At 40.7% G+C, this 288358-nt stretch overlaps 4 protein-coding genes across 12 annotated transcripts; 2 read left to right on the top strand and 2 right to left on the bottom strand.

Annotated features, from left to right (window-relative positions):
* Positions 1-102926: 102926 nt before the first annotated feature.
* Positions 102927-152479, bottom strand: PXT1 (peroxisomal testis enriched protein 1). Its single transcript, XM_059177780.1, has 3 exons — positions 152313-152479; positions 121863-122036; positions 102927-103043 (listed from the first exon to the last, which is right to left on the bottom strand). The coding sequence occupies exons 1-3, from the start codon at positions 152334-152336 to the stop codon at positions 102978-102980; spliced, it is 264 nt and encodes an 87-aa protein (XP_059033763.1). The 5' UTR covers positions 152337-152479; the 3' UTR covers positions 102927-102977.
* Positions 152480-152525: 46 nt separating this feature from the next.
* KCTD20 (potassium channel tetramerization domain containing 20) lies at positions 152526-185044 on the top strand. Of its 7 annotated transcripts, none has more exons than XM_059177775.1 (9): positions 152526-152658; positions 152965-153081; positions 170258-170463; positions 172993-173266; positions 176545-176647; positions 176997-177117; positions 178375-178572; positions 179952-180062; positions 181373-185044. In XM_059177775.1, exons 3-9 carry the CDS (start codon positions 170304-170306, stop codon positions 181663-181665), a joined length of 1260 nt encoding a protein of 419 aa, XP_059033758.1. In that variant the 5' UTR covers positions 152526-152658; positions 152965-153081; positions 170258-170303; the 3' UTR covers positions 181666-185044. The 7 variants fall into 7 exon arrangements, with proteins under 7 accessions (XP_059033758.1, XP_059033756.1, XP_059033757.1 ...); XM_059177773.1 differs by lacking the exon at positions 152965-153081 and adding an exon at positions 154809-154830; XM_059177774.1 differs by lacking the exon at positions 152965-153081.
* Positions 185045-189178: 4134 nt separating this feature from the next.
* On the bottom strand, positions 189179-229764 carry STK38 (serine/threonine kinase 38). 3 transcript variants are annotated; one of them, XM_059177771.1, is made up of 14 exons: positions 229518-229760; positions 224868-225003; positions 213109-213160; positions 212110-212232; positions 210246-210329; positions 206441-206564; positions 203968-204122; positions 199945-200047; positions 199060-199121; positions 194176-194293; positions 192998-193121; positions 192692-192787; positions 191675-191769; positions 189179-191193 (listed from the first exon to the last, which is right to left on the bottom strand). In XM_059177771.1, the coding sequence occupies exons 2-14, from the start codon at positions 224996-224998 to the stop codon at positions 191063-191065; spliced, it is 1398 nt and encodes a 465-aa protein (XP_059033754.1). In that variant the 5' UTR covers positions 224999-225003; positions 229518-229760; the 3' UTR covers positions 189179-191062. The 3 variants fall into 3 exon arrangements, 2 of the variants coding, with proteins under 2 accessions (XP_059033754.1, XP_059033755.1); XR_009354676.1 differs by lacking the exon at positions 189179-191193 and adding an exon at positions 192215-192401 and having other exon boundaries at positions 229518-229763; XM_059177772.1 differs by lacking the exon at positions 189179-191193 and having other exon boundaries at positions 192600-192787; positions 229518-229764.
* A 39119-nt stretch (positions 229765-268883) lies between these two features.
* SRSF3 (serine and arginine rich splicing factor 3) lies at positions 268884-276182 on the top strand. The gene is made up of 6 exons (XM_059177781.1): positions 268884-269043; positions 270873-271080; positions 272367-272501; positions 274692-274730; positions 274963-275049; positions 275211-276182. The coding sequence occupies exons 2-6, from the start codon at positions 270875-270877 to the stop codon at positions 275236-275238; spliced, it is 495 nt and encodes a 164-aa protein (XP_059033764.1). The 5' UTR covers positions 268884-269043; positions 270873-270874; the 3' UTR covers positions 275239-276182.
* Positions 276183-288358: the final 12176 nt, after the last annotated feature.

Consider the following 288358-nt stretch of genomic DNA (forward strand, 5'->3'; position numbering starts at 1 on the left):
CTGTATGGGGGTGCCCTTCATTGCCAAGCCTCTCTCTCTCTCTCTGTTTTCTGTGTGGCCCATCTTCTGTTGCACAGTGGTTGTTCAGTTCTGCCCTCAGCTTGTCTCCAGGAGGAGCTGTTCTATATATAAATAGGTACCATATTTAGTACCAAGTATTCATATTTAAGCCACCACTCCATGCATTTATTTGTTTATATGAGCTAATTTTTTCTTTTTACTTTTGTCATTTTGATTTACATATGAGAGAAATTCTGAGAACTGACTCAATTTTAAAGAATTATTTTTTATTTCAAAACATCTGATGAAATGTAATACCTGTAATTTGGTTACAAGTTCTGAGAATGGGCACCAATATGTGTTGTTCAAAGTCAACTACTTATGTAGTTGTAAATACTGGGGTTTTTTTTCATGTTTTTAATTACTATAATTTGAATTGATAATTTTCCCAGTTGATAACAATGGTAATTAAACCAAAATGTAATTCACTTTGTAGGTGCCCATGAGAGATATATGAATGAACTGAATATACATCCATTCTTTAAAAATATTGCTATATATACAAGATGTTGGTCTTCAGAATTTCCAATGAATAGGAAATGTAATAATATTTATAATGCCAATAAATGTAATAGTCAGTAAGTGAGTTTGTCTAACTAAATCCAAAAACGTATTTTAATGGTTTCTAAACATTTTCCATTAAAAGTAACCATGTATCATGGTAGTTCTTAAATACATTTTTAAGCCTGATTGACAATGATTAAATTATGTTCTTGTGAATGCACCTTGTAAAGCTTTGTGGGGCTTTTTATGAGAAATTCAGTTACCCAGTAGAATAGCTTCAAGGGGTGCCTGGGTGGCTCAGTGGGTTGAAGCCTCTGCCTTCACCTCAGGTCATGGTCCCAGAGTCCTGGGATCAAGCCCTGCATCGGGCTCTCTGCTTGGCGGGGAGCCTGCTTCCTCCTCTCTCTCTCTGCCTGCTTCTCCACCTACTTGTGATTTCCATCTGTCAAATGAATAAATAAAATCTTAAAAAATAAAAATAAAAAAAATTAAAAAAAAAAAAAGAATAGCTTCAAAACTGTGAGATAATCTGTTTTTTAGAACTGATTATCAGTGTATAATAAATACTACCAGGGTAGGAATGCAATTTAAACTGAAAACAGAAATACTAATTCTCCCCACACTTACAATCTTCTATTCCAAGGTCACTGAATTGGTACACATGTTAAAAGACAGATACAGATATAGGCAGATAGCCAGAACTTGAAGGGAACTGAAAATGTTGATGAATAGCAGTAAAATCAATGACTCAACACACAAAACCAACTCAATGAATAGTCTAAATTGTGTAACAAATGACCACACTTAAAATTCTTCTGAATGCATGGATAGTATTTGGGGGAAAAATCTATATACCACTTAGGGATCCCTTTTGTTTCCTTGGATTATGTGTGTGTGTTTTCTGAATACTTTTTTTTTTTAAACAAATTGTAAGACTAACTGACCAAGTCCATATTTGATTAAGTTATTCTACTACTCTCAATTCAATATGTATTTAAATTGTAACACACATTAAGATAATTATAGATTATAGTAATATCTGCTAATATATGGTCATAATGTTTTATCTGTTTCATTATTTTTTAAAAGATTTTATTTAAAGGACGCCTGGGTGGCTCAGTTGGTTAAGCGACTGCCTTCGGCTCAGGTCATGATCCCAGCATCCTAGGATAGAGTCCCACATCGGGCTCCTTGCTCGGCAGGGAGCCTGCTTCTCCCTCTGCCTCCATCTGCCAGTACTCGCTCTCTCTCTCTCTCTCTCTGAAAAATAAATAAAATCTTTAAAAAAAAAAAAAAGATTTAAGACCAAGAGAATAGAAGAAAGAGCATGGGGGTGGGTACAGAGGGGGAAGCAGACTCCCCACTGAGCAGGGAGCCTGATGTAGGGCTATCCTGGGACTCCAGGATCATCACTGAGCCAAAGGCAGTCAGTTGCTTAACCAGTTGAGCCACCCAGGTACCCCTGTTTCATTATATTTATATTATAATTTATCATGTAAATGAACTTGGTTCTTAATCTGGAAGACTTTCAGTTGTAACTTGGCAATCATATTTGTCTCTTTTATCCACTTTATTTCAGTGACAGCAGCCTTTTCCACTCTTAAGTATCCCAAAACTGAGTAGAATGCTTGATTTCCACACTGTTATCTGCTTTGTTTTCTCAATGTAAGTGACAAATCCATCCTTTCAGGTGTTCTCATGTACTGTTTTGTTGTTTTTTTTTTTTTTTTAAACTGAGCAATTTTACATTGACAGCAGAATGGAGCTGAAGGTACAGAGGTTTTCTGTATACTCGTTGCCCGGACTTTCACAGAGCCTCCCCTATTACCAGAATCCTGTGCCAAAGTGCTTTGATAGAACTGATGAATGTACATGGACACGTCATTGTATCCAAGGTCTGTAGTTTATCATAGAATTCACTCTTGGTGTTAGACCTTCTCTGTATTGGGACAAATGTACATTGACAAGTATTCACCATTATAGCATTGGACAGAGTGGTTTCACTGCCTTAAAACTGCTTCCTGCTTGACCTAGTCATCCTTCCTCCTCCCCAAACCCAGGCAACTACAGATTTGTCTTTTTCTGTCTTCAAAGTTTTGCCTTCTACAAAGTGTCATATACTGATAGCCATATATTATATAGCAATTTTGGGTTGGCCTTTCACTTAGTAATTTGTGTTTAAGTTTCCTCCATGTCTTTTCATGTCTCACTAGCTCATTTTTGTTTAGCACTGAATAATACTCCATTGTCAGGATGCACCACAGTGTATTAATAAACATTTACTGAAAGACATTTGGGATGCTTCCAAGTTTGGGCACTCACGAATAAAGCTACTAAATGTTTCATATCTTTGGATGAATAAGCAGCAGCATGATTGCTGGATCACATTCTGGTATTTTGTATTGTAATAAACCACCCGAATGTTTTCTAAAGTGGCTGCATCATTGTGCATTTTCACTAGCAACAAATGAAAGTTCCTGTTGTTTCACAGCACCTTGCACTTGATGTTGTCCGCGCTCTAGATTTTGGCCACTCTAACAGGTTGAAGTGGTATTGGACTGTTGTTGTTGGTTGTTTTTTTTTTTTAAAGATTTTATTTATTTATTTGAGAGAGATTTATTGAGAGAGATCACAAGCAGGCAGAGAGGCAGGCAGAGAGAGGGGAGGAAGCAGGCTCCCTGCCAAGCAGAGAGCCGGATGTGGGGCTCGATCCCAGGACTCCGAGTTCATGACCTGAGCCAAAGGCAGTGGCTTAACCCGCTGAGCCACCCAGGAGCCCCTGGACTGTTGTTTTCATTAGCATTTCCCTGATGACACAAGATGTGGAGCATTTTCTGATGTCTTATTTGCCATCTGTTTTCTTTGGTCAGGCATGTGTTAAGGTCTTTGGCTCATTTTCTGATGAGGTTTTCTTACTCTTGGGTTTTAAGGCTTCTTACATGTTAAATGTTATAACTGGATAACAATCCTGTATCAGATGTGTCTTTTGCAAGTATTTTTCTTTTTCTTTGGCATGTCTTGTCATTCTTTTCATACTCTCTTTCATGGACTAGGCATTTTTTTTTTTTTTAATTTTAATGAAGTCCAATTTATCCATTATTCTTTCATGGCTAGAGCCTTTGGTGTTGTATCCAAGAAAGTCATCACAATACCAAAAGCCATCCAGGTTTTTTCCTTTGTTGCCTTCTAGGAGCTTTACAGTTGTGTGTTTTGTGTTTTCTTCAATTTCTTTCACTACTACCTTCCAGTTTTCAATGTTCAGATCTTTCATCTCCTGGTTAAATTTATTTCTAGATCTTTTCTTCCTTTTGCTGCAACTCTAAATGGGATTATTTCTTAATTTCTCTAATAGTTCATTATCAGTATATAGAAATCCAAAAGATTTTTGTGTTTTTTTTTTTAAAGATTTTACTTATTTATTTGAGAGAGAGAGCAAGATCACAAATAGGCAGAGAGGGGGAAGCAGTCTCCCTGCTGAGCAGAGAGCCCGATGCAGGGCTTGATCCCAGGACCCTGAGACCATGACCTGAGCTGAAGGCAGAGGCTTAACCCACTGAGCCACCCAGACATCCCTGTATGTTAATTCTTTATCCTGCAACTTTATTGAGTTCATATATTAGCCCTTTAGTTTTATGGTGGTGCCTTTAGGGATTCTTATATATGTTCTCTGCAAATGGACAAGCTTTATATTTCTTCCTTTCTGAGTTGCTAGTTACTCCAGCAAGGGTTGCCAATGCTATGTTGAATGAAAGCAAGGAGTGTCTGCTTTGGACAGTAGCCTGTCTTCTTCCTAGGTTTAGAGGAAATGCTTTCAGGTTTGGACCATCCAGTATAATATTCGCTATGGGTTTGTGATACACTGTCTTTATTATGTTGAGGTATGTTCTGTCTCAATCCACTTTGTTGAGAGTTTTTAATCATAAATGGATGTTGAATTTTCAAATGGTTTTAGAGCATTTACTGACATGAACAAGATTTTAGCCTTTCATTTTGTTAATGTGGTATTTCGCATTGATTTGCAGATGTTGAAACTATTTTGCATCCATGGAATAAGTCCTACTTGTTCATATTATATGTCTTCTTTAGAGTATTTTGTTGAGGATCTGTGTTTGTATTTGCATCTGTGTTCATCAGGGTTATTGGCCTGTAAGTTTCTTCTCTTGTCCTGTCCTTTCCTCATCTTAATTGAGCAATTTATGATTCCATCTTCTTTCCTTTTTTTAGCATATCGTCAAAAGCATTTGCATTGTTTAAAATTTTTAGTGGTTGCTTAAAGTTTGCAATATGTGTCTGTACCTAATCCAGAGCCCCTTTTTAAAAATTTATTTTTTATTTATTTTCAGCATAACAGTATTCATTATTTTTGCACCACACCTAGTGCTCCATGCAATCCGTGCCCTCTCTAATACCCACCACCTGGTTCCTCCAACCTCCCACCCACGCGCCACTTCAAACACCTCAGATTGTTTTTCAGAGTCCATAGTCTCTCATGGTTCATCTACCAGAGCCACTTTTAAATAATACTGTAACACTGACGGGTAATAAAAGATTCTTAAAATTACAAGTAATCCCAATACCTCCCTATCATTCCTTGTGTTATTGCTGTCATTCATTTGACTTACGCATAAGCAGAACTTAGAACATATGAAAATGTGTGTTTATGTGTGTGTGCGCAAGCGTATGACTGTCTTTGAAGGGAAGTTTTTTGATGATATCCAAAGTGCAGATTTTTTTCATCTATGAGTTATGCTTTTGGTATGATTAGAAAAGGCTTTCTTCTAGAAGTTTTATAATTTTAATTTTATATCAACTCTACTATCCATCATAAGCTTATATTTCTATATGATGTGAGGTATAAGATTTTGGGAGGGTGCACTAGGGATATAAAATTCTTCCAACACATGTATGTTAATTTCTACATTCTGGCTAAGATTTTTATTGGAATTTTATTGAATCTTTTCATAAAGTTTTGAAGAATGGGTATCTTAACAAGATTGAGTCTTCTAAATCATAAACAATTTAACTGTCCACATTTGTTACCTTAATTTCCTTAGCAATTTTGAAGGGCTCAGTGTATAGGTCTTTTACAATTTTTGTTGTTGGGTATACCCCAGTATATTTCATAATTTTATACAATTTTAAATGGTATTTTAAAATTTTGTTTCCAGGGCTTTTAGGAAGAAATAGAATGATTTTGTATCATAATTTGTAATATGCAGTGTTGCTTAAGTTATTAAGTTCTAGCAGTGATTTTATAGATTCAGATTTTCTACATAGATCTTATCTTCTGTGAATAAAGACATTTTAATTTCTTCCTTTTCCGTGTGGATGCCTTTTAACTCTTATCCTTTTATTTCAGTGACTAGATCTTCTATGTAATGTTGAATAAGAGTAATGAGAGCAAGCGCCTTCTTTTTCCTGATTTGATTTAGGGATAGCATACATTCCTTTGAAAGAAGTGTTATTAGCTGTTGGTTTTTGTAGATGCTCTTAATCATGTTGGGGAAGTTCCTTTCTGTTTCTAGTTTTATGAGAAAAATGTATTTTGGATTTTGCCACACATTTGTTAATTATCAATTCAAGTAACAGGATTTTTTTTTAGTTTATTAATATTGTGAATTATATTTCTTGATATTAGGAAGTTAAACCAACTTTGAAAACTTGGGATAAACTGCAGGTCATCATGATGTATTACTTTTTTAACATACTGTTGAATTAGCTATGCTAATTTCCATGCAGAAATTTTGCATCTTTATTTCTGATGGATATTGTCCTGATATTTTATACTCTTATACTGTCATTCTTTAGTATTGGTATTACTATAATGCTAATCTCATAAAATGAATTTGGAAATATTTATTCTTTTATTTTTCTGAAGAAGTTTCCATGGATAGGACATTACTTCTTATTTTAATGTTCACTATAATTCCTCAGTGAAGGCATTTGGTACAAGGGTTTAATTTGTTGGCAGTTTTAAAACTACAAATTTAATTTTTTTAAGTAGGAGTAAGGCTTTTCAAGATATTTATATCTTTCTTTTTTCATATCAGACAAATTAGATTTTATTTTTTTAATTTCTTTTCAGTGTTCCAGAATTCATTGTTTATGCACCACACCCAGTACTCCAGGCAATATGTGCCCTCCTTAATACCCACCACCAGGCTCACCTATCCCCCTACCCCTCCAAAGCCCTCAGTTTGTTTCTCAGAGTCCACAGTCTCTCATGGTTCATCTCCCCCTCCGATTTCCTCTAACTCCCTTCTCCTCTCCTCCCCATGTCCTCCATGTTCTTTTTGAGTACTTTTTTTTTTAATTTTTTTATTTATTTTTAGCATAACAGTATTCATTGTTTTTGTACCACACCCAGTGCTCCATGCAATCGGTGCCCTCTATAATACTCACCACCTGGTACCCTGACCTCGAACTCCCTGCCCTTAAAAACCCTCAGATTGTTTTTTAGAGTCTGAGTACTTTGATAGTTTATATTCTTCAAAGATTTTGTCCATTTCAGTTTTGTTCATTTCTTCATGAATATATTTCAATATTCTCTCTCTCGTGAATTATGTCTGTGTCAGCTAACTTCTTGACAAACTGGCATAAAGTTGTTCATAATATTCTGATTTTTCTTGAAATATAAATACTGCAGTGTGACATCATATCTCTTATTGCGATATTGGTTAATTTGTGACTTCTCTTTTTATCCTGAACAATTAGTTGGTCAGGAATTTTATCAGTTTTATTAATCTTCTCAAAGAACTAGGTTTTGAGCTACTAGCTAAGCGTTTTGCATCAAGTGCAAATTATTTAAGTTTTTATGTTTTTTTTAATTGGCCAATATATAGTTATCAAATCCCCTTATTCAGCCCTGTCAATGTGTTTTGCTCTAAAACCTACTTTTTCTGTTACCAGCTTTGGTTTGACTAGTGTTAACATTAGTATGTTTTACTACCCTTTCACTTTTCCCATTTGGTTTCTTTGTTTTTACAGATGTTTCTTGTTGGCAAAAAGGATTCTCACCTTTTAATCCAATCCAGTCATTTATTCCCCTTAGTGGTGGCATTTAGACCATTTCCATGTAATGTCATTAACCTTACTACTAAGGTTAACTATAACATACAATTTTCTGTATACATTCTACTGGTGCCATCTATTCTTTGCTTTTTTCTCTTTATCCCTTTGTTCAAATCTAGTGCATATTCTTTAATGATCTACTCTATCAATTTTGTTGTCATACTGACAGCCATTTTTTGTTGAAATTTTAGGGTTACTTTAAGGCTTAGAGTAAAAATATTTAATGTCATAATCTTTTTTAAAACAATATTTAATTGATTTACTTGGGAGCGAGAGAGAGCACAGAGGGAGAGGGAGAAGCAGACTCTGCTGAGTGGGGAGCCTGCCAAGGGACTCAACCCCAGGACCCTGAGATCATGACCTGAGCTGAAGGTTGTCCCTAATATAACACAATCTAACTTAAGTGAAATAAAATCAATTTACAAATAGTATAAACATAGTACAAAATATACTTAGGTAACTCCCTTCCCAAATTTTATTTTTGTTATATAATTGCCACATATCCTAGATAACATTATATCACTGTTGTTTTTTAAAAGTCATCTTTTTTATTTGACAAGACAGAGATCACAGTTAGGCAGAGAGGCAGGCAGAGAGAGGAAGGGAAGCAGGCTCCCTACTGAGCAGAGAGCCCAATGCGGAGCTCAATCCCAGGACCCTGGGATCATGACCTGAGCCCAAGGCAGAGACTTTAACCCATTGAGCCACGCAGGTGCCCCTAAAGATCAATGCTTTAATCAATTTTAAATGATACAAAAAAAAAAAGTCTTATTAACCCATGTCCTTACCTGTCTAGCACTCTTCATTCCTTTGTGTGGATTCATATTAAATATGCATAAATTCATATTTATATCATTTTTCTTCTATCTTAAAAACTACTTTTTTATTGAAGTATAGCTAACACACAATTTCACATTAGTTTCAGGTATGCAACATGTTTTGACAATTCTATAATTTATGTTATGTTCACCTAAGTGCAGCTACCATCTGTCACCATACAATGCCATTAAAATACATCAGTGATTATTTTTCCTATGCTGCACCTTCCATCGCCATGACTTCTTCATTCCATAATGGAAGGCTGTACTCTTCACTCCCCTTTACCCACTTTGCCCATCCCCCAGCCTCACTCCTTTTGGCAAGCATCTGTTTGTTCTTTGTAATTAGGGGTCTACTTCTGCTTTTTGTTTGTTTAGTCATGTATTCCTTTGTTTCCCTTTTTAGATTCTACATAAAAATGAAATCATATGGCATTTGTCTTTGTCAATCTAACTTCCTTAATTTAACATATTACCCTGTAGACCTGTCCATGTGGTCACTGAATGCCAAGATCTCATTCCTGGGTGTGCTACATCTTTATTCATCTATTGATGAATACTTGGATTGCTTCCATATCTTGGCTATTATAAATAATGCTGGAATAAACATAGGGATAGATTTATCTTTCCAAATTAGTGTTTTCATTTTCTTTGAGTAAATACCAGTAGTGGAATTAATGGATCATAGGTTACTTCTGTTTTTAATTTTTCAAAGACTCTCCATACTGTTTTCCATAATGGCTGCATCAGGTTGCATTCCCACCAACAGTGCATGCTTCATTTTTCTCCACATTCTGGCCAACACTTGTTTTTCTTACTTTTTTAATTCTAGACATTCTGATAGGTGTAAGGTAGTATCTTATTGTGGTTGTGATTTACATTTCCCTGATGATGTGGTCACCCATCTTTTCATGTCTGTTTAGCATCTGTATGTCTTCTTTGGAAAAATGTCCACTACATCCCCTTTCCTTTTTAAAATTGGATTATTTCTCTTTTTTCAGTGTTTTTTGGTGTAAGTTCTTTCTGTATTTTTGATATTAACTCTGATCAGATTATTTGCAGGTGTTATTTCCCATTCACAGGCTTGCCTTTTCATTTGGCTGATGGTTTTTTCACTGTAAGGTTTTATTTTGGGGTAACCCCAGTAGTTGATTTTTACTTTTGTTTCCCTTGTCTAAGGAGACATATCTAGCAAAATATTTGTGAGATATATGTCAAATAAACTACTATGTCTTCTTCTAGGCGTTTTAAGGTTTCGGGTCTCACATGCAGGTCTTTAAACCAATTAGAGTTCTTTTCTTTTTTCCCCCCAAATCAGAGTTAGAGTTCACTCTTTAATGTGGTATGAAGAAGTGATCTAGTTTCATCATTTTGCATGTAACTGCCCAGTTTTTCTAACAAAGTTTTTGAAGAGACTATCTTTCCTCATTGTCTCTTTTTGCCTCCTTTGTCATAGATTAATTGACTATACAACATGTTGGTTTTTTTCCTGGGTTCTCTATTCTCTTCCATTACTCTATGTGTCTATCTTTGTGTCAGTACCATACAGATTGGATCACTACAGCTTCCTAGTATGGTTTGAAATCAGGGAATGTGACATCCCAGCTTTTTTCTTCTTTCTCAGGATTCCTTTGACTATTGTGGTTTTGTTTGTTTTGGAGTTCCATTTCTGTGAAAAATCCTTTTTTTTTTTTTAAGATTTTATTTCTTCATCTGAGAGAGCAAGGGAGAGAAAGAGCATGAGCAGGGGGGAGAGAGAGGGAAGAGCAGACACCCCACTGAGCAGGGAGCCTGATGAGAGACTCGATCCCAGGACCCTAAGATTATGACCTTAGCTGCAGGCAGACTGAGCCACCCAGGCACCGCTGTTGGTATTGTGAAAGGGATTGCAGTGAATCTGTAGGTTTCCTGGGCATTATAGAAATGTTAACAATACTGATTCATCCCACCCGTGAACCTGAAATAATTTTACATTTGTATCCGCTTTAATATTTTATTCTTTTTGTTATTATTGTAAATGGAATTGTTTTCTTCATTTCTCTTTCTGCTAAGAAACTCAAACTCAATTTCTGTGTATTAATTTATATCCTGAAGCTTTATGGAATTCATTTATAATAGTTCTAACAATTTTTTTATCTAGTCTTTAGAGTTTTTATGTATAATATCATGTTATCTGCAAACAGTGACAGTTTAATTCTTCCTTAGCAATTTGGATGCCCGTTCTTTCTTTTTTTTTTTTTTAATTTTTTTAAATGTATTTGAGAGAGATAACAAGTAGGCAGAGAGAGAGAGAGGGGAAGCAGGCTCCCTGCCACACAGAGAGCCTGATACGGGGCTCGATCCCAGGACCCTGAGATCATGACCTGAGCCGGAAGCAGAGGCTCTAACCCACTGAGCCACCCAGGTGCCCTGCCCATTCTTTCTTTATTTGTCTGATTGCTACAGCTAGGAATTACAGTACTATATTACATGTAAGTGGTGAAAGTGAACATCTCTGTCTTGTTCCTGATTTTAGAGGAAAAACTCTCAGTTTTTGACAATTGAGTATGATGCTCACTGTGGGTTTTCATCTGTGGTCTTTATTGTGTTGATATATATTCCCTCTAAACCTATTTAGCTGATAGTTTGTATAAATGTGTGTTGTATTTCATCAAATGCTTTATCTGCATCTACTGAAGATTTTAGAGAGAGAGATTGCATGTGGGGGAGGGACAAGGGGAGAGAGAGATGCAGAGCCTGAGGGGTGGTTCTTGATCACATGACCCTGAGATCATGACCTGAGCTGGAATCAAGATTTGGATGCTGAATTGACTGAGCCACCCAGGTGCCCCTGCATCTTTTGAAATAATCAAGTAGCTTTTTTTAAGGATTTTATTTACTTATCTGACAGAGAGAGTACAAGCAGGGGGAGCTGCAGAGGGAGAGGAGAAAGCAGGCTCCCTGCTGAGCAGGGAGCTGATCCCTACACCCTGGGATCCTGACCTGAGCCAAGGGCAGATGCTGAACCACCCAAGTGCCCAAATAATCAAAATACTTTCATCTTCCATTTTGTTAAAGTGGTTTATCACATGATGAAGTTGCAAATTTTGAACCACCTTTGCATTATGGTGTAAGACCTTTTTAAAGTATTGCTGAAATTTTTTTACTAGAATGTTGAAGATTTTTGCCTTTATTATTCATCTTGGATATTGGCCTGTAGTTTTCCTTTCGTAGCATTTTTTTTTTTTGGTGTCAGGTAATGTTGACTTCATAGAATGAATCTGGGAACTTTCCTTTCTCTTAGATTTTCTGGGATGGTTCAAAGAGAGTAAGTATTAACTGTTCTTTAAATGCTTTGTAGAATTTACCTATGAATCCATCTGATTCTGAACTTTGTAACGATGGGAGTTTTTGATTACTGATTGAATTATGTTACTAGTAATTAGTATGTTCAGACATTCTACTTCTTTCTGATTTGGTTTTGGAAGATTGTATATTTCTAGATGTTTGTCCATTTCTTATAGGTTGTCTAATCTACTGGCAAATGATTTTTCAATGTAGTCCATAATCCTTTGTTGTTCTGTGGTATTGGTTGTCACTTCTCTTTCAGTTCTCATTTTGTTTCTGTCCTCTCTCTTGATGAGTCTGGCTAAACATTTTGTAAATTCATCTTTTCAAAGAACCAGTTGTGGGTTTCATTGACCTTTTCTTTTTTGCTCTGAACTTTATTCTCTCCTGCTTTCTAGGAGGGTTTTGTTTGTTTTCCATTTCCTAGTTCCTTTACGTGTAATGTTAGATTTTTTTTTAATTGTTTTTAGATTTGTCTTGTTTCTTGAAGCAGGTCTATATCTCTATAAATTTTGCTCTTAGAACTTCTCTCACTGAGTCCCAGATTTTGGACTGTTGTTTTTTCATTTTTCAAACATTTTTCATGTTTTTTCGTTTTTCATTTTCATGCATATACATGCATTTTTTAATTTCTTCTTTGATTTCTTTGTTGACCCATTGGTTGCTTAGTAACATGTTGTTTTAGGCTCCACATGCTTGTTTTTTTCTCCCATTTTTTTTTCTTGTAACTATTTTCTAGTTCTATGCTATTCTTATTGCAAAAATTGGATGATATAATTTTTACCATTTTAAGTTTATTGAGACTGTTTTGGGGTCTAAGATGTGACCTATCCTGGAAGATATTTCAACTTTTTATCAGGCAGATTGCAGATAGTTCTTTATCTGAGTTTTTTTCTGTTTTTTTCATTGCCACATATTCCTCTATCTCCTCATTTTGCTTCACTTTCTGCATTTGTTTCTATGAATTAGGTGGCACAGCTACTTCTAAATTTGAAGTAATGATCTTGTGTGTGATCATTCCTTGTGTAGACTCCGTGTGCCTGGTGACTTTGGCTGGCTAGTTGGAGCAGTGTGGTGTGGGCTGGGGATCTCAGGACACTTGTGCTGGTGCCTTGATAGAATGGCAGAGCTCAAGGGTTCAGGGACAGTGGTGGTCCCAGGGCTCTCTGTACAGAGGGCCCTGTGGTGGGACAGTTGAAGATACAGTGGAAGTCTGTGTGTTCTGGGGCTCTCTGTGAAGAGCGTATCCTGGTGAGTTTAATGGAGCTGTGCCAGGATGTGGACAAGGGGGGCCTGGGGTATTCTGTGCAGGAGACACCTTAGCAGGGCAGCTGGAGCCAAAGTGGGCAAGCCAGCATCCTGGGGCACTCCAAACAGAGGTTGCTATGGCAGGACAGCTGGTGCTGAAGTGGGCATAGGCTGGGGTAGGCCTAGGGCTCTCCACAGAGAGGGTGCTCTGGCAGAAAAGCTGAAGCTCGAGCAAAGCATGCTAGGGTACAGTGGGGTGTGCAGCACAGGGGTTCTCCTGGCAGGGAGCCTGAAGTCAAGGTAGGCACAGGCTAGCAGTTCCCAGGGCACTCTATGCAGGGACTACTCTGAGTTTTGAGAAGAAGGTATGAGCTAAAAGGTCACAGAGTTCTCTGTCTACATCAAGAGTACCCCGCCAAGGTGTTTGGAGTCCAAGTGATATGGGCCTGTAGTCTTCTGTGGTGCTCAGTTGGTGTTGGTTGGTCCAGTGGCTGGAGCTGTAGTGAGTGCTGCTCAGGAGTGTCCTGGTGACCCCCACTGTAGGGCTGCCTTGATGGTTTCGCTGGGGTGGGTGTGGTTTAGGGACCCAGGACTCTGAAGCTGCAGGCCAGCCCTTGTTCCCATCTACACTATCAAGGAATGTAAGCAGTGGCACTGTCCAGACCCTCAGAATCAGAGAAACTTCTAGAAGCTCCCTTGCCATTTGGGGGGTCCCAGAGCTAGGTCCTTTATTTTCTAGTTGTTCTTTTTAGATTACAGCTTTTTATAACCAGAATATTCATGGCTCATGTGGACTAGGACCTGGGAGGCTCACTGAAGCTGCAGGCTTCAAATGGAAGGAAGCCTTTCCCTAGCTACTCTATCAGGATGGATGGAGAAGGTAAACTGTGGTTTTCATCAGCCCCTTCAACCCAGAGAACTTTCCAGCACTTGGAAAGTGACTGGATCTTTCATATACTAGTTGCTCTTTAAAATGGCAGCTTTGGGGGCACCTGGATGGTTCAGTTGGTTAAGTATCCTACTTTGGATTTCAGTTCAGGTCATGATCTCAGGGTCGCAAGACTGGGCCCTGCCTCTGGCTCTGCATTCAGTGGGGAATCTGCTTAAGATTTTCTTTCTCTCTCAGGGCGCCCAGGTGGCTCAGTTGGTTAAGTGGCTGCCTTCGACTCAGGTCATGATTCCAGGATCCTGGGATTGAGCCCTGCATTGGACTCCCTGATCAGCAGAGAGCTTCTCTCTCTCCCCCTCTCCCTGCCACTCTACTTACTTGTGCTCTCTCTCTCTCTAGCTCTCTGTCAAATAAACAAATAATTTTTTTTTTTAAAGGATTTTCTCTAACTCCCCACTGTCTAAAAAATAAAAATAAAATGGCAGCTTTTTTTCTCTGCCCCAGGACAGACCAATCTGCTCCTAGTCCCTCAGGATTATTCTTCCCTGCTGCCATCTGCATGGTCAGGGGTGGGGGTGCCCTTCATTGCCAAGCCTCTCTATCTCTCTCTCACTGTTTTCTGTGTGGCCTATCTTCTGTTGCACGGTGGTTGTGCAGTTCTGCCCTCAGCTTGTCTCCAGGAGGAGCTGTTCTATATATAAATAGGTATAAACTTGGGATGTCTGTGGAAGTGAGTTCAGGGCCTTCCTTCTTCACTAGATGGGACCAGAATTCTAAAAGACAACATTTACCTGTGTTTATACTATAGATCTGGTACATTAATTCTCTCAGGTTGTAGTTCAAAAAAAATTATTTTACCTTCAATTTTAGAGGAACTTTCTCTATTCCTCAAATTTGGCTTGATGACTTCTTATTCAGTACTTCTAAGATATTGATCAATGGTCTTCTGTCTTGCTTTGATGTAACAAAAAATCACTTTCATCCTTACTGTTATCTGCACATACACTTTTCCTCAGGATGCCTTTAAATATTTATAACCAATAAACCAATATTTGTTTTGAGTCAGGTAATTAAGATATTCCTTGGTATCATTTTCTTTGTGTACGTAGGGCTTAATGTTCCTTGAACATCTAAATACCTGGGTTTCATTTTTACCAAACTGGGAAACTGTTGGGTAATTATTTCTTCAAATATTTTCAACCTCTCTCTTTCAGGAACCCTAATTATAAGTATAATGACTGCTTGAAGTTGTATCAAAATCACACCAGTTTTTCCCCATTCTTATTATGCTTTCTGTTTTAAACAGCTTTTGGGAAGTATCCATGTTTATGAATTTTTTTCTGCGATGTTTTACAGCAATTATAGCCAATGGATTTGTTTTATGCTAAACATAATTCTTGCTACAAGAAGGTCAAATTAATAATTTTCCTATCTTTCTTAAAATGTTGAACTGTTGAACTGAATATATAAACTTTTAATTACTTCTGTGCTATTTTTAATATCTGTGTCACTGCTGTGTCAGGTTGGTTTCATTTCTTTTTCTCATTCTCGGTATGTTCTTCTGCTTCTTTGGATGCTTGGTAATTTTTGAATGGCTGAAAGATAACGTGACTTTTAATTTTTTAGAAGTTAGAAAGCTCAAGGGATAAAAATTATCTGTTTTTTGAGCTTTATGTTAGGACATATTTAAGTTACTTGAAGACAGTTTAGTTGGTCATTTAAATCTGTGTTTTAAGATTTTTTTTTTTTTTAGGCAACAACAGAATGATGTTTATTCTGAGGCTAATTATACCAACCTCTAAGGGAAGACTTTTTCAAGTTCTCTACCACTGCCTTGTGAATTCTTGGATTTTCTGCTCTGCCTTGCAGACAGGCAACAGCATAGCCTCATGAGAGCACTGGATACTCTTTCTCTGACCCCTTTAGTGGGTCCTTTTCCAGCTGTCAGGTAGTTTCTTCCCCTGTGTGTGTGCCCATTCAGAGGCCACCATTATTCTAGGGCAATTCTCTGCAGACATCAATGAGTTCCTTCTCTCTCTGTTCTGCAAACTCTTAGCTTTTCTTTCATCTTTTATTTTCTTTCATTTTTTTAAAAATTTTAATTCCAGCCTAGTGAACAAATAGTGTGGTATTACTTTCAGGCAGACAATGGAGTGGTTCAACAATCCTATACATTATTCAGTGCTCTTCGTAATAAGTCTCCTTGTCATCCACTTCACCTGTTTTACTTACCCACCACCCACTTCCCCTTCAGGCACCATCTGTGTATTCTCTACAGTTAAGAATCTACTTTTTTGGTTTGTCTTTTTTTTTTCTTTGTTTATTGTTTTGTTCCTTGATTCTACAGATGAGTGCAATTATATGGTATTTATCTTTCTGTGAATAACTTTTCTCACTTTGCATTATACTCTCTAGATCCATCCATGTTGTCGCATATGGCAAGATTTCCTTCTTTTTTTATGGCTGGTTAATGTTCACACACACACACACACACACATACACACAAACACACACACACATCTTAATCTGTCAGTGGACACTTGGGCTGCTTCCATAATTTGGCTATTGTAATAATGCTGCAATAAACACAGGGGTACATAAATTTTTTCAAAATAATGTTTTTGTATTCTTTGGGTAAAGAAGATATTCCATGCCCATTGATTGGAAAATAATTTTGTTAAAATATGCCTATTGCCCAAAACAATCTATAGGTTTAATGCAATCCCTATCAATACCAGCAGCATTTCACCCAGCTAGAACAAGCAATCTTAACATTTCTATGGAGCCAAAAAAGAAACATGAACAGCCAAAGAAATCTTGAAACAGAAGAACAAAGCTAGAGGTATTACAAATCTGGACTTACAGTTAGTTTGCAAAACTGCAATAACCAAAAATTATGGTACTGGCACCAGAAAGACAAAAAGATCAAGGGAACAGAATAGAAAACCCAGAAATCACCCCACAAATATGTGGTCAGTTAACTTTTTTTTTTTTATATATTTTATTTATTCATTGGACAGACAGAGATCACAAGTAGGCAGAGAAGCAGGCAGAGAGAGGAGGAAGCAGGCTCCCTGCTGAGCAGAGAGCCCGATGCGGGGCTCGATCCCAGGACTCTGGGATCATGACCTGAGCTGAAGGCAGAGGCTTAACCCACTGAGCCACCCAGTTGCCGCTGGTCAGTTAACTTTTAACAAAGGAGATGAGAGCATACAGTGGGGAAAAAACCATCTCTTCAACGAATGGTGTTGGGAAACTAGACAGAAGAGAATGAACCCAGACCATTTAGACCATACACATAAATAAACTCAAAATTGATCATGAACCTAAATGTGAGACCTGAAGCCATAAAAACTTTAGAAGAGAGCACAGGCTTCAGTTTCTCTGACATCATTTGTAGCAACATTTTTCTAGATATATCCGCTTGGACAAGGGAAATACAAGCCCAAATAAAGTATTGGAACTATACCAAAATGAAAAGGTAAAAGGCAATCTATGGAATGGGAGAAGATATTTGCAAATGACATATCCGTTAAAGGGTTAGCATCCAAAATCTGTAAAGAACTTATACAACTCAACGCCCCCCAAAATAAATCATCCAGTTAAAAAATGGACATAGGCATGAGCAGACATGTCTCCAAAGAAAATGTACGGATGGGCACCAGATGCATGAGAAGATGCTCCCAATCGGGGAAATGCCAATCAAAGCTGCACTGAGATACCACCTCACACCTGTGAGTAGGGCTGAAATCAAACATACAAGAAACAAGTGTTGGGCGCCTGGGTGGCTCAGTGGGTTAAGCCGCTGCCTTCGGCTCAGGTCATGATCTCAGGGTCCTGGGATCAAGTCCCTCATCGGGCTCTCTGCTCGGCAGGGAGCCTGCTTCCTCCTCTCTCTCTCTCTGCCTGCCTCTCTGCCTACTTGTGATCTCTCTCTGTCAAATAAATAAATAAAATCTTTAAAAAAAAAAAAAAAAAGAAACAAGTGTTGGTGAAGATGTGAAGAAAAACCCATATTCATACGCTGTTGGGGGATGGTAAGCTGGTTCAGCCCCTGTGACTCCAAACTCTCTAGAACTATGCAGACGTTCAGCACCAGCTGCTCACCTCTGGGAGTCCACCCCTCTGCCTCACTTACCCTTCTGGCTTTAAGGTCTGAAAACCCTCATTACAGTAAACGGGGTGACTGCAGGACTCACTTGATTTGTTTCACATTTCTCACGGATTATTTTCCATTTTTTGTAGGATTTCCAGTTTCTTGAAAGCCATTGTTTTAAGTAGAAACACAAGTCTACTCCCTATTACTCCACTATGAGAAGCAGAAGTCCCTTCTTTTTGAAATCATTCAACATTAACAGAATGTTCATCACCTTTCTTTTCACTATACTCGCTGGTGATTTAAAAAAAACAAAAAACAAAAAACTACTTTTAACTAGACAGAAACTTTCTACTATATTTCAGTACCGTTTTCTTATTATTCTAAAACATATTCCGGGGGAGGAGTCAAGATGGCGGAGAAGTAGCAAGCTGAGACTGCTTCAGCTAGCCGGAGATCAGCTAGATAGCTTATCTAAAGATTGCAAACACCTGAAAATCCATCGGCAGATCGAAGAGAAGAAGAACAGCAATTCTGGAAACAGAAAAACAACCACTTTCTGAAAGGTAGGACCGGCGGAGAAGTGAATCCAAAGCGACGGGAAGATAGACCCCGGGGGGAGGGGCCGGCTCCCGGCAAGCAGCGGAGCAACCGTGCACAAAATCAGGACTTTTAAAAGTCTGTTCCGCTGAGGGACATCGCTCCAGAGGCTAAACCGGGGCGAAGCCCACGCGGGGTCAGCGTGGCCTCAGGTCCCGCAGGGTCACAGAAGGATCGGGGGTGTCTGAGTGTCGCAGAGCTTGCGGGTATTGGAACGGGAAAGCCGGCTACAGAGACAGAGCTGACCGTAAGCTCGCAGCTCCGTGTTACCTTGAACCGGTCGCAGGCTCGGTGAGCTCGGAGCGCGGCCGGAGGTCAGGCAGACGGGAGTAACTGGGCGCTGTTCTCTGAGGGCGCACTGAGGAGTGGGGCCCTGGGCTCTCAGCTCCTCCGGGCCGGAGACCAGGAGGCCGCCATTTGTATTCCCGTCCTCCGGAACTCTACGGAAAGCGCTCAGGTAACAAAAGCTCCTGAAAGCAAACCCGAGCGGATTACTCACCCTGGCCCCGGGTAAGGGCGGTGTAATTCCGCCTGGGGCAAAGACACTTGAGAATCACTACACCAGGCCCCTCCCCCAGAAGATCAACAAGAAATCCAGCCGAGACCAAGTTCACCTACCAAGGAGTGCGGTTTCAATACCAAGGAGAGCAGCAGAATTCCAGAGGAGGAGAAAGCCAAACACGGAACTCATGGCTTTTTTCCTGTGATTTTTTTTAGTCTTGCAGTTAATTTAATTTTTTCTTTTTCATTTTTTTTTTCTCGCCTTCGGGTAAAATTTTTTTTTAACTGTTACCTTTTTCTTTTTTAACAATTTTTTACTAGTTTATCTAATATATATATTTTTTCTTTTTTACATTTTTCTTAGGTGTTTTCTTTTTTTAAAAATTCTTTTCTTTTCTTTTTTTTTTCTTTGCTTTTTGTTTTTTTTTTCTTTCTTCCTTTTTGAACCTCTTTTTATCCCCTTTCTCCCCACTCACGATTTTGGATCTCTTCTAATTTGGTTAAAGCATATTTTCCTGGGGTTGTTGCCACCCTTTTAGTATTTTACTTGCCCCTTCATTTACTCTTATCTGGACAAAATGACAAGACATAAAAATTCAACACAAAAAAAAGAACAAGAGGCAGTACCGAAGGCTAGGGACCTAATCAATACAGACATCGGTAATATGTCAGATCTAGAGTTCAGAATGACAATTCTCAAGGTTCTAGCCGGGCTCGAAAAAGGCATGGAAGATATTAGAGAAACCCTCTCGAGAGATATAAAAGCCCTTTCTGGAGAAATAAAAGAACTAAAATCTAACCAAGGTGAAATCAAAAAAGCTATTAATGAGGTGCAATCAAAAATGGAGGCTCTAACTGCTAGGATAAATGAGGCAGAAGAAAGAATTAGTGATATAGAAGACCAAATGACAGAGAATAAAGAAGCTGAGCAAAAGAGGGACAAACAGCTACTGGACCACGAGGGGAGAATTCGAGAGATAAGTGACACCATAAGACGAAACAACATTAGAATAATTGGGATTCCAGAAGAAGAAGAAAGTGAGAGGGGAGCAGAAGGTATACTGGAGAGAATTATTGGGGAGAATTTCCCCAATATGGCAAAGGGAACGAGCATCAAAATTCAGGAGGTTCAGAGAACGCCCCTCAAAATCAATAAGAATAGGCCCACACCCCGTCACCTAATAGTAAAATTTACAAGTCTCAATGACAAAGAGAAAATCCTGAAAGCAGCCCGGGAAAAGAAGTCTGTAACATACAATGGTAAAAATATTAGATTGGCAGCTGACTTATCCACAGAGACCTGGCAGGCCAGAAAGAGCTGGCATGATATTTTCAGAGCACTAAACGAGAAAAACATGCAGCCAAGAATACTATATCCAGCTAGGCTATCATTGAAAATAGAAGGAGAGATTAAAAGCTTCCAGGACAAACAACAACTGAAAGAATTTGCAAATACCAAACCAGCTCTACAGGAAATATTGAAAGGGGTCCTCTAAGCAAAGAGAGAGCCTACAAGTGGTAGATCAGAAAGGAACAGAGACCATATACAGTAACAGTCACCTTACAGGCAATACAATGGCACTAAATTCATATCTCTCAATAGTTACCCTGAATGTGAATGGGCTAAATGCCCCTGTCAAAAGACACAGGGTATCAGAATGGATTAAAAAAAACAAAACCCATCTATATGTTGCCTCCAAGAAACACGTTTTAAGCCCGAAGACACCTCCAGATTTAAAGTGAGGGGGTGGAAAAGAATTTACCATGCTAATGGACATCAGAAGAAAGCAGGAGTGGCAATCCTTATATCAGATCAATTAGATTTTAAGCCAAAGACTATAATAAGAGATGAGGAAGGACACTATATCATACTCAAAGGGTCTGTCCAACAAGAAGATTTAACAATTTTAAATATCTATGCCCCCAATGTGGGAGCAGCCAACTATATAAACCAATTAATAACAAAATCAAAGAAACACATCAACAATAATACAATAATAGTAGGGGACTTTAACACTCCCCTCACTGAAATGGACAGTCATCCAAGCAAAAGATCAGCAAGGAAATAAAGGCCTTAAACGACACACTGGACCAGATGGACATCACAGATATATTCAGAACATTTCATCCCAAAGCAACAGAATACACACTCTTCTTTAGTGCACATGGAACATTCTCCAGAATAGATCACATCCTCGGTCCTAAATCAGGACTCAACCGGTATCAAAAGATTGGGATCATTCCCTGCATATTTTCAGACCACAATGCTCTAAAGCTAGAACTCAACCACAAAAGGAAGTTTGGAAAGAACCCAAATACATGGAGACTAAACAGTATCCTTCTAAAGAATGAATGGGTCAACCGGGAAATTAAAGAAGAATTGAAAAAAATCATGGAAACAAATGATAATGAAAATACAATGGTTCAAAATCTGTGGGACACAACAAAGGCAGTCCTGAGAGGAAAATATATAGCGGTACAAGCCTTTCTCAAGAAACAAGAAAGGTCTCAGGTACACAACCTAACGCTACACCTAAAGGAGCTGGAGAAAGAACAAGAAAGAAACCCTAAGCCCAGCAGGAGAAGAGAAATCATAAATATCAGAGCAGAAATCAATGAAATAGAAACCAAAAAAACAATAGAACAAATCAACGAAACTAGGAGCTGGTTCTTTGAAAGAATTAATAAAATTGATAAACCCCTGGCCCGACTTATCAAAAAGAAAAGAGAAAGGACCCAAATAAATAAAATCATGAATGAAAGAGGAGAGATCACAACTAACACCAAAGAAATACAAACTATTATAAGAACATACTATGAGCAACTCTACGGCAATAAATTTGACAATCTGGAAGAAATGGATGCATTCCTAGAAACATATAAACTACCACAACTGAACCAGGAAGAAATAGAAAGCCTGAACAGACCCATAATCAGTAAGGAGATTGAAACAGTCATTAAAAATCTCCAAACAAACAAAAGCCCAGGGCCAGACGGCTTCCCAGGGGAATTCTACCAAACATTTAAAGAAGAACTAATTCCTATTCTTCTGAAACTGTTCCAAAAAATAGAAATGGAAGGAAAACTTCCAAACTCATTTTATGAAGCCAGCATCACCTTGATCCCAAAACCAGACAAGGATCCCACCAAAAAAGAGAGCTATAGACCGATATCCTTGATGAACACAGATGTGAAAATACTCAACAAAATACTAGCCAATAGGATTCAACAGTACATTAAAAAGATTATTCACCACGACCAAGTGGGATTTATTCCAGGGCTGCAAGGTTGGTTCAACATCCGCAAATCAGTCAATGTGATACAACACATCAATAAAAGAAAGAACAAGAACCATATGATACTCTCAATAGATGCTGAAAAAGCATTTGACAAAGTAAAACATCCCTTCCTGATCAAAACTCTTCAAAGTGTAGGGATAGAGGGCACATACCTCAATATCATCAAAGCCATCTATGAAAAACCCACCGCAAATATCATTCTCAATGGAGAAAAACTGAAAGCTTTTCCGCTAAGGTCAGGAACACGGCAGGGATGTCCATTATCACCACTGCTATTCACCATAGTACTAGAGGTCCTAGCCTCAGCAATCAGACAACAAAAGGAAATTAAAGGCATCCAAATCGGCAAAGAAGAAGTCAAATTATCACTCTTCGCAGATGATATGATACTATATGTGGAAAACCCAAAAGACTCCACTCCAAAACTGCTAGAACTTGTACAGGAATTCAGTAAAGTGTCAGGATATAAAATCAATGCACAGAAATCAGTTGCATTTCTCTACACCAACAGCAAGACAGAAGAAAGAGATATTAAGGAGTCAATCCCATTTACAATTGCATCCAAAACCATAAGATACCTAGGAATAAACCTAACCAAAGAGACACAGAATCTATACTCAGAAAACTATAAAGTACTCATGAAAGAAATTGAGGAAGACACAAAGAAATGGAAAAATGTTCCATGCTCCTGGATTGGAAGAATAAATATTGTGAAAATGTCTATGCTACCTAAAGCAATCTACACATTTAATGCAATTCCTATCAAAGTACCATCCATCTTTTTCAAAGAAATGGAACAAATAATGCTAAAATTTATACAGAACCAGAAAAGACCTCGAATAGCCAAAGGGATATTGAAAAAGAAAGCCAACGTTGGTGGCATCACAATTCCGGACTTCAAGCTCTATTACAAAGCTGTCATCATCAAGACAGCATGGTACTGGCACAAAAACAGACACATAGATCAATGGAACAGAATAGAGAGCCCAGAAATAGACCCTCAAATCTATGGTCAACTAATCTTCGACAAAGCAGGAAAGAATGTCCAATGGAAAAAAGACAGCCTTTTCAATAAATGGTGCTGGGAAAATTGGACAGCCACATGCAGAAAAATGAAATTGGACCATTTCCTTACACCACACGCAAAAATAGACTCAAAATGGATGAAGGACCTCAATGTACGAAAGGAATCCATCAAAATCCTTGAGGAGAACACGGGCAGCAACCTCTTCGACCTCTGCCGCAGCAACATCTTCCTAGGAACAACGCAAAAGGCAAGGGAAGCAAGGGAAAAAATGAACTACTGGGATTTCATCAAGATCAAAAGCTTTTGCACAGCAAAGGAAACAGTTAACAAAATCAAAAGACAACTGACAGAATGGGAGAAGATATTTGCAAACGACATATCAGATAAAGGACTAGTGTCCAGAATCTATAAAGAACTTAGCAAACTCAACACCCAAAGAACAAATAATCCAATCAAGAAATGGGCAGAGGACATGAACAGACATTTCTGCAAAGAAGACATCCAGATGGCCAACAGACACATGAAAAAGTGCTCCATATCACTCGGCATCAGGGAAATACAAATCAAAACCACAATGAGATATCACCTCACACCAGTCAGAATGTCTAAAATCAACAAGTCAGGAAATGATAGATGCTGGCGAGGATGCGGAGAAAGGGGAACCCTCCTACACTGTTGGTGGGAATGCAAGCTGGTGCAGCCACTCTGGAAAACAGCATGGAGGTTCCTCAAAATGTTGAAAATAGAACTGCCCTATGACCCAGCAATTGCACTATTGGGTATTTACCCTAAAGATACAAATGTAGTGATCCAAAGGGGCACATGCACCCGAATGTTTATAGCAGCAATGTCCACAATAGCCAAACTATGGAAAGAACCTAGATGTCCATCAACAGATGAATGGATCAAGAAGATGTGGTATATATACACAATGGAATACTATGCAGCCATCAAAAGAAATGAAATCTTGCCATTTGCAACAACATGGATGGAACTAGAGCGTATCATGCTTAGCGAAATAAGTCAAGCAGAGAAAGACAACTATCATATGATCTCCCTGATATGAGGAAGTGGTGATGCAACATGGAGGCTTAAGTGGGTAGAAGAAGAATAAATGAAACAAGATGGGATTGGGAGGGAGACAAACCATAAGTGACTCTTAATCTCACAAAACAAACTGAGGGTTGCCGGGGGGAGGGGGTTTGGGAGAAGGGGTTGGGATTATGGACATTGGGGAGGGCATGTGATTTGGTGAGTGCTGTGAAGTGTGTAAACCTGGTGATTCACAGACCTGTACCCCTGGGGATAAAAATATATGTTTATAAAAAATAAAAAAATTATTAAAAAAATAAATAAATAAATAAAACATATTCCTTCATTTAATTCTCCTTCAGTGTGGTAAAGCTCCTTCAATGTGCTATCTTCTCCACCCACTAGTATTTTTAACTTCACCATTAGCCTTTTCCCCCAGTTCTCCCTTAATTTTGTGACTTACTGTCTAACGTACTTTCTGAAAGCTGTTTCACAGTCATATTTTTTTGTTCATAGAATGACAGCTGCAAATATTTGGATTACATTCCTATAATCTTAAATTGGCAAATATCCAATACTTTTGGGTCCTATTCAGAGGAGACATAAGGTTTTTTTGTTCCATCCATGCTCATGGATGCAGAGAATCAACTGAATTATTCAACATGCATATCGGGTATTTTAGATAGTTTACTATCCTTATAGCACCAAAAATAACGAAATCCCCATGCAAGACAGAAATAGAACAAGTCAGAGTAAGTAGGACACAAGAAATTATAATCTCCTGTTTGTGGGGATGAGAGAAAAAAAATGAGCAATTGTCAGGATTTGGGAATATTGATAACCATGGCTTGTTTTGGGAAAAAGTCCACAATTAACCCTCCAAGACCTGTAAGACTTTACTGTGGCTCAGAATCTGCCTAAGAATGTATTAGCACTTTCTTAGCTGAAATAGCTTTGCAGTGATAAATGTTTGTTTTTCACTTTGTACCCATAGAATGAGCATAAAATGTCTGTCAGTGATAAACCCACACTCTCTCCTGAACCTTGCAGAATATTTCACTGACCTGAACTTTTTCAACTTATTACTCTCTTCTGTGCATGAACAAATGGTTTTACTTAGAGTCCATTTATAAAACTGCTGTGGACAAGAAATTAAAAATGACAGCCATGGATACACTGATAACAACTGTATTTCCACAGAGTTGTCTTGGGCTGCTAATGAAAGTCTTTTGAACTAAGTATGTTTAACTGCTCTACACACCATCAAAAATGAATTAGTGGGCACCTGGGTGGCTCAGTCAGTTAAGCATCTACCTCCGGCTCAGGTCATGATCTGAGGGTCCTGGGATGGAGAGTCCCAGGTCGGGCTCCCTGCTCCTCAGGGAGTCAGCTTCTCCTTCTGCCTCTCCTCCCACTCATCCTCTCAATTTCTCTTTTTGTTTCTATCTCAAATAAGTGAAATCTTTAAAAACATGCATTAGTACAATATGAAGATATATACATTCTTCAGTGGGATTCTAAACCATATTATCAAATTGATGAATATATTTTAAAAAACTGAAATAATTTTTTCCCTAAGATCATGTCCTTTACTTTTTTCTCCTCACCCTATCATTTTTTTCATTTCCTTCCATGATATTTTCTTCTCCTCCAATTCCTACAAAATACTACTTAAATGGCTTTTAAATTTGATGATTAAAGTAAGTTTTGGGGCACCTGGGTGGCTCAGTGGGCTAAGCCTCTACCTTCGGCTCAGGTCATAATCCCAGGGTTTTGGGATCGAGCCCCACATCAGGCTCTCTGCTCAGCGGGGAGACTGCTTCCTCCTCCTCTCTCTCTGTGCCTGCCTCTCTGCCTACTTGTGATCAGTCTGTCAAATATAATATAATTTAAAATAAATATAATGTTTGTCTAGCTGTTAGTAATTTCCTTGAACTCCAAACCCCCTTGGCAATTAATGTGACTATCATTAAATTTGGAGTTAACTTTCATATTGTTCATTTAAACTAATAATGTTTCATTAAAAATGTCTGATGAACTTTTCTGAATTACTTAAAATAGCATTTTCATATTAAGAACAGATCACGTTTAGTAATTTTACAAAGCAAATCTAGGCAATTGCTAACTCATTTTATTACTTTTCATAGAATGTAGAGAAGAAAAGTCCTTATCCCAAGTTATTATGTATGAAAGGGAAAAAATAGAGAAATATGTGTATATGTTAACTTCTCCAAAAAGAGTAGTTTATGGACATTTCTTTCCCACCTTATGTACATTTCTTTATTCATACGGTGTAATTTTATACAATGTTCATATGTCACATGCATTATTTATCTGATTCTAAAGGTAGAGTAGAAATTTAGGGGCTTGGGAACTAGTGAGTGAAGGAAAAAAGAATCACATGTCTACTTAAAGATTCAAGAAAAGTACATAGCATAAACTGAGGCACAGATGGCTTGATAATTACATTAATATATAAACCAAGAAAAATAACAGTCACTGTAAAGTGGGAAGTACCCAAGACCTTATATGATTGACAGAATACAAATACTTGCTGAGGAATCTTATAGAGGACAGAAACAAGATTTTAGTTTGAGCAAAAAAGCTCAGTAAGCTAAGAATCCCAAGGAACTCAATATGCCTAAAGAGAATTAAGAATTAAACAACTATCATATAGCACCTCACAGGATATTGAATATATCAGTGAAGCAGGAGATGGTATAAGAGTGAAGAATACTCCTTATGCCTAAATAGAAGACAGTGAGGTCCATGGAGTTTCTCTAGGGTAAGAATAAAGCAGAAACAAGGGTATGAGTAATAGGATTTTTAAAAATTTGTTAAATTCCTATACTACTCTTATATACTGTGTAATCTTCTGAAGAAAATATTTCACACAATTGAAAATAAATGGTAGGCGATAATAATTTTGCTGGGAGAGCTCAGAAGTACAATTGAGATGATCTATAAACTGAAAAGTTGAAATCCAAAGATGTCAAATCATTCTGACTAACTTGTTTTCGAGCATGGATAAAATATTTGGAATTTCATGCTCCTACCAGTTTAACACTTAAATAACAGTATCATATTCAGTGATTTTATCTTATGCAATATAATTCTGTTTGTAATTAATAAATTGATCCTTGATACAATTTTAAAGTTAATTTATCTTTAATGTAAAAACCAGCTAGTCTTTTGGTTTCAGGTCCAAGTTGTAAAAGTGCCCTAATTTGTCCACAATAAGAAAAGCTGAAAGATCTGAAAATTAACAACTTTCTTAGAACTATCAGAAAACTCGGAGCAGAGGGCAAACAGTTATCTCCAGTTGTGGAGAGGCAGCAGCAGCAATTGGAAGCCATTAATGAGAGTGAGACTTACTTCATTGGAAAATCAGAAATTGCTGCCAGCAGAGCATGGACTGGAGTAAGAAACTTCTGAGGGTCACAATTTCTTCCAGAGAGAGCACTAGGCTTTCACAGAAAAATCTGAGAAAAACAACCTGATGACTCTGAGGAATAAATGAAGAGATGCCACTATGATACCCTCCAAAACCCTCATCATGAAGCCCAAGTCTCAGGGAATCCCTTAGCCAGAGCTTATTTCCCATGGTGGAAAGGAATTACATAACTCTGTACTTTTTCCAGCTTCCTATATGAAAAAGAGAAGGAAAAACTAATTCACAACAGGACAGGGCTTAAAAAAAAAAAATTGGGAATGCTGAAAGTAAAACAGATGAGGGGACAAAAAAGATAAAAGGTGTATCTCTGTAAAAGAACCAGAAAAACTTGAGAAAGGCAAAGCCCAAAGAGAGGGGGAACTATGAGATTTATTCCAAAAAATGTGGCTTGCTTTCCTTTTCTCACATCCAGGCATCATCCCAATAAACCTCAAGTATATTAGCAGTGAATTGCAGTTGAAAGAGGTCCCAAGATGTATACTCTTTCTGAGGAACAGGGCAAAGAGAAGCCCTAACTCCAAGAGAAAAGGTAAAGATATAAACAGTAGAGGTATTTGAAACCTATCACCAAAGAAAGCTGAAATCCTAGGCAAATTAGTATAACTTCTCACATTACAACATAAATAACACCTATTACTCATACAATGTCCGACTTTGAACAAAATTACATAACCTAAAGAAAATTATCCATCAGAAACAAATGCAGATGTGACAGAAATGTAGATTATCAGACAAGTGGTTTAAAGTCCTGTCACCAGAGAGATAAAAACAATGCAAGAGAATCAAAAGCACATGCAAGAAATCAGGAAGCAAGCAGCAGAAATGAAGAATGCCTTTCATCAGCTCACCAAATTTAACACTTCAAGGAAAGAGTCAGGGAACTTAAAGAGAATCAATGGAAACTTTTCAACCTGAAATGAGAATATGAAAAGAAAATGAAAAAGACATCAGAACACCTAAGAACTGATGAACAGTACCAAGAGTTCCAATGTAGGCATAATTGGAAAAGTGAAAAAAGAGAACTCAGCAGAATATTCAAATAGTAATAGAAAACTTCCAAAATTATTTAGGGACAAATCACAGATTAAGGAATTTCAAAGACCATCAACAACCACTTGTCATTAGGGAAAAGAAAATTAAACAACAAAATACTCCATGCCTTTTAGATCGGTAAAAGTTAAAAAATAAATAAATAAATCCCAAGAATAACAATTTTGTTAAGGATTTGGAGACGCAAGAAAGAATTTCCGTCAGTGGAAGGAATGGAAACAATGCATCCACTCTGGAAGACTCATGGACAGTTTCTCAAAAAGCTACACAGAGGTTTATCTTTGATTTAGCAATCACATTCTTAGTATGTGTTCACCTCTTTTGAAAATAATGTCCACACAATCATGTGAAAGTTTACATCAGGACTATTTATAGATGCCCAAACTGGAAGAACTTGAGAGGTCCTTCAATATGTATGAGGATAAACAGTAAGATATACCTACTATTTAATATTAAGTGATAACAGGTAATGAGCTATTAATATGAATGTTAACTGCATATTGCTAACTGAAATTTGTCAGCAGTGAGTGGTTACATATTGAATTATTAAATTTACATGACCTTCAGAAAAAGTAAAAACTATAGGACAGAAACCAGAGTCATCACCTCGGATTCTAAGGGGGAGGAAAGCTTAATAGAAGAAACAGGATTTTGGGAGAGATCAACCATCTGTGTGCTAGAGTACTAATGAATACATTAGACCATGAACTTGTCAAAACCATTACAACTTCATAGCACAAAGAGTGAACCGTAATGTGAAAAAAAAAAAAAAAAGTTTTTAAGTCCATTAAGAGGTTACAGTTTCCAAAGATGAAAACTAGAAGAAAAGAATCTAATTGTATCAAAATGTAGGATATAACCTCATTAAAAGGAAAAGGACAAGGTAGTTATCTAAAGAACCTTGGAAATGAATATAGTCTAAGGCTATAGATAAGCTGTATAAATACACTGCATTAGTTGGTAAAGCTTTCTTTTTTTTAATATTTTAATTTTTTATTAACATATAATGTATTATCAGTCCCAGGGGTAGAGGTCTGTGAATCATCAGGTTTACACTTCACAGCACTCATCATAGCACATACCTTCCCCAATGTCCATAACCCTACCACCCTTTCCCTCCCCTCTCCCCTCAACAACCCTCAGTTTGTTTTGTGGGTAAAGCTGTTTCTTATCAGAGTACTGACTAGCAATTATGAAACCAGTATACTTATATACTAGAATTGAACTATTATATAAGTGGATGAAAGATGGTGGCACTCAGGTTCTCACTGTTGGGAGTGGGAAATAAGCAAAGGGGAAAGGGGCTAGAATGAAATACGTGCATTACAGTGGGAGGTGTGAGGGTGAACTTGTGTTTAGCTTAGAAAAGACACCAATGGATAAGTAATTATAGGAGTGACATCATCATAATGGTAGAGTGTTTTATACTATCTTTTCCCTACAGAATGCTGATTGCAACAACCACCTCTGGATAAGGAAGACTTTCTGGAAATCCAGGGATCCATTGGGGAAGTTTCAGCACATTGGCAGAACCAAAAAATACAAGATGGTGTCATGGAAACAGGTAATGTTTCATTTTACCCACATCACCCATCTCCTAAACCAGCACAGCTTAGTGTTAAGAGAAACTTTTTCAGTCCCTGATTTCTTCCATGGGGAAAAGTAAGAGTGTGTGAATAGTACACAGCTTCTCTATGAGGGCAAAACATTACCTAGGAGTCTCATTTCTCTTTGGCCCTATCCAGAATACTGAGTACTGAACTTCATGACTCGGAAGCAGTGAGTGGTTAAGAAAATGACAGCTGGGGCATGGTGGATGTTAGTAACATGTCACAGACACCATTAGGAAGCCCCCAGTGAGTCACAAGGGACACCTAGAATGCAGATCACAAAGGGCTCCCTGGCGCTCCCAGCATCAGCAAGAGTTTCACGGAGGGCTGGTGAGTGTGTTCATGAACCTAAACCAAATCCATGGACCTGGAAGAGTACCGCAGTCTTGAGCATGGCCACCATTCTAGGGCAAGCACAACGAAGAGTGTCAAAAACAGATCTGGCTTTATGGTATTGAGAAACAGCTTTATGAGAGGATTGAGGAAGACACATGACCTTTAAGAACTCTGTCACACAAGGTAGCAAAAAGTATTCAGCAAGTGTATCTGTAAGAAAACCCTGGGAAAGCCTCAGAATCTCTAGCAGGGCTGGCAAAGTATTTCTCTCAGCTAGTTAGCGAAGAATGGGGCCGGGGGGGGGGGGGGGAGACAGCTTCCTCAGCTGTGAGGTCAGCAATGCAAGACTTCAAGGAACATGCACGAAATAAAAATATGACAACACCAGAAGAACACAGTAATTTTTCAGGAATCAATCACAAAAAAATGAAGATCAATGATTTATCTGATAAAGAATTCAAAATAGCTGTTTTAAGGAATCTCACTGAGCTACAAGTATTTTTCTTAGTTTTTGTAATTAATTTACATAACTACCAATAATTAAAACTTGCATATTGATTTATGGTAGAAAAATGTGTAAAATCATCATCAGTATAAATTCTTATACTTGTTACCTTCACAAATGAGATTTCCCTTTTCTTGGAGCTTTAAATGTAGCTTATTCATGTGCAGTGTGATCATGACTTTTTTTTTTTGTCTTTGATTACTGAATATTAGGCAAGCATTCCTTCTGTTTTAAGAAAACTTTCACTTGATGTTAAACGTATGGGAAATCTTTGTAAAACCCCTCTACAACTCAGCCAAGGAGCTTTAGCAAAGAACATGTATCATTAAAATTGTTGTCTTCTAAACTTACTGAAGAGTCCTAGAATTTGCACATATATACTACAAGATGTTAACAACTGTATCCATATTTTTAGCAAATTCATCCTCAAGAAACTTTGCACAGATATTTTCCACATGTATTGTACAGTGGAATGAAGCAAGAAAGAAGAGAGTCTCTTGTTTGAGAATGTCAATAAATTTGAATTTTGACCCCCCAAAATAATAAAGATAACACAGTGAAATCAAAAAAATACTCCAACAAAAAAAAACTTAACAAAAATAATTTTAAAAGAACCAAACAAGTTCTAGAGCTGAAAAAATACAGAGAACGAAATGTAAAATGCAAAGAAGGATCAAAAGCATATTGCTCAAGCAGAAATAAGATTCTGTGAAGCAGCAAACAAGATCTTTTTAATTATTTGAAGGAGAACAAAGAAAAATGAATGAAGAAAACCAACATGAGCCATGCAATACCATGAAAGTTAAGTTAGAATCTCAGAAGGAAATGAGAGGAAGAACGGAACAGAAACCTTGAGGATTTAATGGGGACTTCTCAAATATGGAGAGAGATCTGGACATCCAAATTCATTAAGGTAATATGTCATCCCCAAGTTTCAAACTAAAATGATTGTCTCCAGCCTCATGGGAGCTGGTTGGCATGAAAGTGCCATGGGCACAGTGATCCCAGCTACAGTGACTGGGTGCCTTCTGTGCCAGGCACGGCTCACTTCAGTGGGCTCCAGATGAGTCCTGACCACAACCCTAGGAAGTGTGCACCACCACTGTCCTCCTCTCCCTGTGCTGCTGCTAAGAATTACAGTATCCAGATCCCTATCAGTTTTCATGGAAACTGAACAGTGGCTCCTACCACACATTGCCCCTCTGGTGGCAGTCCAGTGTGACCCTCATGCCTGGCCAGAGACTGCTGTCTACCTGTCTCCACACAACTCAAAAGACGGGAACATGTCCCTGAATTACACAGGTTCTGATGAGACAGACCACAGGCCCCACTTCCCCAGTGGGTCACTCGAGGCCTCGGCTATTGTCATGAACCTCACCATGCCCTGTTTCTGTCACTTCCAACAGAAAGTCATGTTGTGATCACCCAATTTACCAAACATCCTGGTTGCTGACTTGAGGCCATGCCATAAACCCACATGGCACCTTTCTGTTAGAGAAGGCCACCCTGCAGTTCCTGGAAAATGTTTCTAAGGAAGTACAAGTCCATCAGGACTACAGTGTGAACAGTGATACATAGCCTGCATGGTAGTGATCAGTAATCTAATAAGAGTGGACCACCTCTCCCCCCACCCCAGTCTCACAAAACCTTCCTCTGTCCTCATGGAAGTCATGGTCTGCCCTCAGAAAATACCCCAGGAAACTGACCTTTAAACTGAATGCTCTCTTCACCCTCTGGTTCAAATCTTGTCCAACCACAGGAGTATGAAAGTAGAAATCAGTCACAAGAAGAAAATGGGACAGTCACAAATAAGTGGAAATTTAACAGTAAGCTAGTAAACAACCAATAGTCAAAGAAGAAATCCAAAGAAAATTTAAAAGTACCTTGAGACAGGGGCGCCTGGGTGGCTCAGTGGGTTAAAGCCTCTGCCTTCGGCTCGGGTCATGATCTCAGGGTCCTAGGATCGAGCCCTGCATCAGGCTCTCTGCTCAGCAGGGAGCCTGCTTTCCCCTCTCTCTCTCTGCCTACCTGTGATCTCTGTCAGTCAAATAAATAAATAAAATCTTAAAGAAAAAAAAAGTACCTTGAGACAAATGAAAAAGAGAACCTATGAAAAATTATCGGATGCAGCCAAAATAGCTCTAAGGGGGATGTTCATAGAAATTCAGGTCCTCATAAATCCATCGGAAAGTTCTCCAATAATCAACCTAATATACACGGAAAGAAGGGGGGGGGACCACAAGCAAAGCCCCAAATCAGTGGACAGAAGGAAATAACAAAATGGAAAGTGGAAATAAATCCAATGGAGACTAAAAAGACAAAAAGATCAATGAAAATATAAGCTGTCTTTTTTGGAAAGATAAACTGAACTGACAAACTTTTAGCTAGACTCACCAAGAAAGAGAAAGGGCTCAAATACAATGAGGAAAGAAAGATAATTGATTCCTGTCTCACGTCAAAATTCTAGAGGAGAACACAGACAACAACCTCTTCAACCTTGGGCGCTGCAACTTCTTTAAGACATGTCTCTAAAGGCCAGGGAAACAAAAGCAAAAATGATTTATGGTGACTTCATCAAGATAAAATCTTCGCACAGCAAAGGAAACAATTAACAAAACTAAAAGGCAACCTACAGAATGGGAAAAGATATTTGCAAATGGCATGACAGATAAAGGTCTGGTATCGAAGATCTACAAAGAATTGCTCAAACTCAACACCCAAGAAACAAAGAAACCACTCAAGAAATGGGCAGAAGACAGGAAGAGACACTTCTCCAAAGATGACACACAAATGGCCAACAGAACATGAAAAAAACACTCCACATCTCCTGTCTTCAGGGAATTCAAAACCACAATGAGATACCACCTTCTAGCAGTTAGAATAGCTAAAATTAACAGGACAGGAAACAACAACTGTTGGCAAGGATGTGGAGAAAGGGGAAACCTCTTACACTGTAGAGGTGGGAATGCAAGCTGGTACAGTAGGTGGGAACGCAAGCTGGTACAGTCACTCTGGAAAATAGCACGGAGTTTCCTCAAAAAGTTAAAAATAGAGCTTCCCTATGACCCAGCAATTACACTCCTGGATATTTACCCCAAAGATACAGATGCAGTGAAAAGACAGGGCACCTGCACCCCAATGTTCATAGCAACAATGTCCACAAGAGTCAACTGTGGAAAGAACTGAGATGTCCTTCCACAGATAAATGGATAAAGAAGATGTGGCACATACATAACATAGAATTTTACTCAGCCATCAGAAGGGATGAATGCCCACCACTTGCAATGACATGGATGGAACTGGAGGGGGTTATGCTAAGTGAAATCAGTCAAGCAGAGAATGACAATAATCATATGGTGTCACTCATATGTGGAACACAAGGAATAGTGTGGAGGACCACAGGGGAAGGGAGGGAAAACTGAATGGGAAGAAATCAGAGAGGGAGACAAACCATGAGAGACTCTTAATCATAGGAAACAAACTGGAGAAGAGGTAGGTGGGGGGGCAGGGTAGTTGGGTGATGGGTATTAAGGAGGGGACATGTGGTGATGAGCCCTGGGTGTTACATGCAACTAATGAAATCATTGACCATTACATCAAAAATTGTACCTTGGCTAACTGAATTTAAATTAAAAATGGGAAAAATTTAAAAGAAAGAAACTTGAGCTATTACAAGGAATATCACAAAAATACAAAGGATCGTTACAGAGTACTATGAGCAAGTGGAGGCTAACACCTTGGACAACCTAGAATAAATGGTTAAGTTCCTAACAACAACCTAGAATGAAGGGGGGAAAAAAAAATCTGAACAGACTGATCACAAGTAAAAAGATTGATTTGATAATCAAATCCTCCCAGGAAACAAATGCCCAAGACCAGACAGTTTCACTGAGGAGTTCTAACCAGATGGTAGAAGAAGAATTAATACCAATCCTTCCCAAACTGTTTTTAAAAAAGGAGAGAAGCGCATAGATCCAAACTCATTTCATGAAGGCAGCAGTACCCTCTACCAAAACAAGACAAAGATGCCACAAGAAAAGGAAAGGCCAATATCCCTCATGAAGAGAAATGCAAAAAATCCTCAACAAATTATTGGCAACATCAAATCAACAATCCATCAGGAGAATCACACAACATGATCCAATGGGATTTATATCAGGGATGCAAGGATGATTCTACATCTGCACATCCACCAATAGCATGCACCACCTTAACAAAATAAAAGCTAAAAATCTTAGATTGTTACAATAGAGCAGAAAGAACACTTGACACAATTCAATATGCACTTATGATAAAGACTAAACGATCTAGGTACTGAGGGAACATACCCCAACCAAATAAAGGCCCTATATGAAAAGCCCACAGCTGACATTATACTCGAGGGTGAAATGCTGAAAACATTCCCACTACCCACAAGAACAAGATAAAGATGCCCACCACTTTCATTCATCACTATTGAAATCCCTAGCCAAACCATTTAGATAAAAACAAAACAAAAAAAGATACGAAATCCAAATAGGAAAAGAAAATGGTCACTATTTGCAGATGACATACTATATGTAGAAATCCCTAAAGAGTCCACAGAAAAATAAATTTTATTAACAAATAAACAAATTTGAATAAATTAGAATAAACAAACACAGTAAAGCTGAGGATACAAAGGCAATATACAGAGACCTATTGCATTCCTTTTTTTAAAAATGTATTATTTGACAGAGAGAGAGAATAAGCAGAGGGAGTAGCAGAGTCAGGTAAAAGCATACTCCCTGCTGAGCCAGGAGCCCAATGCCAGACTCATTCCCAGAACCCCAAGACCATGACCTGACCTAAAGGCAGACACTTAACTGAGTGAGCCACTCAAGTGCCGCCACTTGCATTTCCACATACTGATACCCAACTTTCACAAAGAGAAATTAATAAATCAATGCCATTGACAATTGTACCAAGCAATAAAAATCTAGGAGTACAAGTAACCAAAAATGAGAAAGACCTAGTATACTGAACACATGGTGGAAAAGGAAGGAAAAATGTGTGTGTGTTGGTGGGTGAATGTATGGGCCAAAGATTTGGAGGATGACACAAATAAATGGAAGCATACACTATGCTCATTAACTGGAAGAGTTAATAATGTTAACATATCCACCGAACCCAAAGCAATCTACACTTGGGATGAAATCTCTATCTGAATTCCAATGGCATTGTTCAAAGAAATAAAAGACAGTCCTAAAATTCATATGGAATCACAAAAGACCCCAAATACCCAAAACCAACTGAAGAAAGAAGAGAGAGAGAGAGGCCAAGATGGCAGAGTGGGACACCTTCATTTCATCTGGCACAAGGAATTTTGCTAGAGAGCTATCAAACCATTCTGAACACCTGCAAATTCAAGCAGAGATCCAAGAACAGAATAGCTGCAACTCTACAAATAGAAAGGCAACCTCTTTCCACAAGCTAGGAGGCACAGAAAAGTGAGTACAAGCTGGTAGGTGGAAAGATAGACCCTGGAGGGGAGGAACCTCTGAGAGCCAGCTAGTGCCACGTGCTAGGGGCAGAAGAGCACAAAATCAGAACATTTAGAGGTCTGCTTTGGTGAAGGATGTCACTCTGGTGGCTGAGCAGGGGGTGGAAACCTCAATGGGACAGTGTGTCTCAGGATCCTCGGGGTCCCAGGAAGACCAGGTATGCTTGAAGCAGCAGAGCTCCCAGGTATCAGAGCAGGGAAGCCAGCTGCAAAATGTGAGCCCAGAAGTGGGCTTTAAGCTGGAGGTTGCCATAAACCATGATCCACAGCACAGTCTGGCCACTGCTCTTTGAGAAGGGGCCCAAGAAGCAGCACAATTGGGGAGACCCAGTTGCTGGGTTTGGAGACTCTAAATGTCTCATGTGCCAGAGACAGAAATGCTTGGTCACAGGTCCGGAACGGAGTGCAGACAGAGACCACGGAGACACGAAAAATTGACTGCTTTTCTGTGAAAGTGCACTGAGAAATGGGACCCAAGCTCTCAGCTCTGGGGCCAAAGACTGGGGGGCTGCCATGTTCACTTGCATCCCAAAAGATTGGGATCATGCATATTTTCAGACTACAACACTTTGAAAATGGAACTCAATCACAAGAAGAAAGGTGGAAATAACTCAAATACATGGAGGGTAGAGAGCATTCTACTAAAGAATGAATGGGTCAACCAGTCAATTCAAGATGAATTTTTAAAATTTATGGAAACACAGGAGAATGAAAACACAACTGTTCAATATCTTTGGGATGCACTAAAGGCAGTCCTAAGAGGGAAGGATATAGCACTACAAGCCATTCTCAAGAACCAAGAAAGGTCTCAAATACACAACCTAACCCTACACCTAAAGGAACTGGAGAAAGAGGAGCATTGAAAGCCTAAACTCAGAAGGAGAAGAGAAGTAATAAAGATGAGAACAGAAATCAATGAAGTAGAAACCAAAAGAATAATAGAACAAATCAATGAAACTAGAAGCTGCTTCTTTGAAAAAATTAATAAGATTGATACACCCCTGGCCAGACTTCTCAAGAAGAAAACAGAAAAGACCCAAATCAATAATATCATGACTCAATAAGGAGAGATCACACCCAACACCAAAGAAATACAAATATAGGAACAGAGGATAGCAACTCTCTGTCAACAAATCAGACAGTCTCAAAGAAATCGATGCATTCCCAGAAACATTGAAATGACCAAAACTGAACAGGGAAGAAAAGGAAACCTGAAGATACCCTTAAACAGCAAGGAAATTGAAGCAGTCATCAAAAATCCCCCAGGAAACAAGAGCCCAGCACCAGATGCTTTCCAGGGGAATTCTACCAAACATTTAAAGACCATTTAATACCTCTTCTTCTGAAACTTTTCCAAAACCTAGAACTGGAAGGAAAACTTCCAAAACTTTTTGATGAGGCCAGCATTAACTTGCTCCCAAAACCAAAGACCCCACCCAAAAGAATTACATACCACTCTCCCTGAAAATATGGATGCAAAAATCCTCACCAACATACTAGCCAATAGGATCCAAAAACCCATTAATAGGTTGATTCACAATGATCAAATCAAATTTATTCCTGGGCTGCAAGGGTGGTTGGATAACCACAAATCAATCCATGGAATCCAGTACCTTAATAGAAGAAAAACAAGAACCATAGGGTCCTCTCATTAGATGCAGAAAAAGCATTTGACAAATTAATATATTCCTTCTTGATCAAAACTCTTCACCATGGCCAGATAGAGTGTACATACCTCCACATCATAAAGGGCATGTATGGGAAACCCACAGAGACTGTCATTCCCAATGGGGAAAAACTGAGAGCTTTTCCCTTCAGGTCAGGAACACTACAGGGATGCCCATTCTCATCATTCTCATCACTATTGTTCAACACAGTGCTAGAATTCCTAGCCTCAGCCATTAGACAACAAAAAGAAATAAAAGGCGTCCAAATCAGCAAAGAAAATTTCAAACTCTCACTCTTCACAGACAATAGGATACTTTCTGTGGAAAACCCTAAAGACTCCACCCCAAAATTGTTAGAACTCATCCAAGAATTCTGTAAAGTAGCAGGATACAAAATCAATGCACAGAAATCACTTCCATTTGTCTACAGCAACAATGCGACAGAAGAAAGAGAAATTAAGGAGTCCACCCCATGTATAATTGCACCCAAAACCATAGGATACTTAGGAATCCTTCTAACCAAAGAGGCAAAGTATCTGCACTCAGAAAACTATTCCATGCTCATGAACAAAATGGAGGAAGACATAGAAAAATGGAAAAATATTCCATGCTCATGGATTGGAAGAACAAATGTTGTGAAAATGTCTATGTTACCTAGAACAACCCTATTAACCAATTCAATGCAATCCCTACCAAAATACCATCCACATTTTTCACAGAACTGTTATAAGTAATCCCCAAATTTATGTGGAAGCAGAAAAGACCCTGAATAACCAAAGGGATGTTGGCAAAGAAAACCAAAGCTGGTGGCAATCCAATTTCAGACTTCAAGTTCTATTACTAAGCTTTAATATCAAGACAGTATGGTACTAGCACAAAAATAGACACACAGATCAATGGAACAGAATAGAGAAACCAAAAATGGACCCTCAACTCTAGGGCCAACTAATCTTCCTCAAAGTAGGCAAGAATATCCAATGGAGAGAAAAAAGTGTCTTTAATAAATGGTGCTGGGAACATGGGACAGCCATACACAGAATAATGAAAATGAATCATTTCCTTAACCATGCACAAAAAATAGACTCCAAATGTATGTATGACCTCAAAGTGAGACAAGAATTCATTCAAATCCTTGAACAGAACAGAGGCAGCAATCTCTTTGACCTCAGCCAGAGCAACTTCTTGCTAAACACATCTCCAAAGGCGAGGGAAACAAAAGCAAAAATGAACTGTTGGGATTTCATCAAGATAACAAGTTTTTGGGACGCCTGGGTGGCTCAGTTGGTTAAGCAGCTGCCTTCGGCTCAGGTCATGATCCCAGCGTCCTGGGATCGAGTCCCACATCGGGCTCCTTGCTCCGCAGGGAGCCTGCTTCTCCCTCTGACTCTGCCTTCCACTCTGTCTGCCTGTGCTTGCTCTCACTCTCTCTCTCTCTTACAAATAAATAAATAAAATCTTTAAAAAAAAAAAAAAAAAAAAAAAAAAAAAAAAAAAAAGATAACAAGTTTTTGCATAGCAAACGAAACTGTCAACAAAACCAAAAGACAACAAACTGAATGAGAGAAGATATTTTCAAATGACATATCAGATAAAGGGCTAGTAGCCAAAATCTGGAGAGAACTTACTAAACTGCACACCCACAGAACAAATAATTCAATCAAGACATAGGCCAAAGACATGAACAGACCATTTCTCCAGAGAAGACATCCAAATGGCCAACAGACACATAAAAAACTGCTCATACCACTTGACATTAGGGTAATGCAAATCAAATCCATAGGATACCACCTCAGACCAGTCAGAATGGCTAAAATGAACAAGTCAGGAAGACAGGTGTTGGCAAGGATGTGGAGAAAGGAGAACCCTTTCATATGGTTGGTGGGAATGCAAGCTGGTGAAGTCACCCTGGAAAACAGTGTGGAGGTTCCTCAAGAAGTTGAAAATAGAGCTACCCTATAACCCTCCCTGTGCTACTGGGTATTTACCTCAGAGATACAAATGGAGTGATCTGAAGGAACACCGGCACCCCAATGTCTTTAGAAGCAATGCCCACACAAGCCAAAGTATGCAAAGAGCCCAGACATCTATCAACAGATGAATGGATATATATGGTTATATATACCATTGTGCAGCCATCAAAAAATAAAATCTTGCCATTTGCAATGGCATGGATGGAACTAGAGGATATTATGCTAAGCAAATAAGTCAATCCAAGGACAATTATCATATGATCTCACTGATCATATGGAGTTTAAGAAACAAGACAGAGGATCATAAAGGAAGAGAGAAAAAAGAAAGCAAGATGAAACCAGAAACGAGTCAAAGCAAAAGAGACACTTAATCTCAGGAAACAAACAGGGTTTCTGAAGGAGAGGGGTAGGGGTGGGGGATTGGGGTGACTGGTGATGGGCATTGGGGAGGGTATATGCTGTGGTGAGCACTGTGTGCTATGTAAAACGGAAGAATCTCAAACCTTTACCCCAGAAATAAACAACAGATTATATGATGATGGTAATAAAAAAGAAGTGAAAGAAAAACATTTAGAATATAAATGTAAAATAAGTTTTAAAAAAATTTTTAAGTAAATAAATAAATAATCTCACTGATAGAAAGAAAGCAAGCAAGCAAACAGGCAACTAAGCGACTTGGAGTCACCACACTCCAATTTCAACCTAGATTACAAAGCTATTGTCATCAAACAGTATGGTACTGCCATAAAAACAGACACACAGGACAGTGGAACACAACAGAAAGCTCAGAAACTGATTATCATAGTACTTTTGACAAAGTTTAATCGTTCGTGTATTAAAGGGATATTTAAACTTAGCTCTGATGGAATTAGTAACTCTGGGGAAAAAAAGAATTATTAACTCAATGGGAATTAATAAAATTTATGTCCTGTTCCAACATTTGTTTCCAATGAGTGCATTTTTAAACATGCTGTTTTATATAAATATATATTCAATATAGGAGTTTTGAATTTAATTAAATTGGATTTTAAGGACAAAGAAGACATCCCAAATTCTAGAGAAAGCAGAACAAGACTCTTAGAATCAAAGGTAAAAACATGGGCCAACTAGAAAAGCCAACATACAAGGAGGATTTGGACATGATAGTGTTTAAAAAAAAAAAAAACTCTGAAAAACATTGTAGTGGCCAATTATAGAAAGCAAAAGACAAAACAAAAATTAATTGTTCAGCACAATGGAATATTTTGGTAGTTAAAACATAATGTTAACCTCTCATTGGACAACTATTTATATACACATAAATCCATTATGCATTCTGAAGAAAAATTTGGAAAAAAAATTGACTTGAGTATCTAGATAGATATGTCCATCTGCTGTTGAAAGCATGATCATTTTGAGATTGCATGGAGTAAACACTCAGCAGTTACTCAACAATCTTCAGGTGAACTATTACATTTTGGATTATAGGGAATAGAGACAAATTACCTCCTCTTAGAATGGAGCAATGGTATAGTAACTTGTAAACAGATTTAAGTAGCAATGGCACAGCACTGAAGACTTACATAAAAGTTTCAAGTATGGATCAATATTTTTTGAAACTAACAGGTAATACATTGTCTCTAAAATTCTACCAAGTCTTACTTTTGATATTTTTAACCAAAAATATCAGTATTCAAAGCATAGACTGTACGTTTCCAAAATTTGACATTAGTTAGGCTGAAGACATTTTTTCACTGGCAAGTTTGAGCTTTTTGGATAACCACGAAATTAAATTTCATGAATATAAAGCAGAGTGAAATTATTTCCTTTTTGGAGAATTCATGAATTTTATCAATTTCCTTTAAAGTTTTTATTAATAATACCAACTATCCACATACCCACTTTTTACCAAGATCATTCTATAATGGAAGAACTCTGAGGTCAGAACTGTGTTTTTATTTTTGTCTGATAGATACAGACATATTATAGTAATAGGTAATCTCCAAAAAAGTCAATATAGAACATAAGAAGGGCTATTCATTTAGTACTCCTTAATCAGAAGCAAAATTCTCATGCATAGAAATAAATGCAATTTAAGTTTAGCCTCTGCATATACTAGTCCCATTTTAATAAAATTAAACAAATTTTGGTAAGAAAAGTGAAAGTTACATTTATTTGATCACATAATGAATTAAAACTTTTACATACCTACCATTTGTTCTTTAAGTCATGGTGAATGTGTTAAAAGAAAAAAAACAAGTTTTTGTCCTCTAAAAGATTGTAATCTTATAGAAGCACATCAGAGGATATGTAAATCTTGGATCTGAAAAACCAATGAAAATAAAATCAAGTGTCAGAATGTGTGGTGCAGAGCAAAAATAAACACTAGTATTTCCTTTGTATCTTAAATGTCACTTATGATACAGATCAGGAAGCCAGAAGCAGTGATATTTTCTAAAAATCAAAATGATCTAGGCCCTATTTATGACCACACATAGTCTGGTTTCTGAATGATTTATGCTCTTCTCAAACCAATAAAGAAGTTAATAATAACTATTTCTTTGAAGAACGTTTTCATTTCTTGTATTGTTATTTAAGTGACTAATATAAGAATAAACCAAGTAAAATTACATAGTTAATGCATAACACATTCAAACAAGTTAGTGTAATTAAAAATAGATGTATGATCAAAAGACGTAGGTCTTTCCTCATCTTTCCTAGGAGCTAGAAAATTACCTCTGTAAGTTTTCTAGACTCTATAATTTTCAGTCTAGAAATGTGATATAACTCAACATTATGAAGATCAGATGTGCACAGTGAGATTGCATTTTTAATGAACAAAAATGTACAGTATACATAAAATATTGAGAAGGTTAGAATTTCTGGAGACAAATAATAGTTTTAATGGTTCTTTGTCCCTCATCCTATACTACACTTTTCTGCTGCAAAAATCAACCAAATTCTCCATGAATTACAAAAATCACATTTATTTTTAACTCATATTATGTGAAGTCTGCTGGATGGTTGTAGCTCAGATAGTTGGTTCAATTTTTCCAGGCTTTGTTACTTTGACCGGTTTATAGGAAATCTGAAATGGGATGTCCAAATGAAAATATTCCCAAAGAACTAAATTAATGCACATATATTAAGAATTAATTTTATAAACATGCTGCCTTTTATGTTCTCTTTGCCCAAGACAGCACTGTAAGTAGCAAAATGTTATTCATTGCCCTTCTCAAACTAATCTGTTACAATTTTTTAAACAGTACCAAATTTCCATGCTGATTGTTCTAGAAAATCTGTTTTATTTCTTTCAGTAAGTCTCTTACTGCCAATAGCTAGACTTCTTTTTGAATTCTATTTCTTATAGTCCTTAGTAAGATGAAATTAGTAACATACCACTTGCAGTATTAACATTCAGTCTCAAACTTGTTCTTCCAAAGCAACTTCACTAGGTGTATTTTCTACCTCCTGCTTCAGCCAGGCTAACACTTTTAACTTTAACTAGGGACCACTACTTTTTCAGTTTTTTTTAAACAGTAAAATTTATAAGCCTCTAGTGAGGCTTACAAGACACAAACTACAAATATCAGAAGTTGGAAAGTGCCCATCACTACTGATCCCATGAACACTGCAACATTAGTAAATCAGTATTATTAACAACTCTATGCCCACCAATTTGATAACTTGATGAAATGGAACATTGTCTCAAAGTCATCACCTAAAGAAACTCCCACAAGAAGATGCATAATCTGAATAGCTATCAAAACAACGAATTCAGAGATTAACAACCTGCCTAAATGAAATTACCTGTTGCAGGTGGTTTTACCAGTGAATTCTGACAAACATTTCAATAATAATAATACCGGTTCTCTACAATCTATACCAAAAATAGCTAGCAAACCCTTCTTAAGTCGTTCTGTGAGGTCAGTATTACTCAATTAACAAACTGGATGGCAACATGAAAGAAAGAAAAAAGAAAAACTACAAACCAGGGGGTTTCACGAAAACAGATTAAAACATACAACAAGACATTGTAAGTAAAATTCAACACTGTATGAAAACAGCCATACACCATGAACAAGTGGAATGAGTCCCAGGTATCTGAGGCTGTATCAACATTTTAAAATTAATTATTATAATCCATCACGTGTTAGACATGAAACATTGTATGGATGCAGAAGAATTATTTGAAAAATGCAATACCATTAATGATTTTTTTTAAAATCTTCCAACTAAACATAGAGGGGAAAGTAATCAAGTTGATTTAAATTAAAACTAAAGCCCTATTTAGCGGTGAGAAACCAGATACTTTCCCCCTAAGACCATCCACAAGGCAAGGCGTTCTCCTTTCACTATCCTTACTAAGCACTGTATGGGAGTCCTTGCTGACATAGTAAGAAAAAAGTACATAAAAGGGATGCAAGTTGAGAAGAAGAAATAAAGGGCAGAAGAAAGCACATGAGAAGCTGCTCAGTGTCTTAGGGCATTAGGGAATTGCAAATTAAAACAAGATACCACTGCACATCTAGAATGATTAAAACCCAAAACACTGACAACACCAAAATACTGATGAGAATGTGGAGCGACAGAAACTCTCAGTCATTGCTTGCACGAAAGAGAATGGTCTGTTACGTGTAAAATACATTTTGGAAGTTTTTTTTTACAAAGTTTGTCACAGTCTTATCACATGACCCATCAGTTACTCTTCTAAATACTTATATGAGTTGAAAACTTATGTTCACACAAAAAGGTGCATATAAAGGTTCTATCACTTCCTTCATAATTGTAAAATACGGGAAACAACCAGAATGTCATACAACAGGTGAACAGATAAATTGGAACATCCTAACAATATAAGATTATCCAGCAATAAAGAGAAACAATTATCAAGTTTTGAAAAAACAGGGAGAAACCCTAAATGTTTATTTCGGAGAAGCCTGTCCACAAAGACTACATACAGTATCCTTCCATCGCTTCTCGGCCTTTTGGCTAAGATCAAGTGTACAGTATCCTTCCAGATATATGGAGAGAGTAAAAAGATGAGTGGTTGCTGGGGATTAAGGGTAAGAGTAAAGGAGAAGTAGAAGGAACACAGGAAATTACAGGGTAGTGAAAATAGTCCACAGCACATTGTAATGGAATATATACATGATACTATGCATTTATCAAAACTTCCAAAATATACAACACCAAGAGTGAAGTCTAACATAAACTATGTACCTCAGGAATGACAGCTTATCAGTAATGATTCAGTTTTAACAAAGGGATCACACTAATGCAGCAAATTACTAACATGGGAAACTATACGTGGAGGAAAGGGATGTATACCAAATTCACAGTTCCTCCTTCATTTTACTATAACCCACAACTAGTCTAAAATATAATCTATTAATTTAAAAAACTCATTTCCAGTCCCAGCTCCACATGTAAAGAATTTGAAATTTCTTGCTAAGTTATAACAAATAAAAGCACTACACAGTCTAAAAAATCAGTAACTCTTCATGGCTCTCTCAGAGAAGACAGGACACAGGGAAACAAGTCACCTGCCCATAGGGCTGGAGACACAAACACAGGAAGACCCAGGAGTTACGACTCACCGCAGTAGAGGCTCCAGCTGAAATCACCACTGAAGGAGAACCAGGATAAGAAAACCCAATGTGCAGTTGCTGAGTTCCTAGAGGCTGAACACAAACAACTCTAAGAGTTAAAAACTCCCAGGGAGAAGCATCATGGCCCCCACCAGATGGACCTCCAGGAGCTCGACCAGATTTCCTCAATAAGTAATGGAGAAAACTTCCCCTACTTGTGTTTTGGGCAGGGGCAGGGGGAAATTTGAAGTTGGTAAATGTAGATAATTATTCAGGATAAATATTCCTTCAACTTTAGTGAATGTTTGAAATTTTCCACAGTAATAAAAACAATGATAGAAAGCTTTAAAAAGGGGCACCTGGGTGGCTCAGTGGGTTAAGCCGCTGCCTTCAGCTCGGGTCGTGATCTCAGGGTCCTGGGTTCGAGTCCCGTATCGGGCTCTCTGCTCGGCAGGAGCCTGCTTCCTCCTCTTTCTCTCTGCCTGCCTCTCTGCCTACTTGTGATCTCTCTCTGTCAAATAAATAAATAAATAAAAATCTTAAAAAAAAAAAAAAAAGAAAGCTTTAAAAAAAATGTTTTGTTTTTTTTAAAGAAAAAGTACTAACCAGAGCAAACTGCTTTCCCCTTAACAAAGCCTGCCCTCCAGAGAAACTATGTAACCAGAGTATAACCTGCTGGGATGTTAGGAGACCCAGCTCACCTGCTGAAAGAAAAATAACCAAGTTCAGCCAGTCTAATTTTCTACAGGAAAGAAGGGAAATCGCCAAGTATAGACCATTCTAGCCATCCTGTATCACCTAAAGGAAAGGAAAAAAGCAAACAAAACAAAACTGAGACATGCTTATGAAGTTCATAGTTCAGAATAGACATACATTAATTAAAAGACTCACTAAAATATCATGAGGCTTAATCATAGGACTATAGAATGCTTCCTCTCTCCTCATACCTCATACTGCAACACCAAAGGTCTATTAAGTTTTTTTTAAAGATTTTCTTTCTTTAGTTGACACAGAGAGAGAGAATACAAGCAAGCAGAGCAGCAAGCAGAGGAAGAGGTAGAAGCAGGCTCCCCACGGAGCAGGAAGCCCCACATGGGGCTTGATCCCAGGACTCTAGCATCACCAGCGGAGCCAAAGGCAGCCGCTTAACCAACTGAACCACCTAGGCACTCTGCAAAAGTCTACTTATAGCTGGTCCCTTTACCCAGTACTGATGTCTGGCTATCAGGAAAACAAAAAAAAAAAGCATACCAAAAGGGCAAAGAACACAATTTGAAGAGACAGAGCAGGCATGGGAAACAGACATGGTAAGGATATTGGAATTATCAGACCAGGAATTTAAAACAACCGTAATTAATATTCTGAGTGTTATAATGGATGCAGGAGGTAGCATGCAAGAATACATGGGCCATGTGAGCAGAGAAATGGAAATCCTAAGAACCCCAAAGAAATGTTAGAGATAGAACACATCATGATAGTAATGAAGAACACCTTGGATGGGCTTGTTAGTAGACTCGGTGCAGCTGAGGGAAAAAATCTCTGCCCTTGAGAATATCTCAATAGGAGCCTCTAAACCTGGGGCGATGGAGAAACGCCCCAAACCAGACACAAAACAATCGGTAGCAATAACATCAATGTACCTCAGGATTGTCTACTAATAAATTCTCTAACTTCCACAACTTTGATGAAAAAGTTGCCCTCAATGTACATGCTGAAAAGGAAAGCTATTCAATTTATTAATTTCCAATGTGTTTTATTTGTTTTATTAAAACTGAATCCTGAAATACAACAAATTCAAACTTGAAACAATCCTTTTTGTCTTAAAGGTAATGGTAAATTACAAAAAAGAAAAAGAAAAAAAAGAAAGAAAACAGGAACTGGCGAATGATGCATATTTACTACATAATAACTTCATATTTTCAATGGCACCAAAATTCTAGACAACCATAAAAAGAATATGTGTGTGTGTGTGGTTTTTGTGGGTTTTTTGTTTGTTTGTTTAAAGTTTTTTTTTAATTTATTGGACAGAGAGAGAGAGACAGCAAAAGAAGGAATACAAGCCAAAGGAGTGGGAGATGGAGAAGCAGTCCTCCTGCTGATCAGGGAGCCCAATGCAGGGCTCCATCCCAGAACCCTGGGAACATGACCTGAGCAGAAGACAGCCACTTAATCAACTGAACCACCCGGGGAACCCCTGTGTGTGGTTTTCTGTTGGTGGATAAAACATCTAATTTATTGGTTATGTTCAAAGGATGGGAAAACAAGTGAAGAGTTTGGAATTGGGAAGAGGTATTTATAGTTTAAATTGAAAAATAACTATAAAAGACATTTTCATAGAAAATACAAAAGCATATTAAAATCATCTATTTCAAAGAAGAGACTATTAAAATAGAATGAAAGAGAAAACCTGTCATAGAATATACTATATTTAAGGTAAAATATTTTCAAAATTTTAAAATCGAAGGAATGTAAAAATATTTATTAACCAAATGAAAGGTGAATGGGGGAGACATTTGATTATATAATACAAAATAGAATTAAGATATAAATCTTGACATTCAGTACTACTTAATATTAACTGCAAAGAGAGGTTTGACCAAATTATATAGTATGTAAATTAGATCTCAATAAAACTGTTTGAAAAAAAAAAAAAAAGGTTTCTTTTTGGCGTGATCATTAAAAGGTAGCAAAGAGCATTGTTTGACATCCAAGGACAGGCTGGCAATTGAAAGCCTACATTAATGTGTCACACCATTTCTGTTTCTTCTCCTCATTCTTTTTTTCTTCTTTTTTAAGACTTCATTTATTTATTTTAGAAACAGAGAGAGAGCACATGAGTGGGCAGAGTAGCAGGGTGAGAGGGTTAGAGAGAATCCCAGACTCCAAGCTGAGTATGCAGCCTGACTTGGAGCTCCATGCCAAGACTCTGAGATCATGACCAGAGCCAAAATCAAGAGTCACATGCTTAACCTATTGAACCATGAGGGTGCCCCTGCTCCATTCTTCTCAAGCATCACGGGACTTCTATTTCTCTAACTTGGGTTAATTGGGGAAGGATTTATGGTGCCCTTGAAGAGAGGCAGCCACCTGAGCTGGGATTACCATTGTGATCTGGTGATTCTGTATCAACAATATTTAAGAACAACAGTGCCAGTTTCATTCTGATTTTCATCCTGTTCTTTATCCACTACCTGAACAGTTGACTCACCTAAACCAATTTTTTTTCCCATTTCTCTCATTATCATTTTTATGTTTCTGTTAGCCTTCTTTGTTCTTTGGAATGGCTTCTCATTACTAAAGCAACACATGGCAGATAGGGTAGCAAGAGGTTGTTTCCTATGTGGTTTATCACCCTCTGAACATGAGGTTGAAATAAGGTGGCCCAGGCAGAAGGAACTGCCTGTATCACAAGGTATGTGGTTGTTTGGACCCATTTTGCCTAGGTGATTGCTTGTTGTCATAAAACCAATCTTACCTTGCTTATACATGTAACATTTTAAGGGCTTCAGGGGATATTTCATTATTTAAATAAGGCAAGACAATCAAGGGGTAAAATTTTCAGCATAAACTTGCTCAATTCATAACTTCATTCATTCCAAAATGGTCAATTCAATTACATCTAAATTCCAGAGAATTTTCTGTGTGTTGAGTTCTGCTGGGACTCAGCCTGACTAGACCATTCTGTTCAATTATGTCTACCATGAAATTGTAAGTCTCCCAATCAATTAACTAAAAAATCTGAGAGAATGAAGATTTATCAGGGACTTACTAATATTTTTAAACAAAGTGTCACACTCCTTTGAACTCTATTCACAGCCTTCTATGCTCACCTCTCTCCTGTGTCATATGCCTGGGAGTAAGACTAGTGACTAATGACCATAGCTGAATAGAATCATAACTGACTATAGTATTTCTCAAATTCCTAACCGAACCTTGTACAATAACATTTTTTTCAATTGTCTGTTTTACCTACTATGACTGACTCCTTTCTACCATTTTCAGCAATTCTACTTACACTAAAAATCAATTAAGTACTAACCCAGTTTTAGACCTTCTCGGTCTCCTCCTCTCAATCATCCTTACTGTATGAATTTATTTTGCCAGCTCAACAGGAGTTAAAACTTTTCATTCATAAATAATAAGCAAACATGCAAACAAACAACCCTCTACCACAGAAGTTTTGCTGCTTCATACTGAGAGTGAGTCAGCATCTGTCCCGGCATTGAAACCTGAGCTCTTTCTTCCCTCCTCTTGCCTAACCACAAAGTACTATTGCCATATTGAATTGTCTGTCTGTAAATCAATCCCTCCTCTTCAAGATGCCAGCCTGTAAGATCTACAGTGATTAAATAGCAGCTGTGGTCTTGGGTTCTGATTGATAATCAAACTCATAAAGCACAATAGCCTTCACAAAGCACCAAGTTCATTAGCTTTCATGAAGGTTAAAGATCAGGAAACATGCACAGTGGCCGAAAAGCAATTGTCTCTTGACTCTCAGACCAGCTTCTGAATATTCCCTAAATTCTGTATTAAGATTATGTCTGAGATTTGATATTGGATTTCTTTTTTTTATTTGTATTTATTTATTTATTTCCAGTGCACGCATGCGGGAGAGAGAGACACACACACAGAGACACAGAGAGAGTGTGTGCACAAGCCAGGGAAGAGGGAAAGGAAAACGGAGACGCAGACTCCATGCTCAGTAGGCAGCCTAACGCAGGGCTCCATCCCAGGACCCTAGGATCATGACCTGAGTGGAAGGCAGATGCTTAACCAACTGAGCCACCCAGGCGCCCCTGATATTGGCTTAAGTAACATGGAGGATGACTGGTTACTCTGACAAAAAAGTTATAGTGTTATCATGGGGTGGAAACCTGATTAGAGAGGATTAAAGAGAAATAGAGGGGGCAGTATAGGCAGAAGCGATAGATAACACTCTCATTGAGATACACAACAGAGGAATGGGCAGAGACTGGAAGCAAAGGTCAAGTCAGAAACAGTTTTGAAATGGAAGCATTTGCTGATGGTGATAAACCAGTAGAGTAGGAAAAATAAAATACGCAGAGGGAAGAGGGAAGCGTCACCAGAATGACGTACTTGTGTAGGCAAGAAGTGAGTATTGCACATTGTTGGAGTATTCGGAATATTTCCAGATTGTTTTCGTGTGTCATTACACTACTTACTGTCATTTCAGGCTTCAGAAGAGATAAATATATGCTAGCAACTCTTTGTTTCACTGCTAGGACTTTTGGTTCCTTTTTGAACATTTAGTATTATAATTTCTTGTTGAAATGCTTTAGGGTGAATTTTCATTCAGAGAAATGGGGAAATCCACTAATCGTGTTCCTATTCTATTGTCCTGTGAAGAAATGTTTCCCAAGATTTTAATTGCTCAGAGAAAACTAACAAAATCAAAATCGGTGTAAAGGATCCACGCATAGGTGAGATTTTCTAGGCACTTAGGCAGGAAAAAAATTGTAGCTCACACAACAATGGCACTGTAGTCAATGATTTCTGCTGAGCCCTTTGCAGAGTATTCACTGGGATTGCAAGTGTGTTTAATATGCAGGAGATGAATACAATCAGACAAAGAAGGGGACGGCCTTGCAAACAGGAGGAATGCTCTGCTCTGCTCTGGTTTATAGTCCCCACTGTACTGATTGTGTTGATGGAGTTTTATCTCTCCCGTTTGATCTTGTCTTTGTCGTTGATGATTAATATATTTTTCGGAGCCAAGCATCCAGGGATAACCAGAGAGATGTATCATGCATTACTAGAATGACAGCAGAGGTATTATTAGCTGAAAATCTGCTCTCTCAGTACAAGACCAATGGTGGTGGGTACTAAGGAGGGCACAGATTGCATGGAGCACTGGGTGTGGTGCATAAACAGTGAGTCTTGGCACACTGAAAAAGATAAAATTAAATTAAGATGTTAAAGAAATAAAATTTAAAAGATTCAGAAATAAAAATAAATAAAAAATAAAGCAATGTAAAACGAAACAAAACAAAACATGGAAGGCATTCTTTTCCTTTTTTGTTATTTGCTTACCAGAAGTCTTGTTCCTGCCTCTAATCAGATCTCTTTGAGTCCAGAGCTATTTAAACATAGCCGTATTTCTTATCCTGGGCACTCAAATTTGGCCTTTTCCGTTTTCAAGCCCTTATATGGAAGTAAATAAATAACTGAGAGTTTGACTGATTTTAAGTTAGAGCATAAGCAATCTGGCCACAGCTCCCAGCATCCAGTATTTAAAGGAAGGATTTGACTCCAGCACTACATTCTTTCGATTTCCCATCACCTAGCTTAGACATGGCTGCACATGACTGCAGCAACATGCATGTGACCCAATTTGAAATACGCCTTTCAAGCACCTTTGACTTCCTCAGCACTCTTGCGTTCCCAGTGATTTAAAGATCATGCTTTCCAACATGTTACTATGTCACATAGTAACAAAATCCCTCATCTAATTCCAATACATATTTAGCAACTTTTTGAGATTACAATTTGTTTCCCAAATTAAAAATAAAATAAATTACAGTTTGAAATGTATCTCTCAAGATGAAATTCTGCCAAAATAGAGTCAAAATTCATATGATTAGTACGGTTTTGTCATTTCTTTTCTGTGTGGCTCATTTTACAGATGATAGCGTGAAGCGCGGGCCAGCTGATTGATGTCAGGGCACAGAGGCTATAGAGCATCCTGTCCTATTAATGCTTCTACACAGCTACCAGGAAAAGATAACATGACCAAAAAAATGCCATGAGACATGACGTCTTCTAAAAAAAAAAACCCACCCTAATTTTTTTTTAAGATTTTATTTATTTATTTGACAGCCAGAGATCACAAGTAGGCAGAGAGGCAGGCAGAGAGAGGAGGAAGCAGGCTCCCTGCCGAGCAGAGAGCCAGATGTGGGGCTTGATCCCAGGACCCTGGGATCATGACCTGAGCAGATGGCAGAGGCTTTAACCCACTGAGACACCCAGGCGCCCCACCCCCACCGTAATTTTTCAAATTGCTGCCCAATGTCTTCTTCAGAACAGCAGCAAATGTCAATGAGGACTCAGGTATCTGTTCAGGGTAGAACCACTGTTGTTCAAACAGCAAGAGAAAAACAGACCAGATGCTCTCTGGTGCTGAAGAGAGGAAGAAAGAAGGGCCACTGATTCATCCTATTATTTCAGAGACAATATATCTCTTCTCTGAACTAGAAGATCAGTGTGACATTGGCTTTGGCTAAACTAGGCTATTAGTGTGATGACAGAATTTAACAGGATATGAGATTCTTAACTATTATCATCAAAGTGGCAGCGAATACTACCTTGCTACCATCTGAGCAAAACAGCCTGTACCATCAGCCTTTATTGGCAGTGGCAGGCTCTATCCCCAACAATGTTTAAATGCTTCACAGAATTCAAAACAGGAGACTAGAGCTTGGATGTCTGGTTGACTTATCTGCATGCTTGTCTGGACATTATCTCATAGACATAGTAGAACCTATGTGTTTGGAGAAAACTTTGATTTTGTGGTGGGTGCTCCGATATAAGGATCAAAAAGAAGTTTAGATCTTTTCTGTTTTTATCAACTTTATAATTTATATAAAAATGTTCAAGATATTGATGTAAGGGTTGGGGGTAATATATAAGCAGAGGATTCAGTGCTGGTCCAAAGAGAAGAATTAGGTTCTTTTGTCTGATCTCTTCAAATGCTTCCTGGGCCCCAAAAGGATAGACTCTTAGGTTACACCATGAATGAAAATCACACATACTACTATCCCTTAGTAATCTTTTTCAGCCTCCACAGACTGAGATGAAAACTGTTCCTTTTAAAACCACAGTTGAGGGGCACCTGGGTGGCTCAATTGGTTAAGCAACTGCTTTCAGTTCAGGTCATGATCCTGGAGTCCCTGGATAGAGTCCCGTGTCTGGCTCCCTGCTCGGCAGGGAGTCTGCTTCTCTCTCTGACCCTCACCCTTCTCATACTCTCTTTCTCTCTCAAATAAATACATAAAATCTTTTAAAACCACGGTTTAACAGAGAGGAGAGGAAAATACAAAACCACACCTCTCTACCTGCTTGTGGTGCCTCGTTCCACTGACCTCACTTGAGTTTTTCCAGAGCATCAATCACTGCCTGATACTTCACATGATTGTTTCTCTAGTGTCTCTCTCTCTCTCTCTCTCTCTCTCCAAGAATGGAAGGGTCAAATGGGCACAAATTTTGTTTTGTTCACTTTCGTGTCTCCAGTAAAACTAGCATGCAATGTACCCTCATTGAACATCAGCCATGTGAACGAATAAAGGCAGAAAAGGTTATTGAGTGCCAAGAAATGGTGGAGAGAAATGCCGAACACTGAAGGCTAGAATTTATGAAGAGAAAAATGGATGCTGGTGATTTTGTTTTACCCCTTAGACTTCTCTCAGTTTGGTGGAGATCACTGATACGGCTATGTATATAACATATACACATATCTGTCGAATATAATCAGGTTTATATTGTGAGAATAAATAGACATTGAAGGAGAGGAAAAGGAAGATACACAAATACAAGACAAGTGACAAAAAAAGGAAAAAAAGAAGCTATCTGCATCCAAATCCATTTTCTGCCCCCACTCTTTTGCTATCCAAGACACTATGCTTTACTAACCATCTCCTTAACTTCCTGGGGGTGGAGACCCTTGCTTATCTTTCTGATATGCAGGTCACTATAGTAACTGTGGTCCCTTGGCTTCTAGAAGTTATAAACTCCCACCTCTTCACTGTTGCTTTGGTGTTCCATCTTTTCTATTGCTCTAAAGCCAAACTCTGTGATCGTCTTCCTTACCAACAGCCCTGACCTACAGAAGAAAGTCTCTACAGTACAAAATGGTATCAGTACCCCTTTCACCAGTGGTGTTCCTGGTGACCTTGGTAAATGGACGTGCCCTCTGGGCATTCTTACAGAATATAATCCTCCATGGAGTGGTCTGGTCTCACAGAATATATTGCCTCCTGCAAAGGCACTTTTCTGAGCAATTTTGACTCCTTCTAAAACTATATCCCAGGGAAACTCAGACATTCCCATTTTGTTCACTGCGGACAATCATTCTCTCCAGGCTTTGAAGGGCCACTCAAGCAGTGAACTTGTCCTATTTTCTCAGTCTTCACTAGTTGTTAAACTCTAAATTGGGAAAGTGTCCCCAAGTCTATGAATTCTTGTTTATGCAGCCTCAAGTTCTGTCCCCCTCTGGCCTGACACCCTTAAGCAAGCACCATTGTATTGCTGCTGGGACATATTAGCTCATCCCTGCACGTCCTTTGGAATGCTCATAACCAGTGACTAAGGTTCTTGGTTAGTTTCAAAACATGCTTATTCTTGTTTATGCAATCCTTGTTTCCCACTTATCTGTACACTCTTTCTACTTCTGACCTGGTTTCACTCTAAAAGCATTGTAAAGAAGAACAAAGAGGTGGAAGAAAATCATGCTCTATTTTTAATAACCAGTTGACAAGGGAGACTCAGTGAGACATTTTTTCAGACTTAAAAAGAGAAACATAATACATGCATTAATATAGGGAGATAACTTGCTTAAATTGGATAGAGTTACTATTTGTTTTATTTTAAAAGGGAGGCTTCATCAAATGAAAAGAAAGCTAATATATTTTTTTAAATATATTCACTTTAATTACATTCATTTATCTGGGAGGAAAATCCTTACCCTTTTAGATAGAAGTTGAAATAAAATATCATCTTTAGGAAGAAATACAATGTTTAGAGGTAACATAGCTATGAACTAGAGGAGTCTAATAAATGGAGATTTTCTATTGATAGTATTTCAACAAAAATACTACAGAATGTTGAGCTTTAAATTTTCTCTTCAGCATTGCTTTGAATTTGAGTTGCTAGCACTCTTTACTTGCAATACTATTAGAAATGTACATAAATGTTGGAAAGTTAAAAGAGAACCCTGCCCCTTTTGAAGCATTCATGCTTTTTGCTTTCTTCCTTGGAAACAGTAAATTGCAAAACGCATTAAAGGAGCTAATTTCCTGCTTGAAAATACTAAATCACTTCCTCTGATTTCCCTTTTGTGCTTTGCTAAGAGGGAACTTTAATCTTGTGCCCTAGTAATGACAAGGTGGATACTTTGTGTATTTCTGTGTCGCAGCTGGCGCAACAAATCGACCAGGAAGGTGAGGATAAGAGGATGGTGAAAAGAAATTGAGAGACAACGAGATGGGGGCAGGAGGAGCACCAAGGAGGATGTCCAATAGTGCCAATTTTATTCAAGGCTGTGAGGCATTATATAGCTAACAGAAACAATCATAAGAAAGTATCTATTTTTAGCTGATGACTCAAGAGTTTGCAACATGCACAGAAAATCCTTCAAGCTTTCCCATTATCTATTTCCCAAGCACCAATAGCAGACCTTCTAGAGCCAGATGAACTGACTTCAAGGTCACTCAAGACATAGTTTGTGTAAGCACAGTACAGTCTTACAGTGGTATAGTCTATAGCCCGTGCAAGGACAGCAAGGACCAGCCAAGAATTTCTGACCCTGGCCAAAGCGTCTCTATCTGACTAGCAAAGGTGTGGGAAGTCACGTAGGCGAGCGCACAACACATAGCACAGACCCTTTCTCAGTGCTACTCGACTTTATCGACCTAAGCCTTTTGTTCGGCTATTCAGCCTCTTTAAAGGAGGCATAAGTCAGGGCCTGGTTTGGTCCTCGTCTCAAGCCTTAACTTGGCCTCCCACATTTCTGTTAGGTGCTCTCATTAACATCACTTATAACTTTATGTAACAAAGACCATCACCCACAAGACAAAACAGAGACCGGAGAAATGAAAAACAACATGAGATTTACAAAATACCTACCTACCTACCTACATACATACATACAAAAACTTGTCAGCCAGCCCTGAGTGCTGGTACCAATTACCCAGTGCATACATTTATGGTTTAGTTTTTAGAGCAATGTTCTCAAAAGTTTGTTATTGTTTCATAAAAATCTTTTTTATTTTTTACTTCTATGTGTGCTACTTGTTTTATGTAGTCTACCGGTTTTATATAATCAGGTTTAAGTACTTTACATTAAATATTTTTGACCTATATATAAATACTTGTATATATAAATACTTGTATATATTGAGTCAAATTTTAAAAAGACATAATTTATTCTAATCACCAGGTTCTATGGATGAGATATTTATTTTATTATTTAATTCATGCCCCATAAAATATTCTCCAAAGGTTTTTCTACCTTTTTTCTTGTGTAGGGGAGGGGTTGATAAGGTTGTTCAGTTGATATAATAATAGATTTATGACAGCTATAATGCACATAAATCATGTCATAATCTCTTCTTACCAAAAGGCATCTGAAGTTTTCCATGTCACGTCTTCAATAAACCGTCCTATAGTTTGGAGTTTTCGAGAATAATGATAGTGAGTTTTAAAATATTTTAAATGAATACAGTGTATATTTTCTCAAGCTGGAAGCTCAATCTGTTCTTTTAGCTTTAGGTATCTTTCCTAGCTCATCAGTATGAGGTAGGATTGAAAACCACAGTTGATAAACTGAAATGCATCACTAAATAAAAACAGGAAGTAAGTCCATGATTACCTTCCCTGTTGTATAAATATGTGAAGAAACATATTGAGCACACATCAGTTCCATCAACAATATCAGTGAGTAATCTCTACCTGTATGTTTTCTCAAATATTTTCTATATTTAACTTATCATACTTTGATTTAATTTGAAGTGCAATGACTGACTTTTCCCCAAAGAATAAGAGAGTCTGTGATAACCTTCCCAAAGAATAAGAGAGTCTGTGATAACCTTAATTTCAACATACCAAGTCCTGTTTATTGATAACCTTGAAATGTTAGCTTATGTTCTAATAGCACAAATGCTTTATTTATACAATGAATTTGTAATTAATTTCCCAAACAAGGAAAATTTGAGAATAAAAGAAGCCCTATTAATTGTAATAAAAGAAGAGAGGGAAAAACCCAGGACAATCCTGGCCATAATGACTTCAATTATTAAACATTGTTGACAGTTTACCAATATACCCATTTCTAAACTCTACAGTCCCAATTTGCCTTCTTTTTGCATTCATGATCCCTACTGTAGAGTCTAATTTAGACAAAAAGAATGAAGATGAACAGCAAAGAGTCTGTACCCAGACTGTATTGGTTCAAACCTCAGTTCTTCCACTTACTCTTTGTGATGTCTGGGGAAATTTACCTAAACTCTCAATGACTTATTTCCTTTACCTTTAAGTGGTACTGAAGATTTCAATAAATATTTCATATATTTGTGAGGATTGATTAGGATATAAGATATTTAAGACTGTGCTTAGCACATAGTAAATGATTAATAAATATAAATTACTATTATTGACTGAAATATACTATAGTCAGTTCTGTATATAAAAATTGGAAGGGAGGAAGCCCAAATTGTATTTTCTTATTATATTATCTTAGTTTTTCATAAACAGAAGTATTCATGGTAAATTAAGTATATACAATGAAGTTTTGGTGACTAAATATGAGGAAGAATCTCAATTTTTTTTTTAAGATTTTATTTATTTATTTGAGAGAGAAAGATCACAAGTAGACAGAGAAGCAGGCAGAGAGAGAGGGGGAAGAAGGTTCCCTGCTGAGCAGAGAGCCCGATGTGGGACTCAACTCTAGGACCCTGAGATCATGACCTGAGCTGAAGGCAGAGGCTTAACCCACTGAGCCACCCAGGCACCCGAGAATCTCAATTTTGCTCCAGTTTACATCCATGCAAGTTTGTGTGTGCACATTGTAAGAGAAACTTATTTATTTCCAAAGACTTATTTTTATTCCTTTTTAAAAAATTAACATATAATGTATTATTTGTTCTGGGAAATAAGTCTGTGAATCACCAGGTTTACATGTTTCACAGCACTCACCATAGCACATACCCTGCCCCGTGTCCATAAGCCAGCCACCTATCCCTACGCCCCCACCCCCCAGCAACCCTGTTTGTTTTGTGAGATTAGGAGCCTTATGGTTTGTCTCCCTCCTGATCCCATCTTGTTTCATTTTTTTCCTCCCTACTCCCCATGACCCCCTGCCCTGCCTCCCAAATTCCTCATATCAGAGAGGTCAAATGATAATTGTCTTTCTCTGATTGACTTGTTTCATTTAGCAAAATACTGTCTTTATCCATCTATGCCCTCTCATAGTTTGGCTATTGTGGACATTGCTGCTATGAACATTTGGTTGCAGTGCCCCTTGGGATCCCTACATTTGTATCTTTAGGGTAAATACCCAGTAGTGTGATTGCTGGGTCATAGGGTAGTTCTATTTTCAACTTTTTCAGGAACCTCCATATTGTTTTCCAGAGTGGCTGCACCAGTTACATTCCCACCAACAGTGTAGTAGGATTCCCCTTCCTTCACATCTTCACCAATATCTGTCATTTCCTAACTTGTCTGTTATGGAAGCCATCCTTTACTGTTCTTAATCACATGTCTACTTAAGCTGATTCATATCTTTTTCTGTTTGTAGCTCACAAAATGAAGCCAGGAGCCTTTTACATATGAAATTACCCTGAACAGAACAATGTTTTTTCATGATAACTAATGTGATTTCACAATTACAAAGCTAAAATATGTTCCTAATTTTAAGAAATCATACTTCTTTCCACACTGATCTTTTATCAGTAGCTTTTGAGAATCTAAATACTTGCCTGAGATAGAAATACATTTTTCTTCCAAGTTAAGGTCTAGAGGATCAAGTCAGTAAGATTTTGTCAAGTAAATTGTTCTAATACAGTAATTCTTCGTAAGCACTGAAATTCTGAAGAGGAGAGGTTTTGCTGTAAATTAAATGGGGTGATCTCAAGTGCCTCAGTTAGCGCACATACAATATTCATTTGCTTGGTTGTGCTACCTCTCATATCCATCTCTTTATCCATCTATGCCCTCTCATAGTTTGGCTATTGTGGACATTGCTGCTATGAACATTTGGTTGCAGTGCCCCTTTGGATACCTACATTTGTATCTTTAGGGTAAATACCCAGTAGTGTGATTGCTGGGTCATAGGGTAGCTCTATTTTAAACTTTTTCAGGAACCTCCATATTGTTTTCCAGAGTGGCTGCACCAGTTACACTCCCACCAACAGTGTAGTAGGATTCCCCTTTCTTCACATCTTCACCAACATCTGTCATTTCCTAACTTGTTAATTGTAGCCATTCTGATTGGTGTGAGGTGGTATCTCACTGTGGTTTTATTTGTATTTCCCTGATGTCAAATGATGTTGTGCACTTTTTCATATGACTGTTAGCGATGTGAATGTCTTCTTTGCTGAAATGTCTGTTCATGTCTTCTGTCCATTTCTTGATTGGATTATTTTTTTCTTTGGGTGTTGAGTTTGATAAGTGCTTTCTAGATTTTGGATACTATCCCTTTATCTGATATGTCACTTGCAAATATCTTCTCCCATTCTGTCAGTTGTCTTTTGGTTTTGCTGACTGTTTCCTCTGCTGTGCAGAAGCTTTTGATCCTGACGAAGTCCCAATAGTTCATTTTTGCCCTTGTTCTCTTGCCTTTGGCAATGTTTCTAGGAAGAAGTTGCTGTGGCTGAAGTCTAAGGGGTTGCTGCCTATGTTCCCCTCAAGGATTTTGATGGATTCCTGTCTCACATTGAGATCGTTCATCCATTTTGAGCCTATTTTTCTGTGTGGTGTAAGGAAATGGTCCAGTTTCATTTTTCTGCATGTAGCTGTCCAATTTTCCCAACACCATTTGTTGAAGAGACTATCTTTTTTCCACTGGACATTCTTTCCTACTTTGTTGAAGATTAGTTGACTATAGAGTTGAGAGTCCATTTCTGGACTCTCTATTTTGTTCCATTGATCTTTATGTCTGTTTTTGTGCCAATACCATACTGTCTTGATGATGACAGCTTTGTAATAGAGCTTGATGTCTGGAATTGTGACACCACCAACTTTGGTTTTCTTTTTCAACATTCCTCTGGCTATTCAGAGTCTTTTGTGATTCCATATAAATTTTAGGATTATTTGTTCCATTTCTTTGAAAACACTGTTGGTATTTTGATAGGGATTACATTAAATGGGTAGATTGCGTTAGGTAGCATAGACATTTTCATAATATTTGTTCTTCCAATCCATGAACATGTAACGTTTTTCCATTTCTTTGTGTCTTCCTCAATTTCTTTCATGTGTACTTCATAGTTTTCTGAGTACAGATTCTTTGCTTCTTTGGTTAGGTTTATTCCTAGGTGTCCTATGGTTTGGGGTACAATTGTCAATGGGATCAACTCCTTAATTTCTCCCTCTTCTGTCTTGTTGTTGGTGTATAGAAATGCAACTGATTTTGATGCATTGATTTTATTTTTTTAAGACTTTATTTATTTATTTTACAAAGAGAGAGATCACAGGGCACCTGGGTGGCTCAGTGGGTTAAGTCTCTGCCTTCAGTGCAGATCATGATCTCTGGGTCCTGGGATAGAGCCCCGCATCGGGGGGGTCTCTGCTCAGCAGGGAGCCTGCTTACCCACCCCCCACCCCTCCCTCTCTCTGCCTGCCTCTCTGCCTATTTGTGATCTCTGTCTGTCAAATAAATAAATAAAATCTTAAAAAAGAGAGAGAGAGAGATCACAGGTAGGCAGAGAGGCAGTCAGAGAGAGGGGGAAGCAGGCTCCCCACTGAGCAGAGAGCCTGATATGGGGCTGGATCCCAGGACCCCGAGACCATGACCTGAGCTGAAAGCAGAGGCTTAACCCACTGAGCCACCCAGGCACCCCTCAGTGCATTGATTTTACATCCTTACACTTTACTGAATTCCTGTATGAGTTCTAGGAGTTTTGGAGTGGAGTCCTTTAGGTTTTCCACAGAAAGTATCCTATCATCTGCAAAGAGTGAGAGTTTGACTTCTTTGCTGACTTGGATGCCTTTAATTTCTTTTTGTTGTCTGATTGCTGAGGCTAGGACTTCTAGAACTATATTGAATAGCGGTGGTGACAGTGGACATACCTGCCATGTTCCTGACTTTAGGAGAAAAGTTTTCAGTTTTTCCTCATTGAGAATGATATTCGCTGTGTGTTTTTCATAGATGGCTTTGCTGATATGGAGGTATGTATCCTCTATCCCTACACTTTGAAGAGTTTGAGTTTGATCTTTGATTAAGAAAGGATGCTATACTTTGTCAAATGCTTTTTCAGCATCTACTGAGAGTTTCATATGGTTCTTGTTCTTTCTTTTATGAATGTATTGTATCACACTGATTGATTTGTGGATGGTGAATCAACCTTGCATCCCAGGAATAAATCCTACTTGGTCGTGGTCATGGTGAATAACCCTTTCAATGTACTATTGGATCCTATTGGCTAGTATTTTGGTGAGAATTTTTGCATCCATGTCCATCAAGGATATTGGTCTGTAATTCTCCCTTTTGATGGGGTCTTTGTCTGGTTTGGGGATCAAGGTAATGCTGGCCTCATAAAATGAGTTTGGCAGTTTTCCTTCCATTTCTGTTTTTTGGAACAGTTTCAGGAGAATAGGTATTAATTCTTCTTTAAATGTTTGATAGAATTCCCCTGGGACTCTTTCTGGCCCTGGGCTCTTGTTTGTAGGAAGATTTTTTTTTTAATTTTTCATTTTTTATAAACATATAATATATGTTTATAATACCCCTGTACCAGGGGTACAGGTCTGTGAATCGCCAGGTTTACACACTTCACAGCGCTCACCAAAGCACATACCCTCCCCAGTGTCCATTACCCCACCCCCCTTCTCCCAACCCCCCTCCCCGCAGCAACCCTCAGTTTGTTTTGTGAGATTAAGAGTCACTTACGGTTTGTCTCCCTCCCAATCCCATCTTGTTTCATTTATTCTTCTCCTACCCACTTAAACCCCCATGTTGCATCACCACTTCCTCATATCAGGGAGATCATATGATAGTTGTCTTTCTCCACTTGACTTATTTTGCTAAGCATGATATGCTCTAGTTCCATCCACGTTGTCGCAAATGGCAAGATTTCATTTCTTTTGATGGCTGCATAGTATTCTATTGTGTATATATACCACAACTTCTTTATCCATTCATCTGTTGATGGACATCTAGGTTCTTTCCATAGTTTGGTTATTGTGGACATTGCTGCTATAAACATTCGGGTGCACGTGCCCCTTCAGATCACTACGTTTGTATCTTTAGGGTAAATACCCAGAGATGCAATTGCTGGGTCATAGGGCAGTACTATTTTCAACATTTTGAGGAATGTCCATGCTGTTTTCCAGAGAGGTTGCACCAGCTTGCATTCCCACCAACAGCATAGGAGGGTTCCCCTTTCTCCGCATCCTTGCCAGCATCTGTTATTTCCTGACTTGTTGCTTTTAGCCATTCTGACTGGTGTGAGGTGATATCTCATTGTGGTTTTGATTTGTATTTCCCTGATGCCGAGTGATGTGGAGCACTTTTTCAGTGTCTGTTGGCCATCTGGATGTCTTCTTTGCAAAAATGTCTGTTCATGCCCTCTGCCCATTTCTTGATTGGATTATTTGTTCTTTGGGTGTTGAGTTTGCTAAGTTCTTTATAGATTTTGGACACTAGTCCTTTATCTGATATGTCATTTGCAAATATCTTCCCCCATTCTGTCATTTGTCTTTTGGTTTTGTTCACTGTTTCCTTTGCTGTGCAAAAGCTTTTGATCTTGATAAAATCCCAATAGTTTATTTTTGCTCTTGCTTCCCTTGCCTTTGGCGATGTTCCTAGGAAGATATTGCTGCGGCTGAGGTCGAAGAGGTTGCTGCCTGTGTTCTCCTCAAGGATTTTGATGGATTCCTTTCGCACATTGAGGTCCTTCATCCATTTTGAGTCTATTTTTGTGAGTGGTGTAAGGAAATGGCCCAATTTCATTTTTCTGCATGTGGCTGTCCAATTTTCCCAGCACCATTTATTGAAGAGGCTGTCTTTTTTCCATTGGACATTCTTTCCTGCTTTGTCGAAGATTAGTTGACTGTAGAGTTGAGGGTCTATTTCTGGGCTCTCTATTCTGTTCCATTGATCTATGCGTCTGTTTTTGTGCCAGTACCATGCTGTCTTGATGATGACAGCTTTGTAATAGAGCTTGAAGTCCGAAATTGTGATGCCACCAACGTTGGCTTTCTTTTACAATATCCCCTTGGCTTTTTGAGGTCTTTTCTGGTTCCATATAAATTTTAGAATTATTTGTTCCATTTCTTTGAAAAAGATGGATGGTACTTTGATCGGAATTGCATTAAATGTGTAGATTGCTTTAGGTAGCATAGACATTTTCACAATATTTATTCTTCCAATCCAGGAGCATGGAACATTTTTCCATTGCTTTGTGTCTTCCTCAATTTCTTTCATGAGTACTTTATAGTTTTCTGAGTATAGACTCTTAGCCTCTTTGCTTAGGTTTATTCCTAGGTTATGGTTATGGTTTGGGGTGCAATTGTAAATGGGATTGACTCCTTAATTTCTCTTTCTTCTGTCTTGTTGTTGGTGTAGAGAAATGCAACTGATTTCTGTGCATTGATTTTATATCCTGACACTTTACTGAATTCCTGTACAAGTTCTAGCAGTTTTGGAGTAGAGTCTTTTGGGTTTTCCACATATAGTATCATATCATTTGAGAAGAGTGAGAGTTTGACTTCTTCTTTGCCGATTTGGATGCCTTTAATTTCCTTTTGTTGTCTGATTGCTGAGGCTAGGACTTCTAGTACTATGTTGAATAGCAGTGGTGATAATGGACATCCCTGCCGTGTTCCTGACCTTAGCGGAAAAGCTTTCACTTTTTCTCCATTGAGAATGATATTTGTGGTGGGTTTTTCATAAATGGCTTTGATAATATTGAGGTATGTGCCCTCTATCCCTACACTTTGAAGAGTTTTGATCAGGAAGGGATACTGTACTTTGTCAAATGTTTTTTCAGCATCTATTGAGAGTATCATATGGTTCTTGTTCTTTCTTTTATTGATTTGTTGTATCACATTGATTGATTTGCGGATGTTGAACCAGCCTTGCAGCCCTGGAATAAATCCCACTTGGTCGTGGTGAATAATCCTTTTAATGTACTGTTGAATCCTATTGGATAGTATTTTGGTGAGATTTTTCGCATCTGCGTTCATCAAGGATATTGGTCTATAGCTCTCTTTTTTGATGGGATCCCTGTTTGGTTTTGGGATCAAGGTGTTGCTGGCCTCATAAAATGAGTTTGGAAGTTTTCCTTCCATTTCTATTTTTTGGAACAGTTTCAGAAGAATAGGAATTAGTTCTTCTTTAAATGTTTGGTAGAATTCCCCCGGAAGCCATCTGGCCCTGGGCTTTTGTTTGTTTGGAGATTTTAATGACTGTTACAATCTCCTTACTGGTTATGGGTCTGTTCAGGCTTTCTATTTCTTCCTGGTTCAGTTGTGGTAGTTTATATGTTTCTAGGAATGCATCCATTTCTTCCAGATTGTCAAATTTGTTGGCGTAGAGTTGCTCATAGTATGTTCTTATAATAGTTTGTATTTCTTTGGTGTTAGTTGTGATCTCTCCTCTTTCATTCATGATTTTATTTATTTGGGTCCTTTCTCTTTTCTTTTTGATAAGTCGGGCCAGGGGTTTATCAATCTTATTAATTCTTTCAAAGAACCAGCTCCTAGTTTCGTTGATTTGTTCTATTTTTTTGTTTGTTTGTTTGTTTCTATTGCATTGATTTCTGCTCTGATCTTTATGATTTCTCTTCTCCTGCTGGGCTTAGGGTTTCTTTCTTGTTCTTTCTCCAGCTCCTTTAGGTGTAGCGTTAGGTTGTGTACCTGAGACCTTTCTTGGTTCTTGAGAAAGGCTTGTACTGCTATATATTTTCCTCTCAGGACTGCCTTTGTTGTGTCCCAGAGATTTTGAACCATTGTATTTTCATTATCATTTGTTTCCATGATTTTTTTCAGTTCTTTAATTTCCCGGTTGACCCATTCATTCTTTAGAAAGATGCTGTTTAGTCTCCATGAATTTGGGTTCTTTCCAAACTTCCTCTTGTGGTTGAGTTCTAGCTTCAGAGCATTGTGGTCTGAAAATATGCAGGGAATGATCCCAATCTTTTGATACCGGTTGAGTCCTGGTTTAGGACCCAGGATTTGATCTATTCTGGAGAATGTTCCATGTGCACTAGCGAAGAATGTGCATTCTGTTGCTTTGGGATGAAATGTTCTGAATATATCTGTGATGTCCATCTGGTCCAGTGTGTCATTTAAGGCCTTTATATCCTTGTTGATCTTTTTTTTTTTTTTTTAGATTTTATTTTTATTTATTTGACAGAGAGAGATCACAAGTAGGCAGAGAGGCAGGCAGAGAGAGAGGAGGAAGCAGCCTCCCTGCTGAGCAGAAAGCCCGATGCAGGACTCCATCCCAGGACCCTGAGATCATGACCTGAGCCAAAGGCAGCGGCTTAAACCACTGAGCGACCCAGGCGCCCCCCTGTTGATCTATTGCTTGGATGATCTGTCCATTTCAGTGAGGGGAGTGTTAAAGTCCCCTACTATTATTGTATTATTGTTGATGTGTTTCTTTGATTTTGTTATTAATTGGTTTATATAGTTGGCTGCTCCCACATTGGGGGCATAGATATTTAAAATTGTTAAATCTTCTTGTTGGACAGACCCTTTGAGTATGATATAGTGTCCTTCCTCATCTCTTATTATAGTCTTTGGCTTAAAATCTAATTGATCTGATACAAGGATTGCCACTCCTGCTTTCTTCTGATGTCCATTAGGTAAATTCTTTTCCACCCCCTCACTTTAAATCTGGAGGTGTCTTCAGGCTTAAAATGAGTTTCTTGTAGGCAACATACAGATGGGTTTTGTTTTTTTATCCATTCTGATACCCTGTGTCTTTTCATTGGGGCATTTAGCCCATTAACATTCAGGGTAACTATTGAGAGATATGAATTTAGTGCCATTGTATTGCCTGTAAGGTGACTGTTACGATATATTGTCTCTGTTCCTTTCTGATCTACCACTTGTAGGCTCTCTCTTTGCTTAGAGGACCCCTTTCAATATTTCCTGTAGAGCTGGTTTGGTTTTTGCAAATTCTTTCAGTTTTTGTTTGTCCTGGAAGCTTTTTATCTCTCTCCTTCTATTTTCAATGATAGCCTAGCTGGATATAGTATTCGTGGCTGCATGTTTTTCTCATTTAGTGCTCTGAATATATCATGCCAGCTCTTTCTGTCCTGCCAGGTCTCTGTGGATAAGTCAGCTGCCAATATATATATTTTTACCATTGTATATTACAGACTTCTTTTCCCGGGCTGCTTTCAGGATTTTCTCTTTGTCATTAAGACTTGTAAATTTTACTATTAGGTGACGGGGTGTGGGCCTATTCTTATTGATTTTGAGGGGCATTCTCTGAACCTCCTGAATTTTGATGCTTGTTCCCTTTGCCATATTGGGGAAATTCTCCCCAATAATTCTCTCCAGTATACCTTCTGCTCCCCTCTCTCTTTCTTCTTCTTCTGGAATCCCAATTATTCTAATGTTGTTTCGTCTTATGGTGTCACTTATCTCTCGAATTCTCCCCTTGTGGTCCAGTAGCTATTTGTCCCTCTTTTGCTCAGCTTCTTTATTCTCTGTCATTTGATCTTCTATATTGCTAATTCTTTCTTCAGCCTCATATATCCTAGCAGTGAGAGCCTCCATTTTTTATTGCACCTCATTAATAGCTTTTTTTATTTCAACTTGGTTAGATTTTTGTTCTATTATTTCTCCAGAAAGGTCTTTTATATCTCCCGAGAGGGTTTCTCTAATATCTTCCATGCCTTTTTCGAGCCCGGCTAGAACCTTGAGAATTGTCATTCTGAACTCTAGATCTGCCATATTACCAATATCTGTATTGATTAGGTCCCTAGCCTTTGGTACTGCCTCTTGTTCTTTTTTTTGTGATGAATTTTTCCAACTTGTCATTTTGTCCAGATAAGAGTGTATGAAGGAGCAAGTAAAATACTAAAAGGGTGGCAACAACCCCAGGAAAATATGCTTTAACCAAATCAGAAGAGATCCCAAATCGTGAGGGGGGAGAAAGGGGATAAAAAGAAGCTCAGAAAGAAAGAACGAAAAAGAAAAAAAAAAGAAAAGAATTTAAAAAAGAAAATGAATAAAGAAAAGTATAAAAAAGGAAAATATATATATATTAGATAAACTGGTTAAAAAACGTTAAAAAAGAAAGTTAAAAAAGTTACTCTCTCTAAAAGAAAAAGTTAAAAAAATTTAGCAGAAGAAGAGAAAAAAATGAAAAAGAAAAAAATTAAATTAACTGCAAGACTAAAAAATCACAGGGAGAAAGCCATGAGTTCCGTGCTTTGCTTTCTCCTCCTCTGGAATTCTGCTGCTCTCCTTGGTATTGAAACTGCACTCCTTGGTAGGTGAACTTGGTCTTGGCTGGATTTCTTGTTGATCTTCTGGGGGAGGGGCCTGTTGTAATGATTCTCAAGTGTCTTTGCCCCAGGCGGAATTGTACTGCCCTTACCAGGGCCAGGCTGAGTAATCTGCTTGGGTTTGCTTTCAGGAGCTTTTGTTCCCTGAGTGCTTTCCATAGAGTTCTGGAGGATGGGGAGCCCGGAGGAGCCAAGAGCCCGGGGCCCCACTCCTCAGTGTGCCCTCAGAGAACAGCGCCCAGTTACTCCCGACTGCCTGACCTCCAGCCGCGCTCCGAGCTCACGGAGCCTGCGACCGGTTCCAGGTAACCCTGAGCTGTCAGCTTACTGTCGGCTCTGTCTCTGTAGCCAGCTTCCTCATTCCAATACCCGCAAGCTCTGCAACACCTTCTGTGACCCTGCGGGACCTGAGGCCACGCTGACCCCGTGTGGGCTTCGCCCCAGTTTAGCCTCTGGAGCAATGTCCCTCAACGGAACATTCTTAAAAGTCCTGATTTTGTGCTCCGTTGCTCCACCGCTTGCTGGGAGCTGGCCCCTCCCCCCCGGGGTCTATCTTCTCGTTGCTTTGGATTCACTTCTCCGCCAGTCCTACCTTTCAGAAAGTGGATGTTTTTCTGTTTCTAGAATTGCTGTTCTTCTTCTCTTCAATCTGCCGATAGATTTGCAGGTGTTTGCAATCTTTAGATAAGCTATCTAGCTGATCTCCTGCTAGCTGAAGTAGTCTCAGCCTGCTACTTTTCTGCCATCTTGACTCCTCCCCCCTTGTTGGGAGATTTTTGATGACTGTATCAATCTCCTTACTGTTATGGGTCTGTTCAGGTTTTCTATTTCTTCCTGGTTCAGTTGTGGTAATTTATACGTCTCTAGGAATGCATCAATTTATTCCAGGTTGTCAAATTTGCTGGTGTATAGTTGCTTATAATATATTCTTATAATTGTTTGTATTTCTTTGGTTTTGGTTGTGATCTCTCCTCTTTCATTCATGATTTTATTTATTTGGGTCCTTTCTCTTTTCCTTTGGAGAAGAAAGGCCCCTAGCCAGGGATGTATAAATCTTATTAATTCTTTCAAAGAACCAGCTCCTACTTTCACCGGTCTGTTCTACTGTTCTTTTGGTTTCTACTTCATTGATTTCTGCTCTAATCTTTATTATTTCTCTTCTTATTCTGGGTTTAGGGTTTCTAGGCTGCTCTTTCTCCAGCTCCTTTAGGGGTAAGGATAGGTTGTGTACTTGAGAGCTTTCTTGGGTTGTTTTTTTGTTTTGTTTTGTTTTTTAGATTTTATTTATTTATTTGTCAGAGAGAGAGAAAGAGAGAGAGCGAGAGAGCAAACACAGGCAGACAGAGTGGCAGGCAGAGGCAGAGGGAGAAGCAGGCTCCCCACCGAGCAAGGAGCCCGATATGGGACTCGATCCCAGGATGCTGGGATCATGACCTGAGCCGAAGGCAGCCGCTTAACCAACTGAGCCACCCAGCCATCCCAGCTTTCTTGGTTCTTGAGAAAGGTTTGCATTGCTATAGACTTTCTTCTCAGGACCACATTTGCTGTGTTCCAAAGATTTTGAACAGTTGTGTTTTCATTTTCATTTGTTATTTTATAGAAGAGTTATTTTAATTCTTCTTTAATTTCCTGGTTGGCCCATTCATTCTTTAGTAGGATACATTTAGCCTCCATGTATTTGAGTTCTTTGCAACTTTGCTCCTGTGATTGAGTTCTAGTTTCAAAGCATTGTGGTCTGAAAATATGCAGGGAATGATCCCAATCTTATAGTACCAGTTGAGAGCTGTTTTGTGACCCAGGATGTGATCTATTCTGGAGAATGTCCCATGTGCACTAGAGAAGAATGTGAATTCTGTTCCTTTGGGATGGAATGTTCTAAACGTATCTGTGATGTCCAACTGGTCCAGTGTGTCATTTAAACCCTTTATTTCCTTGTTTATCCTTTGCTTAGATGATCTGTCCATTTTCAGTGAGGGGGGTGTTAAATTCCCCTACTATTACTGTATTATTATTGATGTGGGGTTTTTTTATTTTGTTATTAATGGGTTTATATAATTGGATGTTCCCATTTTAGGGGTACATATATTTAAAATTGTTATATCTTCTTTTTGGAAAGACTCTTAAGTATGATATAGTGTCCTTTCTCATCTCTTATTATAGTCTTTGACTTAAAATCTACTTTATCTGAAATAAGGATTGTCACCCCAGCTTTCTTTTGATGTCCATTAGTATGATAATTTGTTTCCCTCCCCCTCACTTTAAATCTGTAGGTATATTTGGGTCTAAAATTAGTTTCTTGTAGACAGCATACCAATGGGTCTTTTCTTTTTTAAATCCATTCTGGTACCCTGTGTCTTTTGATAGGGGCATTTAGCCCATTTACATTCAAGGTAACTATTGAAAGATATTATTTTAGTGCCATTGTATTGTCTGTAAGGAAACTGTTACTGTATATTGTCTCTGTTCCTTTTTGATCTGTTACTTTTAGGCTCTTTCTTTGCTTAAAGGACTTCTTTCAATATTTCCTATAGGGCTGGTTTGGTGTTTGCAAATTCCTTCAGTTTTTGTTAGTCCTGGAAGCTTTTTATCTCTTCTTCTATTTTCAGTGACAGCCTAGTTGGATAAAGTATACTTGGCTGCACATTTTTCTCATTCAGTGCTCTGAACATGGCATGCCACCAGTCCTTTCTGGCTTGCTATGTCTCTGTGGATAAGTCTGCTACCAAACTAATATTTCTACCATTGTATGTTTTACTGACTTCTTGTCGCAAGCTGCTTCCAGGATTTTCTCTTTGTCACTGAGACTTGTATGTTTTACTATTAGATGACAGGTTGTGGACCTATTTTTATTGATTTTGAGGGGGGTTCTCTGTGCCTCCTGGATTTTGATCCTTGTTCCCTCCACCAAATTAGGGATATTCTCTGCTATAATTTGTTCCAATGTACCTTATGCCCCTCTCTTTCTTCTACTTCTGGGATCCCAATTATTCTAATATTGTTTTGTCTAAAGTATCACTTATCTCTCAAATTCTCCCCTCGGTGTCCAGTACTTGTTTGTCCCTCCTTTGCACAGCTTCTTTATTCTCCATCATTTGGTCTTCTATGTCTCTAATTCTCTCTTCTGCCTCATTTATCCTAGCAGTAAGAGCTTCCATTTTTTACTGCACCTCATTAATAGCTTTTTTTTATTTCAACTTGGTTAGATTTTAGCTCTTTTATTTCTCTGGAAAGTGATTTTATTTCTCCAGAAAGGAATTCTCTAATATCTTCCATGCTTTTTTTGAGCCCAGCTAGCACCTTGATAATTGTCATTCTGACCTTCAGTTCCTACATATTACTAATATCCGTGTTGATTGGTCCCTAGCTGTTGGTAGTGCTTCTTGGGTTGTTTTGTTTTGTTTTGTTTTGTTTTGTTTGTGATGAGTTTTCCCCCTTGCCATTTTATCAAGATAAGAATGGGAGAACAAAATACTAAAAGGGTAGCAACGACCCCAGAAAAACATACACTAACCAAATCAGAAGAGACCCAAAACTGGGGGAGAAAAAGGGGGGAAAAAGAAATAAAAAATATATGTGTATTAGACTGGTGAATAGAACAGAGCCACACACTTGATTTTGGGTGTATTTTGGTCTGTTAGAAGAAACTGCTTCCCAAAATTTAAAAGAAAGAAAAACATACATATATATTACAAAGATAAGGGTAAACACAATGAAGGGATGGAATATGACTGTAAAGATAAAAATTAAAAAGTATTCTAAAAAAGGAATTGATAAGATAAGTTGGTTGAAAAAGAAAAAAAAAGTGGAAAGAATGTGATCAGGCTGGAGACTGGAACAAAGCCATGCACTAGATTTAAGGTATATTTTGGTCTATTAGAAGAATGATATCCCAACATTTTAAAGAAAAAAGAAACCTATATGTATACAAAAAATAAGGTTAAATACAAAGTAAGGAGAGAATATGACTATAAAAATAATAAATTCAAAAAGATTTTTTAAAAGGTATTGATAAGATAAAATAGTTTTAAAAGGCTAAAATAGGAAAGAGGAAATTTTTAAAAAATAGAATAAGAAAAATATAAAATTAAAAAAACTTAACTTTGAAAGACTAAAGAATCATGGGGGTAAAGCCGTGAACTCTATGTGTTGCCTTCTCTAAGCTGTGGAGTCCTAAAGCTCTCATTATCAGTGAACTTGGCTGGATATTCTTGTGGATCTCCTGGGGAAGGGGCCGTTGCCAAGATTCTCAAATGTCTTTGCCTGAGGCGGATTTGCATGACCTTTGCCAGAAGACAGGCTAAGTAATCTGCCCGGTTTTGGTCTCGGGAGCTTTTGTTCCCTAAACGCTTTTTCCTTTCTTTAGAGCTTTGGAGGACGGAAATGAAAATGGAGGTCTCCCAATCTCCAGCCCCATAGGAGCTGAGAGCTCAGCCCTATTCCTCAGTGTGCCCTCAGGGAAAAGCTGTTAATCCCTCCCATCTTCCTTGCTCCCAGCCCCCACTCCCTGCTCTTCAGCCTGTGACCAAGAGTTTCTATCACAGTAGCACAGCACCATTTGGAGTCTCCAAACCCAGATTCCTGCTGTTTACTCCCACGCCAGGAAGGAGAGGGTGTCCACAGATCTGCCACTTGTGGGGACACTCCTTGAAGAGCAGTGGCCTATGCTTGGGATCATGGTTTAAGGAAAGCCTGAGCTGAGAACCGACTCCTCGGCCCCATCTCTGGAGCCGGTTTCCCCACTCGCAATACCTGGGTGCTCTGCCACCCTCAGATACTCCTCGTCTTTTTGTGACCCTGTGGGTCCTGAGATCACACTGTCCCTGCAAGAGTTCCACCCCCCACTGAGGGAACCACATCCCTCAGTAGAACAGACTTCCAAAAGTTCCGACTTTGTGCTCTGCGGCTCTGTCACCTGCCAGGAGCTGGCCCCTCTCCCCACAGTCTATCTTCCTGTAGGTTACCTTGGATTCACTTCTCTGCACGTCTCACCTTCCAGAAAGTGGCTGATTTTCTTTTTATTTTCTTTTAAGATTTTATTTATTTTGACAGACAGAAATCACAGGGAGGCAGAGAGGCAGAGAGAGAGGAAAGGAAGCAGGCTCCCTGCTGAGCAGAGAGCCCGATGCGGGGCTCAATCCCCAGACCCTGGGATCATGACCTGAGCCATGGCAGAGGCTTTAACCCACTGAGCCACCCGGGCGCCCCGGATTTTCTGTTCCTAGAATCTGCTCTTCTTCTCTTCTACCTCCTACTGAGTTAGTAGGTTTTCAGAATGGTTTGATAGCTATCCAGCACAACTCTTATGACAGGATGATATGTCGAACTCCTATGCCTCCGCTGTCTTGCTCCTCCCTCCACATGTAGTTTTATTCTATCCTCTTCCTTACTTCTCTGAAAGGAAAATAAAGTGGTGGGCTGGTGCTTGGTTTCTGAGTTGAAGAAATGGGAGACAAGACACTTGAAAGAGCAGTGTTCATGCTGACGTGGCGCTCCATGCCAAGGGACTGAGAGTTTGAAGCTTGGACTTGGAAGCATTGGTGTTCACAGAGGATGTGATCCAAGATTGCCACACTCAGAGTCCCTCGGCTGGTCTGCCTAAACTAACCCGTTCTGGCCTTTTGAAGGGCAGCTTGAAGGAGGAATGATCTGGAAGGGACACACCTGATTGGGCCAATGTAGACAAACCCAGGGAATTCCAGAGCTAACAACGAACACATTTCTGAGGCTGGAGTTGGCTTCTCTGTAAGCAGCATTGAGTTGGGGAGGAAAGCAGTCTCTGGGTCTTAGGAGCCACCATGTCAGCAGGTGTGAGCCTGGCAGGGAAGTCAGATTAGATAGCTGGGAGATCATGAGGCCATGGTGGTGGCCTTCGCTCTTGATGCACAGGCCAGCTTGCTCCAGGGAAAGGGTTCTGCTCCCCAGCCAGCCCTCCTGCTGCAGATGTGATAGGAAACGTGCTTCCTGTTGGGTTCTCCAGCCCTCATCTCAGCAGGGGGCTTGGTGGGAAGAAGCCCACAGGCAGCATTCTGGATTCTTGCCCAGTGTGCCCCTTGCTTTCTTGGATGAGGCACCACAGGTGTCCTCTCCTGGCTTCTGTGAATACAGCCAGAAGAAGCACTTCTTCCAGAGCCACACCCCTGAGAAATCCTCCACTTTCCTGTGCTGTGTGCAAGAGGCCAGTTTTCATTTGGAACTGAAATCTCAGCTCCTGCCATGAGGTTCCAAGACCACACAGCACACCAGTCTCCTTGAAGCTCTAGTTCCACATGGGGCCTGATTTGCGAGACTGACACCAATCCTGGAGAGCCCGCTCCTGCTCTGCTGCTGCTGCAGGTTCCTTCCTAAGAAGTGTGCAGCAAAGCCTGGTTTGTGATGACATCCCAGGAAAGAGGGACAGGTTCACCATTCTTCCCCAGCACAGGAGGATGCTGGACATCAATCACAGGTGGCTGGTGCAGGGAGGAGAGATGTCTGTTTCCCAGGACCTTGGCCAGAGGGAGATTTGGACCCTGGGATGCTTCTCTGCTCAGCTTACCTGGAATCAAGCAAGGTGTCTTGTTTCAGGTTTCATGTGCAAGTGGATTTCTCTTGCACAAATGAGCCAAGTGGATGGTTCATTTTCCTGATGGTCTTCAAGGTGCCATAGGGGGAACTACTGACCTGGGCATCCTGGCTGTGCAAGACCTCTGATCACCTTTTCCCCCAGGGCTCTGGACTAGGAAATCGGAAGGAGTCAGTGGTGAAACCATCTGAGTGGGGCTCTGTTTCTCCTTTGCCAAGATGACCTGGTCAATGTGATAACTGGTCTGGAAATAGAAAGCAGGAGACAGGGCTGGGGTGCTGAAGGAAAGGTGGCAGTAGTGCCTGCTATTCACATAGGGGCCAGGTGTGTCTCCACTAGGAAGGTGATGCTTGAGTCAAATTCAAAAAATATATATTTTTTGAGTTATATCAATGAAGAGTCTTCTAAAAGGAGGGGAAAGCATATGCAAAGGCCCTGGGGCAGGAGCATACCAGGTATGTCCAGGCGCAGCAAGCCCTGTGGCCACAGGAGACAGCTTAGGACATGACCTCAGAGAGGTGATAGTAGGGTGACAGAAAGCCATGGCAGGTCTGTGACCCCATGGGACCCCGTTTCACTGGGCCATCCTGCCTACAGTGTTGAGAACAGATGACACATGGTTGAGAATGGGTAAGGGAGGTCAATGACGAAGCTTTTCTAGGAAGCGAGGCAAGAGATGGGCTCCAGTATGGACAGACGGGCAGCCTTGGAAGGATGGATTAGTGCTATTCTGGGTACCTATTGAAGGTGGAGCTCACAGGGTTTGCTGATGGATTTGATATTGGGAATGGGAGAAAGGAGGAATTGAGGTAAGTCTGAGCTCTTGTGAGTTGTCCCAAGTGAGGCGAAAGAGGAGGTTTCTGGGGTAAGAGGTAGTCCGTGTTCCACCTGTTGAGGAAGGTGCCTTTCACAGTGGACCTGCTGTTGTTTGTGTCCAGAACTCAGAACTTCTACCCCTTCAGCAACTTTCAAGTAAGAGTCTTCCCCACTTTTCTCAAAGTTCATGGTAAGACACTTAGCTTTTTCAAAAGATCTATGTTATTACACAGCTCCAGTAGCAGGAAGAACCCTGAAGAGGATTTCTCTCTCATGAAAAAAGTCAAAAAGTGTGCACTGTGTTCAGCATCTGTTTTCTGGGGAACCACCACAGAGGCGGCGTGCACCTCAGCCAGCTCCTTCCTAGGCACTGCTCTCCATATCCAGCCACCAGCACTTTGAATTGTGTCCGTGAGCATCTGCTGTGCTTTATCTCCATTTATTTTTAGCATCTGTGAGGATGTTGTGTTCTGAGGCCTAAGAGGAGCCAAGAGAAGGAACTTTTGGTGTCTGAGCATGCTCACTCATGTTTCTGTCGAAATGAATGGTAATTCCTTTTTCCATTTATACCACTTCTGCTGGGAAAGGTTTCCTAGGAACATTGAACTTTCAAGTAGTGGGGGAGCCTATACCCCATCCTGCAGGGTTAGATTTCTTCTCCATTTTGCACAGAACATTCCATGACTTGTGGATTTTATCATTCAAACATGGCACCTTTGACTACCTTCACCCATTTCCCCTCACCATCTCTGAATTTGGAACCACCCATCTGTTCTCATTATCTGTGTACTATTTTTTTTTCCATGTGGAATATCTATGAGAGCCTCTGGTGTTTGTCTTTCTGTGTCTGAGTTACTTAGCATAATACTCCCAAGGTCACCATTTCCATGTCTGGTTATCATGAATAATGCTGTCATGAACATGAGAGTGCATCTCTTCTTTGGAGGGAGTGTTTCTGTGTTCTCCAAAGAAATAACTCAGTAGAGCAGTTATCAGATCATGTGGTAGTTCTATTAATTTTTCCTGGAATCTCCACAGCATTTGTCACAGTAGCTGCACCAATTTCTATTCCTACCAACAGTGCACAGGGTCCCCTTGTGTACACACCCTTGACCACACCGGATATCTGTCTCTGGGACGATTGCCGTTCCCACAGTTGTGAGGTGATAGTTGATGGCTCTTTTGACTTCTCTTTCCCTGATGACAATTAGCGATGTTGAACAACTTTCTCTGTGTCTTTTGACCATCTGTATGCCATCTTTGGAAAGTGTCTATTCACATATTTCTCAGTTTTTATTCAGCTTTTGCTTGGATTTGAAGGAGTGTTTTCTGTATTTTGTATATTAGCCTCTTCTCACACATAGAATACGCAGATATTTTTTCTCCTTGAGGAGGTTGCCTTTAAGAGTTTGATGGTTTCTTTTGTAATGCAGAAATTTCAGCTTGATGTCCTTCCACTTGTTTATTTTTGCTTTCGTTGCCTTTGCTTTTGGTGTCTGATGTAAAAGTCTCTTCCCCAAAACCAGTATCAAGAAACTTACTACCTGTGTTTTCTCTTTGGAAGTTTATGGATTCAGTTCTTATGTTCAAGTCATTCATCCAGTCATAATTTGTATGTGCAGTGTAAGAAAGTGATCCAGTCCCATTCTTCTGCATTTAGTGTCCAGATTTCCCAGTACTAGTCATTGAAGAGATGTCTTTTCCCATTTTATATTTTCTGCTATGTCATAAGTTAAGACCATACATGTGGGGGTTGGTTTCTGAGGTTTCCATCTATCTTTCCTTCTTCCTTTTACTTTCTTTCTTTTTTTTCTTTCTTCCTTTTTTCTCTTCTTTCATTATCTTCTTTCCTCTCTTCCTCCCTCCCTCCCTCCCTCCCTTCCTTCTATACTTCCTTCTTTTCTTCTTTCCTTCCTTCCTTCCTTCCTTCTATCTGGTCTTACAGTTTATTTGTTGGGAAAATATTTTTCCTGTCAGAATATATGTGGACTTCATTGGTGATGTCTTCATAGTCTTTGGTAGAACTTTTCTCTCTGAAAACTGTGTTTTAGTAAATGAGTAGCTGGATCTATAGCTTTCAACGGGTTGAACATTTGGGCAGAACTACTTAAGTAGTATGCGATTCTTCCATCAGACACCACATTGTGTCTGATTGTCTTCTTTTGTGATATTCTTAGTTGTGATGATGGCTATCTGTTTCCTTTTCTGTGGTAGGTTTATTAAGGTGAAATTAATTTTTCCTAAAAGTGTGGATTCTAAATCATCCTTATGTTATAATATATATGTATATAAAACAGCATGTTTTAAAAATGCATTTATTGGTAGCAAACATTGGAACAGGACATCAATATTATAAATTCCCATTCAGAGTCAAAAATTCTATCAGAGGGGCGCCTGGGTGGCTCAGTGGGTTAAGCCGCTGCCTTCAGCTCAGGTCATGATCTCAGGGTCCTGGGATCGAGTCCCATATCGGGCTCTCTGCTCAGCAGGGAGCCTGCTTCCTCCTCTCTCTCTCTCTGCCTGCTTCTCTGCCTACTTGTGATCTCTCTCTGTCAAATAAATAAATAAAATATTAAAAAAAAAAATTCTATCAGAGCTAAGATTAAATATACCTTTAATATATGAATGAATAAACTTTGCCAAAAGTACTATGATTATGTTTCCGAGATTTTTGTTGTGTTCCATTGTCCTGTGTGTCTGTTTTTCTGCCAGTACCATACTGTTTGATGACAGTACTGGCAGAAATCTATAATCTAGCTTGAAATTGGTACTGGCAGAGATTTGTAATCTAGCTTGAAATTGGAGTGTGGTGAATCCAGGTGACTTAGTTGCTTGTTTGCTTGCATGCTTCCTTCCTTTCTTCCTTTCTTATTAGTGAGAGTATTTATTTGTTTTTTAATTTATTTTTACTTATTTTACATTTGTATTCTAAATGTTTTTCTTTCACTTCTTTTTCATTATGATCATATAATGTGTTATTTGTTTCAGGGCTACAGGTGAGATCCTTCTGTTTTACACACCATACAGTGCTCACCACAGCACATACCCTCCTCATGACCATCACCCAGCCACCCCATTCCCTCACCCCCCACTTCAGAAACCCTCAGTTTGTTTCCTGAGATTACGTGTCTCTTTGCTTTGACTCCCTTTCTGGTTTCATCTTGCTTCCTTTTTTTTTTTCCTCTTCCCCTATGATCCTCTGTCCTGTTTCTTAAATTCCACATATCAGGGGCTCCTGGGTTGCTTAGTGGGTTAAGGCCTCTGCCTTCAGCTCAGGTCATGACCTCAGGGTCCTGGGATCAAGCCCTGCATTGGGCTCTCTGCTCAGCAGGGAGCCTGCTTCCTCCTCTCTCTCTCTGCCTGCCTCTCTGCCTACTCATGATCTCTGTCTGATAAATAAGTAAAATCTTTTTTTTAAAAATTCCACATATCAGTGAGATCATAGGATAATTGTCCTTCTCTGATTGACTTATTTCACATAGCATACCACCCTCTAGTTTTATCCATGTCATTGCAAATGGCAAGACTTCATTTTTTTATGGCTGCATAATACTCAATGGTATATGTACATATATATCCACTCATCTGTCAATAGACGTCTGGGCTTTTTGCATACTTTGGTTCGTGTGGGCATTGCTGCTATAGCCATTGGGGTGCAGGTGACCTTCAGATTACTACATTTTTATCCTTGGGGAAAGTACCCAGCAGTGCAATTGCAGGTTTGTAGGGTAACTCTATTTTCACCTTCTTGAGGAACCTCCACACTGTTTTCCAGGGTGGCTTTGTTGGGTCCATGGTCAAAGGAGTGAGACTGAAACAAAGCGAAGGTCCAGCAAAGCTTTATTTCACGCCAAGCATTGAGAATCAAACTGACCGGTCAGGGCCGTCTCTTACAAAGAGGTGACCTCCCTCTGCCTTACCAACTAACTTTTAAAGGGCAAGGGCCATGTGGTTGGGCCTGGCCACGTACAGGTTGCCAATGAGATTGTGACACACGGAGAAAGCTGTGCAGTCATGCTAGGTCACACATGGGTGGCCAATTGAATTACAATTTACCCTTGTAGATATTTGAACTAGCCTATCACCTTGGTCAGAACTGGCGCCCAAAAGGCGCCCAAAGGGCAGAGCCCATACTCCTTGGTAGCTAGGGAGACAGTATGCACCCCCACCAATTGAATACCTCCACCTGGCCTGACCCACCCTTGTATTTGGGCTTTGTTACCTGTGACTGGTTTCGGGGACTGGGAAGGGGGGGCGGGGCAGGGACAGCTTAAGTTTTACTGCTTAAGTTAAACTTAAGACAGCTTAAGTTTTACTTTAAATAACAAAATCACTGTTTAACTGGATGGCATCGCTCTGGCTAAATAGGCCCTTACAGCTTCACCAGCTTGCATTCCCACCAGTTTTATAAAAGGGTTCCCCTTTCTCCACATCCTCACCAACACCTGTCTTTTCCTGACTTGTTCATTTTAGCCATTCTGACTGGTGTAAGGTGGTATCTCATTATGGATTTGATTTGTATTTTCTTAATATTGAGGGACATTGAGCACTTTTTAAGTGTCTGTTGGTCATTTGGATGTCTTTTTTGGAGAAATGTCTGTTCATGTCTTTGGCCTGTTTCTTGATTGGATTATTTGTTCTGTGGGTGTTGAGTTTGGTAAATTCTTTCTAGATTTTGGATATGAGCCCTTTATCTGATATGTCATTTGAAAATATCTTCTCTCGTTCTTTTTTGTTGTCTTTTGGTTTTGTTGACTGTTTCCTTTGCTGTGTAAAAGCTTGTTATCTTGATGAAATCCCAACAGTTCATTTTTGCTTTTGTTTCCCTCACCTTTAGAGACGTGTGTAGCAAGAAGTTGCTGTGGCTGAGATCAAAGAGGTTGCTGCCTCTGTCCTCCTCAAGGATTTGGATGAATTCCTGTCTCATATTGAGGTCTTTCATCCACTTGAAGTCTATTTTTTGTGTGTGCTATAATAAAATGGTCCTCCATTTCATTCATGACTATGGTATGGTTTTCTGAGTACAAATCCTTTGTCTCTTTGATTAGATGTAGTCCTAAGTATCGTATGGTTTGGGGTGCGATTATACATGGAATGGAATCCTTAATTTCTCTTTCTTCTGTCACATTGTTGCTTCAGACAAGTGGAAGTGATTTCTGTGCATTGATTTTATATCCTGACACTTTACAGAATTCCTGGATGAGTTCTAGCAATTTTGGGGTGGAGTCTTTTGTGTTTTCCACAGAAAGTATCCTATTGTCTGCAAAGGGTGAGAGTTTGACTTCTTTGCCAATTCAGACACCTTTTTTTTTCTTTTTGTTGTCTGATGACTGAGGCTAAGAATTCTAGTACTGTGTTGAACAATAGTGATGAGAATGGACATCCCTGTAGTGTTCCTGACCTGAAGGGCAAAGCTCTCAGTTTTTCCCCATTGGGAATGATATTTGCTGTGGGTCTCCCATAGATAATCTTTATGCTGTAGAGGTACCCTCTCTCCCTCCATGGTGAAGAGCTTCGGTCAAGAAGGGATGCATTAATTTGTCAATTCATTCATTTGTCCTGCATCTATTGAGAGGATTCTATGGTTCTTGTTCTTTCTTCTATTAAGGTAGTGGATTCCATGGATTGATTTGTGGTTGTCAAACCACCCTTGCAGCCCAGGAATAAATTCAGTTTGGTTGTGGTGAATCATCCTTTTAATGGGCTGTTGGATCCTATCCTATTGACTGGTATGTTGGTGAGAATTTTTGTATCCATATTTTCAGGGATAGTGGTCTGTAATTCTCCTTTTTGGTGGGGTCTTTGTCTGGTTTGGGGGACCAAGGTAATGCTGGTCTCATCAAAAGGATTTGGAAGTTTTTCTTCCCATTCTATTTTTTGGAAAAGCTTCAGAGGAAGAGATGTATTAAATCTTCTTTAAATGTTTGGTAGAATTCCCTTGATAAGCCATTTGGTGCTGGGCTCTTGTTTCCTGGAGGATTTTTGATGACTGCTTCAATTTTGTTGCTGACTATGAGTCTCTTCAAGTTTCCTTTTCTTCCTGGTTCAGATTTTTTCATTTCTATGTTTCTGGAAATGCATCCTTTTTTTCAAGACTGCCTGATTGGTTGACATAAAGGTGGCATCTTATGTTCTTATAATTTTTTTGTATTTCCTTGGTGTTGGGTATGATCTCTCCTTCTTGATTCATTATTTTATTTATTTGGGTCCTTTCTGTGTTCTTTTTGAGAAATCTGAGCAGGGGTGTATCAACCTTATTAATTCTTTCAAAGAACCAACTCCTAGTTTCATTGATCTCTTCTATTGTTCGTTTGGTTTCTACTTCACTGATTTCTGCTCTGATCTTTATTATTTCTCTTCTTCTTCTGGGTTTAGGCTTTCTATGCTCCTCTTTCTCCAGCTCCTTTAGGTGTAGGATTAGATTGTGTAATTGAGACCTTTCTTGGTTCTTGAGAAATGCTTGTAATGCTATATACTTCCCTCCTAGGACCACCTTTGCTGCATCCCAAAGATATTGAACAGTTGCGTTTTCATTCTCCTGTGTTTCCAAAAAAATTTTAAAATTTACCTTGAATTGACTGGTTGACCCATTCATTCTTTAGTAGAATGCTCTCTAGCCTCCATGTATTTGAGTTCTTTCCATATTTCCTCTTGTGATTGAGTTTCGTTTTCAAAGCATTGTGGTTTGAAAATATGCAGGAAATGATCCCAATCTTTTGGGATGAGAATGAACATGGCAGCACCCCTATCTCTGGCCCCAGAGCTGAGAGCTTGAGGCCCCACTACTCAGTGCACCCTCACAGAAAAGCAGTCAGTTCTACGTGTCTCCCTGGTCTCTGTCTGCGCTTTGTGCTCACCAGTCTTGTGACCAAGAATTTCTGTCTCTGGCACACAACCCAGTTTGGAGTCTCCAAACCCAGCAGACTCCTGCAGCATGCTCAGGCACAACTCCTCCTGGGGGAATAAGGGGGCTCTCCCCAGTTGTGCCACTTCTTGGATCCCTTCTCAAAGAGCAGTGGCCAGGCTGTGCTGTGGATTACAGCTTATGGCAACCCCCAGCTTAGAGCCTACTCCTGGGCTCACTCTTTGCAGCAGCTTCCCTGCTGCAATACCTGGGAGCTCTGCTGCCCTCAATAGCCCCTGGTCTTCCTGGGACCCTGAGGATCCTGAGACCACCTTGTCCCTTTGAGGGTTCCACCCCCTGCCCAGCCACCAGAGCTACATTCCTCACCAGAGTAGACTTCTAAAAGTTCCGATTTTGTGCTCTGCTGCCCCTAGCATTTGGCAGTAGCCGGCTGACATATGCTCCCTCTCCCCAGGATTTATCTTCCTACCTATCAGCTTAGACTCACTTTACTCTATGTCCTACCTTGTGGAAAGTGGTCGCTTTTCTGTTTGTAGCATTGCTGCTATTCTTTTCTTGGATCTCTGTTTGAATTTGCAGGTGTTCACATTGGTTTGGTAGCTCTCTAGCTGAATTCCTTGTGCCAGATGAAATGAAGGTTTCCTACACCTCTGCCATCTTGGACTCTCTCTCTCTTCTTCATTCTCCAGATTGCTTTGGGTTCGGTGGGCATGTTAACATTATTAGCTCTTCCAGTTAATGAGCGTGGTGTATGCTTACATTTATTTGTGTCATCTTCCAAATCTTTGGCCCATACATTCACCCACCAACACACACATATTTTTCCTTCCTTTTCCACCATGTGTTCAGTATAGCAGGACTTCCTCATTCTTGGTTACTTTTAGTCCTAGATTTTTTTTCCTTGATGCAAGTGTCAATGGCATTGCTTTCTTAATCTCTTTGTGAAAGTTGGTCAACAGTACATAGAAATACAAGTTGGGGCACTTGGGTGTCTCAGTTGGTTAAGTGTCTGCCTTCAGACCAGGTTCTAGGAATGAGTCTGGCATTGGGTTCCCTACTCAGCAGGGCATCTGCTTTTCCCTGACTCTCTGCTGCTCCCCCTGCTTTTGCTCTCTCTCTCTCTCTCTGTCAAATACATACGTTCTTTTAAAGAAAAAGAAAAGAAAGAAAGAAATGCAACATGTCTCTGTATATTGACTTTGTATCCTGCAGCTTTACTGAATTTATTTATTCTAACTTATTCAAATTTGTTTATTTGTTAATAAAACAATTTTTTTGTGGACTCCTTAGGGATTTCTACATATAGTCATGTCATCTACAAATAATGACCATTTTCTTTTCCTATTTAGATTTCATATCTTTGTTCTGTTTTGGTTGTTTGTTTTGTTTTGTTCTGTTTTTGTCTAAATGGTTTGGCAAAGGCTTTCAATACAATGATGAATGAAAGTGATAAGAGTGGGTATCTTTATCTTGTTCTTGCTGGTAGAGGGAAAGTTTTCAGCATTTCACCTTCGAGTATATGGTCAGCTGTGGGCTTTTCATATAGGGCCTTTGTTTAGTTGAGGTATGTTCCCTCAGTACCCAAATGGTTTAGAGTCTTTATCATAAATGTATATCAAATCTTGTCAAGTGTTCTTTCTTCATCTATTGTAACAATTCTAGAATTTTTATCTTCTATTTTGTTAAGGTGGTGCTTGCTATTGGTGGATGTGCAGATGTGGAATCATCCTTGCATCCCTAGAATAAATCCCAGTGGATCACATTGTGTGATCCTCCTGATGAATTGTTGAATTGATGTTGCCAATAATTTGTTGAGGATTTTGCATCTCTGTTCATGAGGGATATTATCTTTCCTTTTCTTGTGGCATCCTTGTTTTGGTAGCAGAGTACTGCTGCCTTCATGAAATGAGTTTGTACCTATGCTCTTCTCCCTTCTTTAAAAACAGTTTGGGAAGTGTTGGTTTTAACTCTTCTTCTACCATCTGGTTACAACTCCTCAGTGAAACTGTCTGGTCTTGGGCATTTGTTTCCTGGGAAGATTTGACTATCAAATCAATCTTTTTAATAGTGATCAGTCTATTCAGATTTTTTTCCCCTTCTAGGTTCATTCTAGGTTGTTGTTAGGAACTTAACCATTTCTTCTAGGTTGTCCAAGGTTTTAACCTCCACTTGCTCATAGTACTCTGTAACGATCCTTTGTATTTTTGTGATATTCCTTGTAATAGCTCAGGTTTCTTTCTCCTCCAGTTTGTTTCCTATGATTAAGAGTCTCTCATGGTTTTTCTCCCTCTCTGATTTCTTCCCATTCAGTTTTCCCTCCCTTCCCCTGTGGTCCTCCACACTATTCTTTGTGTTCCACACATGAGTGACACCATATGATTATTGTCATTCTCTGCTTGACTGATTTCATTTAGCATAACCCCCTCCAGTTCCATCCATACCGATGCAAATGGTGGGCATTCATCCCTTCTGATGGCTGAATACTAATCTGTGGTATGTGTGTTCTACATCTTCTTTATCCATTCATCTGTCTCAGCTCCTTCCACAGTTTGACTCTTGTGGATATTGCTGCTATGAACATTGGAGAGCACGTGCCCCTTCATTTCACTGCATCTGTATCTTTGGGGTAAATATTCAGGAGTGCAATTGTTGGGTTGTAGGGCAGCTCTACTTTTAACTTTTTGAGGAACCTCCATGCTGTTTTTCAGAGTGACAGCACCAGCTTGCATTCCACCAATAGTGTAAGAGAGTTCCCATTTCTCCACATCCTTGACAACCATTGTTGTTTCCTGTCAATTTTAGCCATCCTAACTGCTGGAAGGTGGTATCTCATTGTGGTTTTTAATTCTCTGATGACAATTGACTGGAGCATTTATTCATGGACTGTGGGCCATTTGTGTGTCTTCTTTGGAGACATGTCTCTTCCTGTCTTCTGTCCATTTCTTGAGTGGTTTCGTTGTTTTGTGGGTGTTGAGTTTGAGCAGTTCTTTGTAGATCTTTGATACCAGAACTTTATCCGTCATGCCACGTGCAAATATCTTCTCCCATTCTGTAGGTTGCCTTTTCATTTGTTAATTATTTCCTTTGCTGTGCAGAAGCTTTTTGAAGCTCCTTGATGAAGTCCCAATAGTTCATTTTTGCTTTTGTTTCCCCGGCCTTTAGAGACATGTCTTGCAAGAAGTTGCAGTGCCCAAGGTTTGAAGAGGTGTTGTCTGTGTTCTCCTCTAGGATTTTCATGTGAGACAGGAATCAATTATCTTTCTTTCCTCATTGTATTTGAGCCCTCTTATTTTCTAGCTAAAAGTTTGTCAGTTTGGTTTAACTTTCCAAAAAAGGCAGCTCGTATTTTCACTGATCTTTTGTCTTTTTAGTCTTCTTTGGATTTATTTCCACTCTCCTTTTTGTTAATTCCTTCTATCTACTGATCTGAGGCTTTGCTTGTTCTGTTTTGTTTTTCCACTTCTTTCTGGTGTATATTAGGTTGGTTATTGGAGAGCTTTCAGATGGATTGATGAGGACCTGAGTTTCTATGAACATCCCCCTTAGAGCTACTTTAGCTGCATCCCATAACTTTTCATAGGTTCTCTTTTTCATTTGTCTCAAGGTGCTTATAAATAGCCAAGGTCCCGAGTTACCAACTGGGTGTTGGTGGTGGGTGGTGATGTGGGGCCTGTGGTCTGTCTCATCAAAACCTGTGAAATTCAGGGACACTCCTGTCTGTTGAATTGTGTGGAGGCAGGTACACAGCAGTCTCTGGCGATGCAGGACAGTCACACTAGACCACCACCAGAGGGACAGTGTGTGGTGGGAGCCAGTGCTCTGTTTCCATGAAAACTGATCAGGATCTGGTGACTGTAATTCCTAGCAGAAGCATGGAGAGAGGAGGGTGGTGGTGGTGCACACTTGCTAGTGTTGTGGTCAGCACTAACCTGGAGTCCACTGAAGTGAACCATGCCTGGCAGAGAAGGCGCCCAGTCACTGTAGCTGTGGGCACTGTGCCTGTGGCTACTTACATGCCAGGGGCTCCCATGCTGCTGCCTCCTGTTTTTCATCATCTTCATGGTCATGAGCCTCTGCTCTTGCCCCATGGCCTGCTGGGGTACTGTCCTCCCTCCATCTGGCCCTCATCCTTTGCCTTGTACAAGCCGATGCCAGGGAGGCTGTCTCAAGAGGCAGCTCTGTCAGTCCCCTGATGGAACACTTCCATCAATCCCCTGAGAGAAGAGGACGATGCCCTGCCCTGGAAGGAGGCTGCAGGTCCTCAATCAGGAGACCCACATCTTCCTTTTCAGCCTGTCCTGCCCTCCCCTCCCCTCACTCTTCCTCAGCGAAGCTGTCATACTTCCTCAGGAGACAGCTGTGACCTTAAAAACCAATATTGTTTTGTGTTTCTCCATTCCTTAGTTCATCCATGGAATGTCTTTCAAACCTCTCAGTGGGTTTTCAGCAGTCCTGCAGGGCTGTCTGCTCAAAGAGGGGATGACCGGGCACCTGGGTGGCTCAGTGGGTTAAGCCGCTGCCTTCAGCTCGGGTCATGATCTCAGGGTCCTAGGATTGAGTCCCGCATCGGGCTCTCTGCTCAGTGGGGAGCCTGCTTCCCTCTCTCTCTCTCTGCCTGCCTCTCCATCTACTTGTGATTTCTCTCTGTCAAATAAATAAATAAAATCTTTAAAAATAAATAAAGAAATAAAGAAATAAAAAAGAGGGGATGACCTTGGAGGGCCAGCCTTCCCTGCTACTGCCCTCTGCATGTCCCTCAGCCCTGGAGCCAGCTGCCCCACTGAGTGCAGGGGACATGAGCCAGCCCATCCTGAGCCCAGGCTGTGTCAGCAGTGTAGACTGATGTGTGTCAGGAGCAGTGGGCAGGTGGCATGGGCCAGGGGCAGGCAGTATCTCTTTCTGATTCCTTCCCCCTTTTCCTTCCCAGAGGTAGCTCAGAGCAGCCTCCACACCCCACATCACGAGATCCCTTGACGTGCACTTCCAGCATTCATTTGGAGAGCTTGGTGGGCTTCCTCTTGCTTCTGTGTCCCATACCCACACACATGTCAGTTCCTGGATCAGGGGAAGGATCATACCCTTGTCTGTACTTGACCCTCTTCCTATCCTGCACTGAGCCCACCCACTTTTGTGTCTTCCATGATGCACTTGGAAGCAAGTTTGTACACAGGAAATCTAGTAGCCAAATGGATCCAAGTCATGATCACTGAATTAGTGATCCAGGATAGAGAACAAACCAGCTCTGAAACCTGTCACACACTGTTACCATCTTGTACTAGAACAGAAACAGCAATAGCTTTCTGGATTATAACATGGCATCTTTCTCTACTTACACTCTCTTGAATGCATAGGTGCTGATCCTGGATGAAAAGGGACCATGGATCCTGTGGGCTAGGATTAACAGGTAAAATACAAGAATTTACTGAAATTTGAATTGGAGGCATAGAGGGAATAAATAGTGATGAGAAAGTACTCCAAAGTAGGACATATGAACGTTGTGTATCAAAGCTTTTTCAAATAGGTTACTGAAAGAAAAATCTTTTTTATTGTTTATTTTAATACCAGCCAAGTTAGCAGACAATGTTATATTAGTTTCAGGTGTACAATAGCGTGAGTCAGTAATTCTATATAATACTCACTGCTCATCAAAAAAAGTGTAGTCTTAGTCCTCTTCATCGATTTCACTCAACCCTCCATTCACCCCCTGCTTTGGTAACTGTCAGTTTGTTCTCTGCTGTTAAAAATCTGTATTTTGGTTTGTCTCTTTTTTCTCCTTTATTTATGTATGTTGCTTTCTTAGTTCTACAGAAGAGTGACAATCATATGGTATTGTCTTTCTCTGACTGACTGATTTTACTTAGGATAATCCTGTCTAGATCCATCCATGTGGCTGCAAATGGCAAGATTTCATTCTTTTTATGGCTAAGTAAATTTCCACTGTGTGTGTGTGTGTGTGTGTGTGTGTGTACATATCTCTCAGCTCATTCAGCACTTTATCAATGGACACTTGGGTTGCTTCCATATTGTGACCTTGTAAATAATGCTGCAAGAAACGTAGAGGAGCATGCATCCTTTTGTGTTATTTTTTTGTATGCTTTGGGTAAATACCGAGTAGTGTGGTTGCTGGATCCTACTTGTAACATATAGAGGACCCTCCATACTGATTTCTAGAGTGGCTGCAGCAGGTTGCTCTTCCACCAACAGCACAGAAGGGTCCCTTTTCCACACCCTCCCAGCACCTGCTGTTCCTTGTGTGGTTGATGGGAGCCATTCTGGCAGTATGTGCTAATATCTCATTATACTTCTGATTTGCATTTTCCTGAGCTTGGGTGATGGTGAACATCTTTTTATGGGACTGTTGGCCATCTGTATTTCTTCTTTGGAGAAATGTCCATTCATGTCTTTGGACTATTTTTTAACTGGATTGTTTTTCGGTGTTGAGTTGTATCCACTCCACATATTTTGGACACTATCTCTTTACTGCATAGGATATTTGCAAATACCTTCTCCCTTTTAGTAGGTTGTCTTCTTATTATTACTTCTTTCTTCCTAGTTCTTCTGCTGTGTGGAAACTTTTTATTTTGATATAGTCCCAGTTGTTTATTTTTGCTTTTATTTCCTTTGCCTCAGGAGACAGTCTAGAAAAATGTTGCTTTGGTCCATGTCAAGAAGTTACTGTCTGTAACCTCTTATAGGATTTTTATGGTTTCAGGTCTTCCACTGAGGTCTTGAAACTGTTTTGAGTTTATGTGTTTGTATGGTGTAAAGAAGCAAAGTAATTGCATTCTTCTGTGAGTTGATGTCTAGTTTTCCCAGCACCATTTGATGGAGAGACTGTCCTTTTCCTTTTCAATATTCTTGCCTGCTTTGTGGAAGACTAATTGGCCACACCATTGCGGGTTTATATCTGAGCTTCTCTCCTGTTCCCTAGGGCACTGTGTGTATTTTTGTGCCAGTGCCATGCTGTTAGGATGACTACAGCTTGGTAGTATAACTTGAAATCTGGAATTGTAACTCCTCCAGCTTTGTTTTTCTTTCTCAACATTGCAATGGCTGTTCAGTATCTTTATTAGTTCCCTACAGATTTTTAGGAGTGTTTGCTTGAGTTCTTTTTAACTGATGTCAGTGAGCCAACCTGTAGTACATCATTAGTTTCAGATGTAGTGTTCAATAATAGATCAGGTGTGTATAACCCCCAGTGCTCATTGCATCACATGCCCTCCTTAATGCCCATCACCCAGTTACCTCATCCCCATTCCACCTCCCCTCCAGCACCCCTCAGTTTGTTTCTGTAATGAAGAGTCTCTCGTGGTTTTCCTCCCTCTCTGATGACTTCCCATTCAGTTTTCTCTCCCTAAACCTCTGATTCTCTGTGGTGTTTCTCCTGTTCACATATGAGTGAACCCATGTGCCAATTGTCTTTCTCTGATAGACTAATTTCACTGAATATAATACCCTCCAGTTCCAGCCAGGTGGATGTGATGGTAAGTCTTCATCCTCTCTGATGTCTGAATAATATTCTGTTGTAGATATGAACCACATCTTCTTTATCCATTCATCTGTCCATGAACACCTGGGCTCTTTCCATAGTTTGGCTAGAGTGGATAATGCTGCAATGAACATAGGGAGCGGGGCAGGTGCCACTACTTTTCACTCAATCTATATCTTTGGGGTAAATACCAAGGCGTGTGAATGCTGGGTTGTAGGGTAGCTCTATTTTAAAATGTTTTTAAGTTCTGGGCAGTCTCCACAATGGATTCTATCTCAGGAGTTTTGAATCCCATTGCCCCTGCTCCTATGGAGTCCCCCCATTGGACACAAAGGCTGTTCCATGGAGATTCCCCAGGGCAACACTGGACTAGCCAGTGTCTTCAGGGTGTGCCCCCACGCCATCTGATGTGGCTGAGGGGCCATGAGCAATTCTGAACCCAAACCAAGGTTTTGGCTGCTCTGCCTTACTTGCACACAAATAGCAGTGCCTGGGTCAGGCCTTCACTGCAACTGCTGAGCCAGCTTAGTGAGGACCTTGCCCAGGACACTAGCCCCACGATACTGTGAGGGCATTCGAAGTCCACAGTGAAGTCTTGCAATGTGACAAGGGATTCTACATTAGGGTAGATGATGCAAGGTATCAATTCCCACCAAACAATGCAAAAAAAAAAAAAAAAAAAAAACATTTAAATGACAGAATAGTAAGTAGTTCAATGTACTCTATATAATGACAGTGATGGGAAAAGTGAACGATGGCACCAAAAAGGGGAAGGGGAGTTCTAAGAAGCAGGATGGAGTTGTAAAGGGGTAGGGGGTGTCTCATGGAGGAAGGGGCCAGGAGGCTTTCAGAGGTTCCAAAGGGTAGCTTTAGGATGTGCACTCTGCCTGACCCACAACCCTACAGAAATGCAAATTGGCCTGAGTGAGTCACTGTGGTCTCTTTGTTCCTGGGTGTGGTTCTTTCTCCGCTTCCGGAGGCTGTTGATTCTCCTTTGTTTTCCTCTGAGCTGCAGTATTTTGTGTGGATTCAGGGCTGTTAGTTGACACAAATTCTTCCTGCAGAGAAGTGGACTAGAAGCCATCCTTGTTTCCTAAGTAGACCTGAATAGATTCCATAGTAGTAGCCCTTTCCCAGGCCCCTGGGCCTTAATGTGCTCTCGAAGTTCTATTCTTAACAGGGTGAAAGAATTCTTTCAGTTTTTTAAAAATTCAACAAAGTCACACTTTTCATCATCTCTACCATGATCTGTAAACACTGAATAAGGTTTGACAGGATGAAGGAAGAATTGGCTTTGCAGTGGGGTTTGGGGCACTGTTGCCCCCGTGTGGCCACTCTCCAGATAGCACGTGGCCGAATGTGTTTGGATTTACCGGATTCAAGGGAGAGTAAGACCGAAGAAGGTTGGTCCTTGAATTCCTTAGCTCCTGAAAACCATCCTCTAATTAATGAGCAGTATCCTAAATTGAGTATCTCTTAACTAGGTATTAGGGTTAGGGTCAGGGACAAGTTACATACATTAACTATAAGACAGCTTCTTGTATGTCAATCTTACCTGCCTGAGTTGTTTTTAAAGAATACAAAAGGAGAAGATATAGTCACCAAAGCACTGAGCATAGGACCTGTCTCCGGAAATAGGTCACTAAACACAATGATTGTTTCATCTTAGCTCAGGACCAGGAGATGGGCCTATATGTGCTTGGCAGGTAGCATCTGTGGCCAGCTGGCCATCTCCCCACCACAGCCACCCACACCCAGCTCAGCTCATCCTCCACTCTGCTCAAGGGCAGCAAGCAGACGGACCAGGTGCAGGTGGGACTCCCTCCGGTCAGGCATGGCTTGCTCCCAACAGGTAGAGAAGTGGGTCAGCTCCCATGCACATGATGTGTTCCTTTGGTTCCTTGCTGTCGGCCTCCCCTTTCTGTCACCCTGGTCCTGAACCTTTAGCTCCTGTGAGAACTTGGATTTGCACATTTGTGTTGACTTTTCAAAGTGTAGATCTGTGTTCCTTCGTTCACTGTCCTGGGATTGGAGATGAAGGTGGTAAAAGTCATCCTACTGTGAAAGCAGCCAAAAGAAATATCAATGTGCTCTGCTGCCAGCACCATAGATTTGAAAGCCATGGCCCACTATGTACTTCATGTTCTACACAATCAGCTTTAGGGACTCATAGATGCATGTGAATGAAAGCATACTGTAAGAAATTTCATTACCAAACTTTTGCCTTGCAAGAGACAGTTTAGGGTCACCGCCTCTCACCCGCGCTATCATTTCCAGTCTGGCCAATGCCCAGTCACACTGACACATGTAGCCACACAAGGGCACTGCTGTGACATCCTTCTGGAGCACCACTGGTCCCCTGGTCCCCCGGTCTGTCCAACCCTGCATACCCCCAGTCCTCCAGAGCATCCCCCATCGCATGACAGCTGTGATCACCCTCCTGGAGCATTCCCGGTCCCCCACCCCCAGGTTGTCCAACCCTGCACACCCCCAGTCCTCCTGAGTGTCCCCTGTTGTGGCACTTGTCACACAAGGCTGTCAATTGTCTCTCAGTCTGTCCTTTCCGCTTGGAGTAGATCTCTTACAGATGCCTGGCTGGGTGACAGGTGGATGAATGGTTTTGGGATCTTTTGTCCTGGAACAGAAGGTGTCCTTCAAATCCCTGATGGGCAGGGGGAGTCTCTGCCCCTCTGTGTGCCCCCAGCCTCAGTGGAACCTAGTGTCCAGGACAAGGGACTTGGGAGTCCTCACAGATGAATTTTGTTCTATGAAGGTGGCTTCCTTCTGAGATCACTATGCAACCACATTGCATGGCCATTCCTGGGGGACAGCAAGCATGCTACTGTATTGTATTCTCCTTGCACACTGTGGCTACCAAAGAGGAAACACACGCTCACCCTCACAAGTTCACACTTACACCTCCGTTTCTGAACATCACTACCATGGAAATGACAGTGAATTCCCATAGGACTGCAGACTTGTAGACGGGCCTTTCAAGGTGTCAGTAGAGGAGGATGGAGACGGTGCTATGGCTAAAAGGATGGAAGTCCTTGCCTCTGGGGGTGAAGAAATTAGATTTGTCCCAGAGGCGCTACATTCTACTCAAAGAAGGGACATGATCGTACGATCTTTGAGACCAGGGATTGGCAGACTTTTCTGTAATGTCTTCTGTAAAGATTTTCTGTTAGGTGTTGCAGTCCACGTGGTGTCTCTGACAATGTCTGCACTCTTGCATTGTGGCTTGAAAGCAGCCACAGATCATCTATAACTAATGTTCCAGCCACACCTGATTACAAGAATATAGGGAGAGGTCCAACTGGCCCATGGGTGGTAGTTTCCCACACCCCAGATCTGCAAAATGTTGGATGATAGTGGAGAGGGCTCTTCCTTTCCAGTGGCAGAGTGGGAAGACACTGTGATCTGTCCTGCCTGACTCCAGCCCCTGTCCTTGAATGAAAAGAAAGATGAGAGTGAGATTGGCCAAAAGTTAAGGCCTCAGGAATCCCCCCCCCCCATTCTCTCTCAAGTTTCCCCCAACATGTCTGTGGTGGAATTCAGCGTAGGTATTGTTTAGCTGAGTCAGTCCCCACTGCCTTGTGGCTATATCGTTCAGGTTATATGCCACACTGATGGTCATCTTGTTCAGGCCAAGACCATGAGCACATTTAGGGTTCTCCTGAGTTAGCAGAGGATCCAGCATGTATGGGCTTCAGGATGAATCTGAATGAGCCCTCAGCAATGTTATGGGGCACCTAGCTTCCTGGGCCCTCTGTGGCATTGGCATGGGCCTGTCCTAGGCCCCCCAAAACATAGCTTTTTCCATATTCTCTACCCTCTGTCAACATCTGTGTTTCCTACCAACTGTGTCTTTGCAGACAAACTCTGAGATGGCCTCCACTGACATCTCAGAGTCTCATTATAACCAGCGCCAGAGGTTTCTGTGGCCCTGACCTGACCTTTGTTCCCAGATATGCCCCATGAAGAGTTCCATGAGAGCCTGGAAGTCCAGGAAAGATCTGTGGGTACAGAGGCAGGATCACCAAGGGGGTTAATGGAGGGCATGAGGTTCCGACTTTATGGCCCGGGGTGCTGCCAATGTTGGCAGTGGCCTCAGTGGGGCATGCAGTTTCTCCTGTTCTGAGGGGTCTGTGCAGCTCCAAAGGGCACAGTTTCCTCCTGGGGTGTGACTCAGAGGTCCCCAATCTGGGGGGTTTCAGGGCCAGGACTCTGGGGACAGAAGCCTGAGAACCCAACCCAGGGTTGGGTTTCAGGCCAAGGGGCATGGAAGCCTCACCTTTCGGTGGGTCTCCCAGGGGGTCTGAGGAGAGGGAGGTTGGGTAGGCATTAAGAGGAGATCCAGGCCACATGTGAACCCAGCATTTAGAGTTCTCTCAGACAGGCTTCCGTCCATGACCAACCAGGACCCTGGGCCAGGCCTAGGTGGCTCCCATGAAGGACTCTGCTGCCAGGAGCAGGTTTGCCCGGGGATTCCAGCCAATTCTCATGAGATTTCTGCCCAAATCAATGTTGATTTGGGCAGAAATCTCATGAGAACTGGCTGGCATTGGGTGGTGATTCTGGCCGGGCACCCACCTGGTGTTGGGAGCGCTTTCTCGCTAGTTTCATGTTGTGGCCATGTGGACCTTGAGATGGGCCCACGTGGCTCCCCTGAGGGTCCCCGTGGAGGCAAGCTCCCTGGGGTCTGTGATGTGGGAGGGTGTGAGCCTGAGCTTCAGACTCTCAGTTTGTGGTTCGAAGGAGTCACCATAGGTCAGGGTGGCCTGAGGGGGGGCATGTAGGTTTCTCCAGGTATGAGGGTTTTGCGCAGCTCCCAATGGCACGGTTGCCTTCTGCGTGGCAGGTGGAGTTCTGTGGTATGGCTCAGGGTCTCCAATCTGGAGGGCTTGGGGGATAGGCCCCTGGGGATGAAAGCCTGAAAACCCAACTTAGTGTTCAGGTTAGGGCCTAGTGGCATGTCAGGCCTGATCTGCCAGTTCTGAGACTGGCAACCCAGAGGGCTGAGCAGAGGGAGGTTTTGGCCATGTGTGCACCTGGCTTTTAGAACACTTTCTTGCATGGTTCGGGCTGCGACCACTCGAGATCTGGGGCCAGGCCCTGTCAGGTCCCCTTAAGGTCCATGTAACTGGAAAGGAGTTTTCTGGAGGTTTCTGAACAATTCTCAAGAGATTTCTGTCCAAGTCGATATCAATTTGGGCAGAAAGCTCATGAGAATTGGCCAGCATCGTGCAATTAAGCATCGTGCAATTCAGGCCACACTCATGCCCGCTGTTGAGAGCGCTTTCTGCCTAGGTATGTGTTGCCACAATATGGGAACTCAGGCTGGGGACACCCAGTTTCATGGGTGCTGAAGTCAGAAAGAGATTCTTTGGGAATTCTCCTGGATAGAGGCATGCTGGTGGTTTCAAGGGGCTTGGCATCGGCAACCCTGGGGTAAATTTCATGCCTGACGCTGGGTGAGTCAGGTTATCCCACAAGTTTTCCGTTTCCTCCTTAGGAAATTGCTGGCAGATAATGTTCTGCTTGAAGCAGAACCCACCTGCACTGTCAGTGGGCATGCAGGCTGTTGCAGCCACTCTGGAAAAAAGTATGGTGGTTCCTCCAAGAGCTAAAAACTGAACTCTAGGATCCAGCAATTGCACTCCTAGGTATTTACCCAAAGGACACAAAAATGCACTCTTAACAGGGTACAAGCACTGTGATGTTTATAGCAGCATTATCAACAGTAGTGAAACTATGGAAGGAGTCCCAATGTCCATTCACTGAGGAATGGAGAAAGAAGATGTGGGTGATCTATATCTATATCTATATACAATGGAATAGGACCCAGTTTCAAAAAGAATGAAATCTTACCATTTGCAAGGATGTGGATGGATCTGGAGTGGATTAAGCTAAGCAAAATCAGTAGGACAAGACCAATACCCTATGACTTGACTCCTATGGAATTTTCAAAAAGAAAACAGATGAATATAGTGAAGGGAGAAAGATAGGCCAATGAGAAACAGACTCCACCTTAGAGTACAAACTGAGGGTTGCTAGAGGCAGGGGTGTGGGGGAAGTGTTCAATGGGTGATGGCAATTAGGGAGGGCACTTGCTGTGATGAGCTCTGGGTGTTCTATGCAAGTGAGAAATCACGAAATCCTATCCCTGAAGCAAAGGATTTACCACTGCACAGAAACGAGTTGGAATTGAAGTCAATGAAGAAAAGAAGACCATGTTCTGCTTCATGAAGAGTGAGGTAAAAGTGGAGTGATTTTCACTCTCCTATTCTGTAGATGATCATTTTCAAACACACTGTGGTAGGATACGCTAGTTTATTTTTGCATAAGGAATCCTCAGAAAGCTGCCATGGGGAGGCACCTGGGTGGCTCAGTGGGTTAAAGCCTCTGCCTTCAGCTCAGGTCATGATCTCAAGATCCTCTGATCGAGCCCCACATCAGGCTCTCTGCTCATCAGGAAGCCTGCCTCCCCCCACTCTCTCTGCCTGCCTCTCAGCCTACTTGTGATCTCTGTCTGTCAAATAAATAAATAAAATCTTAAAAAAAAAAAAAGCTGCCATGGAAGATTCAGATCTCAGGGCATGTACATGTTCCATTGATACGTTCCTTACAGTTTGCCCAGGTACACAGGTAGGTGGAGAGAAATATGACAGAAGAGGAAAGGAGGTGTTAAGCATTCAGGAGATAGCCTTTTCCCTTTCTCATGAAAGACTTGGGCCAGTGTAATTTTGGAGGAAGGAGGGGGATCCCAGAGCTCTGCGGCAGAGGAAGTTCCAAGTCTGCCTTGAGCTGACAGGGGTCCCTGAGGTGAGCTAAGCTAAGGCATGATCTGCCAGTGCTGGAGCCGGATCCCTGGAGTGCTGAGTTGAGGGCAGGGTCAGGAGGTATGTCAGGCTGCGGGTTTGTAGCCAGGGAGCTACAGAAGGTGGGGGTGTAGGTTTCAGGGGGGCATACAGGTTTCTCCACCTCTGAAGGGTTCTGCACAGCTCCAAACAGCAGTTTCCATCTGGGTGGAAAGTGGACTCCTGGGGTGAGGCTCCTGGGTCCCAAATCTGGAGGGCTTGGGGGACAGGCCCCTGGAAACGGAAGACTGAAAACCCAAGCTAGGGTTCAGGATAGGGCTTAATGTCACGGCAGGCCCAATTGATCTGCCAGTGCTGAAAATGAAACCCCAGGGGGCTGAGTAGAGGGAGGGTTTGGCCACCCGTGCCCCTGACTTTTAGAATGCTTTCTCACAGGGTTTGAGCCCCAACCACTCAACCACTTGGGACCTCCGGCTGGCTCAGGCAGCTCCCCTGAAGGCTCCCATAGCCAGAAGTGACTTCCGCCAGGGGTTTCCAGCCAAATCTCAGGAGCATTCTGCCCAAATCGATATCGATTTGGGCAGAAAGCTCCTGAGAATTGGGCAGCGTTGGGCGGCGTTTCGGGCCACGCTGCCCCGAGCTAAGAGCACTTTCTCACTAGGTCTGGAGCACCCCCCCACCCCCCCAGGCAAGCTCCCACGGTGCAGAGGTGAGTTAGGGTGTGGCCTGAGCCTCAGTCTCTAGCTTTTTTTTTGCAGAAGGGGGCGCTGAAGGTTTGGTGGTCTGAGGTGGACATGCAGGTTTCTACCCGCTCTGAGTGTTTCCTGCAGCTGCCAAAGGTATGGTTTCCTCCTGGGTGGCAGGCAGCGCCCTGCCATATGGCCCTGCCCTTGAGGGCCAGGACTCTGGGGACGGAAGCCTGAGAACCCAACTCTGGGTTAGGGTTTGGGCCTAGGCAGGCCCCAGCTGCCAATGCTGAGGCAGGCTCCTGGGAGTACTGAGTAGAGGGCGGGTTTGGCCTCCATTCAGAGGCAACTGGGGCTGCACGTGCACCTGCCCTTTAGAGCGCTTTGTCGTAGGCTTAGGGGGACATCCTGCAGGACCCTGGGCTGAGCCCAGGCAGCTCCCATGAAGGTCCCGCTGCAGGACCTGGGGCTTTCTGGCCAATTCTCACAAGCTTTCTGCCAAATGGACATAGATTGGAAAGTCAATGTGACCACTTGATTAAACAGCATACAAAAGGTAAATAAGTGATGAGTATATATTAAATATACCATTCCAGATTTGAAATTCTATTAAAGTTGCTTGATTTAAGTCTTCAAACAGCAAAGTCTTGAACATTCTAGAGCCAAACTTTGGAGAAATTTTTTAAAAATATTTTTTAAATGTACTGTGCTCTATTTATTTTTTTAAAAAGATTTTATTTATTTATTTGACAGACAGAGATCACAAGTAGGCAGAGAGGCAGGCAGAGAGAAAGGGGGAAGCGGGGGAAGCAGGCTCACCGCTGAGCAGAGAGCCTGATGCGGGGCTCGATCCCAGGACCCTGGGATCATGACCTGAGCCAAAGGCAGAGGCTTTAACCCACTGAGCCACCCAGGCACCCCTACTGTTCTCTATTTAAAGGTATTCTTGTCCAGGACAAGATATTTTTAAAAGTTTAAGGCAAAGCCAGCTTGGTAATATGCTTCAGGGAAAGCTAGGGCAGGGATAAGGATAGACATGTAGATCAATGGAATAGAATGGAGAGTCCCAAAATAAACCCTCGCATTTAAGCTCAATTGATTTTTGACAAGAATACTAAGGCAATTTAACAGGGAAAGAATGTTTTTTTCAACAAATGGTGCTAGGACAACTGGGTTGCCCATGTGCAAAAGAATGAAGATGAACTTTTAACTCATACCAATATATGAAAACTAACTTCAAATGGATCAAAGATCCAAATTGAAGAGCTAAAACTATAAATCTCTTAAAAGAACACATAGATGTAAATCTTCATGACTTTGGGTGAGGCAATGGTTTCTTAGCTATGACGCCAAAAGCAGTAGAAACTAAAGTAAAAATAGATAAATTGAACTTCATCAAAATTAAACACTTCTGTGCTTCAGAGAACACCATCCAAAAGTGAAAGTGGAAGAAAATGTGCAAATAAGATCTGAAAAGGAACTTGCAAAAAGAATGTATAAAGAACTCCTACAACTCAATAATAAAAAGACAAATAACCCAATTTTAAAATGGGCAAAGGATGTGACTAGACATTTCTCCAAAGAGATATACAAAGGAGCAGTGAGGGGGTGCCTGGTGGCTCAGTGGATTGGGCCTCTGCCTTCAGCTCAGGTCATGGTCTCAAGGTCCTGGGATCAAGCCCCGCATTGGGCCCTCTGCTTGGCGGGGAGCCTGCTTCCCCCTCTCTCTGCTGCCTCTCTACCTACTTGTGATGTCTCTCTCTGTGTCAAATAAATAAATAAAATCTTTTTTTTTTTTTTTTTAAAGGGGGGGGCGCCTGGGTGGCTCAGTGGGTTAAGCCACTGCCTTTGGCTCGGGTCATGATCTCAGGGTCCTGGGATCGAGTCCCGCATTGGGCTCTCTGCTCAGCAGGGAGCCTGCTTCCCTCTCTCTCTCTCTACCTGCCTCTCCATCTACTTGTGATCTCTCTCTGTCAAATAAATAAATAAAATCTTTAAAAAAAAAAAAAAAAAAAGAGTAGGGAGGACACAAGAAGATACACAACACTAACCATCAGGGAAGTGACAGTCAAAACCACTATGAGATTCTGCACTCACCAAGCTGGCTGGAATAAAAGACAGTTAACAAATGTTGACAAGGACATAGAGAAACTGTCACCTCACATCCTGCTGCTGGGCCACAATGTAAAATGGTACAGCCACTGTGGAAAACCATCAGGAAGTTCCTCAAAAGTTAAATGTAAAGCTGCCCAGTGACTCAGCAACTTCCTGGATATGCTCCAGGAAGAACTGAAAACATATGTCAACCCAAAAACTTCTACACAAATGTTCATGGCCTCACTGTTCTTAACAGTCAAAAAGTTGAAATGACCAAAATGTCTATCAACTGATGAATGGATAATACATAAAATGGAATAATATTCAGCAATAAAAAGAAATGGAATAGGGCCCCTAGGTGGCTCAGTGGGTTGAGGGTCTGCCTTGGGGTCATGATCCCAGTGTCCTGAGATTGAGCCCCACATCAGGCTCTCTGCTCAGTGGAGAGTCTGCTTCTCCCTCTACCCTGTTCCTGATCTCTCTCTCTCTCTCTCTCAAATACATAAAATCTTAGAAAGAAAGAAAGAAAGAAGAAAGAGGAAAAGATGGAAGGAAAAAAGGAAGGAAGAAAAATGGAATAGGAGGTTATGTAGAGCAGTGCCTTCTTGACTGGGTTGAGGCAAATACAGCAAACAGGTGTTGTGGGACGCCTGGGTGGCCCAGCCAGTTAAGCTGCTGCCTTCCACTCAGGTCATGATCCCAGGATCCTGGGATGGAGTCCCACATCTGGCTCCTTGTCCAGCAGGGAGCCTTGCTTCTCTCTCTGCCTCTGCCTGCCACTCTGTGTGCTTGTGCTCGCTCTCTCTGACAAGTAAACAAATAAAATCTTAAAAAGGAAAAGAAAAAGAAAACAGGTGCTGTGATTTGTCCTCCTCTGTTTTCTCCTCTTCAGAGAAAAAAAAAATAGAGTACTCAGAGTTAGAGGATAAAGACGCAGGAATGTTGAGCTAAGGACCTTCCCAGAATTCATAAAGTACAGTCATCAGAGAAAACTTTCCTACAGAAAAGACTGGATCCTGGAAGGAAAATGGTGACTATGAGGAGGATGTTGTGGTAAATGATCCATAGCAAAGAGGTGGTCAACTCCAATGATGAAAAGGGCAATGGCAGAAAACAAATTAATTTTTTGGCTGAGATAACATTTAGCAATCATTTTCTGTGGCTCAGGCTGGGTTCTAAGTGATTTACACGGATTATCTCATTTGATTTTCACAACAGCCTACTCTCTGCCCAGGGAGACAGTCCCCATTCTAAATGTAAACCAGCTCCTGGTACTCGCTGCTTCCCTTCCCCGGAAGCTTCCCTTACGCATAGGGTGAAACGCAGACACCTGACCACTGTCTCTAAGACCGAGGCCACCTTCTAGAATTCAGCTCATTCTACTCCAGCCACTCTGGCCTCCTAGTGTTGCCTTAAAGCCTGTTGCTGTCACAAGGACTTTGCATTCCCTGTCCCCCAGCTTGGAACACTTTTCCCCAGGTGTTCCCATGGCTCACTCCCCAACTGCCACTCTCTGTTCAAATATTGCTTCCCTAAGGGAGGCCTTCCCCAAAGTCACTCTGCCTCACTCAGCATCTCCAATCCTGCTTTGAGCCTGCATCTCTGTCTGGCTAGTCATCGGCTTTACTGTGTCCCTCCTACATTACTAGTTCAATGAGAGTAGCCTCATCTTCTGTTATGCTCTCTGTTCTAGCTACCAATGCCTGGAACTGAGTCTAGCATACAGCAAGCACTAAATAAAATGTGTTTGAATGAAATTGGTCCGTCAAATATTGTATTTGACTCTCTGTGTTGGTTTCCTTCTTATTTTTAGTAGTGTGATATTGCTGGGAGCTTTAATTCATGTTTTGTCTGATGAGACAAACAGGGAATGTTTTCTCTGAGGGAAAGGCTGAGTATGGTCCGCCTTTGGACCAGACCCTAAAAGAGGACATGGCACCCCCTGAAGCCAGCGTGATGGAAGCAGCAGTGACAAGCAAGAAATCATCACAGGACAGGTCCATCTGAGGAAAGAAGTTGGGCTCTGGGGATGCCTGGATGGCTCAGTCAGTTAAGCGTCTTCAGCTCTGGTCATGATCTTGGGGTCCTGGATTTGAGCCCCCATCAGACTCTTTGCTCAGCGGGAAGTCTGCTTCTCCCTCTCCCTGCTTGTGTGATCTCTGTCTCTCTCTCTCTCTCTCTCTCTCTCTCTCTCTTTCTCAAATAAATAAATAAAATAAAAAAGAAGTTGGGCTATGAGGGCCACCGCCCGCCACCTACCTCCTACCCCCAACCATAGAACCCACCTATCATTCTCTCTCCACTGCCAACCATAGTTTGGTCCCAGTGGACTTGAGCACCTCTAAGATATCAAACAGTAATTATTCTTCTTTCCTGTTTTCCCTTAGTATCTCTAAACAAAGAAGCAAAGAAACCAGCAGGAGTAGGGCTTAGAGCATTACTTCTGGATAGTTCAAGGAGGAAAACCACCAGGAAGGCTGAGGTTCTTTCCTCCCTGATTGAGCATTAGATTCACCTGGGGAGCCTTTAAACCACCTGCTGCCCAGGCCACACCTCAGGCTAACTCAGTCAGAATCCCTCAAGGTGGGGCGCAAGAAGCTATAGTGCTTACAACTCCGCAAGTGAATCTAATAGGCCCCCCAGTTTGAGGGTGGGGAGCAACAATTCTCACACTTTAATGTGCACACAGATCTCCCAGGGCATGTGTAAAAAAGTTGATTCTGATTCCAGCACTGGGGCTGGGGCCTGAGATTTTGCACATTTGACCAATTGCCAAATGCCGCCTCTGCTGTCTAGCTCTCTGTGGACCACAGTTTGAGTAGCAAGTGTGAGATCAAATACTGGCTTTGACTCAGGTTCACAACTTTCAGATCTAAGGTTTCGTGATCTGGACATCATTAATCCACGTGTTCTGCTAATTCCTGGGCGTCTCAGCCATTTGATGGCCTTTGTTCTCTTTGCTCTTCCTGGCTACCTGACTGGCTGTTGCTGGGGAAACAGAAGACCCACCTCTTGAACCATCCCACAATCAATGCTGTCCCCGATTTTTCTCAACTACATGGCCAACTTGTGGATTATCTCCTCCTGGTGATGGTTCTGGCCACTGCTACTCTCCTTGGGCTGAAAAGGCAGATAGTGACCTACATGGGCAGAAGAGTTCAGAAGAGATTATTAACTATCAGTAAACCCCTCACCACTAGTCATAAAAAACTGTCTTATTAGACGAGAGGGATGAAATCTCATCATCAATGATTATAGAAAAGCAAAGTCTTATATTGGAATAGATTAGCTCTGTTCAATAAAAATATAATTCAAACTACATACTAATTTCAAATTTCCTAGTAGTAACACCTAGTATAACATAAGTAATATATTCTATTTAAGATGATATATCCAGGGCGCCTGGGTGACACAGTGGGTTAAGCCACTGTCTTCGGCTCAGGTCATGATCTCAGAGTCCTGGGATCAAGTCCCGCATCAGATTCTCTGCTCAGCAGGGAGCCTGCTTTCCTCTCTCTCTCTCTCTGCCTGCCTCTCACTCTACTTGTGATATCTCTCTGTCAAATAAATAAATAAAATCTTTAACAAAAAAAAAGATATATCCAAAATATTATCATTAAATGTATAATCAATATAAGATTATTGCTGATATTGTTTTGCATTCTGTTTATTATACCTAAGTCTTTCAAATCCAACACAAATACCTACAGCACATCTCAATCCAAGCACTACCCTGCTTTCCAGGTGGAAAATCTTGATCTGTATTTAGTCTCATGCAATTTACAGTTTAAAACATGAATTCAGGGCACCTGGGTGGCTCAGTGGGTTGGGCCGGTGCCTTCGGCTCAGGTCATGATCTCACGGTCCTGGGATCGAGTCCCGCATCGGGCTCTCTGCTCAGCGGGGAGCCTGCTTCCCTCTCTCTCTCTCTGCCTGCCTCTTCATCTACTTGTGATTTCTCTCTGTCAAATAAATGAATAAAGTCTTTAAAAAAAATAAAAATAAAAATAAAACATGAATTCATGCATCCAAGTTGTTCCAAACATACTTAAAGTTTTCCAACAATGAAATCAAGCATCATTAAAGATGCCAATCATCGTGTGACTTGCCCACATCCCCTTTCAATAGAATCTGCCATGTTGCCTAAGCAATCAAGCTCCTTCTTCCATGTCCTCACCCTGAGCTCAGGCCCAAAGCTGTTTGGATCAGAGATGGATACCTGCCTGACCCAAGAACCATGATTCACTGGCTGGTCAGGTAGTCAAAACCCAGCCTCTAAATAGAACAGGGTCCCTTCTTCTCTGTTCAGTGTTCAGGAAACTAAGAAAAAATCGGCAGCAGGACCAGTAATGCTACAGGACTATGTTGGGCCTAGGGTAAGTCAAATCCATTTGCAAGCAAACATTATGAAAGGGAAGGAAACACTGAAAGGAGAGATGGAGAAAGCTGGTTGACAGAGAAGAAAAAGCCACCAGTAAGTAAGCCACCAGACACTTACTAGAAAAGCAAGATTAAAAAAAAAAAGACTGGCCCCAGAATTCCCTGAGAACCTGACCCCACCAAGTTCAGTTCTGTTTCATAAACATCCTCACCACAGCTTTTTGAAGGTGACCAGAGTAGGTTTCTCTTCCCTGCAACCAAACAAATAATCATCAAAGTATCATATCAATTATCATTGTGCAGAGCTGTCAAATGTAGGAAAAACTGTGTAGGAAATCATGTTGGCTATACAGATGCTTCAGGACAGACTCTGAAAGCAAAATTTAAAAATTAGGTCCCTGGGACACCTGGCTGGCACAGTCGGTGGAACACATGACTCTTTATCTTGGGGTTGTGAATTTGAGCCCCATGCTGGGTATATAGATTACTTAAAAACAAAATCTTTTGAAAATAATAAAATGAAAAAAAAAAAAAAAAAAGGTTCCTGGTACTAGTGGCTTGTGTTTGGGTTCTGGTCATTTATCCATTCCTATTAAAATTTGAATGGAGGGGCACCTGCGGGGCTCAGTCAGTTAAACACCTGCCTTTGGCTCAGGTCACCATCCTGGGGTCCTGGAATCGAGCCCCGCATTGGGCTCCCTACTCAGGAGCATCTGCCCCTTCTGCCACTGCCTCCGCTTGGCCCACTCTCCCACCCCACAGAGCTTGTGCTTACATGCTCCCGTGCACACACACTCTCTCTCTCAAATAAATACAATTTTTTTTTTTTAAGTTGAATGCAAAATGTCTTCAAGGCTCTGCTGTACTCAACCTGTTTAGTCAGGATCATCTGCTGACTAAAGAGAGACCAGTATCCCTGTCCTACATATATTTACACAGCAAAATACCTATGCCACAATGTTATAAAAAATATTATAAGATTACAGGAAAGAAATTATTTTTTTAAAGATTTTTTTTTAATTTACTTTACAGAGAGAGAGAGCACAAGTAGGCAGAGGAGCAGGCAGAGGGAGTGGGAGAAGCAGGCTTCCAGCTGAGCAAGGAGCCTGATGCGGGGCTCGATCCCAGAACCATGGGATCATGATCTGAGCTGAAAGCAGATGCTTAAATGGCTGAGCCACCCAGGGGAGACTGGGTGACTCAGCCACCCTAAGGAAAGAAATTATTAAATCAAAGCTCTAAAATAACCATATATCGGAGAAGTAAGAGGTCTTGTGACAAGATGACAAAAATGAATTAAACATAAAAGTAAAACTGTATTTTCCAAGAATTGAATTTTTAATATCCAGAGGGAAAAAGGATATCTTGCTCTGTGCTGAAAAGTTGTGTGAATGTATATACGTAGATCTCCACACAGTGTTCTGAAAATAAAATCATAGTCTGAAAGGCCTCCTGGGAAATTTGGGACAATCATGTGGTTAATCTTTTGCAAGAATAATTCCTTCATAAAGCAAATAATAAGCCTCAATGTATTGAAACTTTAAAAAATATTGCTGTGGTGAGAATCATACCTATAAAACTTTGTCCCTTTAGCTGCACTTGGGAAAACTTTCAAGCAAACATACTTCTAAGGTTTTATAAGTGTTTCTTTGCTGCTAGCTATACTGTGACTATTTTAATTTCTCCTATGGTGATCGTGCTTTCATAATCTTGATTTTGTTCACTAAATATTTAATAGAGTTCTAGAGACTTCTGGCTCAAGCCTGGACATAAGCATCAGCCTCCCATTGCCCCTAATCCCTCCCAAGACACCACCAAAATGAATGCATAAAATTAGAATAAAACCACAACAGTGAAAAGAATGGGAGATGGATCAACAGCAGATGAGAGATGTGTATGTGTTTCTGGAAGGCAGAAAGCAGATGAGGCAAGATATGGACAAATGAGCCAGGCAGAGAAAGTGCCAAGACCTCACCACAGGAGCTCCTGAGGCCTGGAAGCCCATTTACTACACTAAAACCCCAGGGCTGGGAGAAGGAGACATGACCTTGACTGGAAGGCTGATGGGGATCAACTGTACCACATGATACCCTTGACACCCCCAGGCCACTATACCCAGCACAAACTTCAGGCAAGAAAAACCCAGGCCACTCTTCTCTAATGGAAGAGAACAAATCTTGTGGAGAAAGCCAAAGCTTCTTTATGAATGTTGGTGCCTCAAATTAAAGGTTTCCTTGTTGCAGCATTTGGAGGACCTAGGATGAGAAAGTGAGCTCCCTGACTCGTGTTCCTAAAGTCCCCCTAACTCAGAGCCCTCCTATGCCTCAGTTTGAGTCCCCACTCAATGGGGCACTAATTAATCATAGTGGTAAAATTCTGAAGCCAGATCACTTGGGTTCAAATGTAAAATCCACTATAGGTAACACTGTGTAACCAGGGACAAGTTATTTAATCTCTCCGTGCCTCAGTTTCTCCAACTGTAAGAAGGGAATAGTAATGTATTATTTCATCAACCATAAGATTTTGTAATGTCTCCAAAATCAGAATGTGTTTTATAACCTATGGCATGTCATATTTCAATGACATTTACCTTTTAGAAGTAAACAAAATGATGGTATATTTTACAATTGATGGCATATTATTAAACCTAATGAAATAGCATAGTAAGTCTCTCATAGAGAGTTTGGGAGATGACTGAATCAGTTCACAAGGAAGTGTCCGGAACATAGATAGACACTACATAAATGTTAGCTACTACTACTACCTCCTTCATACTCACACAAAAGCAGAAAAAACCCACACCAGCTACCCAGTCCATAATTTCTTTAAAATAAAGGATCACTAGCAATTGAGAAGGACCACAGAATGCAAGAGAAATATCAGAAAAACAAAGAAAACTAATCCTGAAGAATACATGTAATTCAGGGAATGGAAGAGAATGTTTGCCAATTCTAATATATATATATTTTGAGAGATTTAAGACAATATCACATTCAAAAAAAAAAAAAAAAGAAACTGCTATGAAGAAAGAACAATCCTAGAACAAAATCTTTCCAATTTAAAAAATATGATCGCCAAAATTCAAAAGACAATGGATGGTCTGAAAAAATTAAGTCAAGAAAATCACTTGGGGAAAAAAAGTCAGAAGGTGAAAAATATATACGAGAGAAGAGATAGGTAATATAGAGGGTCAATATGGAAAGATGAGTGTTTGATTTATGGGATGGCCAGAAAGAGAGAAACAGAGGAGGAAAATTTCAAAGCAAGCAGTGTAAGAGAGCTTCCCAATGCTGAAGGACACCAAACATCAGATTAGAAAGTCCCCCCAACTCCGCACCCTGCCACACACATACACACACACACACACACACACACACACACACACAAGCCCCTCCAAGTTCCCAACACAGCAAATGGGGAAGTAAAAACCTCACCTCCAGAACATACTAAAATTTCAAAACACTAGGCATAAGAGACACTAAAAATCTCCAAAGAGAAACACAGGTTAGTTTGGCCACTGACTTCCCAACTACAATGCATACTAGAATATAAAGGAACCATTTTTGCCCCCAAGAATTCTATAAAAGATTATTTTCAACCTAGAATTCCATGTCTAGCTGAACTCTCAGTCACAAGTGAGAGGCGAATGAAGACATTTGAGAGGCTCGAGAATTTTTCTCCCATACAAAATTCCTTAGGAGGGAGTATTCCAATAACACAGAGTATGACTAAACCAAGAAAGAGAAAGAAGATTTAGCAGAAGGTGAATCCAACCCACGTGAAGGAAAGTCCCAGGATGACAGTGGGACAATAGGCCCAGAGAGAGACTAGATGAGAGCCAGAGAACAGCTCTGGAAGGACAGACCCTTGAGCAAGGGTATGGAAGAAAATTGGGGGAAACTCAAAGAAATGGAAACTATGAATCATGTGGGAGAAGAGAAGGAAAGGGAGTGAGAAAGTCCAGAAAGCAATAAAAGGTCATGCAGGAAGTTTATGGCCTGAATGTGAAGCAAATTTTAATGTGGTTTAAATTGAAAATAAAGGAATCATTTTTTAGGTCCTTTCAACAGGATATTCCTCTGTGTTCCACTTAATAGTACTCTACCTATATGACTGGACAAGGTTTCAAACAATCGCAGGTTTTGTCCCTTGTTTTATGACTGGGAGGTGATTACTCTGAGGGAAAAAGTCATTCTAGCACATATGGATTTTATTGCTGGTAGCCAGAACCCCTAATCCCAGAGCCTTGCATAACCTTTTACCTTTGGATACTGACACAACGGGTGGACAGAAAGGAGTGTGAAGATTCTGAAGTCTTGGCCTCTCTTCATGCGGGACCATCTGCTTCCAAATTGGAAAACAGATACCTCCCCTTCACAGGGACAAACCACCTTTTCCAGAATGCAAGTCCTCATCTCAAACTCAGCGGGACCTTTTCTTTTAGCTGAAGGGAAGGGAACTTCTTTAGGAGAGCTTGAAGCCATTAGCTAGTACTTTGAACATTTAAATCTGTGAAATGCAAAATCAACAGTCATTGCCTCATCTCACAGGACATCATGTCAACATATTATAGTTAAATGTTCAATGGCTAAAAAATACCCGAGCTGAATAATAATTTCAAAACAGTTTGCCTCAGTTTAGTGGGACTACTGGTCAATCTCAGAAAGGCTCAAAGTCTCTCACCAAGGACAAACTGCTCTTTTTAAAAAGAACTGCTGATGTCACCCAGGATTGAAGTAAAGCAAAAGAAAATTGGCCATGCAGGAAGGCTGAACAGAAGGAAGTTTGCATGACAGTGAAGTGTGAATTTGAACCACCAGACTAGATGTAGCATCAAGAAGTATAGACTACTCGGGGCGCCTGGGTGGCTCAGTGGGTTAAGCCACTGCCTTCGGCTCAGGTCATGATCCCGGAGTCCTGGGATCGAGTCCCGCATCGGCTCTCTGCTCTGCGGAGGGCCTGCTTCCTCCTCTCTCTCGCTCTGCCTGCCTCTCTGCCTACTTGTAATCTCTGTCAAATAAATAAATAAATTCTTAAAAAAAAAAAAAAAAAAAAAAAAGAAGTATAGACTACTATTCCAAGCAGTGCCCATGATGGAAAAAGAACAGACAGTGGCAAAAGGAAGAGGTGAGTTGAAGGAATTTTCTAGGTTGAGAGTCTTGAGCAGGTTTTGTAGGTTGAGGAGAGGAACTAGAGCAGGAATAATGGCAACGGAACATAGAGCAGAGCAAATTGTTGAGGCCAAGTCCCAACAAGGTTTCGGACAAAGGTTTGGGACAAAGGAGAATAAAATCACATGGAAAGATTAACTTTGAATCGAAGTTAGAGGGTGGGGCACCCTTCCTTTGAGATAGAATAGTTGGTAAGATGTGACGTGCAGGTACAGAAGTCTGGGACAAGGGAGAAGGAAATTAGGTGTTTACCCCAATGACTTCAGTTTTGTACATGAAGCGGAAAACTATGCCATCTGCTGAGAAAGAGGGGGATCTTGAAGTGGCTGAAATCTGTCACTAACAGAAATGGAAAAAAGAAGGCTGACCAGAGTTACATAATAGGGACTAAAGACAACCATCACCTCCAACCCCACCCCCCAAAAAAAAGAGAAAGGAAAAAATGTGTATATATCCCTGATGGACATTCTCTTTCCAGCTGGTAGGTGTCCTAAACTTGAACCTAAAGAAAAGACATTTTTATCCTATCTTCCCATAGGGGAAGCTTCAAGGCTTGGCCCAGTTACTTTCTAATTTCCTATTCTTAGGCAAGATACTTAGCTTCTCTGGGCCTCAGTTTCCTCATTTGTTAAAAAGGACTCTAAGATTTTACGAATATTAAAAACTGATGTTCATAAAGTGCGAGGTATATAATAAGCTTTATATTATATATCTTAGCTACTACCATTGGACTTGGTATTAGATGATATTTACATAGGTATAAAAATGTAAACCAAGGTTACTAGTTTCTAACTTTTGGACTCAGCTGATGGACAAAGTATGGAAGAGTTGTTGTGGCTGGAGGCCAGAATATAAATGCTAATGACTCCAGCTATATAAAAATAAAATAAGTGTAAGGGACAAAGAGCAGGGTATGGAAGGCCAAGTGAACAGAGGACAGGGAAGTTAATATCTGCATCTTATAAAACTGGGAGTCATATGACAGTGCTAAAAATACATGAAATAAGAAAGAGGATTTTAAATTACTGAAGTCTCCAAAGACAACAAATGGAAGTTTTACAATAATTTAACTATCAACCATGAGAAGAGAGGGTATAGTATGAGCTAAACCCCATCTGTCATGTTAAAGAATCAATGGGGGGAGAAAAGAACCAATGGATGGCACCAATTTAATAAACCAAGACATGGGAGAATAAACACACATTATTAGAACAGTAGTTCTCAACTCTGGCTACACATGAAGATCAACTTGGAGACTTAAAAAAAATTTTTTTTCTTGGTCTGGGAATAAAACTACAGATTGGTGGTTTTTTTAAAGCTCCCCAGGTGATCCTAGCCTACAGCACTGAGACTCACTAATCGACACAAGTGGAAAACAGAGCCAGTTAAAGTTTCCTCCCTGGAAATGGGACAGTGGGGCAGGGGATGGAGGTGAAAGGAGAGACTGGATACTAACCTAGCCTTCCTTCACTCATTCATTCATTCATTCATTCCACAAATATTATAGGGGGCACCTGGGTGGCTCAGTGGGTTAAGGGCCTCTGCCTTCGGCTCAGGTCATGATCTCAGGGTCCTCGGATCGAGCCCCACATCAGGCTTTCTGCCCGGCGGGGAGCCTGCTTCCTCCTCTCTCTCTGCCTGCCTCTCTGCCTACTTGTGATCTCTGTCTGTCAAATAAATAAATTATATATATATATATATATTATATTATAGATTATATATATATATATATTATAGAAGGCCTTCTATGTACCAGACACTGCTTCACGCCCTTTTTACAACCTCTCTAATACTAGTTGATTTGTTCTCATGGACATGAGTGCTTGGAAAAGATATTCTAGTGCAATGAAAACACAGCATCATTACCTGAACCCACACGTTGACACACTCTGGGCAGCCAGTGAGACCCACTTCTGCCTGACTACAAGGAGCATCACCTATGCAGGGTGACACAGTTGGAAAACAAAATCTTTCACAAGGGGACAGCCAGGCTGTGAGGGGACTGGGAAAGACAACAGGAAGAGTGTCTAAGGGCACGGGAGATTACTCACCCCACTTCACAGGCCCCCTGTCCTACCACCGGAAGCCACTGAGCCATGGCTGCCTGGCTGGGTTCAAAAGTAGAGCTCTGAGGGCACCTGGGTGGCTCAGTCTGTTGAGCCTCCAACTCTTGATTGCAGCTCAGGTCATGATCTCAGGGTCCTGGGATGGAGCCTCATGGCAGGCTCCATGCTCCGCAAGGATTCTGATTCTCTCCCTCTCCTTTTCCTTCTCCCTGTCCCTCTCTCTATTCTCACTATCTCTCTTTCTCTCTACAACAAATTTTTTAAAAAGCCTTTTTTTAAAAAGTGCTCTAAGGGCAATGGCTCCAGAATTCCTGAACCCTACAACAGGGTTAAGTGGGGAAGGCAGAATATAGGAGGTAAGGAGGGCCAGGGTCTCAGTACATTAACTCACCTCAGGTAAGAGAAGGTGAATTACATAGTAGGTGAAATATACGGCCCTTTGATAAAAATTGCAACCATACTGCCTGTCATTTCAGTTTCTATTGTTGTTTTCAAAAGTATCATGAACCCTATACACATTAATAACATTCTCATCTCAGACCATTTTGAAATAACACCCTAATAATTAGTTGACACCCAATCAAAGATTACGTGAGGGTACCAGTGAGGGCTGAGAGCTCACCCAGGAGAGAAGGCACGCAGAGAAAGGAAAGGGCAACCGAGTAGGGAGATCCTCCAAATTGAGGTCACCTTTTCAAAATGGATTTAGGACCAGCCCTGCCCATGCCAATCAGAAGCATAACGATCTGCATCTATTAGTTTAACTGATCAGTTAACTGACACCTGGGAAATACCAAATCCACTATCAGCATTAGGAAGATGGAATACAAGTTGTATATGTTTCAGTAATGGACAATGGGAGAAATGAAGAGCTATATAGAAGCCAACAATACTTGAATAGCTCAATTGGAATTGGGTAGGCAAAGGGGCAGAAAAGAAAGGACATGCAGATAGGATGCAATAAAGGATTAAATGTACCAAAGCTAGGGATGTGTTTTACATTCCAGAACTCAACATAATAAATAATATTTTGTGCATGTCTGACCAACTAAACGGTGTATTCCAGGTACCTGGGTGGCTCAGTGGGTTAAAGCCTCTACCTTCGACTCAGGTCATGATCCCAGGGTCCTGGGATTGAGCCCCATATCGGGCTCTCTGCTCAGTGGGGAGCCTGCTTCCCTTCCTCTCTCTCTTCCTGCCTCTCTGCCTACTTGTGATCTCTGTCTGTCAAATAAATAAAATTTTTTTTAAAAAATAAAAATAAACAGTGTATTCCTTGAGGACTGTATCTATTTCATAACTCTGAGACCTAGTTTAGTGCCCTGCATATAGAAGGTCCTCAACAGATATTATTGATTATGATTCTAAAGATGCAGTTGCATGAGGGGGTAGAGAGAATGGGACAGAAAATAAGGTTAGGGTTAGATGAAAAATGTTGGCTATTCTATAGGAATAAGAACAGCCCTACCTTTTAGTTTCTCTTGAAGACAGATCTTTCACTTAAACTTGTAAAATATCAACAATAATTCACATTCACATATTTTACCTCTCGGTATAGAACCTTATCAAAAGCCTAAAGAAACTCCCACAGTTAGTGGTGGGAGTGAAATTGGTACAACCTCTGGATGAGGGGGGCAATGTATCAATCAATTTTTACAAATGCAAATATGTGCAAGGTTTACAAATACAAATAAGCAAATTTGTTGTAGCACTGTTTCAATATTAAATGATTGGAAACAACCTAAATGTATATCAAGAATAAACTATTTTTAAAAATTATTTTTATTTTTTATTTTTTATAAACATATATTTTTATCCCCAGGGGTACAGGTCTGTGAATGACCCAGTTTACACACTTCACAGCACTCACCAAAGCACATACCCTCCCCAATGTCCATAATCCCACCCCCTTCTCCCAACCCCCCTACCCCCAGCAACCCTCAGTTTGTTTTGTGAGATTAAGAGTCACTTGTGGTTTGGCTCCCTCCCAATCCCATCTTGTTTCATTTATTTTTCTCCTACCCCCTTAAACCCCTATGTTGCATCACCACTTCCTCATATCAGGGAGATCATATGATAGTTGTCTTTCTCCGCTCGACTTACTTCGCTAAGCATGATATGCTCTAGTTCCATCCACGTTGTCGCAAATGGCAAGATTTCATTTCTTTTGATGGCTGCATAGTATTCCATTGTGTATATATACCACCTCTTCTTTATCCATTCATCTGTTGATGGACATCTAGGTTCTTTCCATAGTTTGGCTATTGTAGACATTGCTGCTATAAACATTCGGGTGCATGTGCCCCTTTGGATCACTACGTTTGTATCTTTAGGGTAAATACCCAATAGTGCAATTGCTGGGTCATAGGGCAGTTCTATTTTCAACATTTTGAGGAACCTCCATGCTGTTTTCCAGAGTGGCTGCACCAGCTTGCATTCCCACCAACAGTGTAGGAGGGTTCCCCTTTCTCCACATCCTCACCAGCATCTGACATTTCCTGACTTGTTAATTTTAGCCATTCTGACTGGTGTGAGATGATATCTCATTGTAAGAATAAACTATTTAAATAAATTATGCTATATTCACACAATGGAATATTATGTCATTGTAAATAAAAATGACACTCTGTAACTATTAATGGAAAAATATCTACAAATCATACTGTTAACTGAAAAACAAGTAAGGACAGTGTGTTTTGAATGCTACCTTTTCTCTAAAAAGGGAGGGGTATAAAAATCTATATTCACGTTTGCTCATACTTACATAAAAAACCTCTAGAGGGGCACCTGGGCGGCTCAGTGGGTTAAAGCCTCTGCCTTCAGCTCAGGTCATGATCCCAGGGTCCTGGGATTGAGCCCCATATCAGGCTCTCTGCTCAGCAGGGAGCCTGCTTCCTCTTCTCTCTCTCTCTCTCTCTGCTTGCCTCTCTGCCCACTTGTGATCTCTCTCTGTCAAACAAATAAAATCTTTAAAAAAAAAAAAAAAAAAAGAACAATGGTTGCCTGCAATAAGGAGTCTTCAGAGTGGGAACTGAACAGACAGGGAACAAGGGAACAAGAAGGCAAGACTCTTCACCATATGTCAAAATTTTCATATTCTTTAATTTTCCACCCATGAAAATATGTTTTTATAGGCAAATACTTCTATAGCACTTAATATCTTAGTCATTGTTAAAAAGCCATTTAAAATTAGTAACCATTTATTATTAATGTATTAACATAAATACTCAAAATTTACTTTAGAAAGTATCTCAAGAGTATCATAACTCTATTGTGGTTATACAGGAAAATCTTTGTTCTTAGGAGACAAATTATTTAGAAATGGAATTATTTAAAGATGAAGTTAGTAGGTCTACAACTTTATCTCATAACTTTCTTTGTAGCAAAAAAAAAAAAAATCTGTACATGTGTTTATGAGTATGTGTGTATAGGGAGGTAGAGAAAGAGAGAGATAAAAAGATAAATCAAATGTGCTCCCCCCTCCACCAAAAAATGATAAATCCATGCAAGGGGTAAGAGGCAGAGGGAGAAGCAGGCTCCCTTCGGGGCAAGGAGCCCGACAAGGGACTCAATCCCAGGACTCTGGGATCATGACCTGAGCCGAAGGCAGTTGCCCAACCAACTTGAGCCACCCAGATGTCCCTCATTTGTACAACTTTTTTGCATATTTTAAATTTTCTAAGGTAAACATAAAAGAAAAAATATCTCAGGAAAGTCCTTAAAAGTGAAATAGAACATTTTTACTTAGTTTCTATAAACCCTTTGGACTGATTTTCAAGGTCCTTAGAATATATCTCAACTCACCTCTCCAGCCTTCTTACTCTATTTGACCAAATTTTACCTTTGAATCACAACTCAAAAAATACTTTCTCAATATGGCTTTTTTGAATCTTCCAAAATAATGTGATCTCTCACCACTGTGAATATCTATAGAGCTTTTAGTTCTACTGAGATACATATTCTAAATTTTGTTATAATCATTGAATGTTTTGGGATGCCTAGGTGGCTCAGTCGGTTGAGTGCCTGCCTTCAGCTCTAATTATGATCCTGGGGTCCTGGGACTGAGCCCACTGCGGGCTCCCTGCTCACTGGGGAGTCTGCTTCTCCCCCTCCCTCTGCTTGTGCTCTCTCTCACTTTCTCTCTCTCAAATAAATAAAATGGAATCTTAAAAAAAAAAAATTATTGCATGCTTTTATTATATAAAACAAGAGATGATAATGTATATTAGATGTGTGTATTATATACTTACCTACTGTAATACATGGTCTATAACAGTAATTATTAGTTATGAGTTACTCCCTAAGAACTTAACAATTAAAAGAAAAAAGAAGTGTCTTTGATAACTTAGAGGCCAATATAATTTATGTGTAGTGGAAATGAGAAATGGGCAGTCGCTGGAAGAGGAGAGACTATCAGCTCTCCCCTGCCCAAAAGGCTCCCTTTGCCTCCTTCAGATCTCAGTCCAGGGTTAATCTTGAGGGAAGCCTTCTCCCAACTCCCTGCTAGATCAAAGCCCCATTACAGCATCTGGACCTATCTGCCTCCTTTACCTCACAATATGCTCCAGGATGGAAGGGACTGTTAATGTTTTTGCTCACCACTGTCACCCCAGTACCTAGCAGTGTCTGGAACTTAGTAGACCCTGGTTTTGTTTTTGTTGTTGTTGTTGTTGTTGTTGTTGCTGCTGCTGCTGCTTTTAATTTGTAAAAAAAGAAAATGTGTCCCTCTGGAGAAAGAGGACACTTGAGACTTAGAAGAAAAGAGAAAGGGGCAAAATGAGCATCCAGCCACTCTCTGAGGGAGAAAGAGGCTGAACAACTGGATTCTCTACTGACTTCTACAATCAATATATCGCATTTATACTACCTACATACACAAGCATACGTACACACACACACATATACATAATTCTACCCTTTCCTACCAGTAATTATTACATTTTTAGAAGTGGAAAAGCCCTCTTTTTGCTCTTATTACGTTGTTTTCCCCAGAGTTTCTGATTTCCCTTAAACAACCTATCAGGGTGGTTTCTCCGATTTCCCAAGATCCTACGCATCTCCTCAAATTTTCTTTTAAAAAGCGGTTTTAGCTTCCAAACTCATTTTATGAAGCCAGCATCATCTTGATCCCAAAACCAGACAAGGATCCCACCAAAAAAGAGAGCTATAGACCGATATCCTTGATGAACACAGATGCGAAAATACTCAACAAAATACTAGCCAATAGGATTCAACAGTACATTAAAAAGATTATTCACCACGACCAAGTGGGATTTATTCCAGGGCTGCAAGGTTGGTTCAACATCCGCAAATCAGTCAATGTGATACAACACATCAATAAAAGAAAGAACAAGAACCATATGATACTCTCAATAGATGCTGAAAAAGCATTTGACAAAGTACAACATCCCTTCCTGATCAAAACTCTTCAAAGTGTAGGGATAGAGGGCACATACCTCAATATCATCAAAGCCATCTATGAAAAACCCACCGCAAATATCATTCTCAATGGAGAAAAACTGAAAGCTTTTCCGCTAAGGTCAGGAACACGGCAGGGATGTCCATTATCACCACTGCTATTCAACATCGTACTAGAGGTCCTAGCCTCAGCAATCAGACAACAAAAGGAAATTAAAGGCATCCAAATCGGCAAAGAAGAAGTCAAATTATCACTCTTCGCAGATGATATGATACTATATGTGGAAAACCCAAAAGACTCCACTCCAAAACTGCTAGAACTTATACAGGAATTCAGTAAAGTGTCAGGATATAAAATCAATGCACAGAAATCAGTTGCATTTCTCTACACCAACAGCAAGACAGAAGAAAGAGATATTAAGGAGTCAATCCCATTTACAATTGCATCCAAAACCATAAGATACCTAGGAATAAACCTAACCAAAGAGACACAGAATCTATACTCAGAAAACTATAAAGTACTCATGAAAGAAATTGAGGAAGACACAAAGAAATGGAAAAATGTTCCATGCTCCTGGATTGGAAGAATAAATATTGTGAAAATGTCTATGCTACCTAAAGCAATCTACACATTTAATGCAATTCCTATCAAAGTACCATCCATCTTTTTCAAAGAAATGGAACAAATAATTCTAAAATTTATATGGAACCAGAAAAGACCTCGAATAGCCAAAGGGATATTGAAAAAGAAAGCCAACGTTGGTGGCATCACAATTCCGGACTTCAAGCTCTATTACTAGCTGTCATCATCAAGACAGCATGGTACTGGCACAAAAACAGACACATAAATCAATGGAACAGAATAGAGAGCCCAGAAATAGACCCTCAACTCTACAGTCAACTAATCTTTGACAAAGCAGGAAAGAATGTCCAATGGAAAAAAGACAGCCTCTTCAATAAATGGTGCTGGGAAAACTGGACAGCCACATGCAGAAAAATGAAATTGGACCATTTCCTTACACCACACACAAAAATAGACTCAAAATGGATGAAGGACTTCAATGTGCGAAAGGAATCCATCAAAATCCTTGAGGAGAACACAGGCAGCAACCTCTTCGACCTCAGCCACAGCAACATCTTCCTAGGAACAACGCCAAAGGCAAGGGAAGCAAGGGCAAAAATGAACTCTTGGGATTTCACCAAGATCAAAAGCTTTTGCACAGCAAAGGAAACAGTTAGCAAAATCAAAAGACAACTGACAGAATGGGAGAAGATATTTGCAAACGACATATCAGATAAAGGACTAGTGTCCAGAATCTATAAAGAACTTAGCAAACTCAACACCCAAAGAACAAATAATCCAATCAAGAAATGGGCAGAGGACATGAACAGACATTTCTGCAAAGAAGACATGCAGATGGCCAACAGACATATGAAAAAGTGCTCCATATCACTCGGCATCAGGGAAATACAAATCAAAACCACAATGAGATATCACCTCACACCAGTCAGAATGTCTAAAATCAACAAGTCAGGAAATGACAGATGCTGGCGAGGATGCGGAGAAAGGGGAACCCTCCTACACTGTTGGTGGGAATGCAAGCTGGTGCAGCCACTCTGGAAAACAGCATGGAGGTTCCTCAAAATGTTGAAAATAGAACTGCCCTATGACCCAGCAATTGCACTATTGGGTATTTACCCTAAAGATACAAATGTAGTGATCCAAAGGGGCACATGCACCCGAATGTTTATAGCAGCAATGTCCACAATAGCCAAACTATGGAAAGAACCTAGATGTCCATCAACAGATGAATGGATCAAGAAGATGTGGTATATATACACAATGGAATACTATGCAGCCATCAAAAGAAATGAAATCTTGCCATTTGCAACAACATGGATGGAACTAGAGCGTATCATGCTTAGCGAAATAAGTCAAGCAGAGAAAGACAACTATCATATGATCTCCCTGATATGAGGAAGTGGTGATGCAACATGGAGGCTTAATGGGTAGAAGAAGAATAAATGAAACAAGATGGGATTGGGAGGGAGACAAACCATAAGTGACTCTTAATCTCACAAAACAAACGGAGGGTTGCCGGGGGGAGGGGTTTTGGGAGAAGGGGGTGGGATTATGGACATTGGGGAGGGCATGTGATTTGGTGAGTGCTGTGAAGTGTGTAAACCTGGTGATTCACAGACCTGTACCCCTGGGGATAAAAATATATGTTTATAAAAAATAAAAAAATTAAAAAAAAAAATAAATTAAAAAAAAATAAAAAGCGGTTTTAGGGCGCCTGGGCGGCTCAGTGGGTTAAGCCGTTGCCTTTAGCTCAGGTCATGATCTCAGGGTCCTGGGATCGAGTCCCGCATCGGGCTCTCTGCTCAGCAGGGAGCCTGCTTCCTCCTCTCTCTCTCCTCTCTCTCTGCCTGCCTCTCTACCTGCTTGTGATCTCTGTCTGTCAAATAAATAAACAAAATATAAAAAAAAAAAAAAGCGGTTTTAAATTCCCCTGACAGAAATTGTGTTTTCTTTCTCCAAAGAGTTATACTTTCTTTCTTTCTTTCTTTCTTTTTTTTTTTTACGATTTTATTTATTTATTTGAAAGACAGAGATCACAAGTAGGCAGAGAGGTAGGCAGAGAGAGGAAGGGAAGCAGGTTCCCTGCTGAGCAGAGAGCCCGATGCGGGGCTCGATCCCAGCACCCTGGGATGTGATCTGTGCTGAAGCCAGAGGCTTTAACCCAACTGAGCCACCCAGGCTCCCCAAGAGTTATACTTTCAAACGTGTCTATTTCCCCAAAGTAGCCGAGACATTTTGGCTTCAGCGAGTCGCTAAGGACTGGGGATTTCCACTTTCAGTCTGTGCCCAAGAGGCAAAGAGGGCATAAGGGGACCTTTCAGTGACCAGCTTCCTCCGTAGGAGTTTTAGGTGAAGTAGTGCTTAAGGCTTTTTTTTTTTTTTTTTCCCCTTTAGGGTTCCCAGCCAGAGAGCTTCCGCAGATCCTCTGCGCGACTTCCTCGACCTTTGCGGGTCCTGCAAGCCTTTGACCGCGCGGCCAATCTGTCCGGCTGGAAAGCGCGAGCTCCAGCCGGCGATTTTGGCGGCAGAGGTCACGTGGTCCCGCTGTGGCCAATGAGGGGCGCACACAGCGCTCGCGGCGGCCAGAATCGGTCTCCCGAGCGAGCAGGGAAGCCCCAGTCTAGCTGCTGGCCCCCGGCACGCTCGCGGGAGCTCGGAGGCTGGAACGCGGGAATATACTGCCCCGCGCCTCCCATTACCCTGCGGCTGGGCGTTCCTGACGCTGTTCTGACACTTTAAGGGCCCCCTCTGTCTCCACGCTTCTAAATGACCTAAAATATGAGGGGACAAACGCGCCGCCGCTTCCAGAGCCGGGAAGAGAGTGAGAGGGTGGTGGAGGGCTTATGTCCGCTTCCACCTCACGCTGACGGATCCCTTGTTTTTCTAACACGCCGGTGGCCCGCCCCCTGCCCCCGACTAAAATTCCTGTCACAAATAAGATTTCGCATGCAGGGTAAAACGAGAGTTCTAGGCGAGAAAGCAAACGTAAATTAGGTTGTTGGCTGTTACTGTATAACTCAAACGTAGGGGCATTATTCTTCACCCTGCTTCTGTTTTTGAGGGAAACTCTAATTTGGATTAAATGTGGCAACCGGTCACAGGGTACCTCAGAAGTTGCTTGAGGAAGGCTCTGTGAGTCTCAAAGGGTATAGTTGAGTGCGGAAACACTGGGAAAAGTTTATAATAAAACAGAAGTTCCAGAATAGTGAAAACGATCGCACAACTTGATGAATATGCCAAAACCATTGGTTTTGCCCTTTAAAGGTTTGAAGTTTATGGTGTACAGATTACATCTCAATTTTTAAAAAAAAATCTATGTTCTAGAAGATATTCATAGGTGACAGAATCTCAGGCTTTGAGAAATCATTGTTGACACCTGCGCAGATCAAAACTCAGTTATTTTAGTCAATACAGTTATTTCTGGAAAACGTACCATATTTGATATGTGGCAAGAGGCTATCACGATGCCTGAATATCCACTTTCTCAGTGGCATATATTCTTTTAAAACTGGAGAATAGTCTGAGATTAGCTTTAATTATTCCTTCCAGGTGTCTAGCATATTTTTTTTTAATTTTATTTATTATGACAGAGAGAGAGATCTCAAGTAGGCAGAAAGGCAGGCAGAGAGAGGGGTGTGGGGAAGCAGGCTCCCTACTGAGCAGAGAGCCCAATGCCAGGCTGGATCTCAGAACCCTGAGATCATGACCTGAGCCGAGGGCAGAGGCTTTAACCCACTGAGCCAACAGGCGCCCCTATCTAGCATATTCTTTTTTTTTTTTTTTTTTTTTTTTTTTTTGGTCTAGCATATTCTTCATCTAAAAGTCTAAACCCCCAGAAATTTAGCTTCTTTAACCCCAACACCCTAGTGCCCTTCAAAACATGAGACTTTAATTTTCCAACACTCACGGACATTTAGGAATCATGCAAATTTTTGTAAAACAAAAATTCACGTTTATGTTTCCCTCATGTTCTTTCCTATACTGGCAAAATCAAAGTGGAACCAAAACTGAATTTTCTCTACTTAACAATATTGACTTTGTCCGGTCAAGTTAAAGACAAATCTCTATTAGAATGCAAATTTGATCTATTTTAGTTAATTTTGGATCATCTTAATGAGTTGTCACATCAACAATTTAGAGCTAACAGACACTAAGAGACTTATGAGGCAATGTCAGTCTTAGATTTTTACCACCTAAGAACATTAATGAATGACTGACCACTATCTTCTTACAGTTAATGTTTAAATAATCTATTTAAGGCCCGATTTTATGTCCTCAATACCAAGAAAAACACATGCTAAGTATAATATTTATCTTAGCTTAATGCAAATAATATCTTACCTGGGTTCCTTGACATGGCTGAAACTGGCTGGGAGCTGACAAGTCCATCATGTACTCCTGAAAACTGTATTTCACCCACAGGGATTTGCAACAATTTGTTACTTTGGGAGAGGCATTCAGAAGTTCTTTAGGTTCACAAACAATGGTATCATGTTTTTTCTTCATGTTTTTTCCCTGTTGAAAAATACATCTTCAGAAAATTTCCCCCATCAGTATATATTGAGTATGTTTGATGAATATTGGTGTTCTAACAATACAAACAGCTTTTATTCTATATATCTAAGGGTTATGGTTTTGAGTGGAAAATGGAACAGAGTAATTAAGGTCTTTTTCAACTTAAATAAACATCTTTCTATATTGTTGGTCTTTAGATCTGCAACCACATCACATCCTCATCTCCAGGGAGTTTTTCTTCATTTTTTTCAGTAGCCACATTCTACCAAGAGAGTAGTCTAAATAAGTATGCATAGAAAAATGCAGACAAAATGGCATAGTCAGAAGAAAGTAGATTTAAAGCCTAGAGATGGGGAGGGTTGGAGATCAAATATATTTTTGTCCTACTTCTTTGCATGTATATGATTTTGTATTCTTTCTTTAATTCCCCATGTACACATAGTCCATCTCTACACATGGTTCATAGTCCATCTCTACAACCTCTAATGAAGACTGTTCTTCCGCCCCTACACCTTTTTTCTAATACGGCAGCACCAAACCAATACACTGAAGAACTGAACTAAGACTTTCATTGTTTACCAGTGCACTTAATTCTCTTGACTTAAAGGTTGAGGGCGCCTGGGTGGCTCAGTGGGTTAAGCCTCTGCTTTCAGCTCAGGTTATGATCTCAGGGTTCTGGGATCGAGCCCCACATCAGGCTCTCTGCTCATCGGGGAGCGTGCGTCCCCCCTCTCTCTGCCTGCCTACTTGTGATCTCTCTCTCTCTGTAAAATAAATAAATTAAAAGAAAATCTTTAAAGGTTGGCCACAGTTTCACTTTGTAGTTTACCCTCTAAATCTAAGCACTTTAATGGAAGTGGAAGAAATGGTTAGAAGTCAGACAATAAAGAACAACTAAAGAAAGTAACAGAAGAGGACTTCAGGTGCCTTAGGTCAATGCTATCCAATAAAAATATGTGCATCACATATGTAATTTTAAGGTTCCTAGCAGCTACATGAAACAAATAAACAGAAACATGTAAAATTAACTTTAATGATATATTTACCCAAATATATTCCAAAATAAATCCAAATACTATTATTCCAATGGGTAATCAATATAAAAATTACTGAAATATCTTATATTCTTGTTAATGTACATCTTCAGAATCCAGTATGTATTTTACAATACATCTCAATTTGGACTAGCCATATTTCTGGTGCTCAGTAGCTACCTGTGGCTAATGGCTGCATTCCAACTTTAGACAAAGAAGCAAGAAGTAAAAACAAACGACTGAAAGAAAAGCAATGAGCAGTTATCCCAGCTATGCAAACCAAGAGGAGGTGGGAATCAGCCAGTAGAATTCTGACTCATTCTTTTTCAAATTTACTATATTTTCCAGAGCAGAATGCTACTTGAATATTTTGATTTTTACAATGTGGGCCAGATGAGGGAAGAGGGAGCTATGCTTTGAAGGGCTGTGGGTGCCTGGGCCTTTTTGATACCTTGGGAAGCTTCACAGTTGGTTTTTTTTTAATCCCTGTGACTTCTTTATTTTATAACTGAAAGTTTCTTTTTCTTAATCCCCTTCATCTATTTTAACAGTTTGGCATTTTAACTATATGCATCAGACAACCTTCTGATCCTAATCTGATTTCTCAAGTACACTTTCCATTGGAAAAAGGACATGCTCTCCAGCTAATGCAGCACGGCCAAATTAGCCCTGAATAAAATTATTAAATTATTAAATTAGCCAAAGTTGATGGTCAAGATACAGTTACAGGTTTGTTTGTTTATTTGTTTGTTTTTTAAGATTTTATTTAATTATTTGAGAATGATAGAGAGCATGGAAGGTTGTGCAGCAGGAGGGGAAGAAGCAGGCTCCCCAGTGAGCAGGGAGCCCAATGTGGATCTCAATCCCAGGACCCGGATCACAACCTGAGCTGAAGGCAAACTGTTAACTGACTAAGCCACCCAGGCACCCCCAGAGTGAGGTTCTTATCTGAAAGAGCTAGCTGATAGCCTTTCCCATCAGCCCCTTGTGAAATTGTCATTTTGTACTGTGTATTCACATGACATTGCTAGATAACTGAGAAGGAAATATCTAACCATGGTCTTTCAAAATAAACAATTAAGAATGCTGGAATTGGTTTTCCCCAAGTAGGTTTTTATTATAATTTTTCCCAAACAATTCTGCAGGATTTAAGAAGTATTTATTGAAAAATAATTAATGCTAATTATATTTTTCCATCTAAAGTTTATTTTTAAATATATGTAAGAAAAAACACTATGCTCTTTTTTATAGTTGTTTGTATAATTAGATAATTGCCTTTGGGAAATGATGTGCCTACCTGAAACACCAGGAAATCCCAGGATTCATGAAAGGACAATAATGGATATGCACATGGAAGCAAGGCAGCTACTGAGCTGATGATGTATTTGTCTATTTAATAATCATTGGTTTAAAATACCATGGAGGGGATGCCTGGGTGGCTCAGTTGGTTAAGCAGCTGCCTTCAGCTCAGCTCATGATCCCAGCGTCCTGGGATCAAGTCCCACATCGGGCTCCTTGCTCTGCAGGGAGCCTGCTTCTCCCTCTGCCTCTGCCTGCCATTCTGTCTGCCTATGCTCGCTCTCTCCCTCTCTCTCTCTCTCTGATTAAAAAAAAAAAAAAAAATTCTTTAAAATACCATGGAGGACAAGGGGAGTTAGAGAGGAGAAGGGAGTTGAGGGAAATTGGAAGGGGAGGTGAACCATGAGAGACTATGGACTCTGAAAAACAATCTGAGGGGTTTGAAGGGGCGGCGGAGGGGGGTGTTGGGGGAACCAGGTGGTGGGTATTGGAGAGGGCATGGATTGCATGGAGCACAGGGTGTGGTGCAAAAACAATGAATACTGTTACGCTGAAAATAAATTTTAAAAAAGTTTTTTTAAAAATCATTGGTTTACTGTCTTATTATTTCAATACATATTTATGATATTTTTCACTTAATAAATTATGTTATCTACTTTGTTTGGAGGTTGTTCTGATTCAAAGTTTAAAGTATATATCAGGGAAGTTTTATCATTTCTTGCAGCAACTAATTCATGTATGGATTTACATTCTACTGTCTATGTGTAGTAGGCTGAATAACCATCCCCCAAAGATGTTCACATCCTAACCCCCAGAACCTGTGGATATTTTATCTTATGTGGCAAAATGGATTTTCCTTATGTGGTTAAGTTAAAGCTATTGAGAAATATCTAATCATCCTGAGTTATCTGGGCACAACTTAATCTCGTGGGTACTTATAAGAGGGAGGCAGAAAGGTAAGAGTCAGAGAAGGAGGTATGACAATGGGAGCAGAGGTCAGAGTGTGTAAGAAAGATTCTATGAACCAAGAAATAAAGGCAGCCTCTGGAAGCTAAAGAAGAAAAACCTGGAAGCAAGGAAATGAATTCTCCCCTAGAGCCTCCAGAAGGAAGGCAGTCTTGCCAACCCATTTTCAACTTCAAACCTCCAGAACTACAAGATAAAAAATTTGTGTTGTTTTGTCACTCAGTCTCTGGTAATTTATAGCAGCAGAAATAGAAAATTTATACACTATGCTGATCAGAGTGCATATTACTATCAGTACATTATGATCTTAAAAGTGTCCATGTAAAGTAAGTTTGGAAATGGACAAGAGTCATTTTATAGTGTTTCTATAACAATAACTAGACAATCATAACTAAGATCATGAAACTTTAAATAATTATTGGTGGTATCAACTGTAAATCCAGCTATTTTTTTAAAAAAAAACTAATCTCTACATTCAACATGGGGCTTGAAGGAACTCACAACCCCAAGATCAAGAGTCACATGCTCTACAGACAGAGCCAGACTGGTGCCCCTAGCTACAAATCTTTATAATGAGTAATATATGTTGATCAACAATGAAAAATATATATTTAGGGATGCCTGGCTGGCTCAGTCAGTTAAGCATCAGCCTTTGGCTCAGATCATGATCCCAGGGTCCTGGGATCAAGCCCTGCATTAGGCTCACTGCTCAGCAGGGAGCCTGCTTCTCCTTCTGCCTGCCACTCCCCCTGCTTGTGTGCTCTCTCACTCTCTCTCTCTCTGGCAAATAAAAAATATATATATATTTAAAATATATGTACATAGCCCCTATTAAATGTTAGGCATTGCACTACACACTGGGGATATAGCAGTCAGCAAGACAGAAATGGTCCCTTCTCTGGTGGAGGTAACGGTCTAGCAGGGGAGGCAGACATATATGCCTAATTAGAATCATGATAGGTATTTGAGACTGAATTATAGTGAGTGGACCTAACCTAGTCTGGGTTAGGAATGATGTTTAAGCGGGGACCGAAAAGATGACTTGGAATTGGCCAAGATAGCTGAGATAGTCCCCATATCACTACTCCCAAAAATAATGAGGAAAAAGAAAATACAGGTTTCATCTTTATTGAACTAGTAGTCACCCCAAATCACAATGCATGAAAATGGAAAATGGATTGAGGCGGGTGAAGGACTTAGTCAGGCCTAAGTGGTTGGAGAAGGAGAAACCAAGGAGAAGCAAGGCGGGTCACCCTGAGGAGCCCTGGAAAGACTCATGAACTAGAAGTAGGTAAAGTGCAGAGAGAAGTTAGAATGGAGATGGGAGGGGTGTAATGCTGAAAGGAGATTTGTTTGAAAATCCGTTTAACAAATGTTGTCATTCCACCTGATAGAATCAGGCTACTGCTTTTACCTCCATAAGAAACAGGAAATGCCACCTTTGGAGAAAATAACCCAAAGGAGTTATAGTTGTGGCAACACAAGGCATAGATCTGACTGAAAAAAAAGAGGAATTAAGTCTGAAACTGAAAATGAGGCACCCAGTCTGCTTCTCCGGCTCACAGAACTCTGCCACCAAGTTCTACTCTCTAGCAAAGAATAAAAGAAAAAAATGAGCCATGCCAGAAAAAAGATCCACAAATACTGACATTTGGAAATCCCCAAAGGAAAAGCCTTTAATTAACAAGACTCAGACACAAATTAGGGCATCTGCTCAGCTTTTAGGACTTCACTCTTAAAATTTGAATGATAAAAATCACCAGATACCAGAGGGAAAACTTCAACATGAAAAATTTTAAAAACCTTCCACATATAAGAATCAGGGAGAGAAAAAGAATCACAAACAAACAAACAAACAAACAAAAAAACCAGAGACAATGCAGGGAGCATAAAAATACTTCAAAGAAAGACACCTGGGTGTCTCAGTTGGCTAAGCATAAGCATCTGCCCTCATCTCAGGTCATGATCCCAGGATCCTGCGATGGAGTCCCACATCAGTCTCCCTGCTCAGTGGGGAGCCTGCTTCTCCCTCTGCCTGCCACTCACCCCTGGTTGTGCTCGCTCGTGCTCTCTTTCTCTGACAAATAAATAAAATATTTTAAAAAATACTTCAAAGAAATTGTAGTGTCATCAGAAAATTATTGTATCCATGAAACAAGAACAGGATGAGAAAAGAAAAAATCATCTAAGAGCAAGGAAAGCAGCTGAAAATCACAAATACTAAAATTCAGTAAATTCAGTAAAAAACTATATATTGAAAAATAAAGATAAGTCCTCTGAAATAGAATAACCTTAGAAGTTGATACAAGTCAAAAAAAAAAAGTCATGAGGACATTCTACAAAAATAACTGGCTGGTCTTTTTGTAAAAAATTAGTCTCATAAGGAGATAAGATAATAGGCAGATGGACACCATTGCTCTAGATTTTAAAAAGCTAAAGAAATAAAACAACCAAATGCACTGTGTGAACTTTGGATTCTAGCTTTAAAAAAAAATAGAAAGAAAAGAAAAGAAAAACTATTATTAAAAAAGTTATTGAGGAATTATTGTTTCCTTTCCTGAGCACAATAATGCTATTACAGGCATACAGAGATTGTCCTTATTTTTAGGAGTTACATTTTAAAATATTTGGAAGTGAATACCATGTTGTCTGCCCACTTTCAAAAGGTCAGCAAAATAGTTAAATAAATATATAAAGCAAATATGGGGAAATGTTGACAATTGCTTAATCTAAGTAGTGGATATATTAATGTTGATCATACAGTTTTCTCAACTTTGAAATTTTTCATAATAAATTGTTACAAAAATAAGATAAATATGTCAAAATGTTGATTATTGTTGCATCTAAGTAGTGGTTACATTTTTGTTGAATGTATCATATCCTCATTTTTTCTTTGTGTTTGAAATTTTTCATAATAAAAACTTATGGGTAAAGGTCATGAGAGAGATCTAAAATTTTATAGACCTTTGTGTTAATTCTGTAAGAGTTGTGGCCTCTTTTGTTGTGTTTACCATACAACGTATTTTTAAAAATATGTTATTTAAATTCAACTTAGTTAACATAGTGTATTATGGGGTAGAATTTAGTGATTCATCAGTTGCATGTAACACCCAGTGCTCATTACATCAAGTGCCCTCCTTAACATCCATCATCCAGTTATCCCATCCCCCCACCCACCCCTAACCCCTCCAGCAACCCTCAGTTTGTTTCCTCTTATGGTTTGCCACCCTCTGTTTTTATCTTATTTTTCCTTCCCTTCCCCTCTGTTCATGTTTGTTTCATAAAATCATATGGTATTGGCTTTCTCTGATTTATTCCACTTAGCATAATATCCTCTAGTTCCATCCGTCATTGCAAATGGCAAGATTTCATACTTTTTGATGGCCAAGAAATATTTCATTGTATATATAATCTGCATCTTCTTTATCCATTTATTTATCTCTTGATGGACATCTTAGCTCTTTCCATAGTTTAGCTATTGTGGACACTGCTGCTATAAACATCTGGGTGCATGTGCCCCTTTGAATCACTATGTTTGTATCCTTTGGATAAAAAAAGAGGATATAAGTGACTCTTAATCTCACAAAACAAACTGAGGGTTGCTGGGGGGAGGGGGTTTGGGAGAAGGGGGTGGTATTATGGACATTGGGGAGGGTATGTGTTTTGGTGAGTGCTGTGAAGTGTGTAAACCTGGTGATTCACAGACCTGTACCCCTGGGGATAAAAATATATGTTTATAAAAAATAAAAAATTATATTTAAAAAAAAAAAAAAAGAGGATACCTAGTAATGCAATTCCTGGGTCATAGGGTAGCTCTAGTGTTAACTTTTTGAGGACCTTCATACTGTTTTCCAGAGTGGCTGTACCAGTTTGCATTTCCACTAACAGTATAAGAGGGTTCCCCTTTTCCTGCATCCTCACCAACATCTGTTGTTTCCTGAGTTGTTCATTTTAGCCATTCTAACCAGTGTGAGGTAGTATCTCATTGTGGTTTTGATTTGCATTTCCCTGATGCTGAGTGATTTGGAGCATTTTTTCATGTGTCTGGTAGCTATTTGTATGTCTTATTTGGAGAAATATCTGTTCATGTCTTCTGCCCATTTCTTGACTGGATGTTTTGGGTTTTGGGTGTTGAGTTTGGTAAGTTCTTCTTATTTTTTTAAGATTTTATTTATTTATTTGACAGACAGAGATCACAAGAAGGCAGAGAGGCAGGCAGAGAAAGAGGGAGGGAGACAGAGCCTCTGCTGAGCAGAGCCCCATGAGGGGCTCCATCCCAAGACCCTGGAATCATGACCTGAGCCGAAGGCAGAGGCTTTAACCCACTGAGCCACCCAGGCACCCCCTAACTCCTTATTTTTAAAATATTGATGTTTGGTTGATACCACGCCATATATCTTACAGAGTGTACCACAGGTGCCCCAAGTTTGGTAAGTTCTTTCTAGATTTTTGGATGCTAGTCCTTTATCTAATATATCATTTGCAAATATCTTCTCCCATTCCATAGGTTGCCTTTTAGTTTTGTTGACTGTTTCCTTTGCTGATGAAGTCCCAATAGTTCATTTTTTGTTTTGTTTTCCTTTGACAGTGGCCTTTTTTTAAAAAAAAAAAAAAAAAGATTTTATTTATTTATTTGACAGAGAGAAATCACAAGTAGATGGAGAGGCAGGCAGAGAGAGAGAGAGAGAGAGAGGGAAGCAGGCTCCTTGCCAAGCAGAGAGCCCGATGCGGGACTCGATCCCAGGACCCTGAGATCATGACCTGAGCCGAAGGCAGCGGCTTAACCCACTGAGCCACCCAGGCACCCCGACAGTGGCCTTTTTTGAAAATAATTCAAAATAGAATGAAGTTGTCAATAAACTGGCTGAATCCAGTCAAATGGGGTTGCTATTATAAGTCCTAATCATATTGAAAATTAGTTAATGATATAATTGAAATCCTCCTTAGTTTAAGTGGAACTGTTTGGGTGTATAAAGGCCAAATGAAATCAAACCTATATTTCAGATGTCCAAGAGAATTTGGCATATAAGAGAACTAATAATCACTAATATTTATAAGTTTATTAGGCTTACAATAATGCACAAGTACTTGAAAAGTCTTGTCAGTCAGACAATTATGGCATGTAAAAAAGAAAATAGTTTAAATGAATGTGATTTGAAAAGATTTCTAATTAGGTAAGCAGCAAAAGCCTCTATTCAATCAACTACTAAAATGTGTAGACTTTCAACCAAAGTAATAAAATGTATCAGCTGAAATGTTATCATTTTCTTTTTATTCTTCTTTTAACAGCTTAGGGAGGTTAATTTCTGAGTAATATTTTTCTGTGGTTAAAACCCTTCTTGAGGTTATGAAAAGTCAAACATATTGAAAAGAAGAAAAAGAGAAGACTAGAGGATCTAGAAAGTACAATATCTAAATAATAGGAATTGCCGGGGTGGAGGAGAGAAAAACACAGAGAAGGGAGGGGCTCATCAAAAGAAAGAAGTAAATCAATAATGATGGGGGGGGGCATAACAAATTCTTTAGCAATGATTGCTTTCAAAATTATGCGCCTGGATTTTTTTTTTAAGATTTAATTTATTTATTTGACAGAGAGAGACACAGTAAGAGAGGGAACACATGCAGGGGGAGTGGGAGAGGGAGAAGCAGGCTTCCTGCTGAACAGGCAACCCAGTTTGGGGTTGATCCCAGGACCCCGGGATCATGACCTGAGCTGAAGGCAGCCACTTAACAACTGAGCCACACAGGTGCCCCCCTGGTTTAGGTTTTTAAAATAAAAAAATAAAAAAATAAGGAAGCAAAGCAAAAGGAAGCCAGTGTGATTGAAGAATGATGGATAAGTAGCCTCCAAAAGAAAAGATTTATAGACAGGAGCCAAATCATTCAGGGCCTTATATGTCCTGCCAAGAGCTTTAGATTTTATCCCAAAAGAAGTAAGATGGGGTGCCTGGGTGGCTCAGTTGCTTAAGCGTCCAACTCTTGATTTTGGTTCAGGTCATGATCACAGGATCATGAGATTAAGCCCCCAGTTGGGGCTCCACACTAGACTGGGGCATGCTTGAGATTCTCTCTCCCTCTTGCCCTGCTCCTCCCCTGCTCATACTCTCTTGAAAAAAATAATAACAATAAAAAATAAAAGAAGTGAGACATTATTTGTGGGATTTAAATAAGGGAGTGACAAAACCAGATTTCTGTTTCAAAAGACCACTCTGGCTACTGAATGGAGGGGGTTTGCAAACAGACAAGAGATGACTATATTTCAGTAATCCACTAGGGTGGTAGCAGCGGAGATGGAGAAAAGTGGTGACATTTGAGAAGACTGAAGTAGAATTGACTGATTAGGATAAGTAGGATAAGTAAAGTCTAGGGAGTTCAGTTAGTTAAGCTTCTACCTTTGGCTCAGGTCATGATCTCAGGGTCCTGGGATCAATCCCTGAATCAGGCCTCTGCTCAGTGAGGAGAGGGCAGATCTGCTTCTCCCTCTCACTCTCCCTCTATGCTCGCTCGCTCTCTCAAATAAAGTAGAGCTTTTAAAAAAGAGAGAGAGAGAGAGAAAAGGATGATAGGGAGATGCCCAAATTTTTGTTGAGCAAGTAAGTGGATTATGGTGGCATATTCTAAACCAGAGAACTCCAGCACAGAATTGACATTTTGCCTTGTTTGATGATAGGTTTCATTTGGGAGAGGGGTATTGGTGACAGGAAATGGTAAGTTGGATATATTCAATGATGTCTCTGAAAATCATTCAAGTAAAGAAGTTAAGTGAGCATTTGCCAAGACAAATTTGGAGCTCAGAGGAGAGATCAGGGCTGGAAATTTAAATTTGTGAGTCATTATCCTAGAGAAAATGAAAAATGCAGTGTAAGTGAAAAGAACACCCTTACGTTCAATCACTAAAGAAATATTTAATAAATCCCTACTATGTGCTAGACACTATGCTAAGGCACTAGGTTACAATTGTGAGCAAAACCTTTACGGTACAGGATATATAAATGGACTCCACTGTGGGCAGTACAAGTCCCTACAGGGTGTTGCTGAAAACAGTGTGGCATATTTGTATAGTGATATTAGTGGGGGGTTATATTCAGATTTAACACGTCCAATCAGGTATCATAGACCTACTCCAATGCATGCCAAGATCCTGCCCACAAAAAAATTGTCCTACAACCTATATGCTATATTTGTACTATTCCTCTAGATATTCATGTAGGTTAAAAAATATATACATATATGTATAATTACCTAAGTTTAGAATTTAAGGCTGTTTCACATATAAATCCAAAGATTTTTTGCATGGGTTTTATAAACACTGGAGTTTCTATGAATGCATTACAGTATAAATGCAGAGAAATCAAGAGAAACATACTTTTATTGCTACTGTTTCTCTGAACTTTGCCAAAATTCGTTTACTTTATCAGAAAATCAGATCATAGACTACACGCCACACATGGTAATCAAGTTCCTAATTTAATATACCTTATCAGACTATATTTGTAGCTGTCACATTTCCAGTGATTCTATGTATAAGTGCAACCAAATGACTACTTAATTGAGTTTTCTCTTGTATTATATCTGAACATGTATTGAAAAATATATATACGGTAACTGTTATTGTAAATTACTTTCCTTTCTTTTTTTCTTTTCAAAGATTTCATTTATTCATTTGACAGAGAGAGAGACAGAAAGCACAAGTAGGCAGAGTAGCAGGCAGAGGGGGAGTGAGAAGCAAGCTCCCCGCTGAACAGAGAACCAAACATAGGACTTAATCCCAGGATCCCAAGATCATGACCTGAGTTGAAGGCAGATGCTTAATCAGCTGAGCCAGCCAGGCACACCAATTAATTTCCTTTCATTCTCCTCTATGAGAAGATAATTATATAGATTTTTTTTTAAAATTGGATTTATACATAGTTCCTATAAACCATACATGTCATTCCAGGATAGAAGATGAGGTGTGACAACACAGTTGTTGTTGTTGTTGTTGTTTTAAGATTTTATTTATTTATTTGACAGAGAGAGATCACAAGTAGGCAGAGAGGCAGGCAGAGAGGAAGGGAAGCAGGCTCCCTGCTGAGCAGAGAGCCCGATGCGGGACTCGATCCCAGGACCCTGAGATCATGATCTGAGCCGAAGGCAGTGGCCCAACCCACTGAGCCACCCAGGCGCCCCAACACAGTTGTTTTAAAAAGTGACTTTCAGGGATGCCTGGATGGCTCAGTGGGTTAAGTGTCTGCCTTCAGCTGAGCTCAAGATCCCAGGGTCCTGGGATTGAGGCCCACACTGGGCTCCTTGCTCAGCAGGAAGCATGCTTCTCCCCCTGCTTGTGCTTGCTCACTCTCTGATAAATAAATAAGTAAAATCTTTAAAAAATAAAAATAAAAATAAATCAATAACTAAAAAGTGACTTTCAAAGTGTCCTAAGGCCCTTATATTGTCCCAGAAGAGGTAAAAGTACAAATGTAAATTTATGTTATACTTAGGAAGTTACACTTTTTATATGATATAAAATCAGATCTGTATGAATGGCTTCATGAAGCTGTGACAGTAATGACAGTGTGCTAGCTCCAACCTGGGCCTGAAGGGGCCTAGTGTGTGTCCCTGTTTGCCCTTTTGTAGTTCTTGCCATCTCCAGGAGAAGAGTTTTTCCTAGATAGCTGTTGCCCCTCAAACTGAGCACCAGAAAGAATGCCAAACAGAAGCCAGGAAAATGCCAGTAGGCTAGAATAAGGGATTCTTCCCCCTCTCTTTTCCCAAAGAAATGAATTAGCAATTCTTTATTCCACTCCCTATTTTCCAAATTTTCTAAATGAGCATAAATTACTTTTCATACTCAGAAGATAGAAAGGTTACTAAAGAAATGAAATCATTAACTCTTCTTGCAGTAGAGTAATGCATATTTATTTTTCCTAGGACAGAAATTTATTAGAGTGCACACTGAGGGCAATAAACGTTTGTTGATGAAAAAAGGAACCCTCTTAACTCTTCTCTGCTGGGCAAGTCTGTTTGTTCTTAGTCTTTCTCTCCCTAAGACCAGCTTTCTCCTTTTCTTCCACTTCCAGTTTCTCTCCTCCTGACTCCTCCTTCTCCTTCCCTAACACTTTTTTTTTTTTTTTTTTTTTTAAGATTTTATTTATTTGGGACGCCTGGGTGGCTCAGTTGGTTAAGCGGCTGCCTTCGGCTCAGGTCATGATCCCAGCGTCCTGGGATCGAGTCCCACATCGGGCTCCTTGCTCAGCAGGGAGCCTGCTTCTCCCTCTGCCTCTGTCTGCCATTCTGTCTGCCTGTGCTTGCTCTCTTCTCCCCCCCCCCTCTCTCTCTGATAAATAAATAAAATCTTTAAAAAAAAAAAAAGATTTTATTTATTTATTTGAAAGAGAGACAGTGAGAGAGAGTATGAGATGGGACAAGGTCAGAGGAAGAAGCAGACTGCCTGTGGAGCCGGGAACCTGATGCAGGACTCGATCCCGGAATTCTGTGATCACGACCTGAGCCAAAGGCAGTTGTCTAACCAACTGAGCCACCCAGGCACCCAGCTTTTTAAATAATTCATTCTCTATATTGTCCCAGCATTTTGTAATTTTTTTGAGGGGGGTGGGCAGAGAGATGGGGAGGGAGAGAATCCATAAGCAGACTCCCTGGCTGAGCACAGAGTCCAACTCAGGGCTTTATCTCAGGACCCTGAGATAATGACCTGAGCCAAAATCAAGAGTCAGATGCTTTAGTAACTGAGCCTCCCAGACACCCTCTTCTCTAACTGTTCTTACTTAGTCACTCTTCTTTTCCTTCTCTCCAGCTCTAATTTTTCTTCCCATATTTCTCTCCTTTTCTTTTTTCTCCCTTTTCTCTTTAATTCAGCATTGTCTCCCCACCTTCTTTCTTCTCTCCTCCTTCCATGGGAATTCTACCTCTTAGCCACAATAAGTAATTATTTATAATGTTTATTGAAAGTTCATTATTTAAAGAAATTCATCCTGTTTTTAGTGTTTGAATAATTTTAAAATGTAAAAATAGATCAATACTTGTGCTTAATTTTTTAAAGTTTTTTTTGATGACACATTAACAGCTAAATTAAATTCCTTTTTCATTATGTGTGATGATTTTTTGACTTTTCGGCAGTTGGTGATTCTAGGTGAAAGTTTCACTACCTCAATTTATGTCTCCAAAGAAAAGGACTGTCCTCCAGTGACCTGACCTTTAGGTCAGGAATTTCCAGTGACCTGGAAATTCCACTTATTTGGACAGACAATATTTACCAACATAACCAAGGTCATCTTTAAGAAGCTTTTGGAACCTAGTCCAAATTCCACCTCCTGACACACCTTCTTAAATATATATTTCTACCCAGGTAGAGAATCAGGTTATAGAGTATTCATTATAGGCAAACCCGGAAGGGAAAATAAATTATGACCATGAGCTGATCACTCATCCTCTTTGGATCTTAGATTCCTTCTTAACAACTGAAAAACCTGACACTTATGATTTCTAAGGCCCTTTCCACATTTGGCATTTCATGACTGAATCCCAAACCATGAAATTTCTAAAAGGGAAACATGAAACCCAAGGGGTAGAATTTTCTCAGTAATCCTAGAATTTCAAAGCTAAATTGGTTCCATGGAGTTCACCTAATGTGGCCTAAAATAACTTCATCTCTTTGAGCCTTGATTTCTGTATCTGTAACATGGAACTAATAAACCCTGTCTTGCCAGGCTGCTGGGAGACTTAGAGCTACTATCTGCCTCCTGGTAAAAAAATAAGACAATAGGCGCAAAATGGGCTTGCTTCTGCTAAACCCCACATCACCAAATGGAGCCATAATTACAGGTTTGGCTCTCTCAGGAATGAAATCTTAAACCAGTCAGTCAGGAACCACTGATCAGCACACTATAGTGAGGTAATCTACCTAACAGACCCCCACCCTCCAAAAACCCACTAAAGGAAAGTAACTTTGCAACAACCAACCTGCTTTTCATGCCAAGTAATAACTTCTTTGTTCCTGCTCCCTTCTGCCTATAAGTCTTTCATTTATACAACTCCACAGAGCTCCTCTGTCTACTAGAAAATAAACTCTTAATTTTTTAACTTATGTATATTTATTGAAGACAAATTGACATACAATATTGTATTAGCTTCCAGTGTACAACACAGTGATTCAATATTTATAGACATTATGAAATGATTACCACAGTAACTCTAGTTACCATCTGTCACCACACAAAGTTGTTATAATATTATTGACTATATTCCCTACCCTCTGTTTCATCTCTGTGTCTTATTTTATAACTGGAAGATTTTACTCTTAATCCCCTTCACCAATTTCATGTGTCCCCTCCTCCCTCCCACAATCTTCAGTTTGTTCTCTGTATCTATGAGTCCGCTTCTGTTTTGTTTTATTGGCTCATATGTTTCTTAGACTCCACGTATGAGTGAAATCATACAGTATTTGTCTCTCTCTAATTTCACTAAACATAATACTCTCTAGGTCCACCCACATTGTTGCAAATGGCAAGACTTCATTCTTTTTTTATGGCTATAAACTCTTAAAATTTTTAATGTGCCTCGGTTTATCTTTTAATACTACCCTATGGAAGGCAGCCAATAATGGCAGCTATCATTTGATCTAAAACTCCTGACCTAAATTTCTTTTAAGATTTATTTACTTATTTGAGAGAGAGCAAGAACAAATGGAGGGAAGGGTCAGAGTGAGCGGGAGAAGCAAGCTCCCCGATGAGCAGAGAGCCCAATGCGGGACTCAATCCCAGGACTCTGGGATCATGACCTGAGCTAAAGGCAGCCGCTTAACTGACTGAGCCACCCAGGTCCCCTAAAACTCCTTTTAGATGAAAAGAAATAACATATAGAGCTAATGACTGACCCACAGGCAACCAGGCTGGTACCAGATGCCTGATCAGCCTTCTCTCATCTGACTCCTTCTCAAAGTCACTTTCTAAGTACAGGTTTCCCCCACTACCTGAAAGTAGAGCGTCCTCATGAAAACCTTTGTAACCCAAAATGGCATAAAGAAGAAGAAATCACCAGTTATTTATGTTATTTTTTTAACATTCCCAGACCCAAGCAAATAACCTCTCTTAAGCTTTTCTGATACCTTAAGGACACATCTTGCTAACAGATCCACAAAATAAGTTGAGATAAAGCACAGGTGTTCAGGTCATGGCACCTTGATGCCGAGATGCTGAGCACAGTTCTGGGGGAGAAAACTTGTGCTCAGGTGTGCACTGCTTGAACAGTTTCTTGTGAGATAAACACTGAATGCTGTTTTTCTTTTTGCCTTTTTCTTGTAAAAAATGAAAATCCTCTTTGGATTTCTCTCATTTGGCAAAACAGTTACTAATGTGGGTCTCTTGTGAAAGTAAAGTAGCATAAGTCAAACTTTCAAAAATCAAGGGGTACTTGATTTTTGCTTTTCGCTATCCTTTCCAAGGCCTGAACATCTACTAATTTTCAGCATCTTAGGGCCTATCAGCATTTACAAAAAGCGAGAGAGAATACCCCAAATTGCTATCTAAACTTAGGGTTAAGTGCCTCAGAAACCAGAAACAAGAAGACAAACTCTTTTTTAAATTTGTATTTAGATTCAATTAACTAACATATAATGTATTATTAGTTTTGTAAGGGCCTATTTAGCCAGAGCAATTCCATCTGGTTTAACAGTGATTTTGTTGTTTATGCAGTAAAACTTAAACTGACCCTATCTCCCCGACCCCCTTCAGAAAACTTACTTAAAAGCGAGTCAGGGAAACCAGTCCCAGGTAACAAAGCCCAAATACAAGGGTGGGTCAGGCCAGGTGGAGACATCCAATCAGTGGGGCGCACATACTGTCCCCCAGCTACCAAGGAGTGTGGGTCCCGCCTTTTGGGCGCCAATTCTGACCAAGGTGATAGGCTAGTTCAAATAGCTACTAGGCTAAATTGTAATTCAATTGGCCACCCGTGTGTGACCTAGCATGACTGTGCAGCTTTCTCTGTGTGCTACAATCTTATTGGCCACCTGTGTGTGGCCAGGCCCAACCCTAGGGCTTTTGCTCTATAAAAAAGTTAGTCTGTAAGGCAGGGAGGGGTCGCCCTCTCCGTAAGAGGCGGCCCTAACTGGTCAGTTTGATTCTCGATGCTTGGCATGAAATAAAGTTTTGCTTGACCTTCACTGTGTATCAGTCTCGCTCCTTTGATTATGGACCTAACAGTTTCTGAGATAGAGGTCAATGGTTCATCAGACTTATATAATACCCAGTGCTGGGCACCTGGGTGGCTCAGTCGGTTGAACATCTGCCTTCAGTTCAGGCCATGATTCCCAGGGACCTGGAATCGAGCCCTACACTGGGCTCCCTGCTTAGTTTCTCCTTCTCCTTCTGCCTGCTGTACCCCCTGCCTGTGCTGTCTGTCAAATAAACAAAATCTTTTTAAAAAAATATCCAGTGCTCATTACATCATGTGCCCTCCTTAATGTCCATCATCCAGTTACCCCTTCCTCCTACCCCCACTCCCTCCAGCAACACTGTTTGTTTCCTATGCTTTAGAGTCTCTTATGGTTTGTCTCCCTCTCTGATTTTGTCCTGTTTTATTTTTCCCACTCTCCCCTATGATCCTGTTTTGTTTCTTAAATCCACATATGAGTGACATCATATGATAATTATCTTTCTCTAATTGACTTATTTCACTTGGCATAATACCCACTAGTTCCATCCACATCCTTGCAAATGGCAAGATTTCAATTTTTTTGATGGCTGAGTAGTATTCCAAAGACAAACTTTCTGAATTGCTCTATTCAACCTTTGTATATGTTGCTATCATGTGATTTGAAAAGAGTGGTTGGGGCACCTGACTTACTCAGATGGTACAGCATGTGACTTTTGATCTCAAGGTTGTGAGTTCAAGCCCTACTTTGGACTTACGTCAAAAAAAATCAAGCAGTGGCTAAGGAAGGTCCGAGTTAGTAATTTCCCACAATTCCTTCAGCTAAGGGAGGGTGTGCATGTGTGTGGGTGTGGATGTGTGTGTACATGTATGGCAACCCTTAAAAATAAGAATCTACAAGGACAATTATTTACTACACCATTACAAAACTGCACTAGAAAGCACACATCAGATAGAGAACCAAATGCCCTCTTAAGAAAAGATGTTAAGGGGAGGACTGGGTAATTGGGTGATGGGCATTAAAGAGGGCACTTCATGTAATGAGCACTGAGTATTATATGCAACTGATGAATCACTAAATTCTACCCCTGAAACTAAAAATAGACTATATGTTAACTACATTGAATTTAAATAAAAATTTTAAATTAAAAAAAGATGTTAAATTCTCTTTAAAAGTAATTCAATTGTTACCAATGACTATGGCTAAAAAAATACTGAAAATATTTTATCATTATAACATGGTTTATTTTCATTCACACTGCATAATGTTAAGGAAAGCAGTATATTTTGATACATAAACTATTTATGGTTGACATTAATGAGGACCACTTTATGTCACAAAAATAGTCTTTGGGATTTCTTTTTTTATTTTAAGATTTTATTTATTTGACAGAGAGAGAGACACAGCTAGAGAGGGAACAAAAGTGGGGGAGAGTGGGGTTAGTGGGGAGTGGGAGAAGCAGGCCTCCCACTGAGCAGGCCGCCCCATGTGGGGCTCTATCCCAGGGTCATGACTTGAGGCCATGGCAGCCACCTACCAACTGAGCCACCCAGGAGCCCCTGGGTGTTCCTTTTAAAGATAATATTGGTTCGGATGAAATGTGTATATCTGCCATTAATAGTCAATACTTCAATAAAAAATTGTTTTAAGTAAAAAATAGCATTAATATTAATAGCACCTCAAATTTCTCTAGTGCTTTGAGATTATGAATTTTTGCATACATTTTTTACTATGTTTTCTTCCCCGTAACAACCTCAAGGCAAAGGTAAGTCAGTTATCATGTTACAAATTAGGAAATCCAAGCTTGTGCATGACTTGCTCAGCCAGTAACTGGTGGAATGGCCTCAAACTGAGGTCATCTGGCTCTTCTTCCGATATTTTCTTGCACTACATTGTACTGCCTTATGAATCTGATATCACTTCATGTTTTTGTACTTCCTTTTTCATGTACTTTGTACATTCACAAACACTGATGTGCTTCCAAGTGGGCATGGTAACTCCAAATAAGCAAGAACACTTTGGGCTCTTGGTTAGCAAGCAGAAGAGACATTTCTGAATACACTTAGTTCCTATTATTTATCTTACTATCTGTTCATTTTTCTTTTTTCTTTAAGATTTTATTTATTTATTTGAAAGAGAGACAGAGAGCACAAGCAGGGAGAGGAAGAAGCAGACTTCCTGCTGAGCAGGGAGCCTAATGTGGGGCTAGATTCTGGAATTCCAGGACCACCACCTGAGCCAAAGGCCGACATTTGACTGAGCCACCAAGCTGTCTCTGCTCATTTTTCATTATAAAGTTTCCCAAAGAGTGGAGGTGAGGGGCCAGGACACATGCTTTGGTAAATTTGCCGTATATCAGTCACTGTGAATGTTTGGGGAAAGGAGGAGGTATGATTTGAACAAGGTGAAAGAATCTCCTGGTTTTCTATGGTGACTCAGTGGTAACTGGAGTCTATTTTGCAAGCCTAAAACTTATTAGTTCAAACCCTAATTTGAAGAATGTATATTTTGGGGCCTATTTGTTTTCTTTTTCAGATAGAGTTCATTTAAAACTCGTATGAAGTTAAAAAAAAAAAAAAACAACTTCCCAGCATTCTTAGTATTGTGTTCAAGAATAAGACTTGTGTGTTTATAAACAGAGGCAATGTGTGTTGACAGAACTGGTGCATGGGATTTCGAAGGTCAGTCTGTTTGCAAACTGTAACAGGAGTAATGACAGATAAACATATTATCAGTTTACACTCAGCCTCTGCTGAAGCCTCAGGATAACATATTTCTACATTTTCTGACTCCTCCATTCTGACTCCCAGCAGGACTTCTATTTACAAAGGTTTATTTGATTCTTGAATCTCAAGCAGAGCATTCTATGTCCTTTTAAAAAGTCACAGAATTCTGAGATGAATTGTCCTCACATGTGGGTGGGCAAGGGAGGGAGCTCCTGCCCTTGGCAAAATCTCAATGGATAAAGTTATAGATCACTCTCCTGACCATTACTGGAATTTAACCATTAAATCTCAAGAAATTGTTCCTTATCTTTCATCATTCCATTCATCTTTTTTCTAACATTCAAAACACACTCTACTACCTACCTGTTCATCACCTTCTAAAAAAAAAAAAAAAGACAGTACCTAAACAAAATTCAAAACTGTATTACAATGTGGATTGTCTTTCAAAGGATTCAGGATTTTTTATAAAGCCTTTTGCTTTTAAAAATAATTTCACCTTAATATTGTTCCAGGAAACCAAACAGATATACATGCAAATAGCTAGATGTGGAGAAAATGCATTTCAGCTCTTGGGTAGGACTGGCTTGTCCCTCCAACTCTCTTTTTTTTTTTAATCTTTTTACCATAAAATAAAACACAGAAACAGAAGACACTATAAAGAAAATGTTTGCCTTAATAAATTATTTTAAGGAAAACACCCTTGTAACTAACCATCACCAGGTCAAGAAACAGAATTTGGCTACCTTCCCTTAGAAGCTCCTTCCAAGTAAGTGTCCCTTCTTAATCATTCCCAACTACCACCATCTTCTAAGTGACCATGATCCTAACCTCTGTAGTATCACCTTCACTTCTTTTTTTCTTTAATGGTTTCTCCACCCAAATGTTCACCCCAGACAGTACAGTCTCTCCCCCAACAATTACAACACACTTAAAAAAAATTTTTTTTTATATCTTTTAAGTCATCTTTTTTTTTTTTTTCAACTTTATGGTTTATCTCTTCAAGAACAGAAGCCTGGGGCGCCTGGGTGGCTCAGTGGGTTAAGCCTCTGCCTTCGGCTCAGGTCATGATCCCGGGGTCCTGGGATCAAGCCTCACATTGGGCTCTCTGCTCAGCAGGGAGCCTGCTTCCTCCTCTCTCTCTCTCTCTCTCTCTCTCTGCCTCTCTGTTTACTTGTGATATCTCTCTGTCAAATAAATAAATAAAATCTTTAAAAAAATAAAAATTAAAAAAATAAAAAAAGAACGGAAGCCCTTGACTTGTAGAGTTTCCCAGTCAGAACTTTGCAGATTTTATGACCCTGGTACAGTTCAACATATTCCTATATTTCCTACAAACTGGCAGCTGGATCTCAAGTCTGATCAGATCTAGCTTCAATCTCTTTAGCAGCATTTTAAGTGGTGGTGTGGTCTTCCCTCAGTAGGTAGAGAAGGTCCACCTCCCTTTTTATTATCTTAAGAGCTGCTGAGGCATAATGCCTATATCTATTAATTCACAGGGAATTACAAACCTGGGATAGCCTATCATTTCTCTTTACTTAATAGTGGAATACTTTAACTAGATTCACTTACCCTTATCTCTTATTTGGTTACCCAAATAACCAAACCTAACTTTTATAAGTTCCTTTAGAGGAGAGATCCTATAATCATTATCTACATAATTCTCTTGGGGTCCTATACCTTTTGATTGTGCTACGTTTTTGTTGAATTTGCAGATGAGACATTATAAATGAGACTAAAAAACTCACTGAGTTTGCATGTAAAGCACATTTATACTAACAAGGATTCAGTAGCAAATTCCAGCCACTAGAAACTCAAATTTGTGATCCTTTGGTTGTTTATGTTTTCAAGATCCAGTCTTTGTTTCCAGTTGGTCATTAGCCTTTGTGACGTTCATGAAGAGATTGTTAACAAAGGTGAACTAATAGAGTAAAGGAAAAAGGATTCTTGTGAATCTATTTTGCGGGGTTCCAGCATACCCCGCAAATTAGTTATTTACATCTATAAATACGTCAGAAATTAGTTATTTACATCTATATTTGAGCACAGTTTTGGACTTCCAAATGGAAGTGATTATTCTTTCAAAAAGTCTCACTTTATATGTCTGCAGTAATCTAGAAATCATAAAATCTAGACCATTTAGTTAAAAATGCAAATATGATTACTTTGAGAGTTCAGAAATCTTGGGATTTTTGCATTGTTTTTACATTTACTACATATAATGTAGAAAGGAAAATTATTTTCTTATACAATAACTGATACCAGCTATTACTTTAAAAATATTTTCATTCTGGGTCACCTGGGTGGCTGAGTGGGTTAATCCTCTGCCTTCCACTCAGGTCATGATCTCAGGGTCCTGGGCTCATGAACTCAGGGTCCTGGGATCGAGCCCCATATCGGGCTTTCTGTCAAGCCAGGAGCTTGCTTCCCCCTCTCTCTCTGCCTGCTCTCTGCCAACTTGTGATCCCTCTTTTTCTATCAAATAAATAAATAAAATCTTTTTAAAAAATTTTCATTCTAAGATGGAGTTGTTTGGTATTGACAGCTGAAGGCATTTAAGGTATCTCCTGGAAGTTCTCAGGAGCTCACCTGGAAGCAATAAGGGAGAATTGCCACACACTCAGTGGATGCTGAGCAAAACTTTGGGGTCAGATGATCCAAGTTCTCAACCCGCCAGCACCACTCTGTAGTTTAATGATCTTAGATACTTAACTTGTCTATGTCTTGTTTTCCTCATTTGTGAATCTGAGTAATAAAATCTACCCCCCAGGGTTGTTGAGAAGTTTAAGTGATGTGAAATATTGGAAAAGGCATTTTGCAGTATTTGCTAGTAGTGGACAGCATATTCAAGTAGACTTAACACAGTTAATTGTATGAACTGTACTGCCTTTTGAATTAGCCATCATGGCAATGGAAAATTCCAGGTTTGCCAATCTGACATGAGAAAGGGTTTCAGCTTCAGATAGAAATGCATCTGGGAGGGGAGGAGTCAAGATGGCGGAGAAGTAGCAGGCTGAGGCTACTTCAAGTAGCAGGAGATCAGCTAGATAGCTTATCTAAACATTGCAAACACCTACAAATCTAACAGGAGATCGAAGAGAAGAAGAACAGCAATTCTAGAAACAGAAAATCAACCACTTTCTGAAAGGTAGGACTGGCGGAGAAATGAATCCAAAGCGACGGGAAGATAGACCGCGGGGGGAGGTGCCGGCTCCTGGCGAGCAGCGGAGCAACAGAGCACAAAATTGGGACTTTTAAAAGTCTGTTCCGCTGAAGGACATCGCTCCAGAGGCTAAACCGTGGTGAAGCCCACATGGGGTCAGCGTGGCCCCAGGTCCCACATGATCATAGAAGGATTAGGGGTGTCTGAGTGTCGCAGAGCTTGCAGGTATTAGAACAGGGAAGCCAGCTACAGAGACAGAGCCAAGGAGTGAGCTCACAACTCAGGGTTACCTCGAACCAGTCGCAGCCTGGGTGAGCTCGGAGCATGGCTGGAGGCCAGGAAGACAGGTTATTGGGTGCTATTCTCTGAGGGTGCACTGAGGAGTGGGGCCCCAAGCTCTCAGCTCCTCTGGGCCGGAGACTGGGAGGCAGCCATTTTCATTCCCATCCTCCGGAACTCTACAGAAAGCACTCAGGGAACAAAAGCTCCTGAAAGCAAACCCAAGCGGATTACTCAGCCCGGCCCCTGGTAAGGGTGGTGCAATTCCACCTGGGGCAAAGACACTTGAGAATCACTACAACAGGCCCCTCCCCCAGAAGATCGACAAGAAATCCAGCCAGGACCAAGTTCACCTACGAAGGAGTGCAGGTTCAATACCAAGGAGAGCAGTGGAATTCCAGAGGAAGAGAAAGCAAAGCACTGAGCTCATAGCTTTCTCCCCATGATTCATCAGTCTTGCAGTTAATTTAATTTGTTTTTTTGGTTTGTTTGGTTGGTTTGTTTGTGTTTTTTTTTTCAATTTTTTTTTCTTTTTCTTCTTCTGCTAAATTTTTTTTAACTTTTACTCTTTTCTTTTTTAACGTTTTTTAACTAGTTGTTCTAATATATATATATTTTTTCTTTTTTATATTTTTTTATTCCTTTTCTTTTTTTTAATTTTTTTTTGTACCTCTTTTTATCCCCTTTCTCCCCCCCATGATTTGGGGTCTCTTCTGATTTGGTTAAAGCATATTTTACTGGGGTCTTTGCCACCCTTTTAGTATTTTACTTGCTCCTTCATACACTCTTATCTGGACAAAATGACAAGGCAGAAAAATTCACCACAAAAAAAGAACAAGAGGCAGTACCGAAGGCTAGAGACCTAATCAATACAGACATTGGTTAATATGTCAGATAAAGAGTTCAGAATGACGATTCTCAAGGTTCTAGCTGGCCTCAAAAAAGGCATGGAAGATATTAGAGAAACCCTCTCGGGAGATATAAAAGCCCTTTCTAGAGAAATAAAAGGACTAAAATCTAACCAAGTTAAAATCAAAAAAGCTATTAATGAGGTGCAATAAAAAATGGAGGTTCTCACTGCTATGATAAATGAGGCAGAAGAAAGAATTAGTGATATAGAAGACCAAATGACAGCGAATAAAGAAGCTGAGCAAAAGAGGGACAAACAGGTACTGGACCACAAGGGGAGAATTCGAGAGATAAGTGACACCATAAGACAAAACAACATTAGAATAATTGGGATTCCAGAAGAAGAAGAAAGAGAGAGGGGAGCAGAAGGTATATTGGAGAGAATTATTGGAGAGAATTTCCCTAATATGGCAAAGGGAACAAGCATCAAAATCCAGGAGGTGCAACTCCCCTCAAAATCAACAAGAATAGGTCCACACCCCATCGCCTAGTAGTAAAATTTACAAGTCTTAGTGACAAAGAGAAAATCCTGAAAGCAGCCCGGGAAAAGAAGTCTGTAACATACAATGGTAAAAATATTAGATTGGCAGCAGACTTATCCACAGAGACCTCGCAGGCCAGAAAGAACTGGCATGATATATTCAGAGCACTAAATGAGAAAAACATGAGCCAAGAATACTATATCCAGCTAGGCTATCATTGAAAATAGAAGGAGAGAGATAAAAAACTTCCAGGACAAACAAAAACTGAAAGAATTTGCAAACACCAAACCAGCTCTACAGGAAATATTGAAAGGGGTCTTCTAAGCAAAGAGAGAGCCTAAAAGTAGTAGATCAGAAAGGAACAGAGACAATATATAGTAACAGTCACCTTACAGGCAATACAATGGCACTAAATTCATATCTCTCAATAGTTACCCTGAATGTTAATGGGCTAAATGCCCCAATGAAAAGACACAGGGTATCAGAATGGATAAAAAAACAAAACCCATCTGTATGTTGCCTACAAGAAACTCATTTCAGACCCGAAGACACCTCCAGATTTAAAGTTAGGGGGTGAAAAAGAATTTACCATGCTAATGGACATCAGAAGAAAGCAGGAGTGGCAATCCTTATATCAGATCAATTAGATTTTAAGCCAAAGACTATAATAAGAGATGAGGAAGGACACTATATCATACTCAAAGGATCTGTCTAACAAGAAGATCTAACAATTTTAAATATCTATGCCCCTAACGTGGGAGCAGCCAACTATATAAACCAATTAATAACAAAATCAAAGAAACACACCAAGAATAATACAATAATAGTAGGGGATTTTAACACTCCCCTCACTGAAATGGACAGATCATCCAAGCAAAAGATCAACAAGGAAATAAAGGGCTTAAATGACACACTGGACCAGATGGACATCACAGATATATTCAGAACATTTCATCCCAAAGCAACAAAATACACATTCTTCTCTGATGCACATGGAACATTCTCCAGAATAGATCACATCCTGGGTCCTAAATCAGGTCTCAACCGGTATTAAAAGATTGGGATCATTCCCTGCATATTTTCAGACCACAATGCTCTGAAGCTAGAACTCAATCACCAGAGGAAATTTGGAAAGAACCCAAATACATGGAGACTAAACAGCATCCTTCTAAAGAATGAATGGGTCAACCAGGAAATTAAAGAAGAATTGAAAAAATTCATGGAAACAAATGATAATAAAAACACAATGGTTCAAATTCTGTGGGACACAGCAAAGGTAGTCCTGAAAGGAAAATATATAGCAGTACAAGTCTTTCTTTAGAAACAAGAAAGGTCTCAGGTACACAACCTAACCCTACACCTAAAGGAGCTGGAGAAAGAACAAGAAAGAAACCCTAAACCCAGCAGGAGAAGAGAAATCATAAAGATCAGAGCAGAAATCAATGAAATAGAAACAAACAAACAAACAAACAAAAAAACAATAGAACAAATCAACGAAACTAGGAGCTGGTTCTTTGAAAGAATTAATAAGATTGATACACCCCTGGCTAGGGGCCTTTCTTCTCCAAAAGAAAAGAGAAAGGACCCAAATAAATAAAATCATGAATGAAAGAGGAGAGATCACAACTAACACCAAAGTAATACAAACAATTATAAGAACATACTATGAGCAACTCTACGCCAACAAATTTGAAAATATGGAAGAAATGGATGCATTTCCAGAGATATATAAACTACCACAACTGAACCAGGAAGAATTAGAAAACCTGAACAGACCCATAACCAGTAAGGAGGTTGAAACAGTCATCAAAAATCTCCAAACAAACAAAAGCCCAGGGCCAGATGGCTTCCCAGGGGAATTCTACCAAACGTTTAAAGAAGAACTAATTCCTATTCTCCTGAAACTGTTCCAAAAAATAGAAATGGAAGGAAAACTTCCAAACTCATTTTATGAGGCCAGCATCACCTTGATCCCAAAACCAGACAAGGATCCCATCAAAAAAGAGAACTACAGGGGCGCCTGGGTGGCTCAGTGGGTTAAAGCCTCTGCCTTCAGCTCAGGTCATGATCCCAGGGTCCTGGGATTGAGCCCCACATCGGGCTCTCTGCTCAGCAGGCAGCCTGCTTCCTCCTCTCTCTGCCTACTTGTGATCTCTGTCTGTCAAATAAATAAATAAAATTTTTTAAAAAAGAGAGATAGAGAGAACTACAGATCAATATCCTTGATTAACACAGATGCAAAAATTCTCACCAAAATACTAGCCAATAGGATTCAACAGTACATTGAAAGGATTATTCACCAGGACCAAGTGGGATTTATTCCAGGGCTGCAAGGTTGGTTCAACATCTGTAAATCAATCAATGTGATACAACACATTAATAAAAGACAGAACAAGAACCATATGATACTCTCAATAGATGCTGAAAAGGCATTTAACAAAGTACAGCATCCCTTCCTGATCAAAACTCTTCAAAGTGTAGGAATAGAGGGCACATACCTCAATATTATCAAAGCCATCTATGAAAAACCCACCGCAAATATCATTCTCAATGGAGAAAAAGTGAAAGCTTTTCTGCTAAGGTCAGGAACATGGCAGGGATGTCCATTATCACCACTGCTATTCAACATAGTACTAGAAGTCCTAGCCTCAGCAATCAGACAACAAAAGGAAATTAAAGGCATCCAAATCGGCAAAGAAAAAATCAAACTATCACTCTTTGCAGATGATATGATACTATATGTGGAAAACCCAAAAGACTCTACTCCAAAACTGCTAGAACTTGTACAGGAATTCAGTAAAGTGTCAGGATATAAAATCAATGCACAGAAATCAGTTGCATTTCTCTACACCAACAACAAGACAGAAGAAAGAGAAATTAAGGAGTCAATCCCATTTACAATTGCACCCAAAACTATAAGATACCTAGGAATAAACCTAACCAAAGAGGCTAAGAATCTATACTCAGAAAACTATAAAGTACTCATGAAAGAAATTGAGGAAGACACAAAGAAATGGAAAAATGTTCCATGCTCCTGGATTGGAAGAATAAATATTGTGAAAATGTCTATGCTACCTAAAGCAATATACATATTTAATGCAATTCCTACCAAAATACCATCCATTTTTTTTTCAAAGAAATGGAACAAATAACCCTAAAATTTATATGGAACCAGAAAAGACCTTGAATACCCAAAGGAATATTGCGAACAAAAGCCAAAGTTGGGGCCATCACAATTCCGGACTTCAAGCTCTATTACAAAGCTGTCATCATCAAGACAGCATGGTACTGGCACAAAAACAGACAAATAGATCAATGGAACAGAATAGAGAGCCCAGAAATAGACCCTCAACTCTATGGTCAACTAATCTTCAACAAAGCAGGAAAGAATGTCCAATGGAAAAAAGACAGCCTCTTCAATAAAAGGTGTTGGGAAAATTGGACAGCCACATGCAGAAAAATCAAATTGGACCATTTCCTTAACACACATGAAAATAGACTCAAAATGGATAAAGGACCTCAGTGTGAGAAAGGAATCCATCAAAATCCTTGAAGAGAACACAGGCAGCAACCTCTTTGACCTCTTCGACCTCTTCGACCTCAGCAACATCTTCCTAGGAACATCGCCAAAAGCAAGGGAAGCAAGAACCAAAATGAACTATTGGGATTTCATCAAAGGAAACAGTGAACAAAACCAAAAGACAACTGACAGAATGTTAGAAGATATTTGCAAACGACATATCCGATAGAGGGCTAGTGTCCAAAATCTATAAAGAACTTAGTAAACTCAGCACCCAAAGAATAAATAATCCAATCAAGAAATGGGCAGAAGATATGAACACATTTCTGCGAAGAAGACATCCAGATGGCCAACAGACACATGAAAAAGTGTTCCACATCACTCGGCATCAGGGAAATACAAATCAAAACCACAATGAGATATCACCTCACACCAGTCAGAATGGCTAAAATCAACAAGTCAGGAAATGACAGATGCCGGCTAGGATGTGGAGAAAGGGGAACCCTCCTACACTGTTGGTGGGAATGCAAGCTGGTGCAACCACTCTGGAAAACAGCATGGAGGTTCCTCAAAATGTTGAAAATAGAATTACCCTATGACCCAGCAATTGCACTACTGGGTATTTACCCTAAAGATACAAACGTAGTGATCCGAAGGGGCACGTGCACCCGAGTGTTTATAGCAGCAATGTCTACAATAGCCAAACTATGGAAAGAACCTAGATGTCCATCAACAGATGAATGGATAAAGAAGAGGTGGTATATATACACAATGGAATACTATGCAGCCATCAAAAGAAATGGAATCTTGCCATTTGCGATGACATGGATGGAACTAGAAGGTATCATGCTTAGCGAAATAAGTCAATCAGAGAAAGACAACTATCATATGATCTCCCTGATATGAGGAAGTAGAGATGCAACATGGGGGCTAAAGGGGGTAGGAGAAGAATGAATGAAACAAGATGGGATTGGGAGGGAGACAAACCATAAATGACTCTTAATCTCACAAAACAAACTGAGGGTTGCTGTGGGGAGGGGGTTTGGGAGAGGGGGGTGGGGTTATGGACATTGGGGAGGGTATGTGCTATGGGGAGTGCTGTGAAGTGTGTAAACCTGGTGATTCACAGACCTGTACCCCTGGGGATAAAAATACATTATATGTTTATTTTTAAAAAATTAAAAAAAAAAAAAGAAATGCATCTGGGAGATTCAGGTTTGGAGAGGCATTAATTTACAAATGAATGATAAAAATCAGCATATACCAGTGCTTTCTGTGAATATACATTTCTCATACTTCATCTACTTGGTGTCTACCCCAATAAGTGCAAGGTCTGATACGCTATTTATGACATGAAAGTAGAGACAAAAATAGAACAATTTAGTCTGAACTCCTAATTAAAAGACACAGTCATTCACCTGATTGTTTGATCTTTCTGCCAGATTTTTGTGTTACAAATCTGCAGAGAGAAAACTTTCCAGAAAGGAAGGATGTGCTTCAAGAACTATCCTGCAGTTCTGGGTAGCTCAGTCCGTTGAGTAGATAGATGCCTTCAGCTCAGGTCATGATTCCAGCAGGCTCCTTGCTCAGTAGTGAACCTGCTTCTCTCTCTGCCTACTGCTCCCCCTGCTTGTGGTTCCCCCCACACAAAAAAAATAAATTCTTAAGAAAACAAAAACAAAAAACAACCTATCCTGTAGGAATATTAAAAAGGTTTTCTTCCTTTCCTTCTTTTCTGCTCTCGGGCATAATATTGTATTTTATAGAAATGGAAATAAAGGCATTAGTTTGAACAATCCTCTACTTTACTTTGTTAAGTTTGGATCCTAAGATCCTGGAAGAACTCTACAGTCAAATTATAATGAAAAAATTGTATAGCTTCAGCTTTTAAAATTAAAGGTTTTGACCCTGATAATGCAGTTTTGCCATACACACTATAGCAATCTCCTAGAATGAGAGTCAAAACAATTTTCTCATATTCCTACCACTTCAACTCTAATCCTAATCTTTGGCCTCAAATTAGTTTCTAGAGACTTTTGTAACCAACAACAACAAAAAAACGTTGACTCAGCATTTAAGAGATCATGCTATTAATTTACGTAGTTTTCAACATTATTTTAAAGTTTTTTTATTTATGAGAGAGTGAGGGAGGAGTAAAGGGAAGACAAGTAGCCTTCCCCCTCAGCGGGGACCGCTACTCCAGCTCTGTCCCAAGAGTGAGATCACAACCTGAGCAGAAACTGAGTCCGATGCTTAACCCACTGAGCCACCCAGCTGCCCCAGTTTTCAGCAATTTTAAAATAAAACTGTTTGCATAATATGTATAACTTACTTTTAAAAATACAAAAATCCCTAGAAATCAGGACAATAAAGACTGATATTATTTCCTTCATTTATGTTTTCAGCCCTCAAATTATAGGACATTGGCCATACGTTAATATTTTTTGAGTATTGAAATATTTTACTCGTAACAGCCAATTTTCCAATAATTTGCTTTCGGTTGATTTAAAATTTGCAACTCAACTTTGTTTGCTATATATACCATGTGGTTTCATTAATTCAAAGTTTGAGAAAAGTGAGGATTTTTTTTTTTTCTTCTTTGGTCAGGGACTCCGTCATTCTTACTACATACCCTCTGCCCCAAATGCGTGAAGACAAGGAGGCTCCACAATGTCATTTAAGCATTAGCTGTCCTGGGGCTGCGCAAGATTATTTTACAACTCCCGTAGCTACTAACGTTCTGTTTTATACCTTTAATAATTGAAAAGGGGGCATCCGCAGCTGGGAAACCAAATCCACCCTCGCAGTGCAGGTGCCAGCCAGTTGTCCATCAGGAGCCGTGGGCGTGGAGGGAAAGACAGAGGTTACCTACCAACGGCCGCCCCAGGCGACGGGCCCGGAGCCTGGCCTTCCCGGCGTGCCCCGCGCTCCGAGGGGACTTTTAATGTGAAGCTCCGGGTGACTCAGCCGCGTGGCCGCGCCGGCCAGGGCGGGGGGCGCGCGCCGCTGCGGCACGGCGGCTTCTCGGGGCGCCGTGTGCGCGCGCCTCCCGGGCGGGTTCGGGCCCCGAGCGCGAGAGCGCGGCGGGGAGCGTCAGGTAAGTGTGGCTCGGGGCCGGTAGGGCGAGTGTGGCGGCGGACAGGGCCCGGGTTTTGCCTTTGTGTCGGGGGCCTTGAGGGCTTGGGGGGGCCGTCTCCTCAGGCTGCCGCTGGGGCGGGTGCCCGCCAGGTCAGGCCGCGGGACTGAAATCATCGCGAGGAAAAATGTCCGCAAGTGGGTTTCGGCGGCCCGTTTTCGTGTTGAGGATAAAGTCTTACAATCCGCGAAAGGGGTGTCGCCTTATATGGAAATCGTAAACGCAGTCGCGGGGACAGCTAAAGAGTAACTTGACTGTTTTCCGCAGGCCTGGGGTGTTTTCATCCCGCCAGCAGGGCGAGGACGGTAGCGCCGAGTGTTTCTTGATAACGCATTTGCAGACGCGGTTTTTTCCTGGCAGCTAATGGGACTCATTAAAAATCAGGTAGTTGGTGGGACTTCCTGTCAAACTCTGTCTAGAGCGGAGAGTGCGTCTTGCTCACTCCCCACCCCTCCTTCAGAGTCTTCCTTCTCTGCCACCCCCAAATTACTGGCTTTCATTAGAAGTTCCGAGTGCAGATGAGCTGGGCAGAGCCTTAACCGGGGATCTTCTTTTCTTTTGCGTGAAATCCTACTTTTTATAGCAGGCAGTGACTTCAGGTTTACAAGCCTGGTTCTGCACTATCAACACACACACACAACCAAAACAAAAAGAAAACTCCAACCCCCAAACAAAAACCTCTTATATTTTGGAGTTTGTGATTCTTTCTGAAAATATCTGGGTTGGGCCGGTTTATTTTTAAATAAACCAGTGAAGCCAGTGAACAAACAAACATGGTATACAAGGCCGTGGAGGAACTCTTTAACCAGTTCATGAAAATGCATTTTCCAGGCCCTTTCATTGTGCCCCTGTGAACTGTTAGAGGACTAGTTGCAGGTTTTACCTGAGAAATTGAGGATTTTTTTTTAATGGTCCCCAAAGCAAAGTAGCCTAGTCATATGTAATGAATCCAGAGTCAAAAGAACCTCACCTTAGTTCCCTATCCCCATCCCTACCCCATCCCCACCTCTCATCCCCCACCCCCATTCTAGGACAGTAGTTCTCAAATGTAAATTTGCTCCTTAAAAATGCAAGTACCACTCCCAGAAATTTGATGCTAGAGATCTGTGATGAGTCCCTGAAACTGCGTCTTAAGCAGGCACCCCCATCCTTAGTGTGGTATACCATACTTTGAGAAACACCATCATAAGGTTGGCCTGGGAATCTTGAGAACTGCCCACCTCCCTCATCCCTTTGTTAATTTACTCTCCCCTCCCTTCCAATCAGTCACAAGCCAAGAAACCAGCCTCTCCAGAGGGAAACTTAAGCTAGTGCTTTCTTGGACTCTGACACCAAAGTAGGAAATAACTTTCATACATATTCTGATATTGCCTTGATGGGTTAGAGATAGCCTGTGCCTACTAATCTGTACTTGTTCTTTCTGGGGCTGCTTCTAGCATCCTCATAATTTAAGCAGTGCCATTAGGTCACATCTTGGCATCCCATCTGACTCAGTCCCAGTCTTCCCTTTAAAACCAGGACAGCCAATGGCATGTAATTTCACTTGAGTCCTCAGATTTCATGGTTCCTAGCAGTACTGGTAGCATTTATGAGAGCTTTCAGTTCAGGTGAACTCTAATTCAGTCATTAAATACCCCTGTAATGCCTATTTTGTGCAAAGCCTGTAGGGGGCCGCTTTAGCAACAACATTGCAAAGATGGCACAGAGTTGCATTGCTCCCTTGAGCTGGAAATGAGGACTGTGTAACCTCTACTGCTGAAAGCTTTTTCTCTTTCTTAGTTCCTCTTAAATAGATATGTAGGCATGAGGTTAGAGTTAGGCTGTTTGACTTCTGTTTTTGACATCTTTTTTGTCTCATATCTCTTATTAACCTTCTTCTAATTGGTTCACAATTTCCTTCTATAACTCCAGACTTCCTGATTATTGTGTCCTCCTGCCCTTGAGTTGAACATGCCTGCCCCTGTTTGGCTAACTGTAGTAAAAAGTTTAGGAAAGTTGTTGGAATGCTGAATGACTTCTAGCGGGAAGACCCGGAATCATGGAAATATGAAGCTTAGAGATACAAGGAAAGCTATTACAAATTTATTTAGTGCAGTCCTCTCATCTTTCAGATAAAGAGATGAGATGGCAGAGGTGAGGACCCCTGGCTCCTAGCCCAGTGTTCTTCCTGCTAAATCTTCTCAAGAAAGATGCTTCTAGGGGCGCCTGGGTGGCTCAGTGGGTTAAGCCGCTGCCTTCGGCTCAGGTCATGATCTCAGGGTCCTGGGATCGAGTCCCGCATCGGGCTATCTGCTCAGCGGGGAGCCTGCTTCCTCCTCTCTCTCTCTCTGCCTGCCTCTCTGCCTACTTGTGATCTCTCTCTGTCAAATAAATAAATAAAAAAATAAAATCTTTAAAAAAAAAAAAAAAAAAAAAAAAAAAAAAAAAAAGAAAGATGCTTCTAAAATGGAAAAGGTCGAAAGAAATTCTGTTATAAGTAGAAGAAGATGGAGAGATTTCCACATGACTACAAAAGCAGTATTTTCTGGAAAAATGGAGATTGAAGGAGAATGTGATGTAACCATATAAATCCTGGAGTAAAGTCCTAAGGACTCTGAAGCTTGAAATAAGTAGTAGAAGTTCAAATAAGAGCAAACAGATAGTTACCTTGTAATCCTGAGAGACATTACAAACTTAATATTTTTTTAAGAATTCAGTAAAGGTTAAGATAAGTATATTGGTGAATTTTTATTAAATATTAGATGTTTGAGCAACGTCCAGAATGTTTTAAAGTTGTAACCATACTTATCATTATAGAAGTTATTAGATATTCTATGGGAGACCATATAAAACTGATCTAACTACTAATCTGATTTAATATGTTTTCTTAGGGGAAATAAGATTAATGACATGCATTTCTGGAATGTAGGAAGGAAATAAGTATGGATAAAAAAAGTTTTTAATAATTTATTTTCTTTTGAGAGGGGGAGAGAGAGTGAGTGCATGCACTGTATACACACATGTGGGGGAGGGACAAAGGGTGAGGGAGAGCAAGAATCCCAAGCAGGCTGTATGCCCAGTGCAGAGGCCTATGTAGGGCTCAGTCCCTTGACCTTGAGATCATAACCTAAGCCAAAACCAAGAGTTGGACACTTAACCAACTGAGCCACCAAGGTGTCTCAGGAGAACCTTTTGATATTTTTGCTTGGAGTCCTCAAATTAAACATTGTTGGATTCTCCTATTCTCCTTGTATATTCATGAAAGTAGATTAGAAGGGTAAGGGCTTAATAGTTAGACATTATGTGCCAGACACTGTACTAAATGCTTTTACATCCATTGGCTTATTTACCTCCATTACAGAGCTGAGAATCTAAAATATAAATAGCTTAAGTTTGCCCAAAGTCATACCCCTAATAAGTGGCAGAACCACTGTTCAAACTTAAATCTGCCTGCCTCCAAAGCCATTAAGATTTATGCTCAATAGTGCCCTCATTACACTTCATTGGGTGGCAATTCAGAATGTGGGCATTGAAGTCAGTCTTTCCTGGGTTCAAATCCTAGTTCCTTTATTTATTAACTTCGATAAAGTACTCATCAGTTTCTAGGTCTCTGAAATAGAAATTGTCACAGTTACGATCTCAGAGGGTTATTAGGGTCTAGTTAATTCATGTAAAGTACTTAGAACTGCCTGACACAGTAAATTCTCAGGAAATGTTGGCTTTTTTTTTTTTAAGATATTCTTTTCTTTAGATTCAGATTATTCTTCCTACTGTTAAAATACTAAGACTTTATGATAAAAATAGATATAAACTTTATCTCTGTTCTTACTAAAATGGGGAGCCTTATGAATATTTTGGAAAATACTGGGGTATAGTGCAAAGATCTGGGACTGGGACTAGAGGGTTTGGTTTTTATTTGTTTCATAGAAAAGTTTGTAAGGATCAGATAAAGTAACAAATACAAATGAAATTAAAATAGTATTTTATATTTGTATAGCATATACAGTTATTAAAATTAGAGGAAAGTTACAGTAAGTTATTGACAAGATTATTAAAGTTTGACCTCCGTAAAATAGCTATTGATTTACAGTTCTATAGGAAGATCACAGTCTATACATAAAACTATGTAAGATTCCTTCTATGTGTTTGTCCTAAATCTCTTTTGGTGGCAGAACCTGAAATTTAATTTTCGCAGTTGTATCTGTATATCATTTTGCTAGGGCTGCCATAAAAAAGTATCACAGATTGGCTTAACCATCAGAAAATTATTTTCCCTACAATTCTGGAGGCTGGAGGTCTGAGATCAAGATGTTGGCGGGATTGGTTTCATCTGAGGCCTCCTTGCTTTGTAGATAGACTCCTTCTCCCTGTGTCTGTGTGCTTATTTCCTATTCTTAAAAGTCCTATTGGATTAAGACCCACCCTAATAACTTCATTTAACCTTAATTACCTCTTTAAAGTCCTTTTTTCCAAATAGTCCCATTCTGAGGATTTAGAGTTGAAACCTCAACATATAAAGATAAAGTTTAGCTCATAACAATTTGTTTAGAGAATTCTTTACTTTTTATTTTTTATTTTCTGTTTAGAGAATTATATGCCAGGTAATCTGAATGTTCCATTGCCTTTATTGTTGAGTGCCCTATACCCTGGGTCTCAAGCAGCATCATCCTTTATCTCTGTGCCTGCCTGCCTATCCTAACTTCCACCTCTTACTTAGAACCATGCTTGCTGTCAAGTACCCTAAGAAACACATCATGCCTCTGCATTAAGTCATTGCATTTGGATTTAAAGCAAGAATCTGCTTGAGAAACTATTCCATATATTTAACCTAATAAATTACTAATTCATTTGGTAAGCATATTTCTTAATTTTAAATCTCTTATGTAGTAATGTATTCTTTAAACTTTAAAACATTTTTTTTCTTAAACCGTTTTAAGCTTTTTCTAAGGGGGAAAAAAAAAACATCCTGGGGTGCCTGGGAGGCTCAGTAGGTTAAGCATCTGCCTTTGGCTCAGGTCATGATCCCAGGAGGCAGATCACCACTGAACCACCCAGGCATCCCATAATATGTGTATTTAAATTGTATGTTATTGAATATTCCAAAGTCTCTAAATGTGTTATAACTTTTAAAATGGGAAAAAAGGAAAACGTATCTAAAAATTGAATTCTTCAAGAAAATATTAAAATGTTTTGGGGTTTTTTTTTGTTTTCTTTTGTTTTAAGATTTTACCTATTTGTCAAAGAGAGCAGAAGTACACAAGCAGGTGGAGAAGCAGGCTCCTTGCCAAGCAAGGAGCCTGATGTGTGACTCAATTCCAGAATGTTTTTTCCTTAGAAAAGACTTAAAGTCCACTTCTCCCTCTGACCCTCCCTTCGTGCTCCCTGAAATAAACAGATAAAGTCTTAAAAAAAAAAAAAAACTACACACATACATCATGAGCCTACAATGAAGGGAGAATAATTAGTATTTTCAGTCTTTTTTCTATGAGTATATTTATTTCAACCTGCCTTTTTTAAAACCTAGTATATCAATACTGTTTCATGCACTTTTAGGTGTTAATCTAAAATCTGTTTCTTGGGGTGCCTGGGTGGCTCAGTCATTAAGTGTCTGCCTTCAGCTCAGGTCATGATCCCAGGGTCCTGGGGTCAAGCCCCTCTCCCATTCCCCCTGCTTGTGTTCCTTCTCTCGTTCAGCATCCTGGCATCAAGCCCCACATCAGGTTCCTTGTTCAGTGGAGAGCCTGCTTCTCCCTCTCCCACTTCAACCATCCTCATAATGTATTATCCCTTTTTATGTATCTGGATTTAACTTTTTAATAATTCTTGGGATTTTTGTGCTTATGTTTCTGAGAGAAAATAACCTCTGAAAATGAATTGGGAAATAGTCCTCCTTTTTCTATCTTCAGGAAGAGTTTGTATAAGATTGGTGTAATTTCTTCCTTAAAGATAGGGAAGAATTTGCTAGTCAGGCCATTTGGTCCTGGAGTTTTCTTTTTTGAAAGGTTTTATTTTATTTATTTATTTTAAAAGATGTTATTTATTTATTTGACAGAAATCAGAAGTAGGCAGAGAGGCAGGCAGAGAGAGAGGAGGAAGCAGGCTCCCCGCTGAGCAGAGAGCCCGATGCGGCTCGATCCCAGCACCCTGGGATCATGACCTGAGCCGAAGGCAGAGGCTTTAACCCACTGAGCCACCCAGGCGCCCCAATTTTGAAAGGTTTTAATTACAGATTGTGGTTCTGTGTGTATATACATCACAATAACATATATCCTCTATCTATAAATACATACACATACACCTAATATATGTTAAGATATTTATCACAGAAAGTTGGCTTAATAGAACTGTGGGGACTGGGCTAGACCATCAGGAAGGATGTTCAGGTTGGAGCTCTGAACAGGAGTTGAAGCTGCAATCCACACATTAATTTCTTCTTAGAGAAACTTGAATTCTGCTTTTAAAGCTTTCCAGTTGACTGGGTAAGGCCCACTCAGATTATCTAAAATAATCTTCCATAATTAAAGTGATTATAGACTTTTAATCACATGTATCATATACTTTCACAGTAACAGCGAGATTAGTGGGTTTGTTTTTTTTTTAAGATTTTATGTATTTATTTGACAGAGAGAGATCACAAGTAGGCAGAAAGGCAGGCAGAGAGAGAGGGGGAAGCAGGCTCCCTGCTGAGCACAGAGCCCGACATGGGGCTGGATCCCAGGATTCCAGGATTCTGAGATCATAACCCAAGCCGAAGGCAGAGGCTCAACCCACTGAACCCCCCAGGTGCCCTGAGATTAGTGTTTTGATTGAACTAAGACTGTAGCTTAAGCAAGTTTACCTGTAAAACTGACCATTATAGCTTCTCTCTAATCTTCAAGTCTTGGCTACTTTTCTTAGTTGTCTGATGCCTTCAAGCAGTTGTTTTTCTGTTTTATCCATTTTTCTGAAGGATTCCAGGCAATACAACTAAAATGAAACATGGGTGGGTGTGGGGAGGAAGGCAGACTTCAGCTCAACTCAGAAAGGAGAAATGATTTTCCCCAAGGATTGCTATTCAGTGATTGAGCAAAGCAAGAGACTCTTTATTTTTGGATATTTTTAGGTAGACTGGACTGAACTGGTAGAAGTATTTTTGTAGTCCTAGGTAGATTATTGGGATCCAGATTTTTTGAGATTCATGATTGGTAAAATGTGGGGAAGGAAATTGGGAGCGCATCAAAAGGTTGCCAGTATCTTTGTACATTAAAAAAAAAAAAAAAAAAAATCTGGCCGTCATTTTCTGCCCTCATTATTTCATAAAAGACATTTAATACCAAAAAAGAATTGAAGGTTTAATTTAGGTATAAAGGACTATCCTTCCCAAGAAAGCATTACATTAACATATACTATAATTTATACTTTAGTTCAAACTTTAATATTTTTGAAATCGTGATGTATCTTAAAGTCATGTATATATCTAATATGCTAGTACTTCTTTTTCCTGCAAAACTATTAGATTGATGATGTCTCAGTCAGTGCTCACTGTCTGAACTGGAGTGATCTGTCTGTGTATGTGTAGATTGCATTGTCCTCATTTCTGCCAAGAATTCAGTGAAAACTTTTGACACTAATTGGTACTGGTCCTTGAACCATCTTTTATAGTGATTTTGGGTTGTCTCCAGAATTTTCAACATGTTCTGTAGCTACAGTACTGATCCATGGGTCTGTCCCCTAAGACCTTCAGATCTTTCTTGCTATACATTCACTTAGCTTTTTCCAATAAAATGGCCAACTGTGTTGACTGATACATTTTTAAGTTTTGTAATTGCACTGCCTTGCACTGTTCCTTTTAAGACATTGGTAATAGTATGGCCCTTGGATATTTCCTGGAAGTTTGCCAAAGTAACCTTTTAATTGTATATCTCTTCATTTAAAGAATTATAAGCTTTTAACAAGAAGAAGAGTGTCCTGGACATTAGGAACCTCACCCTGGAGATTGTATAATATGTTGACTGGCTTTTTCTTAGGAATCTTAAGCTTTTCCTGGTCTGTTATGTGCCCTGAATTGTTCTTAGCTTAAAGGTGTCACTAGCATGACTACAACTAGTTGAATCCAATCAAAAGATAGAAATACTTGTGTGGAAATTACAGAATTTCATCTATGCAGTTTTTACTTGATAATGTTGAAAGTTAAAGCAGAGTTAGATAAGATCTTTGAATTCTGGGAAGTTCACACTGTAAAATCAATCCCCATGTGGAGTTAGTTGATTTAGAAGTCCACTCAACTATTTAAACAGAAAAGGTGCTATATATGCCCATTATTGTCACAGTGAGGTTGTATACCCAGGCCCCAGATCTTAGGCTTGGAATTATATCTCCAAACCTGTGCAACTTAGATAGAAATCGGGAAGTAGATGAGACCTATAGGAGAGGTAACACAGCATGATGGTAACAGTAGACAGTGAAGCCAGAAGCCTGGGTTCTAAACCTGGCTCCACTATTTATTAGCTGTGTGACTGTGGGAACGTTCCCAAACCTTCCTCTGTTTCCTCACCTATTAAATGAGGGTTATAATGGCACCTACTTTGTGAAATTTTTTGACTATTAAATGTTTATGGAGCGCCTGGATAGTTCAGTCAGTTAAGCATCTGCCTTTGGCTCAGGTAATGATCCCAAAATCCTGGGATCAAATCCATGCTTGTTGTTGGGCCCTGCTCAGTGGGGAGCCTGCCTCTGCCCTTCCCCCATTCCCACCTCCACTCACTCTCTCTGTCTCTCTCAAATACATAAAATCTTTTAAAACTAACATCAAGTACTGAGAAGCGTATGTAGCACATGATTCCCGTGAATAAAGTTCATGGCCATCTGTACTTCAAATGTAGGGTTTGTAGCAATTTGACATATTCAACAATCGCAACTGATTCATTTGTGATTCTAATGTAGAATGTGTTCTTGAGTAATTGGGTTTTAGATTTGATTACTCATTTAAGGATGGAAGAAAATGTTGCTGTTTGAAACCTGTTTGAGACTGTTGCAATATTTAAGAACTTGAGATAAACTAGATTCATCAGTTTAACTTTTTAGATTTACCAGAGTTTTTTCATTACTTAAAGATTTACTTGGTAGGCAATGGAAGTGCTAAAACAAGAAAATAGTATATATGAAGTTTGTAGATATAGTTTGAAATATCTGATGGAAATACCAAACTTAGGGTAGTGGCTATAGAGGATTTAATATATTACCATGTTTTATATTTTAAATTGGGTGGTAAGTATAAAAGTTTTTATTATATTATTTAAATTTTTTTGTTTCTAGTACCGTAGTTTTTTTAATTTGATAAATTTGCAAAAGAAACTGAGTAAGGGCAATCTTAGTTATAAATTGAACACAAGGTATTAAGTCTTAACTTAAATCCAAATAATTATAATATAGTCTTTTTGTGCACAAAACCCATTCTTGGACCTAAGTTATATTGACAAAAAGGTACTGGGGGCAGTAAACTGGGGATGTCAAGTAGAAAAGACAAGAAAATATATCCACGCAATATGAACTTGTTACTACTGTTATTGTTTTTTTATCTGCCAACCTATTAGCATGGCCTCAGCAATTCACTGGGGAGAAGGAAAGAAAAGGGAAGTGGAAACAGAATTCCAGCCTTTCTGTCCTCTTCTCTCCTGCATCTCTTCTCTCATTGTGACTCTCTTCCAACGTAGAAGAAATGAGGAACAGAAGTGGCTCTGCCAACAGACATCTTTGAAATTTTTTTTTAAGATTTTATTTTTTTGACAGATCACAAGTAGGCAGGGTTGGGGGGAGCGGAAACAGGCTCCCGACCGAGCAGAGATCCCGATGGGGGGGCTCGATCCTAGGACCCTGAGATCTATGACCTGAGCCAAAGGCAGAGGCTTAACCCACTGAGCCACCCAGGTGCCCCCATCTTTGAATTTTATGCCTTCCCCAACTTCTGTAGTTTTTTGCCTTACATTCTATTTTGTAGGCTATTAATATAGTTTCACCTTTAACTGGTGATCAAACTTATCCCCTACAGTGGGGTAACCTGGCATTATGTGCCTCTAATATGATGTTTGGAAGGATACAGTTGCCATCTGTCATATTCTTGTTTAGTCACAAGAAAATATTTTACTTATATGGAAATAGATCCAGGATGTTGGAACTGACCTATACTTTTTTAAAATGTCAATTTCAGGGGTGTCTGGGCAGCTTAGTCATTTGAGCTTTCAGCTCTTCAGTTCAACTCAGGTTGTGATCTCAGGGTTATGCGTCATGAGATCAAGCCCTGTACCCTGGACAGGGCTCCAGCTTCTTTCCCTTTCCCTGTCTGTACTCTCTCTCTTTAAAATAAATATTTTTTTTTAAATGGGGGAAAGGAATATGTAATATTAAAAGATTGAGAATAGCCAAATGCAAGGAATGGGCCTTGATTGGATTATGGATCCCCAAAAAAGGCTATAGAGGAAAATTTGAGGCCAAATTAGTAAATTTGGTTATGGATTATATGTTGAGATTATAGAATTGTTCATTTTCTTAGATGAAAATGGTACTGTCGTGTTTTATAGGAGAATGTCATAATTCTTAGACTATGCATACAGAAGTATTAAGGATAGGAAGTGCACCTATCTGTAACTCTCAGGTGATTTGGAAAATGTATGGGGAGGGGAAGGAAGTGTAAGCACACACAAATGAGACAGGATGATCATTGTTAAGTCTGAGGGGCGTATATGAATGTACTGATTGTAATGACTTTTCCATTTTCCTGGAGATTTAAAAACTTTCAAAATGAGGGGTGCCTGGGTGGCTCAGTGGGTTGGGTGTCTACCTTCAACTCAGGTCATGATCTCAAGGTCCTGGATTAAGCTCCACATTGGGCTCCCTGCTCTGCAAGGATTCTACTTCTCCCTTTCCCTTTTTGTCCCCTACGGCACTTGTGCGCTCTCTCTCTCTCTGTGTCTCAAATAAATAAAATTTTTAAAAAAGAAAGAAACCTAGCTGATAAAAGTGTTTAGTTAATACAGAAGATTCATTAGAAAGCTATACAGTTTTCTCACTAGGTAGAGCACACAGCTCTTGATCTCAGGGTCATTAGTTCAAGCCCTGCATTGGGTATGGAGCCTACTTTCCAAAAAAGAAAGCTGTGTAGTTTTTAGTTCTAAAATTACAGGTTTGGTTTAAAGAAGTAACATGTCTGTTATCAGTAAATGTTTGAAATTAAGAGTTAACAGTGGTACCATAATTGAATTTTATTACCTCTGCAAATGGACACATTCAAAATCCAGCAGTTATTCTTAATATAAAAAGTACAGCTACACACAGATAAATAGAGGTTGTTGGTATTAGAATGGAGATGAGGGATGATGTGGTAGGTAGGTAATAATGCAAGAAAAAAACAAGCAAAGATTTCAAAATGTTTTTGAATATGATTTTTGATAAGCCTGAAGCTACATTTGAATATATGAATAGTAACAGCTATTTTCAGTGTTTACCATATATCAGAGATCGTACTCAATCTAAAGTATTTGTGATCCCTAAAATAGCTCTTCCAAATAGATATTATCAGTTTACAGATGAGAAAATTGAGTGTCAGAGAAATTAGTCATGTGCGCAGATTAACCTAGCAAATAAGTAGTGGAATCAAGAACCAAACTATGCACCTGATTTCAGAGCACTGATTTCAGAGCTCTGATTTCAGAGCACTTGCTGGCAAATATGGGTGGCGGCATAGGTTATGGTTAAATATAACTTCCCTTAATTTGAGACTTTTTTAAGAAATGGTATGGTAAGTGGGAAAACATTTTATAGCATCAGTTCTTTGAAAAGAAATAGAAACTGAAAGATAAAGCAGTTAGGGCAAGGGGGTTGATCTTTACTAGGGATTAATTGCTTAGGCTCATGTAGAGAGTATGTAAGAAGGGCATGTATAAAAATCTTGACCGGTATTTAAGAAGTACAGTATCTTGAGTTCTTTTTCTGCATAGAAGTCTTCTAGTATAGCTGCAGTATTAACCTAGACAGCATAATTTCTTTAATGCATATGTATTTTTATATGTTAAAATAGCTAAGGAAACTTGGGTTTTACTTTGGAATTAAAAATTTGATTAAATAATGTCTCAACAATAAACAGCAAAATTGCTTTAGTTTTAATAGTTTTCAATTATCCATACATACTTTTAATATTTCATTGGAATGAATTATGGTAGTAATCTTTTCAGGTAAAGTGAATTTTTACTTCCTATAATAAAAGATGGAACAAATGGGGATCTGGCTGGCTCAGTTGGTGGAGCAAGTGACTCTTGACCTCAGGGTTGTGAGTTCAAGCCCCACGTTGGGTGTAGAGATTGCTTAAAATATAAAATCTTTAAAAACAAGGCTACATTTTGGATAACAAACCTGGTGAAAGGTTCTGTGTGTAATTGCTATCCATTAAATGTAATATTCAATGACTCTTATCACAGTAATTTTAAACTAAATATGTTACTCAAGGCAGAAAAAAATATAAATAATTTCAGACATGATGTTAAAAATTAGAAGAAAAAATTTTCCTGTGTACAACTTAAAAATGCCATTTTAGAGGGGCGCCTGGGTGGGCTCAGTGGGTTAAAGCCTCTGCCTTTGGCTCAGGTCATGATCCCAGTGTCCTGGGATTGAGCCTGGAATCTGGCTCTCTGCTCAGCAGGGAGCCTGCTTCCTCCTCTCTCTCTGCCTGCCTCTCTGCCTACTTGTGATCTCTGTCTGTCAAATAAATAAATAAAATCTTAAAAAAAAAAAAAATACTTGGGGCACCTGGGTGGCTCAGTGGGTTAAGCCTCTGCCTTCAGCTCAGGTCATGATCTCAGGGTTCTGGGATCGAGTCCCACATCGGGCTCTCTGCTCCGCAGGGAGCCTGCTTCCTCCTGTCTCTCTCTCTGCTTGCCTCTCTGCCTACTTGTGATCTCTCTCTGTCAAATAAATAAAATCTTAAAAAAAAAAATACCATTTTAGAACTTCTAGCTAAGGGACATAGAAAAATGATGGCAAGATTGTTCAGTTGAAATTATACATGACATTGGCACAGAAGTAGATGAATTGGTGGAACAGAGTATAAAAACCAGATCAAGCATCTATTATCTTTTAGTATGTGATAAAGGTGACATCTCAAATCAGTATGGGGAAAAAAATGGACTCCTCAGAATATATTAAGGCAGTTAATTGGTTAACCATTTGAATTTTGGTACATCCATACCTCATGCTGTATACAAAACAAATTCTCTATGGGGTAAAGATTGAATGTTTAAAAAAAAAAAAGGCAATAAAACGTGAAATTTGGTATAACCACGTAATAGAATGTTAAGTACCATTGAAAATGATATGAGTGCAATTGCTGACCTACAGGCAAAATCATGGTATGTTGGGAAATATAGCATAATATTAACAGCAGAATTTCAAATTGTAAAAATAAAAAAATATATCTATGTATTTATGCTTAGGAAAGTCTGGAAGAGGAATTATGGGTGATTTTTATCTTAGTATTTTCTGTCAACAGCAATAAATCTGTACTGCCTGAGTACAGGATTATTCTTTGTTTTTTAAAATTCTGCAGGAGTAAAATAGCTAAAGAAAAGACAGCTTGTCAATTGAAGAGGAAGATACGGTGTTTTTCTGGGTTGAGTTGGGGGCTGGGAGAACGGAAAGACACAGAAGGTCAGGTGCAAATGAAAAGTTAGGCAACTGAGGCCAAAAATAATTTGTAGAATTCCAGCAACAGTACAGGGTATCGTCTCACTGAATCAAAATGAGGAAGGTGGCTGAGATTAGACTGGACAATAGCCAGAACGTAAGTATATTCAAAAGTAGAGGATGAGTGTGATGACAGGCTTAGAGAGCTAAAGAAATACTGAGCTGCTGTATGTGGGAGATTGACGCATGTCTCCCAGGCTCATCTCTTGTCTTTTGTATGGTGCCTCATGAGTTCTGAGTGCTTTGCCCTGCATCCTGTTTGAGAAAGGTTTATCTGACTTGGTAATGGCAGACATCCTCCTCCATTTTTTTATGGATGAAAATACTGAAGCTTAAAGGATGTTTTGGTGACATGGCTAGTTAATAACAAAGCCGAAGCCAGAACCTGCTTTGCTTCAGTCTAGTGGGTGGTCTTGTAATCATACCTTGTTCTCTCAGACTTCCAGGGAGATGAGAGCAGTCCTGGGAAACACCCAGTGATTCTAGTCAAGCCTGACAAACTTGATATGAATAAATCACTATTACCTAATACCTGCCCAGCATGGTTGTTTTTCCCCACCCACCCAAAGGTAAAATTTTAAGGATCTCAAAGGTAAAATTTTTGATGAAAAAAATCATGGAAATGACTTGTTAATTTATCACATTAAAATGAGCTATCACATTTCACTTACCAGATTAGTAAAGATAAAGAAAACTAAAACACTGTTAGCAAAAATTCTGGAAAAAGTTGTAATTACTTTCTAAATCTAATTATGGTGTATAGATGAAGGGTAGATTGGTTTATTTACCAAATTCTGTGGCATCCTACCTCATCTTCACCACCCAGCTTACTCTGAAGTTAAAAAAAAGAAAAAAAAGAAAAAGAAAAGATACTGCCTTTTAAAAAAGATCATAATCTGGGGTCCTGGGATCCAGCCCTGAGTTGGGCTTCCCACTCAGCAGGAGGTCTGCTCCTCCTTCTTCCTCTGTCCCTCTCCTGTTCATACTCTTCTGTCTCAAATGAATAAATAAAATCTTTCTAAAAGAATAAATAGGGGCGCCTGGGTGGCTCAGTGGGTTAAAACCACTGCCTTCGGCTCAGGTCATGATCCCAGGGTCCTGGGATTGAGCCCCGGACTCTCTGCTCAGTGGGGAGCCTGCTTTCTCCTCTCTTTCTCTCTCTCTCTGCCTGCCTCTCTGCCTACTTGTGATCTCTGTCAATTAAATAAAAATTTTTTAAAAAAGAATAAATAAAAGATCATAACCCTTGTACCATTTACAGTCTGAAAGCGTTGTGCTTTTGAGATAGATTCATGTTAGGGTTGTTTGCTCCTAACCCTATCATATCTAGATTTTAAAAATCTGAATAGTTTAGTGCAAGATATTATACTTAATGGCACAGTGATCCATGCAATTACCTTCTTTTCTTCAGAAATAATTGATCAGAATAAGTCCCAAGTAAGAAGAAAATACATAGATTTATTATAACTAGAGGTTATTTTGTATTAATACTCAAGGTGATTATGTTCTTGGGAGAAACTGGTGTGTCTGCTTTTAGGTACAAGAAATATGTGGAGATAATTCCAGTACCAAAGATTGTGTCTAAATTTTCCAAGATGGGAGATTATGAAGCTAAGTGGTCTTGCTATTCCAGGTCTGCAAAATCATGACTTAACAAAATATGAGCCTTCATGTGAGGCCTGTGGGAAAAAAAATTATTTATTATTTATAATTTATATTATAATTTTGTAATACATAATTTTATAATATAAATATATAAAATTCAATTTTATAATATTATAAAATGCTTACACATACTGTGTGGAAGTGAAGCTCAAGCTGCTTGCTGGATGTTAAGTTTTCTTGATGGCATGTAGTCTGAGCTCCATTATTAATATATTTCTGACTCCTGGGGCAGCTGGGTGGCTCAGTGGGTTAAGCCTCTGCCTTCAGCTCAGGTTATGATCTCAGGGTCCTGGGATCGAGCCCCGTATCGGGCTCTCTGCTCAGCAGAGAGCCTGTTTCCCGCTCTCTCTCTGCCTGCCACTCTGCCTACTTGTGATCTCTCTGACAAATAAATAAATAAAATATTTAAAATATATAAGTGTATAAATATATATATTTATATATATTTTAAATATATATAAATATATATATATATATTTATACTTCTACTTCTTTCCTGAAGCAGTCTCGTCAGCTACTGTTCTTCAGGTGCCAGGGGCAGCACGATCCTTTGGTTTTTGTCATTGTATTCTGCTATGACTTTTAGGACTGCATTTTGGGCAAAAATAGTTTTTTAGCAATAGAGACTGTATTGTTTAAGTGCTTTGCTTTTTCTTTTTCCTTTTTCTTTTTCCTTAGAACTGTTCTGAGGGCCACAGTTCATTTGGGGGATGGTTACAGAATTGAACCAGGTTGGCAGTGAAAATACACATTCAAAGTTGAATGAATGTATCATCCTGCAAGGGGAGTGGTATTAGGTTTAAACAGGCTACTGTAAAATCTTCTGGTGTCAGTTAACTTTTTTGGTTTCAAAGTTTAAGAGAGTTTCATTCTGTCATTCTAGGATTATAGAGGAATTAATTCATAGAAGACTTTGGGAAATGTTGCATTGGGCGATTTCTTAATGTGTACCACTAAGCGTTAATCCTAGTGAAGAGCTGAGAAACCATATCTACAGATTAAGTGAAACATTGTCATTCAGAACCAGTTAAGCTTAAAGAAACACCCCCTTTTGGTCTTTCCAGTGTTGGCAATAAGCTCTTTCCAGTTCCATGGATCCTTTTCTTACCCTGTTCTATAGACCTGATTTTGACATCTGAATAAAACTTGAGGGCAGTGGTGGTTTTGACTTTACCAGTTGCTAGGGATCTGTTTTAACCGCTACATGCTACATGTTACTGTCCTTAGTGACCTAATTTCTTCCTGAAATGGTGTTAGCATGCAATCCACTTGGATAAAAATCAGTGGTGATGTAAGATGATTCTTCCACTGAAATTGCAAGTAGAAATCAGTATAATAGAATAATAATTAAGGTGAACTTCAGGAGTATTTCACATAGTTGTGCATCCCCTAAGGATGGAAGGGCTGCAAGGCAGGATTACCTGGAAGAAAGGTATGAAGCTTTTCACATAGTCCCCCCCCCCCCCATTCTGCCTGATGAGCAAATGCCTAGCACAGGGAGGTAGCTCGTTATGTGTTCCTCCCATGACTGGACTGCCTGGGGGAGTTAGCCTTCTAGCCAATGATGTCTTGGTGTAATTTTGAGATTGGGGTTGGGGGTTGAGCATAAGGTACAGAAAGTAAAAGAGAACTTATAAAGAGGAACCTGGGTACTGTAAGTCAAATTTTGCTTGTTTGTTTGTTTGTTTTTTCTTTAGTGCAGGTGATTTCTTGTTTCAACAACCATAATGCTAATGCAAGATTTGATAGTTTTCATTTCCTAGTGCTTAGTTGTTGCAGGAACACATGTGTCTTGATTATTTTTCACATATGGGCAGGTTTTCTTTAATTGACCTGTTGGATCCTTCCCCTCTTTTGTGACTGTGATCTAAACAACACCAAATTACTGCACTACCATTTAACTTGTAGAACTGATCATGATTGGGGCCAAAATGGTGGGTGTGATGTCTGGTTTTGGATACAGCTTAAAATTATTCTCAAATAACAAGTTGATCAACATTCTTAAATTGTTAGTGATTTGGTAGAGATCACTAAATAAGCCCAGTTCCTCCCAGGATAAAATCACAGAAATAAGTTTAAGATGTCATTTCTTCTTCAAACAAGAATGTGAGCCGTCTGTGAGTTCTCCACCTCGGCTTTCATGCTTCCGAAGTCCTTGGAAGTCTGTTGGAGAGTGTTCTAAATCCTGCACATTCCTGTCTTCCAGGCTTTTTCTCTGGCCCAGCAGACAGTTCAGGATCCACAACTCAAGGATGAACGTTCACCGCGGCAGCGAGAGCGACAGGGCACTGCGGCAGGAGGGCAGCTGCCTAAGCGATGACCCCACAGCTGTGGCCCAGGAGAGAGAAACAAATAGCCTGGCTGCTTCTGCTCTTCAGAGTCTCACTTACCCTCTAGGGCCCAGGAGCGATGGTACGATGGTTAGATCTTGACTGAATTTGGAGGGCTTTCTGACCCATGAGCGTCCACTCTACCCAGAAGGCATAAATAACCTCTCCAGCAGACTGGCTTAGTTACAGAAGGCTGACTGCCACATAACAGCCCCACTGACTCACTCAGTCCCACACGTCTAACTCAGCGGTAACGGTATGAGAAAGATAGTCCTGGGTCTGGAGTCACAAGACAGATTCAGAGTCTAGCTGTGCTATTTATCGTCTATAACGGTGGATGAGCTCCTTAATCTTTCCGAGCCCTGCTTTCTTAATCCGGAAAACAGGGATGTTAATATTCTTACTTCACAGGACTGGGAGACTTCGGAGTAATGGATGTGCAGGCTCTTGATAAACTGTCCACTTCTTTTTAACTTTGAATAAAGGCAGCAGCAACACTCACAATAGCAGTTACTGTTTATTGAGTGCTCACTGGGCTACGTGTTTTTAGATTAAGGATGGCAGACTGTTGCCAAATCTAAATCACTGCCTGTTTTGTACATTTTTAAAATGCTGCCTTCATGCCTGTTTGTTTACATATGGTCTTTGGCTACTTTGCAGCTACAATGGCAGAGACTGTGACCCACAGAGCTTTCTGGCCCTTTACAGAAAATGTGCTGATCCCTGCTTAGAGTCCTCCTCCTTGTGCAGATGAGGAAAGAAAGGAAATTTCAGGAACTTACAGAACATGCTCAGGCCCACACTGCTAGGAAGTGGGCAGCTGCCATTTGAACCCATGTCTTTCTAACCAGCCTGTGGTATTCTAGATGCGTCCGCTGGCAGAAGAGCAGGGCATGCCTGCCATCCTAGAGTGTGCCATTGAGGGGAGTTTGTGCACCGAGTTCCCCTTCCTTCTCACCCATGTACACGGCGTGGGACTTGAGGCGCCCTTCAGGAATCAGCCCACTGGAACTGCTTCGTTGTTGGGGGGTAGAGTGGGTAGGGAACCAAGCATCCTGAATTTATGATGTGGGTACCTACTTTCATTTTATAACAGCATTTTGAAAGTGAAAGCCATCTTGGTGATGTAAGCGTTTCTTGCTAGAAGCTTGTCCGTGGGTGGTATGGAAGCTTGGCTCTTGTGCAAACAACAGGGCCACACTGAATTTGTCCAAAGCTGTAGAATGTGAACCCTCAGTTGGTGTTTGGTCTAGATTTTGGTTTCCTTTCCTTCAGAAGCAAATGGGGAAGAAATGTGAGTGCACTCTAGCTCACAATTTATTTGGTTATCTAAGGGCCTGAAATCAGGCTTATTTCCTACAAGTGAAGAGCAGGTAACCCTGTTCATGAATTATTGTATACAGACTTAAAATTCGTGTGGGATAGGAGTCAGACACTCAGTTGTATCTTTAACCTGTTAATTTTTTCATAAAAAGATTTTAAGAAAATGTAGAAAAGTTAATTAAGCTTGTTAAATCTAGGTGACAAGATATGCATATTGTGTTAACTTTGGTATGTTTGAAATTTTTCGTGAGAGACTTTTTTACATTAAAATATATTAGGAGATCTGCCAGTTTAAAAGAATCCTTTGATAATGCTTTCATAAAAATCTCCCCCAGTTGTCTTCTGTATTATATCCAAATTTCACATATTTGGTTTTAAGCCTTTTTTCCATGATATGGTATTAACACACTTTGAAGTGCTCTCACATACTTTAATTCAGTTGATAGAAGAATCCTTTGAGGGAGGTGAAGTGAACATGATTCTCATTTTAGAGACAAGAACAGTGTGTAGAAAATTAAATAAATTACTTAAAGGAAATGCCTCCTTGGTGATACTAGCACAAAAACGGTTTCCATAAAGGAATCCTAACCCAAGGCCACTTGCACTGGAACCCTTCTGCTGAGGGCAAGCCCTGCCTCTTCAAAAAATGGTCCTGGTGATGTTAGGATTCTCCAGTGCATAGTGAAAATGCATTTTTATGTGAATTTCTAGGAAAGGTAATGCTTTAGACAATTAGAGACTGTCATCCCTTCTGGGAAATAACATTTAGAAACATTTGGAAATTTTTAGAAGGATGTGGGAAAGGAATAGTTTCTGCACCCAGAAGTAGCAGGTTCCTTAAATAAAACACAGGAACTATGAGAGTATTATTTGGAGCTAAAAGTGTAAACAGAAGTAAAAAGTGCCTGCCTCTGTGAAACAAGACTGGGGGAGGGCTTGGAGTCTGGCAGAACCTTGCTGGTTATCCACAGAAATTCTCTAGTGTTTAAATATTTTTAAGCCATGCATATAATTTACTTTAAAATTTTTAAATCACTTTGAAATGTGGGCATTATTGCCTCCATTCTCTCCTCCCCAACATACAAACCTGTAAAAAAGCTCAGGGGGATCCAATATGAATCTCTAGCTTATTCTTCCTTTACTTGTTCAGGGCAAGAGTTTTTTGCCTGCGAACACCTAAAAGTTTGAGGGTTTTTGTTGTTGTTGTTTTTTAAAGAGATGAGATTTATCTTTTCCCCCAAGGCTTTTTGCTTTCAAGTTATTTTGGTTTGTTTGTATGATCTTTTAGACCTTTCACTTGACTATGCCTCTCAGCCAGCAAATCTTCAGTTCCCTCACATAATGCCACTTCCCGAGGACATCAAAGGCTCCTGCTTCCAAAATGGGAATAAACGGAACCATGAATCCTTTATGGCTCCAGAACGATTTGGAAACAGCACTGTGGGCTTTGGCAGTAACGTTCATTCCCAGGCACCAGAGAAAGTGACACTTCTTGTAGATGGCACACGTTTTGTTGTGAATCCACAAATTTTCACTGCTCATCCGGATACCATGTTGGGAAGGTAATTGATGATAATTTCCTTCCAAATTCACTGTGTTCTCTATGAATAGAAGTACCTGCTGTTTTTCTTGCACTAGATGTGAGGAAAAGAAGGCCTGCGGTTGCTTATTTTTCTACCTTCATATCTTTGTGAGACAGGGAGGGCAAGCTTGTACAAAGCTATTTATGTGTTGACAATTTGGGGGATGTACTCTGTTTACAAAGCCAGTACAGCACAATGGGCCCCCACAGAAGGGCGTGCAATCAGGATTATGGAAAATAATCTGCTGAATATCCTTCCCTCTTCCTCAATAAACTCCCTCTAAAACAGAAGTCACACACCTCATTTCTTACCCATCTTATCCATAATAAGATGCATTATAAGTACACCCTCACAAAAATAATCTTGCCTGAGTTCCACAGGTCAAAGACAGAGTTACAGGGAGATCTAAGTTGTGGGTTCTTTGTTTCTTTTGTCTTTTAAAATAGAATTGTGTTCCAAATGACACAATAGCAAAGCTGTTTTATGGAAAAGACTTTTGCCTGCCATCTGTCGCCCACTGTGCTTGGCAGCAGGTGTCATGCTGTCATTTTCTGATACCTCCGTCTCTATTCAAGTTTTCCAAAACGGAGTCTTTATGTCTGCCTGTTGTATTGTTTTGTGCCTGCTCTCTCTTTTCGTCATGTTCCATTCTCTGTGCTGCTTCATTGAGACCACAATCTTGCCCTCCTCTCCCCATCTCCTGCCTCCAGCATTTTAGGGTTAGAGTTTAGGAAATGGAAGAAGCCTACCAAGGAGGAGCACTGGCCAGAAAGTGTTCTTGGAGCCTGGGCTGGGAGTTAGGACATGCTCCTTCTGGCCAACCGGAAACCTTAACATGAGGCAGAGCAAATTGAGATAAGAGTAAAAATAATAATGTGTGTATGTATATTACACACAGACATTTGGCTTTTGGGGATTTTCATCTACTTGGAAGTAGATCTTATATAAAGATTTAGCCTCACTCAGGACTTTGGACTAATTTGAACTGATTTAGAAATCAGAATGGAGGGGCACCTGGGTGGCTCAGTAAGTTAAGCCTCTGCCTTGGCTCAGGTCATGGTCTCGGGGTTCTGGGATCAAGCCCTGCATGGGGCTCTCTGCTAAGCAGGGAGCCTGCTTCCCCCCTCTCCTCTGCGTGCCTCTCTGCCTACTTATGATCTCTGTCTTTCAAATAAATAAATCTTTTAAAAAAAAAAAAAAAAAGAAATCAGAATGGACCACACTCATTTGTTGAATTTTAGGCTAAATGAAATCCAGCTACTCAAATATACTTATATTTGAACGTATACATACAGATTCATGATGAACCATTTTTAGCCAGAACCAAATCTGAATACTTCTCAACCTCTGAATTAAGACTAAACTAGAACAAGCAAGCAAGCAAACAAAAAAAGACTAATCTAGAACATTAAAACATTTTCCAGATTGGCCCTACATTTTATCAGATTTGACTTCCTGTCCTCAGTCTTGGGGTCACTACCACTGCCCACCCCACCACCACCATACACATACCCAAAAACAGTGTTCTTGCAGCACTGGCTGGCTCTTCAAAGTAGATTGCCTCTGACAGTAGTGATCATAAGAAGAAAGACAAGCATTTTCTGTGAGATTAATAGATTTTTTTTTTTAAGATTTTTATTTATTTGATAGATCGCAAGTAGGTGGAGAGGCAGACAGAGAGAGAGGGGGAAGCAAGCTCCCTGCTGAAGCAGAGACCTTGATGCCAGAGCTTAATCCCAGGACCCTGAGATCATGACCTGAGCTAAAGGCAGAGGCTTAACTCACTGAGCCACCCAGGCACCCATGATTAATAGATTCTTAGCTAACCCTCATTCTTTGAATCTAGGAATGAGTTGTTCCATGATGAGAGAGTCTGATTCTTAATCTAGGTGGTTCTTCAGCTGAGGCTATTGTTTCCGAGAGTTACTTAGGTTTGCTCTGTCCAGAGGTTACATACAGTGTTGGTAAGCCTAGTCAGTGAGCTTAAAAAATGTGAGCCATTAGTCACAAGGGGGAGGGGCTGAAAGATCGCAAGTGGATTAATGTTCATCCACACCATTACCAGAAAAATAACTCTGAGCTAGCTCTTGCTGATGAGAATTTGTGAGGGGAAGGGGGCATTGCATGGCATTTTGTTCACTATTTTGATTCATAGCTGTTTTGGTTGGACTTTAACCAGAATGTTCAGAAATGTCAGCATTCTTTGAAGACACTTTTATCAGGATGGATTTCTTATGTATGGTGTTAGTGTTTGGAAAGTATGTGATTTGGAATCTTTTTCAGACCTTTGAAAAGCAGCCAATTTAGGGTAGAGGAAAAGAGTTTTAACACCGAAGAGCCAGCCAGGCTTCCCAGCAGGTTGAGGAAGGAAATGGCGACGGCGCCACTGGGAACTTAAGCTGGCCGAAGAGCCTGCCCGCCTGCCCTGTCCCTCACACTGGTTTCCCAACAGGAGTGGTGGAAGTCAAGGGGCCAGTTTTACTGGAGGGGATCTGAAAGGGAGGGAGGAAGAATGGAAAAGATGAGTAAGAAAAGGCAAGATCTTCCTGTGCCCTCCTGACCTCTAAGTTCATGTACAGAGCAGGTTCGCCTTTCTAAACTATGCCGAACCACTAGATAAGCCTAATACCTCCCATTCCTATCTGCTTGACCCGAAGTTCCTATCATTAGAGTTACTCCTTGGATTGAAGAAGGGTATTTTCCCCAGAGCTCCAGCATCAGAATGTACCAGGAATGGGAGGACAGTAACATCTGCACCCAGCAGGACAGATGCATCTATCACATTAGATACTGAAAAGCAAACCAGGGAACCACTGCATGCTAGATAAGGTAGGTTAACAAAGGAGGGAAAGGATCAGGAAGGGTCAGGAGCAGGAGAAGCACAGTCTTCCTGAGCTGCCGGCATATCCATTGCCACTGGGGAGGGCAGGAGAGGCAGCCCTCACACACACCAGAGATTTTCCAAGGGCCAGTTCTGCAGATGCTGCTTTACTTCCTTTGCTGTCCTGGAAGCTTACCACTGGTGATCCCTGAAGACTTGGCTGCTTCATTTCCCCTTGCTCTCAAATGCTGCAAGCAATTGCTACCACCTTTAATGTCTGGAGGGAGCTTCTTCATAGGGGTTGGGTCTCACTGATGTGTTTTTAATTTATACTATGAGAACATGGAATGGAGTCTTCCAGAATGAGGTGAAGAAGGGAGCGGTCCTCATGGGTGAAGAATCCAGCTGTCTGACATTGTTGTCTGATGTCTTTCAGAATGTTTGGACCAGGAAGAGAGTACAATTTCACTCGGCCCAACGAGAAGGGAGAGTATGAGATTGCCGAAGGAATCAGTGCAACTGTATTTCGAACAGTGCTGGTGTGTAGGACCCTTCTTGTGGCATCGTCTTCCCCGGGGGCAGGCACAGGCAGAAGCCTCGAGAGTTCCATCAAATTGTTACTGACTTTAGGGTCTCTAGTTCCAGTTCCCGTTCCCTCTATTTTCTCTCCCTGAAGTACCTCTTGTTTGTGTGAGCTCAGTCAGCTATCAGGCTGTGATTAAGCACATCAGAGAGCCAGGAGCCACTCTGCCAGCTGACAAGTCAGCCAGCGGGTGACAGTTCTAATAACCTACCATTTTAACAGAACCAGGAATGGATGAGGGGTTGAAGAGGTCATTCCTCATCTTGGTTCTTTGCCTACATTTCTTCTTTTTAACCTTTTTACAGGATTATTACAAAACTGGTATCATCAATTGTCCTGATGGCATCTCTATTCCAGATCTTAGAGATACATGCGATTATCTCTGCATTAACTTTGACTTCAACACTATCCGATGTCAAGATCTGAGTAAGTACAAGAGCAGCTCTGAGCTGCATTTGAGAAGCTGAACTTTGAGTTCGCTTGGAGTCAACTGCTATTCTTTATCACTAAAAAGTTTCGAGCATGGGTTGAAAACCATTCGCAGAGGCAGAGACGTGATACTAACCTTTCCCTCTCCTGCTTCACAGCTCTGTGAAGACGTGGAGTAAACCAAAGAGAATGTGTGGCAGGTTCTGAATCCAGCTTGTCCAGTGAGGCACTGAGCTAACTGCTTCCCCTCTCAGGGACCTTGGTGTCTCAGCTAATAAATAAGGATACTGACTCTTGGACATTAGTGAGCAGAGTCAAACAGCATAAATTGGCTGGGTTCTTCTTAGATTTCTTTTTATCATTAACTTCATGTTTACTTAGTGCTTTCTAGATGTGAACTTGCTTAAGTCTTAAAGCAGTGAGCCCTGCAAGTCGGGTAATAACCCCATTTAACAAATGAGAAGACTGAGAAATTAACTTGTTCAAAACTCTAAAAAGCTGGGATTAGAGCTGATTGTCTGACTACAAACGCCATTCTCTTATCATCACCTAGGCTTCCTGAAATTATTTAAAAAATTATTCTTTGAGGTTCATGATACATTTCCCTGCATATTCCATGAAGTTCTCTAGACTTGTGGTCTCTCTACTGGGTCTAGCGCACACTTAGAGCAAGTCCCTTGGTGTCCTCAAACTTCAGATGATCCCTCTTCTGTGGTACCATAACTCCATGAAATTGGGGTCCAGAGCATCTTCAGAAGAGGTACTATAAATGATGGTTCTTTCTCTTGTAGAATTAATGTGTGTGGTTTGACATTGTATCGCTAACAAAACTTCAGTTAGTCAAAGTGCTCAGGGATTATTCAACATGAGGGGGGCACCTGGGTGGCTCAGTTGGTTAAGCATCTGACTTGGTTTCTACTCAGGTCATGATCTTGGGGTTGTGGGATAAAGCCCCACGTCGGCTCCACACTGGGCTTGGAACCTGCTTGGGATTCTTTCTCTCTCCCTTTGTCCCCCACTCCTCCCTCCCTCTTGCTAATAATAAACATGAAAAAAGTTAGAGTGGTAAAATGTGCAACATATCTAACAAAATCTGCTTAATTAGCGCGTCGAAGCAAAAAACCATTTCTGCCTTTAATGGGCTACGACTCTAGAACTTCTCAGTGATGACAGCCAGTACCTCATAGTCTTTTTCCCGCCAGTAATATCTGCACTCAGGCCAAGAGGATGCTCACCTACAGTGTCTCTCCCCAGGTGCTTTGCTGCATGAACTGTCTAACGATGGTGCTCACAAGCAGTTTGACCACTACCTCGAAGAGCTCATCTTGCCCATCATGGTGGGCTGTGCCAAGAAAGGGGAGCGAGAGTGCCACATCGTTGTGCTGACAGATGAGGATTCTGTGGACTGGGATGAAGACCACCCTCCTCCCATGGGGGAGGAATATTCCCAAAGTAGGCAAAACCTGCACGGTGTAGATGTTTTCCACAACAAACACACTGCCCAGAGTAGCATTCCCGGAAGCACTGGGAATATCACTGTTGAGCTGGCGATGAGTACACTCACCTGCACGAGCAGTATGCTTGCTGCAGGGCTAAAGTTTGTGCCAAGCCTCCACCTTGTACACCTTCCACTGCTGCCCCTGGTGTCTGTCGGAGACGGTGGTGATATGGAGGCCACACTGAGGCCCTTAAATGGTGTCACTCTTCTCTCTGCTGGTTTCATTTTTAAATCCTTTGAATTGGTAACAACTCAAAGAGTACAAAAGGATGGATATACATTGGAAAGTCTTGATCCTAACCCTGCCTCACCCACCCGGTTTTCCTCCTGTTTTTTTAATATTCCTCAGATGTAATCAGTGCACATACATAAGCAATTACATCCACGGTTTTTCCTTTTCTCCAAATGCTTCCATATCAACCTATTCAACACTATGTCTAACATAGAAATTTTCCACAATCTTTTTAATGGCTGTATAGTATTCCACCATGTGACTGTGCTGTGACTGATTTAACTAGTTCTGTTGTTGGACTTTGAAACTATAAATTACAAATGATGCTGCAGTAAATACCTCTTAAACAGTCTTCACACATGTGTATCTCTAGAGAATAATCTTCCTAGAAATGAAATTTGTGTGCCAAAGCTTTGTTATTTCATAATTTTGATAAATGTTGCCAAATTCTCCATATTACACTTACAAAACAATATATGAAAGATTTGTTTCCCACATCCTCACCAAAACAGTGTTTTACTGAACTTCTTTGTCACACCAGTAGGTAAAAAATAGCATTGCATTTATGTTTTAATTTGCATTTCTCATTTCATGATCAACACTTAACATCTTTTTAATTTCTAAAAGCCTTTTAATTTCTTTTTCTGTAACTTTATATGTGCTTTTGCTCATTACAGAACTGATTTGTGTAGGCTATTTGTGACCACTCTATATATATAGTAAGAAAATTAGCCCTTTGTAATGTGAGTTGCAGGTATTTTTTTCCAATTGACTTTTGTTTTCTTTTAGCTTAGTTATAGTGGTTTTGGCTAAGCAGAGATGTTGTATTTTTAGGTAGTTGAATGTATCAATTTTTATATTATGGCCCCTGGTTTTATGTTGTACCCAGAATGGTCTTCCCCACCCTGAGACTAGAAGAATTTCTCATGTCGTTTCCTTCTTATGTTTGATCCATTACTTAATATTTCATTTGTGATTCAGCTGGATTTTTTTTTCCCATCAGAGTCAGGTTTACCTTTCATTAGGCTGATTCTGTTAGCTCATCTCCCTCCTCTTTTAGAAGTCTTTACTCTATGATTAACTCAATTTTTCTTTTTCCAGTTCTTTATAGCTCCAAGCTCTATAGATTCTTCAAATACATTGAGAATCGTGATGTCGCTAAAACAGTGTTAAAGGAGCGAGGCCTGAAAAATATTCGCATTGGAATTGAAGGTAATAAATATCCCAGTTAGTGTTCAGCTTGCATGATGGCTCAAGGGAGTAGGCCGTATCTGTAGGCACGGCTTATGTCCTTAAAACCCGGCTTCCAGAGGACCTGGAGAATAGGCACACATGAAAACTACATTCCTACCTGTGTGAAGGATTCCTGGTTTTGTTTTTGTTTACCCTTATATTTTTCACTTTATTTTCAGTCATAAATGCTTTAAACCAGCTGCAGGAATAAGTTCGGTGTACTGCTTTGGGATAAAGAGCAGTGAGGGCTAAGGACACTGGGGGGTAAATGGAGCAGGGCCCGTGGGCTTGCCAAGTGAGAGAGCCATTCTACCAGCAGTCTTGGTGAGGATCTTTTGGGGATCGGGAAGGGTCCTTCTGAAAACTATAGCTTTGGAGACTCAAAATTTGGATTTATTCCACTAAGGAATGTCTGTGTGTATTAGTAGAATGGTTTGAAATGGTCGTGAGCAGGTGGCTCCCAACCTGTGTTCTCCATGGAAGGGTCTGAGACACTGATTCTTTGAGAATGCTGAAGCCGTCCTGGTCTCCCCTCATGAGTGTTTGACTCCTGTTTTGCTATTCTTGCTGTCTCAGTCTTACCTACAGAACCCATCAGGTCTTCACTGTGTGTGACTTAGGTTGGAATTGCAGGTGGGAAGAGATTTTTGAGGTCTATTAAACCTCTTTCCATTGTGTCCCTCCTTTGTCACTGGAAACCCCGGGAACAGGGTGATAAGGATTATTCCATTTCCCAGAGCAGCCCATCAGACTGTCCTACCATTAGAACATTCTTCCATGTATCTAGTAGATAACTTCCAATCTCTTCAGTCTTCCTTCTAGTTCTAGCCTCTGAAGCTACTCTAAAATTTCTCCCATTTCAGATATTTCAGGCAAATTCCCTGTCTTTTCTTTAAGCTACACATTACATGCTTTCTTAACCTTCTCCTACAGTGTGCTCTCTAAGCACTAGAGCTAGAGACTGGACTTCACCATGGCCTAGCAGGATTTCTCTTCTTTGGCACTGGTGCCAGTAAGTACAGGCTTCTGAAATTACTAAGAGGCTGTTCTTGCCCTGCCATTAGAGGAGATAGAATTTTTGTTACTTCCATTCCAGGAACAAGACCTACTAACCTGGATGGGTGGGAAGTGAGCATGTAGAATGTTGTTGGGAGTGGCAGGGCATGGTCAGAAGTCATTTCCCCAGCCTTTGAATTTGGGAGGAAATTAATGTGGTTAGAGAAGAGAAAGCATGGAATCTAGAATGGGTAACTTCCCGCAGTCATAAGAATGGCCTTCTTCTGTTTCAGGTTATCCTACCTGCAAAGAAAAAATTAAGAGAAGGCCTGGTGGCCGCTCCGAAGTAATCTATAACTATGTGCAGCGCCCCTTTATCCAGATGTCCTGGGAAAAGGAAGAAGGGAAGAGTCGCCATGTGGATTTCCAGTGTGTCCGAAGCAAATCCCTCACTAATCTGGTAGCTGCTGGAGAAGATGTCTTAGAGGACCAGGAGATATTAATGCACCACCCACCTCAAGTGGATGAACTTGACCGGCTGAATGCCCCACTTTCTCAGATGGCATCTTGCGACTTTCAGGATTAGGGCCAGCTGTGGACTGTGCCTCTTCGGAGCCCTTCTCTGTCTGGGATGCCCACAGCCAGTCCTTTCCATGGTTTGTCTCCCCCTGAGTGTCAGGAGACCTGCTTCTCCATCCTTTCCCTTTCTCCCACAATTAGCGTGTGTCCTTGTCATTACTGAAAAGTCTGTGCCTCCAGCAAGGGATAAAAAAGCACTCACTGGTAAATAAGCTACCGGCTTTGCAGCAGCCCTGGTAACTTGAAAAATTTGGGTCTGGTGCCATTTACGGAGTCTTTGCACAACTGCAAAAAGCAGGAAAGGAAGTCAAGGCTCCTATTGCCTCATATTCATCAAAGCTGTCCTCTCATCCTTTATACCTTGTTTTTGGCTTTTTTGTTTGTCTTATACCAGGCAAGTTACTTAGCAGCAAAGGGACCAAACCTTAAAAAGAGACAATCTCTAGCTTCCATAAGCAGGCGGTAATAGGATTCTCATTAGGGGTCCGTGAAGATCCCATTCCTGGTGGCCTCTGTGCCCAGACCTGCATCTGGGAAGAACTAGGCTCTCATCTAAAACATTCAAAAAGATTTCTTAAGAGTTTAAATTAAGTTTTGTTTTTCATTAATGCAATGAATAGTTCAAAACCACACAGCTTCTTTGACAGAAGTCTGGTAATAGTGTAACAATGTTTATGAACCCTTTTTACTTTCAAGGTTTTTGAGTCTAAAGAAATTATTTGGAATGATCATTTGGAATGAAATTCACAACTCAAGTAGAAGAACCTGTTCAGATTAGGCCACTTTGATTATCATGGCTTGGAATGTGGTGTGAAGCCACAGGTCTTCTCCCTAAGCAGCACATTGCTGTGAGTGTGGCTGGGAAACTTTCCTTAGATGATATGACTGAAAGGCTTGCAAGAGATGGGCAGAAATTTCTCACAAGCACTCTGTTTCTCCATAGACTTGTAAAAGCTCCAGGGAAGAGGGCATTTAGGGTGAAGCTGGGTAGAGAATCATCACTTGCCCAGCCCTTGTCCCAGTGCAGAATTTTTCTTTGTATTTTTTTGGATATTCTTTACATACTGTGGGATTTTTTTTGGATCAGCATATTTGTCCTTGAAGTAGCCTATCACACTGCTCACACTAGGTTAGAAAACCATACTACTGTCATCCCCAAAGGACAGATGAATTGAAGGGGTATTAGGCCTAGTAATTTTGTTTCATCTGTTGGCTCCATTAATAATGCATGGTGTGTGACAGCACAGACCACTCCTCCTAGTACCGAACCATTTTCCCTTGTGTCCTCATGGCTATTAACAGCAGAGCTAAATTCAGAGTCTAGAGTCAGATGTTAAGTAGGGATAATCTCCCATTTTATGGTAAAGGTTGGCCTTCTAATCACCTACCCAGAGCCTTTACTCATCACAGATTTCAAAAAGGTACATAGATTCCTTTAAGTTCTTTAAGATAACATGACTAGTTTTCTTAAATTCCATTCCCATAAGATACCATAGGGCAAGTTAGGTGATTCCATTTTGACTGCCATAGTTGTAGTCCTCCAAAGGTAAAGTCAGATGGTTGTCAAAAGCTGCTCTTTCCAGGCTTGAAGAACAAGAATGTTCTTAAGAAGGGTGTTCTCTGTGCGTGTGACCACAATCACAGTGGAGATCAATGCTCCATTCGTTATTCAGAAAATAGTAGTAGTAAGGGGTTAAACTGAGCCATCTCCCACCCAGAGTTCTGACTACCACTAGCATCTAGCTTGTAAGGCTGATGGTAAGTGTTAAAGTTTAGGATGAGGGTTTTTTGTAGCCAGAGGGTAATTTTATGTCTGTGAAACTCCTTGACTCCTATTTGAGGTCAGGTTTGTTTTTGACCATGCCAGTATTTCATTCTTCCCCACTGATAGGTGTCCAGCCCAGATAATCATTTAATGGTGCTTCCTTTCTGCTTCTTAGTTGACTTCCTTCCATGCCACCACAAAGGAAATCTCAATGAACTGTGTTAGTCTAGCAAGTGTAACTTCTGTTCTCCAGCTTCTCCATTAACATTCAAGTGTGAACATGCCGCAGCTAACACTCTAAAACCAGTTAGTCCTTGCTTAGGTAAAAAGCCAGGTATGAAAGTATGGTGTGTACTTCGCACTCTGTTCTGTGTAAGTGATTAATCTCCTCAGGCTTTCAAGAAATAGGTCTCCCTCCCTCCCTCCACCACCCAAACTGGGTTAATGTGCTTTTGGCCCCAACCCATGCGATGAACTGGAAATCTATACAGGTAAACCTGCCAGTGTCACTAGATGGTGGTGACGAAGGGAAAAGTGGGGCCCACAGGTCCCTTCTGGTGAAGAGGGAGGTCTCTTCTGCACCCACCTCCCTCCTGGCTTGGAGCCCAGCATCACTAATTTAGTAGCTCCCCTTAGCCATAGCTGCTATGTTCCTGGGGCCAAGACAGTCCATGATGGCAGGACCGCTCGGTCCCCACAGGGACAAGGGCTGGGGTGCAGTTATTCCCTTCAGAGTCCGTTACTGGCTAGCTGGGCAAGAGCTATTTCTAATAAAGGTGGAACTCAGGTTTGCTGGGTCTTTTGTTTTTCTTCTAAGTGCCTAAATAAGTAAGCCAGGCTGTGTATACTGAACCATCTTCATAAGATGGTTTTTCTCAGACTGTCTTACTCAGAGGTAGCTCAGCAAGCCAAGAGGAACCTGAATTTGAGATTTAGAATGCATCATTATCATGTGTTATTGATTGGGAAACATTTGGCATTGAGCTGGAGAGTGGGCAGAGTGTTAACGTGTGTCTGGTGAGATGATCATGGTTTCTCCAAAGTGGAGGAAGAATATTGAAAAGATGACAGCAAAAATGGTAAAGAAGCTAGAAGGTACATTTAATGTGTAATACATAATAGCAAATATTATTTTACAATAAATTCCAAGAAACCAGTCTGTCATCTAATGTATACAGGTCTATGAAAATACTGTGGAATAAGCCCAGGAAGGAAGGATATATTTTCAGAAAACAATTGGCATAGGCTTTAAGTCAAATTGTCAAAGTGTGATATGGAGTCTTTTTTTTTTTAATCAAGTTTCAATAGAAAGTTAAGAATCAAGGGGTTTTAGTAATTTATTCAATGCCACTTCTTGCCATTGTTTTGAAATTGTTAAAATGGGCATACGAGTTCAGAAAGCATACCTGCTGCCTTCACTGGGGGACATGGAGCCACATTCTTGCTCTGGGTGGGATCACTTCTGCAGGAGAACATTACATATTCTCTTAAAGGCAAAATGCCTGTAGACTTTGCCTCTTTACTTTGTATTTACTTTTTTAAATTGCACTTGTTCACCTACAGTGTTTACGAAATCCTTTATGTGGGATGCTTTTTCTATAATAAAATATTATCATTTGTGTCCATGTTGTTTTTTTAGCAGAAAATAAAGCCAAAAGTCAAGATGTTCAAAGGGACCCAAAACAGCATCTTGACTGCCCAGAACAGAACCTCTTTTCTGTGCCACAGGGTCACTTTGAGTCAGGGCATGCCCTTCCCATTCTACTGTCTATAACTCAGTTCCAAAACCCTAATATTCTGCCTTCTTGAGTTCCTGGCTCATTTACATTCAAGACCTCCTGAATCCTCACATCCAACTACGTAGGACCCCCACAAAGTCAAGTATAAATCTGGAATGTAAGAGGACTCATAGACTTTTATGTTCTGGTTTCGAACAAGCGAGGAGCCGTGGCAGGAATGAAAGGCAGTTCCCTTGGAAACATTGCTGTAAAGCTTCTGGCTCCTCCTTTGATCTGATTTGGCTCAACTCTAGTCAGGTGCCTCGGAGTTCCTCAGCTCACTTAGTCTGGGAGCTTATTGGTGATCCAACTTCAAGGGGTACTAAAGCCAGCATCTCCCCAGCAGGCCCGCCTTTACCAGTAGAGGTAAGGACATGCTCTGAAGACATAACCTGCTTGGTATATTCTGTGCCAAGCACTGCACGGCCACAGGGACACAATAACCAGAACGTAGTTCCTCTTCCTAGGGGTTTTTATACTTGTGGGGAAAACAGAGATCTATGAATAGTCCAGGTCACTCAGGAAAACCAAAAGGATAGAGCAGCCAGTTTTTACCATGAGAGTTCACAAGAGAATTCTAGAAGTGATAACGTGAACCAAGTCATGAAGAATGAATACTCGTTCATGATCCATGAACATGCAGGGAGGAGGTATTTCAGACCAATTAACTATGAGCAAAGATGCAAAGGTGAAATCATCAGGGAAGATGGGGTGATGGGGTGATGCAGAGATGAAGCCAGAGCGAGGAACGACCATTCTACCTCAAAGGTGTTTGCTCTCATTTATATAAACCACTGGGAGCCTGAACAGGTTTTGTGCAGGAGAACGACATGATCAAACCTGAAACTTGAATTTCTTTGGAAGCAGGGAGGGCAGCGGACTTGAAAGGGGAAGGACCAGGGACAGAGTTCAGCTAAGGGGTCACTGCAGTAGATGGAGAAAGAAACAAAGGCACTGGTGGGACAGATGGCCATGCCCCAGAGTTTTGTTTACGACAGGAGCTGTAAAACACGTTTCCAACTGGACAGCTGAGTAGACGGAGTCAAAAAGGTAATGGGGGGCGCCTGGGTGGCTCAGAGGGTTAAGCCTCTGCCTTCGGCTCAGGTCATGATCCCAGGGTGCTGGAATCGAGCCCCACATCGGGCTCTGCTCAGTGGGGAACCTGCTTCCTCCTCTCTCTCTGCCTGCCTCTCTGCCTACTTGTGATCTCTCTGTCCAATAAATAAATAAAATATTTAAAAAAAAAAAAAAAAAAGAAGGTAATGGGATGCAAGAGGAACTCCATTTGGAGTAGTATTAGTTTGAGCCTTAACAAGGCCTTCCAGATGGTGATGTCTAAGGGCTCTTGGCTATATGTGATCTAGAGTTCTGGGGATGGAGCTGGGAAGCTGGTCACTTTGATGACTTCACCACAAAAAATGGAAGCTGAAGCCACGGTGTTGGGGAGATCACTGAGATCACATGAGTAAAAAGAGGGCAAAGGCATTGCTTGGATGATTACTAGCATTTAAGTGGTGGCGAGGGAAAGAAGTCTGTAAGAACAGTTTTTTGCGGGTTTTTTGAAGTTAACAGTATGCGTGCAACAGGTTGATCAAGTAAGATGAGGGCTGAAAGGGCTCCTGGGTGACTCAGCTAAGCAAGCTGCCTTTGGCTCAGGTGCTGATCCTGGGGTCACAGGATTGAACTCCACAGTGCGGGTGTGGGGGGGGGGGTCCCTGCTCAGCGGGAAGCCTGCTTCTGCCTCTGCCGCTGCCCCTCTTCCCCCTGCTCTCCTCTCTCAAATAAATAAAATCTAAAAAAACAAAAACCCACAATGAGGGCTGAAGGGAAGTCAATGGCTACGGCAGTCAGGACATGCATGACCAGAGGAATGACAATGAAAATGAATAGTATGCTTTATACTTGGAATAATGAAAACATGTTTTCACATTAAGGACAGAAATTAGATGAGGTGAAGTGGAAGAAGGAAATGAAGAAGTAACAAAGACCCCCGAGTGTTCCTTCCAAAGTAACAACTCCATGCCTCTGCCATAGCACAAGACCAAACCTACTGGCCTCCAAAATCCTGGGCTGTATCACCTCTACAAGTCACTGCAACTAAAAAACTTCTGGAAGCTTCCCTCAGCTTCCCTAACAACTCTAAGTCAGCTTCACAGTCTGCTACACTGTGGTACTGCATGCTGTTAAGCCACTTGGTGGGAATTCTGGAATTGCTCTGCAGTTCAGGACCATGATAGGCTCCCCAGTGCCTCCCAGAGTGCCCAGCACTGTGCTCTCTGTGTGATGGGACGCTTCAGTATGATTTGGGCTGAAAGTATGCCTGAAAATGCATCATAGCGGTTGTTTTTAGGTCAGTGTTGACTTTCACAGGTCATTCCAGGGAAATGTAAACTACCTTGCAAAGGAAACTACCCACGGAATCCTTTGAGTTCAAGAAAAAATACCACTTGAAGCTACACACATAGGCCCAGGAGAGACAAACAGGAGAGAATGAAACCCGAATACGCCTTCCATATAAGCTATTCAGAGAGAAAGCATTAGCAGTTGATGGCAGAGAACTCCTATTACGCCATACAGATGAGCTTGGAACCTGCGACCTGCTATTCAGAGCCTGAATATTAATCCCAAAGGAACTCACCTGTAGCTTACCTTTTTTTTTTTTTTTTAAACATTTTATTTATTTGTTTGATAGTGAGAAAAAGAGAGAGAGAGCACACACACAAGTAGGGGGAGCAGCAGGCAGAGGGAGAAGCAGGCCCTCTGCTGAGCAGGGAGCCCGATGCGGGGCTTGATCCCAGGACCCTGGAATCATGACCTGAGCCGAAGGCAGACACCTAACGACTGAGCCACCCAGGCGCCCCTGTAGCTTACTTTTGAAAGTAATTCTAAAAGAAACAGGTACTGGGGCACCTGGCTGGCTCAGTCAGTAGAGAGTGTGATGCCTGATCTCAGTCGTAAGTTCAAGCCCAATGTTGGGTGTGGAACCTACTTTGAAAAAAACTAAAAAAGAAAAACAGGTACTGAAGAAAATCCTGATGCACCCCTGAATCAAGAAGAGACTGGGTGACATCAGTACGCAGTTTCACTTCTGTGGGCAGTATGGTTCGAGTCCTATTTCCTAACCCCCCCCCCCCCTTAAGAGAGTGGGAAGCAGAACTATCTGCGAGGAGCACCAATACCAAACGAATGGTTTCCAACATATTTCTTGAAATCCTTAAGTTTTGCAAAGACAACATATATTCTGGCTGTGTTCAGCTTCCTCCTGCCCGCACTTCAGACCCTGGATGCCCTTTGCTCTTCTTGCCTCTTTCTGAGGCTCCTCTCCCTAACCCAGAGAAGGGGCTAATGAGGGGACCCCACAGGACTCCGGCTCTGATGGACCCAGAGGGCTTGGCAGAAGTCCTGTCCTGAGAGCCTGTGAGGTTCCTGGTCAACCCCAGGCTGGGTAAACAGCTGTACGAATGTCCACCAACTGACAGCACTTGTCGGCAGGTGCCCCCTTAGCCCTGCTGCAGGGGAGAGAGCCCACTGCCCCGCAAGCCTGAGCCAGGTGGGAAGAACACATGCAGCCAACAGAAGATGGGTCTCTTTGTACAAACCAACTCAGAAGACTCCTCAAGGAAAAAAACAGGCCCCAGCCTCCCTGAGACAGAAAAGCATGTTGCCTAAACATGGTGATGAAGTGTTCCAAAGACACACAAACGGGTTCAAAGAAGCGACCAGCAATCTGGTCCCTGTCAGTTACAAGCCACATTTGCTTTATTTATTTTTTTTTCCTTTAAAATTTTATCTATTTGAGAGAGAGCACAAGCGGGGTGGGGGGGCAGAGGGAGAGGGAGAAGCAGGCTCCCCACTGAGCAGAGAGCCCAATGTGGGGCTCGATCCCAGGACCCTGAGATCATGACCTGAGCTGAAGGCAGACGATTAACCGACTGAGCCACCCAGGTGCCCCCACATTTGCTTTAAAACACATCATATTCACACTGTTTTCACACTGTTTATTCAGAAGTCTAAAATGTGGGCATTTTCCCCTAAAACAAATCATACCTTGCCACTCCCCACACACAGACTATCACCACTCCTGTGAACTTTTCTCTACCGTGCTTACCACACATACTTGCAAAACACCTGGGGGTCAAAACCTCAACTATTTGGTAATACAAAGGAACTACAAAGTGACACAAAAGAGTCTCATTTACTTCCTTTTCACTAGCAGAGCATGAATGAAAGATTAAGGGGCAAACATTACCTTCATCCAAAGTTAATACTTCCCTAATATTCTTTTTTCTTCCTCTAAGACATTAAAACCCAAAGCAGTTTCATTTACTACTATAACTCTGATATCCCATTTTTCGTTTCTGAATGGCTCAGCCAGGACATACTTTCAAGTTGATTTTATCCTCAAGACTGGCAGAAAGCGGCCTCCCAGCTACAGCTTGGCCATGATGCTTTGCAACAGGCAAAATCACCACACAGGTACAAATGATGCTTTCAGAGTTATCAACAATTTTAAAATAATGCATTAATATAGAGCCTCCACATTTTTCTGATGCAGCAAAATTCCTCTGAAGGTGGTGGCATCTGTGAAAGAAAAGGCACTTTGTGCTAAAATTCCGAGGGTCTCTCTTGAGAATGCCACAGCAGAGGCCTGGTCAGCCCAGGCTGCAGGCTACCCTTTAGGGTAGAGAGGAGCATCCCCCAGGAAGGCATCTGCAAAGGAAATATCTGTAATCATGATTCCAAGGCAAAATGGTTACTTAAATTGGAGAGGACAAATACAAAGACCGACAGAAGACAAAGCACAGTTGCACCAAGGACTGGGGAGTGAACTTTACAGGGATTGGTAGGCTGGCTCTGCACTTTCTATTGGGCTGGTTCCTTAGCTTCTAAGGAGGTTCTGGAGACCGAGCAGGAGCAGCACCTTAGCCAAGAGAGTATCAGGCCTGCTGCCTCAGCCTGGACTCTCCCCGCTGTGTTCCCAGGACCAGAGTGAGTTCCTGCTGGCAGCACCTGTGGCTACTGCTGGTGCAAGACAACATCCGTCTGAGGGATTTTCTGATCCAGCCATGAAGAGACGGGAAGGGTTTGCCACATGATCTGGCAGTCCTTGGCAAAGCCCAGTGGCTCGGGTCTTCTGAGATCAACAACAGATCACACTAGTATCCCCCATCAACACTCAGAAAAGCAGCACGAGTGTTTTAGACGGGCAGGAGGAGAGAAATCGATGGATTGAGGGTCTTTATCCTAGTACCATAAATAAAGTGCACCATGAATGGAGGCTAACAGGAGCCACTCGCCCCAGGCCGAGGTACGGGGAGAAACCACCATCACCACCCACTCAGAGGATGGTGGATCATTTCCTTCAGCCAGAATGCTGGCTGCTGAGGCTTTCGTTATTGCTTTATTTCCTTAGTACTATGGAACTTTTAGCTGTAAAGGAAAAAGAAATACTTGGTGGGCTTGGCAGAAAGCACGTCTGTCATAAAATCACAGAAATTGGCTAATAGTCAATAAGTCTATGTTACAATCTCAGTAATATTTGATGATGGCTGTTGTTTCTTCTTCATTCTTATGAACTTAGGAAAAAAAGTTTTTCAAAACCTCTATCAAATTGGCTCAGGAGGTTTCCAAAGAAGCAGTACAGCTGTTATGGCCGATGTGGTAGAAATGGCTGTCTCTGTTCTACAGGTTTCCAGTGTATTATGGAAGAGAATTCACTTACTGTCACATTCAGGAGAGTTTACCATGACACACTGGGGGGTTCCATAAACTTCTTGGAAACTCTTTCAAAAGACTGTGTGAGAGGAAAACCATAATCATGTACCAATAACTCCGCTCCACTGAGAATTGTTTCAAGGATACTATTTGGCTGCTTTCATGTAGGAAGGTATTGCCCCCCGAGCCGTCAGGCCCTCAAAGCGCTTGTATGTGTAATTGATGAAGACCCAGTCTTTGTTCTTGTAGTCAGTCTCAGGGTGATTACTGGTAGCCACTGGAAAAGAAACAGATGTGAGAGTTGATTCACCGTCTTACTCCAAGGGACTACTCAGTACCGAGGACATGACATTGGGAAGAAGAGAACCACAGTTTCTACTTGGGAAAAATTGTTTTTCAATCTGTGAATCTTCTACGTTTGCTTATCTATGTTCTTTGAACCTCCTATTTTTCACAAATATTTTTAAAGTTTTACTTCCCCATTTCTGTCACTTCAGGTTACCTAACCTTTAATTTAGTAAATAAAAACAAAAGAAAAAAACCTTATGATTTCCCCACCCCGTCCAGCACTGAACATGGGAGTCTGTATTCATTCTCCACTGAATAGGGCACCGCTGCTTCCCAGCACCAGCACTAGAAAACACTTAAAAAGAATGTGAAGAACTAAAATTCCTCTGGCTGACCTATAAACACAACCCCAAGACTGAGGGGCAATAATGTGCTTATAATGCAGCAGGAGGCACTGTTGGTGATGTTACCTGTTGGCTTAAGAATATCAGATTCTGGAAACTCATCGAAGTTTGAGGTATCATCAATGCTTTTGATCTCAATAGATATTGCAGCAGGTCTCTCTCTGCCAAGAACAGACATGATTACTATGGTTAGTAACCATGTGGATCACAGCTAATTAAGTCTTTCTCCACAGAGCCCCCTGGCCTGACATGGGGAGAATATCCACTGGCGGGCAGGAGCTATTTTCTCTGAAAAGCTTCGGACACTGAGCAACCATGCCACTTGGCCACATCCAGATAAAATGAGAAAACAGAACTAACAATGATCCATAGCTGGAAATAAAGACAAAAATCATGAGAAAAATTAAAATCCCAAGTTAATGCACTGCCCTCATGACTGTAAAAAGGGGAACTAACCCTTTGGGCGCCCCCTCAGGTGGGGTTCTGTCCTTCTACTGGAGATGCTAATGAAGAAAGGGTTAAAAACATGGCAAAAAGAAGCCAAAGGTAAAACTCTGAATAATGCAAATCAGAACTCAATCATGGAAGAGAGGACAATGTATTCACCTTTGGTTTGGCAACTGCCCAATGCCAAACACCAGGTGAGAAGGGCTGCTGCGGGCCACCCTCCACAGTCCTCCACAGCCCGAGGTGGCCAGCTCACTCTCCCTCCACACGCCCCTTCTGACTCCAGCTTCCTGTGGCCAGGGACAGCCCTGTTGGCAGCTCCCAACACTACAGAAGTTGGAGTGTTCTAGGTAAAAGCAAGGGCAACACACTTCTTAGGTTCTCCCTTCACCATGGAACCCAAATGTCACTTCACTCAGGAAATAACTGCTAGCTTCACCACATCCCCTGGCACATGGCTGATGGAAAGCCCCAGCTCCCAACCCTCACCATGAAGGAAAACCAAGAGAAGACCCTGAGTTTCTAAGAAGTCCTCTTCCCTTACCTGGTTTGCCAATAATGGTGCTTCTAATAAATTAGTATGAAGCAAATTATAGCCTTTCTGAAGTAATCCTGAAAGTTTTTATATGGATATACCTGATGTGTTCCCAGTCAACGCCTTCAAAAAAAGAATTACTTTTGATTTCCTCAACTCCAGGGGCTCCAATTCTATGTTCCCACTCACAGCAGAATCTGGAAAAGACAGAAGCCTTTCAGCATACCTCACATAGTCTCTTTGGAGAAAGAAAAGGAATAACTCCCCCCCCACCACCTTTTTTTAAAGAGAGAAATGGGAGAGAGCAGGGGACAGACCCAGGTAATAATTTAAGTTTAAAAAAAAATGAATTCACTCATGTCAAAAAACCTGGATGGGAGGTGGGGGAGATGTTCTCTGACTAATACCTCAAAATTAGATCCTTGGCTTTCTCAGAGATAGGAACTTCTGGAGGAAAAGTCAAAGTTTCTTTCCAGTTCATCACCTTCTTATATGTCTCTTGAGGGGTCTCAGAACAGAAAGGTGGGTAGCCTGTAATAAAAAAGGAACTTCGGAGCTTTGACACTCCAGAACTTTGAATCTGACGAAGAGCATTCTCCTTAATATGATTCTATACATCTTTAGCCCTCCACATAACCTCTTTCGTGACTTCCATTCATTCCAGAAAACATCTAATTTTTCATTTTCCCCTCAAACTCCTAGGCCTAAAGTGAATTTGTGCTTCTGGTGCCACAAGGGAAGCAGCTAACAGCTGAAGCTGGAAAAGGAAAGGAGGACAAGCACAGCCTTGCACATGTGCACACTGTGCTCCAAGAAGAAATGAAAGGATGAAACATCACTGAGAAACGACCTTGTCCTTGGAATATCGTTATATAGGTAAAGTGCTAAACAAGTTGAATAGGAAAAAAGCTTAGGTTTTAAAGGTGACCACCATGCCTCTTCTTGAGAACAACAGACAAGGGGATAAATACTCTCAGACCATATTACTTGGCATGGCCTCCACACAGATCATATCCACCTCCACAGGCATCCATCCAAAGTTCCCAAAGACAGCGCAGCCAGAAGCCATACTAGTCGGCCGCCGACTCACGCACTCAGGACTGCCATGGACACACTTCCTCTCCTCGTGCTCTCGGGCATAAGGCCACCCGCCCCGTCACAGTGTCCCCTAAATACACAGACACACCATACCAATAAGAGGGAGAGAGATCAGAGGGTTCATGCTCTGAAGGCTTAGAGAGAGGAAGGGGTCAGCAAGGAAGTAAAGAGTACGTGAAGCCAAAGCCCAGTTAAAGTTCTCACATACAATGAAGTGGAAGAAATGCTAGAGACTGAAAGAGCTGCTAGGAGAGGATGAAAAAGGGGAAGAACAGGATAAATAAACAACAAAGCAACCACAAGGTGCCAGGAAGCCAGACACTAAAGTTGACTATTTGAAGGCCACAAGCTTTCTACCTACGAGACTTCACGTTAAAAGACAAGAGGGGAAAAGTGCTTAGATCACCCCCAACTGAAACAGTCTATTATCAATATGGGACTCTTTCCTGGCTTTACAGAAAAAGTCCTCTGAAAGCATGCAACTTACCGATGAGCATCTCATACATGATCACCCCAAGCGACCACCAATCACAGAGCTTGTTGTACCCGGTCTGCATGAACACCTCAGGAGCAATGTAGTCAGGAGTGCCTACCGTGGAGAAGGCCTGAAACACGTACCATACATCAGGGGGGCCCCGCAGGCAGGAGGGTGCCCAGAGTTCTGTTCTAGAGACCAAAGGTTCCAAGCACCACCTACAGCTACCCACAAACTAACTGAGCAGGATACCCCATAGCTTCACGGCAAAACTGATTTGCCAGAGCACTTCCAAAACAAACAATAACGCTTGGTCAGGGAGGCAAGAGACCATTCCTAAATAGAGCCAAAGCCCATGGTCAATCAGGACAGAGGTATCCATCTTAACAACTTGTACCGTGGTTTACTGAGCACCCAGTGAGTGAGTGCACGGCTCCATACTTCTTGTATACTTCGGAGCCTATTTCGTCCTGACACAACTTAGCAAAGGGCTTTACCAGAAGATAAAAAAATGTGACGCCCAAAACAGCTTTGTTCATGGGCTCAGGACTAATTAAGTGGCAGAACTCAGTTTGAAAATGAAATACCTTGTCTAAATTATTCCTTTTTCTGTTATAAATATTCCTTGATTTGGCAAAGTCAGAAAGGGAAGCTTTATTATTACAAGTTACTCATATCCTATAGGTTAGAAATTTATGTCTATTTACCAAACATACTCATTTATATAAACAGTTCTTAGGGGAATCTTTTCTAAATTCAAGTAATCTGCTCTCATATACCAGGACTACAATACTCAAAGCCTGCCAGTGTGCTCAGCATTTGAGGGTTTATCACATAGAAGACTCTAATCTAAGCACTTTGACATTATAGAATTTCTAACATAAAAAATAACACCTGTTATTTTGAAAATGTTTATTATGGAATGCTGCAAACATACAGAAAAAAAAAACAGCATACAACACAGCTGTACCTATTGCCCATATTAAACAGAGGTTAATCATCTGCCATATTTGTTGTAGATCAGTTGTGTTGTTTTTAAAGACAAAAAACGATAGGAACAATTAAAACCATAGTCCCTTCCTCCTTACTGAAGTCAAAACCACCCTGAAGTTGCTGTGCTATGCTTATATGAAGATTTGCATAAATGACATAATATTACTTCCTGAATATTTCCACTTTTAATAAAGGGTTTCACTTGGTACTTGTTAGTCTACAATGCTACAACTTGTGTTGACTCAACATTATGATTTTGCCATTTATTCAGGTAGCTCTGGTTCATCCATTTCACTGCTATACACGTACTCCATTATACAAATGTCACGATGTTTTGTTTTTTATCCATTCTCCTGTGGCTTCCAATGTCTCACTATGACAACACCTAAATAAACATTCCTGCAACCCCTCTTGGCCACTAGAGCAAGAATTTCTCTAAAGGATCTATCAGGAGGAGTACCACTGGGTCTTGCATTATGAACATCTTCAACTTAGACATCTTCCAACTGTCCTCCAAAGGTTTATACCTATTTAAACACCTGCTGTGGGGATGAGCTCCTGGTGTTCCATATCTCACCAACACCTGGTTCTGTCAGACATTTTAATTTTTGCCAATCTGATGAATATGAAATGGGATCTTGCTGTTTTAATTTACATTTCCTTTATTTCTAGCAAGGTTGATCATGTATTCGTTCACTGATTAGCCGATTAGATCTTTTTTTCTCTGAATTCTAGTTCGGATCCTTTGCCCATTCATTTTTTAGTTGCATTATCTTTTTTCTTATTGATTCGCAGGAATTCTCTATGAATCCAGGGCATTAATCCCAATTCAGGACATAATCCTTTACATACTGGAAATAACTTCTCCCTGTGTGAGGTTATTTTTATTACGGTTTTTAAGTGCTGCTATATATTATATATACCAAAAAATATGTAATTATCAAGTTATGAAGCATAATAATGAATAACCATGAGTTCAACTAAAGAAATGACATTACTAATGTCATTAGAACTGAACATGCACTCCTCTCCTTTCCATCCTCCTGCCTTTCCTAACCCCTATGGTTCAATTTTGTTTATCATTCCTCTGCTTTTAAAAAGATATTTAATTTTGCCCCACATTTGTCTCTAAATGAGATCTTAGCTTTATTTTGGGACTTTGCAATTTGGGATCATTCTACATGCAGTCTTCTGCTCCTTGATTTTTTTCTTCTCAACATTTTGTTCCTGAAATTGATCCATGATGTTCCATGTAGTTGTAAATCAATTCCTTTCACTGCTGTAAAACATTTTACCCCACAGTGAAACCATTTTCTGTCAGTGGGACACAGGGTTATTTCCAGTTTTTTGTTATTACAAAAATGTAATAAACATTCTTATACATGGCTTCTGGTTCACAAGTGCAAATTTTTTCAGACCATATGACTATGGGTAGAATCACTGGGTTGTAGGGTATGTACATGAACTATAACATAATTCCAAAGTAGCGGAACCATATGTGGCTTATCATTTGTTTATGTCTTTCCATATATAAAGGGGTTTTTTTCTTTAAAGTAAAATCAAATTTTCCTTTATGATTTGTACTTCTTGTATCTTAATGTTTTTTAAAAATCCTTCATTACTCCAAGATCACCCTTTCAAGATCACCCTATAATATTTTAAAATTTTTAAATTTAAATTTAAAATTATTTAAAAATTTTAAAAATGTTAAAGGTTTTAAGTTTTTTTATTTTATTATTTTTATTTTTCCATCTACAACTTATTTTTTATATACTATAAAGTAGGAATCCATTTTTTCCAACAACTGATACAAGTATCAATTGTTATTTTTAAAGTTTTAAAGTCTGTGACATAGACTGTGCTCTCCAAGAAGTATATTCATTCTAATCATAAAGGTTAAGAAACTACAGAAACCCCTCAACTTAGAAATTAGATTTATTCCAGCAAAGCTGAATGCTAAGTAGATCTTATTTGTTAAAAAAATTTCTATTATAAAACCAGAGACTGGAGCACCTGGCTGGCTCAGTCAGTAGAGCATGCAACTCCTGATCTCGGGGTTGTGAGTTCACGCCCATACTGGGCACAGAAATTACTTTACATAAATAAATAAATAAGCACTGTGGCCAAAGGTTAACTCTCGGCTTGCTTTAAAAAAAATTTTTAAAAATCAGGATTCCTTACCTTTTGTTAGCTTTCAAAACACAAGTAAATATCAGTTTAAATAATGCAGAGCTATTGTTTGAGAAACAGTTATTTTCAGTGGAGAGTCTCAACCTTTACTGTACAGTAAAATCACCCAGAGTCCTTTCAAAAAATCAGATACCCAGATTATAAACCCCAAACCAACTGAATCTATCTCTGGGAGTAGGACTCAGGCATCAATAGGTTCTAAAGCCCCGCAGGTGATTCTGATGTGCAGCCAAGGTTAAGATTTACTACTCAATGGAGAGATGTAATAGAAGCATCTGACCAAATTTGTTCCTGACATTTCCTCAATAAGCTATGTAAACAGTTTTTCAACCACATACAGAATTCAGACACTTAAAGAGTATCAGAGTCCGTAAGAAAAGGTGACTCTGATATGTCTGACTATACCAAGGTTAAGTATCCCCAAGTTCATGTGAGAAAAAGATATCCACGATGAATTTCAGTTACTACATCTCTAGAAGTGTTTGGTTTAAGATAATGCCTCTCCCAGGGCTCAGGCTGGCTAAAAAAATCATTATACTCAAAGCACAGTCTGGCATGAGGCCCACTGAGAGGCTTAAAAAATGCAAGCCTTTCTTTTGATGCTTTCTTAAACAAGCTTATAGGCATCCATTTCCACTAGGACAGACAGCTTCTTCCCAGTGACCTACTCACCGAGTTATTAAAGATACTACAGAGAACTCTAGTTCAGTATTTGACTAGGAAGTCTGACTGAAATACAGTATTTGGCAAACCCACCAAGTTACTACTACATACACCGACAAGCAGAAGTGCCACCATTTCTAGATACAGATGTACATGACCATCACTCTGAATTAGCCATCATCTTCCACAGCTGCTGTTCTTGCTTTCTACACAATTGTTAGCTTAGCTTTACCGTCATTTATTTCATCCACTATGTGTTTCTAGCAAAACCTAAATATGTAGTGATATACATTTCTATTGTCTCTGGTCTATAATTTTCCAAAAACTAGACACTGAGACATACAGATTATATTTCAGATATAAACCAATGAATTAGAATAAAAGTCTGCCTTTCTTAGAAAGCAATATTTCACTGGTGAATTTGTAATATTTAAATAACTTCCAACATATCATCAAGGTAAATGCAGTAATGATAATTATTTTTAGGCTTGTAGGGCATAATGTTATATGTACATACTTAAATACTTACAAAGTTAAAAGCACTTTCCTTAAATTTCTCTCCAATTTTTATCACCAAGTTCTCTTTTCCACCACAAAGGAGGAAAGGGTAAGGCAGGTGAACTGAAGTCTTGACTTGCACAAGTGAATCAAAATTTTAAAAGTTTGAGAACCACTGCCTTAAAGCTCTGGGTAAGATGTTTGTAACTAAGTTTCATCTTAAGAGACCTCCAGTTTAAATATATCTCATTTACAACACCATAAAAATAGGGAACAGGTGGAATAGGAAGGAAAGGGGTTGTCACCAACGTAAAGGATCAGAATGAAGTCCTCCATTAAAATATCACAACCAAAACAACCTAGTATTATCTTCCCTCTTTCAAAAGATTACCTTTGGTGCCACTGGCAGTGTGACAATGTTCTATTAAGGTAATCTTAAAAGCAAGGAATAGAAATGCTGTAAACACTTGTTGAATGCAAACTCACGTACCTATTTTTTAAATTTATTCATACTCGGTTTATAGCATTTAAGAAGCCACAGATATTACTTACTAGCTGACGTCTATTTCTTTTCCAGGTTTCTGCTTTCCTTTTGGAATTCATGTTCTGGAAAGCTAAAAGCAAAGAGAACAAGTCCCAATCAAAGTTTAGACAGGTATGTTTACTACTTTTTTAGGCTCTGGTTCAAGCCCCATGAGATCTTAAAGTCTTGCCTTTCTGCCCATACATTAGTAACTCTAGATAACATACTTCCCAGCAAATCTGTAAACCCAAATCAAAGGCATGGAAGCATTAGCTCAAGAATCACAAAGTCATGTGGGTCATGTGGCCACAAAAGATACAGTCATTCATCAGAATTACAGGATTAGTTTCATCAGCAGCAAAGGTCCCAAACTGGACCTAAGATACTGATAATTTCTCAAAATTACCATCAAGTAATTTCCATGAGTAATAACTGGTCCATATTCACAGACTTCAGAATTAAAATACATTTTTAATATAAGTTACTCCAGGATGAACTGTAATTATACTACATAATTTCAATGGTTTCACAGTGCTGGAGTGAAAATAACACTTACAAAGATCAATTTCTTTCTGCCATGACAGAAAGAAGCACGTAAGATAAATCTAATCTGGAGTTGGTCCCAGGACTTGTTCCTCTACTTCCGCTTGCCTGCCCTATATTCATTTCCAGTAACCTTCTCAGCAGAGTTCCTAAGACTGCTCTTTTCAATATCTGCCTCAATATATCTGGTAGCACTCATCTTGCCTCATCATACAATAAAAATCACAGGCACACGTGGGAGGATACTTTTATTCTCTAGATTCATGCTGTGAAAATCTCCTAATCCACCCTGCATATTTTGGTTACCAAGAGAACAGCTCTTCCAGGCCCAGGTAAGGGATAAAAAGGCTGACACCACTGTTTACACTTACTGAAATCACTGGGGAGGCTGTGGTTCAGATTCCTATAAAATTCTGTCCTGTGTGCTTTTTTCAGTCCTGTGCAAAGGCCAAAGTCAGAAAGCTTCACATGGCCCTATAGGGAAGAAGAAACAAGGTAATGGATGAACATCCAGAAATGGGGAATAGACATTATATTATTACTCTCAGGCCCCTTCCAGTATCCATTACAGATCCAGAGTATGCTCTCTTTTTTTAATTTGTTTATGGGGAAAAATAAATAAAAAATCAAATTTTAAAAATCCTATTATACTAATTACTACTAATACAAGTATTTCAATTTTTACATATTATCTTTTTATCCAAATATAAACTTCCCAACAGTTAGAACCCTCCGTGGTATTTAAAGATACTTTCACGACTTTTTTTTTAAGATTTTATTTATTCATTTGACAGAGCGCAAGCAAGGGGAGCAGGAGGCAGAGGGAAGGGAGAATCAGACTCCTCAGTGAGCAGAGAGCCCCATATGGACCTCGACCCAGGACCGTAAGATCATGACCTGAGCCAAAGGGAGACGCTTAACTGACTGAGCCACCCAGACTCCCCCCACCTTTTTTTTAAAGTAGGCTCCATACTCAGCGTGGAGCTCAATGTGGAGCTTGCACTCAAGACCTGAGCTGATATCAAGAGTCAGACTCTTAACCAATTGAACCACCTAGGTGCCCCCTCTTATTACTTCTTAAACTCATTCACTCAGCCCTGTGTTTCAACATGGTTTTCAAAATCACCATTTTTAATGTCTACATAATATTCAAATGACTGAGGGGGTGCCTTCAGCTCAGGTCATGATCCCAGCATCCTGGGATCCAGCCCCATGTCCCTGCTCAGCCAGGCATCTGCTTCTCCCTCCCCCTGCTCTTGCACTCACGTGCTCTCTCTCTCTTCCTCCCTCTCAAATAAAATCTTTTAAAAAATTTCAAATGAGGGCGCCTGGGTGGCTCAGTTGGTTAAGCAACTGCCTTCGGCTCAGGTCACGGTCCCGGAGTCCCAGGATCGAGTCCCGCATCGGGCTCCCAGCTCCATGGGGAGTCTGCTTCTCCCTCTGACCTTCTGGCCTCTCATGCTCTCTCTCACTGTCTTCTCTCAAATAAATAAATAAAATCTTAAAAAAAAAAAATGCTCTCTCTCACTGTCTTCTCTCAAATAAATAAATAAAATCTTAAAAAAAAAAAATTTCAAATGACTTAGCACATCATTTTTTACCTAACCATCATCCCAATTCTGGATCTTATTCCATTTCAAATTCTTCCCTCTCATATAATGTGGATTATAAGGACCCCTGTGATAGAGTCTGTGTTCCCAACCCTAACCATGCAAGGTACAGAGGATAGTCTCAATAAATGATTGTGAAATAATGAGTAAATGAACAAATTTTTGTTCATGTAACTTTGCCTCTTAAATTGTTTATGATACAGCCCAAGAAATAAATAATTCCAAAGACAGAGAATCAATGTTATTGCATCGTTCCTGACAAATGTTGCTCTACTATATTTTAATCTTAAGTGTCTGGCTTTATCAGTCTCTTCAAGGAACACTTACACCTCCTCTGAGCCAAGCCTCATGTTTTAAATGTGTCATCTCATTTATAACTCTTAAGCCACACTTCAATGACTCAGACTCATTAAATGGCTTGCTGGTGAAATGGCAGAACCAAAGCCAGAAATCAATTCAAGTCCCTTTTCTCCAAACCAGGATTACCTACCCTCTCCAACCCCTTGATCTCATCTGGAAAATGGAAATAATGGTCTCTTCCTGGCAGGAACGAAGAGAATTAATGCATATAAGGCTCCTAACCTAGTGCCTGGCACATAAGCAATCCTGAGGAAGAGGCAAGTGTTCTCGGAGTGATAAAATTTCAAGTAGTAAGGAAATAAAGCCAAAAATACAGAAGGAAATCCTCATGCTCAGGGATCTACATTGTTCAACATCACATAATTAGAAGTGGTGTGGCCAAGGTTTAAGTCCTGGTAACTTCAACATCTGTGGTCTTTCCATACCACATTCCTTCAGGACATCCTTAGGCCTTAACATATAAACTTCTCAGGATAGAGAAGGAGTCTACAGAAGCACTGCTCAGATGGGTGAGGTTTTATATTGTTTCGTTTTACAGAAATTCCATTATGTTTGGCGGGGTGTGTGTGTGTGTGTATATATACATAGGTGCATGCACAACAAAGTAAACAGCCAAATGAAGACAGCTTTGAGCTTGCTAACCTGGCATCATTTTTTTCAGATCTGCAAGTAACTTGTTGTACAAGTCAAGGAAAAGAGTTTAATTCTAGTTCTCAAAACCAGACTTCACCTGGACACCTCTAAGAAAGGAATGTGTCTTAAAAATCATTACCTGAAGCAAATGCTATTGAAGCCTACATTCTCAGGGAATTCTGTAGCTATACTAAGTATGCAGCAGGAACTCAAAACATCTAATTTCACTTCTAGAATCTGCATAGCTGAACACCTAAATAAGCTCCCTTGTGAGAACATTTTTCTACAAGTCTGGGCAAGCATCTTGTAGACAGAGAATGTGCACCTAAAAGGGCTCCTGACTTCTCCTCAGCCACACTGAGGCCCCAAGTTCTTTGCCTTCAAGATGTTTGCTGGACCTCCACATAGACTATGGGGTTCATACTAAGCCTGCACTAAGATACCCAGAGTACAGGACCAGGGCATCTGAACCCAACCACATAAAGTAGGGCCATTGCTCTATTAAAAGTATATCTGAACACAATGACATAGAAAATTAACTTTATATACATTAACATTTTAAAAGCAGAATACCAAGCTACTTTTGGGATATTAACTGTATATAAATTATAAACACAAAGAGAAGAGGTACTGAAGATACTGTACCAAAATAGTAGCTATCTTCGAATGATGAGGTTATAGGTATTTTTCTTCTTTATAACTCTTTATACTGTTCAAATTTTCTACTATGTATACACATTATTCTTATGAAGAAAAAAGCTACTAACCAGTAATTATTTGGTAAATCTCCTGCCACCTCAAAATAGAAAGATAAATTTTTTTTAAAGAAAATATACCAAAAGCTCAGGTTTCTCAAAGATCACGAGCAAATTATCAAAAGGCAGCACTGAGCTGGCTCAGTCAGTGGAGCATGTGACTCTAGATCTCGGGGTTGTGAGTTCAAACCCCACAGTGGGTGTAGAGATTACTTAAATAAATATAACTTTTTAAAAAATGGCAATAAAGAAAAATACCCTAAGAATTAAATTCACTGTTCTATGTAAAAGAAGAGTTCAGCCCAGACAACAATTCTGTGTAACAGAACAAAACATCCTAAAATTTTAGAGCTGGAAGGGACTCTGGAGCTTCTCTGGATCAATATATTCACTTTACAGGTATATGAGGTCTGGACAGTGGGGAGACTTGCCAAGGAGCAGCCAGCAATCTAGCAGCACAGGGACTCTCTTATTTGCTGTGAGTTTAAGAACCAAGCAAGTGAACTCATTTCTATGTCTAAAGAAAAATACAATAAGACCAGTACAGAGGGTGAGCATGACTCTTCTTTAAGCAGAGGACAAATGATCTGGAACCTGAACTTTGAGACGGCCTGCTATTGTTGTTTTTGTTTGCCTTACTTCCTGTTTCTTGGCTGGGTTCCTCCTAATAAGGTTGCCCAACAGAGGGGTTCCCAATAGGTGATGCATTAGTAGAGTTAATTATATGCTAGGAAAAGATGACTATCTTTGGCTTTATTATAAAATAAGCTTCTAAATCAATTTTCCTCTTAATCATTTTCAAAAAGGTCCTTTATTATTCAGAAGAATGTTCAATCAAATTATAGAGTCATATACCTTTCAGAGAAGGGAAGTAACAGCAAACTTACCTGTTAAAAAAAAAGAGAGAGAGAGACAGAGAAGAATACACAAAGCAATTCCTGGCTCCCTTAATACGATTACAAGTAGTACAGGTGTGAAAGCAGAGACTGCTCAGATGAGGAAACACATCGAGCATGCTACTCTCCTAGCACAATACCTTGCTGTCCAGGAGAAGGTTGTCTGGCTTGATGTCTCTGTGGATGAATCCAAGTTGGTGAATGGAGTCTATGGCTAATACTGTTTCTGCTATATAAAACTGAGTCTCCTCTTCTGTCAGGGTATCTTTCTTCATTAATAGGGTCATCATGTCCCCTGGAAACAAGAAGACACAAGCCACCATACACACACACACACACAAACACACGCACACAACAATACATGAGTAAGTGCCAGTTTTCAGAAGGTCTTCCCTATCTGCCTACATAAGGCAGTGCTTAAACAGGCCTCTTCTGTGTTCCAGAAACTGACCCCACACTGCCATTACGGGTGGAAATGGGAAGTAGTCTCTAACACTTAAAGGTAAAATACACAGCCACAGAGAGCAAAATGCTTTTAACCTAATCTGATGCTGACCACTGAGCAATGATTACCACTGAGCAGTGATTTCCACTGCACTTAGGGGAGAAAAAGGATATTTCTTTCTCTCTCTCTTTTACACACACACACACACACACACACACAATTTGCTTAGAGTAATTTTTTTAACTTGAGAGGAAAACTGCTTTATTTTTCACTTTGCCTGCGAACTTCTCTATCCCTAGAACCGAATGGCATTTCCACATAGGTTATACTGCCCCTGTTGTAGACAGAGGCCAAAATGCTAAACAAAATGTAAATATATGAGGAGGCAGAAAACAAGTTCTCCAGTCTCTACCTACAAAACACTTGAACATAAACAAATAAAAAGATGGGATTTAGGTAGCAGAGCGTAAGTCAACAAAAGCTAAAAAGAAACTGAAAATGCTATCTCCTGGGATATGTAATGGCTGCCTCCCCAAGTACAGAGTGAACACCTCCCAAGATCAGTGGAGTATTTTCTCCAGTGTTTTATTAAAGGTAGTTAAATATATACCAATATGCTTTATGCAACTTTTATGACACAATTATCAGTATTCCAGCAGTTAAAAGGTAAACTCCCTAGTTTTCAGCAAAGTCAAAATTTAACTATTTCTGCTTAATACCAGCAACATAAAATGGCGAAAGAAAAGATTCTGATCTTAACTCAATGGTCAGACAAAAGCAAAGCAAAGAAAATATGTATAAGAAGTTTAAAGCTAAGAGAAACAGGAAAGATTCAGTTTAGATTCCATATAAAGCCACTTATGGTCAGAAAACAAGAAAAGAGAAAGAAACCTCTGATTTTAATAGAGCATCATGCTGTTTTTTTTTTTTATTTCATTTATAACTTTGGGGGAATTTTTTTATATTCCTGGAAAAAAGGGGATATTTTAACACTCAGGCAAAACTCAAACCATTTATTAAAACGCTCTCTTTTTTTGAACCAAGACTTAAAAAACAGGATTCTCTAATCACTCCTGGCAGCTACATATTCAATCTGGAGGCACACCAGAGACATGGGGGTGGTGTACTCAGGCCAGCTCTAGGGTAGCTGTGTGGCGTTAGCGCTGTGGCCCAGGAGAATAGCCGGTGGCCTCACCTGTGCGAGTCTGCCCAGATGATCAGAGAGCTCAAGGCAGATGGTCTATGGCTCTGCAGGCCAGCTCCACCGAGTGCAAAGGGCGGGGTCCAGGAGACATGAGGAGCTATGGAAGATGGAGCATGTAAGGCTCGAGGAGACAAGTGTCGAGGGGCTGGGGACTGAGCCGATTCTTATTCTTATTTAAGAACTGGCATCTAAATGTTCAAAAGTTTCTCCTAATGAGGAGACTCTTTCCTAACTTGCATTTTAACTGTTCATTAAAAATTGAAGACCCTAGATCTAAAGAAAGGTTATCACAGGATAAAAATATTATGCCACAGTTGTATTTGCTTTGTTATAGAACCAAAAAGAGAAAAAGTTTTCTTTTTTTTTCTCCCACCAGGGTTTGCTCACAGCTCATCTGCTCACTTGCAAACAGACTGTGTTCCCCAGAACAGATGGTATGTTCTGTTATGGGTTCACTTTGGAGCAGTCTTAGGAGATACACATGCTGAGTTATGTAAAACTTGAATTCTCAGAAATGAGAAACTGTTTCTGGCTACTAATATAGGTAATGAGAAAGTCACTCCTTATTAATAAAAGTTACAGAAAAAGAAACAAAAAAGTTGAAGCAAAGAATGTAATAGCTTCAATTCGGTCACCTGAGTAATTGATTATACATGATTCCCACTGACAGGAGAGCAGGCAGAGTCCCTATTTTATTCCTATATATTGAAAAAGAAAAAGAAAAGAAAGAAATGTCCATCTGAAATCATGAGAATGAATGAGAAGGTTACTTTTATGGCACTAAGAATTGTAGAAAGGCACCCCAGCACAAGACAGGTTACTGACCTCCTTTACAGACCTAAAAAAGATACAGAAAGCAACTTTGTGAGCACGGTTAAAAGTAGAAAGGAGGGTTAATTGACGTGAGAGTGAAAGAAATCACAGAACAAAAAGGAAAAATGACCTTTCATCGTCAAGTAATTACCTCCAGGCAGGAACTCCATGATTAGGTAGAGGTTTAGCTTATCCTGAAAACTATAGAACATTTTCACAACCCACAAACTGTCTGCCTCCACTAGAATGTCACGCTCCGCACGAATGTGGCCAACCTGGAGGTATACGCATTTGATTAATGACAAGCCTTGCTCTGCTTTATTCGACTGTATATTTGTTTAAACAATTTAAATACTGTTTGAGTATTAAATTGTGATGACGTAAAAGATCTAATTTGTGCTCAGGCAAACTTAAGAACTCAAAACGGAAAACATTTGACTTGAAGGTATTCAGTCATGAACACCTGAGAGATGAAAGGCTTAAAAAAATAACACAATGAATGGCTGTAATGCAAACGGCAACTTTCGCAGTGCTAGAAATTGAACTTCTGATTAGTTAAAACTACCATTCTTTGGCACAGCTTTTTGTCCCAATAACCTTTTAAGACAAAAAGAAGTCCCCGAGATGAGACTCTCTAAACAAGTCTTGCCTTGGATCTGCAAGGTTATCTGCAAGGACAGCGCCCTGGTTGACAGTTCTAGAACACTACTCCACACCATTTGGTTCACTGCTGCACACAGAGTAAGGGCTCAGTTCTTACTAAGTTGAATATAAGAACATCTAAGAGAAGTTACGGATTCAAATTTCTGGTATTTCCAGTTTTCTGCTCTTATAAACTATCTAGCTAAGGAGACCAAGTTGCCAAAAATTTGGGAAAACTGGCAGAATTACTTCATTATAATAATATTTTATTATCAAATTTACCTTATCTATTTCAAATATGTAATAGTAATCAAAACACTGCTGCATGTTATCAAATCCCAACCCCTCCTTACATAAGTGTCATAAGATGCAAAGCTGGGTTCATCCATGTCTATGTTTATTAAGACCCAGTCCAATCCTTGAGTAGAGGTTTTGCTCTTAACATATGCTGCGGGGCTTGAGTTGTCCTCTATGTTTGGAGGTAAAGATGTACTAAAGCTCACAAACTTGCCCTTCTGTAGCAAACTCCGCCCCTGGTTGTTGTTTTATTTGCTACGATGTTCTATTTGCTTGCTTGTTTTATCGGAATCTCTTTAACAAAGTCAGGCACTTGCTCTTCCAGTTGGACGCAGCTCCCAGCCCTCTCCCATCTTACACATAAGCTGCCTTATTCTTTCTGCAGGCCTCAGGGCACTTGAGTTTACAGATTTCGGTTCCAAGGCTCTACTAAAATTGTTTAGGAACTTTTTAAATAGTTTCAATGTTGCAGAAAATTTCCACTTCGTACATCTTTACTTAGGGTATGAGGGTGGAAAAACGAAGAAAAGGGTGGTAAGGAACAGTGTTAGGAAATCAGGAAGAAACTGAGTAAGGGTAGATGTTTTTCCTCAGCTTTCATACAGAAGCAAAGTTTGGGGAAACAACAATGCCACCTGCTTGACTGCAGCTGAGGCCAAGCCCTGGGCATTAGCGGACATGAAGACCATACAAGTCAAACTCCCCCTGCCTCTGCTCTCCTGGCTGCAGAGAAGGCCTTTACTTTACTTGTCGCAGGGAGCCAAAGAAAAGGGGAGGGACTACTACTACCACTCATCAGTCACCCTGGAGGACAGAATGGTGACTGCCACATTCTCTGTTTGCCAAGGGGAAAGCTCTAGGTCACCTGTGCATACCTTGCCCTTCCCTCCTGGGCTGAAACAGCAGCTAGGAACCCCAAGAGTAGAGTGGAGTCAGGTAAATACAGAGTCAGGGAGGGAAGAACCAGAGGTACAACTCACATCAGAGGCTCCCTTTCCCTATTCTGTAAATATATAATGGGGTAGGGAGCTAAATGCTAGCTGCTCCCCTAAGTGCTAGAAAAGCAAAGATGAAAGTGTGTATTTTGTCCCATCCTAATATGATACTGGCATCACAACTGGGGTTTTCCTTTGCAATGTAAGAGAAACATGAAAAAAAAATAGCTAAATGCTGGTCTCTTATCCTCTAAAATTTATTATCCTTAAAAATTTCCACCCTATGGATCAGGATAACAACCTGAACTCTCAGTGAGTAGCTTTAATTCCTTTTCAGTTTAGTAAAAGCAAACAACAAAGGTAGGCACCTCTACCTACAAAAAATGAGGCTCTGAATCTAAACTTTGTCAGGCCCACTCAAAAGTGATGGATCTGCACTGGTCTACTTCCTGTCACACCCGACACAAACTATGTCTCAGAATGGCTGATCCAGGCAGCGTGTGGGGCCAGAGACTTTAACTGGACCACCCTGAGATCAAACCCACAGAGTCCAGCAGCATGGTGAGCTAACAATTCAGTTAATGCATTGTTTAAAATCCCATTCTCAGAGAAAGCCACTCTACTCTCATGTAGGAGAACTTTAGAAAATGATTTTGAAGAAAGTACAATATTCAAAAAACTATTTTTACACCCTATGCTTGGGATTGTCCTCTGTGACCCTGTTGGGCAACAGGCACACGCTATGAAGGATCAATAAGGGAAAGTCCTCATGCACACTTCTTTTTACAATGTGATTCTGAACACTAATTGTTTGATGAAGAAATGTTTTAAAAGCCTTTGTTTTAAAAAACTATAGGAAACAGGTCTTGTAAAAATAAACTTTACTTACGAAATACAAAATACAGTGACTAATCAATATAGTTTTACATTTCATTTTTCAAGACTAACTGAAACTCTTTCACTGCCTATACCCATTCCACACACTAATTTTAGATAACACATAAACAGGGCTGTTGAGCGTTCTGAATGGAGCCACCATTAGCATAAGCTAAGATGTCTGAAGGTTCACTGCCAGGGTATATGATACTCTCAACCAAAATTCCTGCGACTCTAAGTTTATGGGTAGTGTATGAAAATTGAAGAGAAAATAAAAACGCCAAACGGGGACTGAAACTTAAAAGGCAGAGAAGCCTCAACGATCATGTCTCAAGAGGCAGAAGGGACTGGCTGCAGAGCTGCTCTCCATTCCTGCTCTTGCACTCTACACCCAGAGCTCTCCTTGCCACAGGGTCTCTCTTTGCCCTCCTGGAGCATCTGATCCTTTACAGGACATATGCAGGCATCACCCACTACAATCTGTTCTTAAGCAAACTGCTCAATGAAATTAGATTTACAGAAATACAGCATTCTTGTTTTTAATATATTATCCAATATTAAAAATTTTATTTTGCATAAGGTACTTCTCATCTTATATATCTCTACTCAAAGTAGGTTTAGGTTTTAGAAAGTGCTCTTAATCCTTAAAAGAGAATTTGCACTGCTCTGCCGTTTGCATTAGATTTTTTTCAAATTCATTCAGAAAGAAGATTGGTCTCTCTTGGGTAGTAACGAGCTACTCAGAAGACCCAACTTTGGTTTGAGGGTACAGAATGAAGCATAGTAAGACACATTTTAGATTCCAAATTCCAAATTCTGGTTCCCAAGTCTCAGTTCCAAAGTATATATATACAATTTCTCTTAGCATTCAGTAGGAACATGCTACCACAGCAAGTGTGACCTCAAAAACAGGCTCCTCCTGACAAGCACAGTTTGTAATCAATTGGGAGACACAAACAACAGATGCTTCTAATAGGTTTTCAACTTTTAAAAGACCACACAACATAAGGCAGTACTTGTCCTTTTAAGATATATGTAACTGCTTCTTTGTTGGGAAAGAAAAGTAATATTATATGTATATTCACACATGACAGTGCTAAAGAAAACTGTAATAAGAAAATACATTTTGAATAAACAAAAAGAACAGTTTTAGATGACAAAAAATTTTATAAGTTGACTAAAATCACTGCTACAATTGTGGTTTACCTGCTCTTTTTCAAGCATATCTGCTTTACGTAGTATTTTCATTGCATATACATGCCCTGTATCTTTCTTCTGAACAAGCCGCACCTAAAAGTTATAAAAGAAATGCCAAGTCAAAAGTTCACAATGTCAAGCTAGCGCTTTCATGTACTACAAGAAATAATTTAAACCAAAAAAAGTATTACAATATTAATATAAGCAACCAGCAATAACAAAGCAGAAAAAAGTGCCTTTTAATGTTCCAAAATGGATATATTTATTATATACCATGAAGTCAGCCCTGGAAACATTCTCAAACATCTCCACATCTGAACAGCTTTGGCTCCCTAGCTGAACACATCAATCTAATTTAAAACCCTCACTTTCAAACTTAAGGACTCATTACACCCAAGGTACATGTCATCCAATCAGCTCAGAACCCTAAGGAAGTGATGACAACAATGTTTAATACAATAGCAAAAGCTCATGCATAGGAAAAATGTCTAGAAGGGAAAAAACCCTAAAATGTATAATTAGGGAAATGGGGTTTTTGCAGTTTTCCTTTCTCTTTTTTATCTTCCAATGTTTTGAGAAAGAACAGGTAATTTTATGATGAAAAGAAAACTAATGGCCTACAAATCCAAAGACAAACCTCTTGGCAAGTCCCTGCATACCACCCCCCCGCACCACACCCCCTTCCCCAATAAGTAAGCTTTCTTCTCCCTGCACTTTCTTCAGTTTTTCCTGACTGAGTCCCATGTCCATTCCTCCCTGAACAGAAAGCCCTTTTAGACGTGGTACTGTACCTTTCCCTCTCTCCACAAGCCAACAGGGATTCTGAACACTGAGGGATCAATTTAATCTTTCACTTGTGCCTCTAAGTTCGTTGCTCACATTTCCCCTAGGTATGGCTTTTTAATAATATGCTGCTCCTTTTATACAAAGTTAATGAAACTATTGCATCAGTAAGCCGTTCACTTTGGGTGTTTTCCTTTAATGAAGATGACCTTGCACGGGCTCATTCAAACCCTCCCCAACAGACTGCCCTTGTGACTAAGCAGGATGCGTCTACAGGACCAGGTGGGATAAAGTGGCAAATGCTTTTAACTCTCTACCACTACCTGTATAACCCATTCTTATAAATTCTGTTTCCTAGGGCCATCATTAGAGCAATAGCAATCTGAGGGGAAGAAGGGTGGAGATATGCTGTTAGTTTGCTCCTGGAGAGGCAATATGATCCTAGGAAAAGCGAGAGCTTTAAGTTCAGGAACTCCTTTAAGAAACAAAGCAAATGGGCAAAGGGGGAAAAAAGAGAAAGAGGCAAACCAAGAAACAGACTCTTAACTACAGAGAACAATCTGATGGTTACCGTAGGAGAGGCGGGTGGGGGGATAGGTGATGGTGATTAAGGAGCACACTTGTTGTGATGAGCACCAAGTAATTAAAAACTAAAAAGAAAAAAAAAAAAAAATCAGGAACTCCTGGGCCCAACTTCTGGTACTGCTGCTCACTGGTTGTGTGACAATGGAACATTATATATCCCCCCTGAGTCTTAATTTCATCATCCATAAAATGAGTTATTGTCATGATGGTAAGGGAGAAGCACTCAGTAGATAATAAGTATTGATTTCTTCTACCTTTCAACTCTCCCTCTAGATCAATACTTAGAGCATCAACACCATCTCTGGCAAAACAGAAGAACAATCAGAGACCTGGGACAGTGGAGGGGGAAATAAAGGACAGATGGAGCAGTTACGAGGTGGGGCTGGCATGCCTGACCCACCTACCCCATATTGCAGATCTATCAACAATCAAGAACTCACGGGATGTCAGCAGCTTCAGAGTTGTGTGGTGTTTTTATATCTGATAAATAGCTGTGGTTTTTTACCTCACCGAACGCTCCTCTGCCTATTACTTTTAAGGACTCAAAATCTTCCAATCCAAGTCTTGTTCTCTTCAAACGAAGAAACTCTGTTTCCTTCCGTGCATGCGCTGACCTCCTCAAACGCTTCTAATGTTTAAAGGGAGAGAGAAGGGGAGGAGCTGAAACTGCAACTTCATAGCAGTCTTAATTTCGAATGGGAAAGCAGGACCAAGCGGACTAAGTAGAACCTTCTGAACCCTTAAGAAGTCACATCTCTCCTCGCCAGCCTTTGGACACAATAACCAAACCATACCGAACAGACAAGTGCCTCCTCTGAGGACTCTGACCAACCTAGTTTGGCAATCAACTATCCTAACTTTTCTAAAGAAGGAAGAATAAACAATCAGTATTTTTCTTTAAACTTCTATAAAATAAAAGGGTATAGGGTTTTCTCTAATTTCCCTCTGGGTTTAGTCTTTTTTTATACATTGGAGTTCATTTTATGCTCTATATTTCCTACAAGTTTTCAGTATTTTTCACCATTTTCCTGAATTCTATGATTCATTCCTATTTTTGAAGGCATTTCCACTTTCAGTTCCTTGAATAGTTTCTTAACTGTATTTTCTCCTACCACATCAGTAGACACTGGGAGGACTCATCTGAAGAGATATTTTGCCTGGATAATGATTTCAGAAATTTGCTCCACTCCTATCGAGACTTTTCTGTGATTTCCATAAGTATGCTATAATCTGTTGTTGTTGTTTTTTAATGTTAATGTGATCTCATCTCTTTCTTTTCTTGGAATTCTAAATCTAGTTAATTTATTACAACTGTGTCTAGATAAATCTTCCTCTCCCTGATACTTAGTAATGAATTTCTCCCTTTGCATGAGTACCTAAATCCAGAAATACATCAGCCCTCATAAATTCCTCTAAGCCAAGCACCCTATGTACCAAGGCTAACAACTTGCTGAACAAGATTTGCCAAGCTGGGTTCAAGGAAAAATTTCCCAATATGAATTACCTCTTCATCTTTTAGGCCTTCTTCTTCCATCACTTTCTCTAACTTCTTTTGTCTAAAAATAAAGATATTTGAAATAACAATTGAATACCTTTCTGAAAAGTCCATATAAACACAATATTTTTTTAATGGTAAAAACAGATAAATCTCAAGTGCTCATTAAAACAACAAATTAAAGGGTACCTGGGTGGCACAGTCAGTTGGGTTACTGCCTCTTGGTTTCAGCCCAGGTCATGATCTCAGGGCTGTGAGATGGAGCCCCACATTGGGCTCTGCGCTCAGCGTGGAGACTACTTGAGGATTCTCTCTCTCCCCCTCCCCACCACTTATGCACACATGTGCTCTCTCAAAAATAAATCTTTTTTTAAAAAACTACAGTTACTAACATAAGTGAAAAGATTCCCACCCTTTGTTAGTTCTGCATTTTGAAAAAGACCATATGTTAATGCAAGAAAGAATCCTATTTCAAAATGAAAAGTTCTCTCTCTTTTCTCAAGTATTTCCCCCTTAAACAAACCACAAACAGCTGGTGTTTGATAACCTCTTCTATCAGGGTGTCTCTCTCTCTCCCTGACTGAACTTCACTTCCTTTATTTTTATATCTTCCTGCTCCTCCCTGCCATAAGCAAAGAGCAATAAACAACAGTAAAGGCAGAATTCAGAGATTCAAGGGGAGAGGCAGGAATGATCAAAACAGGTGACTGTCACCACTATTAAAACTTAAAAGACTCTAGGGGCACCTGGGTGGCTCAGTGGGTTAAAGCTTCTGCCTTTGGCTCGGACTGTGATCCCAGGGTCCCAGGATCAAGCCCCTCATCAGGCTCTCTGCTCGGCGGGGAGCCTGCTTACCCCAACTACCCCGCCCCGGCCGCCTCTCTGCCTACTTGTAATCTCTGCCCAATAAATAAAAATTAAAAAAAAAAAAAACTTAAGACTCTAAATTCCTGGAGTATTAAACCTTAAAAACTGTATCCAAGAATATTTTTTTATCTACAGTCTCATATTGATTTGATAGAACTAAAAGAAATAAGAAAAACTTCCTCAGAACTAATTCTATACAACATGCATTTTTTTCAGCATAGTAAGTGAAAGCATGCTGGCTGGGGTCTCTATCCCTTCCTTATCAGCGTTTCAGGTAACAGGCGATGTGGGCAGGACAGGGAAGAATGACAGTAGGAATATAGGGCTCCTGAGTGCTGCAGTCAGTTGAGGGACCGCCTCTGGATATTTGGCTGGTGTTGTGATCTCAGGGTCATGGGATCAACCCCAAGTCAGGCTCTGCACTAGGCACACAGTCTGCTTAAGACTTGCTCTCCCTCTCCCCACTGTGCACCCTGTCTCTCTTCCTTATCTCTCTTTCTAAAATAAATAATAAATCTTTAAAAAAAAAAAAAAAGGAAAGAAAGTAGGGAGTACATGAAGCAATACCTTGAAGTCTAATGCAGGGAGGTATGCAGCACTTCAAATGTCACACTGAAAGGCCTGGCTCTTAGTGTGGAAACAACTAAGAGCTCCAAGGGTTTGTGTGTAAAGGAGTGATGTGAAGAGGTTTCTATTTTAAAATGACAGCCAGCAGTAAGGAGCTGAAAGACTGGCAGGGAAAGTAACTGACAAAGACTGAAGCAAACTAAAAGCTCTCATAATGATTCAGATACGGAGTCCAGATCTGGAACAAGGGCTGGAAACCTAGAATGCAGTGAACAGAGGGACTATAAAGATGACTAAATGGCAGGAGGCGTCAAAGGAAAAATCTTAGACTTTCTTGTGTGGGAGGATAATGATGCTGCTAAATGAGAAAGGGAAACACAGAGAAAGGACCACAAGAAGATAATGGGTTTTATTTGGGTCAATAAATAATTATTGCAATAACAGCAATTAGTTAAAATTAAAAGCATGTTAGAAATCATATTACAGGGGCACCTGGGTGGCTCAGTGGGTTAAGCCGCTGCCTTCGGCTCAGGTCATGATCTCAGGGTCCTGGGATCGAGTCCCGCATCGGGCTCTCTGCTCAGCGGGGAGCCTGCTTCCCTCTCTCTCTCTCTGCCTGCCTCTCTGTCTACTGTGATCTCTCTCTGTCAAATAAATAAATAAAATCTTTAAAAAAAAAAAAAAAAGAAATCATATTACAAGTCTACAGTATCAGATGATACATATCAAGTTGAGTCTAAGCTCTCAGGAAGTGAAAAGATCTACTCTGACCCTGTTGGGGGGATGGGGGGAGCACTTCCATGGCTTCCAGCCTGCCTACTTCTCTGGGTTTCCAGAATATTTTGTGATATGCATCTTTGTTTGCAAGTATATTGGAGGGGTAAGGCTGTACTTACTGTTGGCATTTTCAGGAATATATGCTAATTAGTTGAAGTAGAGAAGAGTAAAAAGAATCAAAGATAACATCAATAACTCAACCATGGTTAGCTCTTTTTATGCCTCGAATATCAAACATCATCATACTTTCTGACTGTATTCTTTTGAATGATCACACCAGATTGAGCTAGAAGTCCAATGTGCTATCATACAATGTGTGTTCTAGAGATGGCTGCTTCTAACTCTATTTTAAATCTCAATTCAAACTAAAAAGTAGCTTGACTGCAAGTGTAAATTATTAAATTGCTTTCTGAACCTACCTGAGAGTAAAGTTATCAGAATCAACTCCTTGAACACAATCAGATTCTTCCATTAGAAAAAGTATCCAGAAAAAGCCTATCATGCAGAATTATCCATAGTAATGATTCATTGGGTCTAAGCCAATGAAGACCTTAAAGACACCCAAAATGGCAAGGATAGCCTGAAATGAGGCTTACAAGTGACAACCTCTGTGAGATGACACCAAGAAATTACTGTTAACTTTGTTAGATTCATGGTGGCATTGTAATTATACAAGGAAATGGCCATATTTTTAGAGATGTACACTTAAGTACGAAGGACTGAAATGACAGATGTTTGAAATTTGCTTTAAAACACAACAGGAAGAAAAAATAAAATGGAACAAATTTAACAAAATCTTGATAATTACTGAATCCGAGGGCTGACTATGGGAGTTCATTTTATTAGTCTTTCTGTGTGTGTGTTTAAAAGTGTTCATAATGAAAAAGAAGAGCAGGCCCCTCCATTGGTTGGTCTCTGATCAAAGATCCTTTGACGAAGCCATTCTTCCACACAACTCCAATGTTCCCCAGAAGAATTCTGGGAGAGAGACTGGCCACTTTCACGCTTAGAGGCCACACCCGACCTCACCTCATTACTTTCCATGAGCTCTATTAATTTGCATGTGAGCTCACTTCTCACAGAAGACAGTTAAGATTTTTGGAAGGCAAGGTTCATATCTGAATCCTCCTTCTCCACGAAGAATAGTGCTTTGTAAACAGCAACTTTATAAAATGTATGTCGCCAAATGGCGGATGGGAGGAGGGATCACAGTGTGTAATAATGTGCAGACACATTCATGACTATGTGTGTAATTAGCCCCCTTTGCTAATATTAAATTCACCTCACAGCACAGCTTGGTCAGCTTGGTTCAGAGGCTGCAGGGATAGAAGAAAAGGGCTAGTGAATTCCACAAGAGCTGACCAGACAATATTTCTCATTTGAAATGATGATGAAAATCAATGAAACGATGATGAAAAATTAAAAATGAGGGAAAACAGTACAGAAATAATCACTGTCATTTTCATGCTCAAAACAGAAAATTCTCAAGAAATACCCTAAAAATGAATTTAACACAGATTTTTTTTTAAATCTCAACAAATTGGGGTTCCTGGGTGGTACAGTAGATTAAGTGTCTGACTCCTGGTTTTGATCTCAAGGTCATGAGATCATGCTGGAGTCAGTTCCCCGCTTGGAGCTGAATCTGCTTGTCCTTCTTCCTCTGCCCCTCCCTACTGCTCTCTTAAAAAGAAAAAATCCAACAAATTACTTTGGTTTGACTGATGTATCTAGTCAGTGAATAACATTCAAAGGTCAAGACTTGCTCATCTCTGGGACTTAAATAATACTGACACTTGCTCACTAATAATAATCACATATTGCAACTCAGTATCAGATCAGACCAAACACAGACACAAGAAAACCTGGGTAAAAATACCTAAAAGGAGGGCACCTGGATGGCTCAGTTCATTAAGAAACTGCCTTCGGCTCAGGTCATGATCCTGGAGTCCAGGGATCAAGTCCCACATCAGGCTCCCAGCTCTACAGGGAGTCTGTTGCTCTCTCCGACCTTCTCCCTCTCATGCTGTCTCTCAAAGAAATAAAATCTTTAAAAAATAAATAAATAAATAAATAAATACCGAAAAGGAGTAGCAGACAGTGCTGGTTCTCAGTGGGTAAAATGTAGGAAAGTTTTTATTTGACTTGGGGGCTGGAGAGGAGGGAAGCATACCATTATTTCCCATTAAATTGGATTTTTGTGGCTTTAATTAATCCACCGAAATAGTATTCATGAAGAACAGAAACAACACAGAATATTTTATAAGAAAAAAATGTCAGCTTTCTCAGTTTTGATTTCAGATTGCTATAAATTATTTTTTGCATGAATAATTCGGCAAACATCAATATTTACTGGATACCTAGCATCACATAAGAGAGAGAACAGAAGAATTGCTATAACTAGATAACCTTACCATCAGAGGCAAAACAAAGATTAAATGAAGAAGATAAACTTGCACTCCTGAGTGGGTTCAGTTGATAGTCTACCAGTAGCATTACCAGGAGACCATCAAACAGACACCCGACTTAGGGGGCTTAATTGTTTATAAATAGATCAATAGAACTTGCTATAATGTTTCTAAACTCACTGAATGTTCTCATATTCTACTTCTATACAGGAAAGCATTCCTAAATGATTTTTCTTCTTTCTTCTACCTCTAAGCTTTGGCTTCATCTCCCCTGTCATTAAGTACTTTGTTTCAAATATAACCTAGTATTCTACTATAAATGGAACAATGCAAAAGGTGCATATGTGTGGAATAAATATTAGAGATTTTAAAGGAATCCAGACAAGGCATATATATTAAAAATTTATATAACCTAATCTCAAAATTTACTAGCCCAATACTTATTTCAAACCACTCATCACATACTAGTGATATACTCATAATAAAATGTTTATCATTGTCTCATATTATTTAGACTCTGCTTGTTTATCAAGGTTCTATGACATTTCCACCCATAACATGAAAAAGCCTGAAAGTCCATTTCTTATAGGCTTGGGTTTTTTCCTTTTTCTTCCGTCCTTCCTTCCTTCCTTCTCTTTTCTTTTCTCTCTTCTCTTCTCTTCTCTTCCCTTCCCTTCTCCTTCCTTCCTTCCTTTCTTTTTCTTTAAGTAGGCAATGCGGGGCTTAAACTCAGAACCCTAAGATTAAGACCTGAGCTGAAATCAAGAGTCAGACACAATCAGCTGAGCCATCCAGGTGCCCCATCTAATAATTCTTTTTCTTTTTTTTTTATTCTACTTATTTATTTGACACAAAGAGAGGGCACACAAAGCAGGGGGAGTGGGAGAGGAAGAAGCAGGCTTCCCGCTGAGCTGGGAGCCCAAGCCAGGCTCGACCCCAAGACCCTGGAATCATGACCTGAGCCAAAGGCAGACACTTAAAGACTGAACCACCCAGTACCACCATGATATAACACTTATTAATAACATAAACAAAACCATATGTCATATTGTTCCTAGAGAATGTGATAATATATTAATAATGAACCATAAGGCAGAGCCAGTAGGATTAAAAACCAACTATTATTAAATAAAACAAGGTTCAGTTGGTTGAGAATCCAACTCTGGGTTTCGGCTCAGGTCATGATCTCACAATCGTGGGACTAAGCCCACATCAGGCTCTGTGCTCAGCGCAGAGTTGGCTTCAGATTATCTCTCTTCCCTACAGCTCACACGCATGCTCATTCTTTCTCTCTCAAATAAATAAATAAAAGCTTTTTAAAATAAACAAATAAATTGGGGTGCCTGATTGACTCAGTTGGTTCAGCATCTGGCCCTTGGTCTCGATTCAGGTCATTATATCAGGTTCTTGAGATAAAGCTCTACATCCTATTCCATGCTAAATACAGTCTGATTCTTGCTCCCTCTCTCTGGGCCTCTCCCTGCTCATGTTTGTGTGCTCTCTAAAATAAAAATAAATCTTTAAATAAATAAAAGAAGTAACTTAATCAGAACTCAGAGTATTTGTTTTGTGACTACAACACCAGAAACTCTGATTTCAATAGAGTGGTTGTATTAAAAAGAGCTATCTAGTAGTGAAAAGAAGGGCCATCCGTACCCCAATGTTTATAGCAGCAATGGCCACAGTCGCCAAACTGTGGAAAGAACCAAGACGCCCTTCAATGGACGAACGGATAAGGAAGATGTGGTCCATATACACTATGGAGTATTATGCCTCCATCAGAAAGGACGAATATGCAACTTTTGTATCAACATGGATGGGACTGGAAGAGAACACGCTGAGTGAAATAAGTCAAGCAGAGAGAGTCAATTATCATATGGTTTCACTTATTTGCAGAGTGTAACAAATAACATGGAGGACATGGGGAGATGGAGAGGAAAAGGAAGTTGAGGGAAATTGGAGGGGGAGATGAACCATGAGAGAATATGGACTCTGAAAAACAACCTGAGGGTTTTGAAGGGGCAGGGGGTGGGAGGTTGGGGGAGCCAGGTAGCCAGGTGGTGGGTATTATGGAGGGCACGCATTACATGGAGCACTGGATGTGGTACAAAAAACAATAGACACTGTTACGCTGAAAAGAAATTAAAAAAAAAAAAAAAAAAAGAGCTATCTATCTCCACTAGCATGCCTACAGATACACTGTGCAAATTTATTTTTGAATTCCCCATCTTCCTAAACAGGGCACTTACAGGCACTTGTCTATTTCAATAAGCAGCAGCTAGCTGTACAATATTTTGCTATTCCACATACAGCTCTGCATATTTAAAGTCTAATCATGAGTTACATCCTCTTGAAAAATGTGCCTGCAAAAGCCCTTATCAAAATATTAGCATATCAAATCTAGCAACATTAAAAAGAATAATACATTATGATCAAGATGGTTTTACCCCAGGAATGCAAGGTTAGTTTAAGATGCAAAAACTCAGTCCATGTAATTTATCATATTTTTTTAAAGGTTTTATTTATTTATTTTTCAGAGAGAGAGAGACTGTGAGAGAGGGAATACAAGCAGGGGAAGCGGGAGAGGGAGAAGCAGGCTTCCCGTGGAGCAGGGAACCCAATGCAGAGCTCAATCCCACGATGCTGGGATCATGACCTGAGCTGAAGGCAGACACCCAAACGACTGCGCCACCCAGGCACCCCTGTAATTCATCATATTAATAAAATAAACAATGATGCAAAAGGGGATGCAAAAAAATTATTTGACAAAATTCAACATCCACTCTAGTTAAAAACTCTCAGCCAACTAGGAACATAAGAAAACTTCCCCAACCTACAAAGGACATCCCTGAAAAACCTACAGGTAACATCACAACAAAGAGTGAAATATTGAGTGCTTTCACCCTTCAATCAGGAAGAAAACGAAGCTCTCTAGTCTCAACCACTTAGATTCAACATTGTACCTGATATCCTAGCCAAACCAATAAGGCAAGAAAAAGAAAGAAAAGGTGTCTCTTACTCTCACAAAACAAACTGAGGGTTGCCAGGGGTGGGGTGTTGGGTTATGGACACTGGGGAGGGTATGTGCTATGGTGAGTGCTATGAAGTGTGTAAAGCTGACAATTCACAGACCTGTGCCCCTGGGGCTAATAATACATTATATGTTAATAAGAAAAAAAAAAGAAAGAAAAAAAGAGAAAAGGTGTATAGATTGGAAAAGAAGAAGTAAAACTCTCTATTTGAATATGACGTGATTGTTTATACAGAGTATCCTAAGGAATCTACAAAAGAAGTTGGTAAAATAAATAAATTAGCAAGCTACAGGATTTAAGGTCAGTATACAAAATTCAGTTCTATTTCCATATACTAGAAGCAAATAATTGGAAAAATATTTTTAAATGTCCACTTAAAGCAGCATCAAAAAAAACCCCAAAATACTAGCAACAGAAGAAAAAAATAACATGTAAGATCCCCACACTAAACACTACAAAACACTGATGAGAAAAACTAAAGAATTAAGAGAATGGAAAAATATAGCATGTCCATGCATCAAAGATTCAATTCTGTTAAGATGTCAGTTCTCCCCCAAACTGGTCTATAGATTCAATTATAATCATAATCCCATCAAGCTTTCCTCTAGAAATTGACAAGCTGATTCTAAAATTTATATAAAAATACAAAGAACCTAGAATATCCAAAATAATCTTGAGAGGGAAACCCAAAACAATTAAATTTAAGACTTACACTAACTAGATGACTTCAAAACTTACCACGATACTAGAGTAATGAAGTGTGATACTGCCATAGGGACAAAAAGATCAGTGAAAAGAGAACAGAAAACCCAGAAATCGGGCCCTAGTTGGTTCAGTCAATAGAGCATGTGACTCTTGATCTAGGGGGAGTAAGTTCAAGCCCCACAATGGATGTGGAGATTACCTAAAAAAATCTTTAAAGAAAGAAAAAAGAAAGGAAGAAAAAAAGAAACCCAGAAATACACACACCTTACATGATATTTGATTTTTGACAAAGGTGCCAAAGAATCTAATGGGGAAAGGAAATCTTTGCAGCAAAGGGTACTAAAACAACTGGATATTCATAACAAAAATAAATAAATAAAGCTCAACCCCCATCTCACTCACTTATTAATTCAAGATGGATCATAGAACTAAATGTAAAAACTAAATTATAAAACTTCCCGAAGAAGATACAAAAGAATATCTTTATGACTTGGGGGCAGAAAAGTTTTACTATAAAAAAAATTGCCAAATTAGATTTCTAATTTAAAAACGGAATTTAAAATTTCTGCTTATCTGAAGACACTATAAAGAATGAACAGGAGGGGCATCTGGATGATTCATAGGTTAAGCCTTCTATTCTTGACTTTGGCTCAAGGTCATGACCTCAGAGTTATTAGATTGAGCCCTGTGTTGGTCTCCAAGCTCAGCACAGAGACTTCTCAAGATTCTTCCCCCCGCCTTCCCCTCAGCACGTGCCTGCGCATGTGCTCTCTCTCTCATGCATGCTCTCTCACTCTCTCTCTCTCAAATAAATAAAATCTTTTAAAAAGGGGGGGGGGACACAGACATTTTGTTAGCAAAAATGTAAAGCAATTGGAAGTATCACACAAGGCTGATGATATTATGGAAAAAAGTCTAGCAGTTTCTTATAAAACTAAACATACACTTATGTATACTTATGGTCCAGTAATTCCACTCCTAAATATTATTTACCCAAGAATCGAAATCAAATGCTCATAAAAAGATTTATACACAAATGTTCATAGAAGCTCATTCAAAAGAGCCCAAAACTCAAAAAAGCCCAGATGTTTATCAACAGAAGAATGTAAAAACAGAGGTATAGTTAGAAAACAGAATGGTACCCAGCAATATAAAAGAACAAAGTATTGACACAATAGCAACATGGGTGAACCTTGAAAACATCAGGCTGAGTGAAAGATGCCTTACTCAAGTGAGTACTTACTACATCAATCTGCTTACATGCTTCATTTATATGGAACAGGCAAGAGTAATCTATGATAGAAACAAAATTCCAACAAAATCTATGATAGAAACAAAATTCCAACAGTGGTTGCCTGAGTTTGGAGGAATGTCTCCAGAAAGCAAAGGACTTTCTGGAATGATGGTAATGGTCTAAGTCTTGATAGGAGTTTAAGTTCTACAGGTATATACATTTGTCAAAACTCATTGACTGGTACCCTTCAGATTGTGCATTTCAGATGGAACCCCACACTATGTGTAGAAATTACTTTAAAAAAAAAAAAAAAGAAGAAGAAGAAGGGGCACCTGGGTGTGGCTCAGTGGGTTAAATAAAGCCTCTGCCTTCAGCTCAGGTCATGATCCCAGGGTCCTGGGATCAAGCCCCGAATTGGGCTCTCTGCTCACTGGGGAGCCCTCTTTCCTCCCATTCTCTCTGCCTGCCTCTCTGCCTACTTGTGATCTCTCTCTGTCAAATAAATAAATTAAAAAAAAAAAAAAGAGGGGCACCTGGGTGGCTCAGTTGTTAAGCCTCTGCTTTTGCTCAGGTCATGATCTCAGGGTCCTGGGATCGAGCCCCGCATCGGCCTCTCTGCTCAGCAGCAGTCTGCTTCTCCCTCTCCTTCTGTGCTCTTTCTCTCTCTCTCTCAAATAAATAAATAAAATCTTTACAAAAAAGAAAAAAAAAAAGGAAAAAACACAACTAGAGGAAGACTGTGCATTTCACCATATGCAAAATTCACACTCTCTTAAAAAAAAAATATATATATATAGAGAGAGAGAGAGATACAGAGATATATATAAAGAGAGCGAGCGAGTGAGCACAGACATATTACAGAAGTAAAACATAATGACACCTCCAACATATTTTGTATGTATGTGTGTATTTTAAGATTTTATTTATTTATTTGACAGAGAGAGATGGGAGAGAGGGAATACAAACAAGAGGAGCAGGAAAGGGAGAAGCAGGCTTCCCACTGAACTGGGAGCCCAATGAGGGGCTTGATCCCAGAATCCTGCAATCATGACCTGAGCCAAAGGCAGAGGCTTAACAACTGAGCCACTCAGGTGCCCCACCAACATACTTTGAAGCAAGTAAAAAATTAGGATGGTTTAATGAATGGATAGAGAGACGGATAGATGAATACATAATACAATAATGAATGACAATTATATAATCTAGATGATATATAAAAGGGTATTCAGCATATTAATCCAGTTTTTCTGCATATTTGAATATTTTCATAATAAAATGTTGGGAATAAAATTTCAATTACGAATTACTACATGAATAGTGTACATTGGATCAATAACAACAGGTGCCAAGTGATTAAGTGATCACTCTGTGAGAAACACTATGGTGGTGACTCACATTCGTTATGTATAATCCCCAGAGCCAATATTGCAAGGAAAGTATTATCCCCATTTTCCAGATAGGAAACTGATACACAGAAAGACTAAGAAACTGGGGGGCTTAGTGGGTTAAGCCTCTGCCTTCGGCTCAGGTCATAATCTCAGGATTCTGGGATCCAGCCCCGCATTGGACTCTCTGCTCAGCATGGAGCCTGCTTCCCCCTTTCTCTCTGCCTGCCTCTCTGCCTACTTGTGATCTCTCTCTCTCTGTCAAATAAATAAATAAAAAGTCTTAAAAAAAAAAAAAAAAAAAAGACTAAGGAACTTATTCCAGACGCAGACAGCTCCTAAATGATAAAGGCAGGATTCTAAATCCAGGTCTGATTCCGTAAGGGCTGCTCTTTCCGTTACATCATTCTGCCTTAACAATGAATCCAAGGATTTGGCCCAATTAATTTTTTTATACTACTGTGGAATTCTGTGGGGTTTTTTCCCCTAAGAATTAATTTTAAGTAACTTCTGCACCCAATGTAGGGCTCAAACTCACAACCCCAAGATCAAGAGTTGCATGCTCTACCAACTGAGCTGGCCAGGGACCCCTGTGCTACTGACTAGTAATAGAAAGAAGTGTGTAAATAGCAAGGGCTTTGGAAATCAATGACACTGTCCTTCCTTTGTAATGGGATAGGCTATTACATGGCTGCTGCTATTCTTACCTCCTTTCAACGATGTTATGAATGTGTCTTATGATACTAGACACAAATGCCAAAACCATGACACAATTATCTCAAACACAGCCCTTTACCTCATTTCTCGTTCTTCATGTTGAGCGATAAGGTTGCTATAAAAATTCTCCAGTGTCACTTTGGTCATGGTCACCCTTTCCTTTGTGTGATTACTCATGGAGGAGCAAGGTGTTGAGCCTGTCATTGCCATGGCCGCTAGAAACAAAGAAAGACGTATTAGTTTTGGAGTTAGAATCCACCAATTATGCACTCTCCTAACTTACTGGTAGGAAAGTAAATTGGTGCAAGTTTTCTGGAAGACAAACATATAATATACAACAAAAGCCAGACAAACAGAATACTTGGTGAAAATAAATATACAGTAATGTCCTATGACCCAGAAATACCACCTCTAGGTATAAGGCCTAAAGAAATTGTCTCACAGACTCTTAAGAAATGCACAAACTTGTGCATTACAGGGGATGTTTATTATGCCATCATTTGTGTTACAGTAAGCTGAAGCGAATTCAGAAAGAAAATAAAGAAAATGCTGTGGGTGCACATAAAGAAATAATATGCAGCGGTGAGAAGCAAATCTATTTGTATCTAAAAGTGACATGAATAGATCTTTAAAACATATGTTGTAATTTTATTTATTCATTTATTTATTTATTTATTCGACAGAGAGAGACAGCAAGAGAGGGAACACAAGCAGGGAGAGTGGGAGAGGGAGAAGCAGGCTTCCCGCCAAGCAGGGAGCCTGATGCAGGGCTCAATCCCTGCACCCTGGGATCATGACCTGAGCCAAAGACAGACACTTAAGGACTGAGCTACCCAGGTGCCACTTTATGCTGTAATTTTAAAAAGGAAGAGAACAAGATCACAATACCATAAACGCAAATAAAGAATATATAACACAGACACAGTTTAATTCTTTGTCATCCAAGAATCTACATTGGAGAAATCAAAGACCCATAAGGATTCATACACGGGGGTTCAAAGTAGCACTCTGAACTTGAATATCCAACAATAGGAATGAGAAGTCCTATAGATAAATAATGAACAATTAAAATATGTTCAAATGTTGAACATCAGGGGAAATGTTTCCAATCCAAGTGGAAATAGGTAACAGAACAGTATACCATGATCTCAGTTTTATTTATGTGTTTACTAGAGGTGCACAGAATTATTTGAAATATGTATCAAGAGGTTACTAATGGCATAATTCCAGGCAATAAGAATGCAATAGATCATCTTACTCTTGTTTGGGCTTTTCCACATTTTATGTATTTTCTTCAATGAGCATGTACTATTATTTTTAAATTACCAATAATTTTTAAAGACTGTTTTTAAGTAATTTCTTCCCCCAATGTGGGGCTCGAACCTACAAACTTGTGATCTCTGTCTGTCAAATAAATAAATAAAATCTTTTTAAATTTTATTTATTTATTTGACAGAGAACACAACAAGGCAGAGAGGCAGGCAGGGAGAGAGAGGGAGAAGCAGGCTCCCTGCAGAGCAGAGAGCTCAATGCAGAACTCGATCCCAGGACCCTGAGATCACGACCCAAGCTGAAGGCAGAGGCTCAACCCACAGAGCTACCCAGGTGCCCCCTGAATCATAATTTTAGTGATGGAAAGGATCTTAAAAACAAAAAACCCTAACTTCCTCGTTTTACATATGAGAAACTGATATCAACAAGGTCTAAATAGCTTATAGAACATTTTTTTCCCAAATTTAAATCTCATTTTCACCCAGATATTTTTGCCAGCCCATACTGTCACACTTGGCCAGACCATTCACCAATCTGGACTTGCTCCAGCATTGGCAATAATGCTCAATATTTTACCCTTATCATGCCTCCCTCCAACATGACCTGCCTCTAAGTCTGTCCTTTCGTCCCAATACAAAGCTGAGAAAAAATCAGGAGGGGCTAAGGGCCATTTTCAAAGATAGTACACTTTATGAAAAAGTTTCCTTAAGGTTCTTCCATTAATATTTAGCAGCTTTTTTAAACTGTCTCATAGATTAAGGCTATTAAGGAATGTGCAAACACTTATTACTACTAAGACAAACTTAACATTAAGCAATTTTATTAAAAGATACTCAGGGAAAAATCATGTAAAATAATCCTTTCAGAGCAGAGATTCAAAATAAAGGCTCTACTTCAAGTATTTTTATTCATGAAATGCCAAAATTATCAGTAATAACAAATTCAAGAAAGTGAACTCAGCTCTACCTTACTATGTTATTTGTTACAATTTTATTTTTTATGGGGAAGTTTCTGCCAGTACCAAAGCAAACCCAAATATTTTTAGGCTATCAGAATTGTTTAAAGACCTCTGTTTTATGAAGCTTGGGTGTGGTTCCTTATTTGTCAGCCTGTACCCCCTCCACCCACAATGAAAACCACATGCACTCTAAGTCTGGTGAAATTTTCAAACCAGATTTAAAAACAAGTCTGAAGCAAGGGAGTGCTCTGTACTCCTCCCTTGTCTGAACATTTCTAGAGAACTTTTTATATATACATATATGTGGTTACATTTTAACAACTGAAATTATTCAACATAAAAATACAACTAAAGTATTTAAACCTACGACAACCAGTGCCTTTCATATCATAGGTGGTTAATAACAGTAAGTTGAGCAACTTAATGATTTTTTAGTTGTCAACAAAACTAAAGAACAAAATTACATTTACGTTGGTTAGGTATATAAATCTGAGGTGGAGAAACTTTTTACTCATTTAACTCACTGGCATGGCTTTCTAAGCTTTTAAAAAGATCAACAGGAGATTAAGTGTACTCAAAGATGCTCATATAACAGATGAACAGATTTAGCAGAATGATTTTCGACCTTCACATAGTCTCTAATGTAATGGCAAAGGTTACACTATCCTTCCCTTTGACCTTTCTTCAAAACCTTCTCCTCCTTCCCTTCCTCCACTCATAAAAGGATTATCCTATTCTAATAACCTTCCATCAAAAGATACAATTACTATTGCCCTATAGTAATTTATAGCTTTACTGGGTCAACCAAGTACTTTTTATAAGAGGGCTTTCCCTCACACTTTTGAGAATTCAAGCCTTCATGCCCTGACCCACAGGCCATCAGAGGTCCCTTCCCTGTTTGTTTCATTCTCCACCTCTGCAGAATTAGGGAATAGGTAGGTAAGAAATTCTTAAAAGTTTTAAAATTTAAGAAAAGAATGTGGTCTTCAAAAATTAGGGATAGGTACTGCAAACTTATATAAAAGTAGATCAAATGAGGGGGCGCCTGGGTGGCTCAGTGGGTTAAAGCCTTTGCCTTCGGCTTGGGCCATGATCCCAGGGTCCTTAGATGGAGTCCTATGTAGAGCTCTCTGCTCATCAGGGAGCCTGCTTCCTCCTCTCTCTCTCTCTGCCTGCCTCTCTGCCTATTTGTGATCTCTATCTGCCAAATAAATAAATAAAATCTTTAAAAAGTAGATCAAATGAAAACAATTTTTTATTCAACCTAGATGGTTATCCTTGGTTGACTGACTTTACAACGGTACTGTTATCTCTATGAATACCCCTTCCCTCACCAATTCTTTATTTCTTTGTGACTGACAATCCAGTATCTTCCATTTGGGCAAGTGAACACCGATACGAGTCCTTAAGAATCACGTATCTTAATTTGTCCTCCTGAACTGTAAGCCACAGGAAAACAAGCACCTGTCTTAGAGTACTTTTAATATCCTTCTCCCATCTCATGCACAATGCTATGCACTTCGTAAGCACCTTATGAAAGATTTACTGAGAGCTAAGGACTACGAGGAGCTAAGAATATATGTATGTATCGTGGGGATAGAGCTGGGAGGTGAAGTTGTTTTCCATACAAAGTTGGAGAATAGAGTTCTGGTCCTGTTGTGAGTGGAGCCTGTAATCGTGGTGTTTGTTTTATGTTCAGGGAAATGACATCTACTGCCTGGCTAAGTCTAATTTAGAGCCAAGGTGAATTGAAAGGGAGAGGAAGCACAAGGTTTACCTCACGTCAACCTTCCTCTGTACATTTCAAAAACAACAAGTTTCTCTTTGTGCCTTTTAGTCAATTCAAAATGCAAACTGGGAGATCTGATCTCTCCACTAGCTGCTTCTGCACACTTTCTGACACAGACTTTCCTCTATCTAAGTCCTTATCGACTTTCCTTTTCCACTCTCTTCTTGAAAAAAAAAAACAAAATCGTCACTCGATTTTCCTGTAATTTTAAGATTATTTGAAGCTCAGTACCCTAAGACTAACCATGGGGAAGGGGGCAGACTCCAAGGAACCACACCCCAAAACGAGCTTTGCACATCTCTGCCTCACACAACAGCTCTCAGGTTCTCAGAACCCAGAAAAAAGAAAAGAGGTGGACATTGGTAATGACTGAGATCCCAGAGGGGACTTGAGCGGACGCGGCGAGAACACAAAGCTGGCAACACGGGAAAGAGAAGAGAGCCTGGCTCCCCGCCCCAACAGCACAAAAAGAAAGAAAGAATGAGGTGGGGAGCCTGAGACTGGGAGAAATGTGGCGAGGACCGACAGGGGAGCCTCTGGAAACCGGGAGAAGAGGGGAAGCTGTCAGTAGGCTGAGGAGAGCGGCCGCGGGGCCGTCAGGACAGGGCTGGTAAGAGGAAACCGGCGGGAAGGGAGAAACCCAAAGAGTCGGGCGGAGATGAGAGGGAGAGCCTGGGATGGACTGAAGACAGCGGCAGCAAGACACTCACCAGAGCCCCGTGGGTGGAAGAGCAGGGGGCGGCGGACAGCCGCCGACGCCCGCCCGGCCAGCGACCTCTCTCGACCGGCGGACAGGCGAAGCCCCAGTGGCAGCAGCCCGCGGACTAGAGGAGAGGTGGGGACGCGTTAGGCTCTCTGAGGTAGGGATCGAGGGGGCGGGTGCGGGTAAGTACAACAGGAAGCGCTCCAACTGCCGGAAAAGACGGCAGCGCGAAGGGGCCAAGGCAGCCAAGTCCCCCGCCGCGTAGAGGGGCTGGCGCGGCAGCCAGAGGCCAAGACTGCGCAAGCGTGACTGCCCAGCGACGCGGCCGGGATTTTAGGACTGCGCGTGCGCGGCCGGGCCGCACCCACTCTCCCCGCCTTACCTGAACAGGAGGGGCCTTGAAGACGGCAGAAGCAGGGGATGTGGAGCGGTCTTGGTGCCGCTAGGCTGGGCTCGGGGAAGGTACCCATTGTTTTCTGGTTTCTTTGTGTTTGCTTTATTTGGAAATAATTATAGACTCACAGAAAGCTGCAAAGTTAACACAAGGAAGTCCCTGTACCCATCACCCACCCAGCTTCCCTCATCGTCTTACATAACCACGCTACATTAGCAAAACCAGGAAACTGACATTGGCACAATACAACTAACCAGACCAATACCACTGACTAGATTACAGACCTTACCCAGATTTAACCAGTTTGCCATGCACTCATTTGTGCCTCTGTGTGAGTTGGCGTGCTCTCACTCATCTACAGCTCTATGAAATTTTATTACTTATATCGTCGTCCTCCCTGATTTTTTTTTTAAGATTTTATTTATTTGACAGACAGAGCTCACAAGTGGGCAGAGAGGCAGGCAGAGACAGAGAGGAGGAAGCAGGCTCCATGCGGAGCAGAGAGCCGGATACGGGACTCGATTCCAGGACCCTGAGATCAGGACCGGAGCTGAAGGCAGAGGCTTAACCCTCTGAGCCACCCAGGTGCCCCCCTCCCTGATTTTTTATTATTGTAGCAATAAGACGGCTGGAGCCCTTGGTCCCCTCTTACTCTTCCTCAGTTTAAGGACTAAAATACCTTACTTGGGATCTGGAGAGCTCTCCTAATATCAGGCCATCAGGAGGGCATCCCAGTGTGCACAGAAGAACCTGCTTTTCAAAGCTATGCAACCCTTAGTCTGTACCACCCTGGAATAAAGAGGACCCAAGCCTTTGCACGTTCATTCTTTCCTTGAGAATGGAGCAAAGTGCTCTTGACCAGGAAGTGTCAGACTCCTGTAAACAAAGATGAGTAAGATATGGTGACTGCCTGCCTTCAAAAAGACCATGTAAGAAGCAAAATGTGCAAGTCATTTATTAGGGTGTTTTGTGCTAGTTTGGTGTCTCTCTCTTGAGTTACTGTAAGACTGTAGAGCTTGGTTTTCCCTTCAAGCTTGGGGTCCTGGGGTTTGTTTCTTTAATGGTCTTAAAAACATAGGCATTCCTTGACTGCTTTTATCTTCCTAAACTTCAAAGTTCAGTTTCCTTTTGTCTCACCTCAAACAAAAACCACTTCAGCCTTCATTCTCTCTGCCCAAAGGCCCTTCTTCCCCAACACCTTTTGTTAAAGTCCTACCTGTCCTTAATGACTTAATAACAGTAGGAGATGTTTGCATAGTGCTTTTCAGTTTGGAAAGCCCATTCTCTTAGTTAATCTAGTTCATCCTTACAAGTCTTTCGAGTCTTTGGCAGGTCACGCAGGATGAGTTTTTACACATAAAGTAACTAACACTCAGAGAAGCATAGTGACTTGCCTGAATTGTCACAGCTAGTAAAACAAACAGCAAAGAGAGGAGTCCCATTTTCTGGTTGCAAATCCAATGTTCTTTCTGCTTTCCCCTTTCCCCAGCTGAAACCTTATCTTTTCCTTGGAGACTTCCCAGTTTTGCAAGAAGCATCTCATCCTCTATTCTCTATCATTCTGTATGAACTTATCTGTACCCTAATTCTAATAAACACTAAGGTTTTCCTCAAAATAACTCAGCCAGAATAAGCTGTTCTTCTCTGGTAGACTCCCTTGTGGCCAGGAAGTAGGCACAAAACCTAAATGGCACCAGTCACTTATACCCACCTCAGACTGTGAGTTGGAAGAAGTGAGCGTGATCTGACCCTGCACCCATGGGACTGGACTTTATTTGCTTCCCTCTGCTACTGGTGTTGTTGGATCGTGTCGTTATTATAAATGCTGATCTTTTGTTCATCATGCATCTTTTGCATTAATTTTTATTTTTTAAACACTGCATTAAAATATTATTTTGTTTACTGAGTCTTTTGCCACCCTCATAAATCTTACGTAGTATGTAGACATCCATATATAGACACTCCAAGGGAAGTGTCTTGCTCTCCACACCCTACTCCAGACCCTGAAAAGATCACTCTGAATCCATTCTGGTCAGAGTGTAGCTGTTCCATATAGCTTCTAGAAACCTTCATAGAGGTCTCAGACCAGAACTGTGACACATGGCCACCCTTCTGGGGAGAGCAAATACTCAGCTTTTTAAATATTCTGTAATGGAGGCTAGCAAAAAAGAAAGGGAGTGAAAATGGTTATTGGGTGACCCCACCAATAATGTTTGCCATGGAGTATATATTACTATGCTGTTCTCTTTTAATCTAACTCTCCAATCTAAATGGAGAATGACATATTGCAGGATTTTTTTTTAAGTTTGTTTTCTTTAGTAATCTCTATAACCAATGTGGGGCTTGAACTCAAGACCCCAAGATCAAAAATCACATGCTCCTCCAACTAAGCCATCCAGGACCCTTATCAATTGACTTCTGGTTAATGGTAACACGAAACAGAGTCAATCCCTTTATATTTTCTATTCTATATTATCTCTGTCCTCATATAATTATAACTATAATATAATTCACCTAATCAAGATTCTCAGCTTGGTGGGGCTTTTTTGTGTGTATGTGTCCTTTTTTGCCACAAAGATGTGTTCTTTTCATTAATCATACAAATAACTTGCTGTACTATCCCAGGGCAAACTGGAGAATTTGGCAGTCCAATTAGGGGTCTCCTGAGAGACCCACAGGCCAGTAGCATCGGCACAGAATGCCCAGGTTCACAGTGTAGCTTGTCACTCACTCGAGTCCATCTTGCAGGTGGCTCTTTGTCCATGTTGTGACTGGAGTGTCTCAAAGATGACAGGGCTGGGGAATCCTCCAAGTTCTTAGGAAATTTCATGCTACTTCTCCTGCTCAGTAGTTTCTTGGGTTGACAGGGTATTCTGGTCTCTGTTTTCTTCTGCCTGGCCTTATGGAAGCTGGGGATTTCCCCATAGCCAGCTTGTCTGCCATTTTCTTAGAGCCATCCATGGAGTCCCCCTTCAAGCCCTGTGCCTCATGTACCCACTTCTGTGGCTGCAGCAAGAGACCTCCATTTTGGGGTTTGGTTTTGTTTTGTTTTAAGATTTTATTTTTAAGTAATCACTCTACCTAAAGTGGGGGGGCTCGAACTTACAACCCCCAGATCTAGAGTTGCACGCCCCACCAACTGAGACAAGGCACCCCCCCCCAAGATTCTCCATTTTATAACAGATAATCTTATAAAAGCTGCTGGAAAACCAACAACCTTAGAGTATACTGAGTTATCCTTCATCCTCATGGGACTTGAGTTATTTGGTCAGAATATTAGTACTTGGGCGCCTGGGTGGCTCAGTGGTTAAGCTGCTGCCTTCGGCTCAGGTCATGATCTCAGGATCCTGGGATCGAGTCCCGCATCAGGCTCTCTGCTCAGCAGGGAGCCTGCTTCCTCCTCTCTCTCTCTCTGCCTGCCTCTCTGCCTACTTGTGATTTCTCTCTGTCAAATAAATAAATAAAATCTTAAAAAAAAAAAAAAAAAAAAAAAAAAAAAGAATATTAGTACTTTTTTTCCTAAGATTATTTATTCATTTATTTATTTGAGAGAGAGGGAGAAAGAGAGTGAGAGCACAAGCAGGGAGTGCAGGAGAGGGAGAAGCAGACTCCCCACTGAGCAGGGAGCTAGACACAGGGATCCATCCCAGGACCCTGAGATCATGACCCAAGCAGAAGTCAGACACCTAACCAACTGAGCCACCCGGTGCTCCACACTTTTTTTTTTTTTTACCCAAGTTCTATGCTCAAAGCGGGGGTTCAAACTTACAAAACCAAGATCAAAAGTTGCATGCTGAATGCCTGAGTGGCTCAGTTGGTTAAGTGACTGCTTTCAGCTCAGGTCAAGATCCTGGAGTCCCAGGATCAAGTCCTGCATCAGGTTCCTGAATCCAGAGGGAGTCTGCTTTTTCCTCTGATCTTCTCCCCTCTCATGCTCTCTCTCTCTCAAATAAGAAAAAGACAGATTTGCATGCTCTGCCAACTGAGCCAGCCAGGTGCTTCAAATATTAACTCTTTTGTCATGCTTGCTCTTTCCCCCAGTTTCAGACCCACTAACCTTTTCCTTCTCTTTAAACATTGCCGCAGGGGTGCCTGGGTGGCTCAGTTGGTTGAGCAACTCTTGATTTCAGTTCATGTCAGGATCTCAGGTCAGGATCTGAGGATCAGGAGATGAGCCCTGCCTCAGGCTCCATAAAGCAGGGAGTCTGCTTGAGATTTTCTCTCTCTCCTTTCCCCTTTGCCCCTCCCCACCCTGAGCGAGAGCAAGCCCCCTCTCTCTCTCTCTCTCTCTCTCTCAGTGTCTAAAATAAATAAATAAATATATCTTTAAGAAAAAAATAGAAGTTGCCCCCAAATTGTTCTTTGTTCCAAGGAAATTACATGTTTCTTGCCCATCAGGCTGACCTGCGATTGCTTCACTGGCCTAAGCTCATCCTCCTGTCAAAGACCGCAATCCTCCAAAGAACAGGTATCTTACAGGCTGACAGCATGTGTCTCACCCAGTGGGGTCAATGACATCAGTAGCCTCCGAATATTCCTTCCATAAGAAGATAGGAACTGTTCTTGGTGCCTGCTAGCCCAGTGTTCCTCCAACTTTAACATGCACACAAATCCCCTAGGATTCAAATAAAATACAGATTCTGATTTAGAAGGTCTGGGCAGAACGGAGATTCTCTATTTCTTTTTTTCTTTTTTCAAGATTTATTTATTTACTTATTTGAGAGAGAGAGAGCATAAGAGGGGAGAGGTCAGAGGGAGAAGCAGACTCCCCACCAAGCAGGGAGCCCGAGGTCGGACTTGATCCCGGGACTCCAGGATCATGACCTGAGCCGAAGGCAGTCGCTTAACCAACTGAGCCACACAGGTGCCCCTGAGATTCTGCATTTCAAACAAGCTCCCAGGTGATGCTAATGCTGGTGGTCCATATGCCACATCTGGGATAGGAAGGAACTTGAACATATATCCAAGAGAAAAATAAGAAGAGGAAAGTGCCTATGATCCAGTGGCCCTAGGTCCCTACCAGGGCCAGACCGGGGTAAAGCAAGTGGAGCACCTAGGCTCAACACTGGAGGAGGCTCTCAAGTTCAGCTGAAGCAAATGCATTGCATGACCCTGAGGGTGAGCATCTCCTTATATCGTGCACACAAGGCATCTTGTTTGCCTGCCCTTGTCACTACCAAGTCCCTCTAGAGTACTTTCTGATACACATATAAACAAATGGGGATCATACAGTGTATGATTATACTGTATGTAATTATACCTGTGATATTGCACACACTATACTGTTCTTATTATGATATTTTGAAAACCTCAAGCTCTGACAATTTCATTTCAAATTCGTTTAATAATCCTGTTCCTCTAAAATGTACACTGTTGCTTTCCCTGAATGGAAGAATGATGAACGATTATTATTTTCTCCTTTTGACTTTTCTCTGCTTTCAAAATTTCCCATATAACTTTTAATTTATTTTTATCAAAGTAAGGCACATGTAGACTTGGCGGGGGGAGAAAAGAGGTCTACAAGACTTACAGTGATAAACAGCAGCTCCTTGCTGCCATCTACTCCTATCAGATTAAATCAGCAGAAGCAGCTGCTTTCAACCACCTGAGTGGCTCAGTCAGTTGATCATCCAGCTCTTGATTTAGGCTCAGGTCATAATCTCATGTCAGGCTCTGAGCTCTGTACAGAGTCTGCTTGAGATTATCTCTCTCTCTCTCTCCCTCTCCCTTTATTATTTATATAATAAAATATAATAACCATCACTGATTTATCTGCAAGCTCTCTATCAAAACTGGAAAACTTTTCTCAAATTGTGTTCAGACTCTCAGCCTATCGGCTCCAGTTTTTTCTCTAGGGTCATCCTTCCTGGAGCTCTCTGTGTCAGTCAACATTCTCGAGAGTAGCAGAAGAAGTAGGATAGAATGAGAGAGATTTGTTTTAAGGAACTGGCTCACATGATCGTGGGCACTGGCAAGTCCTAAATCAGTAGGGCAGGCTGACAGGCAGGAACTCAGGCAAGAGTAGATGTTGCAGCCTTGAGTCTGAAATCCACAGGGTAGCACAGCAGGTTGGAAACTCAGGCAGGATTTCTATGTTCTCATCTGGAGGCAGAATTGCTTCTTCCTTTGAACATCGCAGCCTTTTCCTAGAAGGCCTTCAATGGACTGGATGAGACCCACATACCTTATAGAAGGTAATCTGCTTAATTTTAAGTTAGAGGATTATAAATATTACTTGTATCTAAGATATACTTTCACAGCAACATTTATTTTTTTATTTTTTTTTTTTAAAGATTTTATTTATTTGTCAGAGAGCGAGCGAGAGCGAGCACAGGCAGACAGAGTGGAAGGCAGAGTCAGACGGAGAAGCAGGCTCCCTGTGGAGCAAGGAGCCCGATATGGGACTCGATCCCAGGACGCTGGGATCATGACCTGAGCCGAAGGCAGCTGCTTAACCAACTGAGCCACCCAGGCGTCCCTCACAGCAACATTTAAACTAACATTTGACCAATTTGAACACCACAGCCTAGCCAAGATAACCCATGAAATTAACCATCCCCCTAAGTGATCTCTCTCTTACCATAGTTTTGTTTTCTCATTAGTGTTCCCCTCCCACTCAATTTCATCACTATGAAATTGCTATGAATTGCTATCTCCCTTTTAAATATCAACTGTAATATTGCAATATTGGGAGAGTGAGTGGGTACCTCTAGCCCCATCCAGCTGCCTTCTCATCCCCATTTCTTTCCCATGGTCCTAGGAGAGCAGAAGGGACAGTCCTGAGCTCACACAGCATATACTCTGTGATAACTGCCAATAACCATACATGGCCAGGAGAAAAAGAATTTATTTGTAGCTGCAGTCCTTCAGGAAGCCTTTGTATAATTGACTGGGCCTGCCACAGCTGTCTGATCTTTTTTATCCCAATGCTTAGGCCTCAAACCTGAAAACCTCAAAGTAAAGAAAGCACTAAATGCAAATGTAGTTTTCCATTTTGTTTCTTGGGTGCAGACTAAGAGTATGCCAATGCCTAGTACAATAATAGCTTTGATCATATGACTTTGCCTGCTTAGAGATTTTTATTTTCTTCAAACTGCTTAATCATGGGGCCAAAATAATTGAGAAGTCTTCAGAAACATAGATTTTTTAAAAAAGATTTTATTTATTTTATCTGACCAACAGAGATCACAAGTAGGCAGAGAGGCAGACAGAGAGAGAGGAAGGGAAGCAGGCTCCCTGCTGAGCAGAGAGCCTGACTCAGGGACCCTGGGATCGTGACCTGAGCCAAAGGCAGAGGTTTTAACCCACTGAGCCACCCAGGCGCCCCCAGAAACATAGATTTTGAATCAGTTTTTTTCCAGATGATTGTGCACGCCTGTGTGTCATGTGTGTCGTGATGAGTCAATGTTTCTTTGGGAGTCGAGGGTGGATAATCTCAAAAACAAATGAAGGATGCGAAGCATGGCAGGTTCAGTAACCAAATGACACATAAACTGTTCCCACCTCCCCATTTGGTAGTGAAAATATTAGGAGGGAAGAAATTATACAAACTTTATGGGGGAAGGAAAGAAAGAGAACAATAATTGCCGAACAAAGAGAGGGATGAAAACAAGTTCCCCAAAGGAAAAAAATACACTTGCTCTTAGCCAAAAGATCGAGAAGCAATCCCCAAAGCAAAAATAAATCAAAACCAGAAGTGAAAGGGATAAGATGTCACTGACCTCATTGTGCTTAGATGGGAACCTTCCTGTAAAACAAGGGAGATCCTGAGGTTTCTACTGTTGAAAGGTTTTCTTTTAATTGGTGGGGTGGAGAGCTTCGAGAGCAAGACTGACAGTCTCCCTTAGGAATGTACTAAATCTTCCCATATTCGTAGAGGCCCCAGAACTGCCCTAACTGCCAACTGATAGCTGATGTCATACATTCCCTAAAAATGGAAGCATGTGAATCCCATTTGTTCCCTAATAGGACATCGCAAAACATTCTATACCCATAAGTTTGAAACGTGCTGGGTTAAGTATAATTATGTGAGATTCTTTCTAGCAGGCCTTCTCAGAACCTTTAATAGCATAGTGACTCTCCACCAGGAATATTTATTATTCAAGATTCCATAGATGTATTTGAAATGTTTTACAGAGCACTAGTTAACATTTCCCTAAACTAGTGCTCTGAGGAACACAGAAGTAGATGGTTACCACCAGAGTGTGTGTGTGTGTGTGTGTGTGTGTGGTTATAGGAGAGAGGGGCCAAGATCATATGCTAGTTCTTATGTAGCTTATAATCAAAGGGGCAAAAGGATACCCAACAGCCTGTTTCCACCTCCTGGCTTTGAAATATAAGCTCATAAATTCCCCTTCAGTTCTAAATTGCTAACAACTGTTTTAGAATCCAACAACCAACCTAAAAGGGAACCTAGAGATCACTTCAACTAATCCTCCATTTTACAAATGTGAAACAGTCTATGAACAAGAATTAAGTTGCCCAATGTATGGATACATTAAATTGCAAAGCTCAGCTAGAGCCAGGTTTCCTGACTTCCTTGTCCCCTGATCTCTCTCCTGCTCTCTCGTGCCTCTCCATACGGCTGAATCCACAGACTAGCAATGGGCTGTCATTGCATAATTCTGACAAATCTGCCTATTACCAAAAATGAGATCTAACCCAGATGCTGGCCCATACGATCAATCTCTTGACAAATCTCAATGTGATAAAATAATTCAGTCACAGTCATTGGCATTTGAAACAGCAGGATTTGACCTGTGGAATCAACACTGGATTCTTCATTTATCTCTGAGGGCATAGCTTCATGACGTCTTCCTTGAAAACTGAATTTTAAGTCATGTCGATGTCATGGCCCATCTCTCCTCATAAAGTTTTATTTTTTTAAAAGACTTTATTTATTGGGGCGTCTGGGTGGCTCAGTGGGTTAAAGCCTCTGCCTTCAGCTCAGGTCATGATGCCAGAGATCCGGGTTCTCTGCTCAGCGGGGATCCTGCTTCCTCCTCTCTCTCTGCCTACTTCTCTGCCTACTTGTGATCTCTGTCTGTCAAGTAAATAAATAAATCTTTAAAAAAAAAAAAAAAAGAAAAAGAAAGGATATTGTACCAACTCTCTCCACCCACCCTCTGACATTCTTACATGCTGGCTGTGCGTTAAGCTCCCTTGCTACTTATTCTGCCCCTCTTGACAATATCTGGCCTTTTGGAAAGTCACACTTGCATGGCTGGTTTTGTCAGTTGACCTCAAATTTAGAACACCTGGGGTGTGGTTTATAGACTCTGGTGTTTCATGCTTTAAGAAAATCCAGGACACAAATGTCAACATTTCCAAAGCAAATGAGGGAGTGGCTGTTTGCATTACAAATGAACCTTTGCAAAATAATTCACCAAAGGCATCTTTTATGTATTAATATATATTTTATTCATTAAATAAATAATACTACACTTGGTACAAAATATGAAGGAGTGCACAATGAAAATCCCCCACCTTCATCCCTGGTCACCAAGCTCTCCTCCCCATGGGTCACCTCTGTTGTCCATTTCTTGTGTATCTTTCTATAGTTTTTGTATATGCAAACCTATCCCTATATACACTTTTTCTGAAAATAGCATTCTGAACACGCTGTTTTGTACCTTGTACTTTGTCATTGAAAGAAAACATCTTGGAAATCATTTCATATTAGGACAAATAAAACTGCCTCATTTTTAAGGGTTATTATAATAACCCTTAAAATATTCTAATAACCCTGTTCCAATGGCCAATATGCCAAAATGAATTCATCTAAAAGGGGTTCTTTGCAATAGTGAATTCTGTTATTCCACTGACAATCTGATTTCATTCCTGAAGTCCTATTTGCAGCTGCACTGTATTGTAGGAACAGAATTCTCTCAGGGTACTCCCTTTTGTGCAGGAAGCACATTCAAAGCAGACATTAAAGCCTACGGACCAACTTGGGCCAAACAGAAACTCACAAGTTTCTAACTCCTAAAGTTGGAACTCAGATGCTTCAAGACCCTCAAAGCTTAATCTTCCTAATTTTTAGAATAAGACTTTACGGAAGCACCTGGGTGGCTCAGTCCATTAAGCGTTTGCCTTCCACTCAGGTCATGATCCCAGGGTCTTGGGATCAAGCCCTGCAGTAGGCTCCCTGCTCTGCAGGGAATCTGCTTCTCTGTCTGCCCCTGCTTCTGCGTGCTGTCTCTCTCTCTCAAATAAATAAAATCTTAAAAATAAATAAATAATTTTTTTCCTCCTGTTCCTAATTTTTAGAATAAACTTATTTCCCTCTCTCTCCCTCTCTCTTCCCCACTATCTCTCGCTACCCCTTCCTCATGACCGAAAGCTGAACAATGTAATGTAGCCTTTTTTTTTAAGTACCTAGCTTTTTTTTTTTTTTAAAGATTTTATTTATTTATTTGTCATAGAGAGAGAAGCGAGAGCAATCACAGGCAGACAGAGTGGCAGGCAGAGGCAGAGGGAGAAGCAGGCTCCCCGCCAAGCAAGGAGCCTGATGTGGGACTCTATCCCAGGACGCTGGGATCATGACCTGAGCCGAAGGCAGCAGCTTAACCAACTGAGCCACCCAGGCGTCCCTTAAGTACCTAGCTTTTGAAACCTCCCTCATTCTCCAAAGCTCTGACTAACCCCCCTAATGACCACTGACAGCTCTTACCCTGGGTGGTTCCCAGCTCTGCTCTCACAACAATAAAGCTCCTCTACCATCATACTCGCTATAAGAATAAGAAAAACCTTGATCCGAAGCAGAGGATGATAATAATAGCTCCCTTCCAGCCCTCAGTGTAGCCAAATGGACCCAGGCAGGCTTGGGAGCCTCATCACCCATTCACCACAGGAGAGGTACTAATACTTTTGTTTTTCTTGTTAAGGTTTTTATTAATTTAGGGGTGCCTAGGTGGCTCAATCAGTTAAGCATCTGACTCCTGATTTCAGCTCAGGTTGTGATCTTGGGGTCATGGAATTGAGCCCTGTGTCAGGCTCTGTGTTCAGCATGGAGTCTGCTTGGGATTCTCTCCCCCTCAGCCTCTGCCCCTCCTCTTGCACTCTCTAAATAAACAACAAAAAAAAAATGTTTTAAAGATTTATTTATTTGAGAGAGAAGAAGAGACGATGGAGGGGGAAGAGGGAGAAGGAGAAGCTGTCTCCCCTGTGAGCCCAGAGCCCAAGGTGAAGCCAAAGACAGACGCTTAACCAAGTAAGCCACTCAGGTGCCCCAAATATTGTTTTTTTAATGTGTGACCATGAGAATGGTTGATGAGCCCCAGTGAGCATACGAGGAAACACTGTCCTTAGCACATTTTGGCACACAGTGTGTTCTGGTGAATATGATTGATTACTTGGTTGGATAATATAATCAGGCACTGGAAATTTAATAAAGGGTGGCCTTATATAAGATAACTATATATCTTCTCACTCTTTTTGTGTGTGCGCCAACCCAAAGAAAGAAGACATGACACTGAAAGATATTTTATAATCCTAATCCTAGCTGACCTCTTATTCCACTTACTTAAAATATTCACTTCCCTTAGTTCTGTGATACCACATTCTTCCGCTTTGCTTCCTACCTCTACAATCTCCTCTGCTGATTCTTCTTCCTTCTACTGAGCCTTCAGATGTTGAAGTTTTTCCAGGTTTGGCTCTTTTTCCTCTTTTCTCTCCCTGATCCATGTCAATGACTCTTGGGCAAACCCTGTTCTGAGGAACCCCAAATTGATGTTTTCAGCCCATATCCTTTCTTTAAGCTCCAGACCCATTTAATCCGACTTCTCTCTGTCAGCCCTTGAATTGACTCAGATGAAGCATCTGCCACCTAGAGGAATGAGACATCAAAATAGAAATCAAAGTACTGAAATAGAAGGGGTTTTGTATGCATCTAGAATTCGTACTCACTCTACCAGCTGTTTCACGTCTTTGCACCTTCTTTAATTCTTTGATTTTACCAGCCTTCCCACCCTGCAACCCATCCCAGTGAGCAGATCCTATCAATTCCCACTTCACAGAGACCTTTAGGCAGCTCCCTTACCTTCTGCCACCAAATTTACAGATAACTGAACCCTCAGCCTTTTCTTCTCCCACTTAGACCAATTTCCTATTGGGTCTTTGGTTTGGGTCATTTCTAGTTCCTCAGGGGTCCTTTGCTACCGAGTGTCCCCCTCCTCTTTCCTTGCTCTCCTACCCGCTCTTCTTGCTACTTCCTACCTCTGTTTATGCATACTTGAAGGCTCCCCGCACTAAAAGCCTCTTCATTTGACCCCATATCTGGCTCCCACCTACTGCCCTTTACCGTTCCTTTTGCAGCCAAATTTCAAGGAAGAGTTGTCTCTGTTTACCATCTTTAGTTCTATACCTCCCGTGTCTCAATCTCCTGCAGTTTTATTCCCTGTGCACCACCTTCCTGGTCTGCGGAGACTAGCCCCGACAAAGTCAACACCAGCATCTTCTGTATTCTTTAAATCCAGTGGTCTTCACATTGCCTGGCCTCTCTGCAGGGTTCACCACCACTGACCAGTCCCTTCTCCTTGTTCCGTTGCTTTTTCCCTTTTGACAACATTTCACAAACGGTTCTAGGTGGCTCACCAGGTCAATAGTCCCTGGCCAGCCCAGGGACTATATTTGCTTTCTACCATCCCAGACACCTCGTTATCTCTAACTCACTCCTCAGGTCTCAGCTCAAGTCACCCTCCCCTTTCCCCAGAGAACTGTCTGCACGATTTCCTGTGTTTTGCCTGAGTAACAATGATCACAGATTACAGTAAGATATGTTAGGGTCATTCTATACCCCCAGCTTTTCCCCAGAGTTGTATCTAATATCCAGGGACTGCTGTGGTGTCGAGACACAGGGGAGAGGCCCTTTCTGCTCCTGCAAATCACCCCGGGTACTATCCAGCCGAAATGTACCAAGAGCTCACAGACCTCATGAATACTAGTTTAAAAGGATCGGAACACCCTCCTCACACAATGAAATTGCTTTTCCTCTGTTCTTCCAGACTTTGTCCAAAGTGATCATTAGAAACAATTAAAGCAACCGCTGCCGAGAGTGGCCCGATGGAGGCCACACAGCATCTTTGTGTGAAATTTCACCTCACAACAACCACTGAAGTCACCAAAACTGTAACAGTTTTGGGTCACCACCCTCACTGTGGTGAGGGTCATTCCCCTCTCCACTGTCCCTACCCCCCAACCCAGAAGTCCTGGTCCAGTTGTGGGGAACACAGCACGAGGCCTGGAATATACAAGCTTCTGAGTTCTCCACTCACCATCCCCTCAGTCAGGGGACCCTGATCTCACCTAGAGGTCAAGAAGACTCTTCCAAACCTCGACAGCTCTCTTTTCATGAGTCTTTTCCATTACCCACATGGTCCTGGCTCCAGAGCTGCAAGAAAAGACTCTTCTTTCAGATAGGTCCACCCTGCCCTAAACAACAAAGATTTGGTTCACCAAATGGGCAAAAGGCCATGGAGAAAAGAAAATCCTGGGGACAAAAGCCATCAGTTGATATTCTAAAGGAGCCTCCCGACACAGTACTGTGGATATTGAGACTCCAGAGAAATACCGGTTTGGAGATCATAGATAAATCCAGAACTGCCTGGTGTCTCTGGCCAATAAACAGATACAGCAAAGAAAAAAAGCATTTTGCCAGAGAGTAGAAAAAGAAGGGCCGTTTCATCTTCAGCATTACACAGAGCAATTTCCAGAGGAAAATGTGAAGATTTTGTGACTGTTGAATTTCAGAGGGTATGAGTCATTTGTAAATATTAAGGAAACTAAAATGTGTACTTGTGCCTAAATGCAGCTAGCAAGAAGATTAATAATCACCCACATATCTCCCCTTAATTATCTAATTAATCTAATTACCTCCTACCATCTCTTGACCTTTCTCTTCCCACATATCCCCATTTACCATGTATTACCTAAATGAAACAGCAGGATCACCCCAAACAAAAAACCCACAGATAACCAAGAGATGCCACACGTATGAGAAAGAGTTCCATTATATTTTCATGTAACTCCGTATTAACACAGCTCTTTTGGGGGCGCCTGGGTGGCTCAGTGGGTTAAGCCTCTTCCTTCGGCTCAGGTTGTGATCTCTGGGTCCTGGGATCAAGCCCCAAATCGAGCTCTCTGCCCAGCAGAGACCCTGCTTCCCCCTCTCTCTCTGCCAGCCTCTCTGCCAACTTGTGATCTCTCTCTCAAATAAATAGATAAAATCTTAAAAAAAAAAAAAAAACACTCTGTGTTTTGTTTTGTTTTGTTTGTTTGTTTGCTTTTAGAATCTCAGTACCTAAAAGGAGAATGGAAGATGCAAGTTGAAGGCAATGTGACATGCTTTCCTTCAAATTCTGCTGGTTCTCCGTGGGGCAGGAAGACAACTCTAGAAGCCTCTTGCTTTGTGATAATCCTTCAGGACACAGCCGAACAATAAACACCAAGTGTCTGCTTACAGGGGGCTAAAACCTGACACAGGCCATAGTGGGGGTCTATACAGTTGCCTTCTCTCTCGACAGCAAGATGCACCCTGAAAGCTGCCTCTCTTCCACTGATGGAGAAAGACTTAAAATGGTTAAATATATTTTCTTCTTGTTGACATCCCCACAGTGGAAATCTGGCCTTTGGGGGCCCCTGCAGATGAGTTTCTCCCATGATATTCTATCTGCCTTTGTTTTTAGATGCTCTGTTTTCTTATTCTTACTTAGACTTCTCTTTGGAGAAACCAGAATAATTGGACTCCAGGGAGAGTTAAATTGCAGAGCTGAGGCTTAAACGAACTGACAAACTAATTTTCTCTACATCATGTTTTTAATTTCAAAACCCTGGTTAGGAACCGGCTTATAGTTGAAGTATTCTGTTTTTCTCATCATCATCATTATTATATACATATTTTTAAGATTTTATTTATTTTTTTGACAGCGAGAGAGGGAACACAAGCAGGCGGAGTAGGAGAGGGAGAAACTGGCTTCTGCCGAGCAGGGAGACCAAGGCAGAGCTCTATCCCAGCACCCTGGGATCATGACCTGAGCGGAAGGAAGGCAAACGCTTAACCAGTTGAGCCACCCAGGTATCCCGTCACTATCGTATTACTGTGAACAATCACTTATTGCATACTTAATAAACATTCTGCTAGGCCCTCCAACGGATCCCCTCGCATCCCTAAGAAGCAAGCATCTTTAACCCTATTTCAGAGATCTGAACACAAAAGAAAGGGCCAGTGAGGGGCCATCAGAGGCAAATGAACCAGGAAGGTAATGAAACTAAGGAAACTGAAGATATCCTCTCTTGCATGGGCCTCTTTCCAGACCCTGCATCTAATTCTGTATCCATAAGCTTTATTCTTCTCCTTAAAGGGAGCTTTCAATATCGTATAAACGTCAGTTCCCACCAAATCTGGTTCTGTCCCTGCTGTGGAGCCAGTGTCCGAACCCAGAATTATCTGACTTTGAAGTCTATGCTCTTCACATGGAACTTTTATTCATCTTGAAATTCAAAAGTCAGGAAAGAGGTTCCGTAACTCTGCATTGTCTTGAATACGCCAATACCCTTAAGAGAGCACACTGTTCAAATGCTAAATGAATCACTTGTTTGGAGAATCATGGACACGTATTAGCAGATACTCATTTCTCACCATGTGTCTGGTGGGATGAGAGACATGGGAGACAGTGTTTCAAAGGACAGGCTTTGGGGCTGACTCCCAGGGTTAAAACTCTGGTTCTCCCACTTCATCCTTGGCTGTGTGTGCTTAGGCAAGTTACTCAGCCTCTCTGAGTCAGAATTTCCTCTTCTGAAAAATAGGTACAAGAACAGTTCCTTCCACATGGGAATTTATGCATGTCTACGCGTAGTAAATGACTTAAAAGTGTTTTTCAAACTGCGAGTCAAGACCCATTAGTGGATCATAAAATCAATTTCATAAGTGAACTAGCATTTTTTTAAATGAAGTAAAATCAGAATACATTTTAAGATTCCAGAACGCATTCATTACACACAGCATAGGTAATTGGTTTGGTTTTTTTTTTTTTAAAGACCATTTATAAACGTTTTATTTGTTTTACTTTTTTTAAGATTTTATTTATTTGACAGAGAGCACATGAGAGAGAGCACAGCAGGGTGAGCAGCAGGCAAAAGGAGAGGGAGAATCAGGCTCCCCACTGAGCAGGGAGCCCAACGTGGGACTCCATCCCAGGACCCTGGGATCCTGACCTGAGTTGAAGGAAGACACCCAACCAACTGAACCACCCAGGCATCCCAGTAATTGTTTACTGAAAGCTTTTGTTTCCATAGTATATAGTCTGAAAGTATATATGTAGGAGTGTGCTACATTGCTCTGTAAAATGTTTTCGTGAGTCACCATCCAAAAGGTTTGAAAACCCCTCAATAAATATAAGCAAAGCAATTAGAAGTATATGGATTACCTTGCAAACACTCAGGACATGTTAGTTATTATCATAGTGGTAGACCCAGAGAAGTAGCCATAGGTGCATTTAATGTAGCCCTAATTCTTTATCTGTATTACCTATTATCTCGTATAAGTCTAATATTCCTTTAAAAACAATGTTTTGTCAGTATAAAATTCTGCACATGCAGAGTAGAAAGGTAGAAAATCCAAGTAGGCAAAAACAAGAGAATAGCATCATCCCATTATCAGAGATTACCACTGTTAATATTTTAGTGAATCTCAATCGGTATCTTCTTCTATACCCACAGTTTTTAATTCAATAAAACTATCTCCTTCATATTATTCTGTAACCTTTTCTTCAGTCACCAATCTCTTCCTCTTCACTCTTGTAAACTTTCATTTTATCTAATATCCAAATTATATTCAAACTGCCAAAATGTCCTTCTCAGCAACCTTTTTTTTTCTTTTTTTTTTTTTTGAAAGAGAGAATGAGAGCACGAGTGGTGGTGGGGGGGAGCACAGGCAGAGAAAGAAGCAGGCTCCCTGCTGAGCAGAGAACCCTGATGTAGGGCTTGATCTTAGGGATTATGACCTGAGCTGAAGGCAGATGCTTGGCCAACTGGGACACTCAGGCACCCCTCAACAAATTCGTTGAAACCAGTATGGGTCCAGTAGTGTTCAAAACCCTTAGCAATTTCTTCTCCTTTCGTCCCAACATTGACTTTCAAAGAGGACAGGCCAAGTGTCCTGCAGAACATTTCACTTTCTGATTTCTCTGTTTACTTTCTTGTGCCACTGTTTATCTTGCACCTTGAATTTACTGTAAATTAAAAGCTGTGTCTAGGGGCGCCTGGTTGGCTCAGTCGGTAGAGCATGTGACTCTTGATCTCAGGGTCATTGAGTTTAAGCCCCACGTTGGCCATAGAACTTACCTTAAAAAAAGAAAAGAGGGGTGCCTGGGTGGCTCAGTGGGTTAAGCCTCCGTCTTTGGCTCAGGTCATGATCTCAGGGTCCTGGGATAGAGCCCTGCATCAGGCTCTCTGCTCAGCAGGGAGCCTGCTTCCTCCTCTCTATCTGACTGCCTCTCTGCCTTCTTGTGCTCTCTCTCTCTCTGTGTCAAATAAATAAAATCTTTTTTAAAAAGAAATTTATATCTAAAGGTGTGAGAGATTCAATTTAAACATTTTGGCTAAGTTACAGTTTAAGTAGTGCTGTGTATTCATACCACATCATTGGAAGACCCCTGATATCTAGACCCATTACTGATGCTAAAATTCACCAGTCTCAGGGAATGATACTCTGATTCTCCCACAATATGATCACATCTACTGACCTCCAATCTGAGACTAAAAATGAACCAATATGGTATTAATTGACACTATTTATACATTCAGTTCTCTATCAACCTTTTTTTTTTTTTAAAGATTTTATTTATTTATTTGACAGAGAGAGAGAAAGCGGGAGAGAGCACAAGCAGGAGGAGCAGCAGCAGAGAGGGAGGGAGAATCAGGCTTCTGGCAAGCAGAGAGCCCCTTGCTCAGGACCCGAGAAGGCCTACGCTTAACTGACTGAGCCACCCAGGCGCCCCTCTCTTCCAATTTTAAGGAACTTTTTGATTATATATGGCCCACCCAGATAATCCAGGATAATTTCCTTGTGTTAAGGTCATCTCATTGGTAAACTTAATTCCATCTCTTAACTTAATTCCATTTTGCCATGTTATATACACATTCATAGGTTCTAGGGATTAGGAAGCAGACATCTTTGGGAGACCATTATTCTGCCTACCATGATCTCCTCTGTGATCCCCAAAGATTTATGTCCATCTCATATGCCAAATATATTTACTCCATTACAAGATCTCCAAAATCGCAACCCATGGGAGCATGAACTCAAAGTCTAAAATCTCAACATTGAAATCACTTATATTAGGTATGGGTGAGACTCTGGATATAGACCATCCTGGGGTAAAATTCCTCTCCGTCTGTGGACCTGTAAAACTGGAAAGTTTTCTGCTCCCTAAACACAATGGTGGGACTAGCACAGGACAGCAGTTATAAACATTCCTATTTTAGAAGGAAAAAAAGGAATCACTTGTCCCAAGAAATTCCAAAATTCAGTCAGGTAAACTCCCATCAGGTTTCAAGGCTTTGGGAATAATCATCTGCGATCCTTACCTCTGTTTTCTGGGTTTGAGGCTTCATCCTGAATTGTCCTCCCTTTTTGATGAAAGGATTAAGTGTTCAAAGCTGAATAGTTTTATCAGCCTCCTTCCTGTCTGTAGAATTTTAGGGGTCTGGCAGCCTTTCATTTTATCTTCTCCATCCCTTTCAGTCCAAGCTGCTCCACTGAGTATAAACTTCTCAAGAGCCTTGTGGGTCTCCTGTGAATGGTGTGGGGATTCATTCCAGTAGAAAGAGATCTTTCCACATATCTTTTCTAAATAATCCTACTTTTTTCTTTTATTGAGACGGCTAAGGAGGATCTATGAGTCATACCCTTAATCTCTTCAAAGAGTTTTTTGGGGCTTTTATAAAGAAATCCTCTGCAAACATTCGTGTATAAGTCTTTGTGGGGACATACACTTCTATTTCTCATGGGTTAAATATCTAGGTGTGGAATGGCTGAGTCATATGATGGATATTTGTTTAACTTTTTAAAAAATTGCCAAACTGTTTTCCAAAGTGTTTGTACATTTTACATTCCCTATCCCCTCCCCGCATTGCATGAGAATTCCAATGCCTCCAAATCCTTGCCCTTTAGTATGGTTGGCGTTCTTAGTTTTATCACTAGTTGACAATCCTTACTTGCATTAACTTTATTAGAGCTTGCAAAATGCTGATTTTATATTTCTTTTTTTTTTTTAAGAGTTTATTTATTTGAGAGAGAATGAGTTGGAGGGAGCAGGTGGTGAAGAGAGAAGAGCAGACTCTCAGAGGAGCCACAGAAGCAGGGATCCCAGGGAGCACAACAGGGGGCTGGGTCCAGGACTCTGGTATTATGACCTGAACAGAAGGCAGGCGCTTAACTGACAGAGTCATCCAGGCACCACTGGTTCGTTCGTTCGTTCGTTCTTTCCTTCTTTCTTATTTATTTGAGAGAGAGAGGGCACATGCACATGAGCAGGGGGGAGGGGCAGAGAGAGTGGGAGAAGCAGACTCCCTGCTTAGCAGGGAACCCAATGAGGGTCTCGATCCTAGGACCCAGGGATCATGACCCGACCCGAAGGCAGACGCCCAAGTAACTGAGCCACCCAGACTATCAAACCACTGGTTTGATATTACTAACATTATTTCTACACTGATAAGCTGGTTTTCTTAGTAAAATGGAGCTTTCTCTCATCAACTGAGGTTACATAGTTACCTTAAACATAGTTTGCATTAGAACAGAGCTTAAATCTTTAAGCTCTCCCTTTAGTTGCCCATTTTCCAAACAAAGAGTTGTTTTAATTCTCACATGCCTTTTCTGATTCAGGTCAGTCATTCTTCTTTTCCTAATTTGTAAAACAAGAGATATGATAGCGAGACTCAAAAGAGTTCAACTGAAAAGCTGCTGAAGGTCTCAGTCTTAGCCGACAATCAAGAATTCTGATATGTGGGGCGCCTGGGTGGCTCAGTGGGTTAAGCCGCTGCCTTTGGCTTGGGTCATGATCTCAGGGTGCTGGGATCGAGTCCCACATCGGGCTCTCTGCTCAGCAGGGAGCCTGCTTCCTCCTCTCTCTCTCTCTGCCTGCCTCTCTGCCCACTTGTGATCTCTCTCTGTCAAATAAATAAATAAAATCTTAAAAAAAAAAAGAATTCTGATATGAGTTTGCTTCTAGACTTAAAGGTCTCGGTTGTTAAGGTACTTCGAAGACTTGTCACAATATGCTCTTCCTGGGTGCCTGCTCCTAGCAACGTGGTCAGAGTCTACTGAGAAGCATTTTTTCTCCCCGCATTAACTCCCTCATTGGCAGCAGGGTCATTACCAAGTGTCTCCCAGGATATTACATCGCGCTTCCCAGCACCTGCCGGTGTGTCACAGAATCTGAACACTGTGGCCCAACAGACCTGGAATACATTCCTTTTCCATTAAAGCCCCTTCATTGACTTCTGTCTGAGCAGACTGCTTTTCTCTCAGAAATTAGAATTAATTAGGCGTGACCTCCTGGGCTGTTTTCCAAGCAAGGATGAGGCATAAAGTAGTGAGAAGCAGAAAAGCCAGGAATCTGAAAGCAGGTTTAGACAAGAAGTTAAGGGGTAGACAGAACTGATTTTCAGTTGGAAGTCTCTGGAACAGAGGTAATAGTTGTTACTGGGTGGCTCAGTTGGTTAAATGTCCGAGACTTGATTCTGGCTCAGGTCATGATCTCAGGGTTGTGGGATCAAGCCCCTGAGTTGGGTTCCATACTGAGCATGGGGCCTGATTAAGATTCTCTCTTGGGGCGTCTGGGTGGCTCAGTGGGTTAAAGCCTCTGCCTTCGGCTTGGGTCATGGTCCCAGGGCCTGGGATCGAGCCCCACATTGGGCTCTCTGCTCAGCAGGGAGCCTGCTTCCCTTTCTCTCTCTGCCTGCCTCTCTGCCTACTTGTGATCTCTGTCTGTCAGATAAATAAATAAAATCTTTAAAAAAGAAAAAAAAAAAAGATTCTCTCTGGCCTGGGTGTCTCAGTGGGTAAAGCCTCTACCTTTGGCTCAGGTCAGGATCTCAGGGTCCTGGGATCAAGGCCCACGTCGGGCTCTCTGCACAGCAGGGAGCCTCCTCCCCACCCCGTCTGCCTCTCTGCCTACTTGTGATCTTAAAAAAAAAAAGATTCTCTCTCTTTCCCTCTCCCCCTGCTCCTCCCACCCCACTCTCTCTTTGTTTACGTGCTCACTCTCTCTCTTAAAAAAAAAAAAAAAAATCCAAATACTTCTGTTTGTTGGTAAAAAACTGCTACTCTGAGAACCCCATTCCCTATCCCAGGACCTAACCCATCTTGAACCCTAGTCTCTTCTCTTGCCACCCACTCATGACTATTTTCATCAGCTGGGGTCTAGGCTCAACTAGGGTTAAATATTTTGAATAACTTCCCTGGGTGTGGACACAAACTGGATTGGAATTCTAACTGGTGTGACCTAGCACCTGTATTCTAATTTGAACATGACCCTAGTGTTGTCAACCACTGTGGAGATGTGCCTACTCTTGGGTCGTGTACTTGTGGGTACTGGGTTGTGTTGTCACACATATTTTTTACTGTTGGGGTCAAAAGTTTGAAAAACCCTAGCTAGGGCATTCCAGGCAAAAGGGACCAAATACAGAGGTATGCAGTTTGTTTCTGAAAAGGAAAGACAAGATGACTAGAAGGTAGGTAGAGCCAGGTATGAAGGCCATGAGGCTCCCTGTCAGTCAAGAGTAGCCTGGAAGTTGGAGTACCTGGGTGGTTCAGGTCGTGATCTCAGGGTCCTGGGATGGAGCCCCACGGAATCTGCTTCTCTCACTCCCTGTGCCCCTCCCCCACCCCATTTGAGCACTCTCTCTCTCAAATAAATAAATAACGTCTTAAAAAAGTGGGGTGGGGGAGCGGGGAGTAGCCTAGAAGCAGTGAGACTCAACTGTGGGGCATAGAATGGAAAGAGTGAATTGGGGTCTGAAGAATGCTGGGGACATACGGGCATGTGTAATATTTGGATATATGGGTGTTTTTTTTGTTTTTTGTTTGTTTGTTTGTTTTTTAAGATTTATTTATTTGCAGTTCACAAGCAGGCAGAGAGGCAGGCAGGAAGAGAGAGGAGGAAGCAGGCTCTCCAAGGAGCAGAGAGCCCGATGTGGGGCTCGATCCCAGGACCCTGGGATCATGACCTGAGCTGAAGGCAGAGGCTTTAACCAACTGAGCCACTCAGGCGCCCCTATATGGGGTTTTTAAAATTTTATTTTATTTTAAGTAAACTCTATGGTCAATGTAGGGCTCACACCCAAGACCCCGAGATCTAGAGTCACATGCTCCATCAGCTGGGTCAGCCAGCTGATGTATACTGTATAAAACATACTTGGATGTATGTTTTAAGCATGAAGGGAATAAGCACCCCACCAAAGATAAAGCAAAGAACTTAGGTCCTGAAACTAGACGAGCTCCCTCTTGGAGAGAGATATACAGGGAGCCAGGAGGAGACAGTAGAGACCACTTTTATCCAACAAATTTGAGCACTGAAAACCTGAATAAGGCAAAAGAGCCCACAGTACCTGCCCCCCCATCTGAATACAAATAGACTCATTTGGTGACCCACCTCAAATCTCCCATAGGCCCTAACGGATCAATTACAACCAGGCACAGCTCCTAAAATTACCAAAAAAGAGAAAATTCCATTTGTCCCCATACTCTCTCAATCTGCCCTGTTACTCTACTCCACCACCAGCGGCTTGTCATAGACAGTCTCTCCTTTGCCGTCCTGCCTGCTGTTCCCTTGCAGAGTAGTCAATGAACTTCTACCTCTTTTGTTCTGCTTTGGGTGAATTTTTTCATTGCATACTGCCAGCCCCCTCCCAGTTTGGACACCCCACATTTGATGGCCCCCCATCCGATTGGAGCACCCCACAGAGACTGAGAGGAAACCATGAGGGCTCCCTGCATTAGTGGGCACTGAGAAGGAGGAGCCAGATAGTTGGGAACTTATAAAACTGAGAGGGAGGAGGGGCACCTGGGTGGCTCAGTGGGTTAAAGCTTCTGCCTTTAGCTCAGGCCCTGATCTCAGGGTGCTGGGATGGAGTCCCACATCAGGCTCTCTGCTCGGCAGGGAGCCTGTTTCCTCTCTCTGCCTACTTGTGATCTGTCTCTGTCAAAGAAATAAATAAAATCTTTTAAAAAAACAAAAACTGAGAAGGAGGAGACAGAGATGCTGTAGGAAGGGAATCATCTGAGATGGGTTAGGTGGAGTAAAGAATCAGATACCCGGAGGGCTCAGAAGCAGAGTGGGCCTGTGGCTGGTATCCTGACTCAGGGGTCAAACCTGGCACTGGTAATTCTGAGCTCTGGGACCTTGAGTAAGTGATTATTTATTTATTTATTTGATGGAGAGAAAGAGAGATCACAAGTAGGCAGAGACAGGCGGGGGGGGGGGGGGGGAACAGGCTCCCTGCTGAGCAGAGAGCCTGATGTGGGGCTCAATCCCAGGACCCTGAGATCATGACCTGAGCTGAAGACAGAGACTTCACCCACTGAGCCACCCAGGTGCCCCAAAAATTAAATCTTAAAAAAAAAAATGAGTAGGGGAAAGAGGAGATAGACACTCTTTAAACCCAGTTTATAAGGCTGTTTAAGTGCTACAGGCTGGCATTTGGCATTGCTAAATTATGACAACAGTTATAGTACCAGCTACCTAAAATTTTTTGCACTTTCTAGACTTGTGAGTTTCCTTGGCTATAAACTAGAGATTGGTGTGTAGGCCCTAGCAACTCAGAAAATAAGGGATAAAAGAAAGACAGACGTGGGGGGAGCTGAAAAATCAATCTTTTTCCAAGCACAGAATTAAGCACACACTAGAACTTGTGACATCTTGATACCTTTGTTGGCCCTCTTCAGTTGCTTCTTGTGGTTTCTTTTGAGCAAACTCATTTCCCTACATGTATAATTTCCACAGGACCAGTCAGGATCCATGAAATAAAGATTTCTCATCCCCTAGCTGCAGAAGCAATTCCTTTACTCAGGCCTGGATCCTTTTCCAGACCTCTTTGTGGGCCTGAGAACCAAATAAGGCAATACACCGAGGCAGGCAGGCATTGACGTTTACCCGGAGGGGGTGGGAGGAGAGGGTGGAGCTGAAGTCAGCAAGGGAGACTCAGGAACCCAGCTGCCAGAAGGGGCTGGCACAGCAAGGAAGGACATGTGTTCATGTAACATGTTGTTCCTTGGAGCTGAAAAAACAAACACACACACCCAGATATGTCAAAGGCAGCCTTTCCAAATGGCCACAATTTCTGAACGTTGCTACATGGCGCTCCTGGGATGATCTTCAGGCTCCAAAGCCAGACCTGAGGTTTGAATCCCATCTCCATCCCTTCCAAGCTGTGTGACCTCAGGCAATTTACTTAACCCTTCTGTATCCCACTTTCCACTTGTTTCAAGTGTACAATTAGTATCTTATAAATCAGGTAAATCCCAGAGAAAACCAAGGTGAGAGATTAGTGCCTGTGTTGGGTTGAGGGTAGGGAGCTGCTACCTAAGGAGAAAGGTGTTTGGTGGGTAGGCACTGGGGGCGGGTGGGTGGAATGGAATTACTCAAATTAGCTCTCAGCTCCGGCCCACACTTCCGTGGTCTTGTGACCCCCCAAGCTAGGAGAAATCGGATTCTTAACTGATGATTATTGGAAACTGGGAACCAACTAAAAATAAAAGTTTGAAGGCCTGAAGCTCATTGTTTCCCGAACTTGCTGATTCTGTGACCCACTTTGATAGGCCTTCACCTTCCCTAGACACAACATGGTGAATGAGAGAGAGGAAGTATAACTTGAACAGAAATCTCAGCTCTAACTTGGATTGAACACCCCCAACTTGCGGGCCCTGCTCCTTAAACTTTAAGAACAAACAAAAACTCATGAAGCAAGCTGCAGATTTTTGACTGGAGAATAAAGCTTCAGCTAGGTACACTTGTAATTTAAATTCTAAACTGTGTGGCAAGCAGTGTGAAGCAATCAGATCTGGCTTGGAAAGGCTGGAAAGAGACCAGGAGCAAAAGAGGTGCTATTGTGAGGGGTCCCTATATTATAGTCTGTCTTCGCTCTCAGGCCAAGCTTGAGAGGAACTGATTGCTGCAGAACCTCTGGGCAAGTGTGGGCAGGGCTGGGAATGAGAGCTTTCATACTCGCTTCTGATGAACATTTATTGTTTTCTATGTGTCAGTCTGGCCTCAGTCCCAAGGCAGGCAGGCTTGTGGTTGGCAGGGAAGAAGTTTACCAAGAAGCTGGGAGCTCATCTATTATCTCTGAATGACTGCATGTAAATGTGCTGTAATCCAGAGATTCTTCTTTTTAAAAATTTAATTAATTAATTAATTAATTTTTGGAAAGAGAGGAATTGCGTCTGTGTGTACATGGATTGGGGGAGGGGTAGAGGGACAAGCAGACTCCCTGATGAGCTGGGAGCCCAAGTTGGGGCTCCAACGCAGGACCCTGAGATCATGCCCCAAGCTGAAGGCAGATGCTTAACCAACTGAGCCACCTGGCGCCCCTAAATGTGCCATAATCTATAAAATGCTACAGTATTATGACATCAGCAGCAGGATAATTATTTCTTCTCCCTTTTTCTTTCCACTCTCCTCTTTCTGCTTCTCTCCTTTTTTTTTTTAATTATGGAAAATTTCAAACATATAATAAAAGTAGACAGGAGAGTATAATGAACCCCATATCTGTTACCCAACTTCAGCTAACCCTTCTCAGCTTGCTTGATCTGTGCCCCCATCCACTTCCTCCATCCCCATATTATTTTGAAGCAAATCTAGAACTTATCATTTCATGTGTATCTCAGCACATATCTTTAAAAGGCAGACACTTTAAAAATCATAAGCATGGTATTGTTAAATTATTTAAAGATTAATTGTAATTCCTTAATGTTGTCAAATACTTAGCTTTCAGACCCCACATGCTGGCCCAGAGTCAACACCCTGATGTATCATATCTATAGATTTATTAATTTTTTTATTTTGTATAGACTGACTTACTAAATGTCCTAGCTTGGGCTGCTCTAATGAAGTACTGTAGGTTAGGTGGCTTATAAACAACATAAATTTATTTCGCACAGTTCTGGAGGCTGGGAGTCCAAGATCAGGGTGTCAGCCAGCCTGGTCTGGTTCTGGTGAGTCCCCTGTTCAGATTCGCTATATGTCTATATGTCTCTATATATGCCCACTTCTCTGTGTCTTCACATAGTCAAAAGAGGGCTGGAGAGTCCTCTAGCTTCTTCTTATAAGGGCACAGATGCCGTTCATGAGGACTCCAAGCTCATGACCTAATTACCTCCTAAAGGCCTGCCTCTAAATACAATCACAAGGATTAACATTTCAACATATGAATTTGGTGGGGTGGGGGACACAAATATTCAGCCTATTATATTACATTTATAAGAGTTCTCTTAGAGGGTTAGAATACATGATACATACATGATACATTTTCATCATCCCCAGAGGAAACCTGGCACCCATTAAGAATCTGCTCCCTGGGGCCCCTGGGTGGCTCAGTCTTAAGGTTAAGCATCTGCCTTCAGCTCAGGTCATGATCCCAGGGTCCTGGAATAGGGTCCCAGGTCAGGCTCCCTGCTTGGCAGGGGAGTCTGTTTCTCCCTCCCCGAAGCCCCTCCCTCACTTGTGCCCACCCCACCCCTCACTCTCCTCAAATAAATAAAATCTTAAAAAAATCTGCTCCCCACTCATCTCTGACAATTCCCAGTCTGCATTCTAACTGTGAATTTACTCATTCTGAATATTTCCTATCCATGGGATCATACAGTATGTGACCTTTTGTGCCTGGCTTCTTTCACTCAGCATGTTTTCAAGGCTCATATACCAGTACTTTATCCCTTCTTGTAGCTGAATCATATTTCATGGTATGTATATACCATGATTTGTTTATTCATTGATGGACATTGGGCTGTTCCTGCCTGTTAGCAATTGTGAATCCAGCAGCTGTGAGTACGTATGTGCCTGGACTTGTTTGAGGAACAGTCTTCAATTCTTTGGGGTCTATACCTAGAAGTGGGGCTACTTTGTTACAAGGCCATTCTATCTTCCACTTTGTGAAGAATGGCAAAACTTTTCCGTAGGGGCTGTACTATTTTACATTCCCACCCTCCCCAGAATTTGTCATTTTCCTTTCAAAGATTATTATAGCCAACCAAATGGGTGTGACGTTATATCTCACTGTGATTTTGGTTTGCATTTTCCTAATAATTAATGAGGTTGAGCATTTTTTCAGGTGCTATTGGGCATTTTTTTTTTTTAAAGATTTTTATTTATTTATTTGACAGGCAGAGATCACAAGTAGGCAGAGAGGCAGGCAGAGAGAGAGGAGGAAGCCGGCTCCCTGCTGAGCAGAGAGCCTGATGCGGGGCTCAATCCCAGGACCCTGGGATCATGACCTGAGCCGAAGGCAGAGGCTTTAACCTGCTGAGCCACCCAGGCGCCCCGCTATTGGGCATTTTTAAAATTGAGTTATCTTTTTGTTATTGAGTTGTAAGAGTGCTCTATACTAGTTCCAAGTATTAGACTCTTACCAAATATATGACTTCTTTTTTTTTAATCGAATATGTGATTTGCAAAATATTTTCTTTCTTTTTTCTTTTAAAGAGATTATGCATTTGCTTGAGGGAGAGAACGAGAGAGAACATGAGCAGGGAGGAGAGGCAGAAGCAGGTTCCTTGCAAGCAGGGAGCCCAACACGGGGCTCCATCCCAGGACCCTGAGCCCAAAGCAGATGCTGTCTGCTGAGCATCTGAGCTCAGCATCTGAGCACCTGAGCTGTCCAGGTGCCCCTGAAAAATATTTCCTTCTGCTCTGCAAGCTCTTATTCCATTTCAACTCCACTTGTTGCAATTCAGCTTGATATTAGACACCCAGAGTTAGTGTCAGAAACTAGAGGCTTAAGGGTACAGTTCCTGACAAGACAACTTCCACTTCAGACACCACCTTCAGCATCTGGAGGTCCCCAGGCCACCTGCACTCTTGAACATGTGGGTTTCCATGACCCCCTAGGTTGGATAATTCACAGGAGTGACTCATAGAATGCGAGAAACCATTTTTATGCAGTTCCATTTTTATTATAAAGAATGTAGGTCATGGTGTGCCTGGCTGGCTCAGTGGGTAGAGCATGTGACTCTTGATCTCAGGGTCCTGAGTTCAATCCCCATATGGGGTATGGAAATTCCTAAAAAAAAAAAAAAGGAAGAAAGAGAGGATATAGGTCAGGAAGAACCAAATAGGGAGATGCATAAGGGAAGTACTGGGAGGGGAGCATCCCCAACACAGAGCTGGGCTCTCTCCTCATAGAATCAGAGTACATCACTCTTCACGCACATCAATATATTTACCAACCGGAAAGTTCCATTGAGCTTCAGCCTAGAGTTTGTTTGTTTGTTTTTAAAGATTATTTATTTATTTATTTATTTGACAGAGAGAGAGAGATCACAAGTAGACAGAGAGGCAGGCAGAGAAAGAGAGGGGGAAGCAGGCTCCCTGCTGAGCAGAGAGCCCAATGTGGGGCTCCATCCCTGCACCCTGAGATCATGACCTGAGCCAGAGGCAGAGGCTTCACCCACTGAGCCACCCAGACACCCTCAGCCTAGAGTTTTTTTTTTTTTTTTAAAGATTTTATTTGTCAGAGAGAGAGAGAGGGAGAGAGAGCGAGCACAGGCATACAGAATGGCAGGCAGAGGCAGAGGGAGAAGCAGGCTCCCTGCCGAGCAAGGAGCCCGATGTGGGACTCGATCCCAGGACCCTGAGATCATGACCTGAGCCGAAGGCAGCAGCCCAACCCACTGAGCCACCCAGGCGCCCCACAGCCTAGAGTTTTTAATGGGAGTTTGATTATATAGGTTTAACTGATTAAACCACTGGCTACATGATTGATTTCATCATCAGGCCCCACCCCCACCTCCCTCTGCCCAGCAGTAGGGCTGGTTGCTCAGGAAATTCCAAAGGTTTTAGAAGCTCAATGTCAGGAGACTGAGACACTGACCAGACAAATTCTTATTTGACACAGAGAGAGATCACAAGTAGGCAGAGAGGCAGGCAGAAAGAGAGAGAGGCAGAAGCAGGCTCCCTGCTGAGCAGAAAGCCCGATGCGGGGCTCGATCCTAGGACCCATGATCTCAGATCATGACCTGAGCTGAAGGCAGAGGCTTAAGCCACTGAGCCACTCAGGCGCCCCCAGACAAATTCTTTATTACAGAGCAGCTGCCTGCAAACTTTTTAAATAATGCCTTTTAACATGCAAACATTTTTAATTTTGATGAAGTTCAATTTCACTGTTTTTTCTTTTGTTGCTAGTACTTTTGGTGTCATATCTAGGAATCCATTGCCAAATTCTAGGTTATGAAGATTTACCCTCATGTTTTCATATAAGAGTTTATGGTTTAGAATCTAATACTCAGGTCATTGGTGAATTTGCAGTTAATTCTCTTTTATGTTGTATGAGGTAGGATTTCAACTTTTTTTTTTTTTTTTTTTTTTTGCTTGTGGATATACAGTTGTCACAACACCTTTGGTTGAAGAGACTATTCTTTCCTCATTGAAAAGGTTTGGCCTTGTTCAAAAATCAGTTGCCCACAGATGAATGGGTTTATTTCCAGACTCTTAATTCTATTCCATTGGTCTATATGTCTATCTTTGTGTTGCTACTACTACAGTCTATTGAGTACTATAGCTTAGTACTATAGTAGGTTCTGGAGTTAGGAAGTGTTAGTACCCTAAATTTGTTCTTATTTTTTATTTTTTTTTATTTTTTATTTTTTAAAGATTTTATTTTATTTATTTGACAGAGAGAAATCACAAGTAGATGGAGAGGCAGGCAGAGAGAGAGAGGGAAGCAGGCTCCCTGCGGAGCAGAGAGCCCGATGCGGGACTCGATCCCAGGACCCTGAGATCATGACCTGAGCCGAAGGCAGCGGCTTAACCCACTGAGCCACCCAGGCGCCCCTTGTTCTTATTTTTTAATATTATTTCTGTTTACTGGAGCCTCTTCTGAAATCATATGAATTTGAGGATTGATTTGTTCATTTCTGCAAAAAACCTTTAGAATTTTGGTAGGGATTACTTTGAATCTGTAGATTGCTTTGGGTGGGATTGCCATCTTAACAATATTAAGCCTTCCAATCCATGAACACCAGAGATGTTGCTTGTTAGACTTCTCAGTCTGCTGTGATAGACCTTTGCAATGTTTCAGAAAATTCAGTGTTAAATGTACAAATGTTGTTGGATATATTTAAAGGAATTAAATCAGTGAAGTGTATAAGGTTTGGTTAGGGAAATTCTGATTAATTTTTTATTCTATTACCTTTCTTTTTTTTTTTTTTTTAAGTAATCTCTACACTCAACGTAGGGCTTGAACTCACAACCTGAGATCAAAAGTTACATGCTCAACTGACTGAGCCAGGCAGGCATCCCAAATTTCTGATTCTATTAAAGATTTATCTAAGGACAGTGGGAAATATTTATTTTATTATGAAACATTAGTTTTTAGAAAATAAAATAACAATGATTGGAAGTTTAGCTTAACGGTACAAAAAGAAATGGATTCAAGAATTTGAGGCTGATTAATTTAATATTAATCAAAACACCAGAATTAGGGGTACCTGGGTAGCTCATGACCTTTGGCACAGGTCATGACTGGGAGTCCTGGGATAGAGCCCCATGTCTGGCTCCCCGCTCACTGGAGAATCTGCCCTCTCCCTTTCCCTCTGCCCCTCCTCCTGCTCATGCTCTCTGTCTCTTGCACACAAATAAATAAAATCTTAAATAAACAAACAAACAAAACAAAACCAATCCCAGAATCAATCATTATTCCTTTCCAGGTACAAGAACTCTGCCCCACTTTGAAAATAAAAAGTCCGGGGCGCCTGGGTGGCTCAGTGTGTTAAGCCTCTGCCTTCAGCTCAGCTCCTGGGATTGAGCCCCACATTGGACTCTCTGCTCATTGGGGAGCCTGCTTCCCCCTCTCTCTCCCTGCCTACCTCTCTGCCTACTTGTGATCTCTGTCAAATAAATAAATAAAATATTAAAAAAAGAAAAGAAAAGAAAAAGTCCAGTTGTCACCTGGAACATTCCATGTGGAGGAGGAGAAAGTCTAGTGGGTACATACCTTTTTCTTTTTCTTTTTCTTTTTTTTTTTTTTGGTGCACATACTTCTAACATAGCATTATAGCAACAGCTCTCAGCCTATCTCAGAGAAACATAAATACTCAATTAATTTGATTGACTAATGAATGTGACTGATCCATCTTTTCAAAAACATTTTTTAAAGATTTATTTATTTGAGAGAGAGAGAGAGAAATCATGAGCATGGGAGAGGGGTGGAGGGAGAAGCAGACTCCCTGCTGAGTAGGGAGGGAGCCCAATGCAGGTCTTGATCCCCCGATCACGACCTGAGCCAAAGGCAGACATTTAACCAATTGAGCCACCCAGGCACCCTATAGTTGACACACAATGTTACATTAGTTTCAGGTATAGAACATAGTGATTGGATAAGCTTATACATTATACTATGGTCACCCTAAATGTAGCTACCATCTGCTACCATATGTTATTACAATATCATTGACTATATTCCTTACTCTGTTTTTTATTCCCATGATTGATTCATTCCATAATTGGAAACCTGTATCTCCCACTTCCCTTCATCCATTTTGCCCATCTCCTTACCCGCCTCCCTCTGGCAACCACCAAATACATTCTCTGTACTTACAGGTCTGATTTTGCTTTTTGTTTGTTTATTCATTTGTTTTTTTTTTTAATTCCACATATGAGTAAATCATATGCTATCTGACTTTCTCAGTCTGATTTATTTCACTTAGCATAATACCCTCCAGATCCATCCATGTTGTCAAAAATGGCACAAACTCATCCCTTTTTATGGCTGCATAATATTTGTCACTGATTCGGGGCGCCTGGGTGGCTCAGTGGGTTAAGCCGCTGCCTTCCGCTCAGGTCATGATCTTAGGGTCCTGGGATCGAGTCCCGCATCGGGCTCTCTGCTCAGCAGGGAGCCTGCTTCCCTCTCTCTCTCTCTCTGCCTGCCTCTCCATCTACTTGTGATTTCTCTCTGTCAAATAAATAAATAAAATCTTTAAAAAAAATATTTGTCACTGATTCACCTTTCTTCTTTGAAAGCACTTAGTAGGCACTTGGTAAGTACTTGTTGATACATGTATAAATGAATATTTTACATATTAATTAAATTTCAAATTATTCCTTTGTGTTGCAGCCACATTGGATTTTTTTTTTTTTTAAAGATTTTATTTATTTATTTGACAGAGAGAAATCACAAGTAGATGGAGAGGCAGGCAGAGAGAGAGAGAGGGAAGCAGGCTCTCCGCTGAGCAGAGAGCCCAATGCGGGACTCGATCCCAGGACTCTGAGATCATGACCTGAGCCGAAGGCAGCGGCTTAACCCACTGAGCCACCCAGGCGCCCCGGATTTTTTTTTTTTTTAACTCCTCTAACCTACTACAGGAACTTTACACATTCTGTACCCTTTTCCAGAACATTCTCTCACTCCTCTCACAAATTTTGCCCTCTTGCTTTTGCTCAATCATAACTTCCTTTGGAAAGCCTTCTTGGGCCAATCTTTCCTATGATACACTCTTTTTTTTCCTCTTATGATGTATTCTTCTTTTTTTTTTTTTTTTAAGAAATTTAATTTATTTATTTATTTGAGAGAGACAGAAAGGAAGCAAGAGGAGAAGTAGAGGGGAGAGAGAGAATCTCAAGCAGATTCCATGCTGACCACAGAGCCTGACTCGGGCCTCAATCTCACAATCCTGAGATCAGTCATGATCTCAGGTCACTGAGCTGAAGTCAAGAGTTGGGCCCTTAACCAACTCAGCCACCCAGGGGGCTTTCCTATGATATAGTCTTAAGGCACCATTTCCCTCTCCGGATCATTTTGCACATAAATAATTTCACAACTGCTTGTGCCATTCTTCATCTAATTCCCCCTGTATTCAAATTTAGCCCCATGATGTCAGATGCCTGAGGCTCTGTTTGGGCTTATTATTTTTTCCTCCAAATCCATCTTGGCATTTGGAAAATAGAAGGTACCTAATAAATGCTTTTTGAATGAATGAATGAATGAATGATTATTAAATATGTAATATGATCCCCAAAACTATTCGAAGGAATCACATAAAAAAAAAGCATAGAAAAGTTAGCTATTGGGGTGCCTGGGTGGCTCAGTGGGTTAAAGTCTCTGCCTTCGGCTCAGGTCATGATCCCATGGTCCTGGGATCGAGCCCCACATTGGGCTCTCTGCTCTGCGGGGAGCCTGCTTCCTCCTCTCTCTCTCTGCCTGCCTCTCTGCCTACTTGTGATCTCTGTCTATCAAATAAATAAATTAAAAAAAAAAACAACAAAAAAAGAAAAGTTAGCTATCAAAGCACTTAGGTTAAAAAAAGCTTAAAATGATATAATTTTCAGAAACACTATTTTCAAGTAATTGTCCAGGAATAGAATGAGTTTTTAAATGTTTATTAATCATAATTGTCTGTGGGTTTTTTTTTATTTGTCCCTTGAGATCAACACCATCCAATAGAAATATAATGTAAGCCAAACATGTAATTTTATTATTTTTTAAATTTTTAAAAAAGATTTTATTTGGGGGCACCTGGGTGGTTCAGTGGATTAAGCACCTGCCTTTGGCTCCTGGGATCGAGCCGCGCATCGGGCTCTCTGCTCAGTGGGGAGCCTGCTTCCCTTTCTCCCTCTGCCTGCCTTTCTGACTACTTGTGATCTCTTTCTCTCTGTCAAATAAATAAAATCTTTAAAAAAATATATTTATTTGATTGAAAGAGAGAGCGAGTGCACACAAGCAATGCGGAGGAGCAGAGGGGGAAGGAGAAGCAGACTCCCTGCTGAGTGGAGAGCCTGATGCAGGATCTACCCTGATCACAACCTATCTATCAAATCACAACCTGACCCGAAGGCAGACGCCCAATTCACTGAGCCACCCAATCAACTGAGCCACCCAGGCTCCTCTAAACATGTAATTTAAATGTGCCGGTAGGCACAATTAAAAAGTATGAAGAGGGGTGCCTGGGTGGCTCAGTGGGTTAAGCCTCTGCCTTCAACTCAGGTCATGATCTCAGGGTCCTGGGATCGAGCCCCACGTCGGGCTCTCTGCTTGGCAGGGAGCCTGCTTCCTCCTCTCTCTCTCTCTGCCTGCCTCTCTGCCTACTTGTGATCTCTCTCTGTCAAATTAAAAAAAAAAAGTATGAAGAAAGAAATGAAGTTAATTTTAATAATATCATTTATTTAACCCAATACATCAAAAAAATCATCATTTTAATATACCATCAATATAAAAATGAGATATTTTACATTCTTTCTTTATACACTAAGTGCATGTATTTTACATTTACAGCACATGTAAATTGGGACTCAAATAGCTATGTGTGTCCAGTGGCTGCTGTATTGGACAACACAGTGCTGAATCAGTTTTCTGATCTTCTCTAACCTGCTCTGTGCCTGCGAGGCTGACCTCTAAGCTTGCATCACTCAGCTCTCTTACCCTCAGGTTTCCTGATGGCTTTTGGGCAGTGGGAGTCACCATTAAAAGAGGGGATATGGGAAGAGAGGTTAAGTCCAGTTATTCCACTTCCAAACATCCCTACTCCCCCCACCCCACCCCAAACTGGGCTGCTGCAGTTCCTCTACCTAAGGCCAGAGTGGCCTCTATTCATAGCCATAGCATTTGGCTGCTTTTGGTAATCCTGCTCCATTTCTTGCTTCATGGGGCCTGAGAACTGCCACCGGGAGCAAACGCTTCCCAAGCGGGTTTCCTTAGCCCTGTAAATAATGACCTTTTCAGTTAACTCTTTGTTGAATGTGCCATCTGCTTCCTGCCAGTACAGTCACTGATCCAAGTAGTTAATGAACTATTGTCATGGCCCATGCTCTTACTAGATTTTCTTCTATACTTGGAAGTCAATCACAATATTTAAAGTATTAATTTTTTTTTTTTTTTTTTTTTTGGTCAGAGAGAGTGAGCACAGGCAGACAGAGTGGCAGGCAGAGGCAGAGGGAGAAGCAGGCTTCCTGCTGAACAAGGAGCTCGATGCGGGACTCGATCCCAGGACGCTGGGATCATGACCTGAGCTGAAGGCAGCCGCTTAACCAACTGAGCCACCCAGGCGTCCCTTTAAAGTATTAATTTTTTAAAAAGATTTTATTTATTTATTTGAAAGAGAGAGACAGCGATAGCAATAGTGAGAGAGAACATGAGTGGGGAGGAGAGGGAGAAGCAGGCTCCCTGCTAAGCAAGGAGTCGGATGAAGGCCTTAATCTCAATGATCCGAGCTGGAGGCAGACACTTAACCAACTAAGACACCCAGGTGCCTCTAAAGTATTAATTCCTTTTTTTTTTTTTTTTTTTTTAAGACTTATTTATTTGACAGAGAGAGAGAGATCACAAGTAGGCAGAGCAGGGGGGGGGGGCGGGGGCGGGGAAAGCAGGTTTCCTGCTGAGCAGAAAGCCCAACGCAGAGCTGGATCCCAGGACTCTGGGATCATGACCAGAGCTGAAGGCAGAGGTGTAATCCACTGAGCCATCCAGGCGCCCCTTAAGTATTAACTCTTATACATAGATATTTACGCCTGGCCATCAGTCATTTTTTCCCTTAAAAAGAAAAAAAGTACTTAGGGAATTGGTAAGGGGTAAATTTGCGAATCAAAAGAAAACTCAGTGCCATGATTCTCAACTTGAGAAGAAAACTCAGTGCCATGATTCTCAACTTGAGGTACTGAGAAGTGTGTGCCAGAGTAATTTCTGTATTCAGAATCTTTTTTTTAAATTCATTTAATTGGATTAATTAACATATAATGTTTATTGGTTTCAGAGGAAAGGACTGTGAAGTATTTGGAATCTTTCTGTTTGCTAGTGTCAGGAAAATAAAAACAACTTAGGCAAATTGGGTGAGGTGTTAGGGAAGGTACATTAGGGAATTCCAGAAGTGGAACTGGGTTCAGGGCCTCTTTTTTTTTTTTTTTTTTTTTAAGATTTTATTTATTTATTTATTTGACAGAGAGAGATCACAAGTAGGCAGAGAGGCAGGCAGAGAGAGAGGAGGAAGCAGGCTCCCTGCTGAGCAGAGAGCCCGATGTGGGACTCAATCCCAGGACCCCGAGATCATGACCTGAGCTGAAGGCAGCGGCTTAACCCACTGAGCCACCCAGGCGCCCCGGTTCAGGGCCTCTTAAACAAGAGTTCCAGGACTCTGTTCTCCATCCCTCAGATCTCTCCCTTCCTTCAGATTGGATCCACTGCAGGCTGCCTCTTTCCTCATGGAAACAAGATGGCTGCCCAGGCTCAGGAGCCCACTAGTCAGAAGAAATGAGCACACCTCTGGTTGACCTAGCAGTAGGGTTAGAATTAGCAAATTAGTAGCTGACTGGTCTGATTGGATTGCTCATCCACTTCTGAACTAATTGGGGTGGGGGAGGAGTGCTAAGCACTGGAATGATTTAATTAACCCAACCATCCCTGAATCAATACCATGGTCTACGATGAGAAAGGTAGTTCCCCAGAAGAAATCAAGAGATGTTTACTACAATATATGATCCCTATTCCCTGTCCCCACCAAGAAATACTGATATGGCCCTTTGAAGATTCATGTGGTTTACGAGTGGCTGATGGTTGAATAAATTTAAAGTAGCATTAAAATAATCTATAATTTAAATGGATAATTCACTTTGTATGCTGTTATCAGAAGATGGAAAGTGTGTGTGGTTGGCTGTAGGAGGTTCAAAATGTATTCTGGAATACACCTGGAGGGATTAAGAGTGCTCCATTGAAAGATGCATGCTGGAAGAGCATTACATACATAAACCCCCCCAAAACAGGAAAGATGGTAGGAAAGAATAGGATACTCTTTAAAAAGAGCATTTTTTGAATAGAGTTTGTCAACTGATCTACATATATACTTTCTTTAGGTCATTAAATGGTTAAACAAATATGTTTAGGGGCACCTGGGTGGCTCAGTTGGTTAAGCAGCTGCCTTAGGCTCAGGTCATGATCCCAGGGTCCTGGCATTGAGTCCTAAATCGGGGTCCCTGCTCAGTGGGGAGTCTGCTTCTCCTTCCTCTGCTTGCTGCTTTCCCTGCTTGTGCTCTGTCAAATAATAAATAAAATCTTAAGCATCTATCTATCTATCTATCTATTTAAAATACGTTTATGCGCTCTATGCCAGAATTGTTTCTAGGCCCCAGGGATGCAGGAGTGACCACAACAGACAAAAGCTGAAGTTCCTGTGGGAAGAGACAACACATAACAACCCTGCAAGGCTGATATTATACCATTTTACAGAAAAAAATAATTCTGAGACAGGTTAAGGGGTTCTTCTCAAGATACTTTAGTAGTAAGTAGGGGGACTTGGGTAGTTCAGATCCAGGAATGTCTGCCTTTAAAGCTTTTGCTTTGGCAGAAGAAAATAAAATTTAAAAGAAGAGAAAAGCTTACGCAGAGGAGGGGATCAAATCAAGGCAATATAAGTGAGCCAGAAGAGAAAAACATACAGAGAAGGAAAGAAAAGTAAGAAGAGGAAGAGAAAGGGATTGCTAAAATCCCCCCTCACCTGGGAAACACCCCAGGTTAGGCTAGCACAAGTCCTGGTTCAAGAACTGTAGTTCCCCCTCTCTTTCCCTGCAGTATGAAATTCCTATTTTACAATGAGAAAACTAAGGCTCAGAGCCATTAAATTTCTGTATTTATTTTCCCCCACGACGCATAAATGTTTTAGAGCCACAGTAGAAGATAAGATTTCAAAAGAAAATATCTGGGAGCAGTAAGTAAATAATGGCATATCCTTCACCTTGTGACTGAAAATACATTTTATTTTCTTTTTCTGGGGAGATTTAAATTTAAGCAATAAGTCGGGCAGCACTGAAAGGGGAGAGGAGAGTAGGTTTCAGGACACCAGACACACTTCCCAGTCTAACTCACTGTTCCAGAGAGGGAGAGCTTAACCATTTTCGGAGCACGATTGAGGTATTTCTCTCCCAGTAGTTAACTATTCTTGTGGCTCTCTTTCTCTAGAGGGAGGTGGAAAACAGAGGAAGATGCGAGCGGTCTAAGGGCCCGAGCCCCACCCTCAAGTTAACGTATCAACCTAGCCTCTTTGAGGAGAAAGGCCGGAGGTGCCCTTCCTGGCATTCGTCTGGGGGCCCCGGATTGAAACTAATTCTTCTTCAGGAAGTTCCTTTTGCTGTTATTTGCTAAAGGTGAGCGTCCAGATGGCCCGACAGGTCTCATTGGCCTTTGTGAGTTTCTATTAAACATTTTGAGTCCCGGTTAATGACGCCACCCCTCTCTGCCAAAAGCTTCGGTTTGGGTGAGAGGCGGGAAACCAGCCAGAGTCCCGCCGCCTTTCCAGGATCGGGCTTTTCCATAGTGGAGGACGTGGGCGGGTACAGCTTGGTGTGCAGCCGTGCTGGCAGCTTGGTCATACACAGCTCAGTGACCTTGGGAGAAACTCTAAAGCATGTTTGTAAACGCGAGGGGCTTAATCCCAGTCTAACCGTTCTCGAGGATGAAGTAATTAACGAATTCATCTACTATCTAAATCTTATTTGGAGGAAACGGCTCAGTCGGTGTTTGGGAGCGACGACAGTAGTGTTATGAAACCCCAGCCTATTCGGAGAAGAGGGAAAGGGGACTGAGGGTAACTAGGAGAATGTCCACGCGTAAACACCGAGGATGCCCCAGGGCCCAGGCGACTGGAGCCAGGCGGCTGAGGTCTCCCGCGATCCCAACGCCACAGCCAGAGCGCGCTCCCAGCAGCCGCGATTATCGTTACGTTTCTGGCCGTAACGTCACGGCCTCCTTCGCCTCTCATTGGACGAACCCGTCCAATCATGTGACTTCGGCGAGGCATATAAATAGAGGCGAGGAGAAGGCGGTGGTCCGCCATTTCGTGGACGCCGGGTCAGCGAGAGCATCTGCTGGAGCCGGGAGGGGTGGGAAGCGGGAAGACCCATCCGAGGGTGTGTTGATTTGAGCGTCAGCTTTCTAATCCACGATCTCGGTAAGTGACTGGCGACTAAAGGAGTGTAGTGGGAAATGGCACCTAACAGGACTGCGGAAGGACCAGGCCCAATGGCGGCGCCAGGTTGAGACAAAGAGACGCCGCCGCCATTTTGTGACGTTCGGCATGGGGCGGTGGCGGGGGCTTTTGGCCCATCAGAGAATGTACCTGGGCCTTGAAGTGGAGGTGTTTATAAACTTTTACGGGGGCGAGGGGTAAACTGAGAAGTGGGATTACCCGAAAGTTACGGCGAAGTGGGAGAGCCGCTAGCCGAATTGTATTCCGTGCTGCGGCCTTTCAATTTATGGCGCCTTTTTCCTCCCAACCCCCCCACGTTTTCTTTGGGAGCTAATCTGAAATATTTTTTCTCAAGTCACCGATCGAGATTGGACCTTTTGAGCTATATTACGCGGTTTCTGTACTCACCTGTATTTTTATTTAATTTTAATGTGATTTTTCTGTATCCTGTCACTTTTTTTTTTTTTTTTTTAACCGAAGGATCTTGCTTGAATAGCCTTGTTCTCGTAGCAGTTTCCCGTTGATGGTTAACTCTGAAACGGTTTACGGCTAAGTTCTTAAAAAACCAATCTCCAGCAATGATTTGGCTTCAGAACTCCAGGGTGGGGTCATGCAAATAGGATGTGTCTGGACTAGTTTTTTTTAATTGAATAAGCCCAGAGTGAGAAGAGCGTACTGTTCATGAGAAACCCTTAAGCTGGGTTATTGGATTGGCTACTCTTTTGTAGTTGAAACCCGCCTACAAGTTGATTTTGATTCATTGTCGAGGTGATTTTTTTTTTTGAAGATCTATCAAATGCAAGACCCCAAAGGGCAGTAAATATGTACTCTAAGAACCCCCCTCCCTGTGAAATTAACATAAATTTCCTTTTAAAGTGCAAATCTGTACATTCCTAGTGCTGTGCGACCATCCTGCCTAGTTCCAAACCATTTTTGTTATCCCCTGAGGAGTCCTGTACCTTATTAAGCAGCTGTTCCCTATGTCCGCTGCCCTCTTCCCAGCTGCTGGTAACCAGTAATCTGTGTCTCTGGGTTTACTTGTTCGATATCTCATATATGTAGAATCTTAGCATGTATACTTTTGTGTCTGGCATCTGTAATAGCATGTTTGTATTCATGTTGGAAGCATTTATCAGTACTTCATTCTGAATAATCATTGTGTGGATAATACATTTTGATTATCCGTTTATCTTTTGATTTTGGCTGTTGAGAATAGTGCTGCTGTGATGTACATTTAAAAAAAATTTTTAACAAACATATAATGTATTATTAGCCCCAGGGGTACAGGTCTGTGAATCGCCAGGTTTACACGCTTCATGGCACTGTGATGTACATTTATTTTTAAAAACCTAACACTAAGCTGCTTGAGGAGTGATGCTGGTTAAGTTTTTGTTTAGGAGGGCACACAGTACCATTTTTCAAGGGGCTCAGCCTTAGCTACTGTCTTGTTTTAAGCATTTTTTCATTTGGTTTTTGTGTCTCCAGGATTTGCTTTGGCAAGTTATCCTACTTTTTCTTAAGAGCTTTATTTTTGAGATTAATTGTAAAAGTCCCTGATTCAGTGCCGAGATTGTAGTAAATGCCCCTTCGGTGTTTGTTTTCCTCCGTGGATTTTTCAGTGAGACCTTTTTTCCTATTACAATTTGTGCTGGCTTCCTGTGTTTGTCAGTACAGATTAGAGAGAAATGGGTGTTTCAAGGGTAGTAGTTACTTGGTTTTTAGTATTTCAGCATTCTTTTTTAAGGATCTGTTGTTAACTGTGTCAGTTATTAAATAAATGATTAATGTTTGGGGTATTCTTTTTGTTACAGAAATGCATCGTGATTCCTGTCCATTGGACTGTAAGGTTTATGTAGGTAATCTTGGAAACAACGGTAACAAGACTGAATTGGAACGAGCTTTTGGCTATTATGGACCACTCCGAAGTGTGTGGGTTGCTAGAAACCCTCCCGGCTTTGCTTTTGTTGAATTTGAAGATCCCCGAGATGCAGCCGATGCTGTCCGAGAACTAGATGGGAGGTAATTTAATGACTAATTTATACTGGTGATAAATATTAATATTTAAATTTTCTAGGACATGTGGCTTTTAGAAGGCTTCTTGGCTGTCTGAAGTTAATGTTATTAGAGACTTCTATAAGTCTTTGCTACAATGAAAAAGGACTGAACAGTTTTACTGGAGATACACAGGAAGGTTCCTTTTATTCAGGTGGTCAGTGAAGAGATCACTTCTTGGTTGGTGGATTTTTGCATCCAGAATGTGATTAAAACAGGGGGTATAGCTCAGTGGTAGAGCATTTCACTGCAGAATGTGATTAAAACATTTTAATCTACATCTCAAAGTGTCACCTGTGATGTCACCTTTGAGTTGTTTCTGAATCAATTGGAAATCAGATATTCTTTTCAAATAAGAATGGCCACAGACTGACAATAGTTGGATGAGGATTACATGGGGCTTATTATACCATCATCATTTATGTGTTTTAGATATTTAGGAAGGGTGAAGTATGGAGCTATTTCCTTTTGTTTTTATGGTGTACTCTTACTGGCTGTTAAGTAACACCTAAGTCTTATAGGAAATAGGTGCTGCTCTTCCCCTCCTTCCTGGTCTTTGAGAACTATTGGATCTCATGAAACCAGGGGAAATGGTTAATACTTTAGATCGAAAAGTTAAGGGGTCTGAGTATTAACTGTAAAGCTGTATAAAGGGTCATTTATACAAGCAGATTATAGAAACAGATTTTTCCAGGTCCCCACCTCTTCCTAATCATTGTCCAAATAAATAATGGTTTATCTAAACAGATGTGGAACAACAAAGAGGTGGGGGATTACTTTTCTCAGCAGCAGTTTCCTAAGTGTCGGTTACTGAGTGACCCCTGAGGGGTGATGGTGATGTGAAATGGCCAAAATGCTTCAGTTCACTACTTTGCACGGAGATGGGTTGTGGAGGGAGGAGAAAGACCAGCACATACAGTAAGATAATAAACAAGTGTTAGGGATCTCAGGATCTCAAAGTCCCAGCAGGATGTACAGATGAACTAGTTGTTTGAAGATGAATCCATGGGTTTCACACTTGAAATGTTAATAGACAAAACTCCCCCATTTCCATGGAATTGAACAAAGCACTAAAATGTAAGAAAGTTTGTTTTCTTTACTAGAAAAACTTGTTTTGCTATTAAGAATTCTGTAGACATTGAGGTGTGTACTTTGCGAGAAGCTAAAATAGGAGTGCTTGCTTTTTGCTTTAATACACATCTCTTAGGAAGTCTGTTCAACTCTTTTAAATGTAATAATGTTTCTTCCCTTAGAACATTATGTGGCTGCCGAGTAAGAGTGGAACTCTCGAATGGTGAAAAGAGAAGTCGAAATCGTGGCCCACCTCCGTCTTGGGGTCGTCGCCCTCGAGATGATTATCGGAGAAGAAGTCCTCCACCTCGCCGCAGGTACTTGAGAGCGTGTTTAGAGGTATTGGTGTAATGGAGTAGCTAATAGGAGCAGGTATTTCTCTTAAGTTTGTTGGTGGGTTTTAAACTTTGAAGAATTGGAGGTTTTTATGAAACATTGGCTGGGTGTAGTTTGGGGTATGTGAGTTGTGCTGAGTGTTGGCTTTTGTCTTTAGGTCACTGTTCATGTTGGTAGTCAGTAACTTCTATCTTGGATCTATCTTCTAGTTCATCTTCTAGTTGCATCTTTCCAAGTCTTCCCTTATACTTCAATTTAGGCCTTTTTCCATTTCTTGACTCCATAATGACAAACATTACATTCAACTCTAGCTCTTCACAAAAATGTATTTTCTACTATAAGCACGGTTGTAGTATTTATCAACCAGGCAGCTGTTGTAATGTTACAACTGGTAAAGTAGAAATCATTCTGAAACTAACTTAAGTCACTGACCGATAAAGGGGGCTAAAAAAGTAATCCCAGTCATCTATTCTTCAAACCCAAATAGGAGAGATTTCAGTTTTTTTATAATTGAAAATGACATCATTCTTGGACCAGGCAGTATTGTCTGGATTGCTAACTCCACATCTCCTCAAACCTCCAAAATAGTTTCTATAGGACTGAATTTACCTCTTACAGGTGAGTGAAGTCCTTATAGGAGATAGGAGTTCAAAATCTTGCCCCTTTTGCTATTTTGAAAAACAAAACAACACACTGTTGCCCATCATAATAAAGAGTATTTGTTAGCTAAATAGATGGTTGTACTGATGGCTTGTTTTTCATTTTTTTTTTGTGCTTTTTGGTCCATCTATTAATAAAAATGAACCCCGTTACAGAGTCACCATCATGTCTCTTCTCACCACCCTCTGAGTCTGCATTAGCCAGTCAACTAGCCCTTTCAGCGTCATGTGACCAGCGCGCCCCATTCAGCTTGGCTGGTGTCGTTTCACATGACCCAGGCATGGCCAGTCGTCAGGTTGCACCGCCCTTTGGTTCCCGAGCATGCTGTTTTCTCTCAGCCTTCTCTCCAACCTTAACCAAATCGGCAGCAGCCACCTCGACCGCCCACACATTCCTGGCCAATCAGCTCAGCTGTTTATTTACCAAATGTCTTCACAACAACTACAGCAGCAGCCTTCGGCTAACAAAAAAGCAGGAAAAATCCACAACACCCCCTTCGCCAACCAACTAAATCCAACGCAACATCTGGCAAAACCTTTTCAGCAAATTCTTCCTGGCCGTCAGTCCGGCAGCCTCACCTCACCATTTCTAGCTTGTTGAAACCCAAAACTAGTAAGTTTTTCCTGCTTATACAGTTTACTGCTGGTTAAAATAAGGAGTAAGCGGCTTAAAGTAATTCTTTTTTCTGGATCAAAGGCTGGCTGTGCATAATTGAATGGTAACGTACATATATATTGCTTGAATAAAACTTTTAAGGGTGATAGGGAACTCATAATGTAACTAGACCTTCAAGTGAAACTTATTTGCATGTGTGAGATGCCAAACTAAAAATTTTAATAACTCTAACAGATTTAGCTTTCCTTTCTAGCAAAAATTTGTTGAATCCTATCACCTTTAAATGGTTTTACTAACAGTTTTCAAAATTTAAATTTTGGGGGTGAAGTGGGCCAAGCTTAAGGTAATTTTTTATGAGCCTAAACACACTCTTAAATGTGACGATCACAAATGCAGTTCTAATGTAGCACTTAATGGCATCAGTATTTTACACCTAGCGCGTTTTCACAAAATTACACTATCCACCTGGTACCTAAGTCTTGTCATGGACTTATAGGTTTGCATGGGTTCCAAATACTGGTTTATGGTACTGTTTTTGGAACTACTTGTGGGACTATATTTTGGTGTGGTGTTTGGGTAGTGGAGTTAGTTTGACATGAAGTTTTGCATTGGACAGATCTGCTGTGAAGCATTCTTTGTTAAAGTGAATCCATGGTTGGAATACCTGCTTTTCACTTGAGCTTTTGGTTCCTTAATCCTTCTGTGCCTGTTTTTCTTTTCTGGTTTTTTTTTCCTATTTTTTTTTTTTTAGTTTCATTTATTTATTTTTTTGGACGATGGGTGCCAGTTCTTCGGCACAATCACTGGGCCCAACAGTGAGATTGAAAAGTTGGGAAATGCCTCACGCCATAAATAATAATTGACAGTTAGCCTAATTTTCCTGTTTCTGCTTTTAGATCTCCAAGACGGAGAAGCTTCTCCCGCAGCCGGAGCAGGTAAATAACTAATTTTTTTGGTTACATTCTCAGAAATGACAGCATTCTGTTCTTAAACTGTTCTGTAAATGACATGGCTAAAGGTAAAAAGACTGTGGCTTTAGTAATGAATCAAGTGATCTATAGAGCCAGTGTTGCAGGAATGAACCAGCTTCTCGTTTTTTGAAGACTTTTTACAGATGTTTGTTGTGTGTAATTCTGAATGGTCCTGATTTTCTTCCTCTGGTTTTAGGTCCCTTTCTAGAGATAGGAGGAGAGAGAGATCCCTGTCTCGGGAGAGAAATCACAAGCCGTCCCGATCCTTTTCTAGGTCTCGTAGGTAAGATCTTTAATGATTTAGACTGTTTATAAATAACCTAGTTAAAATAGGAATTGGTCATCTTAAGCCATTTTGATTGTTTTTAACTATTTTTCCATAAAAGCCTTTGATGTAGTTGTGTTACTGAGAAATGTATGTAACTTTTGTTCTTGTTTTTCTAGCCGATCTAGATCAAATGAAAGGAAATAGAAGACCAGTTTGCAAGAGGAGTGGTGTACAGGAAATAACTTCATTTGACAGGAGTATGTACAGAAAATTCAAGTTTTGTTTGAGACTTCATAAGCTTGGTGCATTTTTAAGATGTTTTAGCTGTTCACATTTGTTTGTCTCTTGGAACAGTGACACATAAAGATGTAATTCTCTATGATTTGAATGGATCATACGAGGCATGTAATATCAAGAATTGTTACTTTACAATGTTCCCTTAAGCAAAATTGAATTTGCTTTGAAGTTTTGTCTTATATAGACTGATAAAAAACCTCTTACTCCTGCCCAGCTAAACCTTGACATTTAATATTATGAGAACAAAACTGGCAAAAATTAAATGAAGTCTTTCTATAGCTGGGATAATAGTATGCAGCTGTAGTTAAATAAGCAGTCTTTAAAAGCTGGTGTGAACACAAGCCAGCAATAAAAATTAAGCTGCACTATTAAACTAGATTAGAGGTTTAAAAAAAAAAGAATCCAACTAGTCTTCGTACTGGGCAGGGTGTCCAGTTGGTATAGAATTGGAAGTTTCAAGAAAGTTAGTTTACCTTTGTTTTAGGTCATAAGTTCCTTACGTGATTGCTGTATATGAAAACATGGCTCTTTGTAATATTCTCTATTTGGTAATTTGAAACTATTAAAGATACCAGTGTTCTGCCAGTTTAAGGGTACATTGTAGAGCTGAACTTTGAGTTACTGTGCAAGATTTTTTTTTCATGCTGTCATTTGTAATATGTTTGTGAGAATCCTTGGGATTAAAGTTTTGGTTACAAATTGTTGTTTAACCTGAAAGCCTGTTTTTCCTTGCAAAACTAAAATCTGTGAGCTTGGTATCAAGTCCAGGTATAACATTCCTATTGGAAGCCATACTTATATTTTCTTGTAAAGTGCTTTTGAATTAATAAAATATTAGCATAATTGTGTAATAGTCGAACCCACTATTAACATAGTTCTTGTCCCATGGAAATCAGTTGGTTACACAAATCTTACAAGAAACACAGTTGAGGCTGAAGGGAACTTTCGGTTGTCACCTACATGATTGTTCCTACTTAACCATTTTTTAGGTGTAGGAGCTAGTTCAAAGACCATGATACTCTGTGACCAACATTTTTTAAAGTATAGCAACATGGTACATTATAATCCAAAGTGACCCATTAAAAAAGGGTTTTATCATTAGCATGAGACCTTTGCAAAGCTTTAAAAATTGCTTCCATTTTATATAATTTGAGATGTTGCATGGGAATTCTAAATTGATCCATCATGATGTAAAATTCACTATATGGTTCAAATGTAACAGTGCAGAATTGAATTGGAAGCATGCATAACCTTCCTCTTAGAAATCCAGAGGAGTTGTAATTTCAAATTTTTGTGCAATTAGATTAAATCACAATGCAACAGTCTTGTGGCTTAGTTTCCTTAAATGTGCTACTTAAAGGTAGTTTCGGATTATTGCTGTACTGACTTTAATATGAAAGATGAGTCATTGCATTGAGTCTATAAAGATTTTCTAAGATGTAGGTTCTAAACAATTGTTTATGGTCCTTTTTAACCTTTCATGTAGATCCCAACAAAGGAGGATAGTCCTTGGTATCATAAGGTAGAATTGTCAGATTGGGTAGGAGAACCACTTTAGAGAAGACCTTTAAAGACTAGTGATGTATTGAGAGCTCTGGTGTTTTGGGCCTTTTGTCTCTGCATTTTTTCAAAGCCTAAAACTATCCAGGTTCAGAACAAGGAAAGATAGCTAAAAGGTTATGGAAGGAATATGGTGTATCAATAATCAGACTGCCCTTATAAATGGACATTTACATGCATGTTTTTGGCAGTATACAACTTGCAGAGTTGTAAGTTGGGTTTTTGTAAAAAGGATAGTAGGTTATGGGTACAATGTGGCTTTTTAAGTTGATCTCAGAGTGATCCCGACATAACAGGCCAAATTTGCAATCACTTTAACCAGAAGCCCCCAGCACAGTACTTCTGGCTTGTTTAAAAAAAGGAAGTAGGGAAGGTGGTAGAAGCTGTTAAAATCCCTGCACACTCAGCTTCTTGCTATTAAAAGTTTTGGTTACTATAATTTCTAAAACTAGCCTTTCACTAGCCAGTTTGGTCCTTCCATCCTTTTAAGTACAATAATGAAAGATTAGTGACAAAAAATGACCTCTAGTGTAATGACTACAGGTGTTCACTAGAGGTCACTATTCATACTGGGTGGTGATTTAAGGAAATAAGCATTTATAGTTGGTTTTTATACTTTTCCGGAATAATTATCTGGTTCTCACCTAATTGTGGGTTACTTCTGAACTTCATGTCTTAAGCAGAAAGGTGAAGATAAATTAGCCAGAGAAATTTTATCAGATGTAGATACTTATCTACTGTTAATGTACTTTCACAGTTCTTTACCTAGTCATGATCCATAGATGTCATTCCTCCCTTTTAGTTAGACTCACCTGTATCAGATGGGAAGTCCTGGTTGCTTTTTCTTGGAGTGTTAATATAGTTCATGTTAGTATAGTGCTTTACTAGGAATGCTGTTGATAACAAGTTTTTCCGAAAAAAAAAAAAAAAAAAAAAGTTTTTCCGAAATACAGCCTTGATTCCGGGCCTGTTCGCATTTTTTTTAAAAGAGTAATCAAGCACTGTGGTTATTTGAAAGAGTTCTAGGTGATAAACATCCCTGATTAAATAAGATGACTGGTTTAGTGCTTTGTTTTAATTTGCTTTTATTTTCAGAGTCCTGAACATGATTTTTAGTTGTCAGATCTAGTTGGTGGTAATGTCTTCCAGTTGTTTATTTTTGTACTAGACTGTTGCCTTCTACTTTTTTTCTTTCCTTTTTAAAAATTTTTTTTAGAACATGATAGATTTTTATAATTAAAGTAGCTGAAGAAAAACTGGGTTGGAGTATATTTTTATCAAAACAGTTTGATAGTGTTGAATTCAATTTTCTATACCTACAGAAATAAATGCTCTTAAAGATTTCTTTCGAGTATGTCAAAAGGATTCAGCTGTATAGGAGACTTGTAAGATTCTGAGAAGAAATCATTGAAAATTTATCTCGATAAACCTAGGATAACTGCTTGATTTTCTTCTTTCCCTTTATTTAGATAGATTACAGAAATTTAGGATAACAGTATTTAGACTCCTTTAGTATTCCAGTTCTTTCTTGTTACAGAGCATATGACAACAGCTGAAACGTTTCCCAGACTAACATGATACACATGTATAATAATATTTAGCTCAATTAGTTTTTCTTCCATTCTCTGTGACCTATATAAAACACTGTGTAGTACAGGTCTGTACTTGGTCTTGAGGAAGTGAAACTTTCTGGAAACATTGTTACTTCTTGTCACTTGGAGAGGTCCTTATATGGAGAATATTTAACAATTTCCAGAGCAAAATTGAGCTTTCCAGAAAAATTAGGTGACTTTTATTTTTATTTAATCTCTACAACCAACATGACGAGTCAAGTGACCTGCTGTACCCACGGATCCAGCCAGGTGCCCCAGATTTTACCTGCTTTTCAAGTCCCATTCACTTGTAATTAGCACCTTTATTTCAGTGTGTACCTCATTAAGGTTTCATATGGGGAAAGTTAGCATCCTTTAGGGGTGGTTTTTACTGACCTCCAAATCTGCAAATCAACCCAAGGGGGAAAGTTGCTTTTTTGGGGTGTTAACTTAGTATTGTTCATTTGGGAAAGGAAATGTAAATTACCAGTATAAAAAACAAACTAAGGATAGCTAGAAGTTCCTCCCTGAAAATGATCTCTTAAATTTTTTATTTTAACACCACCACCACCCCGCCCCCCCGGTAAGATTTTGAGAGCAAGCAGGAGAGAAGGGAGCCTGAGCAAGAGGAAGGGCAGAGGTAGAAGGCTACTCACTGAGCAGGGAGCCCCATACAAGGACCTTGGGATCATGACCGAGCTGATGGCAGACGCCCAACCTACCAAGGCACAAATTTTTGAGAGAGGAGGAGGGAGGGGCAGAGAATGTTCTTTGAGTAGGTAGCCCCATGCAGGCCCTGAATTAGGGCAGATCCTTAACTTACTGAGCCATCCAGACACCCCTAAGTTCCTTTAAGCTTAAAAGCAGCTGGTAATCCTTAACCCATTCCAGCTGGCTCTGCCACCAGAATTTCTTTATAGTTTAGATTAAAATCCATGTTTAAATGAGAGTCCTTACAAATAAATACAAATTGGAATTTTGTCATTTAAATTTTTATTTTTTTTTTTTAAGATTTTATTTATTTGACAGATCAAAAGTAGGCAGAGAGGCAGGCAGAGAGGGAAGCAGACTCCCTGCTGAGCAGAGCCCGATGGGGACTCGATCCCAGGACCCTGAGATCATGACCTGAGCCGAAGGCAGCAGCTTAACCCACTGAGCCACCCAGGCGCCCTTATTTTTATTAAAGATTATTTATTTGACAGTGATACAGAGCACAAGTAGAGTGGCAGGGAGCCTGATGTGGGGCTTGATCCCAAGACCCTAAGATCATGACATGAGTTGAAGGCAGAAGCTGAACCAACAGACCCACCCAGGCACCCTTGTCATTAAACTGTTAAACCTATCTCACATGATAGTCCATGACACAGGGACTTAGTGGAATGGGGTACAGGGAGGTATACCACCAACCAGCCTGGTATCTAGAAACAATTGTTTGACCTGAGTTGAAGTTCAGGAATTGATTCCTAAACTGTGCTACTTCAGGTTTCACCCATTATAGGCTAGGATAATTTAAGAGGTGTTGGGAAGGAGAGCACCGAATCCTAACACTAGACCACCAGGGATAAGAAGTGTTGGTTGTAGAGCTTTACATCCCCTAAGAGGAAGGTTCTTAGAATGAGGTGGCAAATCTTCAGTTGAGGGTCCTTCGAAAAGTCCCTGTATTAGGGGAACTAAAAGCTTATAAAGAATCTGGGGCCTGAGGCACCTGGATGGCATCTGCCTTTGGCTCAGTTTATGGTCTCAGGGTCCTGGCATCTAACCCTGCATTGGGCTCCCTGCTCAGCCGGGAGCCTACTTCTCTTCCACCTGGCACTACTGCTTTGGGCTGTTGCTCTTTTGGTCAAATCTTTAAAAAAATTTTTTTTTAAAGATTTTGTGTATTTATTTGTCAGAGAGGGAGAGCGAAAGCACAAGCAGGCAGAGGCAGAGAGAGAAGCAGGCTCCCTGCTGAGCAAGGAACCCCACATGGGACTCGATTCCAGGACCCTGGGATCATGACCCGAGCCGAAGACAGTGACTCAACAGACTGAGCCACCCAGGCGTCCTAAAAAATATTTTTGAGGTGAAGAAGTGAGTAACTTAATTACAAAGCAGTTCAGAGAATGAGCAATTGAGTGTGTGGCTGCATTAAAGGGTTTGGAGGTAAAAATAGAAGGGTTCTGCAACTGTGAATTGAAGTGGTTCCAGTCACGATTTTTTACTTTCCTTAAGTCATACTACCAAATAAAACAGGTGAGGGATAACTTGTTTGACATTAGTCGTTGCAGGATGCCAAGAAGTTGGGAGTATCAGCACTAGTGGCTGGCTCATGTGTTAACAGCTGTTAGGTTTGATGGGGATACAGAATTGACCGAACTTGGCAGCTCTTCTTGGACCTCAGTTGGCAATATATAACTGTCCATCTGACCTTAAAGTGGCTCCCAGGAATGAGTTTGGGAGTAGAAGCTGCCGCCTTTGTAAGGAGTATGGAGTAGATGAATGCTGATCATTTGGAGAGCGCTAGGAACCGAAGCTTACAAAGTAGATGGCCTTTTAGAGTGCCGGAAGCTTCAGTGAAGACAGTTGAAGTGGTCAGGAAAGAGAAGTTTTGTCTTTGAGTACCACTCTGCCAACCATCGTGCAGGGTCTTTTTCTTACGTGATGTTTAACCACTTGAGAGGTGAATAAACACTGTTAGGGCAGAAAGAAGTTCTCACACATTACTCATCTGACTAAACAATTAGTGTATTCATAACAGGCCAGGCCTTGTTTTCTGTTCCATTACACTGCAGCTTTCTAAGCCCACTCATAAGATACCATTTCATTGTCATGAAGTGATTATCAGGATTTGGGGCCTCTTTATTTTTTAAGTAGGTTGCATGCCTAGTGTGGGGCTTGAACTCAGTCCTGAGTTCAAGATTCACATGCTGTATGCTGTACTGACTGAGCCATCTGGGGCCTCTAATAAGACATACTCCTGGGTCTCCTGGGCAGCTCAGTTTGTTAAGCAACTGCCTCGAGGTCGGGGCATGATCTCAGGGTCCTGGGATCCAGCTGTGCATAAGACTCCCCGACTCCCCCACTGAGGGAGGAGCCTCAGTGGGGGAGTCAGCCTGTCCCTCACTCTGCCTTCCCCCTGCCCACCCCCCGCCACTGTGCTCGCTCACTTGCGTGCATATACATATACACTCAATCTTTTTTTAAATTTTTTATTTTTTATAAACATGTATTTTTATCCCCAGGGGTACAGGTCTGTGAATCACCAGGTTTACACACTTCACAGCACTCACCAAAGCACATACCCTCCCCAATGTCCATAATCCCACCCCCTTCTCCCAACCCCCCTCCCCCCAGCAGCCCTCAGTTTGTTTTGTGAGATTAAGAGTCACTTATGGTTTGTTTCCCTCCCAATCCCATCTTGTTTCACACTCAAATCTTTTTTGAAAAAAATAATCTACTCATGGTAAAGAGTGTAAATCATATATACATTGGAAAATAATGTCTAGTCTTTTTAGAGGTAACTTGGTAAAGTTTTCTTCTAGAAAGCTATGTGGTGAGCAAGTATTTATACAGCTAGAAATTCTACCCGCATGTCCAGCTTTTTCCTTTTTACACATCTGGCACCTGCCCATCTGAGGTCTATATACTAAATACATGCCATCCTCTGGGCAGGTACCACAAGCAGTAAGACGTAAGACATTTCTTGGCAAAAGCTAGTCATTGTCAGCAGAAGACGAAGCTGTGCTCTTGTGCATAGGTTGGCATTCTGTGTCTGTGTTCCTGATTAGCCATGTGAGCATGCCTTGAAACTGTGGCTAGTTGTGCCTACTCCATTCTCCTGGTCTTGACGTCTCCTCTTAACTCAGGAATGTGAGAGCAATATCGGTGAGTGGCATTTTATATCAGGACCAGTAAAATTTGGCGGCTTTTTATAAACTTAATAGAGAAAAATTCATAATTCCCCCCCTTCCCTTTTTTAATGGAGTCTTACAAGGAATACCAGAGAATTCTGTGGCTTGGCAAAGGCTGTTGCAGATTCACGAGAGTACCTTCTCTGGTTTCAAAACCGAGTGGCTCAAGTTAGGTGTCTGTGTCTGTTGTGCAACATATCTTAGTTGCTGGGGAAACAAAGCAGGCACATTTGAGTGATCACTTAAGAGTTTGACAGTGGACTTGATTAAAGCTATTTAAATTTTTTTTTTTTTTAAGATTTTATTTATTTGACAGACCGAAATCACAAGTAGGCCGAGAGGCAGGCAGAGAGAGAGAGGAGGAAGCCGGCTTCCCGCCGACCAGAGATCCCGATGTGGGGCTCAATCCCAGAACCCTGGGATCATGACCTGAGCCAAAGGCAGAGGTGAGCCGCTGAGCCACCCAGGTGTCCCGATTAAAGCTATTTAATTGTCTCCCAGCAGTTGCAGTCTGTTGACCTGGATGAATGCTCCATTCCTTTCTTCAGATGATTTTGATTAATTCTTTTTTTTTTTTTTTTTTTTTTTTTTTAAAGATTTTATTTATTTATTTGACAGAGAGAGATCACAAGTAGGCAGAGAGGCAGGCAGAGAGAGAGAGAAGGAAGCAGGCTCCCGGCTGAGCAGAGAGCCCGATGCGGGGCTCGATCCCAGGACCCTGGGATCATGACCTGAGCCGAAGGCAGCGGCTCAACCCACTGAGCCACCCAGGCGCCCCGATTTTGATTAATTCTTAATGTATGGATGAAAGGAAGGGTTTTTAAGTACTTACACGTGCATCATCCAAGACTGGTTCCTGAACCAGGGCCAACTTTTTGGGTTGATAGCAAGTTGACAGGAAGAAAATGATTAAGAAGGGTATTAGTTATAGGATGGATGTGATCATCCCGCATTGCTGAAGTACAGAGAAGGCTGGGCAAGTTATCCCGAGTTGCACTCTAGTAATGATTGAGTTAGAACAGCATAACTCAGATTGCACGGCCAGGTGTAGGTTCACGGGAAGGGGTCTTAAAATTGTAGCCCCACTCCTATGTTTAAAGGTGAGAAGGTGGATTTGCCTGAGGTCACACAAGGATCCCTTGGCAGAGCTGAGATGAGGACTCTTCCAACAGCTAATCTGTTTTTAGTTTCAGGGAGCAACATAATGTTAAGGCCTTCAGGCTTTGAAGCCAGTAGCTAGAGTCTGAATCCTGCCTGCCTGCCTTCTAGCTCATGACTTTAGCTACATTATCTCTCAGTGTTTCATTTTCTCATCCATAACACAGATAGCAGTAGAAAGTTTCTGTCTTGTGAATGTAATGATGTGACGTGTAAGTCACTCAACATGTCATGACACATTGCTAAGTTAGCAATAGCTGTTACGTGCTAGGCTCACACACCTATGTAGTAAGTACTCAAGGAATGGCTTTTAAGTGAAATCGACCCCTTTTGTTGCCGGGCAGGCAAGAGTGCCCCCCCCATTAAAAAAGAAAAGCAAAACAGTTTATAAAAAGTTTCATGTTTCTGTATGAAGGTGTCAGGTAAGACTGCTAGAAGCTGTAACAAGTGAGATGCTTGAACCTGCTTGAAGCCATTCCATACTTGTCCTGTGGGAAAATTAAGAGTGAAGGCATTTGTACATAAACCTGGATAAAAACTAGAGCCAGGAAGTAATGATTGATCAGACTTACTTGAATATGATAAGAAAGGGAGAAATCCGCTTAATTGAAGTAAGGATAACATGCCTAGACAACAGACTGCTGCACTGGAGAAATGAGGAAGTACCATGTTCTCACAGATGTGCTGGGCCTGAACACTAATTCAAAATAACTTCCCTATTACAACATGGAGCTGGGGGAGTGGAGTAAATGATGAGGGCCTACCCCATGGGGTTACAAGTTTTAAGTGAATTATTAATGTGCTTGATCAAAACAGTTCCTGGCGTAAGTATTAAATAGTACATATCCTTTGATAGAAGGAGAATTAACTGGTGAAGAAAAATCGAGCAGTCTGAAGTTATTTCTAGCCAATGTCTTTATTCCATTTAATTATACTCTCTATAATGGCCTTATGCAGCACTTTTTATACTTCGTACCTGCAGTTGGCTCAGTCCCATGGGCACGGGTAATCCTTTTTTTGTCAGACATCTAGTATGTCGCCGTTCCTGAAAGCCTGTTGTGCTCCATGGCTGGTGTGACAGCCTTAAAAACCCGTCAATTCCCCCAAACAACCACTAGGAGGCATTACTACACTGTTGAGAATACTGGCAATTTTTTTTGCCTCAGGTTACACATTTACTGCTTAGATTGTGTCTCCATTGACTCCAAAGCCTCTTCCACAGTGACAATAACAATATTGACAGTAATAAAGATAATAGAATAGTTAGCATTCCTTGAACTCCTGTGTCTGCATTTTGCTAAGTGTTTTAGATCACCACCTATTCCCTTAAAACCTCTGTCTTCATTTCTGTTCTGCTGTCATTTTGCAGGTGAAGAAACGGGATTAGGTCCAAGACCCATATGAGGTGTTTTGTGTAGACAAGGTTGTACTGGAGCTAAATGCTGAAGAATGGGATTTGGATACAAAAGCCTTCTGCATAAAAGCAAAAGCAGGAAGTATCAAGGTTCCATGTGGACTGACAAGTTTAGACCCTATGAATGGGTTCAGGGTTTAGAATGGGAGGTTAATGGAAAGTGAGAGCTAGTGGAGAGTTTGGGGGTTATCACGGATGGTGATTTTCAGAGTTGAAAACTAGCCAAACCTATTTTGGGAATGAAATCTTATACATAAAACAATTTAAATGGTATTGCTATAAAAAGTGCTAAGTTCTAGTAGATGATACTAGCTCAGAAAGACAGGAAAAATGAATTTTGTTTTGGTAAATGCAGCCTTAGATTGACCTTCGAACCCAATTTTTCCTGTATTTGGGTCATAGAAGTAAATGCAAATGGTTACATTTCCTAACACCATGTTGCAATTCTAGAAGTGACGGGACAGGAAGATCTACCCCAAAACAACCTAAAAACACAGGTTAACTTCAGCCTGTTAATATGCATATCGTTGAATAGGTTTTATGTTTTTAAAAAAACGTGAAAAAAATAGGACATATGACAATGAAATGCTTGTGAGACTCCTGCAGCACAGATGAGAATTCCTTATGCTGCCCACATCTTTGCAGAAGCAGAGCCCCAAGTGAAAGGTTTGGGGGAGTGAGTCGCTTAGACCATGTTGTTCAGCCGGAGCTATCTCTGGGCGCTCAGCCCCCTGACTCCTGGCCCAGGGCTTCTCTGAGAGGCCGGTGGTGACATCTGGTCTGGCGGCAAGCTGCAGCCTGGCTGTCCCACCCCTTACTCGGGAGGGCCCTGGCCGCTGGCCCATCTCCCTGGCAGATAAAGGCTCAGACGGAGAGCAAACAGTATGCGGCTCCAGGAGTCCGTGAGGGTCTGATTCAGCCTTGGATTGTGCCCCTGCCAGCCCCAAGGCTGTCCCCTGATCTCTGCTCTTTTTGTATCACTTCCCTTGCTGTGGCCAGATTGGAGCTCTTTCTTTTTTTTTTTTCTTTTTATTTTGGAACTCTTTATTTTTTTTAAGTATTTATTTTTAGTAAACCCTAAGCCCACCATGGGGCTCAAACCCATGAGTTGCCGACTCAAGAGTCGCCCCCCTCTCTTCCAACTGAGCCAGCTGGGCGCCCCGACACGGGAACTCTTGAGCAACAGGCAGACCCCTGTGAGCGTGAGAATGGTGCCAGCTCTTTAAGGAGGGTTTTCCCAGGCCCAGAGAGCCTTATCGGCCCCACTCCTCTGGGCAGCTGAGAACCTGGCCCCATCAGCCTTGGTTTCAGTATCGGGGTGGGGCAGCGTCGTGGTGTGGGGCACCGGGTCACTAGGGCGCAGACGCGTTGTAGTGGCAGGTGGTGGCTCTTGTGCACGGGGAGAACAGGTGAGTTGCCTACACTGGGGATTTCAAAAACACCATTTATCAGTATTTGCTTTTTGGAAAAAGCAGTCTGCTTATAATGGCAGGACAGTTAGAGATTTAACTTGCTCTTTCAGAGAAACGTTCATATTAAACCATTATTAGGGCATGTTTCTTTTTATTCTTTTTTTTTTTTTTTCTTTTTTTTTTTTTTGAGAGGGAGAATGGAGGGGAGGGAAAGAGGGAGAAACAGAAGCTCAAGCAGACTCCCTGCTGAGTGCAGAGCGTGCTGCAGGGCTCCATCCCAGGACCCCCTGAGCCTTTGACGGCTTTGGGAGCTGGGTCTTTGCAGTTGAGAAAGGGGAGCTCCACTGCTTCCATCCCTGGCGTGTTGAGACAGAAACCTGAGGTAACTACGTCCGTGTAAAGCATCAGCAAGCGTGCCCAGTTCAGAGGCAGCCCTGAAAGTCGCCAAGCTCAGCATTTTCCTTCACATCGGCTCCCTTCCATCCCATTTAATTTAATTACTCACATTTAATTCAAAAGTAATCCATGACTGCGATGGAAAAATTAGAGAACACATATCAACAAAAAGACACAAAGGCGACCCCAAAGCTTCTGGTTTGCATAAGCAGTTTTGTTTTGTTTTGTTTTTAATGCTGTTTTCTGTATTTTGTGTGCCTGGAGTGGGAAGTTTCTTCATTTGTGTTTAGAGGGGATCAGAGAGGTGATACCACGGCTCCACTCTGCAAATGAGGAAACTGACTTCTAGAAAGAGGAAGTGCCTTCTGGGAAGTCACAAAAATAGTAAGAAGGCTAAGCTGATTTCTGAAATTCACAGCTACTGAGTCCAGGCCCAGCACTTCTGTCAGGCCCAGGAGGGGCCTCAGATGTGGGTCTCAGACACCTGTCCTTGCACTGTCACGTGTGTTGGGGGCCTGTGTCCGAAACACCACGTTTCCCTCATGACCACTTGAGGCACTTAACATTCCCCACTGAAGACAGACTCCTAAGTCCTAGAGTCCCAGGAATGGGCGGGTTGTGAAAAACAACCCAGTTGGGTGGGATTTTGTAGCCTCTCGTTTTGCTTTCCCACGTTTTGCACTGTCCTTAGGCCTGCCAACACATAAGTGCTATCCTGAGCTTTCCCCTCACTTTTAAGGGTGCTCTATAACCTGTGTTTGCTTTTTTTTCCCCCTGGCCTTTTCTTCTAGCTGGCTGTCTTGGGGTTCCCAGCAAGTATTTCCATTGTTTGCTAAGAGAAAAACAATCATGCACTGTTTTAATGGCTGAGGTAACAAATATGCATTGTTTCAATGGTTAAAATTGTGCATTGAAGTGGAGGTCAAGTGGACTGTGGGCAGAATGTTTTCTGGAGGTCTACTATTCTAAAGAATGCCGAAAAGATAGAGACATCAGTCCAGGGACCCCAACTGTGTGATGATTGTAAGTTACCATGTGTTATATAGGCCCTGCCCTACGCTGGTCTGAACGGTGCACAAACCTATCTCCCGTGCCAACAAGACAGATCTGGGAGCCCTGAGAGTCAGGTGAAGCACGACTAGAGACCTTCATTGACTCAGTTTGCCCATCTGTAAGAGGGGCAGTAGCGCTCGAGGTGGCATGTACCTCACGAGGTGGCCTGCACCCCCTCCGTGCCAAACCCGGGAGCAGAAGGACCACAGTGTTCTTCCATCTGCGCTCTGGCTCTGGCCTCATGCACTGCTTCAGGCTGAGGAAGCCCTCGACAGAGACAAATTTGCCACACTGGGACCAGAAGGACCACGAGGTCCTTTCCAACACTGACATTCTAGGATTTGGCAACTCCCCCCCAAAAAAGGTTGTTTCTTTGTAAAGACGGCAGGGGGAGGCAGTCATCTTCCCTGAGGGGGAAGGAAAGATGTCAAATGCATACGGTGGGTGACAATTCAGCCGAGGCCACATCAGTCTACAAAGCATTTTTGTTCTAAGAGGATAAGGCAACTAACGGTTAGTATTTGGTCAAGATTGGAAGAGTCTCTTAAAACT

The sequence above is a fragment of the Mustela lutreola genome, chromosome 6 (genome assembly GCF_030435805.1).
Source record: "Mustela lutreola isolate mMusLut2 chromosome 6, mMusLut2.pri, whole genome shotgun sequence".
In the NCBI taxonomy this organism is placed as follows: domain Eukaryota; kingdom Metazoa; phylum Chordata; class Mammalia; order Carnivora; family Mustelidae; genus Mustela; species Mustela lutreola.

Excerpts from the sequence above, each read along its gene's own strand:
- PXT1 (XM_059177780.1), bottom strand. The coding sequence starts at position 152,336 with ATGCCCCCTTTTCAATTATTAAAG. Across the intron at positions 122,037-152,312 it reads CCCCTTTTCAATTATTAAAG|GGAAAAAACATGAAGAAAAA; the intron begins GTATAAAACAGA and ends ATTTTTCAACAG. Across the intron at positions 103,044-121,862 it reads AGCCATGTCAAGGAACCCAG|GTCACTATCTGCCTTTTCAG; the intron begins GTAAGATATTAT and ends CTGCCCATGTAG.
- KCTD20 (XM_059177773.1), top strand. Across the intron at positions 173,267-176,544 it reads CCGGATACCATGTTGGGAAG|AATGTTTGGACCAGGAAGAG; the intron begins GTAATTGATGAT and ends GATGTCTTTCAG. Across the intron at positions 177,118-178,374 it reads TATCCGATGTCAAGATCTGA|GTGCTTTGCTGCATGAACTG; the intron begins GTAAGTACAAGA and ends GTCTCTCCCCAG.
- STK38 (XM_059177771.1), bottom strand. The coding sequence starts at position 224,998 with ATGGCAATGACAGGCTCAACACCTTGCTCCTCCATGAGTAATCACACA. Across the intron at positions 206,565-210,245 it reads ATATGCTTGAAAAAGAGCAG|GTTGGCCACATTCGTGCGGA; the intron begins GTAAACCACAAT and ends GTATACCTCCAG. Across the intron at positions 191,194-191,674 it reads TGATATTCTTAAGCCAACAG|TGGCTACCAGTAATCACCCT; the intron begins GTAACATCACCA and ends TTTCTTTTCCAG.
- SRSF3 (XM_059177781.1), top strand. The coding sequence starts at position 270,875 with ATGCATCGTGATTCCTGTCCATTGGACTGTAAGGTTTATGTAGGTAAT. Across the intron at positions 272,502-274,691 it reads AGTCCTCCACCTCGCCGCAG|ATCTCCAAGACGGAGAAGCT; the intron begins GTACTTGAGAGC and ends TTCTGCTTTTAG. Across the intron at positions 274,731-274,962 it reads TTCTCCCGCAGCCGGAGCAG|GTCCCTTTCTAGAGATAGGA; the intron begins GTAAATAACTAA and ends CTCTGGTTTTAG.